General features: G+C 34.6%; 8 protein-coding genes across 11 annotated transcripts; 4 read left to right on the forward strand and 4 right to left on the reverse strand.

Moving 5' to 3' along the window:
* Positions 1 to 11,093: 11,093 nt before the first annotated feature.
* Positions 11,094 to 15,112, reverse strand: LOC139887593 (probable 6-phosphogluconolactonase 2). Its single transcript, XM_071870669.1, has 5 exons — positions 14,962 to 15,112; positions 14,737 to 14,864; positions 12,605 to 12,786; positions 12,380 to 12,515; positions 11,094 to 11,592 (listed from the first exon to the last, which is right to left on the reverse strand). Exons 1-5 carry the CDS (start codon positions 15,110 to 15,112, stop codon positions 11,122 to 11,124), a joined length of 1,068 nt encoding a protein of 355 aa, XP_071726770.1. The 3' UTR covers positions 11,094 to 11,121.
* A 7,458-nt stretch (positions 15,113 to 22,570) lies between these two features.
* LOC139887594 (probable 6-phosphogluconolactonase 4, chloroplastic) lies at positions 22,571 to 23,053 on the reverse strand. Its single transcript, XM_071870670.1, has 3 exons — positions 22,902 to 23,053; positions 22,677 to 22,812; positions 22,571 to 22,597 (listed from the first exon to the last, which is right to left on the reverse strand). The coding sequence occupies exons 1-3, from the start codon at positions 23,051 to 23,053 to the stop codon at positions 22,571 to 22,573; spliced, it is 315 nt and encodes a 104-aa protein (XP_071726771.1).
* Positions 23,054 to 25,675: 2,622 nt separating this feature from the next.
* On the reverse strand, positions 25,676 to 26,928 carry LOC139887595 (probable 6-phosphogluconolactonase 4, chloroplastic). The gene is made up of 3 exons (XM_071870671.1): positions 26,777 to 26,928; positions 26,552 to 26,687; positions 25,676 to 25,732 (listed from the first exon to the last, which is right to left on the reverse strand). The coding sequence occupies exons 1-3, from the start codon at positions 26,926 to 26,928 to the stop codon at positions 25,676 to 25,678; spliced, it is 345 nt and encodes a 114-aa protein (XP_071726772.1).
* A 1,184-nt stretch (positions 26,929 to 28,112) lies between these two features.
* Positions 28,113 to 162,803, reverse strand: LOC139887596 (G-type lectin S-receptor-like serine/threonine-protein kinase At4g27290). Its single transcript, XM_071870672.1, has 11 exons — positions 161,652 to 162,803; positions 116,817 to 117,022; positions 116,214 to 116,340; positions 115,832 to 116,120; positions 109,088 to 109,165; positions 29,803 to 29,929; positions 29,634 to 29,730; positions 29,181 to 29,419; positions 28,604 to 28,730; positions 28,271 to 28,510; positions 28,113 to 28,166 (listed from the first exon to the last, which is right to left on the reverse strand). Exons 1-11 carry the CDS (start codon positions 162,801 to 162,803, stop codon positions 28,113 to 28,115), a joined length of 2,736 nt encoding a protein of 911 aa, XP_071726773.1.
* Positions 162,804 to 164,755: 1,952 nt separating this feature from the next.
* On the forward strand, positions 164,756 to 169,085 carry LOC139890554 (uncharacterized). Its single transcript, XM_071873428.1, has 9 exons — positions 164,756 to 165,057; positions 165,909 to 166,010; positions 167,072 to 167,290; positions 167,721 to 167,779; positions 167,860 to 167,948; positions 168,039 to 168,151; positions 168,246 to 168,308; positions 168,402 to 168,478; positions 168,739 to 169,085. The coding sequence occupies exons 1-9, from the start codon at positions 164,785 to 164,787 to the stop codon at positions 168,869 to 168,871; spliced, it is 1,128 nt and encodes a 375-aa protein (XP_071729529.1). The 5' UTR covers positions 164,756 to 164,784; the 3' UTR covers positions 168,872 to 169,085.
* A 1,880-nt stretch (positions 169,086 to 170,965) lies between these two features.
* LOC139890555 (uncharacterized) lies at positions 170,966 to 173,794 on the forward strand. Of its 3 annotated transcripts, none has more exons than XR_011773362.1 (4): positions 170,966 to 171,095; positions 172,612 to 173,284; positions 173,386 to 173,470; positions 173,538 to 173,793. XR_011773362.1 is itself a non-coding variant. In XM_071873429.1 (3 exons), exons 1-3 carry the CDS (start codon positions 171,030 to 171,032, stop codon positions 173,403 to 173,405), a joined length of 759 nt encoding a protein of 252 aa, XP_071729530.1. In that variant the 5' UTR covers positions 170,966 to 171,029; the 3' UTR covers positions 173,406 to 173,794. The 3 variants fall into 3 exon arrangements, 1 of the variants encoding a protein (XP_071729530.1); XR_011773361.1 differs by having other exon boundaries at positions 173,579 to 173,793; XM_071873429.1 differs by having other exon boundaries at positions 173,386 to 173,794.
* An 18,962-nt stretch (positions 173,795 to 192,756) lies between these two features.
* LOC139887597 (receptor-like protein kinase HERK 1) lies at positions 192,757 to 193,924 on the forward strand. The gene is made up of 2 exons (XM_071870673.1): positions 192,757 to 193,648; positions 193,755 to 193,924. The coding sequence occupies exons 1-2, from the start codon at positions 192,757 to 192,759 to the stop codon at positions 193,922 to 193,924; spliced, it is 1,062 nt and encodes a 353-aa protein (XP_071726774.1).
* Positions 193,925 to 194,027: 103 nt separating this feature from the next.
* LOC139890556 (methyl-CpG-binding domain-containing protein 10-like) lies at positions 194,028 to 195,356 on the forward strand. 2 transcript variants are annotated; one of them, XM_071873430.1, is made up of 2 exons: positions 194,028 to 194,163; positions 194,467 to 195,356. In XM_071873430.1, the coding sequence occupies exons 1-2, from the start codon at positions 194,089 to 194,091 to the stop codon at positions 194,785 to 194,787; spliced, it is 396 nt and encodes a 131-aa protein (XP_071729531.1). In that variant the 5' UTR covers positions 194,028 to 194,088; the 3' UTR covers positions 194,788 to 195,356. Both variants share the same exon structure in this region, with proteins under 2 accessions (XP_071729531.1, XP_071729532.1).
* Positions 195,357 to 288,358: the final 93,002 nt, after the last annotated feature.

Consider the following 288,358-nt stretch of genomic DNA (forward strand, 5'->3'; position numbering starts at 1 on the left):
CCGATAATTTTTCTAAAAATCGCTGAAGTGGCCGTTTAGTCATGTTTGACCGAAAAATCATTTTTTGTATAAGTTATTGTATTTTTGCATGCGACCTCGTTTTTACTTTAACCTTTGACTTTTTACTTTAACCTTTGACTTTTGACCTGAACTTTGACTTTTCCCGTTAACTTTTCAGTTAATTTTTTTGTGTTGACTTTCTCTAAATACTAAAATACTATTTTATGATTATGAAACCATTTGTGTTACGTTGTTTCACACGTCACCTTTTACTAGAATTTTAACTGAGCATGGGTAATATAACATGTTACTATACTGTTGAGTCAGACTCGAGCATTAGGATTGTGGTACACTATGACTTGGCCTAAATTGTTAGACAAATTTTGACCGACATATAAATATATATAATTAATATAGATTCGTGAATCCGAGGCCAACCTTACACTTGTTCAATGATGTTATATGTATTTTTACTACAAAATACAGTATGGTGAGTTTCATTTACCTTTTTACCCTTTATATTTTTGGGCTGAGAATACATGCGCAATTTTTATAAATGTTTTTACGAAATAGACACAAGTAATCAAAACTACATTATATGGTTGAATTATCGAAATCGAATATGCCCCTTTTTTATTAAAGTCTGGTAATCTAAGAATTAGGGAACAGACACCCTAATTGACGCGAATCCTAAAGATAGATCTATTGGGCCTAACAAACCCCATCCAAAGTACCGGATGCTTTAGTACTTCGAAATTTATATCATGTCCGAAGGAGGATCCCGGAATGATAGGGGATATTCTTATATGTATCTAGTTAATGTCGGTTACCAGGTGTTCACCATATGAATGATTATTTTTGTCTCTATGCATGGGACGTATATTTATGAGAACTGGAAATGAAATTCTTGTGGTCTATTAAAATGATGGAAATAAATGATTATGATAAACTAATGAACTCACCAACCTTTTGGTTGACACTTTAAAGCATGTTTATTCTCAGGTTTAAAAGAAATCTTCCACTGTGCATGAGCTCATTTTAAGGACATTACTTGGAGTCATTCATGACATATTTCAAAAGACGTTGCATTCGAGTCATTGAAGCTCATTAGAGATTATTATTAAGTAAATGGCATATTAGGTCATTTAAAGTTTGGATATTATGAAATGGTATGCATGCCTGTTAACTTTCGATGTAAAGGAGAGTTTGTCTTTTAAAACGAATGCAATGTTTGTAAAAATGTATCATTTAGAGGTCAAGTACCTCGCGATGTAATCATATGTTATTGTATTCGTCCCTATGGATTGGGTCGGGTCATCTCATGTGGTATCAGAGCGGTGGTCTTAGCGAACCAGGTCTGCATTAGTGTGTCTAACTGATAAGATGTTAGGATGCATTAGTGAGTCTGGACTTCGACCGTGTCTGCATGTCAAAAGTTTTGCTTATCATTTTGTGTCGGAAATCATCTACTTATCATCCTTAGGAAATTATCTGCTTATCATCTTAAGTCTAGACTCGTTTTCCTGCATTTATTGCATAACAGTGTATAGACGAAATTCACATCTTAGCATATCTGCTAATTAATATCTTAGCGTATTTATTACTGTGAACTTTGACTAACATCTTTCAAAGATTCTCCGAAATCTATGGGATTTTGGTATTATATATACATATGTAAATTATGTATTGAGGAATACCAAATCTAAATTCTACAATCTATTTTATACCAAAATTCTTTCTCTGATCATACGAGATGGATTCCGCATCTAGTTCGAACTCCTCAGATTTCGACAGCTATGTCGATATGGATTTCCATTCGAGCTCCGAAAATAGTGTGACCGGAATGGATCAACCAATCAGTCATCATCTATTCTGGATGAAATGGGGATGGGTTCGTAGCCTCCTCAATTATTGGAGACAAGAAGAAGGTGATCCTTTCCATCCACCAAATTTCCCTATTGGCGATGAACCTGAAGCACTTACCGGTGAACCTGTTCGTGAAACCATTTTCTCTCTCATTTCCAGAGTATCTCGTCACGATTATATCCTACATCAAATCCTATATTTTATTTATCCGCTCGTCCCAACCGACAATCATCCCGGTGTACTAGCAGAAGTTAACGAACTTCGCGCACGCGTGACGGCTTTGGAGCTTATGGTGCAAGGATTACAAACACCATCAGCAGCACCAGCAGCATAATCAGTACCGCCAGTAACATCAACATCGCAAACCTCAATACTCTAGACATCAGCAGCATCACCGGCATCAACGATATCATCATCATTAACACCAACAGTACCATTACCATCATCAACAATCACATTCGCATCACACGCCTCAACATCATAATCTATACCTCGGATATCAACATCACACGCACCAAAGATACCAAGGAGTACCAACAACAACAAACGATGAAGTATTGATTCATAACTTCATCGGAGGAATATTCTACGGCGATTATGTAATCTCTAAAGTCTTAGAGATTATCTATTTCCACCCTAACCCTAAATCAGATGAGTGAACCAAAATGAGTCAAGGAAGAATCGAAACCCTAACAAGGATGGTGCGCGATTTACTTGTTATACAAGCATCACTAGCAATTACCGGAAGTATCATCAGCAGCAATAGTACCGTTAGCATCACCAGCATAGTCAGTAACGTCAGCATCGTCAGAATCAGCAACACCTATGACATCACAAATCCCATCAGTTCAAGAATCACTGTGGAAATCGTTACCAATCAACAACGAATATGTTGTATCAACGAGTTATATAGTATTAACTCATTCCTTCTGAAGAATTGTTATATATTTTATATATATGAATTCTGGAATTATAATAAATCTTTTTGTACTAAGCTATTAAGTATGAATTGAAAAAGAGTAGATACTACTCGTTTAAATTCATATTACTAATATCTTATGATGTACATCCTTCATTAACAACTTAATCATCGTTAACCACAATCTCTGTTTCAATCTAATGAACTCCGGTTCATAATAAATCAAGTGTATCATTCAATAACATGTTTGATTATACACTTTCATCTACGATATACCCGAAATTTACGGGAAAACAATATTCGTATCTTGCGAAGTTAGCAAGAGTTCTATGAGCATCAGCATGATTCACTAAGAAAATACATATAAACATTGAAGCATTGATTACATTAGTGAAATACTTCGCAAAGATTATGTAATCTCTAATGTTTTAGAGAAAATTCATTTCTAATTCAATCCGAAAATCAAATGAGCTTAGTATTATATTAACTCATTGAATCTGTACTACATCTGAAGAAAATATACCCACATATATTTTCATAAAGATTGTAATGAGAATTCTTGTTCAAAATATTATTTGTGAAATTTTTTAACGGGTAGGTAATACCCGAGAGATATATAAAATCACAATTAATATGTTACATTTTTCAATTCTGATTCAATAATCATCAACTAAACCAATTTACATTCTTCTATAGAAATCAAAACAACCATACTCATTCGAATCTAATTACATATTCTGATTTTGGGAATTTCAGAATTCAACTCGAGATACAACCAAAATCATCACTCTTAGATCTTTACATTTTTCAAAGCTATACTTTGACTTCAAAACTGTGATAGAACATCACTTTTAATCGTAACACACAAGATGGATATGAAAAATCATTCGGGATTTAGGACGGTTTCATCATTTGGATATTGACTATGACAATCTGCAATTAAATCCCTTCGAAATTCTAGAAGACACATCAAATAATAAACAATTGAGATGATGATCCAACCACACGTTACCCGAAGTTTTGTACCTGAAAAACTCTCGAAACCAAAGTCATAATCTAACATGTACCTGCGTCGAATTCTTCTAGCAAAAACAACATTTCGATTCCTTTTCAAAGTAGCCAATTTTGTCACAGCTCCAGCAAGTCAACTTCGATTTTGCAGTGGGGCCAGTCTTATTATAACCCTGTTAGATACGTTGCCTTTTCGTCATTATTACTGGGGAACCTTTCATATTCCACCATATTACCACCAGCGTTTAATCATCTAAAACACGATTCTTCTGAACCCATCTCGAATTGATAACCAGTGATTCAGATATTATAGCATTAAATGCAGAGGAAACATAAAAAAATAAAAATAAAATGGTAGATGATCTGAACGGCCAAATGTTTGATGAAAGAAGACAGTGAGTTGGTAAAGCTCAGAAAAAGAAAGGATTTGGTACTGAAAAACTGATTGAGCAAAGTATGAAGGAAGCTGTGGATAAATCACAAGGACTGAATCTACCTTCAAAGGATCCAAATGATTCAGTGTCTGCTGAAATAGTTAGCAAACACATTACCCCTTAGTCTAAACCTTCACAGACAGATATTCTTCATCATCATCTTACCTTAAATATCATAAGGTATCTTCGTATCTTCCATTATACATATTCTCCATATTTCTGGAAATATTATCACAACTATTCTTTTATGAGATCATTTATCTCCCTGTAATATCTGCAACATAAAAGAAACTGTGTTAGCTGCTAAATTCTGAAAAATTCAAATATGAATGTTTTTGAAGTAGTGTTGGGAACTGATGCATGGGTTAGTATAATATAATGACACTTGATCAACGTCATTATATTACGGTAAATCATGCTAAGTTTCTAATGGACGTGATGATTCACATAATATACCGTCATCATGTACCATTTACACGACTCTTACATTCTACTTAATCTCTAAACATATCAAGGAACTATTTCTTGATGATTCGGTCTTTTTCAGGGTATTCTGGTAATTTAAAAAAATCAGGATTTACCATTGCCCTTTCCTTCTTAGAACAATTACTATATTCCTTCTGAAAGCCATACATACAAATTCCGGACCATTACAAGAGCTACTTAATCGCAAGAAGAAGAAACGAAAGGACAAAGCTCCGAAAACAAAAATTGGGGTATAAACCGCAGCAAATAGGAGAGAACATTAACTATGGATGACAATGATTATAGAAGATAGAAGCAGGGACATCGAAGTATAAAGGAAGATATAAAACCCAACAACCACCCAGAAACTACAAACCGTGTATATCAATACGTATAGCGATATAAAGACACCGGAGAATGAAAAACACTATAACCCCAAGGTAATGATAGAAGTAAGTAACTTCCTCCGGTGGTAGATGAAAGAGAAGGATGACAGATATGAAAATTAGGAGTATATCAAGAATCAGTACTGGATGGAGCATGTTGACGAATGTTTTAAAATATGAATCAAGGGAGCAAGAATAGAAGGTGTGAGCTGTGGAAATAAGGAAATGAAGGGAGTGAATTTATAGTGAAATATCCGACAGACCAATCGAAACAGATTATTGCATTTAATCAAAGAAGATCCTGATTTCCTAAATCGCCGAAACCCCAAATCTTATTACGAAGATTTTCTTTAAATCCCATGAATTCCGGAAAATCAATCATAACCACGTCATTGGTTAAAACGAATATACATTTACTCATTTCACACTCTTGCGATAGCTTCACTTATACTCTTCGCATAATCAAAGTGTTCTATCTATATTACTCAATGATGATAAAACTCTATTTATTAACTCATACTCGTCATGAAAACATTTTTATAGTTAGCCATGACGACTTCGATCAAATTTCGGGACGAAATTTCTTTTAACGGGTAGGTACTGTGATGACCCAGAAATTTCAGAACAAATTTAAACTTTAATCTTTATATATATCCGACACGATAAGCAAAAATCTGTATTGTTGAGTCTCGAAAGCTTTGAAACTATATTCATGTAATCAATTACCCTTTGACCATGCCTAACGATTCACGAACAATTATGTGTAAATAAATATATATACATATACATGTGTGATTATTAAATTGTGATATATTAATAAAACATTGAACGAATTAGTTAATATGAATATAAGTTATGAGATATATTTTATGAACTTGGAAATGCTATCAAGGTATTGAATAAATAATACTTTACATGAACGTATTTGTTCGATGTAAGTTTATCGACGAGATTAAAAGATAATATCAAATGATTGAATTATCGGATACATTGAACTATGATTATGAGTCTCTGTTATGAGGTCCACTTTGAATTAGGAAACCCTTACTTTTTTAACGGTATTCGGAATAAATGGTAAAGTGATTTACAAGTAAGAACAAAGTATCACTTATTGGGAGTTAGACAAAAGTTAGTGGAGAATTGAATTTCATAATACTCAATTTATCATATAGAAGGAATAATTGGGATACGATTCGTTGACTAGATAAACCCATTTGATATGTTATAATAAGTTATATTATTTAGAAAGTTAAGGAAATTAAACTAAACATTTACGCATAAAAGAATGAAATCAAATTAAGTTTTAAAGCATAAACGTTATAGGATTTTCGATTATGTAAATGAACTTAAATTATATAATTAGTTTTGAAAGGATAACTAGTATGTTATTAGATAAATATTTCAAAAATATGTATAAGATTATAAATTTTAATTTAAATTAGTCATAAAACGTTTTGATTTTAAACTAATATTAATAAATAGGCTTTGATAAATAACAAGATTATGAATTATAAAAGGAAATGATCAAAACACTCAAAAGATTAAGTTACACTTTGAGTGGGTTAGTTTTTAATTAATTTAAGTCTAGTTATTAATAAAGGTACGTGTCACAAAATGTTTAATTTAAAATAAAATATATTGACAAACAACGAGACTTTAATTTATAGAAGGAAATGACCACAACGCTCAATTTTATAAGTTATATTTTTATAAAGGTAATTTATTGTTGAGTAAGTCTAATTTTTGTAAAAGGTACACGTCACGTAACGTAAAAGGCTAGTTTTCTAAACGTACGAAAGTGCGCCCGAAAAACCGAAAGTGGTACATGAGTCGTGAGACCACGACCGTGTCATTTTTGTAAAAATTATATTTTTACCATGAGCGTAAATATAATATAATATTTAATTAATTCTAAAGATTAAATATATTATATATTAAATAATATATATATATATATATATATATATATACTTTACATAAAGTTGTAAAGTTACGTAAGATTTGAAATGGGAATCATAAAGTTGTCGCAAGTTGTGGTGGTAGGTGGCAAACTTTCTCTTTAAAAACCGAACTCGTTCAATCTGCCATTCATTTTCATTTTCATATTACGGAGTATTACTTAATTTATTATTATTATTATTAATATTAATCTTATTATTATTAGTATTATTGGGAGCGATATTATTAGTGTTATACATAAAATACTACGACGAGGTCATGAGCGGGTCATTTCAAGACAAGTTTTATGAGTAGGATAGGGCTAAGGAAATTATGGGTTATAGCTATGGAGGTGATAGGTATGGTCCATGGGTATGCTCATGAGGTCAATTTAGTGTTTGTAATCTCCGTTGCGTCTACGTACCTTTCCTACAATATTGGATCTCAATATTGATACGTGAGTACTCATAATTTAAATTTTATATACCAATAGTGTATCCCTGACTAGTGCTCGAGAAAATAGGATTATGCATATTTGTATATTTGATATTGCCCTTAGATAAGTTATGTTGAATCTTAAAGGTTGTTATACTAGGGATAAAATAAGGTATAAAATATGCATGTCTTTGGAAAGCTAGCGATAAATTAAGAACTTTTCATTTAGATATCAAATGAATTCGTTGAACGGTTGTCAAGTTATGGATAAAAGAATTTTTGTAAATTTTGATGAAACGTCGATACGGAAACTAAAATTCTTGCTGACCTGCGTTGTTTCAGATTAAAACAAAAATACCACTGAATTCTTTACTGTAAGGTCTAACAAACGACTCTGGCCGTTTGTCAATTCGAGTCTCGACGATTTTTCTAAAAATCGTCAAAGTTGACTGTTTGGTCACATTTTAAAATTCTAAAAAGAGCTGAAACTTTTTTATTAAAAATGTCAGTTTTGTATCAGTTGTCATGGTCGGCCTGATGTGTGTTTACTTTTGCCAAAAATCATGTTATATCTTTGTGGTAACGAGAATTTGAAGGCTTTGACCGTTTGTCAATCCGAGTTTCGAGGAATTTTCTAAAAATCTCCAAAGTAGGCTACTCGGTCACTTTTGTAAATTTATTAAAGCTGAAAAATTAACTTTGAAACGCCGAAACCGCGTTGGCAACTACGAGTTGTCTAGGTTTAGTTTACTTCTGTAAAATTTATGCTTAATCTTTTTGGTAATGTGTAACTTTTATCTTTGGCCGTTTAACAATCGGAGTTCCGATAATTTTTCTAAAAATCGCTGAAGTGGCCGTTTAGTCATGTTTGACCGAAAAATCATTTTTTGTATAAGTTATTGTATTTTTGCATGCGACCTCGTTTTTACTTTAACCTTTGACTTTTTACTTTAACCTTTGACTTTTGACCTGAACTTTGACTTTTCCCGTTAACTTTTCAGTTAATTTTTTTGTGTTGACTTTCTCTAAATACTAAAATACTATTTTATGATTATGAAACCATTTGTGTTACGTTGTTTCACACGTCACCTTTTACTAGAATTTTAACTGAGCATGGGTAATATAACATGTTACTATACTGTTGAGTCAGACTCGAGCATTAGGATTGTGGTACACTATGACTTGGCCTAAATTGTTAGACAAATTTTGACCGACATATAAATATATATAATTAATATAGATTCGTGAATCCGAGGCCAACCTTACACTTGTTCAATGATGTTATATGTATTTTTACTACAAAATACAGTATGGTGAGTTTCATTTACCTTTTTACCCTTTATATTTTTGGGCTGAGAATACATGCGCAATTTTTATAAATGTTTTTACGAAATAGACACAAGTAATCAAAACTACATTATATGGTTGAATTATCGAAATCGAATATGCCCCTTTTTTATTAAAGTCTGGTAATCTAAGAATTAGGGAACAGACACCCTAATTGATGCGAATCCTAAAGATAGATCTATTGGGCCTAACAAACCCCATCCAAAGTACCGGATGCTTTAGTACTTCGAAATTTATATCATGTCCGAAGGAGGATCCCGGAATGATAGGGGATATTCTTATATGTATCTAGTTAATGTCGGTTACCAGGTGTTCACCATATGAATGATTATTTTTGTCTCTATGCATGGGACGTATATTTATGAGAACTGGAAATGAAATTCTTGTGGTCTATTAAAATGATGGAAATAAATGATTATGATAAACTAATGAACTCACCAACCTTTTGGTTGACACTTTAAAGCATGTTTATTCTCATGTTTAAAAGAAATCTTCCACTGTGCATGAGCTCATTTTAAGGACATTACTTGGAGTCATTCATGACATATTTCAAAAGACGTTGCATTCGAGTCATTGAAGCTCATTAGAGATTATTATTAAGTAAATGGCATATTAGGTCATTTAAAGTTTGGATATTATGAAATGGTATGCATGCCTGTTAACTTTCGATGTAAAGGAGAGTTTGTCTTTTAAAACGAATGCAATGTTTGTAAAAATGTATCATTTAGAGGTCAAGTACCTCGCGATGTAATCATATGTTATTGTATTCGTCCCTATGGATTGGGTCGGGTCATCTCATGTGTACCCTAAGAACACACGAAGGATCTGTTTAAGGGAATTGTGTCAAACACAAGCTCAATTCAATCTTCAATTCGGCTGGATCGTTTTAATTTTTCGTTCTTATTTCGATTATTTATTATATATGTTTATGATCTGATTATATTATTTGACTAATTTGAATGTTAAATCTCAGAATTTTTTAAGACAAACTGTTCAGAATTAATTAGCTCTATATTTGAACAACTTCTAAACCACTCATAACAGATTACTTGCAGATCCAAACATCACTAATCAGCCACTGTTTTAATTTTGTAAAAATTAGCATAAGACCATAAAATTATCTTACTGAGAAATCCTTTATAAACAAGCTTGTAATTGGAATCAACATGATCCAATGGCACAACTCGTTCATCAAGAAAGAAAATCAACCATTTTGACCAGTCAATTGAGCTTACGTACGGAGGCTCCACTAACTTTCTTTCTGTCATAAGTCATAAACATATCATACACCATCAATATCAATCACATATGACCTAAGTTTTTACATCACGGTCTATATTCTTCAATTTAAAAAAACTAAAAAAAAAAATTTTTTTGCTAGTGTTGAAACACTACATACCAAGCAAACAAGGAGAACAAAGATTCTGATATTGCACATTTGCACCAAAAACTCCTAAAAGCTAAATTAATAGGTCCCTTGAGACATGAGCAGGGCATATATATATATATATATATATATATATATATATATATATATATATATATATATATATATATATATATATATATATATATATATATATATATATATATAGTGAAAGGATCCCTAGAGAACTAGAGTATGTAGAGAACCCATAGAACTCATAGATTGAACTTCAATCTATGTGGAGATTGAGCTTCAATCTATGTGGAGATTGAGCTTCAATCTATGGAAAAAAAATACAATCTGCAAAAAAAAAAAACAGTGAATCTGCACAAAAAAAAATGAATCTGCACACCAAAAAAAAAAAACTGCAAAAAAACGTCAATCTGCACAAAAAAAAAAGTCAAATCTGCACAGAAAAAAGTCGATCTGCAAAAAAAACGCAGATTGACTCAATCTGCATAAAAAAACAAAAAAAAATCGATCTGTAAAAAAAAAAAAGCTGGAAAAAATCGTCAATCTGCACGCAGATTGACTGAATCTGCAAAAAAAAATCTGAACAGAAAAAAAAATCTGCAAAAAAAAATAAAAAAAATAAAATATGTGAATCTGCACGCAGATTTAGTGAATCTGCACGAGTTCCATGAGTTCTCTACTACCTTTGGTTCTCCATGGATCCTCACCCTATATATATATATATATATATATATATATATATATATATATATATATATATATATATATATATATATATATATATATATAGAGAGAGAGAGAGAGAGAGAGAGAGAGAGAGGGGAGGTATATGCCTTATTTGAGTTATAGTTATATAATTATATTAATATGATGATATGATAATTTTGTATATAAAAGTAGCCTCATGTACATTATATTATTTTAATTGAGCTCTGAAGTAGCTTCTCTGTCCAAAAACCATGTGAGCCCATTTTCAGGTGCAACCTTTTGCACAGGCAAAGGGTAATAATCATTAGCATGTTTTCCTAATGCCACTTTTATAGCATCGGCTGCATCTTCTCCGGTCACCACCATTGCGATCTCCGATGCCGAATTGATCAACGGGAAGGTGAATGTGATCCTATTAGGGGGTGGTTTGGGTGAATCCGTAATAAAAGTCACCCACTTTTTCTTCTCGAAGCGTTGAAAATGCCAGCAAAAGAGGGACGCAACGTGCCCTTCTGGACCCATTCCAACCAACATTAGATCAAATTTTGCAAATCCTGTTTTATGTGATGTTCTTAGTGTTTTGTTTGCTACCAAATCTTTAATCCGTTGCTCGTATTCGTCTGCAGCTTCCTCCGGTGTTAATCCTTCCTTGATGGGATAGATGTTTGACTTGGGTATTGGTACCTAACACCAATTTTGAATAGTGAGCAACAAGTTCATATCTCAACTCTCAACTATAAGTAATATGAAAGGTTAATTTTAGAACGCTTTATATTAATATTTTAGAACACTTTATATAATAAATACGACAACCTTATTTGGTTTTATGCAAGTTTATGTCATTGACCGTATAGTAGAATGCAAATTAACTTGTAAATCATGTTTAGTCAGATGTGTGACCGTTTTTTTAACTTTTAATCCTGACTACTATAAGATATGCTACTAATGAGGTTTTGTACCTACAGTATTAATTTGTGTTGAGTATAAATGTCCTAAATAAAAGGGGTATCAAAGACAAAAATTTAACGACCTGTTTCAAGTCCAATTTGTACAAACCTTCATATATAAGTTCAATGAGGTTCTACTCAACCCAACTGGTTATAATTTCTATAATGATAGATTGGGTAATCTATAAGCTTATATACTACATACCACATACTTTTTATAATATAAAAAAAAAAACTGTATCAAGAAAATTATCTTTTCAACCGTTTTTTAATCGATTCTATTTTGATCTAAGATAATAAATATTGTTAAAGCTTACAAAAGAGTCATTGTCTCTAGCGGTATTCTAATGAGTCCCTCTAACTATACTTGTGTGTATAAGCTGTCATTCTCAAAAATAACTGAAGAACTTAACATCTTTTAAGCATCTGAAACTATACATCTGATCTGAATCATAATTAAATTAAAATTAAGATAATCTAAACCTCTTAACTGAAAGCATATGAAACTATAAGCATATATATACCTTACTAAGAAATCCATCATAAGCAAGCTTGTAATTTGAATCGGGATTATCAAGAGGAACAACTCGTTCATCAAGAAAGAAAATCAACCATTTTGACCAATCTATGCCATTAACGTACGGCGGTTCCACTAATTTCCTGTCAAATTACCATTTTATTAAGTAGTAGTATATAAAACGAATCAAATCAATGATCAATATAGGTTGTAGTCAAATCAATTACAGTACCTCATAGTATCGATTAAAGAACCGCCAGAGAGCACAACGGAGAACGAACCATAATCGGCGATGAATTTTGCAGATAGATCGGAGATGTACTTCGCAAGAGCTCCGGCGACGTATCCCTCTGAGTCGTATATGCGAATATTTGGGGTTGCCATTTTTAACAAATGAAAGTTAGAAGACGGTGTACAACATTATTTATGTATATATTGATATTTGATTAATTGATAAATAGTAGTACTAGCTTCGATGGTGATGTAATTAAATATCACATGTGTTTTTTAGTTGGGTTCTCATTTTGGACGGTAGCGGTGGCACCTGATTAGGTAGGTATACATTGAACGTTTTATTATAAATTTTATTTAGGTGTGTAATGAAGTTTGTGGGTTGGCACATGATCGATTAGGTACGAATTGAAAACGTTTATGGATAGGGTGGTTTTGCGTTATAGCGCATTTAATTTAATGGCACCGTAATATTTCTAAATATAGTATAATCTGTTATTTATATCTTATATATACGAATAATAAAAACAAATAAATAATGAAACTCTCATTTGTGTCATAGGGGTACTGATTAACCAACATTCATATCAATATTAAGTCATTAACTAGTAAGGAAGTCCGCGCGGTGCGGCGGAGTCGTGTAAATATTATAGCAAAGCGATACTCGCACTTCGTTGCGAGATGTCTAGCATGCTTTTTTTTTACAGATACATAAGAACTATCTTTGAATATATATTTTTATTAATAATTTAATTATTAATATTATGCAACAACATCATTATAAAACAATTTGTGTTATAATAGATAGCAAATTAGTCTAAATATTTTGATTTTAATAGTCCATTAAATGAGCTTATATATGAGTTTGTTCGCGTCTGTTAAACGACCCAACTTCTTACCAATTTAACGTTTAAAAAAACATGTTAACGTTTGAAGAAATGGGAAGTGAAAAAATACGATTACTTTTACATCTTTAATATTCTTTTAGAAATGTATCATGATCGTTATTTTAGTAAAAATATAAAGTTATTAAAAGTAAAAAGTAGGAAAAATATCCGCCTCTAGCAATTTCATGCCACTTTATTATTATTAGTAGTATTATATTATATTAACCAACGAAGCAGTGCTTCAGTGGTACCCGTCGCTTATGATCCCTGGGCCCGCAGGAGGGCCTTATTGAATACTAAAAGGTGCAGGTTCGAATCTCGACTTGCAACTTCCTGTTGGGTATTAGGGGGAGGTGTCTTACACGGCTTACTTAGCCCTTGCGGGGTGGGCGGTATGGGTGACATAGTCACACGGAGTCAGGGTTTCTCCGCCAGAATAAACCTTTTTTTTTTTAATATTATATTATATTATACTATGTAGTACTCATATATGGGTGGAGTTAATAAACCAAGATGCAAGATTAAAAATTCATGTTTATTGTCAAAGGCCAAATCCTGTCATCCTAATTTCCTATTAAAGAGTATTTAATTTAATTCTTTATCATTTTTGTTACAGTATATAATTTATTATTTATTTATAATTAATTAAATATTATTACAATAAAATAAAAACCTGGATGCCACATGTCCCAAGTACAGGGTAAACCTAATTGAAAGATATTTCAATAAAAGGCAGTCCATTTTCTCCATATCTCCATACCTTCCACCTCTCATTATCACCATCACTGTTCTCTGTCTAACACTCTTTCCGTCACCACCTCTATCACTTTAACAGCTACAATCACTCTGCCTTTTCCCAACCCACAACCCACAACCCACCCAACAAAGTATGGCACATCTCCGGCAATCAAAAAACATCTATGGCGATCATAACTTTTCAGATCTACTCCGTTTTACCCGAAACCACGTAACACCACCTACACCATAAGGGTATTGTAGGTTTTTCGAACACGCATTGAAATTTTCATTAAATTCCGACCGCCGGTTATCCTTTACGCGCCGCTACGCGTTTTGCCGGAATTGATGTACTTGTGTGTATAAGCTGTCATTCTCAAAAATAACTGAAGAACTTAACATCTTTTAAGCATCTGAAACTATACATCTGATCTGAATCATAATTAAATTAAAATTAAGATAATCTAAACCTCTTAACTGAAAGCATATGAAACTATAAGCATATATATACCTTACTAAGAAATCCATCATAAGCAAGCTTGTAATTTGAATCGGGATTATCAAGAGGAACAACTCGTTCATCAAGAAAGAAAATCAACCATTTTGACCAATCTATGCAATTAACGTACGGCGGTTCCACTAATTTCCTGTCAAATTAGCATTTTATTAAGTAGTAGTATATAAAACGAATCAAATCAATGATCAATATAGGTTGTAGTCAAATCAATTACAGTACTCATAGTATCGATTAAAGAACCGCCAGAGAGCACAACGGAGAACGAACCATAATCGGCGATGAATTTTGCAGATAGATCGGAGATGTACTTCTCAAGAGCTTCGGCGACGTACCCCTCTGAGTCGTATATGCGAATATTTGGGGTTGCCATTTTTAACAAATGAAAGTTAGAAGACGGTGTACAACATTATTTATGTATATTGATATTTGATTAATTGATAAATAGTAGTACTAGCTTCGATGGTGATGTAATTAAATATCACATGTGTTTTTTAGTTGGGTTCTCATTTTGGACGGTAGCGGTGGCACCTGATTAGGTAGGTATACATTAAACGTTTTATTATAAATTTTATTTAGGTGTGTAATGAAGTTTGTGGGTTGGCACATGATCGATTAGGTACGAATTGAAAACGTTTATGGATAGGGCGGTTTTGCGTTATAGCGCATTTAATTTAATGGCACCGTAATATTTCTAAATATAGTATAATCTGTTATTTATATCTTATATATACGAATAATAAAAACAAATAAATAATGAAACTTTCATTTGTGTCATAGGGGTACTGATTAACCAACATTCATATCAATATTAAGTCATTAACTAGTAAGGAAGTCCGCGCGGTGCGGCGGAGTCGTGTAAATATTATAACAAAGCGATACTCGCACTTCGTTGCGAGATGTCTAGCATGCTTTTTTTTTACAGATACATAAGAAATATCTTTGAATATATATTTTTATTAATAATTTAATTATTAATATTATGCAACAACATCTTTATAAAACAATTTGTGTTATAATAGATAGCAAATTAGTCTAAATATTTTGATTTTAATAGTCCATTAAATGAGCTTGTATATGAGTTTGTTCGCGTCTGTTAAACGACCCAACTTCTTACCAATTTGACGTTTACAAAAACCTGTTAACGTTTGAAGAAATGGGAAGTGAAAAAATACGATTACTTTTACATCTTTGATATTCTTTTAGAAATGTATCAATAACGTTAGTTTACACATGATCGTTATTTTAGTAAAAATATAAAGTTATTAAAAGTAAAAAGTAGGAAAAATATCCGCCTCTAGCAATTTCATGCCACTTTATTATTATTATTAGTAGTATTATATTATACTACAGTACTCATATATGGGTGGAGTTAATAAACCAAGATGCAAGATTAAAAAGTCATGTTTATTGTCAAAGGCCAAATCCTGTCATCCCAGTTTCCTATTACGGAGTATTTAATTTAATTCTTTATCATTTTTGTTACAGTATATAATTTATTATTTATTTATAATTAAATATTATTACAATAAAATATAAATCCTGGATGCCACATGTCCCAAGTACAGGGTAAACCTAATTGAAAGATATTTCAATAAAAGGCAGTCCATTTTCTCCATATCTATACCTTCCACCTCTCATTATCACCATCACTGTTCTCTGTCTAACACTCTTTCCGTCACCACCTCTATCACTTTAACAGCTACAATCACTCTGCCTTTTCCCAACCCACAACCCACAACCCACCCAACAAAGTATGGCACATCTCCGGCAATCAAAAAACATCTATGGCGATCATAACTTTTCATATCTACTCCGTTTTACCCGAAACCACGTAACACCACCTACACCATAAGGGTATTGTAGGTTTTTCGAACACGCATTGAAATTTTCATTAAATTCCGACCTCCGGTTATCCTTTACGCGCCGCTACGCGTTTTGCCGGAATTGAATTGTCTTGCCGGATTCTTCTGTTTTCCGACCCGTTTAATGTCTCCTCTATTCTTACCTTTTTTGTAATTTATGTCTGTTATCGGTGTTTTTTGTTGCCGGCGCTGGTTTCCAGTCTTGTTTGTTGCCATCGATGGTTTCCGGTGTTGTTTGTTGCCGGTTGTTTTGTTCTGATATAGGTGACGGTGGTGGTTGCCGACGGTTGTTGTTGACCATAGTTCTTGCCGGAAGCAGTGGTCGTAGATGATTGTCATTGGTGGTGACAGTGGTGGTTGTCTCCGGACTCCGGTACTGTATTAATGTGGTGGTGGCAGGTGGTATTGTAGTGGTGGTGGGTGTATCTGTGTTTTAGGGTTAGGGTTCTAAGTTGTTGGCTATAATGGTTGTAACATGTGCTATGTTAGTTGAAACTTATTTTTAAAGTGTAAAATTCCAATGTTACCCCTGTGAGAAGTGAATACGATGGTATTTTCTTTTTATAGAGTGGTGTTAAAAAAATAAAAAAAAATTGCTACGGTAGCTACAGGATTGCTACAGTAGCTACGTTGATCTAAGGGCAGGTGGTGAGATGTTGGTTGTTGTCCATATTTAGTGTATAGTATAATAAAGTTTAACGTGTTTGTTAAAAAATAAAAAAAATTGCTACAGTAGCTACAGGATTGTTACAGTAGCTACGTTGATCTAAGGGTAGTTGGTGAGATGTTATTGGTTGTTGTTGTCCATATTTAGTGTATAGTATAATAAAGTTTAACGAGTTTGATAATCTATCTTCAAGAAAGGGCAAGTCTATTTGTTTCGCAATAGTGGATGCGAATCATATCAAAATAGGTGTTAAAAGTAAGAAGACTAGTTTGACTACGGAGAGGTTGAACTTATTTATGAGTGGTTGTGGTTCGATGATGTGACAACTCAGAAATTTCTGATCAAATTTAAACTTAATCTTTGTATGATTAACATTTCCGACACGATAAGCAAAGTCTGTAAAAGCGAATATCAAAATTTTTAAACTATTCAAGTACCCTTCGGTTGTTCTCAACGATTCGCTAACCATTATATGTAAATAGATACATATATATACTATAACTTGAAAATGTAACAAAGTTTTAATGGTTTGATACCGTACATTAAACTTATTGGTTTAAATATTTATTTGAATATATATGATAAGTTGGAATATTAATTATATGAATAACTTGCGACGTGTATTTAAAACGTGTTTATGAATGTTGAAAATATATATTAACTTGGTCATAAAACGATTTGTTATTATATATATATTAACAAATATATTAACAAATAGCGAGACAATGATTTATAGAAGTAAATGACCAAAACACTCGAAAGTTTAAGATACACTTTGAATGATATAGTTTATTGATAATTTAAGACTATATTTGGACAAAGTTACGAGTCACAAAACGTAAATTGCGAGTTTTCTAAGCGTACGAAAATGCGTTCGAGAAACCGGAACCGGGACATAAGTCGAGTGACAACGTACGAGTCATCGGAACGAAAATTACAAGTCAACTATGCACATGAATTTAATATAATATATAATTAATTATTTAAATTATATATATTATATATATTATATAATAATATGTCGACAAACAAGAAAACAAAAATATTTTGAGCTGGATCAGGCGGCCATGCGATCGCATGGAAAATACACTAAAAACCCATGCGATCGCATGGGCATCAGATTCCAAAAAGTTACCTATAAAAGTCTAGTTTCTGCTCAAGTTTTGTTTACTCATATTACACTCGTATATATTTATATTATTATTATTATTATTATTATTATTATTATTATTATTATTATTATTATTATTATTATTATTAAGATTAATATTATTATTATTAATCTTATTATTATTAGTAGTATTAGTACATAAAATACTACGACGAGGTCATGAGCGGGTCATTTTTGAAATGGGTTTTCGAGCAGAATAGAGCTAAGGAAATTATGGGTAATATTCGTGGGTATTATTCGCAAGTCAAACCTAGTTTTTATCATCTCCGTTGCGTCTACGTACTTTCCTACAATATTGAATCTCAATATTGATACGTAAGCACGCATATTTTATCTTTTATATATTAATTGTGTATCCATGTCTAGTGCTCGAGTATATATATTTATGCATGCTTGTATGCTAAATTTCATCATTAAACAGTTTATGATGAATCACGAATTAAATACATATATTACTGGTAAAAGGTATATGATATGCATGTTTTTGGAAAGCTGGCGAAAAATCAATTACTTTTCATTTAGATATCGAATAGTTTCGATGAACGGATTAAGAGATATGATCAACTGAATTATGATTGATGTTAATTGAAATTGCTTTTGAATCTGCAATTAAGATTTAAACAACTTGTTTACGAGATTGATAAAATGGATTTTTGAATATTACCAACCGAGTAAATGACTCCTTATATAAGGTATGTCTCGTTTTGTTGAACTATTGTCAAAATTGACTTTTTAAAACGACTTTGGATAACTTTTGTATGTCGATCTCGAGCATTAGGATTGTGATACACTATGACCAGACCTAGCTTGATAGACATTTATTGACCAACATATGTTCTCTAGGTTGAGATCTACAGTTATTTGGTAATCCGAGTTTCGATCACATTTTGGTGAACGACTTTATATGCTGCTAAGGTGAGTTTCATTTGCTCCCTTTTTAAATACTTTTGCAATCTATATTTTTGGGCTGAGAATACATGCACTTTATTTTAAACGCAATGGATACAAGTACATACTAAATTCTACACCGAGTTTGAACCGAAAATCCCTTAGCTTTGGTAACTAGTAACTACCGGTTATAAGAACTGGTGGGCGCGAGTAGTTATATATGGATCCATAGGGCTTGATATCCTCGTTCGAGCTAGAGCACTAGCCTTTTAACGGACGTATGCTATTTGAGAAGCGTACACGTTGGTTTGCGTGTATTATTAAGATGATTATACAAAGGGTACAAATTGTATATACGTTAAGTTTAGTTACCAGGGTGCTCAATCTTGTAGAATATTTTGATAAACGTTTCTGGATGAAACAACTCAAATCTTGTGATCCACCTTTATGTACAGATTATACAAAACATTAAAACTATGAACTCACCAACCTTTGTGTTGACACTTGTTAGCATGTTTATTCTCAGGTTCCTAGAAGTCTTCCGCTGTTTGCTTATATGTTAGACAAGCTATGTGCATGGAGTCTTACATGGCATGTTTATCAAGGAAACGTTGCATTCACCAAATCATCACCATGTATCTTATTTTGACTGCATTGTCAATGGAAGTACTATTGTAAACTATTATTTACGGTGATTGTCTATATGTAGAAATCATCAAATGTCGAAAACCTTTGATTTAAACATTCATTTATGATGTGCCTTTTCAAAAGAATGCAATATTTACAAAACGTATCATATAGAGGTCAAATACCTCGCAATGAAATCGATGAATGACGTGTTCGTCTATATGGATTTGGAGCGATCGTCATAGATGACTTTGTTGCGCCTTGCCGCCTTGGGTCAGTAAAAATTTGGTTTTGTCTATTTGTGCCACGAAGTTTTGTTGCTGCTTTCTTTGGGATTGTTCTCATGTTTCAACGTTATGGTTTTGGTTCGCTAGATTATTTTTTTATTTTTATTTTTATTTTTATTTTTACTTATTTATTTTTTGACAAATAACAAGAATAATATAAATGGGACAATTCACAAAGAACTGAATGTCAAAAGAGTACAGAGGACAACCTTGTTTGGTTTTATACAAGTTTCTACTATTGACCTTATAGTAGAGTACAAATTAATTTGTAAACAAATAAACGAATAAGGTATTTTATGTTCCGGCTCTCCGTGAAGGGGTGTAATTTTTACTTAAATGTACGCAGCCTAACAAGCTATCTCGTGACCGTTTCTGATCTTTTCCCCTAGCCACCCTAAAACATGCTACAAGTAAGGTTTTAAACATATTAATTTGTGTAGAGTATATAAATCATGTCTTAATTAAAAGCGAGTATTTAAAACAAAAATAAAACTATACGACCTTTTTCGAGTTTAATTTATACAAATCTTTATATATAAGCTCAATGAGGTTCTACTCAAACCAAGTGGTTCTAATAAAAAAATACTGTATCAAGAAACTTGTCTTTTGTACCTTTTTTTAATCGATTCTATTTTGAACTAACCTTTTTTAATCGATTCTATTTTGAACTAAGTCAATATTGTTATTGTTAGAGCTAACAAAATAGTCATTGTCTAGCGGTATGGATTGTCTAGCGGTATCGAGGCGTCCTCTAACTATATTTGTGTGTATAAGCTGTCATTCTAAAAAATAACTGAAGAACTTAACAATTATTACCATACATGAATCATAATTAAAATTCAGATAATTTAAACATCTTTTAAGCATCTGAAACTATAAGCATATATATACCTTACTAAGAAATTCATCATAAGCAAGCTTGTAATTTGAATCGGGATTATCAAGATGAACGAGTAGAACTCGTTTATCAAGAAAAAAAATCAACCATTTGGACCAATCTATGCAACTAACGTACGGTGGTTCCACTAATTTCCTGTCGAATTATCATTTTATTAAGTAGTTGCATATAAAACGAATCAAATCAATGATCAATATAGGTTGTAGTCGATCAATTATCTCATAGTATCGATTAAAGAACCGCCAGAGAGCACAACCGAGAACGAACCATGATCGGCAATGAACTTGGCAGACAGATCGGCGATGTACTTTGCAAGAGCTCCGGCGACGTGTCCCTCTGAGTCGAGTATGTGAATATTTGGGGTTGCCATTTTTAAGAAATGGGAGCTATAGCGATGTATAACATTGTTTATTATCTATGTATATTGATATTTGATAAATAGTAGTAGTTTCACGAACTTGCACGAACTTGCACAAAGTTACGCACAGTTACGTCAAGTTATGTCAAGTTGCGTGAAGTTGCGTAAAGTTGCATAAAGTTACGTCAAGTTACAACAAAGTTACGTCAAGTTACGCGAAGTTGCGCGAACTTGCGCAAACCAAACTTGTGCAAAGTTGTGTCAAGTTGCGTCAAGTTGCACGAAGTTGCACGAAGTTTTTCGTAAAGTTACGTCAAGTTACATCAAGTTGCGTCAAGTTGCGACAAGTTGCGTCAAGTTGCGCGAAGTTGCGCGAACCAAAACTTGCACAAAGTTACGTCAAGTTACGCCAAGTTGCGTCAAGTTGCGGCAGGTTGCGCCAAGTTGCGCAAAGTTACGGCAAGTTGCGCGAAGTTGCCCTAAGTTGCGTCAAGTTCCGGAAAGTTGCGCGAAGTAGCGGCAAGTTGCGGCAAGCGCGAAGTTGCGCGAAGTTGTGTCAAGTTACGTCAAGTTACGCAAAGTTACGTCAAGTTGCGCAAACTTGCGTGAAGTTACGTCAAGTTACGCCAAGTTGCGCCAAGTTACGTCAAGTTGCGCGAAGTTGCGTCAAGTATAAATGTCCTAAATAAAAGGGGTATCAAAGACAAATATTTAACGACCTGTTTCGAGTCCAATTTGTACAAACCTTCATATAAGTTCAATGAGGTTCTACTCAAACCAAGTGGTTCTAACTTCTAATGATAGATTGGGTAACCTATAAGCTTAAATACTACATACCACATACTTTTTATAATATATAAAAAATAAAAAATAAAAATAAAAAAATCTGTATAAAAAAAATTATCTTTTCAACCGTTTTTTAATTGATTCTATTTTGATCTAAGACAATAAATATTGTTAAAGCTTACAAAAGCGTCATTGTCTCTAGCGGTATTCTAATGAGGTCCCTCTAACTATACTTGTGTGTATAAGCTGTCATTCTCAAAAATAACTGAAGAACTTAACATCTTTTAAGCATCTGAAACTATACATCTGATCTGAATCATAATTAAATTAAAATTAAGATAATCTAAACCTCTTAACTGAAAGCATCTGAAACTATAAGCATATATATACCTTACTAAGAAATCCATCATAAGCAAGCTTGTAATTTGAATCGGGATTATCAAGAGGAACAACTCGTTCATCAAGAAAGAAAATCAACCATTTTGACCAATCTATGCAATTAACGTACGGCGGTTCCACTAATTTCCTGTCAAATTACCATTTTATTAAGTAGTAGTATATAAAACGAATCAAATCAATGATCAATATAGGTCGTAGTCAAATCAATTACAGTACCTCATAGTATCGATTAAAGAACCGCCAGAGAGCACAACGGAGAACGAACCATAATCGGCGATGAATTTTGCAGATAGATCGGAGATGTACTTCGCAAGAGCTCCGGCGACGTATCCCTCTGAGTCGTATATGCGAATATTTGGGGTTGCCATTTTTAACAAATGAAAGTTAGAATACGGTGTACAACATTATTTATGTATATTGATATTTGATTAATTGATAAATAGTAGTACTAGCTTCGATGGTGATGTAATTAAATATCACATGTGTTTTTTAGTTGGGTTCTCATTTTGAACGGTAGCGGTGGCACCTGATTAGGTAGGTATACATTGAACGTTTTATTATAAATTTTATTTAGGTGTGTAATGAAGTTTGTGGGTTGGCACATGATCGATTAGGTACGAATTGAAAACGTTTATGGATAGGGCGGTTTTGCGTTATAGCGCATTTAATTTAATGGCACCGTAATATTTCTAAATATAGTATAATCTGTTATTCATATCTTATATATACGAATAATAAAAACAAATAAATAATGAAACTTTCATTTGTGTCATAGGGGTACTGATTAACCAACATTCATATCAATATTAAGTCATTAACTAGTAAGGAAGTCCGCGCGGTGCGGCGGAGTCGTGTAAATATTATAGCAAAGCGATACTCGCACTTCGTTGCGAGATGTCTAGCATGCTTTTTTTTACAGATACATAAGAACTATCTTTGAATATATATTAATAATTTAATTATTAATATTATGCAACAACATCATTATAAAACAATTTGTGTTATAATAGATAGCAAATTAGTCTAAATATTTTGATTTTAATAGTCCATTAAATGAGCTTATATATGAGTTTGTTCGCGTCTGTTAAACGACCCAACTTCTTACCAATTTAACGTTTAAAAAAACCTGTTAACGTTTGAAGAAATGGGAAGTGAAAAAATACGATTACTTTTACATCTTTAATATTCTTTTAGAAATGTATCACTAACGTTAGTTTACACATGATGGTTATTTTAGTAAAAATATAAAGTTATTAAAAGTAAAAAGTAGGAAAATTATCCGCCTCTAGCAATTTCATGCCACTTTATTATTATTAGTAGTATTATATTATAATATGTAGTACTCATATATGGGTGGAGTTAATAAACCAAGATGCAAGATTAAAAAGTCATGTTTATTGTCAAAGGCCAAATTCTGTCATCCCAGTTTCCTATTACGGAGTATTTAATTTAATTCTTTATCATTTTTGTTACAGTATATAATTTATTATTTATTTATAATTATAATTAAATATTATTACAATAAAATATAAATCCTGGATGCCACATGTCCCAAGTACAGGGTAAACCTAATTGAAAGATATTTCAATAAAAGGCAGTCCATTTTCTCCATATCTCCATACATTCCACCTCTCATTATCACCATCACTGTTCTCTGTCTAACACTCTTTCCGTCACCACCTCTATCACTTAAACAGATACAATCACTCTGCCTTTTCCCAACCCACAACCCACAACCCACCCAACAAAGTATGGCACATCTCCGGCAATCAAAAAACATCTATGGCGATCATAACTTTTCAGATCTACTCCGTTTTACCCGAAACCACGTAACACCACCTACACCATAAGGGTATTGTAGGTTTTTCGAACACGCATTGAAATTTTCATTAAATTCCGATCGCCGGTTATCCTTTACGCGCCGCTACGCGTTTTGCCGGAATTGAATTGTCTTGCCGGATTCTTCTGTTTTCCGACCCGTTTAATGTCTCCTCTATTCTTACCTTTTTTGTAATTTATGTCTGTTATCGGTGTTTTTTGTTGCCGGCGCTGGTTTCCAGTCTTGTTTGTTGCCATCGATGGTTTCCGGTGTTGTTTGTTGCCGGTTGTTTTGTTCAGATTTAGGTGACGGTGGTGGTTGCCGACGGTTGTTGTTGACCATAGTTCTTGCCGGAAGCAGTGGTCGTAGATGATTGTCATTGGTGGTGACAGTGGTTGTTGTCTCCGGACTCCGGTACTGTATTAATGTGGTGGTGGCAGGTGGTATTGTAGTGGTGGTGGGTGTATCTGTGTTTTAGGGTTAGGGTTCTAAGTTGTGGGCTATAATGGTTGTAACATATGCTATGTTAGTTGAAACTTATTTTTAAAGTGTAAAATTCCAATGTTACCCCTGTGAGAAGTGAATACGATGGTATTTTCTTTTTATAGAGTGGTGTTAAAAAAATAAAAAAAAATAAAAAAAATTGCTTCAGTAGCTACACGATTGCTACAGTAGCTACGTTGATACAAGGGCAGGTGGATGCGAATCATATCAAAATAGGTGTTAAAAGTAAGAAGACTAGTTTGACTACGGAGAGGTTGAACTTATTTATGAGTGGTTGTGGTTCGATGACTTTGTTGCGCCTTGCCGCCTTGGGTAAGTAAAAATTTGGTTTTGTCTATTTGTGCCACGAAGTTTTGTTGCTGCTTTCTTTGGGATTGTTCACATGTTTCAACGTTATGGTTTTGGTTCGCTAGATTATTTTTTTATTTTTATTTTTATTTTTACTTATTTATTTTTTGACAAATAACAAGAATAATATAAATGGGACAATTCACAAAGAACTGAATGTCAAAAGAGTACAGAGGACAACCTTGTTTGGTTTTATACAAGTTTCTACTATTGACCTTATAGTAGAGTACAAATTAATTTGTAAACAAATAAACGAATAAGGTATTTTATGTTCCGGCTCTCCGTGAAGGGGTGTAATTTTTACTTAGATGTACGCAGCCTAACCAGCTATCTCGTGACCGTTTCTGATCTTTTCCCCTAGCCACCCTAAAACATGCTACAAGTAAGGTTTTAAACATATTAATTTGTGTAGAGTATATAAATCATGTCTTAATTAAAAGCGAGTATTTAAAACAAAAATAAAACTGTACGACCTTTTTCGAGTTTAATTTATACAAATCTTTATATATAAGCTCAATGAGGTTCTACTCAAACCAAGTGGTTCTAATAAAAAAATACTGTATCAAGAAACTTGTCTTTTGTACCTTTTTTAATCGATTCTATTTTGAACTAACCTTTTTTAATCGATTCTATTTTGAACTAAGTCAATATTGTTATTGTTAGAGCTAACAAAATAGTCATTGTCTAGCGGTATGGATTGTCTAGCGGTATCGAGGCGTCCTCCAACTATATTTGTGTGTATAAGCTGTCATTCTAAAAAATAACTGAAGAACTTAACAATTATTACCATACATGAATCATAATTAAAATTCAGATAATTTAAACATCTTTTAAGCATCTGAAACTATAAGCATATATATACCTTACTAAGAAATCCATCATAAGCAAGCTTGTAATTTGAATCGGGATTATCAAGATGAATGAGTAGAACAACTTAACATCTTGTGTGTATAAGCATCTGAAACTATAAGCATATATATACTTTGCAAAAGAGTCATTGTCTCTAGCGGTATTCTAATGAGGTCCCTCTAACTATACTTGTGTGTATAAGCTGTCATTCTCAAAAATAACTGAAGAACTTAACATCTTTTAAGCATCTGAAACTATACATCTGATCTGAATCATAATTAAATTAAAATTAAGATAATCTAAACCTCTTAACTGAAATCATCTGAAACTATAAGCATATATATACCTTACTAAGAAATCCATCATAAGCAAGCTTGTAATTTGAATCGGGATTATCAAGAGGAACAACTCGTTCATCAAGAAAGAAAATCAACCATTTTGACCAATCTATGCAATTAACGTACGACGGATCCACTAATTTCCTGTCAAATTACCATTTTATTAAGTAGTAGTATATAAAACGAATCAAACCAATGATCAATATAGGTTGTAGTAAAATCAATTACAGTACCTCATAGTATCGATTAAAGAACCGCCAGAGAGCACAACGGAGAACGAACCATAATCGGCGATGAATTTTGCAGATAGATCGGAGATGTACTTCGCAAGAGCTCCGGCGACGTATCCCTCTGAGTCGTATATGTGAATATTTGGGGTTGCCATTTTTAACAAATGAAAGTTAGAAGACGGTGTACAACATTATTTATGTATATTGATATTTGATTAATTGATAAATAGTAGTACTAGCTTCGATGGTGATGTAATTAAATATCACATGTGTTTTTTAGTTGGGTTCTCATTTTGGACGGTAGCGGTGTCACCTGATTAGGTAGGTATACATTGAACGTTTTAGGCCACTCCCTATCGTAACTAAACTATTCATCCTCTTAACCTTCCACATCAGCGCCATATCAACACAAATATCCTATAACTAACTCATAACTAAACAGTCCATATCATGGCTAAAACAATATTCCTCTTAATATACAACGTACAAGCAATAAAGCATCAAGTCTAACAATAAAAAGCTACCGGGACCCACAATTCCTATAACTAACTAAACACATCCGTTAAATCAATGGTGAGTGCGGGTAACTAATGTGGGTAACTAAGCCGTGCCTATGGTTCATTACGAGTAACTACGGGTAATGAGCGATAACTAACCCATAGGGAGTGGTCTTATAAATTTTATTTAAGTGTGTAATGAAGTTTGTGGCCCATTTCTTAGTTGTTGATTGAAGGTGGTTCATAGGTTGAACGAAACGCATAAAGTCAACTTTATCTACCCATGTCAACTTATATTCACCGTTTAACTATATAAATGTTTAAATCTCAACTCTTATATATAATTTTTAAAAATTAGCAAGTGGTTAACAAGTCTCATTAGTTGACCTTGAATTAGACGCGCTAGACCACACACTTACTAAAATGCCTATTTGACCAAATAGTGAGCCAAACCTATTTGACCCACCCATATTATCCCTCTGAACAAAAAGTAACAAGTCTTTACAAACTTTTTCTAGACCATCATGTTAGGAATCACTAACGAGGGCCAGAAGTCACCCACTGAATCATATCCGGACCACATGTGAGGAGGAAACCCCAGATTAACTGCCCAGAAGGCACAATCTAGAGAAAACCCCCTATGAGAAACCTGAGATTAACTACTAAGGCACAATTTTAACATGACACCCGCTGAGTTCGAACTCACGACGTTCTTATCTCGTGAACCAGGATATCTCGGAGTATTAGTGCTCTGTTAACGCAAGTGGTACAAACCTTTACAAAACTAATGATCATTCAAGTGTATTATAGTACATCAAAAATCTGAAAATGGGGATCAGGATTCATCCCTCATTGCTCTTGTTTGAAATGGCAAAAATTTCAATAAAGTGAACAATCTATATGTCAAAAACTACCACCATAAAGTGAACATACCAAAAAATATTTATCGACCTGTCGGAAAAGTGATGGTAATGTTGTTGTATGAGTCTTGTGTGTGTACGTCAGTTGAGCTCCCACTTCTAGCTTCTATGTAAAAACCAGGATGGTTTGGTTCTGGTAATTGACCATCACTAGTTAGCATCATAACCACGGTAGACATGTTTGGTCTGTCTTCAGGGTTGTTTTGAACACATAATAAGCCTACATGGATCGATCGCAACACTTGTAGTGTATCATTTAATTCGATTACAGATGTGTCAGCCAATTCATAGTGTTTTCCTTCTTTGTAGAGGTTCCAAGCCTGAATAAGAATCGGTAGTCATATGTCATATGTCATATGCTATTACATTTGAACTAACTTTACACACTAAATTGTAGTATTGAGTCATCTTACATCTGCGAGAAAATTGTGTTTGTTTTGGGCCCCAGACACCATCTCTAACATCAAAACACCGAAGCTGAATACACCTGATTTCACTGAGAATATTCCTCGTCCTGCATACTCTGGGGACATGTATCCACTGTATAAAAGAGTAGGTCATGTTAAAAAAATTACACTTTTACTTCAAAATTGTTATAATTGAGTGTGTTTGGAAGCAATTAGTTGGTAGCTTGAGTTGGGGCTTATATTGTAGACTCAAAGTTGGACCTACTGTTTAAGTAAAATGACATATAAACAAAAAAAAAATTAATTAAGTGAAACATAATAATATAAAGGGTAATGATGTAAATTCATACGTCATAAGCTCCTAGGTTATTTTCGGAAGCTACTTCAATTAGCTTATTTTTTGCAGCTTATTTTTTTCATAAGCTCTTGAAAGCTCCTACCAAGCTACTAACCCGAGCTTATGAAAACATAAGCATCCATAAGCTACTAAAAGCTTGTGCGTCAAACACATCCAGAACCTAATTTTTTGAATTCGAACGAACAAGAACTTAAAATCATAAATATGTGAAGATTATGATCTTACTAGGTCCCAACCACTCTTCTAGTCTTTGCTACAGTGTCATTTCCGCCAAAGCTTCTTTCAAGGCCAAAATCTGATATCTTTGGGTTCATATCGTGATCAAGCAAAATGTTTGCTGCTTTGAGATCTCTATGAATGATCCTTAACCGAGAATCTTGATGAAGATAAAAGTAGCCCTCGAGCAATACCGTTGATGATATTGCTTCGTTTTGACCAGTCAAGTGTTTTTCTTTTTTGTTCATCTACCAAAAAGAGGAGTCGTTTCATTAGTAAGTTTCGTTAAATGATATATAGGATGAATGTGTCTTTATACATAATATATAACTTACCAAAAAGATAAAAGTCGAGCCCTTTATTAGGCATGTACTCATAAACCAACATATTTTCATGACTTTCGAAATAATATCCAAGGATTTTGACGAGGTTTCGATGTTGAAGCCTAGAAATGAAAATAACCTCAATCTCGAACTCTTCAACTCCTTGGGAGGAACTCAAAGAAAGCCGCTTAACTGCAATTTCTTGTCCATCTGCAAGGGAACCCTTAACACGTATTCTTATTTCAGATATATATTATCGAAACAATATAAACTAAAGTCAAACGTTGTCGTTTCTATATATAGAGTACCTTGTACACAGGTCAAATCCACCCTCACCAAGTCTGTTACTAATTGAGAAGTTGTCTGCAACTAATTTTGACAAACTAAACACGGGTAGGTCCGTAACATCCTTTTGAGCAATTAAGCAATTGCTTTCTGTCAAAACAATAACTTAAGTTGATTACAGTTGAAACAAAATAACTGAATTGTTGAAAAATCGTGTGTACTTTTACCAATTCAGATTAACGCAGCGAATAGTTAAAATAATAATCTTTTAATATTTCATAAAATATTTACAAGATTAAATATTCATATATTTAATGAAACATGCACACGATTAATTTATTCCAATGAGATCTAGTTACACCACTAATAATTGTCAAAATATGTAATTCACAAAGTGAGTAAACGATATACCTTTCTTGAAGAAACTGATTGAAGGTGAGAAACCTACGATCAAAAATATGACCGTCACTTAGGATAGTCCACACTACACTTCAAATGACTTTCAATGGATGCTAGTCCAAACCCAAGTAACAAATTAATCAACCCTTGATTAATTGTGTGAAACAATTAAAAAGTAATACTCCTCATACGATTTCACTTTGCATTTTCTTTTACTTTTTGTTATGCTCTCAAAGCTAGTTTTGAGATGGATATAAGATGTACGTACTTATGAAACTCCTCATACGACCCTGGATTTTCTGACTTATATTTATTAATATTTATTATTAATACTTGCGTGTTAATAAATGTATTCTTATACATTTTACTTGTTACCGTATTTGACTTTCCATGTCCCAACTTGTCTTTGTGACACACGCTTTTCACGAATAATATTTCGAATATTATTTACGTTCATGATTAATTATTATTAATCATTTTTATTAACTAATGTATGTAGTTAATTACTTGGGTTTTTATTAATTTGTTGCTTACTTATACTTGGGCTTATATTATTGGACTTGGAAGCCCACTCTACACCACTTAATGGACTACTAGTAAGCCCACTATTATGCTAATGATACATTAAGCTTAAGCAAGGTTAATTAAGTTAAATGAGGAGACAAATGTTTCAAGCATGCATGACCTCTTTCCCATGTATTTGACTTATACGCCTTCTTAGCCAACAACACTCTCCCACACTTGAAAGTTGAGTTTTGACTTCCCTCTTTGATCCCTTAAACCGTCGGCCTTGTTGGTGGGGAGGGAGAGTTCAATTTTTATTTTTTTTTGTTACTTATAAGCTAGTATTACCTCATTCCACACACACACACACACACCTTTCTTACACTACTTCTTTCTCTTATCTTTTCTCTCAAAATTGTAAGTAATATGTTTTATTTTTCTTCTTCTTTTTCCTTTGAAACCGAAATCTATCATCATCATCATCCTTACTTGATTGTTGTTTGTTGTTAAAGATCAAGCTTCCTAGTTTGTATCTTCATGTAATCTTGCTTCTTCCATCCTTTGTTTGATGAGAAGTCAAGAACAAGAATCTAAGCTTGTTAGCTTATGGTTCTACACTTGATGTATTATAAAGATCTAAAGTTCATAAGCTTTAAGATCTTACTTGTGTTCATGTTTTGTAAACTTAAGGTTTATTTTCTTAAGATCTAAGCTTTGGCTTGAATCTTCTTAAGTATGAAACAAACATGAACTTATTAATTGTAACTTTAGTTTATTTCTTTCTTTTGTAAGTATTTCTGTGACGATCGCTCCAAATCCATATGGACGAACACGTCATTCATCGATTTCATTGCGAGGTATTTGACCTCTATATGATACGTTATGTAAACATTGCATTCTTTTGAAAAGGCACACCATAAATGAATATTTAAATCAAAGGTTTTCGACATCTGATGATTTCTACATATAGAAAATCACCGTAAATAATAGTTTACAATAGTACTTCCATTGACAATGCAGTCAAAATAAGATACATGGTGATGATTTGGTGAATGCAACGTTTCCTTGATAAATATGCCATGTAAGACTCCATGCACATAGCTTGTCTAACATATAAGCAAATAGCGGAAGACTTCTAGGAACCTGAGAATAAACATGCTAACAAGTGTCAACACAAAGGTTGGTGAGTTCATAGTTTTAGTGTTTTGCATAATCTGTATATAAAAGTGGATCACAAGATTTCAGTTGTTTCATCCAGAAATGTTTATCAAATATTCTACAAGATTGAGCACCCTGGTAACTAAGCTTTAACGTTATAATAAGTACCCCTGTTTTAACATACATGCAACCAACATGTACAATACACGCAATCCAACGTGTACTAACCTCAAATAGTATACGTCTGTTTTATAGTTCAGTCTAGGGTTTCTATACCTGGAACAGACGGGGATGTCAAGCCCTATAGATCCATATACAACTACTCGCGCTCACCAGTTCTTATAACCGGCAGTTACTAGTTACCAAAGCTAAGGGATTTTCGGTTCAAACTCAGTATAGAATTTAGTATGTACTTGTGTCCATTGTTTAAAATAAGGTGCATGTATTCTCAGCCCAAAAATATATATTGCAAAATGTAACAACCCAAACCAACCCGCATTAAACCGCGTTAAATTTACAAAATAAAAAAAAATTGCTGAACTGCCACCTGGCGCGGCGCGCCATATAGGCCGCGCGGCGCGCCAAACCTGACTGTCCGGAAAGTCTTTAAATGCGAAAATGTTTGACTAGTTCCCGACATATTTAGGCGTAACGCTTTTAACCCCATGTTCCATATATAAAAACTAGCACGTTCTATTAATAAAATTATGTTTACGAAGCGGGGCCCACATTGACCCAAATTACCCCTTAAGTACCAAAATACAATTTTCGACCATAAGACTTTTAATACAAAACAAAGCCGAGCATGGCGATTGGGGATACGCTACCCAATCCTAATAAATCCAAAAGCAAGCCTTCTACGCAAACTATGCAAGTCCTCTAATCCTCGCGCTTACCCGAGCCACCATCCGCATGCAATCTATAAAAAGAGTCAACAACGAGAGGGTAAGCTAACGCTTAGTGAATGATAATATACTACATACATATATATGTATAAAATGGACACGCCACAAAATAACAAATACTGCTTACCGAGGCATCCATATATAAGGTACTACACTAAGCATACCGTACGATCTCTAAGCAACGAGCTAAAGATACAACAACAATATAAGTTCACCAACGACGATGTGAACAACGCCAAATAGCTACACCCGGAGGGTTAGCTACAACACAACAATACATTAATATATAACAATATAAATGAACAAGGTTAACACCTTAACCCAATACCGAGAACCAAATACCACAATGAAGATTGGCCGAACTACACGAGCCTTAGTAATCCGAAACCACACGAGATTACTATCTTCACAACATCGAGGTTGGCCGAACTACACGAGCCTTAGTAATCCGAAACCACACGAGATTACTACCTCAATAAGATGACCGAACTACACGAGTCACCATGAATCCGAACTACACGAGATTCATTTGATAAGATGACCGAAACCACACGCGTCATCGTGAATCCGAAACCACACGCGATTCACATCTCCAACTCAAACCCACGGTCACGGGATTATAAAATCCACCACATCGGGGCTACAACATCCAAATCACAATCACGTGTGATAATGTACACACGAACGTGTACTTCGCCAAAGATGGTCAACCAAACGCACAACCGTGCCAATTGGACTTATAAAAAAGTCCATCAAGTCCACCTACATGTGAAGTGAGCTCTATAGCCGAGAATCACTCCACCCGACCCGCACCCATCCTACACATACGTATGTACATAGGATAATATCACTCACCTTGAAGTCTTGAAGAGTGCTTCCAAGTAATCCGTAAGTTGCCAATGGGAAATACCTAATCCATTATCACAATTACAACATTACACTTAGAGTGGATTCACAATTCAACCCAATTCAACCATTAGTGCAATTTCGACCCAAATGCACTTCCAAGCACAAACCGTGCCCAAACTAACCCATAATCACTAACACAAGTGAGAATGGTCCCAATATGTCAATTAAACTCAAACTCAAGTGTTAAACACGTGTCATACCCATTTTGACACTTAAACCCTAATTTTGACCCATAAAGGTCAAAATCTCATCCTTTACAAGTTTTGACACCTAAACACATTTAACTCAGTTCTATACTTCAACTTAATCCATTTTAAGTTTATAAACATCATTAAATCGCCAATTGGGTCATAATTACCACCGAACCCTAATTTGACCCAAAGTCACAATTAGTCAACCATAATACCCTAAATGGGTTCCAATACTTCAATAATCACTATACCTAGTGATTAAACTCCAAACCAAAGCCTAATCAAGGCCAAATCGTCATCCAACCCAAAACCCGCCAAGTGACAAGAATAACTAGTCACCATAAACCCATTTCATCACCTAAAAGGGTTACACAACAATTTAACTCAAAACCCTAACTTGAATATCAAATCAAATAAATGAAATTCGGAGTTTGAGCTTACCAATACCACCACAACGTAGCTAGGAACGAAAGGAACAACTTTAAAACCCGAGACTTTGAACAATTCGAGCTTCTTCTTCACCAAAACCTCAAATCTCTCTCTAGACCTCTCTCTCTCTCTCTAAGAATGGATGAAGATGATGAATGGATGTGAAATGATCCAAAGTTAGATCTAAACCAACTGATATGGCTCACAAATCCGGCCCCAAGTGAATTTACCAAATTACCCTTCATTTAAAATAATTAAAAACAAAGGATTCTGTCAGCGCGATTCGGCGCGGCGCGCACCAGACCCGCGCGGCGCGCAAGTAGTCAGTTTCAGGTTCTTTTGCTTTTTAACTAAATATAAATATTAAACGAAGCCCGTTCTCGTATGTCTTTTATAAACAAGTATACAAAATAAATATTCGGGTCTTACAACTCTCCCCCACTTAAACTCGATCACGTCCTCGTGATCGTCGTCACTTAACCAAACGGACCCCACTTACGGTCCTAAACATAAGTTCCAACCCGACTTTCCTAGGCAACTATTCTCATTGAAGCACCTTTAACACTAAAATCGTCATCCGCGATTTTCTCAAATCCACAATCCGAGCACTAAAACCATGCTCCTTCCCTAACATCGGGAAAACTCAACCAATCTCGTACCGAGATATAAATCCCTTAGCGTACTATTACCGAGTACAACGCTAAAAGCACCCAAGTCCCAACCTAAGGTCAACAACCCGAACCGATGAAGACCGATCCAAACGAATCCTTACGGATAACACCACTCAATAGACATCCCTTGTAGTGCGCAATACGACCAATACGCAACTACCGTAACATCATAATCCAACGGTTAAAAACCGATAGCGCCCAAACGACTATGGAAACGCAAATCCCAAGGTGTACGAAATCAACCATCGTCACACCCGTAACCAACATGTGAGCGAAACACGGCTATCGCATCACTAATCTCACAACATGGTCCTCACGACCCCACTATCGGTGTATAAAACAATCGACAGATCACACAACACGAAGGCTGGCCGAAAACACACGCGCCTTAGTGAATCCGAACTACACGCGACTCACTACCTTCACCACAACACAATCGGGAATGGCCGAACTACACGCGCCATAGTGAATCCGAACTACACGAGAGTCACTATCCCGGAGGAATGACCGAACTACACGAGTCATTTGTGAATCCGAACTACACGAGACTCACTCCTCAATACAATGACCGAAACCACACGAGTCATTTGTGAATCCGAACTACACGAGATTCACTTCCACAACATCGAGGTTGGCCGAACTACACGAGCCTTAGTAATCCGAAACCACACGAGATTACTACCTCAATAAGATGACCGAACTACACGAGTCACCATGAATCCGAACTACACGAGATTCATTTAGTTAAGATGACCGAAACCACACGTGTCATCGTGAATCCGAAACCACACGCGATTCACAATCTCAACATAGGAATGGTACTCGCATTTCCCACCGGTACTCGCATTTCCCGATAGTGTTACACCATACCGACATAACACTACTCCCTTGATGAAGTCAGCGGACCCCGAAGGTCATGCTTGTAATGACCCGCACTTTTTCGATCAATTTATACTTATAAGATTAATATTTACATAAATTAAACCTTACCAACATGATAAGCAATCCAAATTGTTGAGACTTATGTTTTTGAAATGAGTTTTACACAACGTTTGACCGTCTAGTTTGACCAATGATATCACGAACTATACAATATATGATAATTATACGTTTGTGTATATATATGTATATATACATATTTAACATGATCTAAGGATGTTTTAATATCTCATTTTGTATTAATAACAATAAGTTATAAGTATATTTTGAAACTACTAACTTAAGTTTCAAAACGATAACCATACGTAACGTTAATTGACATAAATACTTATAATCTATAATGTTTATACATATATCGTATAAGTAATGTATTTAACCACTTTTTAAGGACTTAAACACATAAAACAATATAAGTGTATTCACAAAAGATAGCTATATTTGAATTCTCATTCCATTTTTCACAAAATTTCTATACGTATATCTAGAGTACATGTACTCGTATCATACCTAGCTTCTATACGTATTTACTATTGGTATATACACATCAAATCACCACCAACCAGCCCTTGTTCAATGCCTTATGTATAAGGTAACTACTTTTGTTATCTAGTATGACAATTTCACATAATTAAAAGATTTTTTCACAAAATTACAAACTTATACACCTTTTACACCACCATTTACACTCCATTCCATTTTCATTTTACTACACATTTACTTTAACTAAAACACACACACTTTTAAGAGCCTTAACCTCCATAACCATTCAGCTAATATCCATGAAGATCTAGCCATAAAAACATCACTTAATCACCATAAGAAAACTCTTACAAAAACACTTCAAGAATCCTTCCAAGAACACAAGTTTACTTCCAATCTTTCATCCAATTCCATCACCCTTTTGGTTCTAGGTTCTTACTCCTCTTTTACAGCAATCTTGTCCAAGTAACTTGAGGTAGTAACTTTATTCATAACCTTATTCGATTCATATATATATAGCTATCTTATTTTGTGGTATAAAATTTTAACAACAAGAACATAGTTTGAATGTTTTCAAACTTGTTTGCAAACTAAATAGATCCTTCTAACTTAACTTTTAAAATACTTCAAGACCTGTAATATATCATAAATATATGCTAACTTAACAAGGTAAAACTTGGTTTTTCAAAGAACACCTTAAAAACTGTTTTTACGACGTCGGAGTGCAACCGGGGGCTGTTTTGGGTTGGATAATTAAAAACCATCTTAAACTTTGAATTGGAGGTTTATTTTCTGAAAAAATGATTTTTACTATGAATATGTTAACGCATAAAAATTTTATGATTTAACTCAAAGTATAAGTATTTTTAGAAAAATAATCATTTAAGGTTGTTTACATGATGGAAAATGATTAACTTCATAAGTTTCACCAAAGTTTGACCTATGACCTGTGATTTCGAATACAAACTAAGGTATTTACAGTTCATATTCTTAAAGAGGCACTCGATCCAAGGAAGTGGCAAGTTGAACCAACGAAAACGGAGTTGTAACGAAGAAACTATGATCAAAACGAAATCGGATATCCAAGACTAATTTAGCTACGTGATTAATTGGAAAAAAATTAAATAAATCACATCTTTCTAAAATAACATGATATTTTATATATATGTACTCATAATTTAATTTTATATGGTTCAGTATCACCCGTAAACAATACGAGAAGATTAATCATAAGATCCCATGATTGTACGCAACACGTCATTTGACAACACCGGTACTTTATGTACGCAACACGTCATTTGACAACACCGGTACCGTGGGTCAAGATTAATCTCGACCAATACATATACGATGGGGGTTTTTATTTATTTCATTGGGGGTTTATTAAACACCTAAAAATGAACCATTAAAATTGAATTACTAACATCGGACTGCTAACTACGGACTAAGGAATTATTAAAAGTATTAAAAGTATTATAAGTATATATATGTGACGTTTGTTTAAAAAGAAAAGGTATTGATATATTATATATGGATAGGTTCGTGATATCAATCGGAGACCAAGTCAAAATTACATATCTTCAAGACGAAAGTGAGTATATAGTCCCACTTTTAAACTCTAAGTATTTCGGAATGAGAATACATGTATTTTATGTTTTACGTTATGGACACAAGTAACTGAAAAATATACTCTACGTTGAGTTGTACCACTGGCATACTTCCCTGTAGCTTGGTAACTGTTATTTACAGCGGTATTGTAAACGCGAATCCTGTTGATAGATCTATCGGGCCTGACAACCCCAACCGGACTGGACGACCAGTATTCAACGGTTGCACAGTACTTCGTTTTGTGACTACACTTGGTACGGTGTAGTAAGATTTCATAATAAAGGGAATATGCGACGTGATTAAATGTTAAGTATGGTTACCAAGTGCTCAACCACTTAGAATATTTTTATTAAAATGTTTATATATGAAATCTTGTGGTCTATATTTATATCGCTGCCGGCATTAAACCTATATCTCACCAACTTTATGTTGACGTTTTAAGCATGTCTATTCTCAGGTGATAATTAGAAGCTTCCGCTGCAACATGTTGAATTTAAACAAGATCTTGAGTATGCATATTTGTATCAAAAATAAAACTGCATATCGGAGGATTTGTAATGTAAAATATGCTAGAAATCGTATTGTTATCATCACATGTAAAGTTTGTAAGTCTAAGATTATCGCTAAACGATAATCATCTTTTTATTGTCTAAAGCTTGTATTAAAATAAGAGTTATGGTTTGTAATGTAAAATAAATGCAGTTGTTCTTTTAAAAATGTCGCATATAGAGGTCAATACCTCGCAATGAAATCATACGTTATCTAACTCGTTCTTATGGTTAAGGACGGGTTATGACATGTGGTATCAGAGCGGTGGTCTTAGCGAACCAGGTTTGCATTAGTGTGTCTAACTGATAAGTCGTTAGGATACATTAGTAAGTCTGGACTTTGACCGGGTCTGATTTAAAAACCATTGCTTATCATTGTTGGTTAAAATTTATATGTAAATATTATGTAGTACTAATGGGTTAGTTGTTGTGTGATAGATGTCGGGCTCAAAACTTGTTATCACATTCAGCGACTCCGAATCAGAATCTTCAGATGGCGTTTCAGTCATTAACCTATCCGATGACGAAAATAATATCTTTGGGGAAGACTCACAAATTCCGGATGAACCGACTATAGAGAACCCGGAAAGTGAACCCGAGGAGGAAAGTGAACCCGAGGAAGAAATACAGGAAATTACGAAAGACAAGTTCGAACTAGGAAAGAAACGAAAGGCTAATGAATTAGAAAATTCAAATCCCGAGTTTAGTAAGGATGATGTGGCACCAACTCCACTAGACACTACCACCCCTATTCCCGCTATTCCTATTCGTTCTATCCCGGCATCCAGTTCTTCAGTCCCACAGCCAAAATATAGGCAGACAGCTAGGATAAGCGTTAGGCGATTCATTGAACCTAAACGTCTTAGAAAATAGACCAAACGATGCGCTGCCGTATTAAACCATGGGATCATATAATGTTTTGTATAATATTATTAGTGTGGTTTGCTTAATGTTCGATGTAAGATAAGCATATGTAAAATAGTGAAGTGTGAAATGCAATAATTTTCCATGGTTAAGTATTATTTAGATGGTAGTAATTGATTCTGTACTAAGCTATTAAGTATGGACATTAACGGGTAGGTACTACCCTAGATATAATTATAAAACGCTAATAAGAAGAAAAGGCTTTTATAATAATACCTGGTTCATATTATTAATAAGCTATAATGTACTGTAAATATACACTACATCTATAATATTCCATGTGAATAATTATTTTCTTTTCATTCTTATAGAAGAATATGGCGCGATTGAACCGAATGACGGAACAAGAAATCCAGGAACTCATCAATCAGCGAGTGAACGACAGAATGTTATGGGTCGAGGCTGCAAGAGGTGCTGCAGTTAACCCAAATCCTCGTGTGGGGTGCACTTACAAAACTTTTCAAGCTTGCAAGCCCTCATCATTCAGTGGAACAGAAGGACCGATCGGTTTAACCCGGTGGATAGAAAAGATGGAGACTGTGTTTAAAATCAGTGGTTGTGTTGAAAAGGACATGACCAAGTATGCATCGTGCACTTTACAAGATAGTGCACTCACGTGGTGGAAAAATTATGTGAAGGCTGTAGGAGGAGATGTAGCTTATGATACTCCATGGGAAGAATTCAAAACAATGTTAATTAACGAATATTGTCCAAGGAACGAGGTTAGGAAGTTAGAAGATGAATTACGAAGCCTGAAGGTTGTTGGTACTGAAATCACCAACTACAATCAGCGATTCATGGAATTAGTTTTGCTATGTCCTGAATTGGTTCCAACCGAAGAACGGAAGATTGAAATGTACAAAGATGGTTTGCCCAAAAAGGTCAAGGCAAATGTTACAGCATCGAAACCTAAGACAATTCATGAAGCTATAACCATGGCAAACGAGCTAATGGATCAGGTCATCATGGATAAGAAAGCATCCAATACTGATGTGAAGGTATCAGGTAACAAAAGAAAGTGGAATGGAAATTATGATCGAGGTAACCAACAACAATCTTTTAAGAAACAAGAAAACACGCAAGGTGCGGGTAGTGGTTTAAGCTTTGGTTATAAAGGACAAAATCCTTTATGCAACCGATGCCACAAACATCACTCTGGTTACTGTAATGTGGTATGCAACAAATGTAATCGAAAGGGTCATCTTGCTGAAGATTGTAGGGCTCTCGTTACAAATACAAATGGTACCAAGACTCCTGCCACCAATGCAAATAGAACTGCTTTGGCTACCATTACTTGTTTTGGGTGTGGAAAACAAGGTCACTATAAGAGCCAGTGCCCGAATCCAGAGAAGAATATCGGACCTGCACGTGGGAGAGCATTTGTTATTAATGCTAGAGAGGCATGTGAAGACCCGGAGCTTGTTACGGGTACGTTTACCATTAATAACTTATCCGCATCTATTATATTTGATACTGGTGCTGATAGAAGTTACGTGTGTAGAGACTTTCACGCTAAATTGAATTGTTCTTCATTACCTCTAGATGCTAAGTACATGATTGAGTTAGCTAATGGTAAACTAATTAAAGCCGATAAAATTTGCCGTGATTGTAAAATAAATTTAGCCGGAGAAACATTTAAGATTGATTTGATACCCGTAGAATTAGGAAGTTTTGATGTAATAATCGGCATGGACTGGATGTCCAAAATAGGAGCTGAAGTTGTGTGCGGCAAGAAGGCAATTCGCATTCCTCGTAAGGATAAAACGCCAGTAATGATTTATGGAGAGAAGGGTAACTCAAAGCTAAAACTCATTAGTTATTTGAAAGCTCATAAGTGCTTGAAGAAAGGGTGCTATGCTATCTTAGCACATGTTAATAAAGTCGAAAAGAAAGAAAAAGAGAAGTGCATCAATGACGAGCCTGTGGCAAGAGATTTTCCTGAAGTATTTCCGGAAGAGTTGCCGGGATTACCTCCATTTAGATCTGTAGAATTTCAAATAGATCTTGTACCAGGAGCTGCACCGGTTGCCCGTGCTCCATATAGACTTGCACCGTCCAAGTTAAAAGAACTTCAGAGTCAGTTAAAAGAATTACTGGACCGTGGATTCATACGACCAAGCACTTCACCGTGGGGAGCTCCAATTTTGTTTGTTAAGAAGAAAGATGGATCTTTTAGGATGTGTATAGATTATCGTGAACTAAATAAGTTAACTATCAAAAATCGGTATCCACTACCGAGAATTGACGACTTATTTGATCAACTCCAAGGATCATGTGTGTACTCGAAAATTGACCTAAGATCGGGCTATCATCAATTACGCGTCAAAGAAGAAGATATACCGAAAACTGCTTTTCGGACACGTTACGGTCATTACGAATTTTTGGTCATGCCGTTTGGATTGACGAATGCGCCAGCTGTATTCATGGACCTCATGAATCGAGTTTGTAGTCCATATCTAGATAAGTTTGTTATCGTTTTCATTGATGATATTCTTATCTATTCCAAGAGTGAGCAAGAGCATGAGCAGCATTTAAGGTTGATATTAGAGTTGTTAAGAAAAGAACAGCTATATGCTAAATTTTCTAAATGTGCTTTTTGGTTGAAAGAAGTGCAATTTCTTGGCCACGTTGTTAGTAGCAAAGGAATTCAGGTTGATCCAGCAAAAATTGAAGCCATTGAAAAATGGGAGACTCCTAAGACACCAATGCAGATACGCCAATTTTTGGGTTTAGCAGGTTATTATAGAAGGTTTATTCAAGATTTTTCCCGAATAGCTAAGCCGTTGACAGCGTTAACGCAAAAAGGGAAGAAATATGAATGGACTTCTGAGCAGGAGAGTGCATTTCAATTACTGAAAAAGAAGTTGACTACGGCGCCTATTTTATCGTTACCAGAAGGGAACGATGATTTTGAAATATATTGTGACGCTTCGCGACAAGGTTTTGGTTGCGTTCTTATGCAACGGAAGAAAGTTATTGCATACGCATCCCGACAATTAAAGATTCACGAGCGAAATTATACGACGCATGATCTAGAATTGGGAGCAGTCGTGTTTGCATTGAAGATATGGAGACACTACTTGTATGGGGTTAAATGCACTGTGTTTACTGATCATAAAAGCCTTCAACATATTTTTGATCAGAAACAGCTGAACATGAGGCAACGTAGGTGGGTCGAGTTAATAAATGACTATGATTGTGAAATTCGTTATCATCCCGGGAAAGCGAATGTGGTGGCTGACGCACTAAGCAGAAAGGAACGAGAACCAATTCGAGTACGAGCGATGAACATAAAAATTCGCATGAATCTCAACTCACAAATCAAAGAAGTTCAACGAGAAGCACTTACTAAAGAAAATATAGGAAATGAAATAATGAAGAAGTATGAGAAGCAACTCGTTATGCGGGAAGATGGAATTCGATATTTTGCAAATCGTATTTGGGTACCGAAGTTGGGTGGATTAAGGAAGTTGATATTGAACGAGGCACATAAGACAAGATATTCGATACATCCTGGAGTTGGAAAGATGTACCAAGATCTTAAGACACATTATTGGTTTCCTAATTTAAAGACAGATGTTGCAACATATGTTGGGGAGTGTTTAACTTGTTCTAAGATCAAAGCAGAACACCAGAAGCCGTCAGGGTTACTTCAACAACCAGAAATCCCAGAATGGAAATGGGATGGTATTACCATGGATTTCATCACGAAGTTACCAAAGACTGCCTGGGGATACGACACCATTTGGGTGATTGTTGATCGTCTTACCAAATCTGCACATTTCTTGCCTATAAAGGAAACAGATAGAATGGAGAAATTATTACGATTATATATAAAGGAAGTTGTTTCAAGGCATGGAATACCTATTTCCATTATATCTGATCGTGATAGTAGATTTACCTCAAAGTTCTGGCAATCACTACAGGAGGCACTAGGAACTCGTTTGGATATGAGCACCGCATATCATCCGCAAACCGACGGGCAGAGTGAAAGAACAATTCAGACTCTTGAAGACATGCTCAGGGCATGTGTGATCGATTTTGGAAACGGATGGGATAAATATCTACCATTAGCAGAATTCTCGTATAATAATAGTTATCATGCGAGCATTAAAGCTGCGCCATTCGAAGCATTGTACGGAAGGAAGTGTAGATCTCCTATTTGTTGGAATGAAGTAGGAGATCGACAATTAACTGGTCCCGAGATCATACACGAAACGACTGAGAAGATAGTACAAATCAAGGAGAGATTGAAAACAGCCCGTAGTCGCCAAAAGAGCTACGCCGATGTTCGAAGGAAACCATTAGAGTTTCAGATCGGTGACATGGTTATGTTAAAGGTGTCACCTTGGAAAGGTGTAATACGTTTTGGAAAAAGGGGTAAACTAAACCCAAGGTATGTAGGCCCGTTCAAGATCATCGAACGCATTGGACCGGTAGCTTATCGACTCGAGTTACCGCAACAACTCGCCGGAGTACATAATACTTTTCACGTCTCAAACCTTAAGAAGTGTCTTGCAAAGGAAGACCTCACCATTCCTCTTGAAGAAATCCATGTCGACGAGAAACTACAATTCGTCGAAGAACCAATCGAAATCATGGACCGTGAAGTTAAACAGCTCAAGCAGAGCAACATACCGATCGTTAAGGTTCGTTGGAGTGCTCGAAGAGGTCCCGAGTTTACGTGGGAATGAGAGGATCAGATGAAAAAAAAGTATCCACACTTGTTTCTCGATGACGCAAAATAGGTACAATTTTAAAATTTCGGGACGAAATTTATTTAACGGGTAGGTACTGTAATGACCCGCACTTTTTCGATCAATTTATACTTATAAGATTAATATTTACATAAATTAAACCTTGCCAACATGATAAGCAATCCAAATTGTTGAGACTTATGTTTTTGAAATGAGTTTTACACAACGTTTGACCGTCTAGTTTGACCAATGATATCACGAACTATACAATATATGATAATTATACGTTTGTGTATATATATGTATATATACATATTTAACATGATCTAAGGATGTTTTAATATCTCATTTTGTATTAATAACAATAAATTATAAGTATATTTTGAAACTACTAACTTAAGTTTCAAAACGATAACCATACGTAACGTTAATTGACATAAATACTTATAATCTATAATGTTTATACATATATCGTATAAGTAATGTATTTAACCACTTTTTAAGGACTTAAACACATAAAACAATATAAGTGTATTCACAAAAGATAGCTATATTTGAATTCTCATTCCATTTTTCACAAAATTTCTATACGTATATCTAGAGTACATGTACTCGTATCATACCTAGCTTCTATACGTATTTACTATTGGTATATACACATCAAATCACCACCAACCAGCCCTTGTTCAATGCCTTATGTATAAGGTAACTACTTTTGTTATCTAGTATGACAATTTCACATGATTAAAAGATTTTTTCACAAAATTACAAACTTATACACCTTTTACACCACCATTTATACTCCATTCCATTTTCATTTTACTACACATTTCCTTTAACTAAAACACACACACTTTTAAGAGCCTTAACCTCCATAACCATTCAGCTAATATCCATGAAGATCTAGCCATAAAAACATCACTTAATCACCATAAGAAAACTCTTACAAAAACACTTCAAGAATCCTTCCAAGAACACAAGTTTACTTCCAATCTTTCATCCAATTCTATCACCCTTTTGGTTCTAGGTTCTTACTCCTCTTTTACAGCAATCTTGTCCAAGTAACTTGAGGTAGTAACTTTGTTCATAACCTTATTCGATTCATATATATATAGCTATCTTATTTTGTGGTATAAAATTTTAACAACAAGAACATAGTTTGAATGTTTTCAAACTTGTTTGCAAACTAAATAGATCCTTCTAACTTAACTTTTAAAATACTTCAAGACCTGTAATATATCATAAATATATGCTAACTTAACAAGGTAAAACTTGGTTTTTCAAAGAACACCTTAAAAACTGTTTTTACGACGTCGGAGTGCAACCGGGGGCTGTTTTGGGTTGGATAATTAAAAACCATCTTAAACTTTGAATTGGAGGTTTATTTTCTGGAAAAATGATTTTTACTATGAATATGTTAACGCATAAAAATTTTATGATTTAACTCAAAGTATAAGTATTTTTAGAAAAATAATCATTTAAGGTTGTTTACATGATGGAAAATGATTAACTTCATAAGTTTCACCAAAGTTTGACCTATGACCTGTGATTTCGAATACAAACTAAGGTATTTACAGATCATATTCTTAAAGAGGGACTCGATCCAAGGAAGTGGCAAGTTGAACCAACGAAAACGGAGTTGTAACGAAGAAACTATGATCAAAACGAAATCGGATATCCAAGACTAATTTAGCTACGTGATTAATTGGAAAAAAATTAAATAAATCACATCTTTCTAAAATAACATGATATTTTATATATATGTACTCATAATTTAATTTTATATGGTTCAGGATCACCCGTAAACAATACGAGAAGATTAATCATAAGATCCCATGATTGTACGCAACACGTCATTTGACAACACCGGTACTTTATGTACGCAACACGTCATTTAACAACACCGGTACCGTGGGTCAAGATTAATCTCGACCAATACATATACGATGGGGGTTTTTATTTATTTCATTGGGGGTTTATTAAACACCTAAAAATGAACCATTAAAATTGAATTACTAACATCGGACTGCTAACTACGGACTAAGGAATTATTAAAAGTATTAAAAGTATTATAAGTATATATATGTGACGTTTGTTTAAAAAGAAAAGGTATTGATATATTATATATGGATAGGTTCGTGATATCAATCGGAGACCAAGTCAAAATTACATATCTTCAAGACGAAAGTGAGTATATAGTCCCACTTTTAAACTCTAAGTATTTCGGGATGAGAATACATGTATTTTATGTTTTACGTTATGGACACAAGTAACTGAAAAATATATTCTACGTTGAGTTGTACCACTGGCATACTTCCCTGTAGCTTGGTAACTGTTATTTACAGCGGTATTGTAAACGCGAATCCTGTTGATAGATCTATCGGGCCTGACAACCCCAACCGGACTGGACGACCAGTATTCAACGGTTGCACAGTACTTCGTTTTGTGACTACACTTGGTACGGTGTAGTAAGATTTCATAATAAAGGGAATATGCGACGTGATTAAATGTTAAGTATGGTTACCAAGTGCTCAACCACTTAGAATATTTTTATTAAAATGTTTATATATGAAATCTTGTGGTCTATATTTATATCGCTGCCGGCATTAAACCTATATCTCACCAACTTTATGTTGACGTTTTAAGCATGTCTATTCTCAGGTGATAATTAGAAGCTTCCGCTGCAACATGTTGAATTTAAACAAGATCTTGAGTATGCATATTTGTATCAAAAATAAAACTGCATATCGGAGGATTTGTAATGTAAAATATGCTAGAAATCGTATTGTTATCATCACATGTAAAGTTTGTAAGTCTAAGATTATCGCTAAACGATAATCATCTTTTTATTGTCTAAAGCTTGTATTAAAATAAGAGTTATGGTTTGTAATGTAAAATAAATGCAGTTGTTCTTTTAAAAATGTCGCATATAGAGGTCAATACCTCGCAATGAAATCATACGTTATCTAACTCGTTCTTATGGTTAAGGACGGGTTATGACAATGCTCCACCAATCACAACACCGGATGAAGTCAGCGGACCCGAAGATCATGCTTCACCGATATAACACCACGCTCATGATGAAGTCAGCGGACCCCGAAGGTCATGCTCCACCAATCACGTATTCCCATGATGAAGTCAGCGGACCCTAAAGATCATGCTTCATCAAACAACCATACCATAATCGAGCAAGAACCACCTATACCAAACATAGGTACCAAACAATAATTCTCCACAAGAGAACCCGACACACACCTCCCTTAACCGGAGGATTTCACCTTGCTTGCCAAACACGTCCATTATCTCTCAACGAGATTTACCACGTTACCACCTCGGTGATGATTCAAATCCAAACCATAAGTACAATTTATCCGAAATTGTACTCTACCACAAATCGACCAAACCAGGTCTCGACAACATTTTCCGAATCTACCAAAAGCATCATCCGAAATCTCACACTAAAACTTCCTCGTGCGGGAGTGTAGCTCCCCCACTTAGAACTACGTTCCAATATCACAACTTGCACATCCGTACAATGCTACCAAGGTAGAGTTTACCAACAATTGGGTGCACGCGACCCATCACCACATCTTACTCCAACCTTGAGCACACGAAGGATTTTAACCAACCCTTAAACACTTTGTACGAAAAGTGTACCGCAACACAATCGGAGTCGAACACCACGCTAGTAGGTATAAAAGAGGCACCTAATGTCGCGTCATAAAGACTCCATTACCAACACACATTGAGATTTAAAACACTCGATCTCAAGGGTTCCAACCAACTGACGAACCTCATGATTCGTCACTTCAACATAAAAGCGAACACGCGCTTAACAACCAAACACCAAAACCATTTCCGTGGCTTGGTAGAAACGTTTCCCAAATACTAAGGAATGCTTGGTTGCACCAAGTCTTATGCCCTTCGCCCGTTAATCAATCATCAACATAGGGTACTTCCATTAGGAACGTCACCCATAGCATAACATGCACAACAAAGGCACGCAACTCAAACTCAAACGGCATTTAATAAATAATCAAAAGACATATTTATCAAAATTAAACGTACCTTAACGTCTCCTGGCCGCACCCGTCCCCGCTAACTTGGGACATTCCGACTTACGATGTCCTTCTTTTTGGCAATTGAAGCACACCATACCATCACCCTTTGGTACCGAACATTCCCAAGACTTGTGACCCCTCACGCCACAATTGTAACATCTAGCCGCACTAGAATCCGACATACCCGTTCGCGTATCACCCGTGCTCACACTCGGACCCTTAGCCCTCTTACTCGGAGCACCATAAGAAACGACCCTTCGCTCACTTGAAGGTTCACCCTTTTTCGATCGTGAATACGACTCGAAACCTCTAGCCAAGTCGAATAATTCTGAAAACGATTTCGCTTGACCCCGGCTAATTTTACTTTTCAAGTCATCATTCAAGGTCCGATAGAAATCTCCCATCAACAAACGATCATTCCCCAAATACTCCGGACAAAAACGAGCCTTCGCCATAAAGGTCGTCTTGAGAGTACTCAAATCCATAGATCCTTGTCGCAAATTTCGCAACTCATTACGCAATTCCCACAAATCGGCCGAAGTCCGGAACTCCTCGAAGAATTCCTCCTTAAAGTCGTCCCACGATAAAGCCATAAACGTCTCGCCACCGACAAGATCAATCTTACCATCCAACCAATCCCTTGCCCTACCCCGCAACAAACTCGTAGCGAGTCTCGTCTTTCTCTCGGAAGGGCAATCAATAGTACGGAAACACCCTTCGACGTCCGAAATCCAAGTTGTGCTTACCAAAGGATCCGGCTTTCCGTCATACATCGGGGGTTTAGTCCTCATGAAGCTCTTAAGATAACGCTCCATTTCACCACTACTTTGAAGTTCGGAATACCTCCTTTCCATTCTTTCTTCTAACGCCCCCATTTGCTCCGCAACGGCGGCCACAACTCTAGTATTAAACTCCTCGTCATTCGTCTCGATCTCGTTTCGCGTCGCCATTCTAAAGAATGCAAAACGATTAGTCCACGAACGTGTAAAACCGTACGCACGACACAGCCTCATCTTGCTAAACACTCATCGTACATCACTTGTTAGACACGATTTGCACCCGTAATAAGGTTTGCAAGTTCTTATTACGCACACATGCCGCATCGACTCGTTAGTACAACGACCGTCTCGTTCGATGATATACACAAACACAACCAAAATTCTACGCAGTACAAACACAAGCGAGAATTATTATCACAACACAACAACATATTAATAATATCCGCATTACTAATATAAACGTTAGTCAACCTATAGCCAAGGCACTAACCAAACCCATTCCGACCCGTAATCCTACAAGTCCCGCAACAATTTAAGCACACACAAGTCTAAGTCTAGGCACCTATCTCAAGTCACCTAAATCCCTTAGACCATGCTCTGATACCACTTGTAACAACCCAAACCAACCCGCATTAAACCGCGTTAAATTTACAAAATAAAAAAAAAATTGCTGAACTGCCACCTGGCGCGGCGCGCCATATAGGCCGCGCGGCGCGCCAAACCTGACTGTCCGGAAAGTCTTTAAATGCAAAAATGTTTGACTAGTTCCCGACATATTTAGGCGTAACGCTTTTAACCCCATGTTCCATATATAAAAACTAGCACGTTCTATTAATAAAATTATGTTTACGAAGCGGGGCCCACATTGACCCAAATTACCCCTTAAGTACCAAAATACAATTTTCGACCATAAGACTTTTAATACAAAACAAAGCCGAGCATGGCGATTGGGGATACGCTACCCAATCCTAATAAATCCAAAAGCAAGCCTTCTACGCAAACTATGCAAGTCCTCTAATCCTCGCGCTTACCCGAGCCACCATCCGCATGCAATCTATAAAAAGAGTCAACAACGAGAGGGTAAGCTAACGCTTAGTGAATGATAATATACTACATACATATATATGTATAAAATGGACACGCCACAAAATAACAAATACCGCATACCGAGGCATCCATATATAAGGTACTACACTAAGCATACCGTACGATCTCTAAGCAACGAGCTAAAGATACAACAACAATATAAGTTCACCAACGACGATGTGAACAACGCCAAATAGCTACACCCGGAGGGTTAGCTACAACACAACAATACATTAATATATAACAATATAAATGAACAAGGTTAACACCTTAACCCAATACCGAGAACCAAATACCACAATGAAGATTGGCCGAACTACACGAGCCTTAGTAATCCGAAACCACACGAGATTACTATCTTCACAACATCGAGGTTGGCCGAACTACACGAGCCTTAGTAATCCGAAACCACACGAGATTACTACCTCAATAAGATGACCGAACTACACGAGTCACCATGAATCCGAACTACACGAGATTCATTTGATAAGATGACCGAAACCACACGCGTCATCGTGAATCCGAAACCACACGCGATTCACATCTCCAACTCAAACCCACGGTCACGGGATTATAAAATCCACCACATCGGGGCTACAACATCCAAATCACAATCACGTGTGATAATGTACACACGAACGTGTACTTCGCCAAAGATGGTCAACCAAACGCACAACCGTGCCAATTGGACTTATACAAAAGTCCATCAAGTCCACCTACATGTGAAGTGAGCTCTATAGCTGAGAATCACTCCACCCGACCCGCACCCATCCTACACATACGTATGTACATAGGATAATATCACTCACCTTGAAGTCTTGAAGAGTGCTTCCAAGTAATCCATAAGTCGCCAATGGGAAATACCTAATCCATTATCACAATTACAACATTACACTTAGAGTGGATTCACAATTCAACCCAATTCAACCATTAGTGCAATTTCGACCCAAATGCACTTCCAAGCACAAACCGTGCCCAAACTAACCCATAATCACTAACACAAGTGAGAATGGTCCCAATATGTCAATTAAACTCAAACTCAAGTGTTAAACACGTGTCATACCCATTTTGACACTTAAACCCTAATTTTGACCCATAAAGGTCAAAATCTCATCCTTTACAAGTTTTGACACCTAAACACATTTAACTCGGTTCTATACTTCAACTTAATCCATTTTTAAGTTTATAAACATCATTAAATCGCCAATTGGGTCATAATTACCACCGAACCCTAATTTGACCCAAAGTCACAATTAGTCAACCATAATACCCTAAATGGGTTCCAATACTTCAATAATCACTATACCTAGTGATTAAACTCCAAACCAAAGCCTAATCAAGGCCAAATCGTCATCCAACCCAAAACCCGCCAAGTGACAAGAATAACTAGTCACCATAAACCCATTTCATCACCTAAAAGGGTTACACAACAATTTAACTCAAAACCCTAACTTGAATATCAAATCAAATAAATGAAATTCGGAGTTTGAGCTTACCAATACCACCACAACGTAGCTAGGAACGAAAGGAACAACTTTAAAACCTGAGACTTTGAACGATTCGAGCTTCTTCTTCACCAAAACCTCAAATCTCTCTCTAGACCTCTCGCTCTCTCTCTAAGAATGGATGAAGATGATGAATGGATGTGAAATGATCCAAAGTTAGATCTAAACCAACTGATATGGCTCACAAATCCGGCCCCAAGTGAATTTACCAAATTACCCTTCATTTAAAATAATTAAAAACAAAGGATTCTGTCAGCGCGATTCGGCGCGGCGCGCACCAGACCCGCGCGGCGCGCAAGTAGTCAGTTTCAGGTTCTTTTGCTTTTTAACTAAATATAAATATTAAACGAAGCCCGTTCTCGTATGTCTTTTATAAACAAGTATACAAAATAAATATTCGGGTCTTACACAAAAGCATTTAAAAAGGGAGCAAATGAAACTCACCTTAGCAGCATATAAAGTCGTTCACCAAAATGTGATCGAAACTCAGATTACCAAATAACCGTAGATCTCAACCTAGAGAACATATGTTGGTCAATAAATGTCTATCGAGCTAGGTCAGGTCATAGTATATCACAATCCTAATGCTCGATATCAACATACAAAAGTTATCCAAAGTCATTTCAAAAAGTCAATTTTGACAGTTGTTTAACAAAACGAGACGTACCTTATATAAGGATTCATTTACTCGGTTGGTAATATTCAAAAAATCCAATTTATCAATCTCGTAAACAAGTTGTTTAAATCTTAATTGTAGATTCAAAAGCAATTTCAATTAACGTCAATCATAATTCAGTTGATCATATCTTTTAATCCGTTCATTGAAATTATTCGATATCTAAATGAAAAGTTATTGATTTTTCGCCAGCTTTCCAAAAACATGTATATCATATACCATTTACCAGTAATATATGTATTTAATTCGTGATTCATTATAAACTATTTAACGATGAAATTTAGCATACATGCATGCATAAATATATCTACTCGAGCACTAGACATGGATACACAATTAATATATAAAAGATAAGATATGAATGCTCACGTATCAATATTGTGATTCAATATTGCAGGAAAGTACGTAGACGTAACGGAGATGATAAACACTAGGTTTGACTTGCGAATATTACCCATGAACATTACCCATAACCTCCATGGCAATAGCCCATAATTTCCTTAGCTCTATCCCGCTCGAAAACCCATTTTTGAAAGTGACACGCTCATAACCTCGTCGTAGTATTTTATGTATAATACTAATTATTAATAATACTAATAATAATAAGATTAATAATAATAATAATAATAATAATAATAATAATAATAATAATAATAATAATAATAATAATAATAATAATAATAATAATATAACAGAGGGAGTAATTGTGCAACAAATGAACAAAAATCGTCGAAATTTATAGATGTTTGCTGGGATCTGTCACCATGCGATCGCATGGCTCCCATGACCAATTCTCATGCGATCGCATGGATTGGTTTTACAGCTCACAATGTTTTATCGTGTACCTCGTCGACATATTTATTAATTATATTTATAATATATTTAATTTATATAATTAATTATGTATTATATTAAATTCACGTGCATAGTTGACTTGTAATTTTCATTCCGATAAGTTGTACGTCGTCACTCGACTCATGTCCCGGTTCCGGTTTTTCGAACGTCCTTTCGTACACTGAGAAAACTAGTACTTTTCGTTACGCGACGTGTACCTTTATCAAAAATTAAACTTAATCATTGATAAACTATGTCACTCGAAGTGTAGCTTTAATCAATTAAGTGTTTTGGTTATTTGCTTCTATAAATCATCGTCTCGTAGTATATACATATACATATATACATTTTCATTTTGAAATAGTGTTTTACTGTAGCAAAGTTTTTTACTGTAGCAAATAGTGATTTTCGAAAACACTGTAGCTTTTCGGGTACTGTAGTAATTCAAAAATACTGTAGCAATTTAGTGTTTTACTGGTTCATCTTAAACGTCCTAGTTTACTTATCTAATTATATCAATCAGATAATCAAACCAATAAGTTTAATGCACAGTATCATATACACAACACTTTGTTACGTTTTCAAGTTATAGTATATATATATGTATCTATTTACATATAATTGTTCGCGAATCGTTGAGAACAATCGAAGGGTAATTGAGTAGTTCAAGAATTTTGAGATTCAACTTTACAGAATTTGCTTATCGTGTCGAAAACATTAAATCATTTAAAGATAAAGTTTAAATTTGGTCAGAAATTTCTGGGTCATCAAAATTTCAATTAGTGATTTATTTAATTTTGGTCAAGTATTACTAGTTAAACATGATCTCATTTTTCTTGAAACTAAAGTATAAACTTTGTAATTTCAAGAACATGGAAGTTTAACTTTCTAGTTATAACTTCATACACTTATATTGGATCTAAGTTTCTATAGCTTATGGTCTTCCAATTTTGTTGTAAACAAAAGCTTATAAGCTTAAATACATTCTACAAGATAAAAATCTAAGTTTCATAACTTATGGTTTTATTAAAGTAAAGATCCAAGTTCCATAACTTAGGGTTTAACTTAAGAACACTAGATCTAGACTTTTTAGTCTAGAATCTTTAAGATCTAACTAAGATCTAAGTTCTACAACTTAAGATCTTGTTTATTTAGTTTACATTCAAGTTTATAGCTTAATATTACTATTAGAACTCATGTATGTATCGGATCTAAGATCTTGATGTAACTTTGGTTCATCAACCTACTTACAACCCTTAAATGAGTTGTGCTACATATCTTAGATATACACTAGTGTTATGATGGTCAAAACTTGGTTAAGGTGATGCAAACACATCAATGAGTTGTACACTTGAAGCTATAAGCATCAAGGATGAGAACCGTGATGAGCATCAAGCACCAAGAACCCACCGGAACACATTGCTTACTGTTTTTGGGATCTAATCCGTAACCTGGGCTACTTGAAAAGTTAATTTACAGAATTTTCAGTTCGATTATATGAATTTTCGTTTAGGACTCGTCTTAATCCGATTTACGGTTTAGGATTTATAGCCTTCTGAAAGTCACTACACCTTTATAACGTTGTGCTGAAATTTCTGACCTACTCGCACTTAAACCGTCACCACAGTCAAACAAAGATGAGTTTGATTCTGAAAATTGGTCAGTGATTGGAGGACTCACATACGGAGCTATAGCCACTGACTACGTGTCTTTTCGATTTGTATAGAGGTCGTAGCAGCTGAACGAAGTCAGCCTTTGTTTCGATCTCTATTCTTGATTGAAAACTTACTTTACTTTTTACTTATGTTGTTGATGATGATGACACTTAAAACCTAATTTACATACTTTTAAACCTTTGGGAACGATTTACTAACTTAGTAACTTTTGACTTAGGTTGAGGACCTTTTGGACCAACTACTTGCTTACTTATCTCGTACCGACTTTACTACTTTTCACTGTGAGTTATAGCATCCCTTTTTACTTTAACTATTTTGGGAACTGAGAATACATGCGCTTTTTAAGTTTTACATACTAGGCACGAGTACTTAAACTTTATATATGTGTGGGTTATATAACGGCATAAACTTTCCCCTTAGCTCGGTAACGTTTAGTCATTGGTTTTTGAACCGGTGAACGCGAATCTTAGATATGGATCCATAGGGTTTGACATCCCCACTCAGGCTAGTAGCGCTAGCATTTAACGGGTGTTTAATACTTCGTAAACTTACGCACTCACCAAGTGTACTTTTAGGGGGTGATATTACGTTAAGTTAGTTACCAAGTGCCCACGGTTGAACATATACTTTTCATACTGTTTTGAAATACTGAAATCTCGTAGCCTACCTTACATTACTGTTATACTTAAACTATAGCTCACCAATATTCGTGTTGACATTTTTAAGCATGTCTTCTCTGGTGCTTAGAGGTTTGATTGCTTCCGCTGTTGTAGTATTGCTGTGTAGACACCCGCTGCTTCTGTTAGAGATGTCTCCGCATGAAACATTTATTTTGCATTCAAACTATGTTACTTTTGAAACAATGAATTTGTAGTGACCCGAACTTTTCCATGTTTATATATATTAAATGAAATTATTATTTACATGATTAAGTATTTTTAACATGTTAAGCAATCAAACTTGTTAAGACTTGATTAATTGAAATAGGTTTCATATAGACAATTGACCACCCAAGTTGACCGGTGATTCACGAACGTTAAAACTTGTAAAAACTATATGATGACATATATATGATTATATATATATAGTTAACATGATATTATGATAAGTAAGTATCTCATTAGGTATTTTAACAATGAGTTATATACATAAAATTGAGTTTATTGAAATAAGAAACTCGAAACGGTATATATAACGATTATCGTTATAACAACGTCTTACTAAATACATATGAATCATATTAAGATATTGATACACTATGTTTAATCATGATAAATGATAAGTAAACATGTAATTAAGTGTATTAACAATGAACTACATATGTAAAAACAAGACTACTAACTTTATAATATAAGGTAATACTCATATTCAAACTTTGATTCAATTTCTATAACTATAACAATCTTATTTCGAGTGGAAATCTTACTTGAACTTGTTTTCGTGTCATGATTCTGCTTCAAGAACTTTCAAGCCATCCAAGGATCCTTTGAAGCTAGATTTATTTTTTTCATTTCCAGTAGGTTTATCCACAAAACCTGAGGTAGTAATGATGTTCATAACATCATTCGATTCATATATATAAAACTACCTTATTCGAAGCTTTAAACTTGAAATCACTATAACATAGTTTAGTTAATTCTAAACTTGTTCGCAAACAAAAGTTAATCCTTCTAACTTGACTTTTAAAATCAACTAGATACATGTTCTATATCTATATTATATGCTAACTTAATGATTTAAAACCTGGAAACACGAAAAACACCGTAAAAACGGGACATACGCCGTCGTAGTAACACCGCGGGCTGTTTTGGGTTTGATAATTAAAAACTATGATAAACTTTGATTTAAAAGTTGTTCTTCTGGGAAAATGATTTTTCTTATGAACATGAAACTATATCCAAAAATCATGGTTAAACTCAAAGTGGAAGTATGTTTTTCAAAATGGTCATCAAGACGTCGTTCTTTCGACTGAAATGACTACCTCTTACAAAAACGACTTGTAACTTATATTTCCGACTATAAACCTATACTTTTTCTGTTTAGATTCATAAAATAGAGTTCAATATGAAACCATATCAATTTGATTCACCCAAAACGGATTTAAAACGAAGAAGTTATGGGTAAAACAAGATTGGATATTTTTGATTGTTGTAGCTACGGGAAAAATATTATAACAATTCTATACAAATCATATCCTAGCTAACTTATATTGTATTATACATGTATTCTAATATATTATGTAATCTTGAGATACCATAGACCCGTATGCAAATGTTTTGACATATCATATCGACCCATCTATATATATTATTTGGAACAACCATAGACACTCTATATGCAGTAATGTTGGAGTTAGCTATACAGGGTTGAGGTTGATTCCAAAAATATATATACTTTGAGTTGTGATCTAGCCTGAGACGTGTATACACTGGGTCGTGGATTGATTCAAGATAATATATATCAATTTATTTCTGTACATTTAACTATGGACAACTAGTTGTAGGTTACTAACGAGGACAGCTGACTTAATAAACTTAAAACATCAAAATGTATTAAAAGTATTGTAAATATATTTTGAACATACTTTGATATATATGTACATATTTGTTATAGGTTCGTGAATCGACCAGTGGCCAAGTCTTACTTCTCGACGAAGTAAAAATCTGTGAAAGTGAGTTATAGTCCCACTTTTAAAATCTAAAATTCGGGATGAGAATACATGTAGTTTTATAAATGTTTTACGAAATAGATACAAGTAAATGAAACTACATTATATGGGTGAATGATCGAAGCCGAATATGCCCCTTTTGCTTGGTAACCTAAGAATTAGTAAACCGATCTACTAATTGACGCGAATCCTAAAGATAGATCTATTGGGCCTAACGAACCCCATCCAAAGTACCGGATGCTTTAGTACTTCGATGTTGTTTTTATCATGTCCGAAGGATTTCCCGGAATGATAGGGGATATTCTTATATGCATCTTGTTAATATCGGTTACCAGGTGTTCACCATATGAATGATTTTTATCTCTATGTATGGGATGTATATTAAAATATGAAATCTTGTGGTCTATTATTATGATTTGATAATATATAGGTTAATCCTATAACTCACCAACATTTGTGTTGACGTTTTAAGCATGTTTATTCTCAGGTGATTATTAAGAGCTTCCGCTGTTACATACTAAAATAAGGACAAGGTTTGGAGTCCATGCTTGTATGATATTATGTAAAAACTGCATTCAAGAAACTTATTTTTGATGTAATATGTTCTTATTGTAAACCATTATGTAATGGTTGTGTGTAAACGGTATATTTTAGATTATCATTATTTGATAATCTACGTAATGCTTTTTAAACCTTTATAGATAAAATAAAGGTTATGGTTGTTTTAAAAATGAATGCAGTCTTTGAAAAACGTCTCATATAGAGGTCAAAACCTCGCGACGAAATCAATTAATATGGAACGTTTATAATCAATATGAACGGGACATTTCAGTTGGTATCCGAGCATTGGTCTTAGAGAACCACAAATTTGCATTAGTGTGTCTTATCGAGTTTGTTAGGATACATTAGTGAGTCTGGACTTCGACCGTGTTTTCTTTAAAAACGATTGCTTAACACTTTTGTTGGAAACTATATGTTATTAACATGTAAATATTATGTGATATATTAACCTCTTAATGTGTTTGATATTGTGTGATAGATGTCTACCACTAGTACAAATTCCATCTACTCACCTAATAATAATGAAGAGTCGAATATACTTTGAGAAGATTCACAAATTCCCGAAGAGGAACTGGAAGAAGAGGAACAGGAAGAAGAGGAACCAGAAGAATAGGACCCGGAAGAAGAGGAACTGGAAGAAGAAGAGGTTCCGGAGGAAGAAATATTGATACCTATAGTAAATCGATTAAATAAAAGAAAATCTTCAACCAACGGACCAAAGTTAATAATGGTCAATGGTGTTTCCGCCGAGGAAGCAAAATATTGGGAAGATTACCAATTTTTCGATGAATCGGATCCCGATGAGGATTCTGATGATGTTATAGAAATTACCTCGACCCAATTTAATAAAGCGAAAGAAAATAATAAGGGAAAAGGTATAAAAATAGAGAAACCCAATTCCAACCCCGATTAACTTTATATGTATCGGCAACATCCGTATTTCCTAAAATGTAACAATGACCCGGGAACCTCTAAACCACCAGGTTTTTCTAAACCATTGTGGAAAACGACGGCTCGTATTAGAGGAACACCATATATTCTTAGAAAATTAGGAAATCGAACCAAGTCCGAAGAAGAAGAAACCAGTGATTCAGATTAGAGGGTTGTAATCATGTTGTATATTATATGTATTGTAGTGTGCTTGTACTTTTATGTTCTATGTAAAAATTGCTTGTATTATTTGTTAATTATCTTTTATGAATCTAATCCTTATCTATTTTACAGTATAAAAACAAAATGGACGTTAAGGGTAGACAACCGAATATTTTAGAAGATCTACCAGAGGATATGATTGAGGAAATCTTGTCTAGAGTCTGTCAGAATTCATCAGCACAATTAATTATGGCAAAATTAACTTGTCAAACATTTGAAAGACTTTCCAGAAATGCCTTAATTTATAAAAAGGCTTTCTTTTGATATGAAATGTCCCGTTCTTATTGATTAAAAACGTTCCATATTAATTGATTTCGTTGCGAGGTTTTGACCTCTATATGAGACGTTTTTCAAAGACTGCATTCATTTTAAAACAAACCATAACCTTTATTTCATCAATAAAGGTTTAAAAAGCTTTACGTAGATTATCAAATAATGATAATCTAAAATATCCTGTTTACACACGACCATTACATAATGGTTTACAATACAAATATGTTACAACAAAATAAGTTTCTTGAATGCAGTTTTTACACAATATCATACAAGCATGGACTCCAAATCTCGTCCTTATTTAAGTATGCGACAGCGGAGGCTCTTAATAATTACCTGAGAATAAACATGCTTAAAACGTCAACAAAAATGTTGGTGAGTTATAGGTTTAACCTATATATATCAAATCATAATAATAGACCACAATATTTCATATTTCAATACACATCCCATACATAGAGATAAAAATCATTCATATGGTGAACACCTGGTAACCGACATTAACAAGATGCATATATAAGAATATCCCCATCATTCCGGGACACCCTTCGGATATGATATAAATTTCGAAGTACTAAAGCATCCGGTACTTTGGATGGGGTTTGTTAAGCCCAATAGATCTATCTTTAGGATTCGCGTCAATTAGGGTGTCTGTTCCCTAATTCTTAGATTACCAGACTTAATAAAAAGGGGCATATTCGATTTCGATAATTCAACCATAGAATGTAGTTTCACGTACTTGTGTCTATTTTGTAAATCATTTATAAAACCTGCATGTATGCTCATCCCAAAAATATTAGATTTTAAAAGTGGGACTATAACTCACTTTCACAGATTTTTACTTCGTCGGAAAGTAAGACTTAGCCACTGGTTGATTCACGAACCTATAACAATATATACATATATATCAAAGTATGTTCAAAATATATTTACAACACTTTTAATATATTTTGATGTTTTAAGTTTATTAAGTCAGCTGTCCTCGTTAGTAACCTACAACTAGTTGTCCACAGTTAGATGTACAGAAATAAATCGATAAATATTATCTTGAATCAATCCACGACCCAGTGTATACGTATCTCAGTATTGATCACAACTCAAACTATATATATTTTGGAATCAACCTCAACCCTGTATAGCTAACTCCAACATTCACATATAGAGTGTCTATGGTTGTTCCGAAATATATATAGATGTGTCGACATGATAGGTCGAAACATTGTATACGTGTCTATGGTATCTCAAGATTACATAATTGTCATAACCCGTCCTTAACCATAAGAACGAGTTAGATAACGTATGATTTCATTGCGAGGTATTGACCTCTATATGCGACATTTTTAAAAGAACAACTGCATTTATTTTACATTACAAACCATAACTCTTATATTAATACAAGCTTTAGACAATATAAAGATGATTATCGTTTAGCGATAATCTTAGACTTACAAACTTTACATGTGATGATAACAATACGATTTCTAGCATATTTTACATTACAATTCCTCGGATATGCAGTTTTATTTTTGACACAAATATGCATACTCAAGATCTTGCTTAAATTCAACATGTTGCAGCGGAAGCTTCTAATTATCACCTGAGAATAGACATGCTTAAAACGTCAATATAAAGTTGGTGAGATATAGGTTTAATGCCGGCAGCGATATAAATATAGACCACAAGTTTTCATATATAAACATTTTAATAAAAATATTCTAAGTGGTTGAGCACTTGGTAACCATACTTAACATTTAATCACGTCGCATATTCCCTTTATTATGAAATCTTACTACACCGTACCAAGTGTAGTCACAAAACGAAGTACTGTGCAACCGTTGAATACTGGTCGTCCAGTCCGGTTGGGGTTGTCAGGCCCGATAGATCTATCAACAGGATTCGCGTTTACAATACCGCTGTAAATAACAGTTACCAAGCTACAGGGAAGTATGCCAGTGGTACAACTCAACGTAGAATATATTTTTCAGTTACTTGTGTCCATAACGTAAAACATAAAATACATGTATTCTCATCCCGAAATACTTAGAGTTTTAAAAGTGGGACTATATACTCACTTTCGTCTTGAAGATATGTAATTTTGACTTGGTCTCCGATTGATATCACGAACCTATCCATATATAGTTTATCAATATATTTCTATTTTAAACAATCGTCACATATATATACTTTTTATACTTTTAATAGTTTTAATAATTTCTTAGTCCGTAGTTAGCAGTCCGATGTTAGTAATTCAATTTTAATGGTTCATTTTTAGGTGTTTAATAAACCCCCAATGAAATAAATAAAAACCCCCATCGTATATGTATGGGTCGAGATTAATCTTGACCCACGGTACCGGTGTTGTCAAATGACGTGTTGCGTACATAAAGTACCGGTGTTGTCAAATGACGTGTTGCGTACAATCATGGGATCTTATGATTAATCTTCTCGTATTGTTTACGGGTGATCCTGAACCATATAAAATTAAATTATGAGTACATATATATAAAATATCATGTTATTTTAAAAAGATGTGATTTATTTAATTTTCTCCAATTATTTTCGTAGCTAAACTAGTCTTAGATATCCGATCTCGTTTTGGTCATAGTTTCTTCGTTACAACTCCGTTTTCGTTGATTCAACTTGCCACTTCCTTGGATCGAGTCCCTCTTTAAGACTATGAACTGTAAATACCTTAGTTTGTATTCAAAATCACAGGTCATAGGTCAAACTTTAGTGAAACTTATGAAGTTGATCATTTTCCATCATGTAACCAACCTTAAATGATTATTTTTCTAAAAATACTTATACTTTGAGTAAAATCATGAAATTTTTATGTGTTAACATATTCATAGTAAATATCAATTTTCCAGAAAATAAGTCTCCAATTCAAAGTTCAAAATAGTTTTTAATTATCCAACCCAAAACAGCCCCCGGTTGCACTCCGACGTCGTAAATTCAGTTTTTAAGGTGTTCTTTGAAAAACCAGGTTATACCTTGTTAAATTAGCATATATTTAAGTTATATTACAGGTCTTGAAGTATTTTAAAAGTTAAGTTAGAAGGATCTATTTAGTTTGCAAACAAGTTTGAAAACATTCAAACTATGTTCTTGTTGTTAAAATTTTATACCATAAAATAAGATAGCTATATATATATGAATCGAATAAGGTTATGAACATAGTTACTACCTCAAGTTACTTGGACAAGATTGCTGTAAAAGAGGAGTAAGAACCTAGAACCAAAAGGTTGATGGAATTGGATGAAAGATTGGAAGCAACTTAGGACATAAACTTGAAATGAAAGTAGTATTTTGTAGTGTTTTTGTTTGATCTTGATATGGTGGTTATTAAGGTGATTCTTGAGAGGATTTTTGCTGGATTTCTTAGGGATGCATGAGGCTTGTAAGTGTGTGTTCCTAGCTAGAGAAATGATGTAGTAAAGATTGAAAAATGGATGGGGTATATAAGGTGAAAATTTCGTGAATGGGGGGGACAAAACAAGATTTTTATGTTGTAATCTTGTGAAATTTTCCATGCTAGCATCCAATCAAGGTTACCTCTCTTGGAGGGCAGTAATATGGCTGATTTAGATGTTGATTTGATGTGTATATACCAATAGTAAATACGTATAGAAGCTGGGTATGATACGAGTACATGTACTCTAGATATACGTATAGAAATTTTGTGAAAAATGGAATGAGAATTCAAATATAGCTATCTTTTGTGAATACACTTATATTGTTTTATGTGTTTAAGTCCTTAAAAAGTGGTTAAATACATTACTTATACGATATATGTATAAACATTATAGATTATAAGTATTTATGTCAATTAACGTTACGTATGGTTATCGTTTTGAAACTTAAGTTAGTAGTTTCAAAATATACTTATAACTTATTGTTATTAATACAAAATGAGATATTAAAACATCCTTAGATCATGTTAAATATGTATATATACATATATATACACAAACGTATAATTATCATATATTGTATAGTTCGTGATATCATTGGTCAAACTAGACGGTCAAACGTTGTGTAAAACTCATTTCAAAAACATAAGTCTCAACAATTTGGATTGCTTATCATGTTGGTAAGGTTTAATTTATGTAAATATTAATCTTATAAGTATAAATTGATCGAAAAAGTGCGGGTCATTACAGTACCTACCCGTTAAATAAATTTCGTCCCGAAATTTTAAAATTGTACCTATTTTGCGTCATCGAGAAACAAGTGTGGATACTTTTTTTTCATCTGATCCTCTCATTCCCACGTAAACTCGGGACCTCTTCGAGCACTCCAACGAACCTTAATGATCGGTATGTTGCTCTGCTTGAGCTGTTTAACTTCACGGTCCATGATTTCGATTGGTTCTTCGACGAATTGTAGTTTCTCGTCGACATGGATTTCTTCAAGAGGAATGGTGAGGTCTTCCTTTGCAAGACACTTCTTAAGGTTTGAGACGTGAAAAGTATTATGTACTCCGGCGAGTTGTTGCGGTAACTCGAGTCGATAAGCTACCGGTCCAATGCGTTCGATGATCTTGAACGGGCCTACATACCTTGGGTTTAGTTTACCCCTTTTTCCAAAACGTATTACACCTTTCCAAGGTGACACCTTTAACATAACCATGTCACCGATCTGAAACTCTAATGGTTTCCTTCGAACATCGGCGTAGCTCTTTTGGCGACTACGGGCTGTTTTCAATCTCTCCTTGATTTGTACTATCTTCTCAGTCGTTTCGTGTATGATCTCGGGACCAGTTAATTGTCGATCTCCTACTTCATTCCAACAAATAGGAGATCTACACTTCCTTCCGTACAATGCTTCGAATGGCGCAGCTTTAATGCTCGCATGATAACTATTATTATACGAGAATTCTGCTAATGGTAGATATTTATCCCATCCGTTTCCAAAATCGATCACACATGCCCTGAGCATGTCTTCAAGATTCTGAATTGTTCTTTCACTCTGCCCGTCAGTTTGCGGATGATATGCGGTACTCATATCCAAACGAGTTCCTAGGGTCTCCTGTAGTGATTGCCAGAACTTTGATGTAAATCTACTATCACGATCGGATATAATGGAAATAGGTATTCCATGCCTTGAAACTATTTCCTTTATATATAATCGTAATAATTTCTCCATTCTATCCGTTTCCTTTATAGGCAAGAAATGTGCAGATTTGGTAAGACGATCAACAATTACCCAAATGGTGTCGTATCCCCAGGCAGTCTTTGGTAACTTCGTGATGAAATCCATGGTAATACCATCCCATTTCCATTCTGGGATTTCTGGTTGTTGAAGTAACCCTGACGGCTTTTGGTGTTCTGCTTTGACCTTAGAACAAGTTAAACACTCCCCAACATATGTTGCAACGTCTGTCTTTAAATTAGGCCACCAATAACGTGTCTTAAGATCTTGGTACATCTTTCCAACTCCAGGATGTATCGAGTATCTTGTCTTATGTACCTCGTTCAATATCAACTTCCTTAATCCACCCAACTTCGGTACCCAAATACGATTTGCAAAATATCGAATTCCATCTTCCCGTATAACGAGTTGCTTCTCATACTTCTTCATTATTTCATTTCTTATGTTTTCTTTAGTAAGTGCTTCTCGTTGAACTTCTTTGATTTGTGAGTTGAGATTCATGCGAATTTTTATGTTCATCGCTCGTACTCGAATTGGTTCTCGTTCCTTTCTGCTTAGAGCGTCGGCCACCACGTTCGCTTTCCCGGGATGATAACGAATTTCACAATCATAGTCATTTATTAACTCAACCCACCTACGTTGCCTCATGTTCAGCTGTTTTTGATCGAAAATATGTTGAAGGCTTTTATGATCAGTAAACACAGTGCATTTAACCCCATACAAGTAGTGTCTCCATATCTTCAATGCAAACACGACTGCTCCCAGTTCTAGATCATGCGTCGTATAATTCCGCTCGTGAATCTTTAATTGTCGGGATGCGTATGCAATAACTTTCTTCCGTTGCATAAGAACGCAACCAAAACCTTGTCGCGAAGCGTCACAATATATTTCAAAATCATCGTTCCCTTCTGGTAACGATAAAATAGGCGCCGTAGTCAACTTCTTTTTCAGTAATTGAAATGCACTCTCCTGCTCAGAAGTCCATTCATATTTCTTCCCTTTTTGCGTTAACGCTGTCAACGGCTTAGCTATTCGGGAAAAATCTTGAATAAACCTTCTATAATAACCTGCTAAACCCAAAAATTGGCGTATCTGCATTGGTGTCTTAGGAGTCTCCCATTTTTCAATGGCTTCAATTTTTGCTGGATCAACCTGAATTCCTTTGCTACTAACAACGTGGCCAAGAAATTGCACTTCTTTCAACCAAAAAGCACATTTAGAAAATTTAGCATATAGCTGTTCTTTTCTTAACAACTCTAATATCAACCTTAAATGCTGCTCATGCTCTTGCTCACTCTTGGAATAGATAAGAATATCATCAATGAAAACGATAACAAACTTATCTAGATATGGACTACAAACTCGATTCATGAGGTCCATGAATACAGCTGGCGCATTCGTCAATCCAAACGGCATGACCAAAAATTCGTAATGACCGTAACGTGTCCGAAAAGCAGTTTTCGGTATATCTTCTTCTTTGACGCGTAATTGATGATAGCCCGATCTTAGGTCAATTTTCGAGTACACACATGATCCTTGGAGTTGATCAAATAAGTCGTCAATTCTCGGTAGTGGATACCGATTTTTGATAGTTAACTTATTTAGTTCACGATAATCTATACACATCCTAAAAGATCCATCTTTCTTCTTAACAAACAAAATTGGAGCTCCCCACGGTGAAGTGCTTGGTCGTATGAATCCACGGTCCAGTAATTCTTTTAACTGACTCTGAAGTTCTTTTAACTTGGACGGTGCAAGTCTATATGGAGCACGGGCAACCGGTGCAGCTCCTGGTACAAGATCTATTTGAAATTCTACAGATCTAAATGGAGGTAATCCCGGCAACTCTTCCGGAAATACTTCAGGAAAATCTCTTGCCACAGGCTCGTCATTGATGCACTTCTCTTTTTCTTTCTTTTCGACTTTATTAACATGTGCTAAGATAGCATAGCACCCTTTCTTCAAGCACTTATGAGCTTTCAAATAACTAATGAGTTTTAGCTTTGAGTTACCCTTCTCTCCATAAATCATTACTGGCGTTTTATCCTTACGAGGAATGCGAATTGCCTTCTTGCCGCACACAACTTCAGCTCCTATTTTGGACATCCAGTCCATGCCGATTATTACATCAAAACTTCCTAATTCTACGGGTATCAAATCAATCTTAAATGTTTCTCCGGCTAAATTTATTTTACAATCACGGCAAATTTTATCGGCTTTAATTAGTTTACCATTAGCTAACTCAATCATGTACTTAGCATCTAGAGGTAATGAAGAACAATTCAATTTAGCGTGAAAGTCTCTACACACGTAACTTCTATCAGCACCAGTATCAAATATAATAGATGCGGATAAGTTATTAATGGTAAACGTACCCGTAACAAGCTTCGGGTCTTCACATGCCTCTCTAGCATTAATAACAAATGCTCTCCCACGTGCAGGTCCGATATTCTTCTCTGGATTCGGGCACTGGCTCTTATAGTGACCTTGTTTTCCACACCCAAAACAAGTAATGGTAGCCAAAGCAGTTCTATTTGCATTGGTGGCAGGAGTCTTGGTACCATTTGTATTTGTAACGAGAGCCCTACAATCTTCAGCAAGATGACCCTTTCGATTACATTTGTTGCATACCACATTACAGTAACCAGAGTGATGTTTGTGGCATCGGTTGCATAAAGATTTTGTCCTTTATAACCAAAGCTTAAACCACTACCCGCACCTTGCGTGTTTTCTTGTTTCTTAAAAGATTGTTGTTGGTTACCTCAATCATAATTTCCATTCCACTTTCTTTTGTTACCTGATACCTTCACATCAGTATTGGATGCTTTCTTATCCATGATGACCTGATCCATTAGCTCGTTTGCCATGGTTATAGCTTCATGAATTGTCTTAGGTTTCGATGCTGTAATATTTGCCTTGACCTTTTTGGGCAAACCATCTTTGTACATTTCAATCTTCCGTTCTTCGGTTGGAACCAATTCAGGACATAGCAAAACTAATTCCATGAATCGCTGATTGTAGTTGGTGATTTCAGTACCAATAACCTTCAGACTTCGTAACTCATCTTCCAACTTCCTAACCTCGTTCCTTGGACAATATTCGTTGATTAACATTGTTTTGAATTCTTCCCACGGAGTATCATAAGCTACATCTCCTCCTACAGCCTTCACATAATTTTTCCACCACGTGAGTGCACTATCTTGTAAAGTGCACGATGCATACTTGGTCATGTCCTTTTCAACACAACCACTGATTTTAAACACAGTCTCCATCTTTTCTATCCACCGGGTTAAACTGATCGGTCCTTCCGTTCCACTGAATGATGAGGGCTTGCAAGCTTGAAAAGTCTTGTAGGTACATCCTACACGAGGATTTGGGTTAACTGCAGCAGCTCTTGCAGCTTCGACCCATAACATTCTGTCGTTCACTCGCTGGTTGATGAATTCCTCGACTTCTTGTTCCGTCATTCGATTCAATCGCGCCATTTCCTAATGAAAGAAAATAATTATTCACATGGAATATTATAGACGTAGTGTGTATTTATAGTACATTATAGCTTGTTAATAATATGAACCAGGTATTATTATAAAAGCCTTTTCTTCTTATTAGCATTTTATAATTATATCTAGGGTAGTACCTACCCGTTAATGTTCATACTTAATAGCTTAGTACCGAACCAATTACTACAATCTAAATAATACTTAACCATGGAAAATTATTGCATTTCATACTTCACTATTTTACATATGCTTATCTTACATCGAACATTAAGCAAACCACACTAATAATATTATACAAAACATTATATGATCCCATGGTTTAATACGGCAGCGCATCGTTTGGTCTATTTTCTAAGACGTTTAGGTTCAATGAATCGCCTAACGCTTATCCTAGCTGTCTGCCTATATTTTGGCTGTGGGACTGAAGAACTGGATGCCGGGATAGAACGAATAGGAATAGCGGGAATAGGGGTGGTAGTGTCTAGTGGAGTTGGTGCCACATCATCCTTACTAAACTCGGGATTTGAATTTTCTAATTCATTAGCCTTTCGTTTCTTTCCTAGTTCGAACTAGTCTTTCGTAATTTCCTGTATTTCTTCCTCGGGTTCACTTTCCTCCTCGGGTTCACTTTCCTCCTCGGGTTCACTTTCCGGGTTCCCTATAGTTGGTTCATCCGGAATTTGTGAGTCTTCCCCAAAGATATTATTTTCGTCATCGGATAGGTTAATGACTGAAACGCCATCTGAAGATTCTGATTCGGAGTCGCTGAATGTGATAATAAGTTTCGAGCCCGACATCTATCACATAACAACTAACCCATTAGTACTACATAATATTTACATATAAATTTTAACCAACAATGATAAGCAATGGTTGTTAAATCAGACCCGGTCAAAGTCCAGACTTACTAATGTATCCTAACGACTTATCAGTTAGATACACTAATGCAAACCTGGTTCGCTAAGACCACCGCTCTGATACCACATGTCATAACCCGTCCTTAACCATAAGAACGAGTTAGATAACGTATGATTTCATTGCGAGGTATTGACCTCTATATGCGACATTTTTAAAAGAACAACTGCATTTATTTTACATTACAAACCATAACTCTTATATTAATACAAGCTTTAGACAATATAAAGATGATTATCGTTTAGCGATAATCTTAGACTTACAAACTTTACATGTGATGATAACAATACGATTTCTAGCATATTTTACATTACAATTCCTCGGATATGCAGTTTTATTTTTGACACAAATATGCATACTCAAGATCTTGCTTAAATTCAACATGTTGCAGCGGAAGCTTCTAATTATCACCTGAGAATAGACATGCTTAAAACGTCAACATAAAGTTGGTGAGATATAGGTTTAATGCCGGCAGCGATATAAATATAGACCACAAGATTTCATATATAAACATTTTAATAAAAATATTCTAAGTGGTTGAGCACTTGGTAACCATACTTAACATTTAATCACGTCGCATATTCCCTTTATTATGAAATCTTACTACACCGTACCAAGTGTAGTCACAAAACGAAGTACTGTGCAACCGTTGAATACTGGTCGTCCAGTCCGGTTGGGGTTGTCAGGCCCGATAGATCTATCAACAGGATTCGCGTTTACAATACCGCTGTAAATAACAGTTACCAAGCTACAGGGAAGTATGCCAGTGGTACAACTCAACGTAGAATATATTTTTCAGTTACTTGTGTCCATAACGTAAAACATAAAATACATGTATTCTCATCCCGAAATACTTAGAGTTTTAAAAGTGGGACTATATACTCACTTTCGTCTTGAAGATATGTAATTTTGACTTGGTCTCCGATTGATATCACGAACCTATCCATATATAGTTTATCAATATATTTCTATTTTAAACAATCGTCACATATATATACTTTTTATACTTTTAATAGTTTTAATAATTTCTTAGTCCGTAGTTAGCAGTCCGATGTTAGTAATTCAATTTTAATGGTTCATTTTTAGGTGTTTAATAAACCCCCAATGAAATAAATAAAAACCCCCATCGTATATGTATGGGTCGAGATTAATCTTGACCCACGGTACCGGTGTTGTCAAATGACGTGTTGCGTACATAAAGTACCGGTGTTGTCAAATGACGTGTTGCGTACAATCATGGGATCTTATGATTAATCTTCTCGTATTGTTTACGGGTGATCCTGAACCATATAAAATTAAATTATGAGTACATATATATAAAATATCATGTTATTTTAAAAAGATGTGATTTATTTAATTTTCTCCAATTATTTTCGTAGCTAAACTAGTCTTAGATATCCGATCTCGTTTTGGTCATAGTTTCTTCGTTACAACTCCGTTTTCGTTGATTCAACTTGCCACTTCCTTGGATCGAGTCCCTCTTTAAGACTATGAACTGTAAATACCTTAGTTTGTATTCGAAATCACAGGTCATAGGTCAAACTTTAGTGAAACTTATGAAGTTGATCATTTTCCATCATGTAACCAACCTTAAATGATTATTTTTCTAAAAATACTTATACTTTGAGTTAAATCATGAAATTTTTATGTGTTACATATTCATAGTAAATATCAATTTTCCAGAAAATAAGTCTCCAATTCAAAGTTCAAAATAGTTTTTAATTATCCAACCCAAAACAGCCCCCGGTTGCACTCCGACGTCGTAAATTCAGTTTTTAAGGTGTTCTTTGAAAAACCAGGTTATACCTTGTTAAATTAGCATATATTTAAGTTATATTACAGGTCTTGAAGTATTTTAAAAGTTAAGTTAGAAGGATCTATTTAGTTTGCAAACAAGTTTGAAAACATTCAAACTATGTTCTTGTTGTTAAAATTTTATACCATAAAATAAGATAGCTATATATATATGAATCGAATAAGGTTATGAACATAGTTACTACCTCAAGTTACTTGGACAAGATTGCTGTAAAAGAGGAGTAAGAACCTAGAACCAAAAGGGTGATGGAATTGGATGAAAGATTGGAAGCAACTTAGGACATAAACTTGAAATGAAAGTAGTATTTTGTAGTGTTTTTGTTTGATCTTGATATGGTGGTTATTAAGGTGATTCTTGAGAGGATTTTTGCTGGATTTCTTAGGGATGCATGAGGCTTGTAAGTGTGTGTTCCTAGCTAGAGAAATGATGTAGTAAAAATTGAAAAATGGATGGGGTATATAAGGTGAAAATTTCGTGAATGGGGGGGACAAAACAAGATTTTTATGTTGTAATCTTGTGAAATTTTCCATGCTAGCATCCAATCAAGGTTACCTCTCTTGGAGGGCAGTAATATGGCTGATTTAGATGTTAATTTGATGTGTATATACCAATAGTAAATACGTATAGAAGCTGGGTATGATACGAGTACATGTACTCTAGATATACGTATAGAAATTTTGTGAAAAATGGAATGAGAATTCAAATATAGCTATCTTTTGTGAATACACTTATATTGTTTTATGTGTTTAAGTCCTTAAAAAGTGGTTAAATACATTACTTATACGATATATGTATAAACATTATAGATTATAAGTATTTATGTCAATTAACGTTACGTATGGTTATCGTTTTGAAACTTAAGTTAGTAGTTTCAAAATATACTTATAACTTATTGTTATTAATACAAAATGAGATATTAAAACATCCTTAGATCATGTTAAATATGTATATATACATATATATATACACAAACGTATAATTATCATATATTGTATAGTTCGTGATATCATTGGTCAAACTAGACGGTCAAACGTTGTGTAAAACTCATTTCAAAAACATAAGTCTCAACAATTTGGATTGCTTATCATGTTGGTAAGGTCTAATTTATGTAAATATTAATCTTATAAGTATAAATTGATCGAAAAAGTGCGGGTCATTACAATAATATACAATACAAGTTGATTAAGTTATGGTTGGAATAGATTTGTTACCAATTTTCACGTAGCTAAAATGAGAAAAATTATCCAATCTTGTTTTACCCATAACTTCTTCATTTTAAATCCGTTTTGAGTGAATCAAATTGCTATGGTTTCATATTGAACCCTATTTTATGAATCTAAACAGAAAAAGTATAGGTTTATAGTCAGAAAAATAATTTACAAGTCGTTTTTGTAAAGGTAGTCATTTCAGTCGAAAGAACGACGTCTAGATGACCATTTTAGAAAACATACTTCCACTTTGAGTTTAACCATAATTTTTGGATATAGTTTCATGTTCATAATAAAAATCATTTTCTCAGAATAACAACTTTTAAATCAAAGTTTATCATAGTTTTTAATTAACTAACCCAAAACAGCCCGCGGTGTTACTACGACGGCGTAAATCTGGTTTTACGGTGTTTTTCGTGTTTCCAGGTTTTAAATCATTAAGTTAGCATATCATATAGATATAGAACATGTGTTTAGTTTATTTTAAAAGTCAAGTTAGAAGGATTAACTTTTGTTTGCGAACAAGTTTAGAATTAACTAAACTATGTTCTAGTGATTACAAGTTTAAACCTTCGAATAAGATAGCTTTATATGTATGAATCGAATGATGTTATGAACATAATTACTACCTTAAGTTCCTTGGATAAACCTACTGGAAAATAGAAAAATGGATCTAGCTTCAATGGATCCTTGGATGGCTCGAAGTTCTTGAAGCAGAATCATGACACGAAAACAAGTTCAAGTAAGATCATCACTTAAAATAAGATTGTTATAGTTATAGAAATTGAACCAAAGTTTGAATATGATTATTACCTTGTATTAGAATGATAACCTACTATAAGAAACAAAGATTTCTTGAGGTTGGATGATCACCCTACAAGATTGGAAGTGAGCTAGCAAACTTGAAAGTATTCTTGATTTTATGAAACTAGAACTTTTGGAATTTATGAAGAACACTTAGAACTTGAAGATAGAACTTGAGAGAGATCAATTAGATGAAGAAAATTGAATAATGAAAGTGTTTGTAGGTGTTTTTGGTCGTTGGTGTATGGATTAGATATAAAGGATATGTTATTTTGTTTTCATGTAAATAAGTCATGAATGATTACTCATATTTTTTTAATTTTATGAGATATTTCATGCTAGTTGCCAAATGATGGTTCCCACATGTGTTAGGTGACTCACATGGGCTGCTAAGAGCTGATCATTAGAGTGTATATACCAATAGTACATACATCTAAAAGCTGTGTATTGTACGAGTACGGATACGGGTGCATACGAGTAGAATTGTTGATGAAACTGAACGAGGATGTAATTGTAAGCATTTTTGTTAAGTAGAAGTATTTTGATAAGTGTCTTGAAGTCTTTCAAAAGTGTATGAATACATATTAAAACACTACATGTATATACATTTTAACTGAGTCGTTAAGTCATCGTTAGTAATTACATGTAAATGTTGTTTTGAAACCTTTAGGTTAACGATCTTGTTAAATGTTGTTAACCCAATGTTTATAATATCAAAAGAGATTTTAAATTATTATATTATCATGATATTATGATGTATGAATATCTCTTAATATGATATATATACATTAAATGTCGTTACAACGATAATCGTTACATATATGTCTCGTTTCAAAATCATTAAGTTAGTAGTCTTGTTTTTACATATGTAGTTCATTGTTAATATAATTAATGATATGTTTACTTATCATAATATCATGTTAACTATATATATAACCATATATATGTCATCATATAGTTTTTACAAGTTTTAACGTTCGTGAATCACCGGTCAACTTGGGTGGTCAATTGTCTATATGAAACCTATTTCAATTAATCAAGTCTTAACAAGTTTGATTGCTTAACATGTTGGAAACATTTAATCATGTAAATATCAATCTCAATTAATATATATAAACATGGAAAAGTTCGGGTCACTACATGATAGGTGGGGGATATCACATTAGGGAGACCGTAAGTTACGCCGTATTTTCTTTAAAGCATTAAATGCGGGGAACCCAAATGCAATTTTACGCTACGGGTTAAGAACCTATTTTGACTCAACATATCTAAACATAGGATTTCATGAATTAGAAAGAGCTTCTAACATGCAACATAAAGAAGCATGTTATGCTTACGGGTTAGTGATGTTCGCTTCTTACCAAAGTGAGAAAAAGAACACCGGATTGCAACTTTTAAATAAAACCTTTTACAAGTGACGGATTCAGTAGTTGGGGTGAGAAACAAGTTTTTAGATTATTACGGGGCTGTTGGACATTACGAAACCCTCGTCCTTTTGACGACATTACAACATGCTGCCTAGCTAATGGTCATAACGGTTATTTTTCACAAGACCAAGGATGGGAAGTCGTCTTAGTAAAACCAGAATGCATGACTTGTTTATGGACTTATGAACTACGTGTCTTTATTTTCTTTGCTGAACAACTTGTGTATTAATTAGGTTTATCTTCAAAAACTGTCCTGTATCAAAGTGTACTATATTTCATGTTATATGTAATATAGCAAAGTTGTAAGTTTGAAGAATATTTGTATGTGATATATTATTATAATCAGTTTTTCATATGGAATTGTAGTAGTTGAATTGTATATTAGCTACTAAGTATGAACTTAACGGGTAGGTAGTACCCGAATTTAAACTTATAAAACGCTAATATGAAGAAAAAGCTTTTATAAATGAGTTCATATTATGCTATGAAATACTATTGATTACTCTTAATATTCTGTATGATTAACTCGATTCAGTTGGCTATTTTGAAGGAAATGGCACCGACTACTCGACACACCATGAATATGAGCGAAGAGGAATTTCGTACCTTTCTTGCTGCAAACATAGCCGCAGTACAGGCTGCGCTACATACCAACAATAACTCTGAATCTAGCAATGCAACTAACGGCACAAGAAATCGTGTAGGATGCTCCTACAAAGAATTCACTGCCTGCAACCTTTGGAATTTGATGGAACCGAAGGACCAATTGGATTGAAACGGTGGACCGAGAAAGTCGAATCGGTGTTTGTCATAAGTAAGTGTACTGAAGAGGACAAAGTTAAGTATGCTACGCATACCTTCATAGGTACTGCGTTAACGTGGTGGAACACCTATCTTGAACATGTAGGACAAAATGCTGCTTACGCACTACCGTGGTCGGCATTCAAGCAATTGATGAACGAGCAGTACCGTCCTAGAAATGAAGTCAATAAACTCAAGGCAGAACTTAGAGAGTTACGAACACAAGGGTTCAACGTTACCACATATGAACGACGATTCACAGAGTTGTGCCTATTGTGTCCGGGAGAATTTGAAGATGAAGAAGAGAAGATTGACGCATTTGTAAAAGGGTTACCAGTAAGGATTCAAGAAGATGTGAGTTCACACGATCCCGCTTCTATACAGAAGGCAAGTCGAATGGCTCATAAACTCATAAATCAGATTGAGGGAAGAATTAAATAGCAGGCGGCCGAAGAAGCCAACACGAAACAACTCAAGAGGAAGTGGGAGGAAAACGGTGACAAGAGTCACCAGTACAACAACAACAATTACAACCACAATCGCAACAACTATCCCAACAACCGCAATAACAATCGCAACAATAACCGCAATCCTAACAATAACTACAACAAACATCCCAACAACAACAACAACAACTACAACAACCGTTTCAACAATAATAACAACCCCAACAATAACCTCAATAACAACAACGGCAACAAAAACCAAAAACAGCCATGTCATAGGTGTGAAGAAAATCATCAGGGGTTTTGCACTACATTTTGCAACAGGTGTAAAAGAAATGGTCATAGCGCGACAAAGTGTGAGGTCTACGGACCAAATTTTAACAGAACTAAAGGAACAAATAATGTCGGAACAAGTAATGCCGAAACGAATAGTGTCGGAGCAAAGAATACCAACGTTGTTTGTTATAAATGTGGAAAACCGGGCCACATTATTATAAATTGCCCGAATCAGGGGAATACTAATGGGCAGGGTCGTGGAAGAGTTTTCAATATTAATGCGGCAGAAGCACAGGAAGACCCGGAGCTTGTTACGGGTACGTTTCTTATTGACGACAAATTTGCTTATGTTTTATTTGATTCGGGTGCAGATAGAAGCTATATGAGTAGAGAATTTTGTGCTAAATTAAGTTGCCCATTGATGCCTTTGGATAATAAATTTTTACTCGAATTATCAAATGGTAAATTAATTTCAGCAGATAATATATGTCGGGATAGAGAAATTAAACTGGGTGATGAAACGTTTAAGATTGATTTAATACCAGTCGAGTTAGGGAGTTTTGATGTAATAATTGGCATGGACTGGTTGAAGAAGGTAAGAGAAGAGGTCATTTGTTACAAAAATGCGATTCGCATTATGCGTGAAAAAGGAAAACCTTTAATGGTGTACGGAGAAAAGAATAACGCGAAATTAAATCTTATTAGTAGTTTGAAGGCGCAAAAACTAATAAGAAAAGGTTGTTACTTCATTCTAGCACACATCGAAGAAGTTAAACCTGAAGAAAAGAACATCAGTGATGTTCCCGTCGCAAACGAATTTCCCGATGTATTTTCGAAAGAATTACCGGTATTACCCCCACATCGATCCGTTGAATTTCAAATAGACCTTGTACCAGGAGCTGCACCAATAGCTCGTGCTCCATACAGACTCACACCCATCGAAAATAAAAAATTATAAAGTCAGTTACAGGAACTTTTGGAGCGTGGTTTCATTCGACCAAGCACATCACCATGGGGAGCTCCTGTTTTGTTTGTCAAGAAGAAAGATGGTACATTCAGGTTGTGTATCGACTATCGAGAGTTGAACAAACTTACCATCAAGAACCGCTACCCACTACCGAGAATCGACGACTTATTTGATCAACTACAAGGCTCGTCTGTTTATTCGAAGATCGATTTACGTTCCGGATATCATCAAATGCGGGTGAAGGAGGATGATATTCCAAAGACTGCTTTTAGGACGCGTTACGGTCATTACGAGTTTATGGTTATGCCGTTTGGATTGACTAACGCACCAGCTGTGTTCATGGACCTCATGAACCAAGTGTGTGGGCCATATCTTGACAATTTTGTCATTGTTTTCATCGATGACATACTTATTTACTCGAAGAATGATTAAGAGCACGAAAAACATTTGAGAAAAGTGCTAGAGTTGCTGAGAAAATAAAAACTGTACGCTAAGTTTTCAAAGTGTGCATTTTGGTTGGAAGAAGTTCAATTCCTCGGTCATATAGTGAACAAAGAAGGTATTCAGGTGGATCCAGCAAAGATTGAAATCGTTGAAAAGTGGGAAACCCCAAAAACTCCGAAATACATACGCCAATTTTTAGGGCTAGCTAGTTATTACAGGAGATTCATCCAAGATTTTTCTAAAATAGCAAAACCCTTGACTGCATTAACGCATAAAGGGAGGAAATTTGAATGGAAGGATGAACAAGAAAAAGCGTTTCAATTGTTGAAGAAAAAGTTAACTACGGCACCTATATTGTCATTACCTGAAGGGAATGATGATTTTGTGATATATTGTGACACCTCGAAGTAAGGTCTCAGTTGTGTATTAATGCAACAAACGAAAGTAATTGCTTATGTGTCTAAACAATTGAAGATTCACGAGCAGAGTTATACGACGCATGATTTGGAATTAGGCGCGGTTGTTTTTGCATTAAAGACTTGGAGGCACTACTTATATGGGGTCAAAAGTATTATATATACCGACCACAAAAGTCTTCAACACATATTTAATCAGAAACAACTGAACATGTGTAACGACCTGACCAAATCGTCATTGACGGCGCCGCTACTTAGGTCCCGTTGCGTGGTCATAGTCTCTATATGAGACGCGTTTGACCAAAATTATGTCGCATTCATTTGAAACGTGCATGACTTGCAAAGTTTAGTTCACCAAACGGATCGACAACAAGTTTAAGTTTACAAAAGTAGTAAAGTACAAATGAAATATCTTGCGACATAATTAGTTTAAAATCACAGTTGCTATAAATAGCGTAAGTATGTAAACAATATGTTTGAATCCAAAGATGCTATCACTAGCGTATGCATGTATGTATGCTTGACTCCAAGCAAGTATGAATGTACGCGGAAGCATGTATCAAATAGCCATGTATGAACCTGAGAAACATATAGAAAACTGTCAACGAAAAACGTTGGTGAAATCATAGGTGTATTAGTAAATGTTATATTTTGAACCACAAGATTTAGTATTTCCATAAATTGATCATCCAAAAGTTGCATTCCAAAAGTTGGTTCGCGAGCACCCAATTATCAAGACTTAACGTTTCCTCCCATTGTATACCCCATCACTTAGTGCTAGAACAAACACTGATTCTCGAAAATATATTTCATCCGTAGACGGTAGCGAACCGTCCGAATGAGGGTTTGTCAAACCCGTATGGCCACACAATATAAGTTCTCGCTTACACCCTGCAAGTGTAACTAATGATAATCGAATTGAGGATTTTTGTTCTAACTCGCTGTGGAATGTTTGTTTCCTTGTACTTGTGTTCAAAGTATAAAAGTATGTATTATAAAACTGTATATGTTTCTCATCCCATAATTTAAAAGTATAAAAGTTGTTGAAAGATGGGACTATGATCTCACCTCGAGTGCACGAGTATAAAGGTACTTCAACAAGTAAACGTGTGCATGAAAGTTGCTTAGCCTTGACCTAAACAAGTAAGTTGTATCAATTAACCGGTTACGACACAAGGTCGGGTGAAATGTGTTCAATTAGTCCTATGGCTCGTTAAGACTCGAAAAGTATAGCATGTGAATCACGTTGTCAAGTTTCATGCGAGAATGAAGTATAAAAACATGTTAGAACGATTGCATAAACGTTTGGTTAAGTTTGGCTAAAAGTCAAACTTGGTCAGAGTCAAAGTCAACGATGTCGGGTCGGGTATCCGACAATTTTTCTAAGTTATATAATCATATATGAGCATGTTGGCCAAGTTTCATGTTAATCGGAGGTCCGTAGCATATCAAACATTTTACGTCAAATGACCAAGCAAAACAGCCAGTTTTAGTACAATGGGACGGCGTCCCAAATGGCTAGACGGCGTCCCACATTGAAGGGTGGGACGGCGTCCTGATAACCTAGACGGCGTCTAGGTTCAAAAGGTGGGACGGCGTCCTGATAACCTAGACGGCGTCTAGGTTCAAAAGGTGGGACGGCGTCTAGGAGGTTGGGACGGCGTCCCAAGAGGCTTACAGGTCCTGTTTGCAGAAAACACAAAGCACGAGCCAAACTTCAATCAATCTTAGTTTATGATCCGCAAACAATCAAGACATGTATTTTATATCACCGGAAAGCTCTTTCGACAAGGAACACAACTAGATACATTTCCTAAATCAAATTTATCATTTTAGACAACAAAAATCTCGTCGAAAGTTCGTTAAACGTTCCAAAACAAGGTTTCAAGTTCATCAATTGCAATTCAAGTTTCGGGAATCCGATTTATACATATGATATGCCGTTTTGAAGGTAATGAAACATGTAATACAACTAAACACTTATCAATAACATTAATAAGCATTCAACGCATCAAAAGTTCGTTTTAAGAGTTGTCAAACCCTAACCAAACCTCAAAATCACTAATCATGTTAATGTAAGGTTTTCATGTCAATCAACACACCAAAACGAAGCTATTGAAGTAACTAACACTTTGAACACACAAACATTAACATCTAAACACATTTCATCATCCAAAATCAAAGATTAAGCATACACTTTTCATTTTCAAGCTAGTTACACCAAAACATCAAGATCGAGCATACAAATCATATAATCATGCTAGACACGAGCCATAGACACTAACTAACAACATTTCAAGTCAAAAACACGAATTTAAAGAAATTTAGTGTTTTAGAAATGTTACCCAAAATGGATGAAATTGGTACCAAATCGAAGAGGATGATGAGAGGATCACGAATATGTAATTTGTTTTGAAGTTTGCTTCCCGATCCGAATTTAGATGATGAATTATGTTTGTGTTCTTGAGAGAAAAAGAAAGAAAGAGAGAGATGGAGGGATTGAATGGTGGTGATTGGGGTGGACTAGTTGACCTAGTCAACTAGTTTGCCCCGTGTCAATTTTAGTCCCTCGAGTTTAGAAGCGGGTGCGGGATTTAACCAAACGAATATTTAAAAAAAAAAAACGCTCGAGTAGACGAGTGATGTTATAATTAAATAACGGGAATATTATAAACGTTAGTCAACGGAAATTGGGAATTTAAATAGCGAAAGATATTATTTAAAAAAAAAGACGGTGTTAAAAATAAATTTAACGGAAAAACGCGGGATGTTACATTATCCACACCTCAAAAGAAATTTCGTCCCGAAATTTAGTTGGAAGTAGTAGTTGTTGAATCTTACTCGAGATCTTGCGTTGTAAATTCTACGAATAAGTGAAGGTACGTCCTTGAGTATTTCCACGAATTTTGACGGTCGGGATCATATGTTGTTTTAAGGTTTGGCTTCCATGATTCATGGTTTCAATCGGTCCTCCTAGGAAGTGAGGTTTATCGTCGATAGTGAGTTCATCAAAGGAGATAACAAGTTCTCGTTTCGCAAAACACGTCTTTGAGTTGATACATCGAATGTAGGATAAACGAAGACTCAAAATGGGTCGGAAAATCTAAACGGTTAGCAACGGGTCCAAAACTCCCCAAGATTTCAAAAGGATTAAAATATCACGAATTTAGCTTCCTACGTTTTCCGAAACGGATTTCACCTTCCCAAGGTGCGACTCTTAACGTAACGCGGTTTCCCACGTGGAATTTGAAACGTTTACGTCTAACATCGGCGTAGCTCTTGGTGATTACGAGTCGCGTAGGGTTTTGCCTGAATATGAATAAATTTTCTCAGTTGTTCATGAATAACCTCGGCCCCGGTGAATTGATCATCGTTTACTTGGTTCGACAAAGGAGAATGACGTTTCCGGTCACATGTGGTTTCAAAAGGAGTGACGTTAAAACTCGAATGAAAATCATTGTAGTACGAGGATTCGGTTAAAGGAAAATACTTTTTTTTTTTTTTTTTTTTTTCAAGTAAATTTGAAGTTGGTAATACAAACTTGTATTATGGTTTCCAAGGTTTAAATCGCATGTTTGTTTGGTCCGTCGGGTTGTGGATGGTACGCGGTACTCATGTCTAAACGCGGTCCCGAGGCTTTTTGTAAGGTACTCCAAAATCTAGAAGTGAAACGAGGATCTCGATCCGAAACGGGGTACATTTCCCTAAGGCATAGTGAACAAGTTTGCTAGGAATTGAAAACGTTAGCTAGGACAAGTTTCTCAAGAAATTCGCGTCGCGGAAGATTTATCGGTTTCCAAAAACGTTCGTCGGGGCAAGTTCTTATCGGGTTTTGAAAACGATTGTTAGGACTATCCACCCTCGCGGCGAATATTTGTACGACGTGAAGAGTCGCTCTCCATTGCGAATTTAGAATAAGGACCTCCTGAACCGGAAGTACGAGGGTGATGCAAGAGAAGTTTCCGCCCCGATGTGAGCATAACGAGTAAATTGTAGTTAGTCAATAAGACTGCGCGAGAACGAGCTAGTATACCCGTGTGACATACGGTTGAAGTCGAATGGAATCGGTAATTCATTCGGAAGCATAAATATAATTTGACAATAATTGAAGGTGTGTCCCCGGTATGGTTGTTATAAATATTCTCGGAGTTTTCGGATGTCCAACCATGAAAAGATGAAGTCATGTACATGGCACATGGTGGTGTTTAGGTTGATCGAGTCTAACCACCATCACGTGTCACTAGAACTTTGGTATGTCTTACCGTAATATAACCACGTTGATCGAGTGTCGTTATATTACGCTAACTCATACCTCCATTCCCACATCACTCTATAGATTCAAGTTCGTGTCATCGCGAAAATCTAAAATGAGCAAAATGTAACGACGTCTCAAACGTGACTTGTATTAAATCGAAATAGTTTCTACAACTCTAAAGAAGCGTTTCCCCGCGGGAAGGGTATAAACGATTCAAACAATAATGTATTTAGGTATGAAAAGAGTAACAAGTCATGATAACAAGTACTACGCAACCGTAGCGATAAATGGTGATGACGATACTCATCTAGAGTAGTGACAGTGACTTTACAATATTCATGGATAGTAAGATGAGACGGGGGAAATAACAACCAAGGAGTCAGAGTTCCCGAACTAAAGTGGCAGGATACGAGTTCGTATAATGAAGGTTGGGTACCATTAAAAAGTTTGCCTAAGAATGATTCAAGTATAATGCACAAGTAGTCAAGTAAGTGCTATCTGTAGCAAATGTATGTCAGAATGCAATGGCTAACTATCCGGTTGTAGTCTAGACTCACTAATGCGTCCTAACGACTCTGTTAGACACACTAATGCATCCTAGTTCTCTACAACCAACGCTCTGATACCATCTGTAACGACCCGACCAAATCGTCATTGACGGCGCCGCTACTTAGGTCCCGTTGCGTGGTCATAGTCTCTATATGAGACGCGTTTGACCAAAATTATGTCGCATTCATTTGAAACGTGCATGACTTGCAAAGTTTAGTTCACCAAACGGATCGACAACAAGTTTAAGTTTACAAAAGTAGTAAAGTACAAATGAAATATCTTGCGACATAATTAGTTTAAAATCACAGTTGCTATAAATAGCGTAAGTATGTAAACAATATGTTTGAATCCAAAGATGCTATCACTAGCGTATGCATGTATGTATGCTTGACTCCAAGCAAGTATGAATGTACGCGGAAGCATGTATCAAATAGCCATGTATGAACCTGAGAAACATATAGAAAACTGTCAACGAAAAACGTTGGTGAAATCATAGGTGTATTAGTAAATGTTATATTTTGAACCACAAGATTTAGTATTTCCATAAATTGATCATCCAAAAGTTGCATTCCAAAAGTTGGTTCGCGAGCACCCAATTATCAAGACTTAACGTTTCCTCCCATTGTATACCCCATCACTTAGTGCTAGAACAAACACTGATTCTCGAAAATATATTTCATCCGTAGACGGTAGCGAACCGTCCGAATGAGGGTTTGTCAAACCCGTATGGCCACACAATATAAGTTCTCGCTTACACCCTGCAAGTGTAACTAATGATAATCGAATTGAGGATTTTTGTTCTAACTCGCTGTGGAATGTTTGTTTCCTTGTACTTGTGTTCAAAGTATAAAAGTATGTATTATAAAACTGTATATGTTTCTCATCCCATAATTTAAAAGTATAAAAGTTGTTGAAAGATGGGACTATGATCTCACCTCGAGTGCACGAGTATAAAGGTACTTCAACAAGTAAACGTGTGCATGAAAGTTGCTTAGCCTTGACCTAAACAAGTAAGTTGTATCAATTAACCGGTTACGACACAAGGTCGGGTGAAATGTGTTCAATTAGTCCTATGGCTCGTTAAGACTCGAAAAGTATAGCATGTGAATCACGTTGTCAAGTTTCATGCGAGAATGAAGTATAAAAACATGTTAGAACGATTGCATAAACGTTTGGTTAAGTTTGGCTAAAAGTCAAACTTGGTCAGAGTCAAAGTCAACGATGTCGGGTCGGGTATCCGACAATTTTTCTAAGTTATATAATCATATATGAGCATGTTGGCCAAGTTTCATGTTAATCGGAGGTCCGTAGCATATCAAACATTTTACGTCAAATGACCAAGCAAAACAGCCAGTTTTAGTACAATGGGACGGCGTCCCAAATGGCTAGACGGCGTCCCACATTGAAGGGTGGGACGGCGTCCTGATAACCTAGACGGCGTCTAGGTTCAAAAGGTGGGACGGCGTCCTGATAACCTAGACGGCGTCTAGGTTCAAAAGGTGGGACGGCGTCTAGGAGGTTGGGACGGCGTCCCAAGAGGCTTACAGGTCCTGTTTGCAGAAAACACAAAGCACGAGCCAAACTTCAATCAATCTTAGTTTATGATCCGCAAACAATCAAGACATGTATTTTATATCACCGGAAAGCTCTTTCGACAAGGAACACAACTAGATACATTTCCTAAATCAAATTTATCATTTTAGACAACAAAAATCTCGTCGAAAGTTCGTTAAACGTTCCAAAACAAGGTTTCAAGTTCATCAATTGCAATTCAAGTTTCGGGAATCCGATTTATACATATGATATGCCGTTTTGAAGGTAATGAAACATGTAATACAACTAAACACTTATCAATAACATTAATAAGCATTCAACGCATCAAAAGTTCGTTTTAAGAGTTGTCAAACCCTAACCAAACCTCAAAATCACTAATCATGTTAATGTAAGATTTTCATGTCAATCAACACACCAAAACGAAGCTATTGAAGTAACTAACACTTTGAACACACAAACATTAACATCTAAACACATTTCATCATCCAAAATCAAAGATTAAGCATACACTTTTCATTTTCAAGCTAGTTACACCAAAACATCAAGATCGAGCATACAAATCATATAATCATGCTAGACACGAGCCATAGACACTAACTAACAACATTTCAAGTCAAAAACATGAATTTAAAGAAATTTAGTGTTTTAGAAATGTTACCCAAAATGGATGAAATTGGTACCAAATCGAAGAGGATGATGAGAGGATCACGAATATGTAATTTGTTTTGAAGTTTGCTTCCCGATCCGAATTTAGATGATGAATTATGTTTGTGTTCTTGAGAGAAAAAGAAAGAAAGAGAGAGATGGAGGGATTGAATGGTGGTGATTGGGGTGGACTAGTTGACCTAGTCAACTAGTTTGCCCCGTGTCAATTTTAGTCCCTCGAGTTTAGAAGCGGGTGCGGGATTTAACCAAACGAATATTTTAAAAAAAAAACGCTCGAGTAGACGAGTGATGTTATAATTAAATAACGGGAATATTATAAACGTTAGTCAACGGAAATTGGGAATTTAAATAGCGAAAGATATTATTTAAAAAAAAGACGGTGTTAAAAATAAATTTAACGGAAAAACGCGGGATGTTACAACATGAGGCAGCGCAGATGGAGTGAATTGTTGAATGATTATGACTTTGAGATTCGTTACCACCCAGGGAAGGCAAATGTGGTAGCTAACGCCTTGAGCAGAAAGGACAGAGAACCCATTCGTGTAAAATATATGAATATAATGATTTACACTAACCTTACTAATTAAATAAAGGAGGCGCAACAAGGAGTTTTAAAAGAGGGAAACTTAAAGGATGAAATACCCAAAGGATCGGAGAAGCATCTTAATATTCGGGAAGACGGAACCCGGTATAGGGCTGAAAGAATTTGGGTACCAAAATTTGGAGATATGAGAGAAATGGTACTTAGAGAAGCTCATAAAACCAGATACTCAATACATCCTGGAAAGGGGAAGATGTACAAGGATCTCAAGAAACATTTTTAGTGGCCAGGTATGAAAGCCAATGTTGCTAAATACGTAGGGGAATGTTTGACGTGTTCTAAGGTCAAAGCGGAGCATCAGAAACCATCAGGTCTACTTCAATAACCCGAAATCCCGGAATGGAAATGGGAAAACTTTACCATGGATTTCATCACTAAATTGCCAAGGACTGCAAGTGGTTTTGATACTATTTGGGTAATAGTTGATCGTCTCACCAAATCAGCACACTTCCTCCCAATAAGAGAAGATGACAAGATGGAGAAGCTAGCACGACTGTATTTGAAGGAAGTCGTCTCCAGACATGGAATACTGTGACGATCGCTCCAAATCCATATGGACGAACACGTCATTCATTGATTTCATTGCGAGGTATTTGACCTCTATGTGATACGTTTTGTAACATTGCATTCGTTTGAAAAGGTATTTCATAAATGAATATATAAATTCCAGGTTTTTAACATCTGATGATTTCTACGTATAGACAATCACCATTTAAATGGTTTTCAATAATACATCTGTTGACAATACAGTCAAAATAAGATACATGGTAATGGTTTGGTGAATGCAAGTTTCTTGTATATAGCATGTATGACTCCAAGCACATATCTTGTATCACGTATAAGCAAACAGCGGAAGACTTCTAGAATCCTGAGAATAAACATGCTTCAAGTGTCAACACAAAGGTTGGTGAGTTCATAGTTTTAATATTACACATAATCCGTATATCAATGTGGATTACAAAAGTTCAGTTGTTTTATTCAAAACGTTTATCAATAGGTTTTACATAAAAGGTGGATCACAAGATTTCAGTTGTTTCATCCGAAACGTTTATCAATAGGTTTTACATAAAAGGTGGATCACAAGATTTCAGTTGTTTCATCCGAAACGTTTATCAATCGGTTCTACAAAATTGAGCACCCTGGTAACTAAACTTTAATGCTTATATTATTTGTACCCTTTGTATAATCATCTTAATAATACACGCAAACCAACGTGTACGCTTCTCAAATAGCATACGTCCGTTAAAAGGCTAGCGCTCTAGCTCGGACGGGGATATCAAGCCCTATGGATCCATATACTACTACTCGCGCCCACCAGTTCTTATAACCGGCAGTTACTAGTTACCAAAGCTAAGGGATTTTCGGTTCAAACTCGGTGTAGAATTTAGTATGTACTTGTATCCATTGCGTTTAAAATAAAGTGCATATATTCTCAGCCCAACAATATAGATTGCAAAAGCAATTAAAAAGGGAGCAAATGAAACTCACACATATAAATATTGTATATCGGTTAATAAAACATTTGCATGTATTCTCAGCCCAAAAACGTAGAGAGTAAAAGGGATCTCATGAAACTCACTCAAATCAGTTTTAGTTTTTGTATTCATTTTATAAAACAGCGCATGTATTCTCAGCCCAAAAATATATATAAAAAGGGATCAATGAACTCACAGTTTAATATTGATATACAATATTGCAGGAAAGCACGTAGACGCATCGGAGATGATAAACACGAGGTTTGATTCACAAAAATACCCCCGAACATTACCCATAATTTTTTTGGCAATAACTCATATTTTCCTTAGCTCTAGCTCGCTCGGAAACTCGTTTTGAAAATTACTTGGACAGTACTCCGTCGTAATATTTTATGTACATTATTATTTTTGTATCGCAAAAATAATAATACTAATAATAAGATTAATAAGATTAATAATAATCTTAATAATAATAATAATAATAATAATAATAATAATAATAATAATAATAATAATAATAATAATAATAAATATTATACGGAGTAATATATATTTGTGTATGTGTGTTTGATTTTTCATTCGAGCAAAACACCTGAATTTATAGTACCTGGCCTGGAATCTGGAGTCATGCGACTCGCATGGAAATGGCCTTCTGGCCATGCGACTCGCATGAGGACCAGGGACAGCTCACATTGTTTTGGCTCCTAGCTTGTCGACATAATATAAAATAAATATAAATATATAAATAATTAATATAATTATTTATATATTATATTTTATTCTTGTGCATAGTAGACTAGATATTTTTGGTCCGTTGCGTCGGGCGTTTCTTCTTGACTCGGGTCCCGGTTCCGGATTTTCAGACGTCCTTGCGTACTATTTTATATCGTGTACTTTGCGTTCCGCAACTTGTACTCTTGTCATTTTTAGACGTTCTTCATCAATAATTTGAACCTTTTTAATTGTATCTTGTACATTTGAGCATTTTGGACCTTTCCGTCTTCAATTCTTCGTTTTCGCCTTTTGTCTTCGCACTTATTAAATATAAACGAATATTACTTGAATATGGAACAATTACAACTAAAATCCTGTCTTTCTTGGGGGATAATGCTATGAAATATATGTTCCTTTTTAGCCTTATCAATAGCCTTAAATTATCCCTTAATTATATCACTCAAAGTGTATCTTAAACTTTCGAGTGTTTTGGTCATTTACTTCTATAAATCATCGTCTCGCTATTTGTTAAAATACATTTTTATAATAGCGTTTTACTGTAGGAAAGTCAATTTCACTGTAGCAAATAGTGATTTTCGAAAACACTGTAGCATTTTGAGTAATGTGGCAATTTGAAAACACTGTAATAAATTAGTGTTTAACTGGTTCATCTTAAACGCTTTAGTTAACTTATCTAAATATCAATTGAATCAATAAACGAATGTTACTATCGTTTATTATATATATGTATATATCTTTTTAATATACATAAATCAGTTTTTAAATACACATTGGAAGTTATTTATAAATAAATTTTAATAATAAATATTTCAACTTATCATATACATTCAAATAGATATTTAAACCAATAAGTTTAATGTACGGTATCAAACAATTAATACATTGTTACCTTTTCATGTTATAGTATATATGTATCTATTTACATATAATTGTTCGCGAATCGTCGAAAACAACCGAAGGGTATTTAAATATATAAAAGTAATTCAAAAATTTTGAGATTCAGTTTTACAGACTTTGCTTATCGTGTCGGAAATGTTAATCATACAAAGATTAAGTTTAAATTTAGTCAAAATTTCTGGGTCATCACAAATACCAATCTCTATTATCTCTGATAGGGATGGCAGATTTATTTCAAGATTCTGGCAGACATTACAGCAAGCATTAGGAACTCGTCTAGACATGAGTACTGCCTATCATCCACAAACTTATGAGCAGAGTGAAAGGATGATACAAATGCTTGAAGACATGCTATGAGCATGTGTTATTGATTTCGGAAACAGTTGGGATCGACATCTACCGTTAGCAGAATTTTCCTACAACAACAGCTACCATTCAAGCATTGAGATGGCGCCATTTGAAGCACTTTATGGTAGAAAGTGCAGGTCTCCGGTTTTTTGGAGTGAATTGGGGGATAGATAGATTACGGGTCCAGAGATAATACAAGAAACTACCGAGAAGATTATCCAAATTCAACAACGGTTGAAAACTGCCCAAAGTCGACAAAAGAGCTACGTCGACATTAAAAGAAAAGATATAGAATTTGAAATTGGAGAGATGTTCATGCTTAAGGTTGCACCTTGGAAAGGCGTTGTTCGATTTGGTAAACGAGGGAAATTAAATCCAAGGTATATTGGACCATTCAAGATTATTGATCGTGTCGGACCAGTAGCTTACCGACTTGAATTACCACAACAACTCGCGGCTGTACATAACACTTTCCACGTCTCAAATTTGAAGAAATTTTTTGGTATAGAAGATCTCACTATTCCGTTAGATGAAATCCAAATCAAAGAAAAACTTTAATTCGTCGAAGAACCCGTCGAAATAATGAATCGTGAGGTTAAAAGACTTAAGCAAAACAAGATACCAATTGTTAAAGTTTGATGGAATGCTCATAGAGGACCCGAGTTCACCTGGGAATGAGAAGATCAGATGAAGAAGAAATACCCGCACTTATTTCCAGAAGATACGTCAACACCTCCAACTGCTTAAAATTTCGGGACGAAATTTATTTAACGGGTAGGTAATGTAGTGACCCGAACTTTTCCATGTTTATATATATTAAATGAAATTGTTATTTACATGATTAAGTGTTTCCAACATGTTAAGCAATCAAACTTGTTAAGACTTGATTAATTGAAATAGGTTTCATATAGACAATTGACCACCCAAGTTGACCGGTGATTTACGAACGTTAAAACTTGTAAAAACTATATGATGACGTATATATGATTATATATATAGTTAACATGATATTATGATAAGTAAGTATCTCATTAGGTATTTTAACGATGAGTTATATACATAAAATTGAGTTTATTGAATTAAGAAACTCGAAACGGTATATATAACGATTATCGTTATAACAACGCCTTATTAAATACATATGAATCATATTAAGATATTGATAACTATTTTTAATCATGATAAATGATAAGTAAACATGTCATTAAGTGTATTAACAATGAACTACATATGTTAAAACAAGACTACTAACTTATTGATTTCGAAACGAGACATATATGTAACGATTATCGTTGTAACAACATTTAACTGTATATATATCATACTAAGATATATTAATATATCATAATATCATGATAATGTAATAATTTAACATCTCATTAGATATAATAAACATTGGGTTAACAACATTTAACATGATCGTTAACTTAAAGGTTTCAAATCAACATTTACATGTAACGACTAACGATGACTTAACGACTCAGTTAAAATGTATATACATGTAGTGTTTTAATATGTATTCATACACTTTTGAAAGACTTCAAGACACTTATCAAAATACTTTTACTTAACAAAAATGCTTACAATTACATCCTCGTTCAGTTTCATCAACAATTCTACTCGTATGCACCCGTATTCGTACTCGTACAATACACAGCTTTTAGATGTATGTACTATTGGTATATACACTCCAATGATCAGATCTTAGCAGCCCATGTGAGTCACCTAACACATGTGGGAACCATCATTTGGCAACTAGCATGAAATATCTCATAAAATTACAAAAATATTAGTAATCATTCATGACTTATTTACATGTAAACAAAATTACACATCCTTTATATCTAATCCATATACCAACGACCAAAAACACCTACAAACACTTTCATTCTTTAATTTTCTTCATCTAATTAATCTCTCTCAAGTTCTATCTTCAAGTTCTAAGTGTTCTTCATAAATTCTATAAGTTCTAGTTTCATAAAATCAAGAATACTTCCAAGTTTGCTAGCTTACTTCCAATCTTGTAAAGTGAAAGGACCCGTTCATATACATTATGAACGATTCACAATAGTTGATTACATCGCGAGGTATTTGACCTCTATATGATACATTTTATAAACATTGCATTCGTTTTTAAAAGACAAACTTTCTTTACAATGAAAGTTGACGGCATGCACACCATTTCATAATACATCCAACTATAATTGACATAATAATAATCTTGATGAACTCAATGACTCGAATGCAACGTCTTTCAAAATATGCCATGAATGACTCCAAGTAATATCCTTAAAATGAGCTAATGCACAGCGGAAGATTTCTTTAATACCTGAGAATAAACATGCTTTAAAGTGTCAACCAAAAGGTTGGTGAGTTCATAGGTTTATCATAACAATCATTTCAATATATTAATAGACCACAAGATTTCCGTTTATAAATATATGTACACTCACAAGTGTATAAAAGTATTCTATAAGTTGTAGGCACCCGGTAACAAGCCTTAACGTTCATGTTTTACCCTCTGAAGTACACCAGATCGGGTGTGTTTAAAATAACCTCGAAGTACTAAAGCATCCCATAGTCAGGATGGGGTTTGTCAGGCCCAATAGATCTATCTTTAGGATTCGCGCCTACCGTACATAGACAAGTAGTCTAATGTTACCAAGCTAAGGGTATATTTCTGGTTTAAACCCACGTAAAATTAGTTTTAGTACTTGTGCCTATTTCGTAAAACATTTATAAAAACAGCGCATGTATTCTCAGTCCCAAAAATATATATAAAAGGGAGCAAATGAAACTCACAATACTGTATTTTGTAGTAAAAATACATATGACGTCATTGAACAAGTGCAATGTTGGCCTTGGATTCACGAACGTATCAATATTGATATTCAATATTGCAGAAAAAGTACGTAGACGCAACAGAGATGATAAACACTAGTTTGACTCACGAGCAATACTCCCGAACCATACCCATAACCTCCATAGCTTTAACCCATAATTTCCTTAGCTCTATCCCGCTCGAAAAACAATTTCGAAATCACTCGGACAGCACTCCGTCGTAATATTTTATGTATACTGATAATTTCTTGAAATAATACGGAGTAAATATATATATGTAAATCGATTGAGAGAGTTTAGAGAAAATATTTTCAAGTTTCTATCAAATAATGAAACCTATTGAATTCTATTTATAATAGATTTTTGAATTATTAAAGTGAATTATTAAAGTATGAATTATTAAAATGAATTATTAAAATGAATTATTAAAGTATGAATTATTAAAGTGAATTATTAAAGTATGAATTATTAAAGTGAATTATTAAAGTATGAATTATTAAAGTGAATTATTAAAGTATGAATTATTAAAGTGAATTATTAAAGTATGAATTATTAAAGTGAATTATTAAAGTATGAATTATTAAAGTTAAGGTAAAGTAAAAATAAAGTAAAGGTAAAGTTAAAGTATAGTAAAAGTATAAAAACTATGTATGTATAATACGCGTATAAATATATATAATATTAATTTAAATCGTTATATATATTTAATGAAATAAAATATAAATATCGTTATATTTATTATACTGGTTAAGTAATGAGTTGTCAAAAGTGATTCTAGATATTTATAAAAGTTATATACGTTTTAATAATAAAGTTCTTTTTAAACTGAAAACATTTTTGTACGTTTGAAAATAGATTAATAGAATATTATGGAAACCAATTCTCCACTAGCTTTTGTCTAACTTTCGTAAATGACACTTTTTATTTTTATTTATAAATAGCTTTACAAATTATTCCGAATATCGTTAAGATGAATAGATTTTCTCAAATCATAGTGGACCTCTCAACAGAGACTTGTAATCATAATTCAATGTTTCTGATAATTCAATCATTTAATATATTTTTTTTAATTTCGTCGATAATCATATTGAAACAAATACGTTCATATAAAGCATTATACGTTTAAATACTTTGTTGACATTTTCAATTTATAACATATACACATATACATACATATTCATATATGTTCATTTAATGGTTCGTGAATCATTGAAATTTGGTCGAGGTTTAAATGAATGTATAAACATAGTTTAAAATCCTTGAGATTTAACTTAACAAACATTGCTTATCGTGTCAGAATAATATAAAGATAAAGTTTAAATTTAGTCGGAAATTTCCGGGTCGTCACAGTACCTACCCGTTAAAGAAATTTCATCCCCGAAATTTGATAGAGGTCGTTATGGCTAACAATGAGAATGTTATTATGACGATTATGAAGTTTTATCATGTCTAAGAAGTATGGATAAAATAATTCGATTACTCAAAGCGTATGAGGGAAGTTATCTTAAATGAAGGAAATAAGATTATAGTAATTCGTCATATCTTTTGACGTCATCACAATTGATCTCCGAATTTAAAGAAAATCTTTGTAATCTATGTTGGATTTGATGCTTCGGTGATTAAGGAGATTATGATTCTCTTCGAATTAATACGATAATCCATCTTAATTTCTCTGTCGGGTATTTCACTATAAATCCACCTCCTTTGTTTCCTTACAACTCACACCTTCTATTCTTTCTCCCTCAACTCATATTTTAAAGTATTTGTCAATATGCTTCATCCAGTACTGATTCTCGATATACTCCTCACTTTCATATCTGTCGTTCTTCTTTTTCATCTGCCTCCGGAAAAATCTATTTACTTCTACTATACTCTCAGTTTTATAGTGTTTTTAGTTCTTCCGTGTCTTTATATTGCTATATGCATCGATATATACGGTTTATAATTTTTGGGTGGTTGTTGGGTTTTATATCTTCCCTTATATTTCAAAGCCCCTGCTTTTGTCTTCTATAATCATTGACATCCACAGTTAATGCTCCCTTTTATTTGCTGCGATTTATACTCCAATTTCTATTTTGGAGTTTTGTCCTTTCGTTTCTTCTTCTTGCGATTAAACAACGTTTGTAATGGTCCAGTATTCGCAGATATGAATTTAAGAATGAACATAGTTAATGTTCTAAGAAGGAAATGGTAATGGCACGATCTTGATTTGTTAATTTACCAGAATACCCTGAAAAGACCGAATCATCAAGAAAATATATTCTTGATATTTTTAGAGATTAAATAGAATACAAGATTCGTGTAACATGGAACATGATGACGGCATGGTCTGTGAATCGTCATGTCCCATTAGAAACTCAGCATGACTTACTGTAATATAATCACGTTGATCAAGTGTCATTATATTATACTAACTCATGCTTCAGTTCCCAACACTACTTCAAAACATTCATAATTTAAACTCGAAAGTTTATAGAATATAGAAACTAATAGTTTCTTATATGCTGTAACACTGATAGCGCAAAGAGATAAATGACTTCAGATAAGATTAGTTGTGAAAATATCTTCAGAAATATCGCGGATATTTATAATGAAAGATATGATAATATCTTAGAATTTCTAATATTGATGGATGATGATGAAGATTTGTCTGTAAAGGTTTAGAATAAAGAGTAAGGTATTCGTTAATGACTTTAGCAGGTACTGAATCATTTGGATTCTTTGAAGGCAGATTTAGTCTTTGTGATTTATCCACAGCCTCCTTCATAGTCTGTTCAATCCGTTTTCCAGTTCCAAACCTTCTCTTTTTCTCAGCTTTACCACCTTACTATTCTTTGTCATCAAACTTTTTACTGTTAAGATCGTTTACAGTTTTTGATGCTTCGTCAGCATTTCAAGAACTAGTTTGCAGTTCAAAATATTTTTCAGAACTTCACATTCAAAGTATGTAAGTCCAGGAGATAGACGTTTTACGTACACATATAACTATTGGCGTAGACATGCTGCGAGATTTCAAAATACTGGTTACTGTTTTTCGATGATTCGTATGACAATTCTCGTTACAAGATGCGAATGAGTAAATGATGTGATTTCAATAAATATAATGATTTTTAGAAAAGTGAAAGATAATTGAAGTTGTTGGTAAGTTTATTGCTAAGGTGGCGAGATATGAAAGGTCCCCAGTAACGATGACAAAAGGGCAACGTATCTATGGAGGTTATAATAAGACTAGTCCGACTGAAAAGTCGAAGTTGACTTGCTGGAGCTGTGACAAAACTGTCTACTTTGAAAAGGAATTGAAAAGTCATTTTAGCTAATAAATACCAAAGGGTCTGACACGGATACGTGTCGAACTATGACTTTGGCTTCGAGAGCTTTTTAGGTACATAAATGTGGGTAATATGTGGTTGGATCATCATCTCGATTGTTCATTGTTTGAAGTGTCTTCAAAAACTTCGGAGAGTTTGAACACAGTTTGTAATCGTTAATATACATATGATGTTCTAACACAGTTTTGAAGTCAAAGTATAGCTTTGAAAGATGTAGGAATCTAAGAGTGATGTCTTCTGTTAAATCATGACTTAGATTTTGATTTGTCAAAATCAGAATGCGTAATCAAATTTGGGTGAGAATGGTTGTTTTGATTTCTATACAAGAATGTATATTGTTGTGAGATTATGGGAGTATAGTTGATGATTTGCTTAATCAGATTCAAAAAATGTAACATATTAATTGTGAATTTATATATCTCTCGGGTATTACCTACCCGTTAAAAAAAATTTCACAATTAATATTTTGTGCAACAGAATTTTATTACAGTCTTTATGAAAATATATATGTGCATATTTTCTTCAGATGTAACATAGATTTAATGAATTAATATTAAATTAAACTCATTTGATTTACGGTTGAAATTAGAACTGAATAATCCCTAAAGACTTTGGAAATTACATAACTTTTACGGAGTATTTATTCAATAAAATTGAAATTATGAATTAATACTTCGTTATTTGTTGGTGTTTGTGGAATTCTTGTGAATTTCGCAAGGTACGAATGATGTTATTTGAAAAGTTTCGAGTACGTCGACGATGAAAGTGAAAAATCAAACTTATATTTGAATAATTCATTTGATTTATTATGAATTGGGATTTATTGAATTGGGCAGAGATTGTAGTTAATGATGGTTAAGTTGTGGACGAAGGACGTACATTATTGCATATTAGTAACATGAATTAACCGAGTAGTTAAGATTCACACATAATAGCTTAGTACGGAAATATTTATTATGGTCTAAAAATTTATATATATATAAGATATACATATAAATCCTTCAGTGGAAATGAGTTAATACTTCATAACTCATTGATATGACATACTTGTTGATTTATAATGATGTCCACGGTGATTCTTGAACTGACGGAGTTTGTGATGTTATAGGTGCTACTGATTCTGACAACGCTGATGGCACTGACTGTACTGGTGATGTTCATGGTACTGTTGGTGTTGCTGATGGTGGTACTGGTTATGCTGCTGGTGCTGTTGTTGGTGTTTGTAACCCTTGCACCATATTCTCTAAAGCCACTACTCGAGCGCGAAGCTCGTTGACTTCTTCTATTACACCGGGGTGATTGTCGGTTCGGACGAGCGGATAAATAAAATCTAGAATTTGATGTAGTATATAATCGTGACGAGATACTCTGGAAATGAGAGAGAAAATGGTGTTTCGGACCGGTTCGCCGGTAAGTGCTTCAGGTTCATCTCCAAGAGGGCAATGTGGTGGATGGAAGGGATCACCTTCTTCTTGTCTCCAGTTATTGAGGAGTCTACGAACCTATCCCCAATTCATCCAGAATAGATGATGGCTAATTGGTTGATCCATTCCGGTCACACTGCTTTCGGAGCTTGAGTGGGATTCCATATCGGAATTCGAGGGACTTGAACTAGTGACGAATTCCATTTCGTTCGATTGAATAAAGGATTTTTCGATATGAAATGATTTTTCAGCTATCGAGTGGTATTCTAATTACATAGAATATCTATATATATAGCGCAAAAGATTTTGTAGATTACGGAGGAATTTACGGGATATGTCAGGCAAAGTTTACAGTAACAGATACGCTAAGATATGGATTAGCAGATACGCTAAGATATGAATTTTGTCTATACACAAATCATGCAATCAATGCAGTAAGACGTGTCTAGACTAAGAATGATAAGCAGGCAATTTCAGACAAAAATGATAAGCAAAACTTTTGACATGCAGACACGGTCGAAGTCCAGGCTCACTAATGCATCCTAACGACTATCAGTTAGACACACTAATGCAGACCTGGTTCGCTAAGACCACCGCTCTGATACCAATTTAAAGGACCCGTTCATATACATTATGAACCATTCACAATAGTTGATTACATCGCGAGGTATTTGACCTCTATATGATACATTTTATAAACATTGCATTCGTTTTTAAAAGACAAACTTTCTTTACAATGAAAGTTGACGGCATGCACACCATTTCATAATACATCCAACTATAATTGACATAATAATAATCTTGATGAACTCAATGACTCGAATGCAACGTCTTTCAAAATATGCCATGAATGACTTCAAGTAATATCCTTAAAATGAGCTAATGCACAGCGGAAGATTTCTTTAATACCTGAGAATAAACATGCTTTAAAGTGTCAACCAAAAGGTTGGTGAGTTCATAGGTTTATCATAACAATCATTTCAATATATTAATAGACCACAAGATTTCCGTTTATAAATATATGTACACTCGCAAGTGTATAAAAGTATTCTATAAGTTGTAGGCACCCGGTAACAAGCCTTAACGTTCATGTTTTACCCTCTGAAGTACACCAGATCAGGTGTGTTTAAAATAACCTCGAAGTACTAAAGCATCCCATAGTCAGGATGGGGTTTGTCAGGCCCAATAGATCTATCTTTAGGATTCGCGCCTACCGTACATAGACAAGTAGTCTAATGTTACCAAGCTAAGGGTATATTTCTGGTTTAAACCCACGTAGAATTAGTTTTAGTACTTGTGCCTATTTCGTAAAACATTTATAAAAACAGCGCATGTATTCTCAGTCCCAAAAATATATATAAAAGGGAGCAAATGAAACTCACAATACTGTATTTTGTAGTAAAAATACATATGACGTCATTGAACAAGTGCAATGTTGGCCTTGGATTCACGAACGTATCAATATTGAGATTCAATATTGCAGAAAAAGTACGTAGACGCAACAGAGATGATAAACACTAGTTTGACTCACGAGCAATACTCCCGAACCATACTGATGTGGTAGCGGAGGGGTACGTGATAGTACTATATTTTACTACGAAATACGTTATAAATTACACAAGTTTTAATTATTTATTTACAAATGGGATATACCTAAACCTTGCTACAACACTATAGGCAGTGTACCTAATCGTAGAGTAGTATAGTTTTTAGTAAGTCCAGTTCGTTCCACAGGGAGCGGGCTTATTGCACACTATATTTTTAAACGACTATATTTGTACAAAATATATATAATAATATATAAAAGGGGGTTTACCGTTTAATGACCGGTTTGTCGATTTATATTTTAAGTGAAGCGTATAGTAAATGACGATATTTAAATAACAATATAAAATAAATAACAATAATTAAAATGACAATAAATAAAAGTACGAGAAAAAATGAAATAAAATATATTATGCTTATTTAAACTTCCGTAATCATGATGGTTGACGTGTTGATTTTAGTTTTATGCCCATGGGTTAATTGTCCTTTGTCCTGGATTATTTAATATGTCCGTCTGGTTTTTGTCCATAACAGTCCATCGGTCATAAATATAAAATGCGAGTGCCCTCGTCAAATTATTATTATACCCGAAGTTAAATATTCCAACTAATTGGGGATTCGAATTGTAACAAGGTTTTAATACTTTGTTTAATGAATACACCAGGTTATCAACTGCGTGTAAACCAAGGTTTTACTACTTTGTTAGCAATTACACCAATTACCCTTGAATGTAATTTCACCCCTGTTTTAATTATTCTAGTGGCTATTAATCCATTCCCGTGTCCGGTTAAATGAACGATTATTCGTACATATAAATACCCCGCCCATCGTGTCCGATCGAGTGTATATGGTAATTTATAGGGACGCCCAATTGTAAATCTTTATATTAACATTAACAAACTATCATTTAGTTAAACAAATATAAAGCCCATTAATAGCCCATAGTCTAATTTCCACAAGTGTCGTTCTTTTGTCCAAACCCCAATTATGGTACAAAGCCCAATTACCCAATTTTAGTAATTAGCCCAACATCATGATTACTTCGGATTAAATAAGCATAATAATAACTTAGCTACGAGACATTAATTTAAAAAGGAGAACATAGCTTACATTGATTATTTATCGCGTAGTGTTACACGGACAGAGCTCCGACTTTAAAAACCCGTAAAAATAACTTTTACATAACCCAAACTAATCTAATATAACACTAATCTATACTATATATACATATATATATTTATTTATATTATACTAGGGAGTATTATTATTATTATTATTATTTTTTTATATATTTTACATGCAGAACTCGAGAGCTTTTATAGCCAGAACTGAAATTCACTGCTCCGCGAGTCGCGGCCATTTTGGCCTTCCAGCTCCGCAAGTCGCGGAGGTTCCAAAACCAGCCCACAAGTTTAAGATCCAAGGCTGCCGACGGTTTTTATTTAAATATATATAATATATAAATAATTTTTATAATTATTTATATATTATATTATATTTATATACATAGTAGACTCGTAATTTTTTTTCCGTTGCGTCGAGCGTTGAGAGTTGGTTCATGTACCGGTTTCGAATTTTCGAACGTCCTTGCGTACGCTGAGATATTTTGTACTTTGCGTTTCGTAACTTGTACTCTTGTCATTTTTAGACGTTCCTTATCAATAAATTGAACCTTTTTAATTGTATCTTGTACTTTTGAGCTTTTTGGACCTTTGCGTCTTCAATTCGTTGTTTTCGCCTTTTGTCTTCGCACTTATTTAATATAAATGAATATTACATGAAAATGGAACAATTGCAACTGAAATCTTTACATATCGGAGGGATATTGATACTAAATATATGTTCATTTGGAGCACTATCAAATATCCCCACACTTGAACGTTGCTTGTCCTCAAGCAATACAGAACTTGAAATAAAAACATACATGAATCACTTTTTTATTCATCACATTTTGTACATCAGTGATTTTGATATAGCGGTATAAACAATGACAGTAATGATGGTTAAAGGTGGGTGTGTCATCCACAGTTGCCTTGGGTTTAGGTCAACGACACTTGCAATCAAATAGCCGATTTACTTTCGGTTTCCAAAGTAAAGTGCACATTTGAAAGGCGGTTTACAGTCCCACATGACTATGAAAATTTAGATCCGTAAGGAAATTGGATCTTTATGAAAACATTTGATCTTTTGAAAATTCAATCTAGTTTTTACCCTAGATAAGTTTTCCGGAATAACCCTTCACCGGTGTTTGCAAAATATTTTTGTGGGTTGTGTGGGTTTCAGATTTGAAAATTTTAGCTCAACACTTGTGGTTTTGTGTCACCCACTTGCTAACCTTGTATTAGGAAAGCAACACGTCCAGTATACTTGCTCTGTATATTACCTTTCGATAAACTACCGTCCGGTTGTAAAGGAAAGCGATGAACAAGAAACTGTTAAGGCAATGTTCCATGACTTGCTTTTGATTATGGTCTATAAACGTGTCGGATGCTATTACTATCCTTTGTAGGAGCAATAGTAAAGATCATCCTATGATTTTTCAGTCTGGCACAAGGTCCTGTCTCCGACCATGCTATGCAACCACCGTTCTTACGGTTGACACCCGATTTGGTTCAGGTGACCTAATGAATTCCAGGTGAATTCCTAGGATTTTACGTTCAAAGGTAATGAATGCATTGAAAATGGGTTTTCAGAAAACAAATCGGTTTTATTTTTGATCAAAATATTTTCTCGTTCAAGCTCGAGTTTAGATATCATTGAATTCCATGAGTTTGTAATTCTCAATCTTTAAGGTCAATCTCAAGGATTGAGTAATATCAGGCTTAAAAGCTGATTTTTGATCTTTAAGGAGATTATCCTTTCTGGGGATCTGATTCATTAGTCTTATCAAGCTAATTTGCACGGTGCCCCCCCATTGTACGAGATAAATCCTTCTCATGGTTAGGATAAATCTGACCACTTGGCGACCATGTTTGATGCTGAGGTCCGTGGATTTCCTGCTGATTTTAGAGATGACTTTTCTAGATTTTTCGTCAACCTACAGCTGGTCTGGACGACAACTTCATGACCTAAATCAAGAAGCGCGTGTCTTTTTCGGAAGACTTTACTTCCTTTTAATGATGGAATTGATTCATCGTGTAGATCCATCTTTTCTTTCAAATATATTACAGTAAATCGGGTAAAACAGTTAATTTAGTCCAAAACAAAAGCACCTGCAATAACTTTACAGAAACATGTGATATATAGTTTTTAATTGAATAACTTGGTACATTCTCCCCACACTTAGTTTCTTTCTTTGCCTTTTTATTCTCCTTTATTCCATTTTAAATGAATTCAATCGTTTTAGGGTGTTTCTCAATTTATGTCCTTTTCGAGGTAACGATAATTTCAGTATTAACACCTAGTTTTCATCGTTCATAAATATGTATAAACATGATTTTAAATTTATTTAGTTGAAAATTTTTCAAATTTTCACAAAATTTGGCAAATAAACCAAGTATAAACCCGAGAGAAGGCAAATAAACCAAGTATAAACCCGAGAGAATTTATAACCCTTTCCCACACTTGAGATCATGCAATGCCCTCATTTGCATGAAATTAGACTATAATTATAAATTCATGAGGGTGATTGTAGAAAAGTGATTGAAAATACCCAGTTTGTAATTACAAAGCTCGTCGAATGATAGATGGCACGCCTCATCGTTCATTCCTTCTTTTGTTATTTCACACATGTTTTTCTTCAAAAACGGTTGCTTTTCTGAACTGTTTGCTAATATTTGAAAATGTGTCTTTTACCCTAATTGTGCATTTTTATTAACGAGTTATGCACTAACCCGAACCCCTAATTTAACGTTAAGTGGGGTTAAACTTCCCCACACTTAGCTGACGACATGTGAAGTCGGTAGAATAAGTTCCACGAATTAAAATAGTGAGCCAGTTATTTACATCTCGGGTGGTATAAAATATATTAATGGGTTTAAAGTTTAGACCCACCCGATCATCACTACTTAATTCTTTTTTAAGTGTAGCTTTTAGTAAATGGATATGTCTCTTTTCTGGTTCTTGGTCAAATGGATCGATATACATCGACATACATATTTCTTTAGGGTGGATAATTCCTAACATTTCCTTCCGTTCATTCTCGGGATCAAAGGTTTCACCTCTATTACCTAATTGGGTGAAATTCGAGGTGTCATTATCTATTACAGCTCGTAGTTCATTTCCGGTGGATGACTCGTCTATTGAGAATATTGGGTTGGAAGGTTGTGGAATGGTGAAGTTTGTCACCCTTACTTCTTCTTTATCCATTGATGGATCGATGATTTCTTCGGTAGAGGCTAATGTGTCGATATGTTGTGAAATGAGTAAGGCTGAATAAAAAGTATCATCGGGGTAGTTGGTGATTTCGGAGCTCTCGAATTCATCAAAATTCGATGATATGGGATTTTTTTGAACATGTCTCCTCAGATCAACAGGTGTGTAATTTGATAGAGTTTCAGCTTGCCGGTTTACAAACTCTCTCATTTGTTCATTTTGAGCATCGAGTTCTTCGAGTTTGATTTTTATAATGTTTAAAGAATTTTCGGACACGTAATTTTCCTCGTCTTCTGGTTGTTGACTTTGGATATATTCTTGAGAATAATCCCAATTTGAATTGTGTTCTTCGTAATCGTTCCATTCAGGTTCCGTGGGTGCGTAATTTTCCATAGGAACGTAATAGTAACATTCCCATGTTGAGTGATAATCTCCACAGATTTCACAACCAGTTATTGTTTCGTCGTTCGCGATCCAAGATTGACCGAATGAATTGTTATCAACACTCGTTTGAGGGTATTGATTTAATTGATTTTGGAGTTCAAAAAGAGTTTCCAAGGCCCTGTTTTCAAAATTTTCCATTTTATTGCGACGGACAAATTTTTAGCTACAATGTGGTGCGTTCACTAATTATCCTATTAGTTATAAAAATAGAAAAACTTATATAAGTTGTCCAATTAATAGACTTTTCTGCTTTTGCCCACGTTTCGAATAGCCAAAAGATGTAGCAGGGAGCCAGGCACCTTTAAATCGGAAAAGCCACAACTCAGCCACTAACAAATCCAACTATTACTACGAAGCAGAAAAATGTCAACGTCCATTAATTTAACCGCTTAAATAATTTTTCTTTTCGTTTGAGATATTAGATAAGAAATAGAGAAAATTTTTAAGTCCTAAAAACTAAAGCGTCGAGAAATAAGAAAGAAAAAGAATGCGCGTCGAAAAACGTTGAAAAATAAAAATAAGAAAATAGCGCGTCGTAACTAAAAAAAAAGAATTAAAAACTAAGAATTAAAAGTTGCGTCTAAAAATATTAAAGCTTAAAAGAAAAACTATATCACAAATGGTAATAACTTAAAAAGGTACTAAAATATAAAAACGGCGTCGCAAAATTCTAAAGCACCTAAATCTTAGTCTAAAGAAAAAGCACTTAAGGGATTTTACGGCAAAGCCTAAAAATCTAGAAATAAAAATAACTACGGCAAAAACTATATCTTAAAACTAAATTCGAGCGAAAAATACAAAAATTACGCTAAAACAAATAAAAAGGTACAAAATATAAAATTAATCTTAAAGTTGTAAAAAGTACAATTTTTATAAAAATACTATTTTTATATTATTTATTTTATAAAACTATTAAGTTTATAAATTAATTAAACTAAATTAACTAAAAATATAAAATAATAAATAAACTAAACTAAATTATATAAAAATATAACCCTAATTAGGGTTTAATTTAAATAATAATAATAAAAACCCGTAATTAATGCGAATTCTGTGTGACCTGTCTGGGCGGCTCCGCGAGTCGCGAGGTTCCCAGTTCAAAACCTCCGCGAGTCGCGGGGGTTCAAAATTCAAACGTGACAGGTCAGTTTTACAGGTTCAACGTATTTATTTTATTTTTATTTTATTTATTTTTCTGTTTTGTATTTTTACAAAATATTTTTATATAGTAAATAAACACTTATATTTAAAAAAAAACCAAAATAGAAATGAAAATATTTTATAAAAACAGATTTATATATATATATATATATATATATATATATATATATATATATATATATATTTTTTTTTTCGGTGTTTAAATTTTTTTTTTTTTTAAAAATTATATTGTTTTTCTAAAAATAAAATATAAATATACAAAAATAAATTAAAAATATAAAGTTTCGCCGACTCCCCGGCAGCGGCGCCAAAAACTTGATGTGGTAGCGGAGGGGTACGTGATAGTACTATATTTTACTACGAAATACGTTATAAATTACACAAGTTTTAATTATTTATTTACAAATGGGATATACCTAAACCTTGCTACAACACTATAGGCAGTGTACCTAATCGTAGAGTAGTATAGTTTTTAGTAAGTCCAGTTCGTTCCACAGGGAGCGGGCTTATTGCACACTATATTTTTAAACGACTATATTTGTACAAAATATATATAATAATATATAAAAGGGGGTTTACCGTTTAATGACCGGTTTGTCGATTTATATTTTAAGTGAAGCGTATAGTAAATGACGATATTTAAATAACAATATAAAATAAATAACAATAATTAAAATGACAATAAATAAAAGTACGAGAAAAAATGAAATAAAATATATTATGCTTATTTAAACTTCCGTAATCATGATGGTTGACGTGTTGATTTTAGTTTTATGCCCATGGGTTAATTGTCCTTTGTCCTGGATTATTTAATATGTCCGTCTGGTTTTTGTCCATAACAGTCCATCGGTCATAAATATAAAATGCGAGTGCCCTCGTCAAATTATTATTATACCCGAAGTTAAATATTCCAACTAATTGGGGATTCGAATTGTAACAAGGTTTTAATACTTTGTTTAATGAATACACCAGGTTATCAACTGCGTGTAAACCAAGGTTTTACTACTTTGTTAGCAATTACACCAATTACCCTTGAATGTAATTTCACCCCTGTTTTAATTATTCTAGTGGCTATTAATCCATTCCCGTGTCCGGTTAAATGAACGATTATTCGTACATATAAATACCCCGCCCATCGTGTCCGATCGAGTGTATATGGTAATTTATAGGGACGCCCAATTGTAAATCTTTATATTAACATTAACAAACTATCATTTAGTTAAACAAATATAAAGCCCATTAATAGCCCATAGTCTAATTTCCACAAGTGTCGTTCTTTTGTCCAAACCCCAATTATGGTACAAAGCCCAATTACCCAATTTTAGTAATTAGCCCAACATCATGATTACTTCGGATTAAATAAGCATAATAATAACTTAGCTACGAGACATTAATTTAAAAAGGAGAACATAGCTTACATTGATTATTTATCGCGTAGTGTTACACGGACAGAGCTCCGACTTTAAAAACCCGTAAAAATAACTTTTACATAACCCAAACTAATCTAATATAATACTAATCTATACTATATATACATATATATATTTATTTATATTATACTAGGGAGTATTATTATTATTATTATTATTTTTTTATATATTTTACATGCAGAACTCGAGAGCTTTTATAGCCAGAACTGAAATTCACTGCTCCGCGAGTCGCGGCCATTTTGGCCTTCCAGCTCCGCAAGTCGCGGAGGTTCCAAAACCAGCCCACAAGTTTAAGATCCAAGGCTGCCGACGGTTTTTATTTAAATATATATAATATATAAATAATTTTTATAATTATTTATATATTATATTATATTTATATACATAGTAGACTCGTAATTTTTTTTCCGTTGCGTCGAGCGTTGAGAGTTGGTTCATGTACCGGTTTCGAATTTTCGAACGTCCTTGCGTACGCTGAGATATTTTGTACTTTGCGTTTCGTAACTTGTACTCTTGTCATTTTTAGACGTTCCTTATCAATAAATTGAACCTTTTTAATTGTATCTTGTACTTTTGAGCTTTTTGGACCTTTGCGTCTTCAATTCGTTGTTTTCGCCTTTTGTCTTCGCACTTATTTAATATAAATGAATATTACATGAAAATGGAACAATTGCAACTGAAATCTTTACATATCGGAGGGATATTGATACTAAATATATGTTCATTTGGAGCACTATCACATACCCATAACCTCCATAGCTTTAACCCATAATTTCCTTAGCTCTATCCCGCTCGAAAAACAATTTCGAAATCACTCGGACAGCACTCCGTCGTAATATTTTGTGTATACTGATAATTTCTTGAAATAATACGGAGTAAATATATATATGTAAATCGATTGAGAGAGTTTAGAGAAAATATTTTCAAGTTTCTATCAAATAATGAAACCTATTGAATTCTATTTATAATAGATTTTTGAATTATTAAAGTGAATTATTAAAGTATGAATTATTAAAGTGAATTATTAAAATATGAATTATTAAAGTGAATTATTAAAGTATGAATTATTAAAGTGAATTATTAAAGTGAATTATTAAAGTGTGAATTATTAAAGTGAATTATTAAAGTATGAATTATTAAAGTGAATTATTAAAGAATGAATTATTAAAGTGAATTATTAAAGTATGAATTATTAAAGTTAAGGTAAAGTAAAAATAAAGTAAAGGTAAAGTTAAAGTATAGTAAAAGTATAAAAACTATGTATGTATAATACGCGTATAAATATATATAATATTAATTTAAATCGTTATATATATTTAATGAAATAAAATATAAATATCGTTATATTTATTATACTGGTTAAGTAATGAGTTGTCAAAAGTGATTCTAGATATTTATAAAAGTTATATACGTTTTAATAATAAAGTTCTTTTTAAACTGAAAACATTTTTGTACGTTTGAAAATAGATTAATAGAATATTATGGAAACCAATTCTCCACTAGCTTTTGTCTAACTTTCGTAAATGACACTTTTTATTTTTATTTATAAATAGCTTTACAAATTATTCCGAATATCGTTAAGATGAATAGATTTTCTCAAATCATAGTGGACCTCTCAACAGAGACTTGTAATCATAATTCAATGTTTCTGATAATTCAATCATTTAATATATTTTTTTTAATTTCGTCGATAATCATATTGAAACAAATACGTTCATATAAAGCATTATACGTTTAAATACTTTGTTGACATTTTCAATTTATAACATATACACATATACATACATATTCATATATGTTCATTTAATGGTTCGTGAATCATTGGAATTTGGTCGAGGTTTAAATGAATGTATAAACATAGTTTAAAATCCTTGAGATTTAACTTAACAAACATTGCTTATCGTGTCAGAATAATATAAAGATAAAGTTTAAATTTAGTCGGAAATTTCCGGGTCGTCACATAAAGTGAACATCCAACCTCAAGAATACATGTAGTTTTATAAATGTTTTACGAAATAGACACAAGTAAATGAAACTACAATATATGGGTGAATGATCGAAGCCGAATACGCCCCTTTTGCTTGGTAACCTAAGAATTAGTAAACCGATCTACTAATTGACGCGAATCCTAAAGATAGATCTATTGGGCCTAACGAACCCCATCCAAAGTGCCGGATGCTTTAGTACTTCGATGTTGTTTTTATCTTGTCCGAAGGATTTCCCGGAATGATAGGGGATATTCTTATATGCATCTTGTTAATGTCGGTTACCAGGTGTTCATCATATGAATGATTTTTATCTCTATGTATGGGATGTATATTGAAATATGAAATCTTGTGGTCTATTATTATGATTTGATAATATATAGGTTAAACCTATAACTCACCAACATTTTTGTTGACTTTTTAAGCATGTTTATTCTCAGATGATTATTAAGAGCTTCCGCTGTTGCATACTAAAATAAGGACAAGATTTGGAGTCCATGCTTGTATGATATTATGTAAAAACTGCATTCAAGAAACTTATTTTTGAAGTAATATATTCTTATTGTAAACCATTATGTAATGGTCGTGTGTAAATGGTATATTTTAGATTATCATTATTTGATAATCTACGTAATGCTTTTTAAACCTTTATAGATAAAATAAAGGTTATGGTTGTTTTAAAAATGAATGCAGTCTTTGAAAAACGTCTCATATAGAGGTTAAAACCTCGCGATAAAATCAATTAATATGGAACGTTTATAATCAATATGAACGGGACATTTCAGTAGACGCACACTATCGTATGTTAAACATTTGACGTTGGTTATGACGTCACCTTTTCTTATGAAAACAAACCTATTTTAAAACAGCATATAGTGTTTGACCTTGTAATCATCCTATTGTTGATGATCCGTACACGTTAATTTTGTACGGGGCATCACATTTGGTATCAGAGCATTGGTTGTAGGGAATTAGGTTGCATTAGTGAGTCTAGACCGAACCGAGTAGGATTCACTAATAGGACTAATCTACAATTTGCTAGTTTACTTGTTTCTGCAGAACTTGCTGCATGCTGCTGCTTACTTTTACTGCTATATGTCGTATACTACTACTTCTTTTCACTACTTCATGCTACTATCTGCTTTCAATTGCATGATACTTCTGTAGGATTTGCTATTATTGCCATGCTACTTACTGCTATAGATGATCTAGACTGTCGTAATTACATTGCCTAATACGTGCTTGCTACATGACTTACTGACATGGAAAAAGTTAATTTTCCTTGTTCAGATGTCGGATATCTCGCCCATCATCATTGACTTGGACAGTGACTCAGATTCATCTGCCGCCTCGCCTGCTATTACCGCCGACTCACATATCCCGTCATCACTACCCTCCAGTGACTCTGGCGATTCATCCTCTGGGGACAGTAGCCACGCACCTGACCTGATGATCATCTCCGATGGAGACGAGGAGCCAGAGGAGATTCCAGCTCCACCTAACCCAGGACTCCCGGAGCCACAGCACCATTCCGGTGGTGCTGTGATTCCTGGGGAAAATGGGGACGGTCCTTTCCGCAATGAGCATGGACATTGGGCTAGACGCCTTCCTGATGGACGTGTCGTGCCAATCCCGCCTGGCAGATACCGACTTATGACTACCGGTCAGGAACATCCACCTTCAGATGATTCAGACGACTCATCATCCGATGACTTCAGCGAGGATGATTCCGACGAGGATTTCGACGAGGACCCTGAGGAGACGCCCGTGCAGCCACCCTCTACCCAGCCAAAGAAGCGGTATCGTTTCGATGGTACTGTTATTCCAGGGGTTAACGGAGGTAGACCATTCGTGGACGCACGCGGACAGTTGGTTAGGGTTACCGCCCGTAAGCGGATTGTGCCTTACCCTGCCGATCCATTCGTGCGTAAGGCTTCCCGTTACGCACCGTCTACTTCTTGTGCTGGACGGTCTGCACCACCAGCTCCACCAGCATCATCTACACCACCAGCTCCACTTGTACCGTCTGCACCACCAGCTCCACCAGCATCACCTGCACCACCAGCTCCACCTGTACCATCTGCACCGCCTGCCCCACCAGCATCTCCCGTCGTCGAGGAACTGACGAGGGAAGTGCATATCCTCCGTGCTCAGGTAACTGAGCTCGAGGACCAGGTGTCCCACATGATGGACATCCTTTACCCACCGTCACCATAGGGCTATTGTATTAGATTTCATTATGTAATCCCGTATGTAGTTTCATGTTTTACTCATGTACTGTACGAACCGTATGCGGATGTATGCAACTTTCTTATTTATTGAATGGAACTTGGTGTTGTTTAATTTTTGTACGGTGTTCTATTTACGTTACTATATGATGATTTTGTGGCACCTGTATATAGTTGCAATACTTGATTAACATGCAATGTGTTGATTCCATGTTGGTTAACATATACCGTCTTACTATTTATTGAATGCTAGATTTTGACTTAAGTCGAAATTTCTGTTTCGAAGATCAATGGAAAACCAAAGATCAACGCCCACAGCAGCACAGATTGAGGAGATGATAACTGAACGAATAGCCGTTGCAATTGTGAATGTCAACCCCCAAGCTCCACCTGTTAACCAGTGCAATCATAACGGGTGTACCTATAAGGAATTTCAAAGCTGCAAGCCCCACAATTTCAGTGGTACTGAGGGGCCGGTTGGACTGACGAGGTGGTTTAAGAAATTGGAAGCTATGTTCCGTGTGAGTAACTGCTCAGAAATGAACAAAACTAAGTATGCCTCCTGTACACTGTCGGACAGCGCTTTAACCTGGTGGAACACACTTGCTCAGGCTAAGGGTATTGACGAGGCTTACGCTACACCGTTGGAGGAATTTAAGGGGGCTATGATCGTGGAGTACTGCCCCAGAACGGAGATTCAGAAAATGGAAGCTGAGTTTTGGGAGTTGAAGGTTGTGGGAACCGATCTTGACGGTTATAACCGAAGGTACTTGGAACTAGCTTTGATGTGTTCCACGATGGTTACCCCGGAATTTAAGCGAATGGAACGGTATTTGTGGGGACTTCCCAAGTCCATTCAGGGAAATGTCACCTCTTCAAAACCAGCTGATGTCCCGGAAGCTATGCGCATGGCGCACACCCTGATGAACCAAAATACCAGCAAAGAACCAGAAATGGGGAAATCCGAATTGGGAGCTGGTAATGAGAAACATAAGTGGGACAGCAATAAGGGAAGAGTCTTTGATCAAAACCCAGCTAAGAGGCATGAAAGTTTCAATGGAAAACAATGACGGGAGGAACCTGAACCCTAACCCTAGCTCAAACCCTAACTACAACGGTAGTCTCCCGCAGTGCAAGAGATGCTACAAGCATCATACCGGGTACTGCAACGTGGTCTATGAAAAGTGTAAAAGGACTGGACATATTGGCAAAGACTGCAAGATCACTACCCCAACTGTGAAGATAAACCCTACTGGGCCAAGGAAGTGCTATGAGTGTGGACAACAGGGCCACTTCAGGAATGAATGTCCCAACAAGAGAAAGGACGGCGGGCCAGCGTGTGGAAGAGCTTTCAACGTAAACGCAAGGGATGCCCGTGAGAACCCCGACTTGGTTACAGGTTTATTCACTATCAACAATCTATTAGCTTCTGTCCTATTTGATACTGGTGCCGATAGGAGTTATGTATGTAGACACTTTTGCTCTAAGATAAATTGGTCGTTAGTTCTTTTAAAGGAGAGTATGCTTGTTGAGGTAGCCAATGAAAAACTTGAGAAAGTTGACCAAATTAGCCGAGGAGGTATTATCAACATAGCTGGTGTGGATTTCGAGATTGACTTGATACCCATCAAATTGGGAAGTTTTAATGTGATTGTCGGTATGGACTGGTTGACCAAGGTAAGGGCCGACAATATCTGTGGAGATAAAGCTATTCGTATACCACACGGAGATGGTGAGCCACTGATTATTTACGGAGAGAGATGTAACTCGAAGCTGAACCTCATTAGTTGCATGAAAGCACAAAAGATCATGAAGAAAGGACATCTTGTTGTTTTAGCACATGTGAAAACATTAGAAACCGAGGTAAAAAGCGTGGATGATGTACGAATTGTGAACGAATTTCCCGATGTCTTTTTGGAAAATTGCCTGGATTACCGCCAACGAGAGCAGTAGAGTTTCAGATTGATTTAGTGCCAGGAGCTGCACCTGTAGCTCGCGCACCTTATCGACTCGCACCTTCCGAAATGCATGAGTTGCAGAGTCAACTACAAGAACTGCTAGATCGTGGATTTATCCAACCAAGTTCATCGCCTTGGGGCGCACCTGTTTTATTTGTGAAGAAGAAGGACGGATCTTTCCACATGTGTATCGATTATCGTGAGCTGAACAAGTTGACGATCGAGAATCGGTATCCCCTTCCCAGAATTGACGATCTTTTCGATCAGCTGCAAGGATCAAGCGTTTACTCTAAGATCGATTTGCGATCTGATTATCACCAGTTGAGGGTGAAGGAGAGTGATGTAATGAAAACTTCATTCAGAACCCGTTATGGTCATTATGAGTTTCTCGTGATGCCATTTGGTTTAACCAACGCACCTACCGTGTTTATGGATCTCATGAATCGTGTATGCAAGCCGTACTTGGATAAGTTCGTTATCGTCTTCATAGATTATATCCTCATCTACTCCGAAAGCGAAGAAGAACATGAGCAACATCTTTGACTAGTGCTTGAACTCTTGAGACAAGAGCAACTTTATGCCAAATTCTCCAAGTGTGAGTTTTGGTTGAAGGAAGTCCAATTCCTGGGTCATATTGTGAGCAATCAAGGTATCAAGGTAGATCCCACAAAGATCGAAGCAATCAGCAAGTGGGAAACCCCCACTACTCCGACTCATATCCGCCAATTTTTAGGTCTCGCTGGTTACTACCGAAGATTTATTGAAGGTTTCTCTCTGATTGCGCGTCCTTTGACCGCGCTGACTCACAAAGGGAAAAAGTTCGTTTGGGAAACCGAACAAGAATCAGCATTTCAAACCTTGAAGCAGAAATTGACCACCGCGCCTATCTTATCACTTCCTGAAGGCAGTGACGATTTCGTCGTATATTGTGATGCCTCGAAAAATGGTTTTGGTTGCGTATTGATGCAAAGAACGAAGGTCATTGCTTATGCTTCTCGTCAACTGAAGATTCACGAGCGAAACTACACTACTCACGATCTCGAACTTGGAGCCGTTGTTTTTGCGCTCAAATTGTGGAGACACTATCTTTATGGAACTAAAAGTACTATCTTCACCGACCACAAAAGCCTCCAACACATATTCGATCAGAAACAACTGAACATGAGACAGCGATGATAGATCGAGACGCTGAACGAATATGATTGTGAACTTCATTACCATCCTGGCAAGGCCAATGTTGTAGCCGACGCTTTGAGCCGAAAGGAGAGGATGGCACCTCTTCGTGTTCGGGCCTTGAACATCACCATACACTCAAATCTCAATAACCAAATCCGAGTAGCCCAAGATGAGGCTCTTAAGGAGGAGAATATTTCTCATGAACACTTGAACATTCTCGTCTCTCGATTCGAGGTTAAGGAGACTGGACTCCGATACTTCACCGTAAGAATTTGGGTGCCTAATTATGGGGATTTGCAAAGCCTCATTCTAGACGACGCCCACAAGTCAAGATATTCGATTCATCCAGGAGCCGATAAAATGTACCACGATCTCAAGGAACGGTATTGGTGGCCAAATCTTAAGAAGGATGTTGAAACTTATGTTGGAAAGTGTTTGACTTGCTCGAAAGTTAAGGCCGAACATCAAAGGCCATTTGGGTTACTTCAGCAACCAGAAATCCCGCAATGGAAGTGGGAAAGGATAACGATGGACTTCATCACGAAACTACCAAAGACGGTGGGCGGATACGATACCATATGGGTTATCGTTGACCGTCTTACCAAATCTGCACACTTCTTAGCCATGAAAGAAACGGATACGATGGAAAAACTCGCTCAACTATACATAAAGGAAATTGTATCTCGTCATGGTGTACCCTTATCGATTATTTCAGACTGAGATGCCCTTTTGCTTCCAGATTTTGGCATTCTTTACAAGAAGCCTTGGGGACTCATCTCGACATGAGTACTGCGTATCACCCACAGACCGATGGACAAAGCGAACGCACAATTCAGACTTTGGAGGACATGTTGCGTCCTTGTGTTATTGATTTTGGAAAGGCTTAGGAAAGACATTTACCGCTAGCCAAATTTTCTTACAACAACAGCAATCATTCGAGTATTAATGCTGCACCTTTCGAAGCGTTGTATTGCTGTAAATGCTGTTCTCCTATTTTTTGGGCCGAAGTAGGCGAAAAGTAAATCACCGGACCCGAGTTAGTCCATGAAACAACTGAGAAGATTGTCCAAATTCAAGCGAGACTCAAGACGGCCCGTGATCGCCAAAAGAGTTATGCCAACCTTAAACGTAAAGACCTCGAATTCAACGTGGGTGACCATGTAATGTTGAAGGTCGCACCTTGGAAAGGTGTGATCCGTTTTGGAAAGCGTGGGAAGCTCAACCCGCGATACATTGGTCCTTTCGAAATCTTGGAGCGTGTTGGACCCGTTGCTTACCGTTTGGATATTCCGACTCAATTGAGCTCAGTTCATCCTACCTTCCACGTATCGAATTTGAAGAAGTGTCTTGCTGAACTGGAACTTGTCATACCACTGGAAGAACTTACGATTGATGATAAACTCCACTTCGTGGAAGAACCTGTCGAAATTATGGACCGTGAGGTCAAAACTTTGAAATGCAACAAGATTCCGATCGTCCGAGTCCGATGGAATGCCAAACGAGGACCCGAGTTTACCTGGGAACGAGAGGATCAAATAATGCAGAAGTATCCTCACCTTTTCCCAACTCCTCCATTTACCTCAGCTTAAAATTTCGAGACGAAATTTTCTTTAACAGGTGGGTAATGTAACGACCCTGGATTTTCTGACTTATATTTATTAATATTTATTATTAATACTTGCGTGTTAATAAATGTATTCTTATACATTTTAGTTGTTACCGTATTTGACTTTCCATGTCCTGACTTGTCTTTGTGACACACGCTTTTCACGAATAATATTTCGAATATTATTTACGTTCATGATTAATTATTATTAATCATTTTTATTAACTAATGTATGTAGTTAATTACTTGGGCTTTTATTAATTTGTTTCTTACTTATACTTGGGCTTATATTATTGGACTTGGAAGCCCACCCTACACCACTTAATGGACTACTAGTAAGCCCACTATTATGCTAATGATACATTAAGCTTAAGCAAGGTTAATTAAGTTAAATGAGGAGACAAATGTTTCAAGCATGCATGACCTCTTTCCCATGTATTTGACTTATACACCTTCTTAGCCAACAACACTCTCCCACACTTGAAAGTTGAGTTTTGACTTCCCTCTTTGATCCCTTAAACCATCGGCCTTGTTGGTAGGGAGGGAGAGTTCAATTTTTTTTTTGTTACTTATAAGCTAGTATTACCTCATTCCACACACATACCTTTCATACACTACTTCTTTCTCTTATCTTTTCTCTTAAAATTATAAGTAATATGTTTTATTTTTCTTCTTCTTTTTCCTTTGAAACCGAAATCTATCATCATCATCCTTACTTGATTGTTGTTTGTTGTTAAAGATCAAGCTTCCTAGTTTGTATCTTCATGTAATCTTGCTTATTCCATCCTTTGTTTGATGAGAAGTCAAGAACAAGAATCTAAGCTTGTTAGCTTATGGTTCTACACTTGATGTATTATAATGATCTAAAGTTCATAAGCTTTAAGATCTTACTTGTGTTCATATTTTGTAAACTTAAGGTTTATTTTCTTAAGATCCAAGCTTTGGCTTGAATCTTCTTAAGTATGAAACAAACATGAACTTATTAATTGTAATTTTAGTTTATTTCTTTCTTTTGTAAGTATTTCAATTAGTGATTTATTTAATTTTGGTCAAGTATTACTAGTTAAACTTGATCTCATTTTTCTTGAAACTAAAGTATAAACTTTGTAAGTTCAAGAACATGAAAGTTTAACTTTCTAGTTATAACTTCATACACTTATGTTGGATCTAAGTTTCTATAGCTTACGGTCTTCCAATTTTGTTGTAAACAAAAGCTTATAAGCTTAAATACATTCTACAAGATAAAAATCTAAGTTTCATAACTTATGGTTTTATTAAAGTGAAGATCCAAGTTCCATAACTTAGGGTTTAACTTAAGAACACTAGATCTAGACTTCTTAGTCTAGGATCTTTAAGATCTAACTAAGATCTAAGTTCTACAACTTAAGATGTTGTTTATTTAGTTTACATTCAAGTTTAAGATCTTTAAGATTTAACTAAGGCACAATTTTAAGATGACACCCGCTGAGTTCGAACTCACGACGTTCTTATCTCGTGAACCAGGATACCTCGGAGTATTAGTGCTCTGTTAACGCAAGTGGTACAAACCTTTACAAACTAATGATCATTCAAGTGTATTATAGTACATCAAAAATCTGAAAATGGGGATCAGGATTCATCCCTCATTGCTCTTGTTTGAAATGGCAAAAATTTCAATAAAGTGAACAATCTATATGTCAAAAACTACCACCATAAAGTGAACATACCAAAAAATATTTATCGACCTGTCGGAAAAGTGATGGTAATGTTGTTGTATGAGTCTTGTGTGTGTACGTCAGTTGAGCTCCCACTTCTAGCTTCTATGTAAAAACCAGGATGGTTTGGTTCTGGTAATTGACCATCACTAGTTAGCATCATAACCACGGTAGACATGTTTGGTCTGTCTTCAGGGTTGTTTTGAACACATAATAAGCCCACATGGATCGATTGCAACACTTGTAGTGTATCATTTAATTCGATTAAAGATGTGTCAGCCAATTCAGAGTGTTTTCCTTCTTTGTAGAGGTTCCAAGCCTGAATAAGAACTAGTAGACATATGTCATATGTCATATGCTATTACATTTGAACTAACTTTACACACAAAATTGTAGTATTGAGTCATCTTACATCTGCGAGAAAATTGTGTTTGTTTTGGGCCCCCGACACAATCTCTAACATCAAAACACCGAAGCTGAATACACCTGATTTCACTGAGAATATTCCTGGTCCTGCATACTCTGGGGACATGTATCCACTGTATAAAAGAGTAGGTCATGTTAAAAAAATTACACTTTTACTTCAAAATTGTTATAATTGAGTGTGTTTGGAAGCAATTAGTTGGTAGCTTGAGTTGGGGCTTATATTGTAGACTCAAAGTTGGACTTACTGTTTACGTAAAATGACATATAAAAAAAATTAATTAAGTGAAACATAATAATATAAAGGGTAATGATGTAAATTCATACGTCATAAGCTCCTAGGTTATTTTCGGAAACTACTTCAATTAGCTTATTTTTTGCAGTTTATTTTTTTCATAAGCTCTTGAAAGCTCCTACCAAGCTATTAACCCGAGCTTATGAAAACATAAGCATCCATAAGCTACTAAAATTTTGTGAGTCAAACACACCCAGAACCAAATTTTTTGAATTCGAACGAACTAGAACTTAAAATAAAAAATATGTGAAGATTATGATCTTACTAGGTCCCAACCACTCTTCTAGTCTTTGCTACAGTGTCATTTCCGCCAAAGCTTCTTTCAAGGCCAAAATCTGATATTTTGGGTTCATATAGTGATCAAGCAAAATGTTTGCTGCTTTGAGATCTCTATGAATGATCCTTAATCGAGAATCTTGATGAAGATAAAAGTAGCCCTCGAGCAATACCGTTGATGATATTGCTTCGTTTTGACCAGTCAAGTGTTTTTCTTTTTTGTTCATCTACCAAAAGGAGGAGTCATTTCATTAGTAGGTTTCGTTAAATGATATATAGGATGAATGTGTCTTTATACATATTATGATATATAACTTACCAAAAAGATAAAAGTCGAGGCCTTTGTTAGGCATGTACTCATAAACCAACATCTTTTCATGACTTTCGAAACAATATCCAAGGATTTTGACGAGGTTTCGATGTTGAAGCGTAGAAATGAAAATAACCTCAATCTCGAACTCTTCAACTCCTTGGGAGGAACTTAAAGAAAGCCGCTTAACTACAATTTCTTGTCCATCTGCAAGGGAACCTGTGATGATCGCTCCTAATCCATATGGACGAACACGTCATTCATCGATTTCATTGCGAGGTATTTGACCTCTATATGATACGTTTTGTAAACATTGCATTCTTTTGAAAAGGCACACCATAAATGAATATTTAAATCAAAGGTTTTTGACATCTTATGATTTCTACATATAGACAATCACCGTAAATAATAGTTTACAATAGTACTTTCGTAGACAATGCAGTCAAAATAAGATACATGGTGATGATTTGGTGAATACAACGTTTCCTTGTAAAAATATGCCATGTAAGACTCCATGCACATAGCTTGTCTAACATATAAGCAAACAGCGGAAGACTTCTAGGGAACCTGAGAATAATAATGCTAACAAGTGTCAACACAAAGGTTGGTGAGTTCATAGTTTTAATGTTTCGTATAATCTGTATATAAAGGTGGATCACAAGATTTCAGTTGTTTCATCCAGAAACGTTTATCAAAATATTCTACAAGATTGAGCACCCTGGTAACTAAAATTTAATGTTATAATAAGTACCTATGTTTTAACATACATGCAACCAACATGTACAATACACGCAAACCAACGTGTACTAAACTCAAATAGCATACGTCTGTTTTATAGTTCAGGCTAGGGTTTCTATACCTGGAACAGACGGGGATGTCAAGTCCTATGGATCCATATATAACTACTCGCGCCCACCAGTTCTTATAACCGGCAGTTACTAGTTACCAAAGCTAAGGGATTTTCGGTTCAAACTCAGTGTAGAATTTAGTATGTACTTGTATCCATTGCGTTTAAAATAAAGTGCATGTATTCTCAGCTCAAAAATATATATTGCAAAAGCAATTAAAAAGGGATCAATGAAACTCACCATAGCAGCATATAAAGTCGTTCACCAAAATGTGACTGAAACTCGGATTACCAAATAACCGTAGATCTCAACCTAGAGAACATATGTTGGTCAATAAATGTCTATCAAGCTAGGTCAGGTCATAGTGTATCATAATCCAAATGCTCGAGATCGACATATAAAAGTTATCCAAAGTTGTTTCAAAAAGTCAATTTTGACAATAGTTCAACAAAACGAGACGTGCCTTATATAATGATTCATTTACTCGGCTGGTAATATTCAAAAATCCAATTTATCAATCTCATAGACAAGTTGTTTAAATATTAATTTCAGATTCAAAAGCAATTCCAATCAACGTTGATCATAATTCAGTTGCCCATATCTTTTAATTCGTTCATCGAAACTATTCGATATCTAAATGAAAAGTTATTGATTTTTCGCCAGCTTTCCAAAAACATGCATATCATATACCTTTTATCAGTAATATATGTATTTACTTCGTGATTTATCATAACTGTTTAACGACGAAATTTAGCATACAAGCATGTATAAATATATATACTCGAGCACTAGACATGGATACACAATTAATATATAAAAGATAAAATATGAGCGCTTACGTATCAATATTGAGATTCAATATTGTAGGAAAGTATGTAGACGTAACGGAGATGATTGAAATGTCCCGTTCTTATTGATTAAAAACGTTCCATATTAATTGATTTCGTTGCGAGGTTTTGACCTCTATATGAGACGTTTTTCAAAGACTGCATTCATTTTAAAACAAACTATAACCTTTATTTCATCAATAAAGGTTTAAAAAGCTTTACGTAGATTATCAAATAATCATAATCTAAAATATCCTGTTTACACACGACCATTACATAATGGTTTACAATACAAATATGTTACAACAAAATAAGTTTCTTGAATGCAGTTTTTACACAATATCATACAAGCATGGACTTCAAATCTCGTCCTTATTTAAGTATGCGACAGCGGAAGCTCTTAATAATCACCTGAGAATAAACATGCTTAAAACGTCAACAAAAATGTTGGTGAGTTATAGGTTTAACCTATATATATCAAATCATAATAATAGACCACAAGATTTCATATTTCAATACACATCCCATACATAGAGATAAAAATCATTCATATGGCGAACACCTGGTAATCGACATTAACAAGATGCATATATAAGAATATCCCCATCATTCCGGGACACCCTTCGGATATGATATAAATTTCGAAGTACTAAAGCATCCGGTACTTTGGATGGGGTTTGTTAGGCCTAATAGATCTATCTTTAGGATTCGCGTCAATTAGGGTGCCTGTTCCCTAATTCTTAGATTACCAGACTTAATAAAAAGGGGCATATTCGATTTCGATAATTCAACCATAGAATGTAGTTTCACGTACTTGTGTCTATTTTGTAAATCATTTATAAAACCTGCATGCATTCTCATCCCAAAAATATTAGATTTTAAAAGTGGGACTATAACTCACTTTCACAGATTTTTACTTCGTCGGGAAGTAAGACTTGGCCACTGGTTGATTCACGAACCTATAACAATATGTACATATATATCAAAGTATGTTCAAAATATATTTACAACACTTTTAATATATTTTGATGTTTTAAGTTTATTAAGTCAGCTGTCCTCGTTAGTAACCTACAACTAGTTGTCCACAGTTAGATGTACAAAAATAAATCGATAAATATTATCTTGAATCAATCCACGATCCAGTGTATACGTATCTCAGTATTGATCACAACTCAAACTATATATATTTTGGAATCAACCTCAACCCTGTATAGCTAACTCCAACATTCACATATAGAGTGTCTATGGTTGTTCCGAAATATATATAGATGTGTCGACATGATAGGTCGAAACATTGTATACGTGTCTATGGTATCTCAAGATTACATAATATACAATACAAGTTGATTAATTTATGGTTGGAATAGATTTGTTACCAATTTTCACGTAGCTAAAATGAGAAAAATTATCCAATCTTGTTTTACCCATAACTTCTTCATTTTAAATCCGTTTTGAGTGAATCAAATTGCTATGGTTTCATATTGAACTCTAATTTATGAATCTAAACAGAAAAAGTATAGGTTTATAGTCGGAAAAATAAGTTACAAGTCGTTTTTATAAAGGTAGTCATTTCAGTCGAAAGAACGACGTCTAGATGACCATTTTAGAAAACATACTTCCACTTTGAGTTTAACCATAAATTTTGGATATAGTTTCATGTTCATAATAAAAATCATTTTCTCAGAATAACAACTTTTAAATCAAAGTTTATCATAGTTTTTAATTAACTAACCCAAAACAGCCCGCGGTGTTACTACGACGGCGTAAATCCGGTTTTACGGTGTTTTTCGTGTTTCCAGGTTTTAAATCATTAAGTTAGCATATCATATAGATATAGAACATGTGTTTAGTTGATTTTAAAAGTCAAGTTATAAGGATTAACTTTTTTTTGCGAACAAGTTTAGAATTAACTAAACTATGTTCTAGAGATTACAAGTTTAAACCTTCGAATAAGATAGCTTTATATGTATGAATCGAATGATGTTATGAACATCATTACTACCTTAAGTTCCTTGGATAAACCTACTGGAAAAGCGAAAAATGGATCTAGCTTCAACGGATCCTTGGATGGCTCGAAGTTCTTGAAGCAGAATCATGACACGAAAACAAGTTCAAGTAAGATCATCACTTGAAATAAGATTGTTATGGTTATAGAAATTGAACCAAAGTTTGAATATGATTATTACCTTGTATTAGAATGATAACCTACTGTAAGAAACAAAGATTTCTTGAGGTTGGATGATCACCTTACAAGATTGGAAGTGAGCTAGCAAACTTGAAAGTATTCTTGATTTTATGTAACTAGAACTTGTAGAATATATGAAGAACACTTAGAACTTGAAGATAGAACTTGAGAGAGATTAATTAGATGAAGAAAATTGAAGAATGAAAGTGTTTGTAGGTGTTTTTGGTCGTTGGTGTATGGATTAGATATAAAGGATATGTAATTTTGTTTTCATGTAAATAAGTCATGAATGATTACTCATATTTTTGTAATTTTATGAGATATTTCATGCTAATTGCCAAATGATGGTTCTCACATGTGTTAGGTGACTCACATGGGCTACTAAGAGCTGATCATTGGAATGTATATACCAATAGTACATACATCTAAAAGCTGTGTATTGTACGAGTACGAATACGGGTGCATACGAGTAGAATTGTTGATGAAACTGAACGAGGATGTAATTGTAAGCATTTTTGTTAAGTAGAAGTATTTTGATAAGTGTATTGAAGTCTTTCAAAAGTGTATAAATACATATTAAAACACTACATGTATATACATTTTAACTGAGTCGTTAAGTCATCGTTAGTCGTTACATGTAAGTGTTGTTTTGAAACCTTTAGGTTAATGATCTTGTTAAATGTTGTTAACCCAATGTTTATAATATCAAATGAGATTTTAAATTATTATATTATCATGGTATTATCATGTATGAATATCTCTTAATATGATATATATATACATTAAATGTCTTTACAACGATAATCGTTACATATATGTCTCGTTTAAAAATCATTAAGTTAGTAGTCTTGTTTTTACATATGTAGTTCATTGTTAATATACTTAATGATATGTTTACTTATCATAGTATCATGTTAACTATATATATATATCCATATATATGTCATCATATAGTTTTTACAAGTTTTAACGTTCGTGAATCACCGGTCAACTTGGGTGGTCAATTGTCTATATGAAACATATTTCAATTAATCAAGTCTTAACAAGTTTGATTGCTTAACATGTTGGAAACATTTAATCATGTAAATATCAATCTCAATTAATATATATAAACATGGAAAAGTTCGGGTCACTACAATGATAAACACTAGGTTTGACTTGCGAATATTACCCATAACCTCCATAATTATAACCCATAATTTCCTTAGCTCTATCCCGCTCGAAACCCATTTTGAAAGTGACATGCTCATGACCTCGTCGTAGTATTTTATGTACTAATACTACTAATAATAATAGGATTAATAATAATATTAATAATAATAATAATAATAATAATAATAATAATATAATAATAATAATAATAATAATAATAATAATAATAATAATAATAATAATAATAATAATAATAATAATAATATAAATAACTTAAATAATATGGAGTAAAATAAATAATGAAATAAACTAGAACCAGATCGAGCTTATTTATACTACTTGGCCTGAAACAGTACCCCATGCGATGGCATGGGATTTACACTATATAGCCATGCGATCGCATGGCATGAATTTCCAGCTCACATATTTTTGTCCTAACTTTTGTCGACATATTTATTTATAATATATATAATATATTTAATTTAAATAATTAATTATATATTATATTAAATTCACGTGCATAGTTGACTTGTAATTTTTGTTCCGATAAGTCGTACGTCATCACGCGACTTATGTCCCGGTTCCAGATTTTCGAATGTCCATTCACACGCTAAGAAAACTGGCTCTTTACGTTTCGTGACTCGTACCATTGTTAAAATATAGTCTTAAATTATCAATAAACTATATCACTCAAAGTGTATCTTAAACTTTTGAGTGTTTTGGTCATTTACTTCTATAAATCATCGTCTCGTAGTATATACATATACATTTTTATTTTGAAATAGTGTTTTACTGTAGCAAAGTTAATGTAGCAAAGTTTTTTACTGTAGCAAATAGTGATTTTCGAAAACACTGTAGCTTTTCGGGTACTGTAGCAATTCGAAAATACTGTAGCAAATTAGTGTTTTACTGGTTCATCTTCAACGTTTTAGTTAACTTATCTAAATATCATCTTCAACGTTTCGTGAATCTTCGAGAACAGTCAAAGAATAATTGATTACATGAATATAGTTCCAAAACTTTGAGACTCAACATTACATAATTTGCTTATCGTGTCGAAAACATTAAATCATTTAAAGATAAAGTTTAAATTTGGTCAGAAATTTCTGGGTCATCACAGAACCCTTAACACGTATTCTTATTTTAGATATATCTTATCGAAACAATATAAACTAAAGTCAAATGTTGCCGTTTCTATATATAGAGTACCTTGTACACAGGTCCAAATCCACCATCACCAAGTTTGTTACTAATTGAGAAGTTGTCTGTTGCTGCAACTAATTTTGACAAACTAAACACGGGTAGGTCCGTAACATCCTTTTGAGCAATTAAGCAATTGCTTTCTGTCAAAACAAGAACTTAAGTTGATTTCAGTTGAAACAAAATAACTGAATTGTTGGAAAATCATGTGTACTTTTACCAATTCAGATTAACGCAGCGGATAGTTAAAATAATAATCTTTTAATATTTCATAAAATATTTACAAGATTAAATATTCATATATTTAATGAAATATGCACACGATTAATTTATCCCAATGAGATCTAGTTACACCACTAATAATTGTCAAAATATGTAATTCACAAAGTGAGTAAACGATATACCTTTCTTGAAGAAACTGATTGAAGGTGAGAAACCTACGATCAAAAATATGACCGTCACTTAGGATAGTCCACACTACACTTCAAACGACCGTCAATGGATGCTAGTCCAAACCCAAGTAACAAATTAATCAACCCTTGATTAATTGTGTGAAACAATTAAAAAGTAATACTCCTCATATGATTTCACTTTGCATTTTCTTTTACTTTTTGTTATGCTCTCAAAGCTAGTTTTGAGATGGATATAAGATGTACGTACTTATGAAACTCTCTCCAACTCTTTGTTGTATGTATGTGTTTTTATCATTGTGATCATCAAATCAATATATAGAAAAAGGTTTGTAATAATAGAGTTGAGTTGTAGTGGTTGAGTTTCACGTGTCACGGGAGTTCAAAACAAAATAGCTTTTCATTAGTCAATAAAATCATATTTCGTTTGATTTGATTTTAAAAAGTTGTATTTCTCAAATACTTTAGGTGTATGTTATGTAACTTATAATTAATAATTTCTATCATGTCGCTTCCATGTGAATAGTAAATTAATTAATTTCGTTTCATTTACTATTCATATAAATAGTAAATGAATTTATTTCAATTTACTATTTTGTTACTTGAGTAATATATATACATCATATATATATATATATATATATATATATATATATATATATATATATATATATATATATATATTATTTGACGTCTCGGTATATATGTGTGTGACCCCAAATGCTCAAATGAAGTTGGCCATATAGTTATATGTTGTACCTTGCACATTAATCCTACAGACTCCCACTTGTGCATGGCACAACACTAAGTAACTATATAAACAATGGTAAGCGTCTAGCAACACGTCATTGTCCCCAAATTCATGTGAGGGTAGTTTCTCGAAACTGTTTATGGTAAGTTTTAAATGTCATTCGTCCTTTTGTTTCAGATACTTTAGTTAAACTTGAGATATGGATCATCGGTCATTCTCATTTGTTTAACAATTTTGTTTCTCGATCTTAGAACTGAATTAGATCACCAAATTAATTAAGTATCATCTTAATTACATCTGGGTGCGGCCACACAAATATTGTAACGACCCAGGATTTTTTGACTTATATTTATTAATATTTATTATTAATACTTGCGTGTTAATAAATGTATTCTTATACATTTTACTTGTTACCGTATTTGACTTTCCATGTCCCGACTTGTCTTTGTGACACACGCTTTTCATGAATAATATTTCAAATATTATTTACGTTCATGATTAATTATTATTAATCATTTTTATTAACTAATGTATGTAGTTAATTACTTGTGCTTTTATTAATTTGTTGCTTACTTATACTTGGGCTTATATTATTGGACTTGGAAGCCTATCCTACACCACTTAATGGACTACTAGTAGGCCCACTATTATGCTAATGATACATTAAGCTTAAGCAAGGTTAATTAAGTTAAATGAGGAGACAAATTGTCATAACCCGTCCTTAACCATAAGAACGCGTTAGATAACGTATGATTTCATTGCGAGGTATTGACCTCTATATGAGACATTTTTTGAAAGAAAACTGCATATATTATACATTACAAACCATAACCATTATTTTTGTTACAAGCTTAAGACAATAAAAAGAAGATTAACGTTTAGCGATAATCTTCGACTTACAAACTTTACAAATGATGACAACAACACGGTTTCTAGCATATTTTACAATACAACATCTCGGATATGCAGTTTTATTTTTGACACAAACATGCGTACGCAAGATCCTGGTTAGATCCAACATGATGCAGCGGAAACTTTAGAAATCACCTGAGAATAGACATGTTTTAAAAGGTCAACATAAAGTTGGTGAGATATAGGTTTAATGCCGGCAGCAATATATATATAGACCACAAGATTTCGTATATAAACAGTTTAATAAAAGTATTCTAAGTGGTTGAGCACTCGGTAACCATACTTAACATTTTCACGTCGCATATTCCCTTTAATATGAAATCTTACTACACCGTACCAAGTGTAGTCACAAAACGAAGTACTGTGCAACCGTTGAATACTGGTCGTCCAGTCCGGTTGGGGTTGTCAGGCCCGATAGATCTATCAACAGGATTCGCGTTTACAATACCGCTGTAAATATTAGTTACCAAGCTACAGGGAAGTATGCCAGTGGTACAACTCAACGTAGAACATATTTTTCAGTTACTTGTGTCCATATCGTAAAACATAAAATACATGTATTCTCATCCCGAAATATTTAGAGTTTAAAAGTGGGACTATATACTCACGGTTGTCTTTGAAGATATAGATAATTGACTTGGTCTCCCGGTTGATATCACGAACCTATCCATATATAATATATCAATATGTTTTCATTTTTAAACAAACGTTATAAATATATACTTGTTATACTTTTAATACTTTGAATAATTCCTTAGTCCGTAGTTAGCTGTCCGAGGTTAGCAATTCAATTTTAATGGTTCATTTTTTTTTAGATGTTTAATATACCCGCAATAAATAAAACCCCCAACGAAATAAATAAAACCCCATCGTATATGTATTGGTCGAGATTAATCTTGACCCATGGTACCGGTGTTGTCAAATGACGTGTTGCGTACATAGAGTACCGGTGTTGTCAAATGACGTGTTGCGTACAATCATGGGATCTTATGATTAATCTTCTCGTGTTGTTTACGGGTGATCCTGAACCATATAAAATTGAATTGTAAGTACATATATATAAAATATCATGTTATCTTAGAAGTATGTGATTTTATGTAAATTTTTCCAATGAATCCCGAAGTCATTTAAGTCTTGGATAACCAATTTTGTTTCGGTCATAGTTTCTTCGTTACAAGTCCGTTTTCGTTGATTCAACTTGCCATCTCCTTGGATCGAGTCCCTCTTTAAGACTATGAACTGTAAATACCTTAGTTTGTATTCAAAATCATACGGCATAAGTGAAACATTAGTGAAACATATGAAGTTAAACATTTTTGTTACAACAAAATCATTTAATGACCATTTTTCTAAAAATACTTATACTTTGAAAAACCAAGTTTTACCTTGTTAAATTAGCATATACATAAGTTATATTACAGGTCTTGAAGTATTTTAAAAGTTAAGTTAGAAGGATCTATTTAGTTTGCAAACAAGTTTGAAAACATTCAAACTATGTTCTTGTTGTTAAACTTGTATACCACAAAATATGATAGCTATATATATATGAATCGAATAAGGTTATGAACATAGATTCTACCTCAAGTTCCTTGGATGAAGTTGCTGTAAGAGAGAAGTAAGAAGCTAGAATCAAAAGGGTGTTGGAAGTGGATGAAAGATTGGAAGTAAGTTGGTGTTCTTGGAGGGTTTTCTTGAAATGTTTTTGTATGGTTTTCTTATGGTGTTTTAGTATGGTTTTTGAAGCTAGATCTTTATGGAATTTTGCTGGGTTGTTATGGAGTTTAGAGAGTAAGAAAGAGTGTGTGTTTTAGCTAGGAAATTGAAGTAGTAAATGAAGCAAAATGATCATGTATATATATACACCAAAAACGTGTTCCATGGTGTATATGGACAAAAATTCCAAGTTATAATTTTATGTATCTAGTCCTAATTGCTTCCAAATTCAATTACCTAGCCCTCATGGCATGAATAATGGCTGGTTAGGTGGTGATTTTGATGTGTATTTACTATTAGTAAATACGTATAGGAGCTTGGTATGATACGAGTACAAATACTCTAGGTATACGTATAGAAATTTTGTGAAAAATGGAATGAGGATTCAAATATAGCTATCTTTTGTGAATACACTTATATGGTTTTATGTATTTAAATCTTTAAAAGTGATTAAATACATTACTTATACAATATATGTATAAACATTATATGTCTTAAGTATTTATGTCAAATAACGTTACGTATAGTTATCGTTTTGAAAACTTAAGTTAGTAGTTTCAAAATACACATATAACTTGTTGTTATTAATACAAAATGAGATATTAAAACATTTATTAATCATGTTAAATATGTATATATACATTTATATACACAAACGTATAATTATCATATATTGTATAGTTCGTGATATCATCGGTCAAACTAGACGGTCAAACGTTGTGTAAAACTCTTTTCGGAAATACAAGTCTCGACAATTTGGATTGCTTATCATGTTGGCAAGGTTTAATTTATGTAAATATTAATCTTATAAGTATAGTATGATCGAAAAAGTGCGGGTCGTTACATTACCTCCCCGTTAAATAAATTTCGTCCCGAAATTTTAAAATTGTACCTATTTTGCGTCATCGAGAAACAAGTGTGGATACTTTTGCTTCATCTGATCCTCTCGTTCCCAAGTAAACTCGGGACCTCTTCTAGCATTCCAACGAACCTTAACAATCGGTATATTACTCTGTTTGAGCTGTTTAACTTCACGGTCCATGATTTCGATTGGTTCTTCGACGAATTGTAGTTTCTCGTCGACATGAATTTCTTCAAGAGGAATGGTGAGGTCTTCCTTTGCAAGACACTTCTTAAGGTTTGAGACGTGAAAGGTATTATGTACTCCGGCGAGTTGTTGCGGTAACTCGAGTCGATAAGCTACCGGTCCAATGCGTTCGATGATCTTGAACGGGCCTACGTACCTTGGGTTTAGTTTACCCCTTTTGCCGAAACGTATCACACCTTTCCAAGGTGACACCTTTAGCATAACCATGTCCCCGACCTGAAACTCTAATGGTTTCCTTCGGACATCGGCGTAGCTCTTTTGGCGACTACGGGCTGTTTTCAATCTCTCCTTGATTTGAACTATCTTCTCGGTCGTTTCGTGTATGATCTCGGGACCAGTTAAATGTCGATCTCCTACTTCATTCCAACAGATAGGAGATCTACACTTCCTTCCGTACAATGCTTCGAATGGCGCAGCTCCAATGCTGCATTATAACTATTATTATACGAGAATTCTGCTAACGGTAGATATTTATCCCATCCGTTTCCAAAATCGATCACACATGCCCTGAGCATGTCTTCGAGAGTCTGAATCGTTCTTTCACTCTGTCCATCGGTTTGTGGATGATATGCGGTACTCATATCCAACCGAGTTCCTAGTGCCTCCTGTAGTGATTGCCAAAACTTTGAGGTAAATCTACTATCACGATCGGATATAATGGAAATAGGTATTCCATGCCTTGATACAACTTCCTTTATATACAATCGTAATAGTTTCTCCATTCTATCCGTTTCCTTTATAGGCAAGAAATGTGCAGACTTTGTGAGACGATCAACAATCACCCAAATGGTGTCGTATCCCCAGGCAGTCTTTGGTAACTTCGTGATGAAATCCATGGTAATACCGTCCCATTTCCATTCTGGAATTTCTGGTTGTTGAAGTAACCCTGACGGCTTTTGGTGTTCTGCTTTAACCTTGGAACAAGTTAAACACTCCCCAACATATGTTGCAACGTCTGTTTTTAAATTAGGCCACCAATAACGTGTCTTAAGATCTTGATACATCTTTCCAACTCCAGGATGTATCGAATATCTTGTCTTATGTGCCTCGTTCAATATCAACTTCCTTAATCCACCCAACTTCGGTACCCAAATACGATTTGCAAAATATCGAATTCCATCTTCCCGCATAATGAGTTGCTTCTCATACTTCTTCATTATTTCATTTCTTATATTTTCTTTAGTAAGTGCTTCTCGTTGAACTTCTTTGATTTGTGAGTTGAGATTCATGCGAATTTTTATGTTCATCGCTCGTACTCGAATTGGTTCTCGTTCTTTTCTGCTTAAAGCATCAGCCACCACATTCGCCTTCCCGGGATGATAACGAATTTCACAATCATAATCGTTTATTAACTCGACCCACCTACGTTGCCTCATGTTCAATTGTTTTTGATCGAAAATATGTTGAAGGCTTTTATGATCAGTAAACACAGTGAATTTAACCCCATACAAGTAGTGTCTCCACATCTTCAATGCAAACACGACTGCTCCCAATTCTAGATCATGCGTCGTATAATTCCGCTCGTGAATCTTTAATTGTCGGGATGCAAATGCAATTACTTTCTTTCGTTGCATAAGAACACAACCAAAACCTTGTCGCGAAGCGTCACAATATATTTCAAAATCATCGTTCCCTTCTGGTAACGATAAAATAGGCGCCGTAGTTAACTTCTTCTTCAGTAATTGAAATGCGTTCTCCTGCTCCGAGGTCCATTCGTATTTCTTCCCTTTTTGCGTTAATGCTGTCAACGGCTTAGCTATTCGGGAAAAATCTTGAATAAACCTTCTATAATAACCGGCTAAACCCAAAAATTGGCGTATCTGTGTTGGTGTCTTAGGAGTCTCCCATTTTTCAATAGCTTCAGTTTTTGCTGGATCAACCTGAATTCCTTTGCTATTAACAACGTGACCAAGAAATTGCACTTCTTTCAACCAGAAAGCACACTTAGAAAATTTAGCATAAAGTTGTTCTTTTCTCAACAACTCCAGTATCAACCTTAAATGCTCTTCATGCTCTTGCTCACTTTTGGAATAGATAAGAATATCATCAATGAAAACGATAACAAACTTATCCAAATACGGACTACAAACTCGATTCATGAGGTCCATGAATACAGCTGGCGCATTTGTCAACCCAAACGGCATGACCAAAAATTCGTAATGACCATAACGTGTTCGAAAAGCAGTTTTCGGAATGTCCTCTTCTTTGACACGTAGTTGATGATAGCCCGATCTTAGGTCGATTTTCGAATAAACACATGATCCCTGGAGTTGATCAAATAAGTCGTCAATTCTCGGTAGTGGATACCGATTTTTGATAGTTAACTTATTTAATTCACGATAATCTATGCACATCCTAAAAGATCCATCTTTCTTTTTAACAAATAGAATCGGAGCTCCCCACGGTGAAGTACTTGGTCGTATGAATCCACGGTCTAGTAATTCTTTTAACTGACTTTGAAGTTCTTTTAATTCGGACGGTGCAAGTCTATATGGCGCACGAGCCACTGGTGCAGCTCCTGGTACTAAATCTATTTGAAATTCTACAGATCTAAATGGAGGTAATCCCGGCAATTCTTCCGGAAAAACTTCAGGAAAATCTCTTGCCACAGGCACGTCGTTGATGCACTTTTCTTTCTTTTCGACTTTATTAACATGTGCTAAAATAGCGTAACATCCCTTTTCTAAACACTTCTTGGCTTTCAAACAGCTAATGAGTTTTAGCTTTGAATTACCCTTCTCTCCATAAATCATCACCGGTATTTTATCCTTACCAGGAATACGAATTGCCTTCTTGGCACAAACAACTTCCGCTCCTATTTTGGACATCCAGTCCATGCCGAATATTACATCAAAACCTCCTAATTCCACGGGTATTAAGTCGATTTTAAACGTTTCTCCGGCTAGATTTATTTCACAATCACGACAAATTTTATCGGCTTTAATTAGTTTACCATTAGCTAACTCAATCAAGTACTTAGCATCTAGAGGTAATGATGAACAATTCAATTTAGTGTAAAAATTTATACACACGTAACTTCTATCGGCGCCAGTATCAAATAAAATAGATGCTGATAAGTTATTAATGGTAAACGTACCCGTAACAAGCTCCGGGTCTTCTCGTGCCTCTCTAGCATTAATAACAAACGCTCTTCCACGTGCAGGTCCGCCATTCTTTTCTGGATTCGGGCACTGACTCTTATAGTGACCTTGTTTTCCACACCCAAAACAAGTAATGTTAGCCAAAGCAGTTCTATTTGCGTTGGTGGCAGGAGTCTTGTTACCATTTGTAACGAGAGCCTTACAATCTTCAGCAAGATGTCCCTGTCTATTGCATTTAGTGCACAACACACTACAGTAACCAAAATGATGTTTGTGACAACGGTTGCATAAAGGACTTTGTCCTTTGTAACCAAAGCCTGAACCACTACCCGCACCTTTCGTGGTTTCTTGTTTCTTATAAGGTTGTTGTTGGTTACCTCGATCATAACCTCCATTCCACTTTTTCTTGTTCCCCAATACCTTCACCTCAGTATTGAATGCTTTCTTGTCCAAAATGACCTGATCCATTAGCTCGTTCGCCATGGTTATAGCTTCATGAATTGTTTTAGGTTTCGATGCCGTAACGTTTGCCTTGACCTTTTTGGGCAAACCACCTTTGTACATTTCAATCTTCCGTGCTTCGGTTGGAACCAATTCAGGACATAGTAAAACCAATTCCATGAATCGCTGATTGTAGTTGGTGATTTCAGTACCAACCACCTTCAAACTTCGTAACTCATCTTCTAACTTAATAACCTCATTCCTTGGACAATACTCGGTGATTATCATTGCTTTGAATTCTTCCCATGGAGTATCATAAGCTACATCTCCTCCTACCGCCTTCACATAATTCTTCCACCATGTGAGTGCACTATCTTGTAAAGTGCACGATGCAAACTTGGTCATGTCTTTTTCATCACAACCACTGATTTTGAACACCGTCTCCATCTTTTCTATCCATCGGGTTAAACCGATCGGTCCTTCCGTTCCACTGAATGATGATGGCTTGCAAGCTTGAAACGTCTTGTAGGAGCATCCTACACGAGGATTTGGGTTAACTGCAGCAGCTCTTGCAGCTTCGACCCATAGCATTCTATCGTTCACTCGCTGGTTGATGAGTTCCTCGAGTTCTTGTTCCGTCATTCGATTCAATCGCGCCATTTCCTAATGAAAGAAAATAATTATTCACATGGAATATTATAGATGTAGTGTGTATTTATAGTACATTTATAGCTTGTTAATAATATGAACCAGGTATTATTATAAAAGCCTTTTCTTCTTATTAGCGTTTTATAATTATATCTTGGGTAGTACCTACCCGTTAATGTTCATACTTAATAGCTTAGTACAGAATCAATTACTACAATCTAAATAATACTTAACCATGGAAAATTATTGCATTTCATACTTCGCTATTTTACATATGCTTATCTTACATCAAACTTTAAGCAAACCACACTAATAATATTATACAAAACATTATATGATTCCATGGCTTAATACGGCAGTGCATCGTTCGGTCTATTTTCTAGGGCGTTTAGTTCCAATGAATGGCCTAACGCTTATCCTAGCTGTCTGCCTACGTTTTGGCTGAGGAGCCGAAGAACTAGATGCGGGGATAGCACTAATAGGAATAGCGGGAATAGGGGTGGTAGTGTTGAGTGGAATTGGTGCTACGTCATTCTCACTAAGTTCGGGATTTGAATTTTCTAATTCATTCGCTTTTCGTTTCTTTCCTTGATCGAATTTTTCTTTCGTAATTTCTAGTATTTCTTCCTCGGGTTCACTTTCTTCTTCGGGTTCACTTTCCTCTTCGGGTTCACTTTCCTCCTCGGGTTCACTTTCCGATATTTCTATAGTTGGTTCATCCGGAAATTGTGAGTCTTCCCCAAAAATACCACTTTCGTCATCGGATATGTTAATGACTGAAACACAATCTGAAGGTTCTGATTCAGAGTCGCTGAATGTGATAATAAGTTTCGAGCCCGACATCTATCACACAACAACTAACCCATTAGTACTACATAATATTTACATATAAATTTTAACCAACAGTGATAAGCAATGGTTTTTTTTTTTTTTTAAATCAGACCCGGTCAAAGTCCAGACTTTACTAATGTATCCTAACGACTTCTCGGTTAGACACACTAATGCAAACCTGGTTCGCTAAGACCAACGCTCTGATACCACATGTCATAACCCGTCCTTAACCATAAGAACGCGTTAGATAACGTATGATTTCATTGCGAGGTATTGACCTCTATATGAGACATTTTTTGAAAGAAAACTGCATATATTATACATTACAAACCATAACCATTATTTTTGTTACAAGCTTAAGACAATAAAAAGAAGATTAACGTTTAGCGATAATCTTCGACTTACAAACTTTACAAATGATGACAACAACACGGTTTCTAGCATATTTTACAATACAACATCTCGGATATGCAGTTTTATTTTTGACACAAACATGCGTACGCAAGATCCTGGTTAGATCCAACATGATGCAGCGGAAACTTTAGAAATCACCTGAGAATAGACATGTTTTAAAAGGTCAACATAAAGTTGGTGAGATATAGGTTTAATGCCGGCAGCAATATATATATAGACCACAAGATTTCGTATATAAACAGTTTAATAAAAGTATTCTAAGTGGTTGAGCACTCGGTAACCATACTTAACATTTTCACGTCGCATATTCCCTTTAATATGAAATCTTACTACACCGTACCAAGTGTAGTCACAAAACGAAGTACTGTGCAACCGTTGAATACTGGTCGTCCAGTCCGGTTGGGGTTGTCAGGCCCGATAGATCTATCAACAGGATTCGCGTTTACAATACCGCTGTAAATATTAGTTACCAAGCTACAGGGAAGTATGCCAGTGGTACAACTCAACGTAGAACATATTTTTCAGTTACTTGTGTCCATATCGTAAAACATAAAATACATGTATTCTCATCCCGAAATATTTAGAGTTTAAAAGTGGGACTATATACTCACGGTTGTCTTTGAAGATATAGATAATTGACTTGGTCTCCCGGTTGATATCACGAACCTATCCATATATAATATATCAATATGTTTTCATTTTTAAACAAACGTTATAAATATATACTTGTTATACTTTTAATACTTTGAATAATTCCTTAGTCCGTAGTTAGCTGTCCGAGGTTAGCAATTCAATTTTAATGGTTCATTTTTTTTAGATGTTTAATATACCCGCAATAAATAAAACCCCCAACGAAATAAATAAAACCCCATCGTATATGTATTGGTCGAGATTAATCTTGACCCATGGTACCGGTGTTGTCAAATGACGTGTTGCGTACATAGAGTACCGGTGTTGTCAAATGACGTGTTGCGTACAATCATGGGATCTTATGATTAATCTTCTCGTGTTGTTTACGGGTGATCCTGAACCATATAAAATTGAATTGTAAGTACATATATATAAAATATCATGTTATCTTAGAAGTATGTGATTTTATGTAAATTTTTCCAATGAATCCCGAAGTCATTTAAGTCTTGGATAACCAATTTTGTTTCGGTCATAGTTTCTTCGTTACAAGTCCGTTTTCGTTGATTCAACTTGCCATCTCCTTGGATCGAGTCCCTCTTTAAGACTATGAACTGTAAATACCTTAGTTTGTATTCAAAATCATACGGCATAAGTGAAACATTAGTGAAACATATGAAGTTAAACATTTTTGTTACAACAAAATCATTTAATGACCATTTTTCTAAAAATACTTATACTTTGAAAAACCAAGTTTTACCTTGTTAAATTAGCATATACATAAGTTATATTACAGGTCTTGAAGTATTTTAAAAGTTAAGTTAGAAGGATCTATTTAGTTTGCAAACAAGTTTGAAAACATTCAAACTATGTTCTTGTTGTTAAACTTGTATACCACAAAATATGATAGCTATATATATATGAATCGAATAAGGTTATGAACATAGATTCTACCTCAAGTTCCTTGGATGAAGTTGCTGTAAGAGAGAAGTAAGAAGCTAGAATCAAAAGGGTGTTGGAAGTGGATGAAAGATTGGAAGTAAGTTGGTGTTCTTGGAGGGTTTTCTTGAAATGTTTTTGTATGGTTTTCTTATGGTGTTTTAGTATGGTTTTTGAAGCTAGATCTTTATGGAATTTTGCTGGGTTGTTATGGAGTTTAGAGAGTAAGAAAGAGTGTGTGTTTTAGCTAGGAAATTGAAGTAGTAAATGAAGCAAAATGATCATGTATATATATACACCAAAAACGTGTTCCATGGTGTATATGGACAAAAATTCCAAGTTATAATTTTATGTATCTAGTCCTAATTGCTTCCAAATTCAATTACCTAGCCCTCATGGCATGAATAATGGCTGGTTAGGTGGTGATTTTGATGTGTATTTACTATTAGTAAATACGTATAGGAGCTTGGTATGATACGAGTACAAATACTCTAGGTATACGTATAGAAATTTTGTGAAAAATGGAATGAGGATTCAAATATAGCTATCTTTTGTGAATACACTTATATGGTTTTATGTATTTAAATCTTTAAAAGTGATTAAATACATTACTTATACAATATATGTATAAACATTATATGTCTTAAGTATTTATGTCAAATAACGTTACGTATAGTTATCGTTTTGAAAACTTAAGTTAGTAGTTTCAAAATACACATATAACTTGTTGTTATTAATACAAAATGAGATATTAAAACATTTATTAATCATGTTAAATATGTATATATACATTTATATACACAAACGTATAATTATCATATATTGTATAGTTCGTGATATCATCGGTCAAACTAGACGGTCAAACGTTGTGTAAAACTCTTTTCGGAAATACAAGTCTCGACAATTTGGATTGCTTATCATGTTGGCAAGGTTTAATTTATGTAAATATTAATCTTATAAGTATAGTATGATCGAAAAAGTGCGGGTCGTTACACAAATATTTCAAGCATGCATGACCTCTTTCCCATGTATTTGACTTATACACCTTCTTAGCCAAAAACACTCTCCCACATTTGAAAGTTGAGTTTTGACTTCCCTCTATGATCCCTTAAACCGTCGGCCTTGTTGGTGGGGAGGGAGAGTTCAAATTTTTTTTTTGTTACTTATAAGCTAGTATTACCTCATTGCACACACACACCTTTCTTACACTACTTCTTTCTCTCATCTTTTCTCTCAAAATTGTAAGTAATATGTTTTATTTTTCTTCTTCTTTTTCCTTTGAAACTAAAATCTATCATCATCATCCTTACTTGATTGTTGTTTGTTGTTAAAGATCAAGCTTCCTAGTTTGTATCTTCATGTAATCTTGCTTCTTCCATCCTTTGTTTGATGAGAAGTCAAGAACAAGAATCTAAGCTTGTTAGCTTATGGTTCTACACTTGATGTATTATAAAGATCTAAAGTTCATAAGCTTTAAGATCTTACTTGTGTTCATGTTTTGTAAACTTAAGGTTTATTTTCTTAAGAACCAAGCTTTTGCTTGAATCTTCTTAAGTATGAAACAAACATGAACTTATTAATTGTAACTTTAGTTTATTTCTTTCTTTTGTAAGTATTTCAATTAGTGATTTATTTAATTTTGGTCAAGTATTACTAGTTAAACTTGATCTCATTTTTCTTGAAATAAAAGTATAAACTTTGTAAGTTCAAGAACATGAAAGTTTAACTTTCTAGTTATAACTTCATACACTTATGTTGAATCTAAGTTTCTTTAGCTTATGGCCTTCCAATTTTGTTGTAAACAAAAGCTTATAAGCTTAAATACATTCTACAAGATAAAAATCTAAGTTTCATAACTTATGGTTTTATTAAAGTGAAGATCCAAGTTCCATAACTTAGGGTTTAACTTAAGAACACTAGATCTAGACTTTTTAGTCTAGGATCTTTAAAATCTAACTAAGATCTAAATTCTACAACTTAATATCTTGTTTATTTAGTTTACATTCAAGTTTATAGCTTAATATTACTATTAGAACTCATGTATGTGTCGGATCTAAGATCTTGATGTAACTTTGGTTCATCAACCTACTTACAACCCTTAAATGAGTTGTACTACATATCTTAGACATACACTAGTTTTATGATGGTTAAAACTTGGTTAAAGTGATGCAAACACATCAACGAGTTGTACACTTGAAGCTATAAGCATCAAGGATGAGAATCGTGATGAGCATCAAGCACCAAGAACCCACCGGAACAGTAACCTGGGCTACTGGAAAAGTTAATTTCCATAATTTTCGGTTCGATTAGATGACTTTTTGTTTAGGACTCGTCTTAATCCGATTTACGGTTTAGGATTTATAGCCTCCCGAAAGTCACTACACCTTTATAACGTTGTACTGAAATTTCTGACCTACTCGCACTTAAACCGTCTCCACGGTCAAATGAAGACGAGTTTGGTTCTGAAAATTGGTCAGTGGTTGTAGGACTCACATACGGAGCCATAGCCACTCACTACGCGTCTTTTCGATTTGTATAGAGGTCGTAGCAGTTGAACGAAGTCAGCCTTTGTTTTGATCTCTATTCTTGATTGAAAACTTACTTTACTTTTTACTTATGTTGTTGATGATGATGACACTTAAGACCTGATTTACATACTTTTAAACCTTTGGGAACGATTTATTGACTTAGTAACTTTTGACTTAGGTTGAGGACCTTTTGGACCAACTACTTGCTTACTTATCTCGTACCGACTTTACTACTTTTCACTGTGAGTTATAGCATCCCTTTTTACTTTAACTATTTTGGGAACTGAGAATACATGCGCTTTTTACATTTTACATACTAGGCACGAGTACTTAAACTTTATATATGTGTGGGTTATATAACGGCATAAACTTTCCCCTTAGCTCGGTAACGTTTAGTCATTGGTTTTTGAACCAGTGAACGCGAATCTTAGATATGGATCCATAGGATTTGACATCCCCACTCGGGCTAGTAGCGCTAGCATTTAACGGGTGTTTAATACTTCGAAAACTTACGCACTCGCCAAGTGTACTTTTAGGGGGTGATATTACGTTAAGTTAGTTACCAAGTGCCCACGGTTGAACATATACTTTTCATACTGTTTTGAAATACTGAAATCTCGTGGCCTACCTTACATTACTGTTATACTTAAACTATAGCTCACCAACATTCGTATTGACATTTTTAAGAATGTATTCTCAGGTGCTTAGAGGTTTGATTGCTTCCGCTGTTGTAGTATTGCTGTGTAGACACCCGCTGCTTCTGTTAGAGATGTCTCCGCATGAAACATTTATTTTGCATTCAAACTATGTTACTTTTGAAACAATGAATTTGTAATGACCATTGGGTCACGTACTATTATTATTGCCTTCTATTCGTAGAAGCACACTATCGTATGTTAAACATTTGACGTTGGTTATGACGTCACCTTTTCTTATGAATGCAAACCTATTTTAAAACAGCATATAGTGTTTGACCTTGTAATGATCATGTTGTTGATGATCCGTACACATTAATTTTGTACGGGGCATCACAAATATCCTATTCATTCATTGAGGAGCTCAAATAGTATCTAACTCGAAACATTTTAGAGGAACAAATCCTATATTGCATACACGTGTCTATCACGAGCTTTACATTATACCTAATAATGGCCTTTATAACAGCCTTTTTCTAGACAACGTTTAACCATATCAAAGTACAATACTACACTCATCAAGACGGGCGTGCATCTCAAGTCTAAGGACACAAAGACATAATCACTAAAAGATTCACTACTGACTACGATCCATGTAATGACATCTCATGGTTGGGTCATTCCAATATTCATCATCAATGAATACATATAAATTTTGGTCTCAACAAGCTAAATATTCATCATCAATGAATATAACCAAAATTTCACATTAATCTTAATTCATGTTATTCCCATAACATGACCGATTATGGAGATTTTGAATAATCAGCAATTATTCATGGATTAAACATGCTAATATAGAACACAGTGATATAAATGAAAACGGTCATACCAACTATATATCAATTCATTAATATAAAACTGCTTAATGTTCTAAAAATATCCAAATACTAAATTACGAATGAAAAAAATCAGCAGCATAACGAAGTCCAGTATTACTAGAATGATCATCATGCTTGTTGTGCATCATGGGCTTTATGAACAGGTCAGCCACATTATCATTTGTATGAACCTTTAAGAATACTAATATCATTCCTCTTAATGACTTAATGAATGTAGTCAAACTTTTGAAGAATGTGCCAGATACTTTTATGCACATGTGATTCTTTCAAAAGTATATTAACACTCGAACTATCACAGTACATATTATAGAAGATTAAATGTTGTGTACTACTCTGAGTATAACAACAAACTTCCTTATCTAGACGGTTTTCTGAGCAGCTTCTCAGTCAACAATGTATTCTGCTTTTGTTGTAGATTGTTCAATAGTACTCTGCCTAGAGCTCTTCCAATTAACTGTCTTGCCCATCATGACAAAGAAACAACGTGACTGAATCGAGAATCATCTTGATCAGTTTGAAAACTAGAATCAGTATAAAATTTAATACTTAACTCTTCTTCGTAAACCAAGAACATATCATTAGTACTCTGCAAATACTAAAGAATATTCTTAACAACAATCCAATGTATTTCACCTTAATTATGTTGACAATGACTCGTCAAACTTAAAACTAATGAAACATCGAGTATAGTACATATCATGGCATACATAATGGATCATATAGCCGAAGCATATGTGATACATTTCATTTATCTCATCTCATCTGCTGTGATAGGACTTTTAAGACTTTCTCACGGTTATGCCCTTTTGCATTGGCAAAGCTCCATGCTTGGAATTTTGCAAGCTAAATCTCTGCGAGATAATGTATGTACTTTGATTCAAACCAATAAGCCAATTGGATCTATTGTATAGATCCTCATTCCAATAATATAAGTAGCTTCATCAAGATCCTTTATGGAAATACATTTTCCAAGCCAAGACTTGACATCTTGCAAATTGAAATGTTATTTCTAATAAGTAATATGTCATCAACATATAAGATCAAGAAGACTACTCTGCTCCCACTAGCTCTAATGTAAACTCAGGGCTTATCTTGGTTTTGAGAAAAATTAAAAACTTTGATTTTCTCATTAAACTTAAGATTCTAGCTCTTGGATGCTTGCTTTTATCTATAAATGGATTTTAGAAGCTTGCATACTTTATTAGGATGCTTAGGATTCATAAACCCTTCCGGCTGAACCATATATATGTCCTCGCTTAGGTCTCCATTTAGGAAAGCGGTTTTGATATCCATTAGCCATATTTTATTATCATGAAAGGTAACCACGGCAATAAGTATCCAAATTGTTTTAAGGCTCGCGACTGGTGAAAAACTTTCATCATAACCTTTTGTCACCAATCGAGCTTTAAAAGTGTTTACATTACCGTCCATATCAGTCTTCCTTTGAAGACCTATTTTTACCTCATTATCTTACAATTGGGTAGAAGATCAATCAAGTCTCATACTTGATTATCCTTCATGGACTGCATATCTGTATTCATAGAATCTAGTCATTTTTAGATTCAGGATCTGATACAGCCTCACGCAGCTAGAGGGTTCATCATAATCCCTTAGTTGAGGTTAATCTGAATTAATCGGATAATTAAACCTCATAAGCCGATGAGTTCTACTAGATCTATAAAGTGCAGGTGTAACACGTTCTGGCTCACCAACAGTGCACTCAGTTTCAACGTGTGGATTGCTAGTGCTTACTGAAGGTATGTTACTTTAAAGTACTTGAATTTCTTCAAGATCTACTTTACTCCCACTGACTTCTTGTAAGAGAAGATCTCTTTCCAGGAATTCAGCAGACCGAGCAGAAAACACGTTGTCTTCAGCTTGGTAGTAAAAGTAGTAACCCATTGTTTCCTTTATGTATCGTACAAAGTAACATTAGATAGTTCTGGGTTCTAATTTGTTTGAAGTGTCATGCTTCACGTACGCTTTACAACCCCAGACTTTCAGATAAAACAACTTGGGATTCTTCCCATGCCATAACTCATATGGTGTCTTTTCTACCTTCATTGTTGGAATCACATTGAGTATGCCTGCAGCAGACTCTCATGCATATCCCTAAAAGACGGTAGTAGAGAAATCAGACTCATCATAAATCAAACTATATCAAGTAAAGTTCGATTCCTCTTACTCAGACACCATCGTGTTGTGGTGTGTAAGGTAGAGTGAACTATGAGACAATCCCACAATTCTTTAGGTGGTCCAAAAAACTCTTGACTCATAAACTTACTTACTCCATCGGAGCGAAGTGCTTTAATGGTCTTTCCAAGCTGAATATCTACTTCATTTTGGAATACTTTTGAATGTTAAAATAGCTTTATGTTTATGTTTCAACAAGTGAACATAATCATAGCTACTGTACTCATCAGTAAATGTAATGAAGTAAAATTAACTAAATCTATACATTGTTCTTAAAGGGCTACATACAACAGTATGTATTAGTCCTAAAAGATCTTTAGCTCTTTTACCTAAATCGGAGAAAGAAGCATTTGTCATCTTTTCACATAAACATGACTCGCATACATCAAATGACTCAGAGTCAATTGATTCCAAAAGTCTATTAGATTGGAGTTTTGAAACGCATTGTTTGTTTATATGACCAATATGACAATGTCATAGATAGGTCTTATTCAAGTCTTGCTTGAAGACTTTGGCGATATAGGTATACACAAAATTCTCATTTGAAATTATACTATGCATATCAATTTCAAAAATATCATCACGTGGATAGGTATTAAGATAAATATATTATCCTTAGAAAATGAAATACCTAAGTGTGTAAATGCAAGTTCAAAACTAACATCTTTCAAACTATGTCGCTCGCAGTATTGAGAGCATAATGCTATTGTTCCAACAAAACAATAAGACCACTTAGAGAAGTAAGTTCAGAGGTACCAATAGATTTAACAAAAGCTTGATCCCCTTTGCCTACTTGCAAATCTAGTGTGTCTTTCTTCAGTCTATTACTTCTTCTCATTCCCTTCATATTGTTACAGGTGTGAAGGCCACAACCAGTTAACACAGATCTAAGAATCACTAGAAGAAGTATATAACTATATATGGAATATACCTGATTTGCTAGTCTCACCAGCGTTGCCTTTTCTCAGCTCAGATTGGAAGATAGGACACTTTCCTTCTCCAATTGCCAACCTTTCCACAATGGAAACATTCGGCGTCTTTTGTTGGGCTTTCCTTCTTGGAAGGTGGAATATTTTTTCTAGCAAATGATTTGTCATTTTCCTTCCACAAAGTATTCGGCTTATTCTTTTTCACCCTTCAATCCTATTTCTTCCTGATCATCGAACAACATTCGATAATCTTTTTGCTGAGCAGCAGCAACTGCCACAACAGGAAGAAAGGATATGGGTTCTAAACTTTATTCAACTTTCAATTATGCTTGAGAACAATTCTCAGGTTGCAGTGCCAGTCTAGGAAGTTTGAACATTGAGTTTATCCTTCTCCAACAAAGAAGGAAGTGTGTTTTGGTTTACGTTTTGATTATTTGACATCTACAACAGATATAAGATTCAATTTAGTATTTTCGATATTGAGCTTTAATAAATTAACTACCCAAGTTTTTTTATAATATTTTTCAAAAATAATTAATTTACGAAAGCCTAAGATCCACATTGAGGTTCTATAGCCACATCTGCTGATCAGCTAGCAGTTATAGAGTCTATTGGTAGGTAGCGGGTACCAATTGCATTACAAGTACAACTCTTAGATCTTTATGGGACCTAGAGATATATGTAGTCCAACAAACCACTATTATCTAATGGTATGTTTGTCCCATCATTGCCTCGAACTCAGGTCTCACCGTGAATACGATTAAGTCGTCCAATTTGGAAACAGTGAAAATTCACGCTAGTCTCATTAGATCGAAAAATCCACCTCGTGATTATAATTCAGCCTAGTCTCACTAGATCATAAAAATAACGAGGAGTGTTTGCAAGCTTATTGGATGGCATGACTTAAATTTGACGGGTATTTTGGAAAAAGTTTGTATCAACGAATAATGCATGCACACAAGATTCGCTACACTATTAGTTAATTTTTTTTTCCAATTGTATATGTCGATTATGTTTGTGATCTAATTTGTTATTTAATTTATAGGATATAAAAATAACAAATACACAAACGTGTATCGTTTTAAAACAGTTTTAAAAGATGTCGTCCATATATATTATTTGACCTTCAAAATCATTTAACATTAAACTCGTTAGAGTTTAACTTATTTTAAAATCATCAATTTTAATCTTTGAAACTCGTTTAGAGTTTTATTTAATGTTTCCATAAAAAACATATGTAATTTAAGTCTCAAAATTATTTAACTTTAAACTCGCTAGAGTTTAACTTTTTTTAAAATCATCAATTTTAATATTTGAAACTCGTTACCGGTTTTATTTAATGTTTTCATCAAAAACATTTAGCATATATTATAATCAACATTTAAATATAAATGCGTAAAATAAAACACAATCATGCATCACACACACATAGCCTAGCCCAAAAATCCTATGCTTGATCCAATGAGCCGACATGAGATCAAGAGGTCAAACTAAGGGTAATATCGTAGCACCCACTTAATTCAAGAATCAAGTGAAACCTGACAAACGCCATCATTGTCAACTTGACCTGTTCGCCATCTTCTAAGTCAAAATCCACGTTGCATTTTTATCTTTAATCTTTATCTTATTACATTTATTTAAAATTGAAAAGTACAACTAATCTAATACTTTTACAGTTTAGAATAAACTTAAATACAATACTATAAAAATATAAAATAAATATAATACAACTTTGACTTCAAAATGGCCTTTCTAATAAAATAAATAATCAACATGACATAATATTGCCGTAATCAACAATCACAACAATCACATATAATGAAACACATAGGTCGGGGCATTACGGGCTATGTATGCAATCACAATTTTAATAACTACATTATTAAAACCTATATATGGCTTGTCCATGGTTATAATGCATGTGTATAACCATGGAATATAACAACCAACAATTATAATAAATATTCAAGCCATAATAATTAAATCTACAATTTAAAATAATGATATTCTTTCAATCATATTTGTGCGTCATAAGGTTAAGTCTAAATAAACCGTGTTGACTTTAAAAACCAAAAAGGTTTCGACTTTTACCAATTAACCACAAAGCTAAATCTAAAGAAAATCACGCGATAATTAAGATGGTGTAAAAACGGCTCTGATATCACTGTTGGAAAATCGTGTGTACTTTTACCAATTCAGATTAACGCAGCGGGTAGTTAAAATAATAATCTTTTAATATTTTATAAAATATTTACAAGATTAAATATTCATATATTTAATGAAACATGCACACGATTAATTTATCCCAATGAGATCTAGTTACACCACTAATAATTGTCAAAATATGTAATTCACAAAGTGAGTAAACGATATACCTTTCTTGAAGAAACTGATTGAAGGTGAGAAACCTACGATCAAAAATATGACCGTCTCTTAGGATAGTCCACACTAAACTTCAAACGACCGTCAATGGATGCTAGTCCAAACCCAAGTAACAAATTAATCAACCCTTGATTAATTGTGTGAAACAATTAAAAAGTAATACTCCTCATACGATTTTACTTTGCATTTTCTTTTACTTTTTGTTATGCTCTCAAAGCTAGTTTTGAGATGGATATAAGATATACGTACTTATGAAACTCTCTCCAACTCTTTGTTGTATGTATGTGTTTTTATCATTGTGATCATCAAATCAATATATAGAAAAAGGTTTGTAATAATAGAGTTGAGTTATAGTGGTTGAGTTTCACATGTCACGGGAGTTCAAAACAAAATAGCTTTTCATTAGTCAATAAAATCATATTTCGTTTGATTTGATTTTAAAAAGTCATATTTCTCAAATACTTTAGGGGTATGCTATGTAACTTATAATTAATAATTTCTATCATGTCGCTTTCATGTGAATAGTAAATTAATTAATTTCGTTTCATTTACTATTTATATGAATAGTAAATGAATTAATTTCAATTTACAATTTTGTTACTTGAGTAATATATATACATCATATATATATTTTTTATTTAACGTCTCGGTGTATATGTGTGTGACCCCGAAGGCTCAAATGAAGTTGACCATATAGTTATATGTTGTACCTTGCACATTAATCCTACATGAATGTGTAAAGCAAATATATAATACCAAAGTATTAAGCATTATAAAAGTTGTAAGGTTAGAAGAAGGTTTATATAGCAATTCAAAAGTGTATGATTACCTTGTAGCTTCAGCCTTCTGTTCCTCATGATTAAAGTGCACATTCCAAGTAGAATGACTAAACCTATAATTAGAGGGATGATAACTATAATCAGTCTTTTCTTGTTTCTTGAGGCCCTCTTATCTTTCTCTGTAATAAATAAGAAAAAGACACTGTTAAACTTATAACTAATTTTTGTGTCTTTTAAATAACGATTGAACTGTACGTACCTAATTCTGAAACAGCCAATTTGATATATATATATATATATATATATATATATATATATATATATATATATATATATATATATATATATATATATATATATATATATATATATATATATATATATATATATATATATATATTGTTGGGTTCTTTATATGTTTCCAAATATGAGGAAACTTATCTCTAGCCCAAGCCCAACAAATTTAGGCCCAAGATGCTTGTTGACTTGGTCAAGTGTCTTAGGCATTATTTAGATTAGGTGTGTGCAGCTGTATTCAATCATCGAGAGAGAAGAGAGCAAAAAAGTCTTCAAAGAAAAAGTGTGTTTTCTCAATTTCCGTCTACAAAGACAGCTGGTCAGTAAATTAACGATCTCCGGAGATCTAACCGTTGGATCTTCATCAAATTTGGGCTGTGTCTTCCTGACATCAGTGCCAAGGTTTTCAACCGTTGAATTCATCAAAAGGGGCATGTAGCTCGTGTTCTCACTGCTGGAACAGAGGGCAGTTTATTGGGTGAATCATTCCTCTTTTGTCTTTAATTATTTCATATACTTGTTGATTGTTGTAGTTCAAGAGTATGATGATGTTATATACCTCTAGTTGATCTAGAGAAGGATTGTTGTATTGCTCTCTTGTTGATGATAGGGAAATTTAAGTGGCTTACGAGTCCCGTGGTTTTTACTCTCGATTTTGAGGGGTTTTTCATGTAAAAAGTCTCGTGTGTATTGTGTGTGCTTGATTATTGCTTAGCTACTGATTTGGTATTGTTTAGCTACTGATTTGGGTTGGATTTGGTATAGCTTGTTTGTTAGCAACCTCACGGGTTCATACGGGTCGGGAAAGTATTGGTCAACCGGGTTTGTTTCCGCTTTGTAGATTGTCCGTTGTGATTATTTTCCCATCAAATTGGTATCAAGAGCTAGTTATTTGATTTGACTTGTGTGAAAGATGGAAGCTAATACAAGTAAAATGATTAGTTTAAATGATTCAAATTATCATGTTTGGAAAGGCAAGATAGAGGATCTTCTTTATGTGAAAGATTATTATTTGCCTGTTTTTACTGAGGATAAACCTGAGGAAAAATCTGATGCTCAATGGAAAATTTTGCATAGACAAGTATGTGGGTATATTCGGCAGTGGGTTGATGATAATGTTGTGAATCATATTACTGGGGAGACTGATGCTAAAGCCTTATGGAAAAAGCTTGAGCAGTTATATGAGCGAAAGACTGGGAATAACAAGTTTTTCTTAATTAAGCAGATGATGGCTTTGAAGTATCATGATGGCACTCCCATTACAGATCACCTAAATGCATATCAGGGTATTATAAATCAGCTTGCAGGTATGGGTATCAAGTTTGAGGATGAGATTCAGGGTCTCTGGTTACTTGGTACATTACCGGACTCTTGGGAGACTTTTAGGACATCTTTGTCCAACTCTGCACCGAATGGTACTATCACCATGGAATTGACTAAGGGTAGTATTTTGAATGAAGAGATGAGAAGAAAGTCACAAGGTTCCTCTTCACAGTCAGATATCTTGGTCACAGAAACGCGGGGGAGAAGTCATAGTAGAGGTCAGGGTAAAAGAGGCAATCATCGTAGCAGCTCACGCAAAGGTAAATTTGCTAATGTTGAGTGTTATAATTGTCATAAAAAGGGGCACACAAAGTGGTATTGTCCAAAGTTGAAGAATGAGAAGAAAAAGGCATATGACAAGAATAAACAAAAGAAAAGTGATGGTGGTGATGATGATAAGGTTGAAGTTAACGCTATCACAGATGAGTTCTTTGTTTGTATTGATTATGATATGATCAATCTTACTCATGATGACACGAGTTGGATTGTTGATAGTGGTGCTACATGTCATGTTGCAATTTATAGAGATCACTTCTCATCTTACACTCCAGGTGACTATAGATTTGCTAGGATGGGTAATGCCGGGTTATCAAAGATCGTTGGTATAAGAGAAGTTTGTTTGAAATTTGACACGGGAATGGAGTTAGTTTTGCATAATGTAAAACATGTTCCGGATATGAGACTTAATGTTATTTCAACAGGCATTCTTGATGATGATGGTTATTATAACGGTTTTGGTAATGGTATTTGGAAACTAACTCTTGGTTCTATGATAGTGGGGAGAGGCAAGAAAGACTCAAGATTATACATCACGCGTCCGAAGATCATCCAGAACATTGTTAACGCAGTGGACAATGTTGATTCTACTGAGTTGTGGCATAAAAGACTTGGCCACATGAGTGAAAAGGGGATGTCTATCTTGTTTAAGAAGAATGTGTTGTCGGGTGTTAGTGATATTAATTTGAGTAAGTGTTCTCACTGTTTGGCAGGTAAACAGACCAGAGTTGCGTTTAAGAGTCATTCTCCTTTTCGAATGGAGAACATACTTGATCTAGTGCATTCGGATGTTTGTGGGCCTATGAAGACTAGGACACTTGGTGGATGTTTCTACTTTGTTACATTCATCGATGATCATTCCAGGAAGGTGTGGGTTTATACCTTAAAGTCAAAGGATCAAGTATATGAGAAGTTTAAGGAATTTCATGCACTAGTTGAAAGGCAAACGGGGAAGAAACTCAAGTGTATTCGGACTGATAATAGCGGTGAATACATTGGCAAATTTGATGCTTATTGTAAGGAGAATGGTATTCGGCATCAAAAGACTCCACCAAAGACACCTCAGTTGAATGGCTTAGCAGAGAGGATGAACAGAACTGAAAAGACCCGTCCTTATCCATCCGGACGATATCTTCAACATTTGGTCCCATTGCGATGGTCGACTCCAAGTAATGTCCTTAAATTGAGCAAATGCACAGCGGAAGACTTAATTCGTACCTGAGAATAACATGTTTTAAAATGTCAACATAAAGTTGGTGAGATATATAGGTTTGTTGCTAGCAGCGTTATAACTATGGACCACAAGATTTCATATGTAAACATTTTAATAAAAATATTCTAAGTGGTTGAGCACTTGGTAACCATACTTAACATTTAATCACGTCGCATATTCCCTTTATTATGAAATCTTACTACACCGTACCAAGTGTAGTCACAAAACGAAGTACTGTGCAACCGTTGAATACTGGTCGTCCAGTCCGGTTGGGGTTGTCAGGCCCGATAGATCTATCAACAGGATTCGCGTTTACAATACCGCTGTAAATAATAGTTACCAAGCTACAGGGAAGTATGCCAGTGGTACAACTCAACGTAGAATATATTTTTCAGTTACTTGTGTCCATAACGTAAAACATAAAATACATGTATTCTCATCCCGAAATACTTAGAGTTTAAAAGTGGGACTATATACTCACCTAATGTATTTTGTAGTAAAAATACATATAACATCATTTAACATGTGCAAGGTTGGCCTCGGATTCACGAACCTATATCATTGGTATATTTATTAATACACATTATTGTAGTCAAATAAGCTTATATATAGTTAATTTATTAATTATATCATTTTTATTTTATTAGTATATATATATATATATATATATATATATATATATATATATATATCAGTTAATTGTTAAAAATATTAATTATAATAATACTAAAGTCATATTAATATTAGTGAAAATAATAATAATTATAGTAATTAATATTACGGAAAGAAAATAATAATAATGTTAATAATAACTATGTCAATGATAATAATAGTGATATTAATAATAATACTTGTAAAATATTAATTTTACTGTTAATGATAATTATGATAATGATTTTAATATCTATATAATACTAATACTTTAGAATAATAAAAATAATAATAATATTAGTAATGACAATGTTAATAATAATAATAATAATAATAATAATAATAATAATAATAAAGTTGAGTAAACTACCTTCAAGTCTTTTAATAAAAAGAATGCTTTAGACCAGAATCGAACCATAGACCTCTTGTTTAATGAACTCCCATCCAAACCATTCAACTATCCTTGTTTTTGTGACTTAAACCTAGTTTAATTTATTATAACCCGTTTTCAGTATCCAATAAATCAAGATCCAGCCCAACTACAAAAACAAGTTATAACTCGGCCTAACACAACAGTCCGTTAACAACTCGTCTGGCCCAACATACATTAAATGGCCTAACAGCAACTCGGCCCATCGTAAAACTAAATCATAAATGGTCCAACAGATTTCGGTTCTTTTCCCAAAAATAATGCCACAGTGGAGATTCGAACTCATATCCCCTCGTTACATACAATCACACCAAACCGTCTACTCTGATTTGCTTTTTCTGATTCAAGACCTACTTAAATATATATATTCGATATTACACAGTATCTATTGTTTCTTCCAAAAATACACGTTGTAATTTAACTTGAATAAAAGATTAGTGGGGTGTGGGGTTATTCTGTAACGCATCATCATCATTAATAATCATCATCATTGACTCGTTTCTTCTTCATCATCTTATGGTTTCCGTTCATCATTTCTCTCGTAGGGGTGGGTATTGGATTACGGAAAAAAAAACATAGTAACAGTAGAAACGAGATGAAAAATATAAATAGAAGGTGGTGGCGGTTGTTGGGGTGGTCGATGATGGACGTATACAGAAGCAACGAATGGGGTTTTTAACATCAACATATTAAAGGTTTTGTGGTGGTTTATGGTTAATCGGTGGTTTATGGTGTTCGAAAATAAAAGTGGTGGATTTCAAGGTGGTTGTACATGTTAAGGGTGGTTGTTTATGATGGTGGTGAAAAGTGTTGGAGGTTCGGTGATGTATAAAGGTGGTGATGCTCGATGGTTGTAAAGTGGTGTAGTGGTGATATGTTTTGTTCGAACAGTAGGAAACCCAAGTCGGTTTCGTTGGAATGTTAAAAAGAAGAATAAACAGGGATACGCGAGTTATATGGTTCCCTTTTCTGTTTAAATTTAATTACATAAAAACTGTTAGATGAAAGTGTGAATTGTGAAGTTGATTGATCACTGGTAACAGCTGGAATACATCGAGCTTTATAACAAAATGAATCAATAGCTTTATTCCATTAGTAAAAAAAAAACAATAAGAAAAAGATAAAGAAATCGATATCAATTTGTATTTGGAATCTATGGATGTCGATACATTTATCAGATAGGGGACAAATTTAACAGTTTGAAAGGGATTTGGAAAAATAAAAAAAAAACGTATTTCATATTATACATTAATTACATTTATATTTGTATTTTAAATATTTAGAAAGAAACATAATAATATTTATTATACAAATATTAGTATGTATTATTAATGAAACAAATAATAATAATAATAAAAGAAATAACAATGATAACAATATCAGTAATATTAATAATAGTAATAATAATAATAATAATAATAATAATCTTTTTGTCAATAACAATAATTCTATCTCATAATTTTACAAATAACATAATATTATAGCAAAAATGATTTATTATAACCATAATACTACTAATATCAATATAATGACTAATCTAATATCATTTAGTATTAATTATATATTATATATTAACATATACATATTTATATACATTAACATTACATAATTAATTTAATTGTTGTTTTTCATCAAAATATTATATATTCTTATATTTATAGTTATATTTATTTACAAATAATTGTTCGTGAATCGTCGGGATTAATCAAGAGGGTAACTAATCATCCATATATAGATTTCAGACTTTCTAGACTCAACATTAGGGTTTTTGCTTATCGTGTCGGAATTATATAAAGCTTAAGGTTTAAATTTGGTTGGAAATTTCCGGGTCGTTACAGTACCCACCCGTTAAAGAAATTTCGTCCCCGAAATTTGATAGAGGTTGTCATAAATAACAATAGGAATGTTTTCATGACGAATATGAGGTAATAATAGAGTTTTATCATTATTGGAAAATATAGATAAAACGATTCGATCATATGAAGCGCACGAGTTAAGCTATCACAAAAAAATGAAATGAGTAATATGGTATCGTTTTAACTGATGACGTGTTTATGATTGATTTCCGGAATTCACGAGATTTAAAAAAAAAAAATCTTTCGTGATAAGATTTGGTTCTTCGGCGATTTAGAAAACAGGATCTCCTTTGATTTAATGCGGCAAATCTGTTGTGATTTCTTTGTCGGATATTTCACTTATAAATCCACTCCTTCATCTTCCTTATTTTCCACAACTCACATTTTCTACCCTCTCTCCTTAATTCCTACTTTAAAACATTCATCAATATGCTTCATCCAATTCTAATTCTTGATATACTCCTAATTTTCACATCTTTCATCCTTCTCTTTCATCTTCCACCGGAGGATTTTATTTACTTCTACTATACTCTTGTGTTTATAGTGTTTCTATTTCTCCCGTGTCTCTATATTGCTGTCTATATCGATATACACGGTTTGAAATTTTGGGATTATTATTGAGCTTTATATTCTTCATTATTTTTCGGAGCTTCATGCTTTTATTTCCTTCTTCCGACTTCGAGTCAAGCGAGTAATGGTTCGGAATTCGTAGATATGAAGTTTGGAATGAACATAGCTAATGCTCTTAGAAAGATATGATAGTGGCACGATTTTGATTTGTCAAATTACTAGAATATCCTAAAAAACCGAATCATGTAGAGAATATTTTCTTGATATGTTTAGAGATTAGATAGAATGTAAGAGTCGTGTAACATGGCACATGACGATGGTACTATGAATCATCACATTCCATTAAAAACTCAACATGACTTACTGTAATATAATGACGTTGATCAAGTGTCATTATATTATATTAATTCATGCATCAGTTCCCAACACTACTTCAAAACATTCATATTATAAACTTGAAGGTTTCAGAATCTAGAAACTAACACGGTTTCTTTTATGTTGTAACGCAGATGTTACAGAAGGATAAATGATCTCAGATAAGAATGCTTATGAAAATATCTTCAGAAATATTGAAGATATTTATAATGAAAGGCACAATGGTATCTTAGATTTTCTATCATTGATGGATGATGAGGAAGATTTGTCTGTGAAGGTTTAGAATGAGAATTAAGGTGTTTGCCGACGATCTTAGCGGACACTGAATCATTTGGATCCTTTGAAGTCAGGTTTAGTTTTCATAATTTGTCCACAGTCTCCTTCATACTTTGCTCAATCCATTTTCCAGTTCCAACCCTTCTCTTTTTCTGAACTTTACCGAACACACTGTACTTTATCATCAAACTTTTGACTGTTAAAGTAGTTTACAGTTTTTGCTGCTTCATCAGCATTCCAAGAACAAGTTCGTAATTCTGGGTGTTTTTCAGAAACTTCACATTCGGAATATAAAATTCTTAGGGGTAAACGTTATAGGTATGACGGGAGAAGTTTTGCTAGATTTTCAAAATACTGATTGCGGACTCCACCAAAAGGGATAACGAACTGCTGGTACATTTGCTGATGATGTCGTGGAATATAAAAGGTTCCCCGGTAATGATGGCGAAAGGACAACGCATATATGTCGAGGTTATATTAAGACTAGTCTTGTTGAGAAATCGAGGTTAACTTGCTGGAGCTGTGACAAAATTAACTACTTTGAAGAAGAATCGTAAGGTTGTTTTTGCTAATAAATGATAAAGGATTCAACACGGGTACGTATGAAACTATGAATTTTGGTTCGAGAGTTTTTCAGGTGCATAAATCTTTTCTTCCGTAGATGAAGTGCGGTTGGTTCAATTTCTCGATTTAGGTATTTTCAAGAATCCTGATAGGTTTGTACTCGGATTGTAAACGTTGAGATACAAATGAGGTTTAAGATAGAATCAAGTGGCAAACTTGAAGATTAGTTTAGTTTCATATGTTATAATCAATATTTTAATTCATTTTACTTGTCTATAGTTAGCAGTCTATCAGTCCGATTGTCCAATGGTCCAATAGTTCAACAGTTCAATATATTCATATATAATTTAATATATATAATTAATACGTATCGTGACCCGTGTACCGGTCTCAGTGTCGATCACAACTCAAAGTATATATATATTTTGGAATCAACCTCAACCCTGTATAGCCAACTCCAACATTCACATATAGAGTGTCTATGGTTGTTCCGAAATATATATATAGATGGGTCGATATGATAGGTCGAAACCTTGTGTACGTGTCCCGTTATTTAAAGTGCGTAAAATAAATAACAGAACTTAAATGACAATAAATTAAATTGCGATAAAATGTAATACGGAATTAATAGTTAGCTGGGAACAGTTAACTAGGAACAGTTAGCGTGGATTCCTAACAGAATTTCTCATAATTAATTTGTTTGTTTCTAGCACTTTTTATTTTGTCCAATGTTTTCTTCATTATGCCACTTGTTGGATTCTGATAGATAAAAATCCAAATATGAAATTTGAATAAAAATGGTTATTCGGTGGTGAACAGATACGAATATCGGTAGTTGTAAGCAAGATAGCAAATGATCGTTGAATCAGATTCGAAAAATGTACAATGTAACTTATTAATGTAAATTCTAAATGTTCCTCGGGTACTACCCACCCGTTAAAATATTTTCATCATTAACAGTTTGTACGAAAGAATTTTTAATTACAATCTTTATGAAAATATACTTGCATATATATTTTCTTCGGATGTAATCATAGATTTAATGGGTCAATAAGATATTATACTCATTTGATTTATTGTTGGCACTTGATTATATGACCTCTAGAACATTAGAGACTACATAATTGCCATGTCGAACGAAAATAAATGAGATAGAACGATAAGTAAAGCGAAGATAATCGATATAAAATGATATGTAAAACGAAGATCATACTCGAAGTACAGATAGTGATATTGAGGTGAGTGATGTTGATATCCGAGGTACAAATTATGATGTTGAGGTTTACGACGCGGTTGTGGTTGAGGGTAATATGGGTACTGTCGGTGTTGATGATGGTGGTATAGATTATGCTGCTGGTGCTGCTGCTGGTGTTTGTAACCTTCGCACCGTATTTTCTAAAGCCACTACCCGAGCGCGAAGCTCGTTGACTTCTTCTATTATACCGGGATGATTGACGGTTGGAACGAGCGAATGAACAAGATTCGAAATATGGGATAGTATGTAATCATGACGAGATACTCTAGAAATGAGCGAGAAAATGGTGTTTCGAATAGGTTCACCGGTAAGTGCTTCAGGTTCATCGTTAAGAGGACAATTTGGTGGATGGAATGGATCACCTTCTTCTTGCCTCCAGAGATTTAGTATATTACGAACCCATCCCCAATTCATCCAAAATAGATGATGGGAAATTGGTTGATCCATTCCGGTGACGCTGTTCTCGGAGCTCGAATGGAAATCCATATCGGCGTAGCTATCGAAGTCGGAGGAATTCGAACTGGATGAAGAATCCATCTTGTATAGTCGGAGAAGTGAATTTTTGGTTTGGAATAGATTATAGGAGTTGGGTTTGGTACTCTTCAATACATAATTTACATATGTATATATAATATCAAAATCCCATGAATTACGGAGAATCTTTGAAATACGTCAGGCAATGTCTATAGTAACAGATACGCTAAGATATGAATTTTGTCTATACACTATCGATGCACTAAATGCAGTAAGACGTGTCTAGACTTAAGAATGATAAGCAGGCAGTTCCCTAAGGATGATAAGCAGATGATTTCCGACTAGGATTGATAAGCAAAACTTTTGACAGGCAGACACGGTCAAAGTCCAGACTCACTTAATGTATCCTAACAACTACTAGTTAGACACACTAATGCAAGGCCTGGTTCGCTAAGACCAACGCTCTGATACCAACTGAAAAGACCCGTCCTTATCCATCCGGACGATATCTTCAACATTTGGTCCCATTGCGATGGTCGACTCCAAGTAATGTCCTTAAATTGAGCAAATGCACAGCGGAAGACTTAATTCGTACCTGAGAATAACATGTTTTAAAATGTCAACATAAAGTTGGTGAGATATATAGGTTTGTTGCTAGCAGCGTTATAACTATGGACCACAAGATTTCATATGTAAACATTTTAATAAAAATATTCTAAGTGGTTGAGCACTTGGTAACCATACTTAACATTTAATCACGTCGCATATTCCCTTTATTATGAAATCTTACTACACCGTACCAAGTGTAGTCACAAAACGAAGTACTGTGCAACCGTTGAATACTGGTCGTCCAGTCCGGTTGGGGTTGTCAGGCCCGATAGATCTATCAACAGGATTCGCGTTTACAATACCGCTGTAAATAATAGTTACCAAGCTACAGGGAAGTATGCCAGTGGTACAACTCAACGTAGAATATATTTTTCAGTTACTTGTGTCCATAACGTAAAACATAAAATACATGTATTCTCATCCCGAAATACTTAGAGTTTAAAAGTGGGACTATATACTCACCTAATGTATTTTGTAGTAAAAATACATATAACATCATTTAACATGTGCAAGGTTGGCCTCGGATTCACGAACCTATATCATTGGTATATTTATTAATACACATTATTGTAGTCAAATAAGCTTATATATAGTTAATTTATTAATTATATCATTTTTATTTTATTAGTATATATATATATATATATATATATATATATATATCAGTTAATTGTTAAAAATATTAATTATAATAATACTAAAGTCATATTAATATTAGTGAAAATAATAATAATTATAGTAATTAATATTACGGAAAGAAAATAATAATAATGTTAATAATAACTATGTCAATGATAATAATAGTGATATTAATAATAATACTTGTAAAATATTAATTTTACTGTTAATGATAATTATGATAATGATTTTAATATCTATATAATACTAATACTTTAGAATAATAAAAATAATAATAATATTAGTAATGACAATGTTAATAATAATAATAATAATAATAATAATAATAATAATAATAAAGTTGAGTAAACTACCTTCAAGTCTTTTAATAAAAAGAATGCTTTAGACCAGAATCGAACCATAGACCTCTTGTTTAATGAACTCCCATCCAAACCATTCAACTATCCTTGTTTTTGTGACTTAAACCTAGTTTAATTTATTATAACCCGTTTTCAGTATCCAATAAATCAAGATCCAGCCCAACTACAAAAACAAGTTATAACTCGGCCTAACACAACAGTCCGTTAACAACTCGTCTGGCCCAACATACATTAAATGGCCTAACAGCAACTCGGCCCATCGTAAAACTAAATCATAAATGGTCCAACAGATTTCGGTTCTTTTCCCAAAAATAATGCCACAGTGGAGATTCGAACTCATATCCCCTCGTTACATACAATCACACCAAACCGTCTACTCTGATTTGCTTTTTCTGATTCAAGACCTACTTAAATATATATATTCGATATTACACAGTATCTATTGTTTCTTCCAAAAATACACGTTGTAATTTAACTTGAATAAAAGATTAGTGGGGTGTGGGGTTATTCTGTAACGCATCATCATCATTAATAATCATCATCATTGACTCGTTTCTTCTTCATCATCTTATGGTTTCCGTTCATCATTTCTCTCGTAGGGGTGGGTATTGGATTACGAAAAAAAAAACATAGTAACAGTAGAAACGAGATGAAAAATATAAATAGAAGGTGGTGGCGGTTGTTGGGGTGGTCGATGATGGACGTATACAGAAGCAACGAATGGGGTTTTTAACATCAACATATTAAAGGTTTTGTGGTGGTTTATGGTTAATCGGTGGTTTATGGTGTTCAAAAATAAAAGTGGTGGATTTCAAGGTGGTTGTACATGTTAAGGGTGGTTGTTTATGATGGTGGTGAAAAGTGTTGGAGGTTCGGTGATGTATAAAGGTGGTGATGCTCGATGGTTGTAAAGTGGTGTAGTGGTGATATGTTTTGTTCGAACAGTAGGAAACCCAAGTCGGTTTCGTTGGAATGTTAAAAAGAAGAATAAACAGGGATACGCGAGTTATATGGTTCCCTTTTCTGTTTAAATTTAATTACATAAAAACTGTTAGATGAAAGTGTGAATTGTGAAGTTGATTGATCACTGGTAACAGCTGGAATACATCGAGCTTTATAACAAAATGAATCAATAGCTTTATTCCATTAGTAAAAAAAAAACAATAAGAAAAAGATAAAGAAATCGATATCAATTTGTATTTGGAATCTATGGATGTCGATACATTTATCAGATAGGGGACAAATTTAACAGTTTGAAAGGGATTTGGAAAAATAAAAAAAAAACGTATTTCATATTATACATTAATTACATTTATATTTGTATTTTAAATATTTAGAAAGAAACATAATAATATTTATTATACAAATATTAGTATGTATTATTAATGAAACAAATAATAATAATAATAAAAGAAATAACAATGATAACAATATCAGTAATATTAATAATAGTAATAATAATAATAATAATAATAATAATCTTTTTGTCAATAACAATAATTCTATCTCATAATTTTACAAATAACATAATATTATAGCAAAAATGATTTATTATAACCATAATACTACTAATATCAATATAATGACTAATCTAATATCATTTAGTATTAATTATATATTATATATTAACATATACATATTTATATACATTAACATTACATAATTAATTTAATTGTTGTTTTTCATCAAAATATTATATATTCTTATATTTATAGTTATATTTATTTACAAATAATTGTTCGTGAATCGTCGGGATTAATCAAGAGGGTAACTAATCATCCATATATAGATTTCAGACTTTCTAGACTCAACATTAGGGTTTTTGCTTATCGTGTCGGAATTATATAAAGCTTAAGGTTTAAATTTGGTTGGAAATTTCCGGGTCGTTACAAGAACTTTGGTTGAGAGAGTTAGATGTTTGCTTTCACATGCAGGGTTGTCCGATTCCTTTTGGGGTGAGGCTTTAAATATGGCAGTTCATATTATTAATCTAACCCCTTGTGTTCCTTTGCGTTTTGATGTTCCTAACAGGGTTTGGAGCGACAAAGATGTTTCTTACCGTCATTTACGAGTTTTTGGATGTAAAGCTTTTGTTCATGTTCCCAAAGATGAGAGGTCAAAGCTTGATATGAAGACTAAGCCATGTGTATTCCTCGGCTATGGTGAAGATGATTTTGGGTACAGTTTATATTATCCAGTTCAGAAGAAACTTGTACGAAGCCGAGATGTTGTTTTTACAGAAGATCAGATGTTAAAAGATGTTGAGAAGACAGATTCAGTTCCTCAACCTAGTACTGATCTTGTTGATTTGGATCCAGTTACTCCACAAGATGTTGGAGATGATGTTCAGAATGATGAACATGGTACTGATGTTGGTGATGCTCCGGAGCAGGTAGAGATTCCAGTACCAGATATTCCTTCATTTGTCCCACTTAGGCGGTCTACTCGAGACCGTCATCCTTCTGTTAGATATTCTGCTGATGAGTATGTATTATTCACTGATGGGGGAGAGCCAGAGTGTTATTCAGAAGCAATGAAAGATGAGCATAAGAAAGAGTGGGGTGAAGCTATGCAAGATGAGATGAATTCTTTGTATGAGAACAATACTTATGACCTGGTGAAGTTACCTAAAGGCAAAAGAGCTTTGGGAAACAAATGGGTATTCAAAGTGAAGACAAATGAGCTTACTTCACAATCAAGGTACAAAGCTAGGTTAGTCGTTAAAGGATTAAGCCAGAAAAAGGGTATTGATTTTGATGAGATTTTCTCTCCGGTCGTGAAGATGGGATCTATTCAAGTGGTTCTTGGGTTAGCTGCTAGTCTTGATCTTGAGGTTGAACAGATGGATGTCAAGACTGCTTTTCTTCACGGTGATTTGGATAAGAAAATCTACATGATGCAACCTGAAGGTTTTCGGGTTAAGGGTAAAGAAAATTATGTTTGTAGACTTCAGAAAAGTCTATATGGGTTGAAGCAAGCACCGAGACAGTGGTATAAGAAGTTTGAGTCGGTTATAAGAAAGCAAGGCTATCGAAAGACAACTTCAGATCATTGTGTTTTCTTTCAGAGGTTTGGTGATGATGATTTCATCATATTGTTGTTATACGTTGATGATATGTTGATTGTTGGTAAAAATATTAAAAGAATTGCGCAGTTGAAGCGATAATTGAGCAAGTTTTTTGCTATGAAAGACTTGGGACCAGCAAAACAGATTCTTGGCATTCGGATTTCTAGAGATAGAGGTGCTAAGATGTTACATATATCACAAGAGAAATACATTGAAAAGGTGCTTAGTAGATTCAACATGGAGAATGTTAAAGTGGTTAGTTCCCCTCTTACTAACAACTTTAAGCTAACAGATAGAGATTGCCCTACTTCAAAGGAGGATGTTGAGGAGATGGATAAAGTTCCATATGCTTCAGCGGTTGGTAGCTTGATGTATGCTATGGTGTGTACTAGGCCTGATATAGCTCATGCAGTAGGTGTTGTTAGTCGGTTTATGTTAATTCCGGGTAAGAAGCATTGGAAAGCAGTTAAATGGATTATGAGATACTTACGAGGTACTTCAAAGTTGGGTATCACATTTGGAAATGGAGAGCCGATGCTTGTTGGTTATACAGACTCAGATATGGCAGGAAACAAAGATAACATGAAATCCACTTCTGGATATTTGATGACCTTCGCTGGGGGAGCAGTTTCATGGCAATCAAGGTTACAAAAGTGTGTTGCATTGCCTACAACCGAGGCTGAGTATATGGCAGCAACATAAGCGTGCAAAGAACTATTATGGATGAAAAGGTTTCTACAAGACCTTGGGTTTAAGCAATCACGATATGTGGTTCTTTGTGATAATGAGAGTGCGATTCATTTGGCTAGAAATTCTATGTATCATAAGCGGACAAAACATATAGATGTGCGGTATCATTGGATTAGAGAACGTCTTGAAGATGGTTCGTTTGAACTTGATAAAGTTCACACCGATGATAATGGTTCCGACATGTTCACAAAGGCTTTAGCAAGTGAGAAGCTCAAGGTATGTTGCTCGATCTCCGGGATGGCGATTCCTTCCTCATAATTGAAAAGGGGGAGATTTGTTGGGTTCTTTATATGTTTCCAAATATGAGGAAACTTATCTTTAGCCCAAGCCCAAAAAATTTAGGCCCAAGATGCTTGTTGACTTGGTCAAGTGTCTTAGGCATTATTTAGATTAGGTGTGTGCAGCTGTATTCAATCATCAAGAGAGAAGAGAGCAAAAAAGTCTTCAAAGAAAAAGTGTGTTTTCTCAATTTCCGTCTACAAAGACAGCTGGTCAGTAAATTAACGATCTCCGGAGATCTAACCGTTGGATCTTCATCAAATTTGGGCTGCGTCTTCCTGACATCAGTGCCAAGGTTTTCAACCGTTGAATTCGTCTAAAGAGGCCTGTACCTCGTGTTCTCGCTGCTGGAACAGAGGGCAGTTTATTGGGTGAATCATTCCTCTTTTGTCTTTAATTGTTTCATATACTTGTTGATTGTTGTAGTTCAAGAGTATGATTATGTTGTATACCTCTAGTTGATATAGAGAAGGATTGTTGTATTGCTCTCTTGTTGATGATAGGGAAATTTAAGTGGCTTACGAGTTTCGTGGTTTTTACTCTCGATTTTGAGGGGTTTTCCACGTAAAAAGTCTCGTGTGTATTGTGTGTGCTTGATTATTGCTTAGCTACTGATTTGCTACTGATTTGGTATTGTTTAGCTACTGATTTGGGTTGGATTTGGTATAGCTTGTTTGTTAGCATCCTCACGGGTTCATACGGGTCGGGAAAGTATTGGTCAAACGGATTTGTTTCCGCTTTGTAGATTGTCCGTTGTGATTATTTTCCCATCATATATATATATATATATATATATATATATATATCTTGTCCGTTGTTGGGAATTACTCTCATATCGATTAACTGATCAAACCACATTAAACAACCAGTACCATACTTGATGTCCAAAGTCGCATAAGCTGTGCAATTACACTCACTTTTACATTTTACCTCACATTGCTCAAGTGTCATATTCTTGTCGAACCATGATTTCCTGGTATCTGGTAATTTCATGAACGAATACTTTCGAAATCCTACCTCAACACTACAATTCAATGGCAAATTTCTTCGACAACCGCTCGTCCAATCTGATAATTCCCATTGATCCCGATTTGTTGGTTCAAACCCCTTTAGACATCCACAAATCGTTGTTTGTGTAATATCACAACTTCCATAAACACTACATAATCCATATCCACCACAAAGATCGGTCCTTGTTTGATAATACAAAAACCATCCTTGCGTTGGATTAATCCAATTATATCGTCCCATAACGCCATCAGGAGTTAACTTCATTATACTAAGAACCGAGCTACTTACCAGATTAAATACCTGGTAAGTCTCGTTTCCATTCGAGACGTACGTGTTTGTATAAACGGGATTCGGTTCATTATTCATAGCCCCTGTAAACCTAATACCATTCCATGATCCGAGTCTGCCTTGGATCACATCTCCATTATTTCGATATATTTGTGGGAGTCCATTAAAATCCATATAAACCATAAACGAACCTCGAGATGGATCATCAACACTCTTCCATGACGTATAGTTTGCGATGACACCCCGTTCCAAATTTCTTCCCAATTTTACCCCTGGTAGTTGCGTATCACCGGGATAATCAAAGCTTTGCCAAATGTAATTTTTCGGACCTTTTTCACCGTCAAAAACCATAAAATTACCACTATCTAACAGTTGGGCCACTGAGGTGGTACTGTTTCTTGATGAACTTGATGACCAGATGATTATATTAGTTGCGGAATCACGAATAACTAGAACTCCGTTTGGATGAAGAGTTAACTCGCCTGATTTGTTTGTAACAGGAGTATCTCTATTAGCAACCCAAGCTATCGTGCCTGTTGCTTGACGTTTGTACCATATGCCTACGTATCGGTTAGAGGTGTTTCCAGGGCTAAAGAACCCGAGTTCGAATGATTCTTGAGATGAAATAATAGTTTGACCTTCTCTAATGGTTTGATTTACTAGTATAGTGTCTGTTGCCATGATACAACTGAAAAGTGTAAAAGAATAAATAATACTACAAATCATGAGTATGAAAAACACCTTCATTGATGTTCATGTAAAAAGGCTAATGATGATTAGGTGATTGTTGCATAAAGATTTAAGTATTGGGGGTGGTTTAAAGATTAATGTAGTTGACCCTTGCATATAGTTACTATTATTGAAACCTGGCTGCTGCTAACGCACAGAAAGTATTAATATTTAAATTATAGTTGTTGAGGCTTAAAATATTCAAATATGCAAAATTAGGAAAATTTGTGTCAAGCCATATTGACCCAACTCTTGACCACGCCTGTTTGACCCAACCTGTTTAGGATGCTTTCAACTTGTACTGGATGTTTATTATGTGAGTTCGGCTTACATTTGCTATCATTCAAAGGTCATATTATTCAAGCCATATATATAAACACGTTACAGTTACACTCATTTTTACGCTTAACCTTGAGTTGTTCAAGGTTCATATATATATATATATATATATATATATATATATATATATATATATATATATATATATATATATATATATATATATATATATATATATATATATATATATATTTTGGGTAAACTAGGAAATCCTCCGATGAACGAGCACAATGACTCCCTCATAGAAGGTAAAACCTCGGGTAATCAAGCCCCCCGAGCGCGAGACTTGGTACCGGGTGAATTGCGCATTATGCGCACCCTCTAGCCACACTCCATTTTTCAACAATTTGGCATAGCCAGGAATCGAACCCGGGTAGTGTGCTTCATTGGGCAACTCGGTGACCACTCAAACAAGCCTGAATGTTTCATATTTTTGTGAAATAAATGTTTAAAGATGTAATCCTACAAAAATATTGAATTCTGTCATATTGAGACATCAAATAAAAAAATTTAATTGGACAAATTAGGCTGGAGTCCCTTGAATTACCTTGTATTACTAATCCATTCAAAACTTTTCTTTGTCTTGATAGGCGATGTGGTTTAACAAAGTTAAGTGGGAAGCCCATATCACTAACGAACGTTATAAGATTTCCTTAAAACCTCTCACATGCTATACACGCAAGGGTATTTTTATCAATTTCCTTTCCCTGCCATTTTAGTTTCTATCCCTAAAAATCATGAACCCTAGCTTCTTCATTCATGTTGAATTATAAGGTTTAATGTTTTCAATCTAATCCTTGTTAAGTTTCTTATTTTTTAACATGAAATGTTTTTGTTTCAGTTTGTGGCTAAAGTTGAATAAAAGGAACTTATTATTAAATGATGAAAGTTGTTGTGGCTAAAGTTAGAAGCTGATGACTTCAAGGGTACTTTCTGGAAATTATTGTTAACCTAGATATATAACCTAGTTTTTTTTTTTTTTTTTTTTTTTTTTTTTTTTTTTTTTTACCAGCCTCTTTCTTTCATTCATTCAATTCATCATGGTTTTTATTATTATTCAATGATCCAGTTTAAGGTTTCCGATTGTTGAGTGATTTCATATTATTGTTCATGTGTTTATGAACATTTGAGTGATCATTCTTGTCAGATTGACTATAGTTTATTCTGGATTTCATATTGTATTTGTGATTTGTTTATTGGATTCATTGATTATTGCGTTGTGAATGAAGTTAATCTAATATTCTGTTGATTATTCATGTATTTTAAGAATGATAATGATAATATGCATTTTAGGTGTTTGATGAATTGTTCAGCTGACGAGTTTCTTAATCGGACTATGTGGTTCCACGGGTTATTAAACTAAATGACTTTAGCATTTACATTTACATATACATAATACCTAAAATATATAATTAAACTGTTTCGCTTAAATAAATCCGTAGTTCTACTGGTCATTTCACATACTATTAAGATTTCTCAAAAAAAAAAAAAAGAAAGTAAGTATTTTAAGTGAAATAAAATATAAAATAATAAAAGTAATTACGAAAATTGTTATCGAATTGAACCCGTCAATCACCCCTAAATTGAGTAACAGATGACAAACCAACAGCGCAAAACCACCGGCGATCCACCGTCAGCGGTGGACGCTCCGCCATCAACAAAGCGCCGTCGTGAAGATGGTCAATCATCAATCACTGCGGCGGAAGTGCAGCCAATTAAGCGTCGAGCAGTTTTAGGGCAAGATATTTTGTTTAGAATATTGTTACCGTCAAAACAGATAGGGAAAGTGATCGGTAAAGGTGGACATCGCATTCAGAAGGTTCGAGAAGATACTAAAGCTAATATAAAGATCGCTGATGCCATTGCGGTTCGTTCCTTTATTGACACTACATATATATATTTTTATATAGCTTGTTTATATTATATGTTTGTATCAGTCTATAACTATGGTAAGAGCTAATAAAATATCACTTCACTGTATCCAATTATATAAGACTATAAATCACAAACATTTTAATTATGTATCTCTATTGAAGGTGTATTGATGGTGTTTTGAAACATTTTGTATCAGATGCATTCATGTAGTCTAATGCTCATCTGTAGAATTTATGAATTTGTCGTTGTGATGCTGCAATGTTAGCCAAACACTTAGTTGAGATTTAAGAGTGTCAAGTTCTTAAATTTTCTTAATTTATATGATTCGAGTTGTGAATTTTGAGTTTTCTTTCAATATATAGGTTATATGTATATATAGTTTGGATTGAATACAATATCAGCTATCAGTAAGAACGTCAAGAACTAATCTGATTATTTTTAGAGCATATGGAATTAGATGTAATGCATCTGAATTAGATTCTTATGCATTGAAATTATGCCCATTTGAAATGATTGTTTTAGATAATTTCTCACCAATATTCAAGATCTTATTGGAACCCTTGTGATGTAGAATAACATATATAACTAATAAATTTAGTTCTGAACATCAAATGTGTTGATTAGTGATCATATCTGGATTATTTTGCAGTAATTAAAAGTAAAACCCAATTGTATGGAGAAACACATAGATTAACTAGATTATATGTGGTTAACAAAACATCTGTATAAGTTGAAGCGAACAAAGTTTGATGGTATTTTAGTTAGATATTTATTTGTTAATGATTACCTTTTAATGTTTGGTTTATAAGTTTCCTACATATGTTCTTATCTTTTGTGTTGCAGAGGCATGAAGAGCGTGTAATCATCATAAGCTCTAAAAATAGTGAGGACACTTTTACTGAGGCAGAGTATGCGCTCCACCAAATTGGTCGTTTGGTACTCACGGTAATGTAATATATATAATCTATAGTTCTTGAAACCTATTCTTCATTCTTGTCCTTTAAAAAGTAATCTCATCGTGACAGTGCGTAATTTGCTCTTTAAAAGCTATATTCTATGCCATCTATTTAGTAGGTGCTGCACAAGTTCCACCAATCAATGAATCAATGAATTTATATAGAAACAAATCATTACTACATTTAACGTGTCCTTTTTAGAGACAAAGGCTTGTTTTGTTAACAATACATTTTGTTGGTTTACTAGCTATTAAAGTTCTATCCTTTTTTAATGTTGACCATTTTGATAGGTCATAGAACAGATGTAGATCAGCGAGAACTTGGTGAAATTATCCGATTAGGCTTGTAGCTAATAAAGGTGATGTCACATTCGGAGGCCAAAGGTAAATATAGACGATTCTTTCTCCATCCATCTTCTTTCCGGAAGGTTCCCTTTTTCTTACTCCATTCCCCACCCCATCCCTTCCTTATCTTTACACCACTTAATTTGTCTATACACCACCAAACATGCATTATGATGTTGTACAGTACAACCCCTTAAAGCATATTTTTACTGGTGTATGGATAAAACTTGCTGGTGTAAGGATCATCACTCTTTTCCCACCCTCCCCCTTCACCCTGTCCCATCTTTCTTCCCCTGCTCCCATACACCCTTCCTTCATATTTTATGGCAGATCATACATTACTCTACTCAGGACATCGTATACCATTATAAAAAGGGATTTTTGATTTTTCAATGTCATCACATATTCTTTCTTTCTACTAGTGCATTTTACATTCTATTGCCAGACCCATCACTTCAATGGGTTCAAGTCTTTGTTGAAACATAGATGTATATTATCAGTGTATGGGTCTGTTAGTAATGTTTTGTATGGTGTAATGGTTTGTCAAGTTACATAAAAGTTCAAAATTTGTAACGGGTCTGAGTCAGGTTTTTCTTATCGTATCTCCAATGGGTTAAGTTTAAAGATTAAACTCACTTAGAAGAAAAAGTTGCATAATTTATTATTATATATAAAATATATATAGTACTTAAATGCAATCTTGTAGGATGATGAAAAAGTTGAAAGACAGAGAGTTGGAACAGGGCATGTGGCAGCAAATACAATAAGACTATTAATATCTGGTTGCCAAGCTGGCGCGTTGATTGGGGTGTCGGGTCAGATGATAGGACAACTTAGGAATTCGTCTGGTGCTACCGTAACTGTACTTGAGAAAAATCAGTTGCCTTTATGTGCATCTGCTTATGAATCTGATCGAGTTGTCCAGGTACTTACTTTATGCTTTGTGTATGCAGTTATAACATGTAGAAACTGTCATTAGTGTCTCCACTAGATTATTAGTTTAATAATATAGTTACTGTAATAATCATAAAATTTAACATACTAATTAATAAATAATGTTGGGCAATTTATTTCTGGGTAATCGAATCGGCTAGATCCTAGGTTGCAAGACTCGCTACTCGAGGATTACTCGGTCGGGACTTTTTATTGAGTACTCGGCAACTCGAGTACTTAGATGTTGACCAAATTTGACTTTGAACAAATTTTGGCATTTTGGCCAAGTTTTGTTTGAATTTTGATTGATTTTCTGAGTAATCCCATTTTTAGCCGAGAATTAACTGATTTTTTTGTGTAAACCCGAGTTTTGGCTGAGTTTGACCGAGTTTGACCGAGTTTTTGGATGTTGAAAAATGTAGATATCAGGAGATGTTCCTGCTGTGCTGAAGGCACTGGTAGAGATTGGATGTTTACTAAGGTTTTATTTCAAAATATATATGTTTTATCACATGTTTGTGTCCAATTATAGTTATACATCTTATTTGTATTTGTATGTAGGGATAATCCACCTAAACAGATAATCTCCATCAGCCCTACTTATAATTTTGGTTTAATGCGGCCACCTCAACCACAAATGGACCCTTCAGGTTATTAACACATCTTACTTTAAGCTCTTTGTATTTTTTATATTTCTACATTTGCAGTTGTGTTGAGTTGTAAAATTGTACCTTCTTCAGATGAATATGTAACTATGGAGATGATGGTATCTGAGACATTTATTGGTGGATTAATTGGAAGATGTGGATCGAACATATCAAGGATTAGAACAGAATCAGGTGCAACAATCAAGGTATTTAATTATATATTTTATGTTTTTGGATTTATATTATTTACATAAATGGATGGATCATTTTGAGACGAGTTGTGTTTGATGTCTTATACAGGTTCATGGTGGGAAAGGTGAAAACAAACATAGGCAACTTCATTTGGGTGGTAGTGCTCAACAGGTCGGTTATACAAGTCGATGTTAAATTTGAAAAATCATTTTAAATATGTAAATAATTGACTTTATTAATGTGTATTTATTCGATGCCAAATAGGTTGCACTGGCAAAACAGAGAGTTGATGAGTACGTACACGATCAGATGATGCAGCAAACTGGTGGTCAGCCATCAATGTAAGTTTCACGATTACTTTTTGAGCGTCGGGCAACTGATTCATATACCGTATATATATAGATGAAATTTGATTCACATTTAAATTGAACATTATTTAAACTTAAAGTAATAGTAGTTTAGTTCTCACGAATACTAATCTATCATGTTAGTACTTTGCATGTTTACATCGACTTGTATGCAGTTCGTAATAGTATTTGTTCAAAAGTATGTGTTAAAATGATAAAATTAATTTTAAGTTTTCTACACTTTTTGGTTACAGGGTTAATGAACCAAATTCATTGATGAGAGCCCAAGCTGCTCCTCCAATGTTCTACCCACAAATCCCGCCCCGAGCTCCTCCTCCACCCCTGGCCTATTACGGTGCACCAAACCCATATGCACCACATCACTAGCTAGGTCCAGGTTCTGTCTGTAACACAAATGTGTAGTGTGATATTATCAAATTTGGAGTCTTTCTAGTTTAACTTATGCATACAATGGAGTGATAGACATGATGATGAAATTGATACGAGTGATAGATATGATGAAGTTGCTATATGTACATGTACTTAAATCCTTTTGTATGTGAAAATATGATATTTATGTTCTATAATATCAAGTACTTTAATAGACATGATGAATTTCGTTAACGATACCATGAGAGACGTAGCTCACAGTTACAAAATATTCAGCTATCAACTCATATTTTATTTATTACATTAACCTTTTTTATTCTTATGATTCAAAATAAATCTAAAAATTGAATTTGACAATTCATCAAATCTCAAACACTTGTATATCTCTTAACTTGTAATATAAGCCTTATAAACTGTTATTAAGGTGAACCACAAGTTCATATATTAACAAACAAGTTGCATTACTTGATTCACCAGAATGCTAGCTAGATGCAATGCTTACTTATAGATAACCACTCCTCATCCATTATCAACTTCAGTAAAATATAAATGACATAAATTTAAGTTTACCAAGGTAGCTTATAATAAAATGGCTGCAACTGGTTTAATCAAATTGAACCTAGTCATGGTGTTCATGGCTATTATGTTTACAATCATGCAGTTCTACTGTACAGGGGCACAACGACCACCACCACCCCCTGTTGTAACTACCCCGACACCACCCACACCAACCAACACCTACAACCCTTCATATGCACGACCACCACCACCACCACCATTCACCAACGCCGCTTCATACGTACGACCACCACCACCACCACCATTTACCGACGCCCCTTCATACGCAAGACCACCACCACCACCACCACCACCACCACCACCACCACTATTCACCCCTGTCCCTCCATACACAGATGCACCACCACCAATCATCACCGACAACCCTCCATCCGCTGATGTACCTTCACCCACACCCACACCCACACCCACATATGCCCCTCCTTCTGTTGATGCACCATCACCACCACCACTTCCAATCATCACCACCATCTGTAATGGTGCTTCGTCCTTCACCTCAATGGCACCAGCAACTGTCATGGCAATGCTTATATATATAACTTTCTATGATTGTAAATAATGTAGTAAGAGATGCACCGTAAGTTATTGATTGATTTGCTTTAGTTGCTTAATGTTTCATGTAGCTCGATTGGTCAGTTTCCCTTCTTTTCCTTTCTTAAATTTTGTACCCTGATCGATAATCTATGCGATGATGAGATGTATTTGCCTAGGGTACGTGTTTCATTACTTGCTATTATACTCTGTAGGTTATTTATCTTTAACTTCAAAACCATTTGTATCAACTAATCAAAACCATGTGATTTAATTAGTGTAGTAATTACTCTATCGTGTTTATAACTATGTAAACAATTAACTCGAAATTTTTTTTCTTAACAGAAACAAGAATAAAAAATGTAGTAGGAATTTTAGTGGTGAGTAAACACCAATGTCAGAAACTTATAGGTGAAAGTACTTATTAATCAAAAATTATAACAAACTTAGAGGTTTTATTTTGGTGTAAAATAACAAAATATTATGATGCTAAACAATGTATTTCGATCGGAAACGAGCTTCAACTATTCTCTTTTCGAGCCTTTTCGTCGTTTGTTTGTTTTCCTGTTTCTGTATCGGTTTAGGATTTTCATCTATTGATGAAGTTTCCTTTATTTTAATAGTAATCGTTATTTTAGCCCAAAAAAAAAAAAAAAAAAGTGAACTTTTATACATTTGATTTGACATTTGAAGTTCGAAATGGTCTAAGACAAGGACTAAAATGTCATTATAACATAATACAAGGTCCAAAAGATAACATCTGCCAGCTAACCGCCCTCAAGTACTGTAAAAAAGTGTTCTCTTTTCATTCATGCGACCAAAAATTTCGAACAATAAAAAACCAGTTTTTGAAAAGAAAAATATAAAAGGTGAAATAAATTCTCGTCACTTCATCCGTCTTCTATAAACATTTGTGACAGGTTAACTCTTTGTTATATCATATTTAGTTAGATTATGTATGTACTTGCAATTTGCAAATTGCAATACCCATTTTATATTAGTTAAAAAGTTGTTTTTTTTAGGTTTTATTTGCTATTAAATAAAAATGGCAAGCTCAAATGATGAAGTTGTTGCTTTGGAGCTACCTGCACCTACTGGCTGGAAAAAAAAGGTTCTTGCTTTACCCTATCCTTTACATTTTAATTTATACTGTGTGTCATATGATTTATAGTTGATGTGTATCATTATTACTATTTTTTATACTATTTCTTTTGGTAAATTGGGTTCTGCTGTTATTGATGTAGTCCAATATTGCACAAGTTTTGAATTTTTGGTGATAATTTTGATTTGATTTTGGGGTTTTGAAATTTAGGGTTTTGTAGTGACATGGCTGGAAATAAATGGGTTTTAATGTTTCGAAAATAACTTATTTAGGGCTCAAGCAAGGTTACAAAAGTCGCTAAGACGGAGACGATTCAGTCGGACTTTGAAACTACTAGTTGTTCGAGTCGGTCGAGTTGGGTGTTGACTAACCTTGACTTTTAGAAATATATATTTAACATACATATATTACACATGACTATACAAACATAATTCATATGTACTCCGTAATTATTTAAACATATGTATAGAGCACAAGTTTGACCTAACTTTGAACAACATTGACTTTGACCGAGATTTTAGTATGTCAGACAGACTCAGACCGGTTCCATCATATTATGACACGTTATCATTGTTAGGCTATCAAAGTATGTACTGTTCACTTCTTACATACTTTTACTGTCTTACACACATTTGAGGCTAGTACTTTGACATTCTCTTTGTACTTTCTCTCTCATTCACTTTCTCACTCTACAAACTCAGTAGAATCAACTCACTCGAGTTTCCTACCGATTCGAGCGTCATAGATTGATTGTTAAGCCACCCTGGCCGGATTACTGGATCACGAATCGAGTCTGCGCGAATAGCTGAGAGTAAACACTCAATCCCCAAACATACCCATTTTTTGCACTCAAGCTATAACATGCTTGATCACATCCAAAGGTGAAAAATATCGCATAGAACTAGAAGATATATTCATTTAGGTTATATGTAAAGCCCTTACTAAAGACCAAATCTCCCTGTTTAATATAAACTGTTTGTAAGTTGTTATGAGTTTCCGTGGATAGTTAGCTTTAAGCACAGATCAAAGCTTTATGAGGATGTAAACTGTAAAGAGTAACTAAGCATGATGTGTTTTATGCTCTTAGACCTATAAACTATATAGCGGTTATCTTTGTGAGTTTCATTTGTGTAACGGTATAAGTTCTTTCGTGGAGGTGGCAATTTTGACCCATTCTTAAGTAAAATGGTCGATTTAGGCAACATTTTATCTCAAATGATAAGTCTGGTCAAATATCATTTTTTGCTGAATTGGGAAACGAGCGCAAGTAGTGGTGCCTTCAAATTTGGATTTGATCAACTTGTTTTTTTTTTTTTTCATTAGTTTATTAGTGAGTTTCTTATGAATATCAGTTTTAGAAGGTATACTCGTGAGGCAAAATCTACGTACAAATGGGTTGTAAGTCGCCCAAAGTGCATATAAAAATGAATGATACCATTATAATTTGTTTTATTTAGAAAATTTTGTTTTATTATCGTAATAATGTAGTTTTGTCATCATTTATAACACTAAATATCGTGTGTAGTTTCTGGAAAAGGAAGATGATACTCCAAAGAAGAGCAAAATTGTGTTTGTTGCCCCTACAGGAGATGACATCATGAACCGTAAGCAACTGGAGCAATACCTTAATGCACACCCTGGTGGGCCCAAACTATCGGACTTTGACTGGGGAAGCGGTGAAAGTCCGAGGCGGTCAACAAGAATTAGTGAGAAGGGCAAGTCAAATTCACCCGCATTCGAGATTGAATCACCTAAGAAACGGGTCAGAAAGTCTTCAAGTTTAAAGAAGGATAAAACGGAGGACGAAGAGCTCCCTGAACCAATCACCGACATTGAGGTTGAAATGAAGGAAGATGAAGAGGCTGAGAAAGAAGTTGAGGAAAAAGACGGAAATGCCCCTGATGACACAGAAGGTAAAGAAAAAGGGGATACCGAGAAGGATTCCGTGGATGATAAAAAAGATGGAATCAAAACCGATGAAGTGTGTAAAATTCCACATGTACCCCTGTCAGATGATGGTAAAGAAGTCCATGAAAATAACCAAGGAGAATTAATCCACGAAGCAGAGCAAATGTCGAAAACTGAGGCTGAGAAAGATGGCGCAGTTGAGGGGCATAAGGGTAATTTTAAATGTTTTAGCGAGAAAAATGTGGAAGCCAAAGGAGAAGGTGCGGTGGAGAATGGTTGTCATGTTGAAGGTCAGTGAGGTCAAACCGCTAGCATATCCTGTTTTCTGCTAATCTTGTAACCGTGTAATCTGATTAATTGCATGATTTTCTGTATCTATAACCTGTCATAGGATTAGGAGTCGTTTGTTAGCAGGCGTCAGCGCTGTATTTTGAGGGAGCCATCTAAAGAGATTGTTGATATTCAGTGTTTCGCAGGTTTGTTGTTGTATTGTATTGACATGATTTTAAGCTCTTCTATTTCACACGTCTTTGTTTTTTTTAGGGTAAATCACCATATTAACCATAATCCATAAACTTCTGAAGTGGTCCATAAAAAGCCGTTGTGGGGCTTCAAATTGCACGATTGCTGAGCTTCACGGGCTCGTCTTCTTTGGTTTTGCGCTGTAGAAAGAAGAAGTGCAATGAAGTTGTGGAGTTGCTGGTAAGAACATAAAAAAGATATACGGAGTAGAATTTTAAAAATTATTTGAATTGATATTGATTTCGATCTAGATTTCTACTTCATTACCATAAGGTAAATAAATGACCCTCATGTTCTGCACATGCAATTTGTTTGAAACATCATCCGAGGTCAACTAAAGAGACTTGATAACCAATAATTGTTTTTTTTAAAACAAACCATATATTGAGAAGGTTGACTTTAAGTGAACAGGCATTAACTTAGCAAATATACCTAATTAAACATTTACATACAGTTACCTATGAGTTAATAGCTTTCATGGGACTACAAAGTTATTCTCCCTTATGGTCACGGAGGTTCACCTGCGATGACTCCGAATTGTTCGCAGAACGAATAGTCGTCCTGAAATTAGTCAGTAAAAAAAAAAAGTTGAATTCCCATTTTAATTAAAAAAAAAAAAGGTTAATAGCTAGGTGTACCGCATTGCCTTAGAAGCTAGGGATCGTTATGTGGAAGTCTTTGTCTAGTTGGGCGCAGATTTGAGTCCCGCTATTTTAAATGATTTACAACACTTGAGAAAGTATAGTTGTTGAATTTGGAAAACAAATAAGCCCATTCTATTATTGCTCGTTGAAAATTTATCAACGTTCGACGTCTACTAAAGATGTTGCCCAGAATGCCCCCGATACGTTTCCAAGTAGTTGTGTCCAGATAGGAGATTACGGCTATTGCAGACAGTGGCGAAACTTGAACATTTTTGTTGAGAGGATCAAGCATATCAACGAAATTCTAAATGTCTTTCTCGAACGATAGTAAATCCTACCAAACACAAATATATTGTTACCAGCCATCAGCTAAAAGCTACCAATTACCAGCTAAAAGCTAAAATATGAGTTTGTATGAAAGATATATGATCAAGATGGTGACAGCTCGCAACATCTGCGAGTCTTCATCATTTTGGTCATATCTCCTTCATACGGATTCCGATTTGGTTGAATAAAAAAATCAAATGTTCGTAACTCAAAAGACTACACAACCCAGTACTTATCCAAATTTTTAGGGCGGTCACAGCCAGTGGCGAGTCTACTTCATTGAGGGTGGGGTTACTTTTGAGATTTTTTTTACAATAGGACATTATTGAATTTAATTATAAGATCTCATATAATATTTTTAGGATGTATATGATTTTTTGAAAGTAAACAACCACTAAGTTACCTTTAAGTTAGATATAATTAGCTTTGAAATCTTTTTCGGACCCATTAAATTTTTATCCTGAATTCGTCACTGATCACAGCCCTCGTTTGTCCCTTTTATCGTTTCGCCCTTGATTGTAGGAGCACACTATATATGATCAGAGTTATTCCTTTTCTACTTTTATTTTGAAAATCACGTGGCCAGACCGTGCTTTCGGGTGACAGAAACTTACAGATTGACTAATTCAATTTCATTTCAATTCATTTCATTTCTAATATGGACTAATATAATTTCATTTAAATTAATTAAGGTTGATTAGTGATCTTGATTATTGCTAATTATATTAGATTCATTTCATCCTATTCCTTATCATGAATAACCACCCATGACACTTTTCTTACATTGCGTTGGGGGTAAAAGGAAGAGCGGTGTTACCATCCATACCCCGTATGAGATTGGTGTGTGTTTCCTTCTGAGCACGCAGTTGGGAAGCGGGTATAACAACTGCGGGAGATGATCGCGTAGATCTCCCCAACTAACTGTTGTCCAAAAAATTATAATAAATTCAACTAAAGAGACAAATAATCACACATACTTTTTTTATATACCCATTAACACCTGGATTAAACAATTATTGTATGAGCTCCTTCGACGAGAGATAAGATTAAAGTGGTGATTCGTTATCTATACTCCTTTTCATTCAACTAATCAACCATAAACACACAACTTTCAGTCGGAGATTAGTGACTCTTCCTTAGAATCTACATCTTTAATCAACTGCAACAACGGATTTAAATATCTAGTTAATGGCGTCCTTCATGAAGGAATTTGAACATATTAAAATCAAATTCGAAGAGATAAAATCAGCCACTCGTAACTTTGATCGAACTAAAGTCATCGGATCTGGTGGTTTCGGAAAGGTGTACGAAGCTGAAGTGTCTCATTCTAAGGGAAAAAGTCTCGTTGCAGTTAAGCGTCTAGATCGTAGATTCGGGCAAGGAGATCCGGAGTTCTGGAAAGAGATCATGATGCTTTCTCGTTACTCGCATGAAAATCTCATCTCCCTCCTTGGATATTGTGATGAGGCCGGTGAGAAGATATTAGTTTACGAGTATTGATGTCAAAGCAGAGGGGTATAAAATACTATTAATTTTTACAAGGAAACACTATTAAATACGATACAATTTTACACAAGATATTTATTTATTTATAGAATGGATATACTTAAACCTTGCTACAACACTTATAGGCAGTGTACCTAATCGTAAAGTAGTGTAGTTTTTAGTAAGTCCGGTTCGTTCCACAGGGAAATCTTTAAACAAAGCTCAACGCTATATTAGTTTACTTTTATAAAAATACAAATATATATATAAGTAATATTATTATTATAAAGGGGGGTTTTTACCGTTTAATGACCGGTTTGTCGATTTTAAGACTTTAGTCGCAGTTAAAACCTAATGTAAAATATAAAATAAATACAAGACTTTAAATTAAAGCGTAAAGTAAATAACGATAATGAAATTGCGAATAATAAAAATGCGATAAAATAAACTTACGATAATTAAAAAGTACGATAATTAAAATTGCGATTAAATAACAATAAATAAAAGTGCGATAATTAGAAGTGCAATTAAATATAAAATAAAGGAAATTAAATATGAAATAAAAGAATTATGCTTATTTAAACTTCCGTAATCATGGTGTTTGACGTGTTGATTTTAGTTTTATGCCCGTGGGTTAATTGTCCTTTGTCCTGGATTATTTAATATGTCCGTCTGGTTTTTGTCCATAACAGTCCATCAGTCATAAATATAAATTGCAAGTGTCCTTGTCAAATTATTATTATACCCGAAGATAAATATTCCAACTAATTGGGGATTCGAATTGTAACAAGGTTTTAATACTTTGTTTAATGAATACACCAGGTTATCGACTGCGTGTAAACCAAGGTTTTACTACTTTGTTAACAATTACACCAATTACCCTTGAATGTAATTTCACCCCTGTTTTAATTATTCTAGTGGCTATTAATCCATTCCCGTTTCCGGTTAAATGAACGATTATTCGTACATATAAATACCCCGCCCATCGTGTCCGATCGAGTGTATATGGTAATTTATAGGGACGCCCAATTGTAAATCTTTATATTAACATTAACAAACTTTCATTTAGTTAAACAAATATAAAGCCCATTAATAGCCCATAGTCTAATTTCCACAAGTGTCGTTCTTTTGTCCAAACCCCAATTATGGTACAAAGCCCAATTACCCAATTTTAGTAATTAGCCCAACATCATGATTACTTCGTTTTAAATAAGCATAATAATAACTTAGCTACGAGACATTAATATAAAAAGGTTGAACATAACTTACAATGATTAAAAATAGCGTAGCGTTACACGGACAGAATTTCGACTTACACCCTTACAACATTCGCTAACATACCCTTATTATTAGAATTATAATTAAAATTAAAATTAAAATATAAATTATATATATATATATTTTACGTATATATGAGAGAAGAGAGAAATAGAATATGAAATTTGATCAGAATTCGGTTTGCTTTATAGCCAGAAGTGAAATTTGGGGCTCCGCGACTCGCGGCAAAATCCCCTTCAAACTCCGCGAGTCGCGGAGATAGTATTTACAGCTCAGTCCTTGGAGTTTTCTCTGCCGACGGTTTTATATATATAAATATAATATATATATAATTAATATAATTAATTATATATTATATTATATTTATATACATAGTTAACTTGTAATTTTTAGTCCGTTGCGTCGAGCGTTAAGAGTTGACTCTGGTCCCGGTTCCGGATTTTCGAACGTCCTTGCGTACAATTTTATATTTTGTACTTTGCGTTTTGAATCTTGTACTCTTGTAATTTCGAGACGTTTCTTATCAATAATTGGAACCTTTTTGATTGTCTTTTGTACTTTTGAGCTTTTTGGTCGTTTGCGTCTTCAATTCGTCGAATCTGTCTTTTGTCTTCACCTTTTATTATTTAAACGAATATCACTTGTAAATAGAACAATTGCAACTAAAAGCTTGTCTTTGTTGAGGAATAATGCTATGAAATATATGTTCGTTTTTAGCATTATCAAATATTCCCACACTTGAGCGTTGCTTGTCCTCAAGCAATATTGTCTTGAAATACTAGAATCACTTCTTTATTCTTCACACTTTGTACATCAGTGATTTCTATACGGCGGTATAAACAATGGTAGTAACGATATGGTTTACAGTCCCACATGACTATAAAAATTTAGATCCATTAAGGAAATTGGATCTTTATGAAAACATTTGATCTTTTGAAATCTAGTTTTTACCCTAGATAAGTTTTCCGGAATAACCCTTTACCGGTGTTTGCAAAATATTTTTGTGGGTTTGGTGGGTTTCAGATTTGAAAATTTTAGCTCAAACTTGCGGGTTTGTGTCACCCACTTGCTAACCTTGTATTTGGAAAGCAACACGTCCAGTTTACTTGTCCCGTATATTACCTTTCGGTAAACTACCGTCCGGTTGTAAAGGAAAGCGTTGAACAAGCAACTGTTAAGGCAATGTCCCGTGACATGCTTTTGATTATGGTCTATAACGTGTCGGACGCAATTACTATCCTTGGTAGGAGCAATAGTAAAGCTTACCCTTATAATTTTTCGGTCTGGCACAAGGTCCTGTCTTTGACCACTATGCAACCACCGTTCTTACGGTTGACACCCGATTTAGTTCAGGTGACCTAATGAATTCCAGGTGAATTCCTAGGATTTTACGTTCAATGGTAATGAACGCATTGAAAATAGGGTTTTCAGAAAACAAATCGGTTTGTAATTTTGATCAAAATATTTTCTCGTTTAAGCTCGAGTTTAGATATCATCGAATTCCATGAGTTTGTAATTCTCAATCTTTAAGGTCAATCTCTAGGATTGAGTAATATCAGTCTTAAAAGCTGATTTTTAATCTTTAAGGAGATTATCCTTTCTGGGGATCTGATTCATTAGTCTTATCCAGCTAATTTGCATGGTGCCCCCCCATTGTACGAGATAAATCCTTCTCATGGTTAGGATAAATCTGACCACTTGGCGACCCTGTTTAATGCTGAGGTCCGTGGATTTCCTGCTGATTTTAGTGATGACTTTTCTAGATTTTTCGTCAACCTACAGCTGGTCTGGACGACAACTTCATGACCTAAATCAAGAAGCGCGTGTCTTTTTCGGAAGACTTTACTTCCTTTTAATGATGGAATTGATTCATCGTGTAGATCCATCTCTTCTTTTCTTTTATCGGGTAAAACAGTTTAGTTTAGTCCAAAGCAAAAGTATTTTCAGTTATTTGTTACAGATATATGTGACATATGTTTAAAATAACTTGGTAAATTTTCCCACACTTGGCTTTTATTTTCCTTTTTATCGTCCTCTATTCCATTTTAAATGAATTTTAACATTTTAGTTTGTTTCTCAATTTATGTCCTTTCCGAGGTAACAATAATTTCGGTGTTAAAACCTAGTTTTATCGTTCATAAATATGTATAAACATGATTTGAATTCATTTAATTGAAAAAGTTTACTAGAATTGGGTAGTCAGTATATAAGACTAGGGCTGTTCTTTTTTTATCAGAGAGCACTAGATTCTAATACAACTACTGCGTTACTAGCATTTTTAATGGTAACCAAGTGTATAAAGTAAAAAATTTAAAATCCGAAAGAATTTAACCCCTTCCCACACTTAAGATCTTGCAATGCCCTCATTTGCAAGAAATCAGTAACAATTTAAATTATTGAGGATGATTAGTGTGAAAATGATTAAATTTTACCAAAGTTTCCAAATATATTGGCGTTTGTTTGCTGAATGATAAATGGTGCACATCATTTGTTCATTCCGTCTTGTTGTTATTTCACATATATTTTGCATCTTGTCGTCAAAATTAGTTGCTTTTGCTGAACTTAATGCCAGTCTTTGAAAATGCGTTGTTTTACCCTGTTGTGTACATAAGATAAACTGCAAACATATATACATATTTTTGAAGTTTGGTATATTACCCCACATTCAAAAATTATTAAAATCTAAGAATAAAAGTTAGATAATTATAAAAATGATTACAATATTAACAAAAATATTAAATGTATCAATAATTACAAATTACAAAATAAAAATAAAAATAAGTAAACTAAGGATGATATTGGTACCAATAGGGGTTCCAGGCATAACCATAAGTGCTATAGAATGCTTCGGCAGGGTCATACGTAGGATATGGTGGCTGCATCTCTATCGACCAAGGAGGGAAGACGGGTTTCGGTGTAGGAATATAGTTTCTACCTATATGTTGGCAATGAGCTATGATCTGGTTCTGATGAACTTGCCAATCTTCAAATGCTCTCTGTCTAGCATTTTCGTATTCCTGAGAAGCTATAAACCTATGCATTTCTTGCATCTCATTCCCCCCTCCTACATTACCTTGTTGCTGGTTTCTCTCCACCTGTGGATGTCTACCATGGTATCGTACTGCGGCGTTATTTCGCCTCTTCAAAACTTTCGCACCATGGTATACATTTAAACCTATAGTATCGCGGGGTTCCGGCTCTTCTACTAATAATCCCCCCCGACTTATATCCACACCGAGATATTCACCAATCAAAGTAATAAAAATACCACCTCCTATTATGCTATGTGGTCGCATCCCCCGAACCATAGCTGATAAATAATAACCCACACAATATGGTATACTTACAGCGCTCTGTGGGTCTCGAATACACATATGGTAAAACAAATCTTGTTCATTTACTTTTTCTTTGTTCTTACCCCTTTGTGTAATCGAATTAGCTAAAAACCTATGTATCACTCTTAATTCGGCTCTATCTATATCCAAATAAGAGTAGTTTCCCCCTTTGAAACGGTGATGGCTTGTCATTTGACTCCACACACCGTGTGTATCAAAATTCTCATCTATCTTTCTACCGTTTAGTATCAATCCTCTACAATCGGCAGACGCTAACTCCTCAGGCGTATATATACGTAAAGCCTGAGCCATGTCCAGTAAAGACATGTGGCGCATCGAACCGCCTAACAAAAATCTAATAAAAGAACGATCGGTTAAACTAGCTACCCGATCATTCAACTCTATACTACATAACAACTCTTCACACCATACTTTATATACAGGTCTGCGTATGGTGAATAAACATATCCAGTCATTAAAAGAAGAATTACCATACCTCTGTACAAGTAATTCCCTAATTGGCCCGGCCAATTCTACAGCTTCTAAGGGTCCCCATTCTATGACCCTCGGTACCTCAACAACCTTGGAATGAAGAGTATGCAAACCCCGTTGATATTTTGGATAATCTATCCAAAGTCTGTCAAATCTCAGGTTCGGGTGCAACTCTTCCAAATGCATATCGGAAAAGGTCATGACTGGATGAGGTACATCCTGCTTGTAGTAGTTATCTACCTCCTGTTGTTCCAAATTCTCAGCAGGAGCATTGCGGGCTTGGGATGAAGATTCACCCCTTTCATTCTGCAAAACACATCAAACACAAATTTTGTGCATCCAAATATGCATTAGTGTCAGCAAAATCATCAATCAAAATAATTACAATGACATTATCAATTTATATCAAACTTAAGCTTATTTTCACATTTTTATCAAATCTACACTTTTTCAAATAAGCATATACGAAAATGCTCGCCAAGTTCATAAGCATTCAACTCAAATAACATGTCAAAATAATCATTACTAGCAATCAAACAAGTCTCAAATGGCATTATCTTTCAAAAATCAAGTTCATGAATTTTAGACTTGAAAAAGTCCACTTTAATTCTCAAAATCATGTTTAGGCTCAAAGTTTGGATCATTTAACTACCTAGACATGTTACACTACTCAATTTAGCAACAATTCATGACAAAAATCGGCCATAACCTGTTTATATCAATAAGCCCCAAATTTGCTCAAGAACACAAACCCTAGATTATTCAAAATTTGTGGTTTAAGGCTTCTAATCATGTTAAACTGCATCAATCTAGGTTATACAAGCATAATACATAAACAATTTAAGTCTAATTACACTAAAAAGCATCAAAATCAAATTGGGGAAAAATAGCTCAAGAACATCAAATTTCGAATTAAATGGTGTTTAGGTGTAGAAATTTACCGTTTTTCTTGAGTAATTCTTAGATAGCATCCTTCTCAACATGATTTTAGCAAAAAATTTGGTGATTAACGGTTAAAAATTGGGATTTTTTTGGGGAGTTTTTCGGGTTTTTTCGCAGTTATTTTTGAGCTGTATTTTTCTGTTTTGTGTGTGGGGGAGTGACTGATCGTGCAGCTCTTTATATTTTTTTTCTGATTTTCGGTCCCTCCGCGAGTCGCGGAGGTTTTGTACTTCAAACTCCGCGAGTCGCGGAGTTTGCTCTTTTTTTTTTTTTTTTTTTTTTATAATCTTTAACTTATAAAACAATTAAGTATTTAATTTTAAAATTTTGTTTCCCTTGTTATTTAGGACGAGGTCGTTTCGGATCGATGTCCTAGTCCGTCTCTCGACAAAATTTTAAAATTTGTCTTTTTGTAGCGATTGTTTTAAAAGCTAAGATTTTTGGTTTTTTTTTTTTTAATGTTTTTGGCATACTTTAAATTAATAAGATTAAAAATAATGATAATAAAAGTTCTCGTCCCTCCCTTGGGTAAAGCAATTTCGGTTCAAAGACCTAGTCTTCAACTTACGACGAATTTTAAAAATCATATTCTTAACTTAATGAGATAAAGTAAATTTTTGTTTTTAAATTCACACAACTTAAATATGAAATTCAAAATTAATATTAAAAATTCACACCAAACTTAATTTAAAAATTCATATTATAAATTCACACCAAACTTATATTAATTTTTCAAATATTTACAATTTTAAATATATTGTTTTTACAAAGTTTACAATATTAATTTAAGATTTAAATATTAATTTTAAAAACATGGTAAAGATAAATTTAAAAATCTTTTTGTCTTTTTATCCCACTTTAATCAATCAAATATTATCAAAAATATGCGCCCCTCTTTTCGGTAAAGTAATTTCGGTTCCAAGACCTAATTTAACTCATGACGAATTTTTGAAATATTTTGGGTTGATTGATTAAAGATATTTATACCTTAAGAATAAACGTTAAATTTCGCAGTGATGTAATAAATTTTTGAATGATATCAATAATTTCGGTCGCCAAACCTAATTTTATTTAATACCAATTTAATACTTTTTAGCGAACAAATTAGCGTTTATTATCAAAAGGTTAAAAATAAAAAATAAAAATAAAAACTGTACAGACATACCTGTGAAATAGATCTTAGTTATATGATCTATTCCATTCATAAGATAGTCGGTTTAATTGGTTTTCCATGGCTCCAAAGGCGTAACCTCGAGCATTCAGTGTCTTTTCTTCTAAACATATGAACGGTCCGTCTCTGCATAAAGTAACAAATTCGGTATTTGAATAGGTTTGATTATTTGAACATTTACCTCCATGTGACCATTTTCCGCATTTGTGACATCGTTCTAGGTGTCGTGCTCTTCTTTTCGCTGCGGATTTTGATTTTCCTTTACCAAATTGTAACTTATTATCTTCGCATCTGGATTCTTTTCTAACTCCGTCCATTCTTTCTCTGATTACTGATACTAATTCACTCGGTAGTATGTCATTATTACGTTTAGTGATCAAAGCGTGTAGCATTAGACCATGGTTTAGTTCACAGGCAGTCTTCATTTCGTAAAAACCTAAAAAAAATAAAAATTCAGAATGGGGGGAGAAGACTAGTTCTTTAGGGTCTGCTAGGGAAAGACCATACGTGTTCCATTTTCGAGAACTACACGAAAACAGACAATCTAACTCTAACAGAAATATATATTATCCTTTAAAGACTTGATTCTTCCCACACTTAGTTAGCTGTGGTGTCGAAATTGTGATTAACTTCGTTGTCGACTTCCATCGGACCATGTATGTAATGTTTAACTCTGTGACCATTGACTTTAAATTCAATCCCATTTGAATTTATTAATTCTATCGTTCCGTATGGGAAAACTCTTTTGACTATGAATGGTCCAGACCATCTTGATTTCAATTTTCCCGGAAATAGCTTGAATCGTGAATTGAAAAGAAGAACTCTGTCTCCTTCTTTAAATTCTTTTGAACTTCTGATTCTTTTATCATGCCATTTCTTCGTTCTTTCTTTATAGATTAACGAATTTTCGTATGCTTCATGTCTTAATTCTTCTAATTCGTTTAGTTGACTTAATCGTAGACGTCCGGCTTCATGTAAATCAAGATTACATGTCTTCAAAGCCCAAAATGCTTTGTGTTCAATTTCTACTGGAAGATGACATGCTTTTCCATAAACAAGTCTAAAAGGTGTGGTTCCAATTGGAGTTTTGTAGGCTGTTCTAAAAGCCCAGAGTGCATCCTCCAATTTAATGGACCATTCCTTCGGATTTGATCCTACGGTTTTCTCTAGAATACGTTTTAAAGCTCGGTTGGTATTTTCAACTTGTCCACTTGTTTGTGGATGATATGCGGTGGAGATTTTATGAGTTACTCCATATCTTTTAAGAACTTTCTCAAGTTGATTATTACAGAAATGAGTACCCCGATCACTTATTAAAGCTTTCGGTGTTCCAAACCTTGCAAAAAGACGTTTTAAAAAGTTGACTACAACTCGTGCATCGTTAGTTGGGAGAGCTTGTGCTTCCGTCCATTTAGATACATAATCAATGGCTACGAGTATATATAGATTATTATGAGATTTTGGAAATGGACCCATAAAGTCAATACCCCAAATGTCAAATACTTCACATACTTGGATGACATTTTGTGGCATTTCATCACGTTGACTTATTTTTCCGGCCCTTTGACATGCATCACAGGATTTGCAAAGAAGGTGTGCGTCTTTGTAAATTGTAGGCCAATAGAATCCAGCTTCATAAACTTTTCTTGCTGTTAGTTGAGGCCCATAATGCCCTCCTGTTGGTCCTGTGTGACAATGGTTTAAAATTTTACTAGCTTCATCTCCAAATACACATCGGCGTATTATTCCATCGGGACAACTTTTAAACAGATGTGGATCTTCCCAGAAATAGTGTTTTATATCACTGAAGAATTTTTTTCGTCTTTGGTACGATAATCCTTTTTCAAGGAATCCACAAACTAAGTAGTTTGCATAGTCTGCAAACCATGGGATTTCTTTATAATCTATCTTCAATAGATATTCATCAGGAAAGTTGTCTTGTATGGCTGATTCATTTAGAACTTCTAATTCGGGATTTCCAAGACGAGAAAGATGATCAGCGGCGAGATTTTCTGCTCCTCTTTTATCTCGGATTTCAATATCAAACTCTTGTAAGAGTAAGATCCAACGGATTAATCTTGGTTTAGCATCTTGTTTTGAAAATAGGTATCTAAGAGCAGAATGGTCGGTATAGACCACCGTTTTTGCTAGAACGAGATATGATCGAAATTTGTCAAAAGCAAAGAAAATAGCAAGGAGTTCTTTTTCAGTAGTTGTATAGTTTGTTTGTGCTCCTTGTAACGTCTTACTAGCATAATATATAGGTTGAAATCGTTTTTCAATCCTTTGTCCTAAAACGGCTCCCATTACAAAATCACTTGCATCGCACATTAGTTCAAATGGTAGATTCCAATTTGGTGTTATCATGATTGGTGCATTAGTGAGTTTTTCTTTAAGAATATTAAAAGATTTGATACACTCATCTGAAAAGATGAATGGCGCATCCTTTTCTAGGAGTTTATTCATAGGAGTGGCAATTTTAGAAAAATCTTTTATAAAACGTCGGTAAAAACCGGCATGCCCTAGAAAACTCCTAACTCCTCTAACATTTGTGGGATGTGGAAGTTTAGCAATTACATCTACTTTAGCTCTATCCACTTCAATTCCTTCTTTTGAAATTTTATGTCCAAGAATGATGCCTTCTTTAACCATGAAATGGCATTTCTCCCAATTAAGTACTAGATTTGATTTTTCGCATCTAATTAGCATTCGTTCCAGATTAACTAGACATGATTTAAATGTATCACCGAAGACTGAAAAGTCATCCATGAATACTTCCATGCATTCTTCTATCATGTCGTGAAAAATCGCCATCATACACCTTTGAAAGGTTGCAGGGGCGTTACAAAGTCCAAATGGCATGCGTTTGTAAGCAAAAGTACCATAAGGGCACGTGAATGTTGTTTTCTCTTGATCCTCGGGTGCTATTGGAATTTGAAAATATCCGGAAAATCCATCTAGAAAACAATAGTAACTATTTCCGGCTAATCTTTCCAACATTTGATCTATGAAAGGTAAGGGAAAGTGATCTTTTCTGGTGGCGTCATTTAATTTTCTATAATCAATACATACACGCCATCCTGTTACAGTCCTAGTAGGAATAAGCTCATTTTTCTCATTTGTAATGACAGTCATGCCACCCTTCTTAGGTACGCATTGAACTGGGCTTACCCATGGACTATCAGAGATTGGATATATTAAACCTGCATCTAGCAGTTTAATAATCTCTTTCTTAACTACATCTTGCATATTAGGATTTAGTCTTCGTTGGCGTTGCACATACGTTTTATGACCTTCTTCCATAAGGATTTTATGTGTGCAATATGAAGGACTTATTCCTTTAATATCATGAATCTTCCATGCAATGGCTGGTTTATGAGCTTTCAACACAGAAATGAGTTGTGATTTCTCATTTTCAGTAAGAGAAGACGATATTATTACAGGTAATTCAGATTCACCATGTAAATAAGCGTATTCCAAATGGGTTGGAAGTGGCTTTAACTCTAATTTCGGAGGTTCTTCTATCGATGATTTATATCGATATCTGTCTTCTTCTTTTAGCATTTGAATTTCTTCTGTTGTTGGTTCATATCCATTAGCTATAAGTGTAGCTAACATTTCAGCTTCATCAATTGGTTCATTACCTTCTCCTAAAGAACATTCTCCTGTTCCTTTTAATTCTGGAAATTCTTCTAATAATTCTGCATGTGCATCTATAGTTTGAATATAATAACATGTATCATCTGCAGATTGTGGTTGTTGCATTGCTCTATCAACTGAAAAGGTAACACTCTCATCCTCTATACTTAGGGTCAGTTTCTTACCGAACACGTCTATCATTGCTTTAGCCGTGTTTAAGAATGGTCTTCCTAATATGAGAGGAACTTGAGAATCTTCTTCCATGTCCAAAACAACAAAATCTACTGGAAATACTAAAGTACCAACTTTAACTAGCATGTTCTCCATTATCCCTCTAGGATATTTTATTGATCTATCGGCTAGCTGTATGCTTATTCTGGTTGGTTTCAATTCTCCAAGGTCTAGTTTAGTGTATAGTGAATACGGCATTAGATTTATACTAGCACCTAAATCTGCTAATGCTTCTATTGAACTAAGACTGCCCAGAAAACATGGAATTGTGAAACTTCCTGGATCAGATAGTTTTTCTGGTATCTTATTCAACAGCACTGCTGAACAATTAGCATTCATAGTAACAGCCGAGAGTTCTTCCATTTTCTTTCTATTTGAGATTAGATCTTTCAAGAATTTAGCATATCTAGGCATTCCTGAAATCACATCAATGAAAGGAAGATTTACATTTATCTGTTTAAACATATCCAAGAATTTGGATTGCTCGGCTTCAAGTTTTTCTTTCTTCATTTTACTCGGATAAGGAAGTGGTGGTTGGTATGGTTTAACATAAGGTTTATCCTTAACTGTGTTATCTTCATTAACCTTTTCAACTACCGATTCTTTTTCCTTATCTTGATCAGGTTGTGGTTCTTGTGGAGTAGGAATAGTTTCATCAGAAGTTACAGGTATTTCAGGTGGTTTAAGTGTTGTACCACTTCTTGTGGTAATGGCTTTAGCTGTTTCATTCCGGGGGTTAGCATTTGTATCACTAGGTAGACTTCCCGGTTTTCTTTCACCTATTAACCTTGCTAGGTTACTTACTTCTTGTTCCAGATTTTGAATAGAAGCTTGTTGATTTCTAAATGCTTGAGCATTTTGTTCATTGGTTTGTTTCTGAGATGTGAAAAACTGCGTTTGAGTTTCAACTAGCTTCGTCATCATATCTTCTAAATTCGGCTTTTTATCATCGGTTTGTTGTGGTGGTTTGTTTTGAAAATTTGGTCTTTGCTGATTATAAGTATTATTGGATACTTGTTGATTGCTAGGACCTTGTTGGTTGTTGTATGGAATATTTCGGTTATAATTCTGGTTTTGATTGTAAATCGGTCTTGGCGGTTGATAATTATTCTGATAATTATTTCCAGGCCTTTGGTTTATGTATGAAATATTCTCTCTTTGTTCCATTGTTAATTCAATACTGAGACAATCTTTTGTCAAATGTGGTCCTCCACACTGCTCACAACTAATTCGTATTGAGTGAATATCCTTAGTCATCTTTTCCATTCGTCTCTCCACAGCATCTATCTTTGCGGAAATGGAATCTAAGTCATGGCTAGAATCGGCTCTAGCTGCTTTAGATGATCTAATGATATCTTTTTCTTGGTGCCACTCATGTGAGTGGGAAGCAGTATTATCAATAATTTTGTAAGCATCAGTTTCGGTTTTCTTCATAATAGAACCACCAGCTGCTATATCTATGTCTTTTCTTGTAGTGATGTCGCATCCTCGGTAGAATATTTGTACTATTTGACAGGTGTCTAAACCATGTTGCGGACATCCTCTTAACAACTTTCCATATCTAGTCCACGCCTCATATAGAGTTTCATTTGGCTTCTGTGTGAACGTAACAATTTCTGCTTGAAGTCTTACGGCTTTAGATGCAGGAAAGAATTGTTTAAGAAATTTGTCAATTAAAACATCCCATGTATCAATCGCCCCTTCAGGTAACGATTCCAACCAATCTTTGGCTTCTCCCTTTAAAGTCCAGGGAAATAACATGAGATATATCTGTTCATCCTCCACTTCTCGGATTTTAAATAGTGTGCAGATCCTATTAAAGGTACGTAGATGTTCATTTGGATCTTCCTTCGGCGCACCACTAAATTGGCATTGATTAGTCACCATGTGTAGAATTTGTCCTTTGATTTCATAATCTGGCGCATTAATGTCTGGATGAGTAATTGCGTGACCTTGGCCAGTGCGTTTAGCTCTCATTCGGTCTTCCATACTTAAAGGTTCCAGATTCTCCATAATTGAATTTGTTGAATCGGTATCACTAGATGATTCTGATTTAATAGTTCGTTCCTCAACAATCTCTGTTTGAATGATTGGTGGTTCCGGAGGAAAGTTTAATGGTTCAGGATCTATGAACCGTTCCTGAATATTCTCTGGATTCTCAATTGTGAGGTTGGGTTCAAAAAATGGATTATCGGAAATTTGAACTGAAGTACTTGGTTGACTGGATGACGATTCTAAAGAAAAATCAGCGGCGGTTATATTTGTTAAACGATGTCTTGATCGAGTTACAGGTGGTGAACGTACAAAAGGTGGTGAACGTCTTGCTCGGTGCATTCACTGAATATCTTATTAGTTTTAAAAAGGAAAGAAAAATTATAATAAGTTATCCAATCAATAGACTTTTCTGATTTTGCCCACGTTTCGAATAGCCAAAAGATGCAGCAGAGGGGCAGGATTCGTTTGGTCTCAATATAATTGAGGACTGTTTGGCTCCAATAACCCGGTCCACGTACAAATCCAACTATTACTACGAACCAGAAAATTTTGATGTCTATCAATTTAACCACTTAAAATAAATTTTCGTAATTTTAAGAAATTTAGATAAGAAGTAGAAAAAATTCTAAGTCCTAAAAACTAGAATAGCGAGAAATAAGAGAGAAAAAGAGTTCGTCGCAAAAGGTAGAAAAGGAAAAAAAAATGGTTGAAAAATAAAAGGTGACGGAAAAATAAAAGAAACTTAAAAATACTTAACTAACCTAACCTTATTATTACAACTAACTTAAAATTATAATCGCAAATTGAAATTACTAATTGGAATGATAATTGGTACATAGTAAAAGGTGTCTAAAAATATTAAAGCTTACAGGAAAAACTAAATCCCAAATGAAAATAACTTAAAAAGAAACTAAAACTTAAAAAGGCGTCGTAAAATTCTTAAGCACCTAAATCTTTGTCTAAAGAAAAAGCACTTAAGGAATTCTACGGCAAAGCCTAAAAATCTAGGAGTAAAAATAACTATAGCAAAAACTAAGTTTTAAAATTAAATATGAGCTAAAAATACAAAAGTTATGCTACAACGATTAAAAAGGGACAAAATATATAAAAAGTTGTAAAAAGTACAATTTTTTTTAAAAAAATATTATTTTTATATTAATTTTTTAATAAAACTACTAATTTTACAAATTAATAAAACTAATTAATACTAAATAAAACAAATTAAATAAAAAGTAAAAATAAAAATAAAACTAATAATAATAATAATACATAATTATTAGGTTAAATAATAATAATAATTAATTAAATCCCGTAATTAATGCAGGATTAGGGTTTCTGTCCGCGTGTCAGAGTGGCTCCGCGAGTTGCGGCAATTAAAGAAGAAAACCCCGCGAGTCGCGGGGTTCAGAAATTCAGCTGACAGGTTGTAATTTTTACGCGTTTTTCTATTTTTTTTTTTTTATTTTCTGTTTATTTTATTTATATCTGTTTTCTGTTTTTTAATTAAATAAAAGATATTAAAACTTATATTTTTATAAACTAAAATAAAAATAAAGAAACTTATAAAACTTAAATATTTAACAAAATCTTAAAAATACTTATATTTTTGTTTTTCTTTTTATATTTTCGAATTTTTTAAAACGTATTTTTACAAAAACGACTTTTAATAAAAGTAACTAAAAATCTTTTTTTTTTATATTAGCGTTGCGCTTCCGGCGTTTAAGAGTTTCCCCGGCAGCGGCGCCAAAAATACTTGATGTCAAAGAAGAGGGGTATAAAATACTATTAATTTTTACAAGGAAACACTATTAAATACGATACAATTTTACACAAGATATTTATTTATTTATAGAATGGATATACTTAAACCTTGCTACAACACTTATAGGCAGTGTACCTAATCGTAAAGTAGTGTAGTTTTTAGTAAGTCCGGTTCGTTCCACAGGGAAATCTTTAAACAAAGCTCAACGCTATATTAGTTTACTTTTATAAAAATACAAATATATATATATAAGTAATATTATTATTACAAAGGGGGGTTTTTACCGTTTAATGACCGGTTTGTCGATTTTAAGACTTTAGTCGCAGTTAAAACCTAATGTAAAATATAAAATAAATACAAGACTTTAAATTAAAGCGTAAAGTAAATAACGATAATGAAATTGCGAATAATAAAAATGCGATAAAATAAACTTACGATAATTAAAAAGTACGATAATTAAAATTGCGATTAAATAACAATAAATAAAAGTGCGATAATTAGAAGTGCAATTAAATATAAAATAAAGGAAATTAAATATGAAATAAAAGAATTATGCTTATTTAAACTTCCGTAATCATGGTGTTTGACGTGTTGATTTTAGTTTTATGCCCGTGGGTTAATTGTCCTTTGTCCTGGATTATTTAATATGTCCGTCTGGTTTTTGTCCATAACAGTCCATCAGTCATAAATATAAATTGCAAGTGTCCTTGTCAAATTATTATTATACCCGAAGATAAATATTCCAACTAATTGGGGATTCGAATTGTAACAAGGTTTTAATACTTTGTTTAATGAATACACCAGGTTATCGACTGCGTGTAAACCAAGGTTTTACTACTTTGTTAACAATTACACCAATTACCCTTGAATGTAATTTCACCCCTGTTTTAATTATTCTAGTGGCTATTAATCCATTCCCGTTTCCGGTTAAATGAACGATTATTCGTACATATAAATACCCCGCCCATCGTGTCCGATCGAGTGTATATGGTAATTTATAGGGACGCCCAATTGTAAATCTTTATATTAACATTAACAAACTTTCATTTAGTTAAACAAATATAAAGCCCATTAATAGCCCATAGTCTAATTTCCACAAGTGTCGTTCTTTTGTCCAGTACAAAGCCCAATTACCCAATTTTAGTAATTAGCCCAACATCATGATTACTTCGTTTTAAATAAGCATAATAATAACTTAGCTACGAGACATTAATATAAAAAGGTTGAACATAACTTACAATGATTAAAAATAGCGTAGCGTTACACGGACAGAATTTCGACTTACACCCTTACAACATTCGCTAACATACCCTTATTATTAGAATTATAATTAAAATTAAAATTAAAATATAAATTATATATATATATTTTACGTATATATGAGAGAAGAGAGAAATAGAATATGAAATTTGATCAGAATTCGGTTTGCTTTATAGCCAGAAGTGAAATTTGGGGCTCCGCGACTCGCGGCAAAATCCCCTTCAAACTCCGCGAGTCGCGGAGATAGTATTTACAGCTCAGTCCTTGGAGTTTTCTCTGCCGACGGTTTTATATATATAAATATAATATATATATAATTAATATAATTAATTATATATTATATTATATTTATATACATAGTTAACTTGTAATTTTTAGTCCGTTGCGTCGAGCGTTAAGAGTTGACTCTGGTCCCGGTTCCGGATTTTCGAACGTCCTTGCGTACAATTTTATATTTTGTACTTTGCGTTTTGAATCTTGTACTCTTGTAATTTCGAGACGTTTCTTATCAATAATTGGAACCTTTTTGATTGTCTTTTGTACTTTTGAGCTTTTTGGTCGTTTGCGTCTTCAATTCGTCGAATCTGTCTTTTGTCTTCACCTTTTATTATTTAAACGAATATCACTTGTAAATAGAACAATTGCAACTAAAAGCTTGTCTTTGTTGAGGAATAATGCTATGAAATATATGTTCGTTTTTAGCATTATCAAGTATGCATGTAATGGAAGTCTCGATCGACATTTAAGTAGCAACGCTCTAACTTGGTCTCAGCGTATCAAAATATGTCTTGATGCTGCAAGGGGACTATGCTACCTTCATAATGACAATGGCACGCATCAAAGAGTTCTTCATCGTGATATAAAAAGTGCAAATATTTTACTAGATGAAAAGTGGAACGCTAAAATATCGGACCTAGGACTGTCCAAACTAGGACCCGTGAATCAGCAGCACACGGCTCTTGTCACCGGGATTGTGGGTACCATTGGTTACCTAGATCCGATGTACTTGGAAATGGGTGTACTGACAAAAGAGTCTGACGTATACTCTTTCGGCGTTGTCTTAATGGAAGTATTGTGTGGAAAACTATGTTTTCAGAGAAATGTCAACAATGCGTTATCAACTTTGGTGCAGACGTGGAAAAAGAGTTGTAAAACTGGGAAAGTGGAGCAGATTGTATTTCAAGATGATGTAATGCAACCTTTGCATCCAGATTGTTTGCGTACATTTTCTAAAATTGCATTGCAATGTTTGAATAAGTACCGTGAAGGCCGACCTTTGATGTCTGTTGTTGTAAATGAACTCGAGATCGCACTTAAACTTCAGGAGCCTCACAATCTCAAACTCTCACTACCGATCACAAAAACCGATCTTAGCTTTGCTGCGATCGAGTCACTGGAGTCGAAATCTAATGTTCAAGATCTTCAGAAAACTTCAAGATCACACTTTTCAGTAAATAAAAAAAGTTCCATTAAAGGGTCACAATCGTGTAAGTCTACCTCTGTGGGTAAATTCAAGGAGTTTAGTGATAATGACCAAGCAGATTGTGATACAGAAATTCATTCAGTAACAGGTCTATTAAATTGTACGTTTGTTAGTATTATTGTTTAATCATTTTTCCAGCTTATTAAATTGTGCAACCGTTCACACTTCTATATATTAATTGTTATATATTCTAGGTAATGGTAATATCGAAGTGAATGATGTTGAACCTTTGTGCAACTCATCTGTGTTCCCTAATGAGGGTGAGAGGCAACAGGAGGCTTGGGTATGCTGTGATGATTGTAATAAATGGAGACGTATATCAGCTATATTGGCACATTCGATTAATTTGACAGCAAGTAGATGATATGAGTCATTTTTTTTTTTTTTTTTTTTTTTTTTGTGACATAAGTTCTTTTTTGAGACTTTATATTTATTTACTCCATTTATTGGCTGCTACAAATTGAAGGATTTGTAAGGACAACACGGATATAGCCTTTGCTAACTGCTCAATCCCACAAGAGAAGTCAAATGATGATATCAACGAGGCTGTTTGACCCATTCTTAAGTAAAAGGGTCGATTTAGGTTACATTTTATCTCAAATGGTAAGTCTGGTCAAACAATTATTTTTTGCTGAATTGGGAAACGGGCGCACTTACTGTTGCCTTCAAATTTGAATTTGACCAACATGTTTTTTTTTCATTAGTTTATTAGTGAGTTTCTTATGAATATCAGTTTTAGAAGGTATACTCGTGAGGCAAAATCTACGGACAAATGGGTTGTAAGTCGCCCAAAGTGCATATAAAAATGCATGATGCCGTTATAATTTGTTTTATTTAGAAAATTTTGTATTATTATCGTAATAATGTAGTTTTGTCATCATTTATAACACTAAATATCCTGTGTAGTTTCTGGAAAAGGAAGATGATACTCCAAAGAAGAACAAAATTGTGTTCGTTGCCCCTACAGGAGATGACATCATGAACCGTAAGCAACTGGAGCAATACCTTAATGCACACCCTGGTGGGCCCAAACTATCGGAGTTTGACTGGGGAAGCGGTGAAAGTCCGAGGCGGTCAACAAGAATTAGTGAGAAGGTCAAGTCAACTCCACCCGCAGCAGAGAATGAATCCCCTAAGAAACGGGTCAGAAAGTCTTCAAGTTTAAAGAAGGATAAAACAGAGAACAAAGAGCTCCTGAACCAATCACCGACATTGAGGTTGAAATGAAGGAAGATGAAGAGGCTGAGAAAGAAGTTGAGGAAAAAGACGGAAATGCCCCTGATGAAACAGAAGGAAAAGAAACAGAGGATATCGAGAAGGATTCGGCGGATGATAAAAAAGATGGAACGTGTAAAATCCCACATGTACCCCTGTCAGATGATGTTAACGAAGTCTTTGAAAATAACCATGGAGAATTAATCCTTGTAGCAGAGCAAATGTCGAAAACTGAGGCTGAGAAAGATGGCGCAGTTGAGGGGCATAATGGTAATTTAAAAGGTGTTAAAAAGAAAAAAGTGGAAGCCGAAGAAGAAGGCGCGGTGGAGAATGATTGTCATGTGGAGGGTCAGTAAGGTCAAACTGCTAGCATATCCTGCTTTTTTGTTAATCTTGTACGGAGTAACTCTTTAAACTGATTAGTAACATAATTTTCAGTATGTATAACCTGTCATAGGATTAGGAGTCAGTTTTAGCAGGTGTCAGCGCTAGGCCACTAGCGCTGTATTTTAGAGAAGCCAAGTAAAGAGATCAATGATATTCAGTGTTTCGCAAGTTTGTTGTTACAGTTAGTGAATTATAGGTTGGCATAAATGATATATGAATTGTTGGAGTGTGGAGACGTTTAAACAACAAGAAAACAGGTTCAGGTGATCGATGCGACGCATTTTGACATGGATGCGGCGCATTCATGCAGCGTTTTATGCCGAAGGTTTTGGATGCGGGGCTTTTAACTAATATGGCGCATCAAATACGAGTGATGCGGCGCATCACCATCTCGATGCGGCACATCCAGTGCTGGTACTTGAATCTGAAACGTGGAAAACTATAGGGATGCGGCGCATCTCTTTCAGATGCGGCGCATCGCCTCTTTGTCAGCAATTTGGCAAGTTGCAACCTTTACATCCGAGCATGCTTTGGCCTCCTTTCACTTTAGGTGCAAAGTTAATCACTTTACACCTAAAATTAGGGCTGTGATCATGCCAATACAAGGTGGAAAGCATGGCTAGTTGGTTTATCTCTCATGATTGCTAGCACACTTGAAGATCAAGTTGATGTTTCATGGTGTTCTTGTTTACTCTATATATAGAACTCATTGTATGCAATTGTAACACACCACTCTCAAATATTCAGTAAATAAACGATCTCTAGTTGGTCCGTGGACTAAAGCAATCACAACGATTGCATATAACCACGTTATATCTTGTGTCGTTTTAAATTTCTTGCATTTTAATCTTTCGTTCATTAAGTGGGTTAAGTGATCTTGATAGTATCACTACTCGGCAAGTAATCTCGTAGAATTACTTGCGTTGTTTGGGTCCTAATATCTTAACAACCGGTATCTAGAGCGCAAGGTTTCGTTAAGGGAACGATGGCGGAAGATGGGAAGTTTAGAATAGACCGATTCGATGGGAGAGACTTTGGCTTTTGGAAGATGCAAATTGAAGATTACTTGTATCAAAAGAAGCTACACAAACCCTTGTTAGAGACCAAGCCCGAAAGCATGGACGATGCCAATTGGACGCTTTTGGATCGTCAAGCTTTGGGTGCTATTCGTCTTTCACTTGCTAAGAACTTTGCATACAACGTTGTGAATGAGAAGACGACATTTGCTTGCTTGAAAGCACTCTCTAACATGTATGAGAAACCTACAGCTGCAAATAAGGTATTTCTCATGCGTCAATTGTTCAATACTAAGATGAAGGAAGGTACGAGTGCAACGGATCATATCAATGAATTTAATAATATCGTTTCAAGGCTTGAATCGGTAGAGATTAAGTTTGATGATGAACTAAAAGCACTTATCTTGCTTTCATCATTATCGAAAAGTTGGTCGGGTACGGTTACCGCGGTTAGTAGCTCTACGGGAACTACTAAGCTAGCGTTTGAAGTAATAAGGGATTTGATTCTTGGTGAAGATACTCGTAGGAGAAACTCGGGAGAATCAACGTCCGGTTCTTTGTTAAGTACCGACAACCGGGGTAGGAAATTTGAACGCGGTGATAAGAAGGGTAGGAAGAAGTCTAAGAAGAGGAATTCATCGAAAGATAGAAGTGAAGTTACTTGTTGGGGTTGCAATCAAAAAGGGCACTTTCAAAGGAATTGCAAAAATGGTTCCGCGAAAGGTGTAAACTTGGCCGAAGGGGAAAGTGATGATGCACTTTTGTGTAGTGTTGAAAATTCTATGGAGTCTTGGATTTTGGATTCGGGAGCTTCGTTTCATGCTACTCATGTCAAAAGCATGATGAAGATTTTTCGTTCATATCAAGGCAAGGTGAGATTGGCGAACAACAAGCAACTCAACATAGAGGGCATTGGAGATGTTGTTTTGAAGACTACTCTTGGTTCTAATTGGATCTTGAAAAACGTAAGGTACATTCCTAAATTGAAAAGGAAACTTATTTCGGTTGGTCAATTAGATGATGAAGGTAACTCGGTTACTTTTGAAAACCGCCAATGGAAGGTGGTTAAGGGTAGTTGTGTAGTGGATCGTGGACATAAAGGGGAACTCTTTATATGGTTGAAGTGTTTGATGAATACACGGTGGTTGCTACGGTTAATGTTGAGTCCGAATCAACTCTATGGCACCGAAGACTCGGGCATATGAGTGAGAAGGGTATGAAGATGCTTGTTTCGAGTGGGAGAATTCCGAATTTGAAAAAGGTAGAACTTGGGTTTTGCGAACCATGTGTATATGGGAAGCAAAAGAAGGTGACTTTTGGGAAATCCGGGAATGCACCTAAGTTGGAGAAATTGGAGCTCGTTCATACGGATGTGTTTGGTCCAACCAATGTAGAATCACATGGAGGTTCTTGCTATTATGTCACCTTCATTGACGACTCCACTCGAAAGGTATGGGTTTATTTTCTTAAAGCTAAATCCGATGTATTTAATACTTTTGTGAAGTGGAAAGCTATGGTAGAAAATGAGACTAACTTGAAAGTCAAGTGCTTGAAGTCGGATAATGGAGGGGAATATGGTAGTCTTATGTTTAAAGACCATTGTGCAAAGCTCGGTATTAGAATGTTGAAAACAGTACCGGAGACACCACAACACAATGGGGTTGCCGAACGTATGAATCGTACGTTAAATGAAAGGGCTAAGAGTATGAGACTGCATGCAGGTTTGCCTAAGATGTTTTGGACGGATGCGGTTAATACAGCGGCTTATTTGATAAATAAGGGACCCTCAACACCTTTGGGTTTCCGAATTCCCGAGGAAGAATGGCAAGGTAAGAAGGTGAGCTATGGTCATCTTAGGATCTTTGGGTGTAATGCATATGTGAAGACCAAAGACGCGGATAGAGACAAGATTGAAGCTAAGTCAAAGAAGTGTATTTTCATAGGCTATGGTTAGGATGAATTGGGTTATCGTTGTTGGGATAACGAGGCTAGAAAAGTAATTCTTTCTCGCGATGTTACCTTTGATGAAGATTCGGTCTATGGCAAACCGGAAACGGGGAGTCCTAAACCAGGTCGTGTTACTTTTGACGATGTTTCTATTGATGATCTTGCAGGTTCTAGTGGGAGTACGGAAAACAATGAATTGCCAACAAACGGTGAGGTGTCGGAAAAAGCTAATGATGGGGATGATTCGGAAAGCGGTGATGATTCCGAACATAGTGCAAAGTCTAGTGATGAGGAGGACACAAATGAAACCGGTCCAACCATTCCAGTTACTCCTACACCAAGACGCTCGACTAGAGTGCCCAAACCTAATCTTAGGTATTCTCCATCAGCAAACTACTTGCTCTATACCGAGAATGGTGAACCCGAAAGTTACTTTGAGGCAAGAAAAACAAAAGAATCCATACAATGGGAGCTTGCCATGAAAGAAGAGATGGGATCACTTGAGAAGAACAAGACTTGGTACTAGTGAAGTTACCTCATGATAAAAGGGCATTGCAAAGCAAATGGGTGTATAGAATCAAGAATGAGTTAGATGGCAAGAGAATGTACAAGGCTCGTTTGGTAGTCAAAGGCTTTCAACAAAAGGAAGGGGTTGACTACAAAGAGATATTTTCACCGGTAGTTAAAATGACTACTATCTGTTTGGTACTTTCTATGGTTGCATCCGAAGACTTACATCTTGAGCAACTAGATGTAAAAACTGCATTTTTACATGGTGATCTTGTTGAAGAGATCTACATGAGGCAACCCGAGGGCTTTGAGGTAAAGGGTAAAGAGAAGTGGGTTTGTAAGCTAAAGAAAAGTGTGTATGGATTGAAGCAAGCACCTCGACAATGGTACTTGAAGTTTGACGAGTTTATGAAGAAGATTGGTTTCTTAAGATGTGAAGCGGATCACTGTTGCTACTTGAAGAAATTCAAGTCTTCTTACATAATCTTATTGTTGTATGTTGATGACATGTTGCTTGCAGGTTCTAACATGTCCGAAATTAACAAGTTGAAGGGATTACTTTCCAGAGAATTCGAGATGAAGGATCTCGGTGGTGCTAAGCAAATACTTGACATGAGTATTGTGCGTGATCGTGTGAAGGGTACTCTATACTTGTCTCAATCCAAATATATTGAGAAAGTAGTAGAGAGGTTCAACATGGAAGACTCAAAGGCTCGTTCTATGCCTTTGGGAAGCACCTTAAAATTATCGAAAAGTCAATCATCAAAGATGGTAAAAGACAAAATGGAAATGGAAAAGGTTCCATATGCATCGGCCGTGTGTAGTATTATGTATGCCATGGTTTGTACAAGACCCGACATTGCTCAAGCAGTGGGAGTTGTAAGTCGTTATATGTCTAATCCGGGGAAAGAGCATTGGGAAGCGGTCAAATGGTTGCTTCGTTATTTGAAAGGTACTTCTAATATGGGATTGTGTTTCTCTAAGAACAATCTCATACTTAGAGGTTATGCGGATGCTGATTTGGGTGGATGTGATGATTCGGGGAAAAGCACTACGGGTTATGTTTTCACAATGGAGAAGACGGCGATTAGATGGTTATCTCGATTGCAAAAGAGTGTTGCTTTGTCAACCAACGAAGCCGAATACATGGCTATTGCGGAAGCTTCTAAAGAGCTAGTGTGGTTGAAGAACTTCTTAGGCGAGTTAGGTAAAAGACAAGACTATTGCGTCTTGTATTGTGATAATCAAAGTGCGGTTCATCTTGGGAAGAATCCGGTGTTTTATAGTCGAACGAAACACCTCAAGATAAGGTATCATTTTATTCGACAACATATAAATGATGGCACTTTATTCTTGGAGAAAATCCTTGGTACGAAGAATCTTGCCGATATGTTTCTAAGGTGGTTACGACGGAGAAATTGAGGTTTTGCTTTACCTCAATTGGTCTTCTCATGAAGTGATGAGAGAAGACCCCAGCTAGAGATGTGAATGGTGTTACAAGTTTAACAAGTAGTATTGAAGACCTTTTATCGAAAGTCTACTCATCCGAAGAATGTGTTGAGCGTGCGTGTCCCAAATGATATGTGGCAGTAATCGAAGGTGGTTTAATGTTCTTGGTTAAAATCATTGATATGAATGGAGTTTTGTTCGAAGTCTCCAAGTGGGAGATTTGTTGGAGTGTGGAGACGTTTAAACAACAAGAAAACAGGTTCAGGTGATCGATGCGGCGCATCTTGACATGGATGCGGCGCATTCATGCAGCGTTTTATGCCGAAGGTTTTGGATGCGGGGATTTTACTAATATGGCGCATCAAACACGAGTGATGCGGCGCATCACCATCTCGATGCGGCACATCCAGTGCTGGTACTTGAATCTGAAACGTGGAAAACTATAGGGATGCGGCGCATCTCTTTCAGATGTGGCGCATCGCCTCTCTGTCAGCAATTTGGAAAGTTGCAACCTTTACATCCGAGCATGCTTTGGCCTCCTTTCACTTTAGGTGCAAAGTTAATCACTTTACACCTAAAATTAGGGCTGTGATCATGCCAATACAAGGTGGAAAGCATGGCTAGTTGGTTTATCTTTCATGATTGCTAGCACACTTGAAGATCAAGTTGATGTTTCATGGTGTTCTTGTTTACTCTATATATAGAACTCATTGTATGCAATTGTAACACACCACTCTCAAATATTCAGTAAATAAATGATCTCTAGTTGGTCCGTGGACTAAAGCAATCACAACGATTGCATATAACCACGTTATATCTTGTGTCGTTCTTACATTTCTTGCATTTTAATCTTTCGTTCATTAAGTGGGTTAAGTGATCTTGATAGTATCACTACTCGACAAGTAATCTCGTAGAATTACTTGTGTTGTTTGGGTCCTAATATCCTAACATGAATCATGTAATATGTGTATTGTATTGACTTGATCTTAAGCCCTTCTATTTCACATGCCTTTGTTTTTAGGGTAAATAACCATATTAACCATATCCATAAAATTCTGAAGCGGTCCCTCATAAGCCGTTGTGGGGTTTCAAATTATGAAGTGATGATTGCTGAGCTTCTGTTGAGAAGTTATCCCACATCGGTCATGGACAAAAACAAATGTATGCATATAAGTCAAAGGGGAAGTCCCTTTATCACCAATTGGTTTTAGAAAAGGATGGACTCTTGGACTTATGTGTTGTGCATGTTGTTAGTCTATACGATTTATCAATTCTGTCACGGTATCAGAGCTTAGGTAAATGGTTTTACAAAGCGAGTCCGAGTCAGGCCCCCATGTGTGTGCCGCCGTCTCTACAAAGAGATTGAGTCAGGCCTTCTTCTTGCTGCCATATCTACAACCGTTCCACGCCTCGATGTGGGGGGGGCGTGTTGGGAAGTTATCCCACATCGGTCATGGACAAAAACAAATGTATGCATATAAGTCAAAGGGGAAGTCCCTCTATCACCAATTGGTTTTAGAAAAGGATGGACTCTTGGACTTATGTGTTGTGCATGTTGTTAGTCTATACGATTTATCAATTCTGTCAGCTTCACATGCTCATTTTCTGTAGTTTTGCGCTGTCGAAAGAAGTGTTGCAATGAAGTTGTGGAGTTGCTGGTAAGAGCCGGAAAAGATATAAAATTATAAAAAAATATTGATTTCCATCTAGATTTTGATTTTATTACCAAAAAGGTAAATAACTCATGTTCTGTGTTAGTTTAATTGGTTTATTATTATATGCTAAGTTTAGATTAATTAGTATTTATTTATTAGTTACGTTAAATTGTTAGCTAAAGTTTAAAATAAATAGTTGTTATGCTCTTAGAAGTGGTCTGTTTATAAGACCGACTATTTTGGTTAGGTAGTGGCCAAGAAAAGAATTAGTCTCACTGATTTTATGGTGCACGTGGAAGAGTTGATGTAGTCCATGTACCAATTTTTAGTAGTGGGTAGTCACTTGTGCTATTTCTATGCTTATGTAAAGGCTAAATATAAGCCATCTATTTACATGAATAAACACAGAAGAAGTTACAATGTAGCCGATATACAAACATTTGTTCTTTATTTGTACCACTTTTCTTTCTTATGTAAGTTGATTTTATTTTTATATTTAAGTAATAGGGGCCTGTAGTCTAACAATTGGTATCAGAGCTATGGAGCGTCTTCAACTAGGGTCATATTGTTCGTGGGATGAAACTGAAGCGGGGACAAGAAATCGTTATAACCGGGTGGGTTTGTTTTCTTGGGTGGTGTTAGAGTTTCAAGAGAAGAAATTAAACCGGGGACAAGAAATCGTTAGAGCCCGTGGCCAGGGTTTATTTTCTTGGGTGGTGGAAGAATTTCTTGGAGGAGATTGATCCGGAAAAGTTGAAGTTGCCAAAAGTAAATTTGTTCGTGAAAAGAGACTAACCGGTGGAGGTACTGAAAACGTTATTGCGTGTTTGGCTTGTTTTCTTGGGCGGTGTAAAAGGCTCTTGGAACAAACTTGATTCGAACGTGGTTGAAGTGAACATTGTAGCTATGGAGGTTCAAATCGTGGTGACTTTGGACGTGGCCGGGGGAGAGGCCGTGGGTCCGGGAAGAGTCGAGATGGTTTTGAACGTATCCGGGAAAGCCGCGCTATATGTCACAAGTTTGGTGGATGAGTAGCGGGGACAAACCAATTAAGGGGGTGATTGTTAGTTTAATTGGTTTATTATTATATGATAAGTTAAGATTAATTAGTATTTATTTATTAGTTACGTTAAATTGTTAGCTAAAGTTTCAATAAATAGTTGTTATGCTCTTAGAAGTGGTCTGTTTATATGACCGACTATTTTGGTTAGGTAGTGGCCAAGCAAAGAATTCTCACTGATTTTATGATGCACGTGGAAGAGTTGATGTAGTCCATGTACCAATTTTTAGTAGTGGGTAGTCACTTGTGCCATTTCTATGCTTATGTAAAGGCTATATATAAGCCATCTATTTACATGAATAAACAAAGAAGAAGTTACAATGTAGCGGATATACAAACTTTTGTTCTTTATTTGTACCACTTTTCTTTTTTCTGTAAGTTAATTTTATTTTTATATGTAAGTAATAGGACCTGTGGTCTAACATTCTGCACATGTAATTTGTTTGAAACATCATTGGAGGTCAACTAAAGAGACTTGGTAACCAACAATGGCTTTTTTAAACAAACCATGTAAGGTAGAAAATGGTAATCAAGAGATGACGTAGGATGACATATGCAGTGACATATGTAGAGAAGGTTGACTTTAAGTGAATAGCTGTAATAAGCTTTAATTTAACTAATATACCTTATTACAAATTTGCATACAATTTTGTGAATTAGGCATCTGCATCTCTTTTCTAGTTTTACAATTGCGATTTATTATAGTTATAAAGTAATAACAGTTGGGTTCAAATAACAGCAAACAACATATATCTTAATAATATAGTTACATAACACCACTGTTAATATTCATAATCATTTGTATTAGTTGAACAAGTTAGACAAATATAATAAGGTGGTTTAAACACTTATTTTATGAACTAGTGACGGGAGCATCTAGTTTAACACATATCGTGTTGACTTTGGGAACCTTGGTTAGTGGAACAATCAAGTTAAGTGGTTATCTTCATTGAGCATCCTCTTTGAACTTGTACATTAAACTCTCATCCAATTAATGGAGTCCTTCATGAAGGAGTTTGAACATCTGAAAATCCAGCTCACAGAGATAAAATCAGCCACTCACAACTTTGATCAAACGAAAGTTATTGGATCCGGTGGTTTCGGAAAGGTTTATAAAGGAGAATTGTCTCATTCTAAAGGGCAAGGCCTTGTTGCATACAAGTGTCTTGACCGTCAATATGGACAAGGAACCCCCGAATTCCGGAAAGAGATTATGACGCTTTCCCGTTACTCGCATGAAAATCTCATTTCTTTACTCGGATTCTGTGACGAGGATAATGAGAAGATCTTGGTTTACGAGTACGCGTCTAATGGTAGCCTCGATCGCCATTTAAGTAACACTGAGCTCATGTGGTCTCAACGTATCAAAATATGTCTTGATGCTGCAAGGGGACTATGCTACCTCCATGAGGACAACGGCGCACATCAAAGAGTTCTTCATCGGGATATAAAAAGCGCAAACATCTTATTGGATGATGAATGGAATGCTAAAGTTGCTGACATGGGTCTCTCCAAACTAGGGCCCGCAAATCAGAAGTACACGGCTCTTGTTACCGGCATTGTAGGTACCATCGGGTACCTAGATCCAATGTATCTTCAAATGGGTCTCCTAACGAAAGAGTCGGATGTATACTCTTTCGGAGTTGTCTTAATGGAAGTTTTGTGTGGAAAACTATGCTTTCAGATCGACAATGGTACGTTTTCAACTTTAGTTCATATGTGGAAACAGAGTTACAAAAAGGGAAAGTTGGACGAGATTATCTTTCAAGGCGTGATGCAACCAATGGATGTAAATTCTTTGCAAATATTTTCAAAAGTTGCGTTCCAATGTTTGAACAAGCATCCTGAAGGTCGGCCATCAATGTCTTTTGTTGTTAAAGAACTCGAGACCGCACTTGAACTTCAGGAGCCACACGATCTCAAACTGCCAAAGGAGTATGAGGTGATACTTAAGGCTGCAGTATCCCAGATTCAGTACAAATCCATAAAAGGGTTCGAAAAGCATCTGTTTGATGGGGTCTTCCTTAACGGTGGTAAAACGGTAATTAGCTAATTCTTATTCTATTTTATATTTGAAAAGAAAAAATGGGAGGAGTTAGATTTGATGATTCAAGGTATATAAGTAACAGATCATTTAACTTCTATTTTTTTAACGGCAGGACATTCAAGTGTTTTTTTATATATCCCTTAGGGTTAATTAGCTACTTCATTTACTGTTTTCTTTAGTATATACTAGTAATAGTAATAAATTCTAATTTATATCTTTATTATGACATCTTATCTTATGTCAAGATAAACATGAAGGGAACTTAATCCACTTATACTAGTAATTGATTCTCATTTATATTATATATGTACAGTGGTTTCGTTTGAATGACAAAAAAGAACACCACGTATTGATGTCAATAACAGAATGTTTGATCCCTTACAAGGGAAAGGATGTCAGTACTCAATTCTCATCTCGTTATAATTCAAGGTGACGTGTCTGCCTCTACTCGATGCTCTCTTTTGTTTTAGAATTTTAAGACTAGTAGTTCACAGTTCATTGAGCACATGAATACGTAAATAGGTGTATTTCATGCAGATTTAAAGAGTGTTTGTATATGTATACAACAAATGTCAAAGATTTCATAACACGAGTCAGAAGTCAATTCTTGTCGGAAGGAACCACATACTCAGTCAACCTTGTCTTCAAATATGTTAAGGATAAAAACGGTCAAAAGTTATGTGAAGAAAACTTTAAGTACAAGTTAGACGGTGAGGAAGAAGCTTTTAACTCCTGCCTTGCTTATAAAAGAGAAGACGACTGGTGGGCAATTGAGTTATATCAGTATTATACTAGTGATGACACCGCTGTTGATCTTGAAATTGTGTTTATATACGTGCCGGCTAGAATTATAGCAGATGGCATCGAGTTTCGACCCATTGAAAACGTAAGCTATGTACCTAAATTACTATTTTAATTTTCTTTATGATGATGGATAACTCACTTTGGAGGTAAATCATTCCATCAGCTGATTACAGAGTCCATTTTGGCTATATGTTTTATTCAGGTTGAGGAACCTGACATGTCACCTATATCAGATATAGACGACATGTATTGGGAACAAAAGTTGCCAAAAGATTACCATGACTTAATCAAATGGTCAAAGGATATTAATGTGGAGCTGTCAACGAAGAAGGAGCTGTACTCGGTTCTTCGTATCGGGTTTCCAATTGGTAATGGTCAAGAGGTAAATTTGTATGTATATAATTTTCTTATTTTATTTCCAACTTTTTAAAGCGGAATTATTCGCTCGATCATGTCTTGTGGACCATGTGAAGGTGGTTCCATTATATTTTAATGCAACGGAATTGAAGTACTAATTACATATCTATATTGATGGATTGATAGTGGTTTTATGTTGATAAAAATGGGAATAAATGTCTAATGCAATCAGCAAGATCGGCCTGCAAATTGGACCCCATCGATGATTTCAGTTGGCAGTCATTACCGGAATCCGAATCCAAGTATATATATACAGTATCCAGCCAGCTATATTTTATGAATCAATGTTTATAAGAAACTTTTTTTATGTTTTTTTCAGATTTAGGGAAGCATTGGTGGCGCGTTATTATTTTTGGAATTCTAACATTCTTAATATAAACAAATCGAGAGTATTATCACCTCGAACAAAGTACGGAAGTTTCATTGTGTACAAACTACTAGAAGAAGGAAAAACCCTTTTTGGTCCTATGAAAGTGAGGGATAGTGATTTGGGTTCAGATTATTGGTATGATAGTAAATTTTGGTACGTCTATTTTGTTAGTCCTCAAACACCAGTTATAAGACCGAAAGCTGATCAAAACACCCACAATCCACATAATCTATTGAAAATAGAAGGTCTTCCACAGCATAGGGATGATGGTTGGATGGAGGTACAAGTATATGAATTTGAAACTGATTCTGACACTACAATGGAAGAGATTTTGTGCCTTGAATTAAAAAGTACCCATATGTATCTTAAGGGCCTTATTATGCAAGGAATTGATTTGAGACCCATATAGATAATAATGCTTTTATAATCCAGCTAAACTGTGTACAAATCCTTATAGTGAGATATATGGTTTGGTTAAGTATCATCTTAATATTTTTTCCTTCAAAAAACAGAATTTAAATTATAATAGATTAAGTGGAAGGATTTTCATTTTCTCCTTAATGTGGTTTTCCCTCAACACACTTCAAAGAATAAATTAAATTAAAATAGATACAAGTGTTACAAAATTGAATATGAAATTTAATCTGTTGAAACTCAATATAAATAATTACATTACACAAATAATTACAATACACAAATACAGAACCAATTGAAACAAACTTGTCTAAGTATAAATCGAACCTCTCTTAACAAACTAGCCCTATCTAAAATGGAGCCGAAACGTCTTCGAAGGCCAAAAACTGTAGTGACCCGAACTTTTCCATGTTTATATATATATATATATATTAAATAAAATTGTTATTTACATGATTAAGTGTTTCCAACATATTAAGCAATCAAACTTGTTAAGACTTGATTAATTGAAATAGGTTTCATATAGACAATTGACCACCCAAGTTGACCGGTGATTCACGAACGTTAAAACTTGTAAAAACTATATGATGACATATATATGGATACATATATAGTTAACATGATATTATGATAAGTAAACATATCATTAAGTATATTAACAATGAACTACATATGTAAAAACAAGACTACTAACTTAATGATTTTGAAACGAGACATATATGTAACGATTATCGTTGTAACGACATTTAATGTATATATATCATATTAAGAGATATTCATACATCATAATATCATGATAATATAATAATTTAAAATCTCATTTGATATTATAAACATTGGGTTAACAACATTTAACAAGATCGTTAACCTAAAGGTTTCAAAACAACACTTACATGTAACGACTAACGATGACTTAACGACTCAGTTAAAATGTATTTACATGTAGTGTTTTAATATGTATTCATACACTTTTGAAAGACTTCAAGACACTTATCAAAATACTTCTACTTAACAAAAATGCTTACAATTACATCCTCATTCAGTTTCATCAACAATTCTACTCGTATGCACCCGTATTCGTACTCGTACAATACACAGCTTTTAGATGTATGTACTATTGGTATATACACTCCAATGATCAGCTCTTAGCAGCCCATTTGAGTCACCTAACACATGTGGGAACCATCATTTGGCAACTAGCATGAAATATCTCATAAAATTACAAAAATATGAGTAATCATTCATGACTTATTTACATGAAAACAAAATTACATATCCTTTATATCTAATCCATACACCAACGACCAAAAACACCTACAAACACTTTCATTCTTCAATTTTCTTCATCTAATTGATCTCTCTCAAGTTCTATCTTCAAGTTCTAAGTGTTCTTCATAAATTCTACAAGTTCTAGTTTCATAAAATCAAGAATACTTCCAAGTTTGCTAGCTTACTTCCAATCTTGTAGAGTGATCATCCAATCTCAAGAAATCTTTATTATTTACAGTAATATATCTTTCTAATACAAGGTAATACTCATATTCAAACTTTGATTCAATTTCTATAACTATAACAATCTTATTTCGAGTGAAAATCTTACTTGAACTGTTTTCGTGTCATGATTCTGCTTCAAGAACTTTCAAGCCATCCAAGGATCCTTTGAAGCTAGATCCATTTTTCTCATTTCCAGTAGCTTTATCCAGAAAACTTGAGGTAGTAATGATGTTCATAACATCATTCGATTCATACATATAAAGCTATCTTATTCGAAGGTTTAAACTTGTAATCACTAGAACATAGTTTAGTTAATTCTAAACTTGTTCGCAAATAAACGTTAATCCTTCTAACTTGACTTTTAAAATCAACTAAACACATGTTCTATATCTATATGATATGATAACTTAATGATAAAAACCTGGAAACACGAAAAATACCGTAAAACTGGATTTACGCCGTCGTAGTAACACCGCGGGCTGTTTTGGGTTAGTTAATTAAAAACTATGAAAAACTTTGATTTAAAAGCTATACTTCTAGGAAAATGATTTTTCTTATGAACATGAAACCATATCCAAAAATCATGGTTAAACTCAAAGTGAAAGTATGTTTTCTAAAATGGTCATCTAGACGTCGTTTTTTCGACTGAAATGACTACCTTTACAAAAACGACTTGTAACTTATTTTTCCGACTATAAACCTATACTTTTTCTGTTTATATTCATAAAATAGAGTTCAATATGAAACCATAGCAATTTGATTCACTCAAAACGGATTTAAAATGAGGAAGTTATGGGTAAAACAAGATTGGATAATTTTTTCTCATTTTAGCTACGTGAAAATTGGTAACAAATCTATTCCAACCATAACTTAATCAACTTGTATTGTATATTATGTAATCTTGAGATACCATAGACACGTATACAATGTTTTGACCTATCATGTCGACACATCTATATATATTTCGGAACAACCATAGACACTCTATATGTGAATGTTGGAGTTAGCTATACAGGGTTGAGGTTGATTCCAAAATATATATAGTTTGAGTTGTGATCAATACTGAGATATGTATACACTGGGTCGTGGATTGATTCAAGATAATATATATCGATTTATTTCTGTACATCTAACTGTGGACAACTAGTTGTAGGTTACTAACGAGGACAGCTGACTTAATGAACTTAAAACATCAAAATGTATTAAAAGTGTTGTAAATATATCTTGAACATACTTTGATATATATGTACATATTTGTTATAGGTTCGTGAATCGACCAGTGGCCAAGTCTTACTTCCCGACGAAGTAAAAAATCTGTGAAAGTGAGTTATAGTCCCACTTTTAAAATCTAATATTTTTGGGATGAGAATACATGCAGGTTTTATAAATGATTTACAAAATAGACACAAGTACGTGAAACTACATTCTATGGTTGAATTATCGAAATCGAATATGCCCCTTTTTATTAAGTCTGGTAATCTAAGAATTAGGGAACAGACACCTTAATTGACGCGAATCCTAAAGATAGATCTATTGGGCCTAACAAACCCCATCCAAAGTACCAGATGCTTTAGTACTTCGAAATTTATATCATATCCGAAGGGTGTCCCGGAATGATGGGGATATTCTTAAATATGCATCTTATTAATGTCGGTTACCAGGTGTTCACCATATGAATGATTTTATCTCTATGTATGGGATGTGTATTGAAATATGAAATCTCGTGGTCTATTATTATGATTTGATAATATATAGGTTAAACCTATAACTCACCAACATTTTTGTTGACGTTTTAAGCATGTTTATTCTCAGGTGATTATTAAGAGCTTCCGCTGTCGCATACTTAAATAAGGACGAGATTTGGAGTCCATGCTTGTATGATATTGTGTAAAAACTGCATTCAAGAAACTTATTTTGTTGTAACATATTTGTATTGTAAACCATTATGTAATAGTCGTGTGTAAACAGGATATTTTAGATTATCATTATTTGATAATCTACGTAAAGCTTTTTAAACCTTTATTGATGAAATAAAGGTTATGGTTTGTTTTAAAATGAATGCAGTCTTTAAAAACGTCTCATATAGAGGTCAAAACCTCGCAAAGAAATCAATTAATATGGAACGTTTTTAATCAATAAGAACGGAACATTTCAGTTGGTATCCGAGCGTTGGTCTTAGAGAACCAGAAAATTTGCATTAGTGTGTCTTATCGAGTTTGTTAGGATGCATTAGTGAGTCTGGACTTCGACCGTGTTTTCTTTAAAAATGATTGCTTAACATTTTTGTTGGAAACTATATATTATTAACATGTATATATTATGTGATATATTAATCTCTTAACATGTTTGATATTGTGTGATAGATGTCTACCTCTAGCACAAATCCCATTGACTCACCTAATAATAACGAAGAGTCGAATATATATTGGACTGATTCACAAGTTCCCGAAGAAGAACCGGAAGAAGAATCAGAACCGGAAGAGGAGGAACCGGAGGAGGAAATAGAACCGGTGGGGGAAATAATAAAACGGTTAAGTAAAAGAAAATCCTCAACCAACCGACCAAGGTTAATTATTGAAAGGACCCGTTCATATACATTATAAACGATTCACAATAGTTGATTACATCGCGAGGTATTTGACCTCTATATGATACGTTTTACAAACATTGCATTCGTTTTTAAAAGACAAACTTTCTTTACATCTAAAATTTACGGCATGCATACCATTTTATATTACATCCAACTATAATTGACTTAATATTAATCTTGATGAACTCAACGACTCGAATGCAACGTCTTTCAAAGTATGTCATGAATGATTCCAAATAATATCCTTAAAATGAGCTAATGCACAACGGAAGATTTCTTTAATACCTGAGAATAAACATGCTTTAAAGTGTCAACCAAAAGGTTGGTGAGTTCATTAGTTTATCATAATCAATCATTTCCGTAATAGTAATAGACCACAAGATTTCTGTTTATAAATATATGTACACTCGCAAGTGTATAAAAGTATTCTATAAGTTGTAGGCACCCGGTAACAAGCCTTAACGCTCATGTTTTACCCTCTGAAGTACACCAGATCAGGTGTGTTTAATATAACCTCGAAGTACTAAAGCATCCCATAGTCAGGATGGGGTTTGTCAGGCCCAATAGATCTATCTTTAGGATTCGCGCCTACCGTACATAGACAAGTAGCTTAATGTTACCAAGCTAAGGGTATATTTCTGGTTTAAACCCACGTAAAATTAGTTTTAGTACTTGTGTCTATTTCGTAAAACATTTATAAAACAGCGCATGTATTCTCAGCCCAAAAATATATATTGCAAAAGCAATTAAAAAGGGAGCAAATGAAACTCACAATACTGTATTTCGTAGCAATTATGTATATGACGGCACTGAACAAGTGCAGGGTTTATCTCGGATTCACGAACCTATATTAAGTATATATATTTATATGTTGGTCAATATCTGTCTAACAATTTAGGTCAAGTCGTAGTGTATCACAATCCTAATGCTCGAGACCGACATGCAAAAGTCAACAAAAGTCAACTTGACCCAAAATGACTTCCAAAATCAATACATGTTTATTATATAACTTATATATAGTCGTTTTATATATTTAAATATATTTATCAGATCTTATTATACTAAATAATACAAGTCATTTATTAATAAATAAAAATTTATATTTAAATTCGTATATGATAAAAATATACTTTTATATATCTCAAGTAATAAAATTTATAAAATTCACTTAATATCATAAAAATATAGTGGTATGTATTATTAATGTAATTATATTACGTATGGTAAAAATATCTTTATACGCATATTTATTTGATTAAATAATATTGATAATAATAATAATGATAAAAATAATAAAATGATAGTTTCAATAAAAATATTAATTTTTAGTAATAAATATTAAAATTAATAATAATTCATTTGACCATATCTTTTAATCCGTTCATTGAACCCACACGATTTCTAAATGAAAAGTTATTAATTTTTCTTTAGCTTTTCAACGACATGCATATCATATACCTTATCTCAGTAGCATATGTATCAAATTTGTGATTTATCATAAACTATTTAACGACGAAACTAAGCATACAAACATGCATAATCATATATACTCGAGCACTAGTCAGGGATACACTATTAATATATAAAAGATAAGATATGAATGCTCACGTATCAATATTGTGATTCAATATTGCAGGAAAGTACGTAGACGCAACGAAAATGATAAACGTTAGGTTGACCTCACGAGCAATACCCTTGAACAATACCCATAACCTCCATAGCAATAACCCATAATTTCCTTAGCTCTATCCCGTTTGAAAACTTATTTTGAAATCGTCTGAATATAACTCTGTCGTAGTATTTTATGTATACTAATAATATCTTGAAATAATACTAAGTAAATATATATATGTAATTCGATTGAGAGAGTTTAGAGAAATATATTTTCAAGTTTCTATGAAATAATGAAACCTATTGAATTCTATTTATAATAGATTTTTGAATTATTAAAGTGAATTATTAAAGTATGAATTATTAAAGTGAATTATTAAAGTATGAATTATTAAAGTGAATTATTAAAGTATGAATTATTAAAGTGAATTATTAAAGTATGAATTATTAAAGTGAATTATTAAAGTATGAATTATTAAAGTTAAAGTAAAGTAAAAGTAAAGTAAAAGTAAAGTAAAAGTATAAAACTATGTACGTATAATACGCGTATAAATATATTTAATATTAATTTAAATCGTTATATCATAAAACATTTTAGAAAAGTAGAATTATATATATTCATAATAGGTTTCAAGTTTTTAAATTACAGTCTGTTGGTGAAGCATGGGATAAAGTCCAAAGGTTTAATAAACGTATGAAATCATCTTAATGAAAAATGTCGAGTTACTTAACTTGTCGATATCCAACACCTAAGTTATTTACACTCCACGTTCTTACTTATAGATCACTTTACCATTTTCCGAATATTGTCAAAAAGAATAGATTTCTTAAATCACAGTGGACCTCATAACATTGGCCCATAATCATATCATAATGTATCTGATAATTCAATCATTTGATATTATCTCTTAATTCTGTTGATAAATATATCGAAACAAATACGTTCATGTAAAGTATCATATATATCAAATACTTTGTTAATGTTTTCAGTTATTATATATTATATATACATATCTATATACACATAATTGTTCGTGAATCGTCGAACACGTTCAAAGGGTAATTGATTACATGAATGTAGTTCCAAACTTTTTGAGATTCAACATTACAAATTCTGCTTATCGTGTCGGAAACATATAAAAGTTAGGTTTAAATTTGGTCGGAAATTTCCGGGTCGTCACAATTATGGTCAATGGTGTTTCCGCCAAGGAAGCAAAATATTGGGAGGATTACCAATTCTCCGATGAATCGGATTCCGACGAGAATTCCGATGATGTTATAGAAATTACCCCAACTGAATTTAAAAAGGCAAAAGAAAATAATAAGGGAAAGGGCATAAAAATAGAGAAATCTAATTCCAACCCCGATGAACTTTATATGTATCGTCAACCCCCGAAGCCCTTAAGTTGTAACAATGACCCGGGAACCTCTAAACCACCAGGTTTTTCTAAACCGTTGTGGAAAACGACAGCTCGTATTAGGGGAACATCATATATCCCTAGAAACTTGGCAAAATGAACCAAAACCGAAGAAGAAGAAACGAGCGAGTCGGAATAAGATAGTTGTATTCGTGTGGTGTAATATATGTAATATAGTGTGCTTATGCTTTATGATATATGTAAAAATTGCTTGTATTAATAAGTATTTTTTTATATGAATCTAACTCTTGTCTATTTTACAGTATAAAAACACAAAATGTATAGACAACCCAATATTTTAAGAGACCTACCCGGAGACATGATTGATGAAATCTTGTCTAGAGTCGGTCAGAATTCTTCGGCACAACTATTTAAGGCGAAATCAGATTGTAAGACATTCGAAGAACGTTCCAAGAATGCCTTGGTTTATAAGAGACTTTTGTTTGAAAGATGGGGGATATCACATTGGGAAACCCATAAGTTACGATGTGTTTACTTTGACGCATATATTGCGGGGAACCCAAGTGCTATTTTACGCAACGGGTTAAGAAATTATTTTGACTCAATATATCCGAATATAGGACTTCGTGATTTAGAAAAAGCGGCTAACATGCAACATAAAGAAGCATGTTATGCTTACGGGTTAGTAATGTTCGCTTCTCACCAAAGTGAGAACAAGAACATCGGGCTACAACTATTAAACAAAACGTTCCCACAAGTGACAGAGTCGATAATTGGGGTAAGAAATGAGGTTTTTAGGTTATTACGAGACTGTTGGTCATTACGTAACCCTCGTCCCTTTGACGACGTTACAACACGCTGTCTTATCAACGGCCATAACGGTTATGTTCCACAAGACCAAGGATGGGAAGTAGTCCTAGTAAAACCAGAATGTATGACTTGTTTCTGGACGTATGAATTACGTGTCTTTATTGTCTTTGCTGAACGACTTGTGTACTAGCTAGAATATCACAACTATCTTGTATCAAAGTTATTGTGTGCTATATTTCATGCTTTATGTAAAATAAGCGGTATTGTAAGTTGTAAAATATTGTATAAAAGTTTGAACGCGAAATATTATTATAATCAGTTTTTCATATAGAATTGTAGTAGTTGAATTGTATATTAGCTACTAAGTATGAACTTAACGGGTAGGTACTACCCGAATTTAAACTTATAAAACGCTAATATGAAGAAAAAGCTTTTATAAATGAGTTCATATTATGCTACGAAATACTATTAACTACTCTTAATATTCTGTATGATTAACTTGTTCCATTTGACTATTTTGAAGGAAATGGCACCGACTACTCGACACACCGTGAATATGAATGAAGAGGAATTTCGTACTTTTCTAGCTTCAAACATAGCCGCAGTACAGGCTGCGCTACATACCAACAATAACCTTGGATCTAGCAGTACAGGAAACCGTGTAGGATGCACCTACAAAGAATTCACTGCCTGCAAACCTTTAGAATTTGATGTAACCGAAGGACCGATCGGATTGAAACGGTGGACCGAGAAGGTCGAATCAGTGTTTGCCATAAGTAAGTGTACTGAAGAGGACAAAGTGAAGTACGCTACGCATACCTTCACAGGTTCTGCGTTAACATGGTGGAATACCTATCTAGAGCAAGTGGGACAAGATGATGCGTACGCACTACCGTGGTCAGCATTCAAGCACTTGATGAACGAGAAGTACAGTCCCAGAACCGAGGTTAATAAGCTCAAGACAGAACTTAGAGGGTTACGAACCCAAGGATTTGATATTACCACGTACGAAAGACGATTCACAGAATTGTGCCTATTGTGTCCGGGAGCGTTCGAAGATGAGGAAGAGAAGATCGACGCGTTTGTGAAAGGATTACCAGAAAGAATCCAAGAAGATATAAGTTCACACGAGCCCGCCTCCATACAACAGGCATGTAGAATGGCTCACAAACTAGTGAACCAGATTGAGGAAAGAATTAAAGAACAGACGGCAGAAGAGGCCAATGTGAAGCAAGTCAAAAGAAAGTGGGAGGAAAACAGTGATAAGAATCACCAATACAACAACAACAGCAATTACAACAATAATCGCAACAATTATCCCAACAATCGCAACATCAATCGCAACTACAACAAACGGGCCAACAACAACAACAACAACAACAACAACAACAACAACAGCAACTACAACAATCATCCCAACAACAATAACAACCGCAACAACAACAACAATCAGAAGCAGCTATGCCAAAGGTGTGAAAAGTATCACTCGGGGTTCTGCACCAAATTTTACAACAAGTGTAAAAGAAATGGTCATAGCGCGGAGAAGTGTGAGGTCTACGGACCAGGGGTTAACAGAATGAAAGGAACAAATGGTGTCGGAACGAGTAATGGCGGAGCAAGTAGTGTCGGAGCAAGTTATGCCAATGTAGTTTGTTATAAATGTGGAAAACAGGGGCCACATTATTAGAAATTGCCCGAACCAGGAGAACACGAATGGACAAGGCCGCAGAAGAGTTTTCAATATTAATGCGGCAGAGGCACAGGAAGACCCGGAGCTTGTTACGGGTACGTTTCTTATTGACCATAAATCTGCTTACGTTTTATTTGATTCGGGTGCGGATAGAAGCTATATGAGTAGAGATTTTTGTGCTAAATTAGGTTGTCCATTGACGTCGTTGGATAGTAAATTTTTACTCGAATTAGCAAACGGTAAATCAATTTCAGCAGATAATATATGCCGGAATCGAGAAATTAAACTGGGTAGCGAAATATTTAAGATTGATTTGATACCAGTAGTGTTAGGGAGTTTTGATGTAATAGTTGGCATGGACTGGCTGAAGAAGATGAAAGCAGAGATTGTATGTTACGAAAATGCAATTCGCATTGTACGAGAAGAAGGAGAACCCTTAATGGTGTACAGAGAAAAGGGCAACACGAAGCTACATCTTATTAGTAATTTGAAGGCACAAAAACTAATAAGAAAAGTTTGCTATACTGTTCTAGCACATGTCGAGAAAGTACAAACTGAAGAAAAGAGCATCAATGATGTTTTTGTCGCAAAAGAATATCCCGATGTATTTCCGAAAGAATTACCGGGACTACCTCCACATCGATCTGTTGAATTTCAAATAGATCTTATACCAGGAGCTGCACCAATAGCTCGTGCTCCTTATAGACTCGCACCCAGCGAGATGAAAGAACTGCAGAGCCAACTGCAAGAACTATTAGAACGTGGTTTTATTCGATCAAGCACGTCACCATGGGGAGCTCCTGTTTTGTTTGTCAAGAAGAAGGATGGTACATTTAGGTTGTGTATTGACTACAGAGAGTTGAACAAACTTACCATCAAAAACCGTTATCCACTGCCGAGAATTGACGACTTATTTGATCAACTACAAGGCTCATCTGTTTATTCGAAGATCGATTTACGTTCTGGATATCATCAAATGCGAGTAAAGGAGGATGATATTCCAAAAACTGCTTTTAGGACGCGTAATGGACATTACAAGTTTATGGTTATGCCGTTTGGATTGACTAACGCACCAGCTGTGTTCATGGACCTTATGAACCGAGTGTGTGGGCCATATCTTGACAAGTTTGTTATTGTTTTCATCGATGACATACTTATTTACTCAAAGAATGATCAAGAGCACGAAGAACATTTGAGAAAAGTGCTAGAAGTATTGAGGAAAGAAAAACTGTACGCTAAGTTTTCAAAGTGTGCATTTTGGTTGGAAGAAGTTCAATTCCTCGGTCACATAGTGAACAAAGAAGGTATTCATGTGGATCCAGCAAAGATTGAAACCGTTGAAAAGTGGGAAACCCCGAAAACTCCGAAACACATACGCCAGTTTTTAGGACTAGCTGGTTACTACAGAAGGTTCATCCAAGACTTTTCCAGAATAGCAAAACCCTTGACTGCATTAACGCATAAAAGGAAGAAATTTGAATGGAAGGATGAACAAGAGAAAGTGTTTCAGTTATTGAAGAAAAAGTTAACTACGGCACCTATATTGTCATTACCTGAAGGGAATGATGATTTTGTGATATATTGTGACGCCTCAAAGCAAGGTCTCGGTTGCGTATTAATGCAACGAACAAAAGTAATTGCTTATGCGTCTAGACAATTGAAGATTCACGAACAAAATTATACGACGCATGATTTGGAATTAGGCGCGGTTGTTTTTGCATTAAAGACTTGGAGGCACTACTTATATGGGGTCAAAAGTATTATATATACCGACCACAAAAGTCTTCAACACATATTTAATCAAAAACAACTGAATATGAGGCAGCGTAGGTAGATTGAATTGTTGAATGATTACGACTTTGAAATTCGTTACCACCCGGGGAAGGCAAATGTGGTAGCCGACGCCTTGAGTAGAAAGGACAGAGAACCCATTCGAGTAAAATCTATGAATATAATGATTCACAATAACCTTACTACTCAAATAAAGGAGGCGCAACAAGGAGTTTTAAAAGAGGAAAATTTAAAGAATGAAATACCCAAAGGATCGGAGAAGCATCTTAATATTCGGGAAGATGGAACCCGGTATAGGGCTGAAAGGATTTGAGTACCAAAATTTGGAGATATGAGAGAAATGGTACTTAGAGAAGCTCATAAAACCAGATACTCAATACATCCTGGAACGGGGAAGATGTACAAGGATCTCAAGAAACATTTTTGGTGGCCAGGTATGAAAGCCGATGTTGCTAAATACGTAGGGGAATATTTGACGTGTTCTAAGGTCAAAGCAGAGCATCAGAAACCATCAGGTCTACTTCAACAACCTGAAATCCCGGAATGGAAATGGGAAAATATTACTATGGATTTCATCACTAAATTACCAAGGACTGCAAGTGGTTTTGATACTATTTGGGTAATAGTTGATTGTCTCACCAAATCAGCACACTTCCTGCCAATAAGAGAAGATGACAAGATAGAGAAGTTAGCACGACTGTATTTGAAGGAAGTCATCTCTAGACATGGAATACCAATCTCCATTATCTCTGATAGGGATGGCAGATTTATTTCAAGATTCTGGCAGACATTACAACAAGCATTAGGAACTCGTCTAGACATGAGTACTGCCTATCATCCACAAACTGATGGGCAGAGTGAAAGGACGATACAAACGCTTGAAGACATGCTACGAGCATGTGTTATTGATTTCGGAAACAGTTGGGATCGACATCTACCGTTTGCAGAATGTTCCTACAGCAATAGCTATCATTCAAGCATTGAGATGGCTCCGTTTGAAGCACTTTATGGTAGAAAGTGCAGGTCTCCGATTTGTTGGAGTGAAGTGGGGGATAGACAGATTACGAGTCCGGAGATAATACAAGAAACTACCGAGAAGATCATCCAAATTCAACAACGGTTGAAAACCGCCCAAAGTCGACAAAAGAGCTACGCCGACATTAAAAGAAAAGATATAGAATTTGAAATTGGAGAGATGGTCATGCTTAAATTTGCACCTTGGAAAGGCGTTGTTCGATTTGGCAAACGAGGGAAATTAAATCCAAGGTATATTGGACCATTCAAGATTATTGATCGTGTCGGACCAGTAGCTTACCGACTTGAGTTACCTCAACAACTCGCGGCTGTACATAACACTTTCCACGTCTCGAATTTGAAGAAATATTTTGCTAAAGAAGATCTCACTTTTACGTTAGATGAAATCCAAATCAACGAAAAACTTCAATTCATCGAAGAACCCGTCGAAATAATGGATCGTGAGGTTAAAAGACTTAAGCAAAACAAGATATCAATTGTTAAGGTTCAATGGAATGCTCGTAGAGGACCCGAGTTCACCTGAGAATGAGAAGATCAGACGAAGAAGAAATACCCGCATTTATTTCCAAAAGATACGTTAACACCTCCAACTGCTTAAAATTTCGGGACGAAATTTATTTAACGGGTAGGTACTGTAGTGACCCGAACTTTTCCATGTTTATATATATATTAAATGAAATTGTTATTTACATGATTAAGTGTTTCCAACATGTTAAGCAATCAAACTTGTTAAGACTTGATTAATTGAAATAGGTTTCATATAGACAATTGACCACCCAAGTTGACCGGTGATTCACGAACGTTAAAACTTGTAAAAACTATATGATGACATATATATGGATACATATATAGTTAACATGATATTATGATAAGTAAACATATCATTAAGTATATTAACAATGAACTACATATGTAAAAACAAGACTACTAACTTAATGATTTTGAAACGAGACATATATGTAACGATTATCGTTGTAACGACATTTAATGTATATATATCATATTAAGAGATATTCATACATCATAATATCATGATAATATAATAATTTAAAATCTCATTTGATATTATAAACATTGGGTTAACAACATTTAACAAGATCGTTAACCTAAAGGTTTCAAAACAACACTTACATGTAACGACTAACGATGACTTAACGACTCAGTTAAAATGTATTTACATGTAGTGTTTTAATATGTATTCATACACTTTTGAAAGACTTCAAGACACTTATCAAAATACTTCTACTTAACAAAAATGCTTACAATTACATCCTCGTTCAGTTTCATCAACAATTCTACTCATATGCACCCGTATTCGTACTCGTACAATACACAGCTTTTAGATGTATGTACTATTGGTATATACACTCCAATGATCAGCTCTTAGCAGCCCATGTGAGTCACCTAACACGTGTGGGAACCATCATGTGGCAACTAGCATGAAATATCTCATAAAATTACAAAAATATGAGTAATCATTCATGACTTATTTACATGAAAACAAAATTACATATCCTTTATATCTAATCCATACACCAATGACCAAAAACACCTACAAATACTTTCATTCTTCAATTTTCTTCATCTAATTGATCTCTCTCAAGTTCTATCTTCAAGTTCTAAGTGTTCTTCATAAATTCTACAAGTTCTAGTTTCAAAAAATCAAGAATACTTCCAAGTTTGCTAGCTTACTTCCAATCTTGTAGAGTGATCATCCAATCTCAAGAAATCTTTCTTATTTATAGTAAGATATCTTTCTAATACAAGGTAATACTCATATTCAAACTTTGATTCAATTTCTATAACTATAACAATCTTATTTCGAGTGAAAATCTTACTTGAACTGTTTTCGTGTCATGATTCTGCTTCAAGAACTTTCAAGCCATCCAAGGATCCTTTGAAGCTAGATCTATTTTTCTCATTTCCAGTAGCTTTATCCAGAAAACTTGAGGTAGTAATGATGTTCATAACATCATTCGATTCATACATATAAAGCTATCTAATTCGAAGGTTTAAACTTGTAATCACTAGAACATAGTTTAGTTAATTCTAAACTTGTTCGCAAATAAAAGTTAATCCTTCTAACTTGACTTTTAAAATAAACTAAACACATGTTCTATATCTATATGATATGCTAACTTAATGATTTAAAACCTGGAAACACAAAAAACACCGTAAAACTGGATTTACGCCGTCGTAGTAACACCGCGGGCTGTTTTGGGTTAGTTAATTAAAAACTAAGAAAAACTTTGATTTAAAAGCTATACTTCTAGGAAAATGATTTTTCTTATGAACATGAAACCATATCCAAAAATCATGGTTAAACTCAAAGTGAAATTATGTTTTCTAAAATGGTCATCTAGACGTCGTTTTTTCGACGTCATTTTAGCTACGTGAATATTGGTAACAAATCTATTCCAACCATAACTTAATCAACTTGTATTGTATATTATGTAATCTTGAGATACCATAGACACGTATACAATGTTTCGACCTATCATGTCGACACATCTATATATATTTCGGAACAACCATAGACACTCTATATGTGAATGTTGGAGTTAGCTATACAGGGTTGAGGTTGATTCCAAAATATATATAGTTTGAGTTGTGATCAATGCTGAGATATGTATACACAGGGTCGTGGATTGATTCAAGATAATATATATCGATTTATTTCTGTACATCTAACTGTGGACAACTAGTTGTAGGTTACTAACGAGGACAGCTGACTTAATGAACTTAAAACATCAAAATGTATTAAAAGTGTTGTAAATATATTTTGAACATACTTTGATATATATGTACATATTTGTTATAGGTTCGTGAATCGACCAGTGGCCAAGTCTTACTTCCCGACGAAGTAAAAAATCTGTGAAAGTGAGTTATAGTCCCACTTTTAAAATCTAATATTTTTGGGATGAGAATACATGCAGGTTTTATAAATGATTTACAAAATAGACACAAGTACGTGAAACTACATTCTATGGTTGAATTATCGAAATCGAATATGCCCCTTTTTATTAAGTCTGGTAATCTAAGAATTAGGGAACATACACCCTAATTGACGCGAATCCTAAAGATAGATCTATTGGGCCTAACAAACCCCATCCAAAGTACCAGATGCTTTAGTACTTCAAAATTTATATCATATCCGAAGGGTGTCCCGGAATGATGGGGATATTCTTAAATATGCATCTTGTTAATGTCGGTTACCAGGTGTTCACCATATGAATGATTTTATCTCTATGTATGGGATGTGTATTGAAATATGAAATCTTGTGGTCTATTATTATGATTTGATAATATATAGGTTAAACCTATAACTCACCAACATTTTTGTTGACGTTTTAAGCATGTTTATTCTCAGGTGATTATTAAGAGCTTCTGCTGTCGCATACTTAAATAAGGACGAGATTTGGAGTCCATGCTTGTATGATATTGTGTAAAAACTGCATTCAAGAAACTTATTTTGTTGTAACATATTTGTATTGTAAACCATTATGTAATGGTCGTGTGTAAACAGGATATTTTAGATTATCATTATTTGATAATCTACGTAAAGCTTTTTAAACCTTTATTGATGAAATAAAGGTTATGGTTTATTTTAAAATGAATGCAGTCTTTGAAAAACGTCTCATATAGAGGTCAAAACCTCGCAACGAAATCAATTAATATGGAACATTTTTAATCAATAAGAACGGGACATTTCAAAAACAACCAAGATCCTATTGCAACCAACGACGCCAGTCATCGCAACCAGACCCAAACTAGGAGTCACCCTAACTACATCTAACAATTCAAAAGTCGCAATCATAGACATGTATAAAACCATTAGAATCCAAAACTCACTGAGTAAACCCGCCCAATCATGAATGTCGATGCCGGGGATTGAAATTGACAAATGGATACCCGAAAGCTTCGTTAAAACCACAAACCACAACCAAAAGAAGAAAATTCCACGAAAGCAAACCCCATAAAAGGTGTAGCATCTAAGGGGAAAAGCAGCGGCCCACGATGAGTGAAGCGAGATCCAGTCTGGAAGTACTAACGTGAAAACTGTAACAACCCAAACTAACCCTCGACCAAACCAAGCGAAAATACAAAAAAAAATTTCCTGTGCAGCATACCCGCGCGGCGCACCAGGTAGGGGCGCGGCGCGCCAAAGTGGTCTGTCCGGAAAGTTTTAAAATGCGAAAAAGATCGGCTAGTTCCCTACATTTTTAGACGACACGCTTTTAACCACACATTCAAATATGTAAAACTATCACGATTCAAACATAAAAATGATGTTTTACAAGTGGGGCCCACATTGGCCGTTTTACGAGTTTAATACCATCTACGAGTTTCGACAACCAAAAAGTTTAAGTTCCAAACTACACAATGAGCATGGCGTTTAGGATTAAACTACCCAACTATCGGTCAAACTCCAAGAGCTACTAAAGCCAAAAGCGTCCCCTAGCATCAAGCGGGATCTCTAGTCCAAAACGATGCCCTTACCCTTGTCCAAAACCGCACCTATAAAATGGTAAACAACGAGAGGGTAAGCAAAGCTTAGTGAATGCAATAATTATACGAATACATATATAATTATACCTACTTGCATACACTTACACACCAAACCGCAAACACGCTAGCATACACACTTAGCTTACCATCACAATAACGAGCTATAAATCACCAATACTACAAGCTAGCATAATAACCGCATATGAATATAACTCGAATAATATAATATGCTTACAACACAAATAACCATGGTCGACCAATAGTACAAGGGAACGGCGCTCGCGAAAATGCCATCGGTGTTCATAACATCCGTTAGGACACTTAACACCTCGCACCACTAACCCCTAGGGTGGCACCTTAACACCTCGGCACATCACCCCGAGTGGCATCTTAACACCTCGATGCAACACTCATTATTTTACGGAGTGGTGTCTTAACACCTCGACACTACACTCCTAGGTGGCATCTTAACACCTCGATGCTACACCCGAGTGGCATCTTAACACCTCGATGCTACACTCTTCACGTGAAACGTGGTGTCTTAACACCTCGACACTACACCTTTCACGCTACAACAAATAGATACATTATATACATACGCATATAATTATTTCACTCACCTCAAAGTCTTGTGAAAAGATACCCGAGCTTGCAAGACCTCAAAGTAACGTACCTATCATATTATACACATCATCAAACGCAAACTCAAGTCGGTCAACCAAACCCTTTCACCATTCTAAGCCATTTTGACCCAATGGTGCAATTTCAACCCATTTGCACCCTTAACCCTAAATTGGGTCAACACACACCAAAACCCTAATCATTCGTCAAGATGGGTTTAAAACACATTTAGGTCACAAGGCTAACTCGTTTTCATAATTGCTAGGCCACTTAGGTCATTAAAGACTCATTTGACCCATTTCAAGGTCAACACACCCATTTGGGTCATCCATACCCAATAACACCCATTTACATATTATTAAAGTGTTCTAGCACTAACTAACTAAATTTAAGACTTAAAAGTCCAATTAACACATTCAAACCCTAGGTTAGTCATCAATGAGCCTTCATAACCCATATTCACCCAAAATCCCCAAAATACTAACAAAATGGGTCTTTGGTTCATCACTAGCCCAAACCCTAACCCTTAAAGCAATTAAAGTAAGAAATTGGGTTTTATAACTTACCAACACAATTACCACGTAGCTATCGACTAGATAAACGACTTTATAACTTGCACCGAGACCCGATTCAACCTCTTTTACCCTTTAATGGAGCTTTCTCTCTCAAGGATTGCACTCTCTCTCTAGAGTTTAATTGGAAAAGATGAGGTTGTTGTGGGAGTAGTAAATGAGCTCCCCAAAACTGATCTAGGGTATTAAATTCAGCCCCAAGTGAAATTACACAATCGCCCTCAAAATATCTATTTTAAAAAGAAGAAAGGAATCTGTCGCAGACAGATGGCGCGGCGCGCCACCTAGCCGCGCGGCGCGCGACCTCCCAGTTCAGCATCTTTTGTCTTTTTAATTATGTGCAACAAAAACCCCAAACTTGAGTAACTCATATACACATATGTACACTACGAATATTCGGGTCTTACAACTCTCCCCCACTTATTCGGATTGCGTCCTCGCAATCCAAGCCACATGACACGAGGGAAGATAAACTAACACGAACTCTTCGGGCTCCCAAGTGAATCGGAACCTTTACTTCGTCGCCATTGAACCTTAAAGGTCCTCACCTCTTTATTCCTCAACATTTTCACCTTCTCGTCAAGGATAGCAATCGGTTCTTTGACATATTCTAACTTGTTGTTTAGCTCGATCTCGTCTAAAGGCATCCATGAGGAATCATCCGCAAGACACTTACGGAGGTGGGAAACATGAAATGTATTATGGATCCCCGCAAGCTCTTCGGGTAATTCTAATCGATATGCAACTTCACCAACACGAGCTAAAACCTTGAACGGTCCAATAAACCGAGGAGCTAACTTTCCCCGTTTTCGAAATCGAATAATACCTTTCCATGGCGAAACCTTAAGCATCACCATATCTGTGACGACCCGGAAATTTCCGACCAAATTTAAACTTAATCTTTATATGATATCGAAACGATAAGCAAAGTCTGTAATGATGAGTCTCAGAAATTTTGAACTGTTTCATGTATTCATTTAACCCTTGACTATTCCCGGCTATTCCCGACGATTCACGAACAATTATTTGTAAATAGATAAATATTATTATAAGAAAGATTGAAAGTATAAATTAGATATGATTTAAATAAATTATTAGTTATTAGTATTTTCAAATTTATCATTATTAAATATCGTTATTATTGATATCATTCTCATTATTAGTATTATTTTTTTTTTGATATTATTATTATTATTAACACTATTTTAATAACTATCATTAGTCCTTATTATTAATATTAATGTTATTATTATTATTATTATTATTATTTTATATTAAATGTATTATTATTATACTTGTAGTTATTAATTATTAATATCAAATAAATATAAATTATATATAAAATCGAATGAATCTAAATTCAATTTAACATCCATGTATGTGTTTGGATTATTTTCTTCTGATTAAATTTATTGAATAGTAAAAACCAAAAATTTGTTACAGATCAACATCACTTTTATTTATTTTATTTTTATTTTTGTCTGCCATTCTATTTGGTTGTGATTTTTGGTCGACACATTTACATCTATCTATATTATATGATTAACCATAGAGACAAAGTAACACTATCATCATCAAATTATTACTACTACTTTTCTTGTTTCCATTACTTAAAAACCATCACTCTTGAACAACATCATCTGGATAGCCGCCTTACGATTGAAATCCACCACCACCAAGAACCATAGACATATTCATTAATATGTTGCTGCAACCCATTCTATCTTAACAATTAACCATGTTACTAGATTTATGTTGCAAACGAAATCCGTCACCACCCATTTAACCAACTCGACACAATCAACAAAACCATTCCATTTTAACACCCATTAGATGCTACTACTACCATAGTTATGGTTTCTTCTTGTTTCAACCGAAACCAAAACATCAAACTAATCGGACCATGTAATATATTCTACTTGAATGTGTCTGTCTAATATTCTAACTGGAATCCATCATCACCACCTTTTAAACTTAGGAATATTACAACCAACCACCTCATTCGTTGACAAACCATCACCATACCATCCTCCTACAAGTACTCGATTTATGTCTTTTTCTGTTCAAACAACTCGACCCAAACCATTGAAACCGCCACTTTATTAAACCACATGGCCAAACTATTTACTAATTCAATCGAAGTGTAACCCATTTGTATCTTGTTTGGTTGTAAACCAAACCAAAACCACTTGTTTATACAGCTACTATTCGGAGTGTTACTGCAATTTGCTGCTACTGTTGGGTTGCCGAGACATAGACCATCATAAACCCACTCGAAAACCACCATCTCCGTTGCCTTCTACGATCATTAAAAACCATCAACTGTGCTCGTTCCTTTCATGATTCTTTAATTCGAAACCCTTCATATTGGTAACTACTGTTTCTATATGATCTATAACTGAATCAAAACATTGAATTTCTGTTGTTGTTGCTGTGCACTGTTTCTGTTAAGGTACAAACACCCAGCCAAATCGTCACCATCTCGCCACCTTATTATTCTATTTACAATAACCGAAATCGTTACCTATTTAACAACCACCACAAACACCACCACTAAACACTACAGCTGGTATATATTTTTTTTCCTTCTTCCGTTTCATACTCGCTGCTATTACTCGAAATTATCTTGTTTCTGTTTCGATGTGGACAGCAGCTTTGCTGCAACTGCTTCTCGCCACTTTTGTTGATTCAATATATTTTTTTAAAACCCATTTGTGAGACATTAATAATTGAAACCGATATGTGAACTTTTTTTTTCTTATTTCCTTTTTGGCCGACAAAGAAGTCACAAAAGAATTCCCACTTGCAAACTAATGAATATGGTGGACCAGAAATTTCTACTTCACGTGCCAACTTGAGGCTCCTTTATACACATGGCTAGAAAAAAATTAATTACTAGATTTAATCCTTTGTATATGGGCCACCGGGATTTAATCTATACAATGGATCGCTATTACTAATACTTATAGGTTGGTGGGCCGTAACTGATAAACCATCATGCATATTTTATTCGATTATGTAGAATGGTGATGATGAACCCGAATTGTTATTGACTGAGAAACGAAAAATATTAAAATGATAATCATGATGATGATTGATAGACGATAGGATTGATGATGATGTATGGTTATGATCGAATGATAATGATAATCGATGATCTAAATGATGACGAGATGATCATTGGTGTGTACGATGATATGAAGAAGAATTTGAAACAGAATAGCGAGTTATATATATTTTGGGGTTGTAATAATAACAGAAGTACACGTATAGCAGTGCAATGGTTAAGGGATGTTTTGGGTTAGCAGGAGGTTGTGGGTTCGAGCCCTTTCAAAGGCAGTTATTTTCCTTTTTGGAGCTTTTTCATGTGAGGTAGTACTATTATTATTATTATTATTATTATTATTATTATTATTTTTTATCATTATTATTATGATTATCATTAAACATGATTTTAGTATTATAATTAATATTATTATTTTTATTATTGTTATCATTATTTTTAGTATCATTATTATAGGTATCATTATTTTTAATATATTATTTTTATCATTATTGTTTTTACAATAAAAATTAATCATATAAAAACATACTTAATAAAACTATATTATAATTATTTATTTAATGTATACAAAATAAATGTAATTAATTAGGTTATTAATGAAATACATAATTAAAATAACAATTATAGCACTAACAATATATAAATTTGTTCGATTACGATTATATGATTTAATAGATATATAAATGATATAGGTTCGTGAATCCGAGGCCAACCCTGCATTGTTCAGTTTGTCTAATGTTGTCATATGTATTTTTACTACAAAATACATTCGGTGAGTTTCATTTGCCCCTTTTACTTTTTACATTTTTGGGCTGAGAATACATGCAAATGCTTTATTAACTGTTTTACAATATTTATATGTGTGAGTTTTCATTAATCCCTTTTTAAATGCTTTTGCAATATATATTTTTGGGACTGAGAATACATGCAAATACTTTATTAACTGTTTTACAATATTTATATGCGTGAGTTTCATTATTCCCTTTTTACTCATTTCATTTTTGGGTTGAGAATACATGCAATGCTTTAATAACTGTTTTACAATATTTATATGCGTGAGTTTCATATGATCCCTTTTACTCTTTACATTTTTGGGCTGAGAATACATGCGCTGCTTTATAACTGTTTTATGAAATGGATACAAATACTAAAACTGATTTATATGCGTAAGTTTCATTAATCCATTTTAAATGCTTTTGCAATATATATTTTTGAGACTGAGAATACATGCGCTGTTTTTATAACTGTTTTACGAAATAGACACAAGTAATTGAAACTACATTATATGGTTGAATGATCGAAATCGAATATGCCCCTTTTTATTAAGTCTGGTAATCTAAGAATTAGGGAACAGACACCCTAATTGACGCGAATCCTAAAGATAGATCTATCGGGCTCAACAAGCCCCATCCAAAGTACCGGATGCTTTAGTACTTCGAAATTTATATCATGTCCGAAGGAGGATCTCGGAATGATGGGGATATTCTTATATGCATATTGTGAATGTCGGTTACCAGGTGTTCAATCCATATGAATGATATTTTTGTCTCTATGCATGGGACGTATGATTATGAGAAATGGAAGTATGAAATCTTGTGGTCTATTAAAATTATGAAATGATTCTTTATGATAAACTAATGAACTCACCAACCTTTTGGTTGACACTTTAAAGCATGTTTATTCTCAGGTACGAAAGAAATCTTCCGCTGTGCATTTGCTCATATTAGAGATATTACTTGGATTCATTCATGACATATTTCAAAAGATGTTGCATTCGAGTCGTTGAGTTCATCAAGATTATTATTAAGTCAATTATATTTGGAGATATTATGAAATGCTTTACATGCCTGTCAACTGTCGATGTAACGAAAGTTTGTCTTTTAAAAACGAATGCAATGTTTGTAAAATTTATCATATAGAGGTCAATTACCTCGCGATGTAATCAACTGTTGTGAATCGTTTGTAATCGATATGGACTTCGTCCGGATGGATTAGGACGGGTCTTCACAATATCGCCTTCTTGGAACTCAATCAATCGCCTACGTCTATCGGCATACGACTTTTGCCTATCTTGAGCCTTCTTCAAATGTTCCCGAATCAAATCGATCTTGCTATTAGTCTCTAAAACCAAATCGGTACTCCCGATCTCTCTTTGACCCACTTCTCCCCAACAAACGGGAGTTCGACACCTACGCCCATAAAGCATTTCGTAAGGTGGCATCCCGATACTAGTATGATAACTATTATTGTACGAGAATTCCACCAAAGGCAAATGCTCATCCCAACTACCACCGAAGTCAATGATGCACGCTCGTAGCATATCTTCCAAAGTTTGATTCGTACGTTCGGTTTGACCATCCGTTTGAGGATGATACGCCGTGCTCAACTTCAATTGCGTACCCATATCTTCATGAAACTTTTCCCAAAACCGAGATGTAAAACGGGTATCTCGATCCGAAATAATAGATATAGGAACCCCATGTCGCGAGACCACTTCCTTGATAAACAACTTAGCCAAGGTCTCCAACGATATCGCTTCTTTAATGGGAAGAAACAAAGCGCTTTTTGTCAATCGGTCAACTATAACCCAAATCGAATCGAATTGGGTTCTCGCCATTTTAGGTAACTTTGTAATGAAATCCATGGTAATGTGCTCCCATTTCCATTTCGGGATTTCTAACGGTTGCAACTTACCATACGGCTTTTGGTGTTCGGCTTTTACTTGTAAACACGTGACACATTGCTCAACATACTTCACAACATCACGTTTCATGCCCAGCCACCAATAATCTTTCTTCAAGTCATGATACATTTTTGTCGCGCCCGGATGAATGGAATATTTTGACTTATGTGCTTCATCAAGTAGCACCCGTCGGTAATCACCCATCTTAGGCACCCACACCCTTCCTTGAAAGGACAACAAACCACGCGGGCCCATAGTAATGAACTCCGATTGGCCCACGATTCGTTCCACATGCTTATTGTGAACATAAGCCTCTATTTGAATCTCGCCAAGCTTCTCAAGAAAATCGTTGGAAATAATCAAACGTAACGACCCCACTTTTATCGCCGGATGTTGGCTCTTTCGACTCAACGCATCCGCGACAACATTCGCCTTACCCGGATGATAAAGTATTTCACAATCGTAGTCTTTCACCACATCCATCCACCTACGTTGGCGATAATTCAAATCTCGTTGATTAAAGAGATGTTTCAAACTCTTATGATCCTAATAAATCGTACACTTGACACCATACAAGTAATGGCACCAAATTTTCAACACATGCACTACCGTCGCCAACTCAAGATCATGAGTCGGATATCTTGTTTCGTGTTCCTTTAATTGTCGAGAGGCATAAGCGATGACTTTACCTCTTTGCATTAGAACACACCCGAGCCCATTTAGCGAAGCATCACAATAAACCGTCATATCTTCCACACCTTCCGGTAATACTAACACCGGAGCTTGACACAACTTCACTTTTAACAATCGAAAAGCAATTTCTTGTTCGTTCTCCCAAATAAACTTAGCATTCTTCCTCGTCAACTTCGTTAATGGAGAAGCAATCTTAGAAAAGTCTTGGATAAACCGACGATAATAACCGGCCAATCCGAGAAAACTTCGGATTTCCGTAGGTGTAGTCGGTCGTCCCCAACTCTTCACCGTCTCTATCTTCCCGGATCTACTTGAATACCGTCTTTGTTCACAATATGACCAAGGAATTGGACTTCCCTTAGCCAAAATTCACATTTGGAGAACTTAGCATACAACTTCTCCTTTCGTAGCGTCTTCAATACTTCACGCAAATGACGTTCATGCTCGTTCATACTTTTCGAGTAGACTAGTATGTCGTCAATGAACACTATTACCGACTTGTCCAACATAGGTTGACACACTCCGTTCATAAGATCCATGAATGCCGCCGGTGCATTCGTAAGGCCAAAAGGCATCACCACAAACTCAAAATGCCCATACCGCGTTCTAAAAGCCGTTTTCTCAATATCTTCCTCACGGACCCGCATTTGGTGATAGCCGGACCGTAGGTCGATCTTAGAGAAATACGTTGCACCTTGAAGTTGATCAAATAAATCGTCAATCCTAGGTAATGGATAACGATTCTTGATCGTCACTTTATTCAACTCACGGTAATCAATGCACATACGCATACTACCATCTTTCTTCTTCACAAATAACACCGGAGCGCCCCACGGTGAAGCACTCAGTCGAATAAAACCCTTCTCGAGCAATTCTTGAATTTGATTTAACAACTCTTGCATCTCCGTTGGCGCTAAACGATAAGGAGTTTTAGCAATGGGGGTAGCCCCCGGAACCAACTCGATGCGAAATTCAACTTGTCTTTCCGCCGGAACACCCGGTAATTCGTCCGGAAAAACGTCTTCAAAATCACTAACAACCGGAATTCCACGAATGGGTGGCGGCTCATCACGAGTATCAACAACATGAGCAAGGAAAGCCATGCCGCCGGTAACAACATGATGATGTGCCCGTGCAAAAGTGCATATCGGCACCGGTCTCCTCCGCCTATCACCATGAATAATCAACTCTCCCCCACTTGGGGTCTTCACACGAATAAACTTATCATGGCATGCAATATCGGCTCTATAACGATCAAGCCAATACATACCAATGACAATATCAAAGTCGCCCAAGGTCATTGGAATAAGATTAATTTTAAAGGTTTCGGCACCAAAAACAACATCACAATTTTCACACACATCAACCACTAGCACCGTCTTGCCGTTCGCTATTTCGACTTCTACCGAACGACTCAACTTAGCTAATGGTCTATCAAGTTTAGGCACAAATTTAGGAGACACAAACGACAAATTTGCACCGCTATCAAAAAGAATCCTCGCCGGATTAGAATTAACCATGAAAGTACCTGAGACAACTTCGTTCGATTGTTTGGCTTCATCATTAGTCATCAAGTAGTTGCGACCCCTAGCCGTACCCACCGCCTTCTCTAACCGCTTCACATTATCATTTCGCAAATCGGGACACTCCGGCTTCTTATGCCCCTCTTTGCCGCAATTAAAACAAGTGATTTTGTTTCCGAAACGTGGTTTCGGACACTCACGAGCCATATGACCAGGTTGCCCACAGTTGTAGCACGTATAAGAAAACCCGCCGGTAGTGCCCTTCTTCGCACTATTGACACTTTCGGCCCCCCTCTTGCTCTTGCTCTTCTTGCTTGAGGCGTTAGAGTAACTAGAACCTTCAAACTTTCTTTTGGAAAACATGAAATCACTCTTTCTTGGAACCTCCGGCTCAAAACCCCGAGCCAACTCGAACAATTCATCAAAAGACTTAGCCATACCCCGACTAATCTTCCCCTTGTACTCATCATTCAAAGTACGTTAGAAATCCTTCATGAGCTTATGATCATCACCCACATATTCCGGGCAAAAACGAGTCTTTGCCAAGAATGTAGACTTGAGGGTAACCAAATCCATGGAACCTTGTTGCAAATGGTGCAACTCGTCCCGGATTCTATCGAGATCGGATGAAGTTCGGTATTCTCTGAAAAATTCTTTCTTGAACTCCTCCCATGTCAAGCCCATACATTGTTCTTCACCATACAAGTTGATTTTATCGTCCCACCATAACTTAGCTTCTTCGCGTAACATGCTAGAACCATACCTCGTCTTCCTTTCGGGAGGACATTCCGCGGTACGGAAAACTCCCTCAATATCAGAGATCCAACATGTACTTTTTAAAGGATCCCGCACCCCATTAAACATCGGGGGTTGAGCATCCTTGAAGTTCTTGTAGTGGAAGTCCCGCCTTCCTTCACCTCCTTCACCGCGAGGGTAGATATTCCTAGCGTCAAGGGCTTCTTCGATAGTGGCCTTCATTCGTTCATTAATTAGATCGGTTATTTGCTCATCAACCGAATCTTGGAAGACCTTTCAAACGTCCGCAAGAAAATCCGATTTTAACTTCTTAAAGATGGCCTCAACCTTGGTTGAGAACTCGGCGTCCCCGCTTGTACTTCCATTATCATGTTCGGGACCGTTTCTCGTCTTCATTCTATAAAACGAATTAGGTTAAACCACAAAACGGAAGGACATATTACATATATACATACATATACGCCACACTACTCCATCTCGCTCAACAATCGTCGTACATTACTTGTTTGACACGATTTGCACTCGTAGTGATGGTAGCTAGTCATTACTACGCGAGCACGTCGCGTTAACTCGCTAGTACAACGTCCATCTCGCTTGATGATTGCTAAACACAACACAACAAATAGCGCATGATTAGTTCACATAAACCTATGCACTAACCATCCCGATCCGACCCAAAGTCCTACAAGTCCCGCATAAACGCGCACACAAAAAGTCTAAGTCTAGGCGCCTATCTCAAGTCACCTAAATCCCTTAGACCATGCTCTGATACCACTTGTAACAACCCAAACCAACCCTCGACCAAACCACGCGAAAATACAAAAAAAAAAATTTCCTGTGCAGCATACCCGCGCGGCGCGCCAAAGTGGTCTGTCCAGAAAGTTTTAAAATGCGAAAAAGATCGACTAGTTCCCGACATTTTTAGACGACACGCTTTTAACCACACATTCAAATATGTAAAACTATCACGATTCAAACATAAAAATGATGTTTTACAAGTGGGGCCCACATCGGCCGTTTTACGAGTTTAATACCATCTATGAGTTTCGACCACCAAAAAGTTTAAGTTCCAAACTACACAATGAGCATGTCGTTTGGGATTAAACTACCCAACTATCGGTCAAACTCCAAGAGCTACTAAAGCCAAAAGCGTCCCCTAGCATCAAGCGGGATCTCTAGTCCAAAACGATGTCCTTACCCTTGTCCAAAACCGAACCTATAAAATGGTAAACAACGAGAGGGTAAGCAAAGCTTAGTAAATGCAATAATTATACGAATACATATATAATTATACCTACTTGCATACACTTACACACCAAACCGCAAACACGCTAGCATACACACTTAGCTTACCGTCACAATAACGAGCTATAAATCACCAATACTACAAGCTAGCATAATAACCGCATATGAATATAACTCGAATAATATAATATGCTTACAACACAAATAACCATGGTCGACCAATAGTATAAGGGAACGGCGCTCGCGAAAACGCCATCGGTGTTCATAACATCCGTTAGGGCACTTAACACCTCGCACCACTAACCCCTAGGGTGGCACCTTAACACCTCGGCACATCACCCTGAGTGGCATCTTAACACCTCGATGCAACACTCATTATTTTACGGAGTGGTGTCTTAACACCTCGACACTACACTCCTAGGTGGCATCTTAACACCTCGATGCTACACCCGAGTGGCATCTTAACACCTCGATGCTACACTCTTCACGTGAAACGTGGTGTCTTAACACCTCGACACTACACCTTTCACGCTACAACAAATAGATACATTATATACATACGCATATAATTATTCCACTCACCTCAAAGTCTTGTGAAAAGATACCCGAGCTTGCAAGACCTCAAAGTAACGTACCTATCATATTATACACATCATCAAACGCAAACTCAAGTCGGTCAACCAAACCCTTTCACCATTCTAAGCCATTTTGACCCAATGGTGCAATTTCAACCCATTTGCACCCTTAACCCTAAATTGGGTCAACACACACCAAAACCCTAATCATTCGTCAAGATGGGTTTAAAACACATTTAGGTCACAAGGCTAATTCGTTTTCATAATTGCTAGGCTACTTAGGTCATTAAAGACTCATTTGACCCATTTCAAGGTCAACACACCCATTTGGGTCATCCATACCCAATAACACCCATTTACATATTATTAAAGTGTTCTAGCACTAACTAACTAAATTTAAGACTCAAAAGTCCAATTAACACATTCAAACCCTAGGTTAGTCATCAATGAGCCTTCATAACCCATATTCACCCAAAATCCCCAAAATACTAACAAAATGGGTCTTTGGTTCATCACTAGCCCAAACCCTAACCCTTAAAGCAATTAAAGTAAGAAATTGGGTTTTATAACTTACCAACACAATCACCACGTAGCTATCGACTAGATGAACGACTTTATAACTTGCACCAAGACCCGATTCAACATCTTTTACCCTTTAATGGAGCTTTCTCTCTCAAGGATTGCACTCTTTCTCTAGAGTTTAATTGGAGAAGATGAGGTTGTTGTGGGAGTAGTAAATGAGCTCCCCAAAACTGATCTAGGGTATTAAATTCGGCCCCAAGTGAAATTACACAATCGCCCTCAAAATATCTATTTTAAAAAGAAGAAAGGAATCTGTCGCAGACAGATGGCGCGGCGCGCCACCTAGCCGCGCGGCGCGCAACCTCCCAGTTCAGCATCTTTTGTCTTTTTAATTATGTGCAACAAAAACCCCAAACTTGAGTAACTCATATACACATATGTACACTACGAATATTCGGGTCTTACAAAAACCAACCAGCAAACTTTAAACCAAAACAACCAAACAAACATCCTTTGAACCAAAGAAACCCACAAACTTTGAGCAAATACACCCAAATTGACATCCTTTGTACCTAACCAACCAACAAACTTTGAACAAACATTCTTTCAACTAAAGAAACCCACAAACTTTGAAAAAATACACCCAAATTGACATCCTTTCCATCTAACTAACCAACAAACTATTGCAACTACAAAATTAGTGATGAGATTCAAAGCGGGAAACATTATGAAACCAAACCACCCAACGACCTTTGAAACGAAATCGAAACTCTTGTGTCTCACCACACCGGGAAAGACAAAACCGGAGCTCCGACAATGAGGCAAAAGAAAACCTCTTAAATAACAAACTCATCATGAACCTTGCAGGCAAATTGTTGACGGGGAATAAGCACGTGGAACGGGAAAACGAAGAGATCACAGACGAAGATAAATTTACCAGAAAAACATATTACAAGAAGAATGACCTAACTCCAACGAGATCCATAACTTTACAACCACCTAGATACACTAGCTGTAACGACCCGACCTTTTCGACTTGCTTTTATGCCTTGTATTTTAGCGAAACTGCGTATTTGTGCGTACTGTGCTACTTTATACTCTGGAATCTTTAAATACATGGTTTACTTTCATTTATATGTTAAAACGTGCCTTAGAGTACGTAGGATTCGAATAAACCGCGAACTGCGCACACGTTTAACTTTTGTCGTAATCGGAATATTATGACTACGAAATATTAATTATTATTTTATAAAAATAATTACTTGGGTTTTTGGATGCTTAATTATGCGTAGTAATTTAATTATGCTTACTCGTTAGTCTTGTTGGACTTTCTACCTTGTTGGACTTAAGCCCACCCTACTCTAGCTAGTAGCCCATTTATTTAGCCCACTTATTAATTACTAGTGACCCAATAATAAGTAAGAAAAATGCCCATTTATTAGAGGGAACATGCTAGCATTTGTGTCAAGTATTATCCTTAATGTTGCATGGGATCCTAACATAAGCACCAACTTTAGACAACCATTAACCCAAAAGCAAACTTTTATCCCCCTTGTCCCCCTCCTAATTCACAGCCACCACCACCACCCTCACCCCTCATTCACCTATAAATACTAGCGTTATTCCATCCATTTTACACTTACTTTCATTTGTAATTCACACACACTCACTCTCTAATTCTCTCTCTAGTCTTTCTCTCTCTAAAAGTGTAAGTATATTGAATTTCTCTTCTTCTTCTCCTTCTAATCATCATGAATTCATCATCATCATCATCATGGGTCTAGCTTTTTAGCTTTTGATCTTGATTACATCTTGTAGATTCAAACATGGATTTGAATCCTTCAAGAACATGGAAGATTCAAGATTTCAGGCTTTGAATCTTCACCCACTTTGTAGATCTATATCTTTTAACTTTAAACTTGTTATTTTGTTATAAAGATTAAAACTTGTGTTTGTAATCTTCATGTAACTTAAAGATCCAAGCTTTATGCTTCAAGACCTTCAAGAACAATCAAGATGCAAGCTTTCTAGCTTGAATCTTCATATCTTTTGTTGGATCTAAGTTTTCTAACTTATGATCTCATTATTTTGTTATAAAGATCAAAACTTGTGTTTATGGTCTTCATGTAACTTAAAGATCCAAGCTTTATGCTTCAAGATCTTCAAGAACACTAAAGGTTCAAGCTTTCTAGCTTTGTGACCTTATAACTTGTGTGAAAGGGATCCAAGCTCTCTAGCTTAGGGTTCCATCACTTCATTTGACTTAGATTATGTTCATACTTGTTTGATTAAAGTAAATTTTGTAGCATTAGTTGTAAATATAACTTGTAATTGTGTTAAGACTAAGGATATGATGTAACCTTGGTTCATCATCCATCTAAGACTCTTAAATGAGTTGTGTTCTTACTTGGTCTTAACATATTGTGTGTTGATGGTAGAATCTTAGTCAAGGTGATGCTAACCCATCAACGAGTTGTACACTTGAAGCTACAAGCATCAAGGATGAGAACCGTGATGAGCATCAAGCACTAAGAACCCCACCGGAGCACTTTGCTTACTAATTTCGGGATCTGATCAGACCACCTGGGCTACTGGAAAGTTAATTTTCAGTTAGTTCGGTTCAAGTATATGATTTTCCATTTAGACCTCGTCTTAATCCGAGTTACGGTTTAGGATTTATGGCCTTCCAAAATTCATTACAACCTATTAACGTTGTGCTGAAATTTCTGACCTACTCGCACTTAAACCGTCACCACGGTCAAACGAAGACGAGTTTGGTTCTGGAAATTGGTCAAAAACTAGGGGACTCATATACGGAGCCATAACCACTGATTACGTGTCTTTTCGATTTACGTAGAGGTCGTAGCAGCTGACCGAAGTCAGCCTATTATTTTGATCTCTATTCTTGTCAAACTTACTTAGCTTTTATGATGATGAACGATGATGATGATGACACTTAAACTTATTTTATGCACTAATAGAACTTATAAATGTAGTGACCCGAACTTTTCCATGTTTATATATATATATATATATATATATATTAAATGAAATTGTTATTTACATGATTAAGTGTTTCCAACATGTTAAGCAATCAAACTTGTTAAGACTTGATTAATTGAAATAGGTTTCATATAGACAATTGACCACCCAAGTTGACCGGTGATTCACGAACGTTAAAACTTGCAAAAACTATACGATGACATATATATGGTTATATATATAGTTAACATGATTTTATTATAAGTATGTATCTCATTAGGTATTTTAACAACGAGTTATATACATAAAAATGAGACTATTAAATTAAGAAACTCGAAAACGATATATATAACGATTATCGTTATAACAACGTCTTACTAGGTACATATGAATCATATTAAGATATTGATACACTTGGTTAATTATGTTAAATGATAAGTAAATATATTATTAAGTGTATTAACAATGAAATACATATGTAAAAATAAGACTACTAACTTAATGATTTCGAAACGAGACATATATGTAACGATTATCGTTGTAACGACATTTAACTATATATATATATATATATCATACTAAGATATATTATATATCATAATATCATAATAATATAACAATTTAACATCTCATTTGTTATAATAAATAATGGGTTAACAACATTTAACAAGATCGTTAACCTAAAGGTTTCAAAACAACATTTACATGTAACGACTAACGATGACTTAACGACTCAGTTAAAATGTATATACATGTAGTGTTTTAATATGTATTCATACACTTTTGAAAGACTTCAAGACACTTATCAAAATACTTCTACTTAACAAAAATGCTTACAATTACATCCTCGTTCAGTTTCATCAACAATTCTACTCGTATGCACCCGCATTCGTACTCGTACAATACACAGCTTTTAGATGTATGTACTATTGGTATATACACTCCAATGATCAGCTCTTAGCAGCCCATGTGAGTCACCTAACACATGTGGAAACCATCATTTGGCAACTAGCAGGAAATATCTCATAAAATTACAAAAATATGAGTAATCATTCATGACTTATTTACATAAAAACAAAATTACATATCCTTTATATCTAATCCATACACCAATGACCAAAAACACCTACAAACACTTTCATTCTTCAATTTTCTTCATCTAATTGATCTCTCTCAAGTTCTATCTACAAGTTCTAAGTGTTCTTCATAAATTCCAAAAGTTCTAGTTTCATAAAATCAAGAATACTTCCAAGATTGCAAGTTTACTTCCAAGTTTTCTAAATCCATTCCAAGTAATCATCCAAGATCAAGAAACCTTTGTTACTTACAGTAGGTTATCTTTCTAATACAAGGTAATAATCATATTCAAACTTTAATTCAATTTCTATAACTATAACAATCTTATTTCGAGTGGAAATTTTACTTGAAATTGTTTTCGTGTCATGATTCTGCTTCAAGAACTTTCAAGCCATCCAAGGATCCTTTGAAGCTAGATCCATTTTTCTCATTTCCAGTAGGTTTATCTAAGGTACTTGAGGTAGTAATGATGTTCATAACATCATTCGATTCATACATATAAAGCTATCTTATTCGAAGGTTTAAACTTGTAATCACTAGAACATAGTTTAGCTAATTCTAAACTTGTTCGCAAATAAAAGTTAATCCTTCTAACTTGACTTTTAAAATCAACTAAACACATGTTCTATATCTATATGATATGCCAACTTAATGATTTAAAACCTGGAAACACGAAAAACACCGTAAAACCGGATTTACGCCGTCGTAGTAACACCGCGGGCTGTTTTGGGTTAGTTAATTAAAAACTATGATAAACTTTGATTTAAAAGTTGTTATTCTGGGAAAATGATTTTTATTATGAACATGAAACTATATCCAAAAATTATGGTTAAACTCAAAGTGAAAGTATGTTTTCTAAAATGGTCATCTAGACGTCGTTCTTTCGACTGAAATGACTACCTTTACAAAAACGACTTGTAACTTATTTTTCCGACTATAAATCTATACTTTTTCTGTTTAGATTCATAAAATAGAGTTCAATATGAAACCATAGCAATTTGATTCACTCAAAACGGATTTAAAATGAAGAAGTTATGGGTAAAACAAGATTGAATAATTTTTCTCATTTTAGCTACGTGAAAATTGGTAACAAATCTATTCCAACCATAACTTAATCAACTTGTATTGTATATTATGTAATCTTGAGATACCATAGACACATATACAATGTTTCAACCTATCATGTCGACACATCTATATATATTTCGGAATAACCATAGACACTCTATATGTGAATGTTGGAGTTAGCTATACAGGGTTGAGGTTGATTCCAAAATATATATAGTTTGAGTTGTGATCAATACTGAGATACGTATACACTGGGTCGTGGATTGATTCAAGATAATATTTATCGATTTATTTCTGTACATCTAACTGTGGACAACTAGTTGTGTAGAGACCCGTCCTAATCCATCCGGACAAAGTCCATATCGATTATAAATGATTTACAACAGTTGATTACATCGCGAGGTACTTGACCTCTATATGATACATTTTACAAACATTGCATTCGTTTTTGAAAAGACAAACTTTCATTTCATCGAAAGTTGACGGCATGCATACCATTTCATAATAAATCTAACTATAATTGACTTAATAATAATCTTAATGAACTCAACGACTCGAATGCAACATCTTTTGAAATATGTCATGAATGACTCCAAGTAATATCTTTAAAATGAGCAAATGCACAGCGGAAGATTTCTTTCGTACCTGAGAATAAACATGCTCTAAATTGTCAACCAAAAGGTTGGTGAGTTCATTAGTTTAACATAAATAATCATTTCATAATTTTAATAGACCACAAGATTTCATATTTCCATTTCTCATAAACATACGTCCCATGCATAGAGACAAAATATCATTCATATGGATTGAACACCTGGTAATCGACATTAACAATATACATATAAGAATATCCCCATCATTCTGGGATCCTCCTTCGGACATGATATTAATTTCGAAGTACTAAAGCATCCGGTACTTTGGATGGGGCTTGTTGGGCCCGATAGATCTATCTTTAGGATTCGCGTCAATTAGGGTGTCTGCTCCCTAATTCTTAGATTACCAGACTTAATAAAAAGGGCATATTTGATTTCAATAATTCAACCATAGAATGTAGTTTCACGTACTTGTGTCTATTTCGTAAAACATTTATAAAAGCAGCGCATGTATTCTCAGTCCCAAAAATATATATTGCAAAGGTATTTAAAAAGGGAATAATGAAACTCACGCATATAAATATTGTAAAACAGTTAATAAAGCATTTGCATGTATTCTCAGCCCAAAAACGTAAAGAGTAAAAAAAGGCAAATGAAACTCACCTAATGTATTTTGTAGTAAAAATACATATGACTATATTGAACAACGGAACAATGCAGGGTTGGTCTCGGATTCACGAACCTATATCATTTGTATATTTATTAAGACATATAATCGTAATATAGTAACATTATATATTTTTAGTTATGTATTAAGTTCAATATTTATATATACTTTTATTAATACTTATAATATATTATTATGCTTATTTGATATATAATTTAGTTAGCGTTATATCAATATCAATAATATCATATCATAATATTAAGTGATATTAGTATAATTATGTAACAAATATATTTTATATAAATTTCTTTTGTTTGCAAAGTAATAGTTATTGTAATAATAGTACTAATAATACTAATGATAATTATAATACTTTTAGATATAATCCCAATGATAATAATTATATTCTTTATAATAACAATAATACTAAAAGATCAATAATCTTGTATTAGTAGTAATAACAATAATAATAAGAATATTATAATACTAATAATAATAACAATGACAATAATAATAATAATCATATTTGTAATTTTAATTATGATAAATAATAAATGGTAACTAATAATAATAATAATAATAACTATACTACTTGTATTAATAACAATCACTAATAATAACAATAATTATAACGATAATAATAATGACAATAATAATAATGATAATAATAATAGAAATGTTAGATGACTACCTCATAATAATGGAGTTTAAAAAGAAATGCCACCAGTGGGTCTCGAACCCGAGACCTCCTACTCACACCCAATACACCTTAACCGCTCAGCTAGGCTTGTTTTCCTGAATTTGATCCCTTTCAATTAGTTATAACCCATATTATCTTTACTCCCTAATTCATCTTCTTCTTCCTCAATCCAAACCATCCCAACAATACAAATAACTAATATAACGAAATACTATATTTGTCTAATACTTGTAATCAACCATAGAAGTAAAAAAAAAATATGATCTTGATAGTAAAAAAAAAAAAAAAAGTATCCAACACAGTAGCTGTCGTCGCTGGGTTTAAAAAAAAATGATTTTCGATATCCATCACTTAATACTCTATAATCATAAGATAAAATAGTTTGATAATCATATCTAGAAACTATTTAAATCATCAATCGAACTTGAAACGTAACAAATAGCTTGAATTCGTTCGAAGAACAAAAGTTGACGTTTTAGAAAAATTACCTTTGACTTCGAAATTGAAACTTGATACTTGGAATTGGAACTTGAAATTTTGCAGGTAGAATCACGACATGAATTAGATCCCTTCTGCATTTTTAGTTTTTGCAATATGATTTGAATTCGAATTATGAATAAAAAGTGAAACGTGCAGAGCAGTCCTTTTTTTTTTTTTTAATAAGGGTGGACAAACAAATGAATTCATTTCTAATATATGGCTGATCAAATAGTGATATGAATTGGAACTCGACAGAATATTCTTGCCAAGAAGATGAGACAAAAAAATTAATAAAGCAGATGGGGAAAGCTAACAAATTTGTACCAAATATCTGTCCTTAATTTCTTTTGAGTTTTTGTTTTGTTCAATAAAGGATTGACAACATGAGATGGCTAATCGATTTATAGAGAAAAAAATATATTCGACACTGGTTCACGAGTACACAGAAAATAGATTAATAAATATAACTGATTGTGATATGTATGTTTTATATAAACGTGTGTATGGTATATATATATATATATATATATATATATATATATATATATATATATATATATATATATCTTATACTTAACATAAGTAATTATTAAATATCTTAATAATAATAATACTTTTACTTATTAATAATAATAACAATAACTTTTATATTACCCTAACAATATTAATAACAACAGTGAAATTTCTTTTAAGTATAATGTTTTTAATAATATTAATAATAATAATAATTTTTATAGTAATGAGAGTAACAATATTGATATAAAATTTTATTTTAACTAGTCATTAAAAATATTACATATTATTGTTTATGAAATTTTTATAATTATGTAACAACTCATATTAAGTAGTAACTTTTTATATGTATATATATATCTAGGTACTTCAACTGCTATATATTTAATTACGTTTTTAAATACCAAGTAAATGAATGTATTAATTAAATATATTGAAACAATTAATCTCAGAGTATAACATTCAATACTTTATTAGTATTGACAAATTATGCACATTCAATCTACTCTCTATATTTAAATGAGCAATTTTAAATAACAAGTTTAAGTTTTATTTCGTAACAAACTAAATCGTATGATAGTTTATTAGTATATTTAATTTATAATATATAATTTATTTACATGCATAGTTGTCTCTTTTTATTATTTATTGATTCGTGAATCGTTGGAATTGGTTGCGGGTTGAATGAATCCATATAAACAGTTCAAAATTTATGAGACTCAACATTTCAGACTTTGCTTATCGTGTCGAAATTAATAAAGATTAAGTTTAAAATTTGGTCAGAAATTCCCGGGTCATCACTAGTTGTAGGTTACTAACGAGGACAGCTGACTTAATAAACTTAAAACATCAAAATGTATTAAAAGTGTTGTAAATATATTTTGAACATACTTTGATATATATGTATATATTGTTATAGGTTCGTGAATCAACTAGTGGCCAAGTCTTACTTCCCGACGAAGTAAAAATATGTGAAAGTGAGTTATAGTCCCACTTTTAAATTCTAATATTTTTGGGATGAGAATACATGCAGGTTTTATAAATGATTTACAAAATAGACACAAGTACGTGAAACTACATTCTATGGTTGAATTATCGAAATCGAATATGCCCCTTTTTATTAAGTCTGGTAATCTAAGAATTAGGGAACACACACCCTAATTGACGCGAATCCTAAAGATAGATCTATTGGGCCTAACAAACCCCATCCAAAGTACCGGATGCTTTAGTACTTCGAAATTTATATCATATCCGAAGGGTGTCCCGGAATGATGGGGATATTCTTATATATGCATCTTGTTAATGTCGGTTACCAGGTGTTCACCATATGAATGATTTTTATCTCTATGTATGGGATGTGTATTGAAATATGAAATCTTGTGGTCTATTATTATGATTTGATAATATATAGGTTAAACCTATAACTCACCAACATTTTTGTTGACGTTTTAAGCATGTTTATTCTCAGGTGATTATTAAGAGCTTCCGCTGTCGCATACTTGAATAAGGACGAGATTTGGAGTCCATGCTTGTATGATATTGTGTAAAAACTGCATTCAAGAAACTTATTTCGTTGTAACATATTTGTATTGTAAACCATTATGTAATGGTCGTGTGTAAACAGGATATTTTAGATTATCATTATTTGATAATCTACGTAAAGCTTTTTAAACCTTTATTTATGAAATAAAGGTTATGGTTTGTTTTAAAAATGAATGCAGTCTTTGAAAAACGTCTCATATAGAGGTCAAAACCTCGCAACGAAATCAATTAATATGGAACGTTTATAATCAATATGAACGGGACATTTCAATAAAGACAACCTACTGACCTAGTAACCTTTGATTTAGGTTGACGACCTTTCGGACCGACTTACTACTTGCACACTTTTGTATCGACTTGTATTGCTTATTCACTGTGAGTTATAGCATCCCTTTTTACTACTTTTTACTATTTTTGGGACTGAGATTACATGCGCCTTTTTATGTTTTACCTATTTGACACGAGTACTTAAACTTTACATATGTATGGGTTATATAACGGCATAAACTTTCCCCTTAGCACGGTAACGTTTAACTATTGGTTTTTGAACCGGTAGACGCGAATCTTAGATATGGATCCATAGGGTTTGACATCCCCACTCGGGCTAGTCACGCTAGCATTTAACGGGTGTTTAATACTTCGAGGACATACGCACTCGCCAGGTGTACTTTTAGGGGGTGATATTTATATTTACGTTAAGTCTAGTTACCATGTGCCCACGGTTATACATATACTTTTCATACTGTTTTGAAACATTGAAACCTAGTGGTCAATCTTATATTACTGTTACAATTTAAACTATAGCTCACCAACATTATTGTTGACGTTTTAAGCATGTTTTCTTAGGTGCTTAGAGGTATCTTGCTTCCGCTGTTAGACTTGCTGTCATGCTGTTTAGACTTGCTGTTAAGGACCTGCTGTGTTAGATATCCGCTGCATAACTTAGAGATGTCTCAATTATGGAACTTTTCTTTTGCATTCGTAATTTATGTTATTTTCAAACAATGGCTTTGTAACGACCTTAGGGTCAAATAATTTATGTTTATGCTTCTATTCATAGGAAGCATATTATCTTTTGTAAAACGTTATCTTTTCATGAATGCAAATTGGTTTTCAAACAGCATATAGTGTTTGACCATGTAATGATCCTGTTGTTGATGATCCGTAAACGATGGTTTTGTAGGCGTCACATTTGGTATTAGAGCATTGGTTGTAGGGAATTAGGTTGCATTAGTGAGTCTAGACCGACCCGAGTAGGATTCACTAATAGGACTAATCTACAACTTGCTAGTTTACTTGTTTCTGCGAAACTTACTGCATGCTATTGCTTATCTTTACTGCAATGCGAACTTGCTGTATGCTTATTTCCGCTATTGCATGATTACTAACTGCTTTCACATGTTATTTCTGTTTACCGTTGTTATTATTGCCATGCTGTATACTGTTTTAGACAACCTAGGTTGCTGTAGTGCCTAATACGTGCTTGCTTTATGACTTACTGACACGGAAAAAGTTATTTTTCCTTGTTCAGATGTCGGATATCCCGCCCATTGTAATTTTGGAGAGCGACTCAGACACATCCGCCACCTCGCCTGCCATTGTTGCCAATTCTCAGATCCCGTCATCGACACCCTCCAGTGACCCTGGCGCTTCGTCCTCCGGAGCTAGCAGCCATGTACCCGACCCAGTGGTTATCTCAGAAGGACATGAGGATCCACCAGGGATTCCAGCTCCACTCATCCCAGTACCTCCGGAGCCACAGCCCCATCCCGGTGGTGCTGTGATTCCCGGGGAATACGGAGACGTTCTTTTCCGTAATGAGCATAACCATTGGTGCCGACGCCTTCTTGATGGACGTATCATACCGATCCCACCTTTCAGATATCGGATTATGACTACCAGCCGAGCAGAGCCACCTCCAACTGTTTTCAACGACTCATCATCCGACGACTCATCCTCTGATGACTCCAGTGACGAGGATTTCGATGAGGACCCTGAGGAGGCGCTCGTGCAGCCACCCTCTACCCCGCTGAAGAAGCGGTATCGTTTCGATGGTATCGTTGTTCCAGGGGTTAACGGAGGTAGGTCGTTCGTTAGCGCACATGGACTGAGGACTAGGGTCACCGCCCACAAGCGGGTTGTGCCGTATCCTGCCGATCCATTTGTGCGTAAGGCTTACCGTTACGTGAAATGTCCCGTTCTTATTGATTAAAAACGTTCCATATTAATTGATTTCGTTGCGAGGTTTTGACCTCTGTATGAGACATTTTTCAAAGACTGCATTCATTTTAAAACAAACCATAACCTTTATTTCATCAATAAAGGTTTAAAAAGCTTTACGTATATTATCAAATAATGATAATCTAAAATATCCTGTTTACACACAACCATTACATAATGATTTACAATACAAATATGTTACAACGAAATAAGTTTCTTGAATGCAGTTTTTACACAATATCATACAAGCATGGACTCCAAATCTCGTCCTTATTTAAGTATGCGACAGCGGAAGCTCTTAATAATCACCTGAGAATAAATATGCTTAAAACGTCAACAAAAATGTTGGTGAGTTATAGGTTTAACCTATATGAAATGTCCCGTTCTTATTGATTAAAAACGTTCCATATTAATTGATTTCGTTGCGAGGTTTTGACCTCTATATGAGACATTTTTCAAAGACTGCATTCATTTTTAAAACAAACCATAACCTTTATTTCATAAATAAAGGTTTAAAAAGCTTTACGTAGATTATCAAATAATGATAATCTAAAATATCCTGTTTACACACGACCATTACATAATGGTTTACAATACAAATATGTTACATCGAAATCAGTTTCTTGAATGCAGTTTTTACACAATATCATACAAACATGGACTCCAAATCTTGTCCTTATTTTAGTATGCAACAGCGGAAGCTCTTAGTATTCACCTGAGAATAAACATGCTTTAAACGTCAACAAAAATGTTGGTGAGTTATAGGTTTAACCTATATATATCAAATCGTAACAATAGACCACAAGATTTCATATTTCAATACACATCCCATACATAGAGATAAAAATCATTCATATGGTGAACACCTGGTAACCGACATTAACAAGATACATATATAAGAATATCCCCATCATTCCGGGACACCCTTCAGATATGATATAAATTTCGAAGTACTAAAGCATCCGGTACTTTGGATGGGGTTTGTTAGGCCCAATAGATCTATCTTTAGGATTCGCATCAATTAGGGTGTCTGTTCCCTAATTCTTAGATTACCAGACTTAATAAAAAGGGGCATATTCGATTTCGATAATTCAACCATAGAATGTAGTTTCACGTACTTGTGTCTATTTTGTAAATCATTTATAAAACCTGCATGTATTCTCATCCCAAAAATATTAGATTTTAAAAGTGGGACTATAACTCACTTTTACAGATTTTTACTTCGTCGGGAAGTAAGACTTGGCCACTGGTTGATTCACGAACCTATAACAATATATACATATATATCAAAGTATGTTCAAAATATATTTACAACACTTTTAATATATTTTGATGTTTTAAGTTTATTAAGTCAGCTGTCCTCGTTAGTAACCTACAACTAGTTGTCCACAGTTAGATGTACAGAAATAAATCGATAAATATTATCTTGAATCAATCCACGACCCAGTGTATACGTATCTCAGTATTGATCACAACTCAAACTATATATATTTTGAAATCAACCTCAACCCTGTATAGCTAACTCCAACATTCACATATAGAGTGTCTATGGTTGTTCCGAAATATATATAGATGTGTTGACATGATAGGTTGAAACATTGTATACGTGTCTATGGTATCTCAAGATTACATAATATACAATACAAGTTGATTAAGTTATGGTTGGAATAGATTTGTTACCAATTTTCACGTAGCGAAAATGAGAAAAATTATCCAATCTTGTTTTACCCATAAGTTCTTCATTTTAAATCCGTTTTGAGTGAATCAAATTGCTATGGTTTCATATTGAACTCTATTTTATGAATCTAAAAAGAAAAAGTATAGGTTTATAGTCAGAAAAATAAGTTACAAGTCGTTTTTGTAAAGGTAGTCATTTCAGTCGAAAGAACGACGTCTAGATGACCATTTTAGAAAACATACTTCCACTTTGAGTTTAACCATAATTTTTGGATATAGTTTCATGTTCATACTAAAAATCATTTTCCCAGAATAACAACTTTTAAATCAAAGTTTATCATAGTTTTTAATTAACTAACCCAAAACAGCCCGCGGTGTTACTACGACGGCGTAAATCCGGTTTTACGGTGTTTTTCGTGTTTCCAGGTTTTAAATCATTAAGTTAGCATATCATATAGATATAGAACATGTGTTTAGTTGATTTTAAAAGTCATGTTAGAAGGATTAACTTTTATTTGCGAACAAGTTTAGAATTAACTAAACTATGTTCTAGTGATTACAAGTTTAAACCTTCGAATAAGATAGCTTTATATGTATGAATCGAATGATGTTATGAACATCATTACTACCTCAAGTTCCTTGGATAAACCTACTGGAAATGAGAAAAATAGATCTAGCTTCAAAGGATCCTTGGATGGCTTGAAAGTTCTTGAAGCAGAATCATGACACGAAAACAATTTCAAGTAAGATTTCCACTCGAAATAAGATTGTTATAGTTATAGAAATTGAATTAAAGTTTGAATATGATTATTACATTGTATTAGAAAGATAACCTACTGTAAGTAACAAAGGTTTCTTGATCTTGGATGATTACTTGGAATGGATTTAGAAAACTTGGAAGTAAACTTGCAATCTTGGAAGTATTCTTGATTTTATGAAACTAGAACTTTTGGAATTTATGAAGAACACTTAGAACTTGAAGATAGAACTTGAGAGATATCAATTAGATGAAGAAAATTGAAGGATGAAAGTGTTTATAGGTGTTTTTGGTCGTTGGTGTATGGATTAGATATAAAGGATATGTAATTTTGTTTTCATGTAAATAAGTCATGAATGATTACTCATATTTTTGTAATTTTATGAGATATTTCATGCTAGTTACCAAATGATGGTTCCCACATGTGTTAGGTGACTCACATGAGCTGCTAAGAGCTGATCATTGGAGTGTATATACCAATAGTACATACATCTAAAAACTGTGTATTGTACGAGTACGAATACGGGTGCATACGAGTAGAATTGTTGATGAAACTGAACGAGGATGTAATTGTAAGCATTTTTGTTAAGTAGAAGTATTTTGATAAGTGTCTTGAAGTCTTTCAAAAGTTTATGAATACATATTAAAACACTACATGTATATACATTTTAACTGAGTCGTTAAGTCATCGTTAGTCGTTACATGTAAATGTTGTTTTGAAACCTTTAGGTTAACGATCTTGTTGAATGTTGTTAACCCATTGTTTATTATAACAAATGAGATGTTAAATTGTTATATTATCATGATATTATGATATATAATATATCTTAGTATGATATATATACAGTTAAATGCCGTTACAACGATAATCGTTACATATATGTCTCGTTTCGAAATCATTAAGTTAGTAGTCTTATTTTTACATATGTATTTCATTGTTAATACACTTAATAATATATTTACTTATCATTTAACATAATTAACCAAGTGTATCAATATCTTAATATGATTCATATGTACCTAGTAAGACGTTGTTATAACGATAATCGTTATATATATCGTTTTCGAGTTTCTTAAATTAATAGTCTCATTTTAATGTATATAACTCATTGTTAAAATACCTAATGAGATACATACTTATAATAAAATCATGTTAACTATATATATAACCATATATATGTCATCGTATAGTTTTTACAAGTTTTAACGTTCGTAAATCACCGGTCAACTTGGGTGGTCAATTGTCTATATGAAACCTATTTCAATTAATCAAGTCTTAACAAGTTTGATTGCTTAACATGTTGGAAACACTTAATCATGTAAATAACAATTTCATTTAATATATATATAAACATAGAAAAGTTCGGGTCACTACACTATATATATCAAATCGTAACAATAGACCACAAGATTTCGTATTTCAATACACATCCCATACATAGAGATAAAAATCATTCATATGATGAACACCTGGTAACCGACATTAACAAGATGCATATTTAATAATATCCCCATCATTCCGGGACACCCTTCGGATATGATATAAATTTCGAAGTACTAAAGCATCCGGTACTTTGGATGGGGTTTGTTAGGCCCAATAGATCTATCTTTAGGATTCGCGTCAATTAGGGTGTCTGTTCCCTAATTCTTAGATTACCAGACTTAATAAAAAGGGGCATATTCGATATCGATAATTCAACCATAGAATGTAGTTTCACGTACTTGTGTCTATTTTGTAAATCATTTATAAAACCTACATGTATTCTCATCCCAAAAATATTAGATTTTAAAAGTGGGACTATAACTCACTTTCACAGATTTTTACTTTGTCGGGAAGTAAGACTTGGCCACTGGTCGATTCACAAACCTATAACAAATATGTACATATATATCAAAGTATGATCAAAATATAATTACAACCATTTTTTATGTTTTAAAGATTTGAGTGTATTAAGACACCTGTCCTCGTTATTAACCTACAACTAGTTGTCCACAGTTAGATGTACAGAAATAAATCGATATATATATTATCTTAAATCAATCCACGACCCAGTGTATACATATCTCAGTATTGATCACAACTCAAACTATATATATTTTGGAATCAACCTCAACCCTGTATAGCTAACTCCAACATTCACATATAGAGTGTCTATGGTTGTTCCGAAATATATATAGATGTGTCGACATGATAGGTCGAAACATTGTATACGTGTCTATGGTATCTCAAGATTACATAATATACAATACAAGTTGATTAAGTTATAGTTGGAATAGATTTGTTACCAATTTTCACGTAGCGACAACAAGAAAAATTATCCAATCTTGTTTTACCCATAACTTCTTCATTTTAAATCCGTTTTAAGTGAATAAAATTGCTATGGTTTCATATTGAACTCTATTTTATGAATCTAAACAGAAAAAGTATAGGTTTATAGTCATAAATATAAGTTACAAGTCATTTTTGTAAAGGTAGTCATTTCAGTCGAAAGAACGACGTCTAGATGACCGTTTTAGAAAACATACTTCCACTTTGAGTTTAACCATGATTTTTGGATATAGTTTCATGTTCATAAGAAAAATCATTTTGCCAGAAGAACAACTTTCAAATCAAAGTTTATCATAGTTTTTAATTAACTAACCCAAAACAGCCGCAGTGTTACTACGACGGCGTATGTCCGGTTTTACAGTGTTCTTCGTGTTTCCAGGTTTTAAATCATTAAGTTAGCATATCATATAGATATAGAACATGTGTTTAGTTGATTTTAAAAGTCAAGTTAGAAGGATTAACTTTTGTTTGCGAACAAGTTTAGAATTAACAAAACTATGTTCTAGTGATTACAAGTTTAAACCTTCGAATAAGATAGCTTTATATGTATGAATTGAATGATGTTATGAACATCATTACTACCTCAAGTTCCTTGGATAAACCTACTGGAAATGAGAAAAATGGATCTAGCTTCAAAGGATCCTTGGATGGCTTGAAAGTTCTTGAAGCAGAATCATGACACGAAAATAATTTCAAGTAATATTTCCACTCGAAATAAGATTGTTATAGTTATAGAAATTGAATTAAAGTTTGAATATGATTATTACCTTGTATTAGAAAGATAACCTACTGTAAATAACAAAGGTTTCTTGATCTTGGATGATTACTTGGAATGGATTTAGAAAACTTGAAAGTAAACTTGCAATCTTGGAAGTATTCTTGATTTTATGAAACTAGAACTTTTGGAATTTATGAAGAACACTTAGAACTTGAAGATAGAACTTGAGAGAGATAAATTAGATGAAGAAAATTGAAGAATGAAAGTATTTGTAGGTGTTTTAGGTCGTTGGTGTAAATAAGTCATGAATGATTACTCATATTTTTGTAATTTTATGAGATATTTCATGCTAGTTGCCAAATGATGGTTCCCACATGTGTTAGGTGACTCACATGGGCTACTAAGAGCTGATCATTGGAGTGTATATACCAATAGTACATACATCTAAAAGCTGTGTATTGTACGAGTACGAATACGGGTGCATACGAGTAGAATTGTTGATGAAACTGAACGAGGATGTAATTGTAAGCATTTTTATTAAGTAGAAGTATTTTGATAAGTGTCTTGAAGTCTTTAAAAAGTGTATGAATACATATTAAAACACTACATGTATATACATTTTAACTGAGTCGTTAAGTCATCGTTAGTCGTTACATGTAAATGTTGATTTGAAACCTTTAAGTTAACGATCTTGTTAAATGTTGTTAACCCAATGTTTATTATATCTAATGAGATGTTAAATTATTATATTATCATGATATTATTATATATTAATATATCTTAATATGATATATATACAGTTAAATGTTGTTACAACGATAATCGTTACATATATGTCTCGTTTCGAAATCATTAAGTTAGTAGTCTTGTTTTTACATATGTAGTTCATTGTTAATACACTTAATGACATGTTTAATTATCATTTATAATGATTAAACATAGTGTATCAATATCTTAATATGATACATATGTATTTAGTAGACGTTATCATAACGATAATCGTTATATATATCATTTCGAGTTTCTTAACTTAGTAATCTCATTTCTTATGTATATCACACATTGTTAATATACTTAGTGAGATACTTACTCATCATAATCTTATGTCAACTATATATATATGTCTATATATACCACAACATGTACTTTTTACAATTTTGTAACGTTCGTGAATCGCCGGTCAACTTGGGTGATCAATTGTCTATATGAAACTTATTTCATTTAATCAAGTCTTAACAAGTTTGATTGCTTAACACGTTGGAAACATTTAGTCATGTTAATATCAATCTCAATTAATATATATAAACATGGAAAAGTTCGGGTCACTACAGTACCTACCCGTTAAATAAATTTCGTCCCGAAATTTTTAAGCTGTTGAAGGTGTTGACGAATCTTCTGGAAATAGATGCGGGTATTTCTTTTTCATCTGATCTTCACGCTCCCAGGTGAACTCGGGTCCTCTACGAGCATTCCATCGAACCTTAACAATCGGTATCTTGTTTTGCTTAAGTCTCTTAACCTCACGATCCATTATTTCGACGGGTTCTTCAATGAATTGAAGTTTTTCATTGATTTGGATTTCGTCCAACGGAATAGTGAGATCTTCTTTAGCAAAACATTTCTTCAAATTCGAGACGTGGAAAGTGTTATGTACAGCCGCGAGTTGTTGAGGTAGCTCCAGTTGGTAAGCTACTGGTCCGACACGATCTATAATCTTGAATGGTCCAATGTACCTTGGATTTAGTTTCCCCCGTTTACCAAATTGAACAACGCCTTTCCAAGGTGAAACCTTAAGCATGACCATTTCTCCAATTTCAAACTCTATATCTTTTCTTTTACTGTCCGCGTAGCTCTTTTGTCGACTCTGGGCGGTTTTCAATCTTTGTTGAATTTGGATGATTTTCTCGGTAGTTTCTTGTATTATCTCCGGACCCGTAATCTATCTATCCGGCACTTCACTCCAACAAATTGGAGACCTACATTTTCTACCATAAAGTACTTCAAATGGCGCCATCTCAATGCTTGAATGGTAGCTGTTGTTGTAGGAAAATTCTGCTAACGGTAGATGTCGATCCCAACTGTTTCTGAAATCAATAACACAAGCTCGTAGCATGTCTTCAAGCGTTTGTATCATCCTTTCGCTCTGCCCATCAGTTTGTGGATGATAGGCAGTACTCATGTCTAGACGAGTTCCTAATGCTTGCTGTAATGTCTGCCAGAATCTTGAAATAAATCTGTCATCCCTATCAGAGATAATAGAGATTGGTATTCCATGTCTGGAGATGACTTCCTTCAAATACAGTCGTGCTAACTTCTCCATCTTGTCATCTTCTCTTATTGGCAGGAAGTGTGCTGATTTGGTGAGACGATCAACTATTACCCAAATAGTATCAAAACCACTTGCAGTCCTTGGTAATTTAGTGATGAAATCCATGGTAATGTTTTCCCATTTCCATTCCGGGATTTCGGGTTGTTGAAGTAGACCTTATGGTTTCTGATGCTCTGCTTTGACCTTAGAACACGTCAAACATTCCCCTACGTATTTAGCAACATCGGCTTTCATACCTGGCCACCAAAAATGTTTCTTGAGATCTTTGTACATCTTCCCCGTTCTAGGATGTATTGAGTATCTGGTTTTATGAGCTTCTCTAAGTACCATTTCTCTCATATCTCCAAATTTTGGTACCCAAATTCTTTCAGCCCTATACCGGGTTCCATCTTCCCGAATATTAAGATGCTTCTCCGATCCTTTAGGTATTTCATCCTTTAAATTTCACTCTTTTAAAACTCCTTGTTGCGCCTCCTTTATTTGAGTAGTAAGGTTAGTGTGAATCATTATATTCATAGATTTTACTCGAATGGGTTCTCTGTCCTTTCTGCTCAAGGCGTCGGCTACCACATTTGCCTTCCCCGGGTGGTAACGAATCTCAAAGTCATAATCATTCAACAATTCAATCCACCTATGCTGCCTCATATTCAGTTGTTTCTGATTAAATATGTGTTGAAGACTTTTGTGGTCAGTATATATAATACTTTTGACCCCATATAAGTAGTGCCTCCAAGTCTTTAATGCAAAAACAACCGCGCCTAATTCCAAATCATGCGTCATATAATTTTGCTCGTGAATCTTCAATTGTCTAGACGCATAAGCAATCACCTTCGTCCGTTGCATTAATACACAACCGAGACCTTGCTTTGATGCGTCACAATAAATCACAAAATCATCATTCCCTTCAGGCAATGACAATATAGGTACCGTAGTTAGCTTTTTCTTTAATAATTGAAACGCCTTCTCTTGTTCATCATTCCATTCAAATTTCTTCCCTTTATGCGTTAATGCAGTCAAGGGTTTTGCTATTTTGGAGAAATCTTGGATGAATCTTCTGTAGTAACCAGCCAATCCTAAAAATTGGCGTATACGCTTCGGAGTTTTTGGGGTTTCCCACTTTTCAACGGTTTCAATCTTTGCCGGGTCCACCTGGATACCTTCTTTGTTCACTATGTGACCGAGGAATTGAACTTCTTCCAACCAAAATGCACACTTTGAAAACTTAGCGTACAATTTTTCTTTCCTCAATACTTCTAGCACTTTTCTCAAATGTTCTTCGTGCTCTTGATCATTCTTTGAGTAAATAAGTATGTCATTGATGAAAACAATGACAAACTTGTCAAGATATGGCCCACACACACGGTTCATGAGGTCCATGAACACAGCTGGTGCGTTAGTCAACCCATATGGCATAACCATAAACTCGTAATGACCATAACGCGTCCTAAAAGTAGTTTTCGGGATATCATCCTCCTTTACTCGCATTTGATGATATCCAGAACGTAAATCAATCTTTGAATAAATTGACGAGCCTTGTAGTTGATCAAACAAGTCGTCAATTCTCGGCAGTGGATAACGGTTTTTGATGGTGAGTTTGTTCAACTCTCTGTAGTCAATACACAACCTAAATGTACCATCCTTCTTCTTGACAAAAAAAACAGGAGCTCCCCATAGTGATGTGCTTGGTCGAATGAAACCACGTTCTAATAGTTCTTGCAGTTGGCTTTGCAGTTCTTTCATCTCGCTGGGTGCGAGTCTATAAGGAGTACGAGCTATTGGTGCAGCTCCTGGTACAAGATCTATTTGAAATTCAACAGATCGATGTGGAGGTAGTCCCGGTAATTCTTTTGGAAATACATCGGGAAATTCTTTTGCGACGGGAACATCATTGATGCTCTTTTCTTCAGTTTGTACTTTCTCGACGTGTGCTAGAACAGCATAGCAACCTTTTCTTATTAGTTTTTGTGCCTTCAAATTACTAATAAGATGTAGCTTCATGTTGCCCTTTTCTCCGTACACCATTAAGGGTTCTCCTTCTTATCGTACAATGCGAATTGCATTTTTATAACATACGATCTTTGCTTTCACCTTCTACAGCCAGTCCATGCCAACTATTACATCAAAACTCCCTAACTCTACTGGTATCAAATCAATCTTAAATATTTCGCTACCCAGTTTAATTTCTCGATTCCGACATATATTATCTGCTGAAATTAATTTACCATTTGCTAATTCGAGTAACAATTTACTATCCAACTGCGTCAATGGACAACTTAATTTAGCACAAAAATCTCTACTCATATAGCTTCTATCCGCACCCGAATCAAATAAAACGTAAGCAGATTTATTGTCAATAAGAAACGTACCCGTAACAAGCTCCGGGTCTTCCTGTGTCTCTGCCGCATTAATATTGAAAACTCTTCCACGGCCTTGTCCATTCGTGTTCTCCTGGTTCGGGCAATTTCTAATAATGTGGCCCGGTTTTCCACATTTATAACAAACTACATTGGCATAACTTGCTCCGACACTACTTGCTCCACCATTACTCATTCCGACACTATTTGTTCCTTTCGTTCTGTTAACCCCTGGTCCGTAGACCTCACACTTCGCCGCGTTATGACCATTTCTTTTACACTTGTTGCAAAATTTGGTGCAGAACCCCGAGTGATACTTTTCACACCTTTGGCATAGCTGCTTCTGATTGTTGTTGTTGTTACGGTTGTTATTGTTGTTGGGATGATTGTTTTAGTTGCTGTTGTTGTTGTTGTTGTTGTTGGGCCGTTTGTTGTAGTTGCGATTGTTGGGATAATTGTTGCGATTATTGTTGTAATTGTTGTTGTTGTTGTATTGGTGATTCTTATCACCGTTTTCCTCCCACTTTCTTTTGACTTGCGTCACATTGGCCTCTTCAGCCGTCTGTTCTTTAATTCTTTCCTCAATCTGGTTCACTAGTTTGTGAGCCATTCTACATGCCTGTTGTATGGAGGCGGGCTCGTGTGAACTTATATCTTCTTGGATTCTTTTCGATAATCCTTTCACAAACGCGTCGATCTTCGCTTCCTCATCTTCGAATGCTCCCGGACACAATAGGCACAATTCTGTGAATCGTCTTTCGTACGTGGTAATATCAAATCCTTGGATTCGTAACCCTCTAAGTTCTGTCTTGAGCTTATTGACCTCGGTTCTGGGACGGTACTTCTCGTTCATCAAGTGCTTGAATGCTGACCACGGTAGTGTGTAAGCATCATCTTGTCCCACTTGCTCTAGATAGGTATTCCACCATGTTAACGCAGTACCTGTGAAGGTATGCGTAGCGTACTTCACTTTGTCCTCTTCAGTACACTTACTTATGGCAAACACCGATTCGACCTTCTCGGTCCACCGTTTCAATCTGATCGGTCATTCGGTTCCATCAAATTCCAAAGGTTTGCAGGCAGTGAATTCTTTGTAGGTGCATCCTACACGATTTCATGTACTGCTAGATCGAAGGTTATTGTTGGTATGTTGCGCAGCCTGTACTGCGGCTATGTTTGAAGCTAGAAAAGTACGGAATTCCTCTTCATTCATATTCACGGTGTGTTGAGTAGTCGGTGCCATTTCCTTCAAAATAGTCAAATGGAACAAGTTAATCATACAGAATATTAAGAGTAGTCGATAGTATCTCGTAGCATAGTATGAACTCATTTATAAAAGCTTTTTCTTCATATTAGCGTTTTATAAGTTTAAATTCGGGTAGTACCTACCCATTAAGCTCATACTTAGTAGCTAATATACAATTCAACTACTACAATTCTATATGAAAAACTGATTATAATAATATTTCGCGTTCAAACTTTTATACAATATTTTACAAACTTACAATACCGCTTATTTTACATATAGCATGAAATTATAGCACACAATAACTTTGATACAAGATAGTTGTGAAGATAATTCTAGCTAGTACACAAGTCGTTCAGCAAAGGCAATAAAGACACGTAATTCATACGTCCAGAAACAAGTCATGCATTCTGGTTTTACTAGGACTACTTCCCATCCTTGGTCTTGTGGAACATAACCGTTATGGCCGTTGATAAGACGGCGTGTTGTAACGTCATCAAAAGGATGAAGGTTACGTAATGACCAACAGTCTCGTAACAACCTAAAAACCTCATTTCTTACCCCAATTACCGACTCCGTCACTTATGGGAACGTTTTGTTTAATAGTTGTAGCCCGATGTTCTTTTTCTCACTTTGGCGAGAAGCGAACATTACTAACCCGTAAGCATAACATGCTTCTTTATGTTGCATGTTATGTAATGACCCGGAATTTTCCGACCAAATTATATTTATGAGATTAATATTTACATAAATTAAACCATACCAACATGATAAGCAATCCAAATTGTTGAGACTTGTGTTTTTGAAAAGAGTTTTACACAACGTTTGACCGTCCAATATGACCGATGATATCACGAACTATATAACATACGATAATTATACGTTTGTGTATATATATGTATTTATATATATTTAACATGATCTAAGGATGGTTTAACATCTCATTGTGTACTAATGACAATGAGTTATAAGTATATTTTGAAACTACTAACTTAAGTTTTCAAAACGATAACTATACGTAACATTCTTTGATATATATACTTATAATTTATAATGCTTATACATGTATCGTATATATAATGTATTTAATCACTTTTAAAGTACTTAAATACATAAAACAATATAAGTATATTCAGAAAAGATAGCTATATTTGAATTCTCGTTCCGTTTCCTCAAGATTTCTATACGTATATCTAGGGTATATGTACCCGTATCATACCCAGCTTCTATACGTATTTACTATTGGTATATACACATCAAATCAACATCCTAATCAACATTATTACTGCCCTAGATATGAGGTAACTAAAATTTGTCAATTAGTATGAATTATTAGTAAGAAAACAAAATTAGGAATCCTTTTCTTTCTTTATAAACTAAAAACGTTTTTATAAATGAACACCATTTCTTCACTCTATTTTCTCATACCTACACCCTCACTTCTCTCTCAAAATACTCCTAACTTCATACTTGATCATCTCCAAGCATTTTCCCCATCATTTAGCTTCAATTACAAGCCTTAAACACCATAAGAAAACTCTTTCAAGAACATATCAAAATAACCACCCATTTGAAGAAGTTTACTTCCAACCTTTTGATCTAACTCCACCACTCTTTGATTCTAATATTATTTCTTATCTTTTGTAGTAACTTTGTCCAAGTCACTTGAGGTAGTAACCTTGTTCATAATCTTATTCAATTCATATTCATATAGATATCTTATTTTGTGGTATAAAATTTTAACAACAAGAACATAGTTTGAATGATTTCAAACTTGTTCGCAAACTAAATAGATCCCTCTAACTTGAATTTTAAAACACTTCAAGACCTGTAATATATCATAATAATATGCTAACCTAACAAGATATAACTTGGTTTTACAAAGAACATCTTAAAAACTGAATCTACGTCGTCGGAGTGCAACCGGGGGCTGTTTTGGGTTGGATAATTAAAAACCATCTTGAACTTTGAATTGGAAGTTCATGTTCTGGAAAAATAATATTTCTTATGAATATGTTAACACATAAAAATTTCATGGTTTAACTCAAAGTGTAAATATTTTTAGAAAATGATCATTAAATGTTGTTTTTATGATGGAAAATAATCACTTTCATAAGTTTCACCAAAGTTTAACCTATAACCTATGATTTCTAATACAAACTAAGGTATTTTCATTTCATATTCTTAAAATTTGACTCGATCCAAGGAAGTGGCAAGTTGAACCAACAAAAACGGAGTTGTAATGAAGAAACTACGAATAAAACAATATTGGGTATCCGAAGCTAGTTTAGCTACGAAAATATTTGGAGAAAAAGTAAATTAATCATATCTTTTCTAATTAATATGATATTTTATATATAATTACTTATGATTTGATTTTATATATTTCAGGACCACCCGTAAACAACACGAGAAGATTAATCATAAGACCTCATGATTGTACGCAACACGTCATTTGACAACACGGTACTTTATGTACGCAACACGTAATTTGACAACATGGTACCATGGATCGAGATTAATTATGATCAATACGAATACGATAGGGTCTTTATTTATTTTATTTAAGCAACTAATTGTGGACCACTAACATCGGACTGCTAACTACGGTGTAACGACCCGGATTTTTCCGATCATTTTATACTTATGAGATTAATATTTACATAAAATAAACCTTACCAACATGATAAGCAATCCAAACTGTTGAGACTTATGTTTTTGAAAAGAGTTTCACACAACGTTTGACCGTCCAATTTGACCGATGATATCACGAACTATATAACACACGATAATTATACGATTATGTATATGTACATATCTATACATATTTAACATGATTTAAGGATGGTTTAACATTTCATTGTGAACTAACAACAATGAGTTATAAGTATACTTTGAGACCACTAACTTAAGTTATCAAAACGATAACTATATGTAACATTCTTTGACATATATACTTACAATATATAATGTGTTGGTGATCTATGTCACCAATATGATTTAAGTGTAATGGGATTAATTTGTAACCAAAATAATCTTGATAAATATCGAACAAGTTTGGGGAAGTGTGGAGTGCACACTTGTTTGAACTTATCTTGATTATGGCGGGGTCCAAGGGGCAGAGCCCCTGGCTGGGGTCGAGCTGCCAGGTCAGCTTGGAAATTTTTTTTTGGGCTAACATTGCTTTATTAAAAATGTCTTAAAATTTTATTTTGGCCCGGTTTGACCCAAAAATAAAAGCCCAGTTTTGAGCCTCTTTTACAGTTATAAACCCGTCCATATTTGAATTCTCGTTCCGATTCCTCAAAATTTCTACAAGTATATCTAGGGTATATGTAACCGTATCATACCCGGCTTCTATACGTATTTACTATTGGTATATACCAATAATAAACTTCAATGATCAGCCACTAGACATGATGTTACATGTGGGAACCAGCCATTTAACCTCATGTGTGACTTTTGTGGAAGAAAACAAACTAAATCTCCTATATATCCATCCCATAATCATGCTATTTTGCACACACACATATACAATTTCATTTCCAATTTTCTTTCAAGTTAATTCATTCCCTAATCTCTCTTCATTTACCTACTCAAGAACGTATCAATATAGTCATCCGATTTCAAGGAGATTACTTTCAAATCTTTCAATCTCACTCCACCACTCTTTTGATTCCAAGATTTTTCTTACCTTTTCCAGCAGCTTTGTCCAAGTAACTTGAGGTAGTAACCTTATTCATAACCTTATTCGATTCATATTTATATAGCTATCTTATTTTGTGTTATAAAATTTTAACAACAAGAACATAGTTTGAGTGATTTCAAACTTGTTCGCAAACTAAATAGATCCTTCTAATTTGATTTTTTAAAAACACTTCAAGACCTGTAATATATCATATTATGACAAAATCGGATTAATCATATCTTGGCTAATTAACATAATATTTAATATATATTTACTTATGATTTTATTTTATATATTTCAGGACCACCCGTAAACGACACAAGAAGATTAATCATAAGACCTCATGATTGTACGCAACACGTCATTTGACAACACGGTACTTTATGTACGCAACACGTCATTTGACAACATGGTACCATGGGTCAAGATTAATTCTGATCAACACGAATACGATGGGGTCTTTATTTATTTTATTTAAGCAACTAATTGTGGACCACTAACATCGGACTGCTAACTACGGACTAAGAAAATATTAAAAGTACTAAAAGTATATATATATATATATATATATATATATATATATATATATATATATATATATATATATATATATATATATATATATATATATGTAACGATTACTTGAAAAGAAAATATGTTGATATATTATATATATGGTTAGGTTCGTGATATCTATCGGAGACCAAGTCGAGTTAAATACCTTCAAGACAAAAGTGAGTATATAGTCCCACTTTTAAACTCTAAATATTTCGGGATGAGAATACATGCATTTTATGATTTACGTTATGGACACAAGTGATTAAAAATATATATTCTACGTTGAGTTGTACCACTGGCATACTTCCCTGTAACTTGGTAACTACTATTTACATGAGGTATTGTAAACGCGAATCCTGTTGATAGATCTATCGGGCCTGACAACCCCAACCGGACTGGACGACCAGTATTCAACGGTTGCACAGTACTTCGTTTCGGTGACTACACTTGGTACGGTGTAGTAAGATTTCATAATAAAGGGAATATGCGACGTTGATTAATTGTTAAGTATGGTTATCAAGTGCTCAACAACTTAGAATATTTTTATTAAAACGTTTATATATGAAATCTTGTGGTGTATATTCATAACGCTGCCGGCATTAAACCTATATCTCACCAACTTTATGTTGACGTTTTAAGCATGTTTATTCTCAGGTGATAACTAAAAGCTTCCGCTGCAACATGTTGAATTTAAGCAAGATCTTGAGTATGCATATTTGTGTCAAAAATAAAACTGCATATCGGAGGATTTGTAATGTAAAATATGTTGGAGGTCGTATTGTTATTATCACATGTAAAGTTTGTAAGTCTAAGATTATCGCTAAACGATAATCATTATTAAGTTGTTTAAACCTTGTATTTGTAATAAAAGCTATGGTTTGTATTGTAAAAACGAATGCAGTTTTTGAAAAATGTCGCATATAGAGGTCAATACCTCGCGATGAAATCATATGTTATTGTATTCGTCCTTATGGTTAAGGTCGGGTTATGACATGTGCTTTCAGAGCGTTGGTCTTAGAGAACCAGAGAATTTGCATTAGTGTGTCTTATCGAGTTTGTTAGGATGCATTAGTAAGTCTGGACTTTGACCGTGTTTGATTTCGAAAACTATTGCTTATCCTTGTTGGTTAAAAATTAATATGTAAATATTATGTGGTATTAACGTACTAGTTGTTATGTGATAGATGTCTGGCTTAGAACTTATTATCACATTCAGCGACTCCGAACCAGACTCTTCAGATGGTGTTCCAGTCATTAATCTATCTGATGATGAAAATGATACCTTTGGGGAAGACTCACAAGTTCCGGATGAATCAATTGAAGAGGAACCGGAAAGTGATCCTGAGGAGGAAGAAATACATGAAATTACGAAAGACAAGTTCGAACGAGGAAAGAAACGAAAGGCTACTGAAATGGAAAATCTAAATCCCGAGTCTAGAGAGGATGTTGTGGCACCAACTCCACCAGATACTTCCACACCTATTCCCGCTATTCCTATTAGTTCTATCCCGACATCCAGTTCTTCGGTTCCTCAGCCAAAACGCAGGGAGACAACCAGGATAACCTTTAAGAGATTTCTTTGAACACAAACGCTTTGGGTTAAATGATGTGCTGTTGTTTTAAACCATGGGATCATATAATGTTTTGTATAATATTACTAGTGTGGTTTGCTTAATGTTTGATGTAAGATAAGCATATGTAAAATAGTGAAGTGTGAAATGCAATAATTTTCCATGGTTAAGTATTATTTGGGTGGTAGTAATTGATTTTCGTACTAAGCTATTAAGTATGAACTGTAACGGGTAGGTACTACCCTAGATATAATTATAAAACGCTAATAAGAAGAAAAGGCTTTTATAATAATAACTGGTTCATATTATTAATAAGCTACGATGTACTGTAAATACATACTACATCTATAATATTCCATGTGAATAATTATTTTTTTCATTCTTGTTGAAGATTATGGCGCGATTGAACCGAATGACGGAACAAGAAATCCAGGAACTCATCAATCAGCGAGTGAACGACAGAATGTTATGGGTCGAGGCTGCAAGAGGTGCTGCAGTTAACCCAAATCCTCGTGTGGGGTGCACTTACAAAACTTTTCAAGGTTGCAAGCCCTCATCATTCAGTGGAACAGAAGGACCGGTTGGTTTAACCCGGTGGATCGAAAAGATTGAGTCTGTGTTTAAAATCAGTGGTTGTATTGAGAAGGACATGACCAAGTATGCATCGTGCACCCTACAAGATAGTGCACTCACGTGGTGGAAAAACTATGTGAAGGCCGTAAGAGGAGATGTAGCTTATGATACTCCTTGGGAAGAATTCAAAACAATGCTAATCAACAAATATTGTCCAAGGAACGAGTTAGGAAGTTGGAAGCTGAATTACGAAGCCTGAAAGCTGTTGGTACTGAACTCACCACCTACAATCAGCGATTCATGGAATTAGCTTTGCTATGTCCCGAATTGGTACCAACCGAAGAACGGAAGATTGAACTGTACAAAGACGGTTTGCCTAAAAAGGTCAAGGCAAATGTTACAGCATCCAAACCCAAGACTATTCATGAAGCTATCACCATGGCGAACGAGTTGATGGACCAGATTATTCTGGATAAGAACACCGATGTCAAGACATCGGGAAACAAAAGAAAGTGGGAAGGTAATCATCAACAATCCAACAAGAAACAAGAAACCACGCAAGGTGCGGGTAGCGGTTCAAACTCGGGTTACAAGGGACGAAATCCTTTATGTAACAGATGCCACAAACATCACTCTGGTTATTGTAATGTGGTGTGCAACAATTGTAATCGAAAAGGTCATCTTGCTGAAGATTGTAGGGTTCCCGCTACAAATACAAATGGTACCAAGACTCCTGCCACCAATGCAAATAGAACTGCCTTGGCCACTGTTACCTGTTATGGGTGTGGGAAACAGGGTCATTATAAGAGTCAGTGCCCGAATCCAGAGAAGAATAACGGATCTGCACGTGGAAGAGCATTTGTTATTAATGCTAGAGAGGCGTATGAAGACCCGGAGCTTGTTACGGGTACGTTTACCATTAATAACTTATTCGCATCTATTATATTTGATACTGGTGCCGATAGAAGTTACGTGTGTAGAGACTTTCACGTTAAATTGAATTGTTCATCATTACCTCTAGATGCTAAGTACATGATTGAGTTAGCTAATGGTAAACTAATTAAAGCCGATAAAATTTGCCGTGATTGTAAAATAAATTTAGCCGGAGAAACATTTAAGATTGATTTGATACCCGTAGAATTAGAAAGTTTTGATGTAATAGTCGGCATGGACTGGATGTCCAAAATAGGAGCTGAAGTTGTGTGCGCCAAGAAGGCAATTCGCATTCCTCGTAAGGATAGAACGCCATTAATGATTTATGGAGAGAAGGGTAACTCAAAGCTAAAACTCATTAGTTGTTTGAAAGCTCAAAAGTGCTTGAAGAAAGGGTGCTATGCTATCCTAGCACATGTTAATAAAGTCGAAACGAAGGAAAAAGTGAAGAGCATCAACGACGTGCCTGTGGCAAGAGATTTTCCTGAAGTATTTCCGGAAGAGTTGCCGGGATTACCTCCATTTAGATCTGTAGAATTTCAAATAGATCTAGTACCAGGAGCTGCACCAGTGGCTCGTGCTCCATATAGACTTGCACCATCTGAGATGAAAGAGTTACAAAGCCAGTTACAAGAATTACTGGACCGCGGTTTCATTCGACCGAGCACTTCACCGTGGGGAGCTCCGATTTTATTCGTCAAGAAGAAAGATGGATCTTTCCGAATGTGTATAGATTACCGTGAATTAAATAAGTTAACTATCAAGAATCGGTATCCACTACCGAGAATTGATGACTTATTTGATCAATTACAAGGATCATGTGTGTACTCGAAAATCGACTTAAGATCGGGCTATCATCAATTACGTATCAAAGAAGAAGATATTCCGAAAACTGCTTTTCGGACACGCTACGGTCATTATGAATTTTTGGTCATGCCGTTTGGGTTGACTAATGCGCCAGCTGTATTCATGGACCTCATGAATCGAGTTTGTAGTCCGTATTTAGATAAGTTTGTTATCATTTTCATTGACGATATTCTTATCTATTCCAAGAGTGAGCAAGAGCATGAGCAGCATTTAAGCTTGGTATTAGAATTGTTAAAAAAAGAACAGTTATACGCCAAATTTTCTAAGTGTGCATTTTGGTTGAAAGAAGTGCAATTTCTTGGCCACGTTGTTAGTAGCAAAGGAATTCAGGTTGATCCAGCTAAAATTGAGGCCATTGAAAAATGGGAGACTCCTAAGACACCAACGCAGATACGCCAATTTTTGGGTTTAGCCGGTTATTATAGAAGGTTTATTCAAGATTTTTCCCGAATAGCTAAACCATTGACAGCGTTAACACAAAAAGGGAAGAAGTACGAATGGACCGTTGAGCAGGAGAGTGCATTTCAATTACTCAAGAAGAAGTTGACCACGGCACCTATTTTATCGTTACCTGAAGGGAACGATGATTTTGAGATATATTGTGACGCTTCGCGACAAGGTTTTGGTTGCGTCCTTATGCAACGAAAGAAAGTTATTGCATACGCATCTCGACAATTGAAGATTCACGAGCGAAATTATACGACGCATGATCTAGAATTGGGGGCAGTAGTGTTTGCATTGAAGATATGGAGACACTATTTATATGGAGTTAAATGCACTGTGTTTACTGATCATAAAAGCCTTCAACATATTTTCGATCAGAAACAGCTGAACATGAGGCAACGTAGGTGGGTCGAGCTGATAAACGACTATGATTGTGAGATTCGCTATCATCCCGGGAAAGCGAATGTAGTAGCCGACGCTCTAAGCAGAAAGGAACGGGAACTAACTCGAGTACGAGCAATGAACATAAAAATTCGCATGAATCTCAACTCACAAATCAAAGAGGCTCAACGAGAAGCTCTTACTAAAGAAAACATAGGAAATGAAATAATGAAGAAGTATGGGAAACAACTCGTTATACGGGAAGACAGAATTCGATATTTTGCAAACCGTATTTGGGTACCAAAGTTGGGTGGATTAAGGAAGTTGATATTGAACGAGGCACATAAGACAAGATACTCGATACATCCTGGAGTTGGAAAGATGTATCAAGATCTTAAGACGCATTATTGGTGGCCTAATTTAAAGACAGATGTTGCAACATATGTTGGGGAATGTTTAACTTGTTCCAAAGTCAAAGCAGAACACCAGAAGCCATCAGGGTTACTTCAACAACCAGAAATCCCAGAATGGAAATGGGATGGTATTACAATGGATTTCATCACAAAGTTACCTAAGACTGCTTGGGGTTATGACACCATTTGGGTAATAGTTGATCGTCTCACCAAATCTGCACATTTCTTGCCTATAAAGGAAACGGATAGAATGGAGAAACTATTACGATTATACATAAAGGAAATTGTTTCAATGCATGGAATACCTATTTCCATTATATCCGATCGTGATAGTAGATTTACATCAAAGTTTTGGCAATCACTACAGGAGGCCCTGGGAACCCGTTTGGATATGAGCACCGCATACCATCCGCAAACTGACGGGCAGAGTGAAAGAACAATTCGGACTCTTGAAGACATGCTCAGGGCATGTGTGATCGATTTTGGAAATGGATGGGATAAATATCTACCATTAGCAGAATTCTCGTATAATAATAGTTATCATGCGAGCATTAAAGCTGCACCATTCGAAGCACTGTATGGAAGGAAGTGTAGATCCCCTATCTGTTGGAATGAAGTAGGAGATCGACAATTAACTGGTCCCGAGATCATCCATGAAACTACTGAGAAGATAGTGCAAATCAAGGAGAGATTGAAAACAGCCCGTTGTCGCCAAAAGAGCTACGCCGATGTCCGAAGGAAACCATTAGAGTTTCAGATCGGTGACATGGTTATGCTAAAGGTGTCACCTTGGAAAGGTGTAATACGTTTTGGAAAAAGGGGTAAACTGAACCCAAGGTATGTAGGCCCGTTCAAAATCATCGAACGCATCGGACCGGTAGCTTATCGACTCGAGTTACCACAACAACTCACCGGGGTACATAATTCATTTCACGTCTCAAACCTCAAGAAATGTCTTGCAAAGGAAAATCTCACCATTCCTCTTGAAGAAATCCAAGTCGATGAGAAACTACAATTCATAGAAGAACCAGTCGAAATCATGGACCGTGAAGTTAAACGGCTCAAGCAGAGCAACATACCAATCGTTAAGGTTCGTTGGAATGCTCGAAGGGGTCCCGAGTTTACTTGGGAACGAGAGGATCAGATGAAACAAAATTATCCACATTTGTTTCCGGACAATGCAAAATAGGTACAACTTTAAAATTTCGGGACGAAATTTATTTAACGGGTAGGTACTGTAACGACCCGGATTTTTCCGATCATTTTATACTTATGAGATTAATATTTACATAAAATAAACCTTACCAACATGATAAGCAATCCAAACTGTTGAGACTTATGTTTTTGAAAAGAGTTTCACACAACGTTTGACCGTCCAATTTGACCGATGATATCACGAACTATATAACACACGATAATTATACGATTATGTATATGTACATATCTATACATATTTAACATGATTTAAGGATGGTTTAACATTTCATTATGAACTAACAACAATGAGTTATAAGTATACTTTGAGACCACTAACTTAAGTTATCAAAACGATAACTATATGTAACATTCTTTGACATATATACTTACAATATATAATGTGTTGGTGATCTATGTCACCAATATGATTTAAGTGTAATGGGATTAATTTGTAACCAAAATAATCTTGATAAATATCGAACAAGTTTGGGGAAGTGTGGAGTGCACACTTGTTTGAACTTATCTTGATTATGGCGGGGTCCAAGGGGCAGAGCCCCTGGCTGGGGTCGAGCTGCCAGGTCAGCTTGGAAATTTTTTTTTTGGGCTAACATTGCTTTATTAAAAATGTCTTAAAATTTTATTTTGGCCCGGTTTGACCCAAAAATAAAAGCCCAGTTTTGAGCCTCTTTTACAGTTATAAACCCGTCCATATTTGAATTCTCGTTCCGATTCCTCAAAATTTCTACAAGTATATCTAGGGTATATGTAACCGTATCATACCCAGCTTCTATACGTATTTACTATTGGTATATACCAACAATAAACTTCAATGATCAGCCACTAGACATGATGTTACATGTGGGAACCAGCCATTTAACCTCATGTGTGACTTTTGTGGAAGAAAACAAACTAAATCTCCTATATATCCATCCCATAATCATGCTATTTTGCACACACACATATACAATTTCATTTCCAATTTTCTTTCAAGTTAATTCATTCCCTAATCTCTCTTCATTTACCTACTCAAGAACGTATCAATATAGTCATCCGATTTCAAGGAGATTACTTTCAAATCTTTCAATCTCACTCCACCACTCTTTTGATTCCAAGATTTTTCTTACCTTTTCCAGCAGCTTTGTCCAAGTAACTTGAGGTAGTAACCTTATTCATAACCTTATTCGATTCATATTTATATAGCTATCTTATTTTGTGTTATAAAATTTTAACAACAAGAACATAGTTTGAGTGATTTCAAACTTGTTCGCAAACTAAATAGATCCTTCTAATTTGATTTTTGAAAAACACTTCAAGACCTGTAATATATCATATTATGACAAAATCGGATTAATCATATCTTGGCTAATTAACATAATATTTAATATATATTTACTTATGATTTTATTTTATATATTTCAGGACCACCCGTAAACAACACGAGAAGATTAATCATAAGACCTCATGATTGTACGCAACACGTCATTTGACAACACGGTACTTTATGTACGCAACACGTCATTTGACAACATGGTACCATGGGTCAAGATTAATTCTGATCAACATGAATACGATGGGGTCTTTATTTATTTTATTTAAGCAACTAATTGTGGACCACTAACATCGGACTGCTAACTACGGACTAAGAAAATATTAAAAGTATTAAAAGTATATATATATATATATATATATATATATATATATATATATATATATATATATATATATATATATGTAACGATTACTTGAAAAGAAAATATGTTGATATATTATATATATGGTTAGGTTCGTGATATCTATCGGAGACCAAGTCGAGTTAAATACCTTCAAGACAAAAGTGAGTATATAGTCCCACTTTTAAACTCTAAATATTTCGGGATGAGAATACATGCATTTTATGATTTACGTTATGGACACAAGTGATTAAAAATATATATTCTACGTTGAGTTGTACCACTGGCATACTTCCCTGTAACTTGGTAACTACTATATACATGAGGTATTGTAAACGCGAATCCTGTTGATAGATCTATCGGGCCTGACAACCCCAACCGGACTGGACGACCAGTATTCAACGGTTGCACAGTACTTCGTTTCGGTGACTACACTTGGTACGGTGTAGTAAGATTTCATAATAAAGGGAATATGCGACGTTGATTAATTGTTAAGTATGGTTATCAAGTGCTCAACAACTTAGAATATTTTTATTAAAACGTTTATATATGAAATATTGTGGTCTATTTTCATTACGCTGCCGGCATTAAACCTATATCTCACCAACTTTATGTTGACGTTTTAAGCATGTTTATTCTCAGGTGATAACTAAAAGCTTCCGCTGCAACATGTTGAATTTAAGCAAGATCTTGAGTATGCATATTTGTGTCAAAAATAAAACTGCATATCGGAGGATTTGTAATATAAAATATGTTGGAGGTCGTATTGTTATTATCACATGTAAAGTTTGTAAGTCTAAGATTATCGCTAAAAGATAATCATTATTAAGTTGTTTAAACCTTGTATTTGTAATAAAAGCTATGGTTTGTATTGTAAAAATGAATGCAGTTTTTGAAAAATGTCGCATATAGAGGTCAATACCTCGCGATGAAATCATATGTTATTGTATTCGTCCTTATGGTTAAGGTCGGGTTATGACATACGGACTAAGAAAAATATTAAAAGTATTAAAAGTATATATATATGTAACGATTACTTAAAAAGAAAATATGTTGATATATTATATATATGGTTAGGTTCGTGATATCTATCGGAGACCAAGTCGAATTAAATACCTTCAAGGTAAAAGTGAGTTTCATTTGCTCCCTTTTTAATTGCTTTTGAAATATATATTTTTGGACTGAGAATACATGCGCTGCTTTTATAAATGTTTACAAAATAGACACAAGTACTTAAAAATATATTCTACGTTGAGTTGTACCACTGGCATATTTCCCTGTAGCTTGGTAACTACTATTTACATGGGTATTGTAAACGCGAATCCTGTTGATAGATCTATCGGGCCTGACAACCCCAACCGGACTGGACGACCAGTATTCAACGGTTGCACAGTACTTCGTTTTGGTGACTACACTTGGTACGGTGTAGTGAGATTTCATAATAAAGGGAATATGCGACGTTGATTAAATGTTAAGTATGGTTACCAAGTGCTCAACCACTTAGAATGCTTTACATACACTTGCGAATGTATTATGTTTATGATTATGAAATCTTGTGGTCTATTAACATATTGAAATGATTGTTATGATAAACCTATGAACTCACCAACCTTTTGGTTGACACTTTAAAGCATGTTTATTCTCAGGTACGAATTAAGTCTTCCGCTGTGCATTTGCTCAATATAAGGACATTACTTGGAGCCAATCATTGCAATGGGACCAAATGTTGATGACTTCGTTCAGGTGGATTAGGACGGGTCCTTTCATGTTAGCCGTTTTTTCTAAATCATGAAGTCCTATATTCGAATACATTGAGTCAAAATAATTTCTTAACCCGTTGCGTAAAATAGCATTTGGGTTCCCCGCAATATATGCGTCAAAGTAAACACATCGTAACTTATGGATTTCCCAATGTGATATCCCCCATCTTTCAAACGAAAGCCTTTTATAAACCAACGCATTCTTGAAACGTTCTTCGAATGTCTTACAAACTGATCTCGCCTTAAATAGTTGCGCTGAGGAATTCTGACCGACTCTAGACAGGATTTCATCAATAATGTCTCCGGGTAGGTCTCTTAAAATATTGGGTTGTCTATCCATTTTGTGTTTTTATACTGTAAAATAGACAAGAGTTAGATTCATAAAAAAAATACTTATTAATACAAGCAATTTTTACATATATCATAAAGCATAAGCACACTATATTACATATATTACACCACACGAATACAACTATATTATTCTGACTCGCTCATTTCTTCTTCTTCGGTTTTGGTTCGTTTTAACAAGTTTCTAGGGATATATGATGTTCCCCTAATACGAGCCGTTGTTTTCCACATTGGTTTAGAAAAACCTGGTGGTTTAGAGGTTCCCGGGTCATTGTTACAACTTAAGGACTTCGGGGGTTGACGATACATATAAAGTTCATCGGGGTTGGAATTAGATTTCTCTATTTTTGTGCCCTTTCCCTTATTATTTTCTTTTGCCTTTTTAAATTTAGTTGGGGTAATTTCTATAACATCATCGGAATTCTCGTCGGAATCTGATTCATCGGAGAATTGGTAATCCTCCCAATATTTTGCTTCTTTAGCGGAAACACCATTGGCCATAATTAACCTTGGTCGGTTGGTTGAGGATTTTGTTTTACTTAACCGTTTTATTATTTCCCCCACTGGTTCTATTTCTTCTTCCGGTTCCTCCTCCTCCGGTTCCTCCTCTTCTGGTTCTGATTCTTCTTTCGGTTCTGATTCTTCTTCCGGTTCCTCTTCGGGAACTTGTGAATCAGTCCAATATATATTCGACTCTTCATTATTATTAGGTGAGTCAATGGGACTTGTTCTAGAGATAGACATCTATCACATAATATCAAACACGTTAAGAGATTAATATATCACATAATATTCACATGTTAAAAATATATAGTTTCCAACAAAAATGTTAAGCAATCATTTTTAAAGAAAACACGGTCGAAGTCCAGACTCACTAATGCATCCTAACAAACTCGATAAGACACACTAATGCAAATTTTCTGGTTCTCTAAGACCAACGCTCGGATACCAACTGAAATGTCCCGTTCTTATTGATTAAAAACGTTCCATATTAATTGATTTCGTTGCGAGGTTTTGACCTCTATATGAGACGTTTTTCAAAGACTGCATTTATTTTAAAACAAACCATAACCTTTATTTCATCAATAAAGGTTTAAAAAGCTTTACGTAGATTATCAAATAATGATAATCAAAAATATCCTGTTTACACACGACCATTACATAATGGTTTACAATACAAATATGTTACAACGAAATAAGTTTCTTGAATGCAGTTTTTACACAATATCATACAAGCATGGACTCCAAATCTCGTCCTTATTTAAGTATGCGATAGCGGAAGCTCTTAATAATCACCTGAGAATAAACATGCTTAAAACGTCAAAAAAAATGTTGGTAAGTTATAGGTTTAACCTATATATATATATATATATATATCAAATCGTAACAATAGACCATAAGATTTCATATTTCAATACACATCCCATAGATAGAGATAAAAATCATTCATATGTTGAACACCTGGTAACCGACATTAACAAGATGTATATTTAAGAATATCCCCATCATTCCGGGACACCCTTCGGATATGATATAAATTTCGAAGTACTAAAGCATCCGGTACTTTGGATGGGGTTTGTTAGGCCCAATAAATCTATCTTTAGGATTCGCGTCAATTAAGGTGTCTGTTCCCTAATTCTTAGATTACCAGACTTAATAAAAAGGGGCATATTCGATATTGATAATTCAACCATAGAATGTAGTTTCACGTACTTGTGTGTATTTTGTAAATCATTTATAAAACCTGCATGTATTCTCATCCCAAAAATATTAGATTTAAACGTGGGACTATAACTCACTTTCACAGATTTTTACTTCGTCGGGAAGTAAGACTTGGCCACTGGTCGATTCACGAACCTATAACAAATATGTACATATATATCAAAGTATGATCAAAATATAATTACAACCATTTTTTATGTTTTAAAGATTTGAGTGTATTAAGTCAGCTGTCCTCGTTATTAACCTACAACTAGTTGTCCACAGTTAGATGTACAGAAATAAATCGATATATATTATCTTGAATCAATCCACGACCCAGTGTATACTTATCTCAGTATTGATCACAACTCAAACTATATATATTTTGGAATCAACCTCAACCCTGTATAGCTAACTCCAATATTCACATATAGAGTGTCTATGGTTGTTCCGAAATATATATAGATGTGTCGACATGATCAGTCGAAACATTGTATACGTGTCTATGGTATCTCAAGATTACATAATATACAATACAAGTTGATTAAGTTATAGTTGGAATAGATTTGTTACCAATTTTCACGTAGCTAAAACAAGAAAAATTATCCAATCTTGTTTTACCAATAACTTCTTCATTTTAAATCCGTTTTGAGTGAATAAAATTGCTATGGTTTTATATTGAACTCTATTTTATGAATCTAAACAGAAAAAGTATAGGTTTATAGTCAGAAATATAAGTTACAAGTCGTTTTTGTAAAGGTAGTCATTTCAGTCGAAAGAACGACGTCTAGATGACCGTTTTAGAAAACATACTTACACTTTGAGTTTAACCTTGATTTTTGGATATAGTTTCATGTTCATAAGAAAAATCATTTTCCCAGAAGAACAACTTTCAAATCAAAGTTTATCATAGTTTTTAATTAACTAACCCAAAACAACCGCGGTGTTACTACGACGGTGTATGTCCGGTTTTACAGTGTTCTTCGTGTTTCCAGGTTTTAAATCATTAAGTTAGCATATCATATAGATATAGAACATGTGTTTAGTTGATTTTAAAAGTCAAGTTAGAAGGATTAACTTTTGTTTGCGAACAAGTTTAGAATTAACTAAACTATGTTCTAGTGATTACAAGTTTAAACCTTCGAATAAGATAGCTTTATATGTATGAATCGAATGATGTTATGAACATCATTACTACCTTAAGTTCCTTGGATAAACCTCCTGGAAATGAGAAAAATGGATCTAGCTTCAAAGGATCCTTGGATGGCTTGAAAGTTCTTGAAGCAGAATCATGACACGAAAACAATTTCAAGTAAGATTTCCACTCGAAATAAGATTGTTATAGTTATAGAAATTGAATTAAAGTTTGAATTTGATTATTACCTAGTATTAGAAAGATAACCTACTGTAAATAACAAAGGTTTCTTGATCTTGGATGATTACTTGGAATGGATTTAGAAAACTTGGAAGTAAACTTGTAATCTTGGAAGTATTCTTGATTTTATGAAACTAGAACTTTTGGAATTTATGAAGAATACTTTGAACTTGAAGATAGAACTTGAGAGAGATCAATTAGATGAAGAAAATTGAAGAATGAAAGTGTTTGTAGGTGTTTTTGGTCGTTGGTGTATGGATTAGATATAAAGGATATGTAATTTTGTTTTCATGTAAATAAGTCATGAATGATTACTCATATTTTTGTAATTTTATGAGATATTTCATGCTAGTTGCCAAATGATGGTTCCTACATGTGTTAGGTGACTCACATGGGCTGCTAAGAGCTGATCATTTGAGTGTATATACCAATAGTACATACATCTAAAAGCTGTGTATTGTACGAGTACGAATACGGGTGCATACGAGTAGAATTGTTGATGAAACTGAACGAGGATGTAATTGTAAGCATTTTTATTAAGTAGAAGTATTTTGATAAGTGTCTTGAAGTCTTTCAAAAGTGTATGAATACATATTAAAACACTACATGTATATACATTTTAACTGAGTCGTTAAGTCATCGTTAGTCGTTACATGTAAATGTTGATTTGAAACCTTTAAGTTAACGATCTTGTTAAATGTTGTTAACCCAATGTTTATTATATCTAATGAGATGTTAAATTATTATATTATCATGATATTATGATATATTAATATATCTTAATATGATATATATACAGTTAAATGTTGTTACAACGATAATCGTTACATATATGTTTCGTTTCGAAATCATTAAGTTAGTAGTCTTGTTTTTACATATGTAGTTCATTGTTAATACACTTAATGACATGTTTAATTATAATTTATCATGATTAAACATAGTGTATCAATATCTTAATATGATACATATGTATTTAGTAGACGTTATCATAACGATAATCGTTATATATATCATTTCGAGTTTCTTAACTTAGTAATCTCATTTCTTATGTATATCACACATTGTTAATATACTTAGTGAGATACTTACTCATCATAATCTTATGTCAACTATATATATATATATATATATATATATATATATATATATATATATATATATATATATATATATATATGTCTATTTATACCACAACATGTACTTTTTACAATTTTGTAACGTTCGTGAATCGCCGGTCAACTTGGGTGATCAATTGTCTATATGAAACTTATTTCATTTAATCAAGTCTTAACAAGTTTGATTGCTTAACACGTTGGAAACATTTAGTCATGTAAATATCAATCTCAATTAATATATATAAACATGGAAAAGTTCGGGTCACTACATTGCGCACCTTCTACTTCTGGCGCTGGACCATCTGCACCACCTGTACCGACTGCACCGCCTGCCCCACCATCTCCCTCCGTCGAGGAACTGACGAGGGAAGTGGAGATCCTCCGTGCTCAGGTAACTGAGCTCGAGGACCAGATGTCCCACGTAGTGGACATCCTTTACCCACCGTCACCATAGGGCATTGTAGTAGATTTCATTATGTAATCTCATTTGTAGTTTCATGTTTTACTCATGTATTGTGCGAACCTATGCGGATGTATGCAACTTATTATTAATGAATGGAACTTAGTGTTGTTTACTTTTTGTACGGTGTTCTAATTACGTTACTGTATGGTGTTTCTATGGTATCTGTATCTAGTTGCATTACTTAGTTAACATGTGTTGCGTTGATTCCATGTTGGTTGCCATATACTATATTATTATTTATTGAATGCCTGATTTTGACTTAAGTCAAAACTTTTGTTTAAAAGAGCAATGGCAAATGGAAGAGCAGCGCCCACAGCAACACAAATTGAGGAAATGATTGCGGAAAGAGTAGCCGCAGCTATTGCGGAAATCAACCCCCAAGCTCCACCGGTTAACCCGCCAATCCATAACGGGTGTACATATAAGGAGTTTCAAAGCTGCAAGCCCCACAAATTTAGTGGTACTCAGGGGCCAGTTGGATTGACTATATGGTTTGAGAAACAAGAAGCTGTGTTCCGTGTAAGCAACTGCTCAGAGAAAAACAAAACCAAGCATGCCTCCTGTACGCTGTCGGACGGCGCCCTAACCTGGTGGAACACACTTGCTCAGGCTAAGGGTATTGACGAGGCTTATGCCACTCCTTGGGAAGAATTTAAGGGAGCCATGATCGAAGAGTACTGCCCCAGAACAGAGATACAGAAAATGGAGGATGAGTTCTGGGAGTTGAAGGTTGTGAGAAATGATCTTGATGGTTACAACCGTAGGTATCTGGAATTAGCGCTGATGTGTCCCTCGATGGTTACCCCGGAGTTTTAGAGAATGGAACGATACTTGTGGGGACTTCCCAAGTCCATTCAGGGAAATGTCACCTCTTCTAAGCCACCCAACGTCCCGGCAGCTATGCGCATGGCGCAAACCCTTATGAACCAAATTATCAGCAAGGAATCGGAAAAGGCAAAATCCGAATCGGGAGCCAGTGGTGAGAAGCGTAAGTGGGACAATAACAAGGGGAGAGTCTATGATCAAACCCCCGCTAAGAGGCATAACGACAGAAGGAACCCCAACCCGAACACCAGCTCGAACCCCAACTACAAGGGTAGTTTACCGTAGTGCAAGAGGTGCTACAAGCACCATACCGAGTACTGTAATGTGGTCTGTGAAAAGTGCAAAAGGACCGAACATATTGGCAAGGACTGCAAGATTCCCATCCCAGCTATGAGGACCAACCCCAATGGACCAAAAAAGTGTTATGAGTGTGGACAGGTCCACTTCAAGAATGAGTGTCCCAACAAGCGAAAGGACAGTGGACCCCCGCATGGAAGAGCTTTTAATGTAAACGCAAGGGATGCCCGTGAGAACCCTGACTTGGTTACAGGTATATTCACTATCAACAATCTATTAGTTTATGTCCTATTTGATACTGGTGCCGATAGGAGCTATGTTTGTAGACACTTTTGCTCTAAGATAGATTGGTCGTTAGTGCATTTAGAGGAGAGTATGCTAGTTGAGGTAGCCAATGGGAAACTTGAGAAGGTCGACCAAATTGGCCGAGGAGCTATTATCAACATAGCTGGTGTGGATTTCGGAATTGACTTGATACCCATCAAATTGGGAAGCTTTGACGTGATTGTCAGCATGGACTGGTTGACCAAAGTGAGGTCCCACATTATCTGTGGAGATAAAGCTCTTCGTATACCACAAGGAGATGGTGAGCCACTAGTTATATACGGAGAGAGATGTAACTCGGAGCTGAACCTCATTAGTTGTATGAAAGCGTAGAAGATCATGAAGAAAGGACGTCTTGCTGTTTTAGCACACGTGAAGGCTTTAGAAACAGAAGAGAATAGCGTGAATGATATGCGAATCGTGAATGAATTCCCCGACGTCTTTCCGAAAGAACTGCCTGGATTACCGCCACCAAGAGCCGTGGAGTTCCAGATCGATCTAGTGCCGAGAGCTGCACCCGTAGCTCGTACACCTTATCGACTAGCACCTTCCGAACTGCAAGAGTTGCAGAGTCAACTGCAAGAATTGCTCGACCGAGGGTTTATCCAACCGAGCTCGTCTCCTTGGGGCGCACCTGTTTTATTCGTGAAGAAGAAGGACGGATCCTTCCGCATGTGTATTGACTACCGCGAACTTAACAAATTGACGATCAAGAACCGATATCCTCTTCCCCGAATTGACGATCTTTTTGATCAGCTGCAAGGATCAAGCGTTTACTCTAAGATCGATTTGCGATCCGGTTATCACCAGTTGAGGGTGAAGGAGAGTGATGTGATGAAGACTGCGTTCAGAACCCGCTATGGTCATTATGAGTTTCTCGTGATGTCGTTCGGTTTAACCAACGCACCCGCTTATTCATGGACCTCAAGAATCGTGTATGCAAGCCATACCTGGATAAGTTCGTTATCGTCTTCATAGATGATATCCTCATCTACTCCAAGAGCGAAGAAGAACATGAGCAACATCTCCGACTAGTGCTTGAACTCTTGAGACAAGAGCAACTTTATGCCAAATTCTCAAGTGTGAATTTTGGTTGAAGGAAGTCCAATTTCTGGGTCATATTGTGAGTGATCAAGGTATCAAAGTTGATCCCGCAAAGATCGAGGCTATCAGAAGTGGGAGACACCCACTACTCCAACTCACATTCGCCAATTTCTAGGCCTTGCCGGTTATTACCGGAGATTTATTGAAGGTTTTTCGTTGATTGCGCGTCCTTTGACCGCACTGACTCACAAAGGGAATAAGTTCGTTTGGGAGAACGAACAAGAATCAGCATTTCAAACCCTGAAGCAGAAGTTAACCACTGCACCTATCTTGTCACTTCCTGAAGGCAGTGACGACTTCGTTGTGTACTGCGATGCTTCAAAAAATGGTTTTTGTTGCGTATTGATGCAAAGAACGAAGGTCATTGCTTATGCTTCTGGTCAACTGAAGATACACGAGCAAAACTACACTACCCATGATCTCGAACTTGGAGCCGTTGTCTTCGCTTTGAAGTTGTGGAGACACTATCTTTATGGGACAAAGAGTACCATCTTCACCGACCACAAAAGACTCCAGCACATATTCGATCAGAAACAACTGAACATGAGGCAACGACGATGGATCGAGACACTGAACGACTATGATTGTGAACTTCGTTACCATCCTGGAAAGGCAAATGTTGTAGACGATGCCCTGAGCTGAAAGGAGAGGATGGTACCTCTTCGTGTCCGCGCCTTGAACATCACCATTCATTCGAACCTCAACAGCCAGATCCGAGTAGCCCAAGAAGAGGCTCTCAAAGAGGAGAACATATCCTGTGAATACTTGAACATTCTCGTCTCTAAATTCGAGGTTAAGGAGTCTGGATTCCGATGTTATGCCGGAAGAATTTGGGTACCTCGTTATGGAGATTTACGAAGCCTTATACTAGATGAAGCCCATAAGTCGAGATATTCGATTCATCCAGGAGCCGGCAAAATGTACCACGATCTTAAGGAACAGTATTGGTGGCCAAATCTTAAGAAGGATGTTGCAACTTATGTTGGGAGGTGTTTGACTTGTTCGAAGGTTAAGGCTGAACATCAGAGGCCATCTGGATTACTTCAACAACCGAAAATCCCACAATGGAAATGGGAAGCAATTACGATGGACTTCATCACGAAGCTACCAAAGACGGTGGGCGGATACGATACAATCTGGGTTATCGTTGACCGTCTTACCAAATCTGCTCATTTCCTAACGATGAAGGAAACAGATACAATGGAGAGACTTGCTCAACTGTACATCAAAGAAGTTATGTCTCGTCATGGTGTACCCCTATCAATTATCTCAGATCACAATCCCCGTTTTGCTTCCAGATTCTGGCGTTCTTTGCAAGAAGCCTTGGGAACTCGTCTCGACTGTAGCGACCCGACAAAATCGTCATTAACGGCGCCGTCTACTTAGGTCCCGTTACGTGGTCATAATTCTTTAAAACAACGTTTGACCCAAAGTATGTCACATTCATTTCAAAAGTAAAGATGTTTCAAGGTTTACAAAGTAGTTCGACAACTAGTTACATAATAAAGTTTAAAGTACAATTGAAACATATGCGACACAATTTAAAAGTAGCCAAAAGACGCTCCACATATGCATGTATACTCGACATCCAATGAAATGTCCGGTTCATATTGATTATAAACGTTCCATATTAATTGATTTCGTTGCGAGGTTTTGACCTCTATATGAGACGTTTTTCAAAGACTGCATTCATTTTTAAAACAACCATAACCTTTATTTTATCAATAAAGGTTTTAAAAACATTACGTAGATTATCAAATAATGATAATCTAAAATATACTGTTTACACACGACCATTACATAACGGTTTACAATAGAAATATATTACATCGACATATGTTTCTTGAATGCAGTTTTTACACAATATCATACAAACATGGACTCCAAATCTTGTCCTTATTTTAGTATGCAACAGTGGAAGCTCTTAATATTCACCTGAGAATAAACATGCTTTAAACGTCAACAAAAATGTTGGTGAGTTACAGATTTAACCTATATATATATATATCAAATCGTAACAACAGACCACAAGATTTCATATTTCAATACACATCCCATACATACAGATAAAAATTATTCATATGGTGAATACTTGGTAACCGACATTAACAAGATGCATATATAAGAATATCCCCATCATTCCGGGACACCCTTCGGATATGATATAAATTTCGAAGTACTAAAGCATCCGGTACTTTTGATGGGGTTTGTTAGGCCCAATAGATCTATCTTTAGGATTCGCGTCAATTAGGGTGTCTGTTCCCTAATTCTTAGATTACCAAACTTAATAAAAAGGGGCATATTCGATTTCGATAATTCAACCATAGAATGTAGTTTCATGTACTTGTGTCTATTTTGTAAATCATTTATAAAACCTGCATGTATTCTCATCCCAAAAATATTAGATTTTAAAAGTGGGACTATAACTCACTTTCACAGATATTTCCTTCCTTGGAAATAAGACTTGGCCACGGATCGATTCACAAACCTATACAAATATGTACATATATATCAAAGTATGATCAAAATATAATTACAGCCATTTTTATTATGTTTTAAAGATTTGAGTGTATTAAGTCAGCTGTCCTCGTTAGTTACCTACAACTAGTTGTCCACAGTTAGATGTACATAAATAAATCGATATATATTATCTTGAATCAATCCACGACCCAGTGTATACACGTTTCAGGCTAAATCACAACTCAAAGTATATATATTTTTGGAATCAACCTCAACCCTGTATAGCTAACTCCAACATTACTGCATATAGAGTGTCTATGGTTGTTCCAAATAATATATATGCATGGGTCTATATGATATGTCAAAACATTTGCATACGTGTCTATGGTATCCCAAGATTACATAATATATTAGAATACATGTACAATACAATATAAGTTAGCTAGGATATGATTTGTATATATTTGTTTAACATTTCCCGTAATTAAAAAGATCAAAAATATCCAATCTTGTTTTACCCATAACTTCTTCATTTTAAATCCGTTTTGAGTGAATCAAATTGCTATGGTTTCATATTGAACTCTAATTTATGAATCCAAACATAAAAAGTATAGATTTATAGTCGGAAATTTAAGTTACATGTCAATTACTAAAGAGATAGTCATTTCTGTCGAAAGAACGACATCTTGATGACCATTTTGAAAAACATACTTTCACTTTGAGTTTAACTGAGATTTTTGGATATAGTTTCATGTTCATATGAAAAATCATTTTCCCAGAACAACAACTTTTAAATCAAAGTTTATCATAGTTTTTAATTATCCAAACCAAAACAGCCCCCGGTTTCACTACGACGGCGTATATCCGATTTTATGGTGTTCATCGTGTTTCCAGGTTTTAAATCATTAAGTTAGCATATCATATAGATATAGAAAATGTGTTTAGTTGATTTTAAAAGTCAAATTATAAGGATTAACTTTTGTTTGCGAACAAGTATAGAATTAACTAAACTATGTTCTAGTGATTACAAGTTTAAACCTTCGAATAAGATAGCTTTATATGTATGAATCGAATGATGTTATGAACATCAATACTACCTCAAGTTTTCTGGATAAAACTACTGGAAATGAGAAAAATGGATCTAGCTTCAAAGGATCCTTGGATGGCTTGAAAGTTCTTGAAGCAGAATCATGACACGAAAACTGTTCAAGTAAGATTTTCACTCGAAATAAGATTGTTATAGTTGTAGAAATTGAATCAAAGTTTGAATATGAATATTACCTTGAATTAGAAAGATAACCTACTATAAATAACAAAGGTTCCTTAATCTTAGATGATTACTTGGAATGGATTAGAAAGCTTGGAAGTATACTTGCAAACTTGGAAGTATTCTTGATTTTTATGAAACTATACTTATGGAATTTATGAAGAACACTTAGAACTTGAAGATGGAACTTGAGAGAGATCAATTAGATGAAGAAAATTGAAGAATGAAAGTGTTTGTATGAAATGTCCCGTTCTTATTGATTAAAAACGTTCCATATTAATTGATTTCGTTGCGAGGTTTTGACCTCTATATGAGACGTTTTTCAAAGACTGCATTCATTTTTAAAACACCATAACCTTTATAAAGGTTTAAAAAGCTTTACGTAGATTATCAAATAATGATAATCTAAAATATCCTGTTTACACACGACCATTACATAATGGTTTACAATACAAATATGTTACATCGAAATCAGTTTCTTGAATGCAGTTTTTACACAATATCATACAAACATGGACTCCAAATCTTGTCCTTATTTTAGTATGCAACAGCGGAAGCTCTTAATATTCACCTGAGAATAAACATGCTTTAAACGTCAACAAAAATGTTGGTGAGTTATAGGTTTAACCTATATATATCAAATCGTAATAATAGACCACAAGATTTCATATTTCAATACACATCCCATACATAGAGATAAAAATCATTCATATGGTGAACACCTGGTAACCGACAATAACAAGATGCATTTTTAAGAATATCCCCATCATTCCGGGACACCCTTCGGATATGATATAAATTTCGAAGTACTAAAGCATCCGGTACTTTGGATGGGGTTTGTTAGGCCCAATAGATCTATCTTTAGGATTCGCGTCAATTAGGGTGTCTGTTCCCTAATTCTTAGATTACCAGACTTAATAAAAAGGGCATATTCGATTTCGATAATTCAACCATAGAATGTAGTTTCACGTACTTGTGTCTATTTTGTAAATCATTTATAAAATCTGCATGTATTCTCATCCCAAAAATATTAGATTTTAAAAGTGGGACTATAACTCACTTTCACAGATTTTTACTTCGTCGAGAAGTAAGACTTGGCCACTGTTGATTCACGAACCTATAACAATATATACATATATATTAAAGTATGTTCAAAATATATTTACAACACTTTTAATATATTTTGATGTTTTAAGTTTATTAAGTCAGCTGTCCTCGTTAGTAACCTACAACTAGTTGTCCACAGTTAGATGTATAGAAATAAATCAATAAATATTATCTTGAATCAATCCACGACCCAGTGTATACGTATCTCAGTATTGATCACAACTCAAACTATATATATTTTGGAATCAACCTCAACCCTGTATAGCTAACTCCAACATTCACATATAGAGTGTCTATGGTTGTTCTGAAATATATATAGATGTGTCGAAATGATAGGTCGAAACATTGTATACGTGTCTATGGTATCTCAAGATTACATAATATACAATACAAGTTGATTAAGTTATGGTTGGAATAGATTTGTTACCAATTTTCACGTAGCTAAAATGAGAAAAATTATCCAATCTTGTTTTACCCATAACTTCTTCATTTTAAATCCGTTTTGAATGAATCAAATTGCTATGGTTTCATATTGAACTGTATTTTATGAATCTAAACAGAAAAAGTATAGGTTTATAGTCGGAAAAATAAGTTACAAGTCGTTTTTGTAAAGGTAGTCATTTCAGTCGAAAGAACGACGTCTAGATGACCATTTTAGAAAACATACTTCCACTTTGAGTTTAACCATAATTTTTGGATATAGTTTCATGTTCATAATAAAAATCATTTTCTCAGAATAACAACTTTTAAATCAAAGTTTATCATAGTTTTTAATTAACTAACCCAAAACAGCCCGCGGTGTTACTACGACGGCGTAAATCCGGTTTTACGGTGTTTTTCGTGTTTCCAGGTTTTAAATCATTAAGTTAGCATATCATATAGATATATAACATGTGTTTAGTTAATTTTAAAAGTCAAGTTAGAAGGATTAACTTTTGTTTGCGAACAAGTTTAGAATTAACTAAACTATGTTCTAGTGATTACGAGTTTAAACCTTCGAATAAGAAAGTTTTATATATATGAATCGAATGATGTTATGAACATCATTACTACCTCAAGTTTAGTAGGTAAACCTACTGGAAGTGACAAGAAATGATCTAGCTTCAAAGGATCTTGGATGGCTTGAAAGTTCTTGAAGTAGGATCATGACACAAAAACAAGTTCAAGTAAGATTTTTGCTCGAATTAAGATAGTTTATAGTTATAGAAATTGAATCAAAGTTTGAATATGAATATTACCTTGAATAAGAAAGATAACCTACTGTATATAACAAAGGTTTCTTGATCTTAGATGATTACTGGAATGGATTAGAAAGCTTGGAAGTAAATTAGTAAACTTGAAGGGATTTTTGAAGTATTCTTGAAGTGTTCTTCCTATGATGATTATAGCTTGATTCTTGAAGTGATTTTTGATGAAGATGATGATTAACTACTGGAAAAATACGTTCATAATAGTGTGGGTGTGTTGAGAGAGAATTAGAAAGAGATTTGGAAGTGAAATGGAGTGAATGATGAGTGTTAATTGGTGAGTGGTGAGTGGGGTTAAAAGGAGTTCTAGTTAGTTGACTAGCTCATGGTAGAAGTTAAAATTGATTAGTCATACATGACATAATCAAGAGTGGAATCCCATGCTAGTTCCTATTGGTATATACCCATAGTAAGTACGTTTTGAAGCTGTGTATAATACGGGTAAGAATACGACTAGAATTCTTGATGAAAGAAAAGAATGGGAAAGTAACTGTAACCATTTTCGTTAAGTATGAGTGTTTTGATATATGTCTTGAAGTCTTCCAAAAGTATTTTAATACAACTAAATACACTACATGTATATACATTTTAACGGAGTCGTTAAGTCATCGTTAGTCGTTACATGTAAGTGTTGTTTTGAAACCTTTAAGTTAACGATCTCAATTAATGTTGTTAACCCATTGTTTATTATATCTAATGAGATGTTAAATTATTATATTATCATGATATTATGATATATTAATATATCTTAATATGATATATATACATTTAAATGTCGTTACAACGATAATCGTTACATATATGTCTCGTTTCGAAATCCTTAAGTTAGTAGTCTTGTTTATATGTATATAACTCATTGTTAATATACTTATGGAGATACTTACTTATCATAATCTCATGTTAACCATATGTATATCCATATATATATCGTCAAGTCGTTTTTACAAGTTTTAACGTTCGTGAATCGCCGGTCAACTTGGGTGGTCAATTGTCTATATGAAACATATTTCAATTAATCAAGTCTTAACAAGTTTGATTGCTTAACATGTTGGAAACATTTAATCATGTAAATATCAATCTCAATTAATATATATAAACATGGAAAAGTTCGGGTCACTACAGTACCTACCCGTTAAATAAATTTCGTCCCGAAATTTTAAGCCGTTGAAGGTGTTGACGAATCTTCTGGAAATAGATGTGGGTATTTCTTCTTCATCTGATCTTCACGCTCCCAGGTGAACTCAGGTCCTCTACGAGCATTCCATCGAACCTTAACAATTGGTATCTTGTTTTGCTTAAGTCTTTTAACCTCACGATCCATTATTTCGACGGGTTCTTCGATGAATTGGAGTTTTTCATTGATTTGGATTTCATCTAACGGAATAGTGAGATCTTCTTTAGCAA

This window comes from Rutidosis leptorrhynchoides, chromosome 2 (assembly GCF_046630445.1).
Source record: "Rutidosis leptorrhynchoides isolate AG116_Rl617_1_P2 chromosome 2, CSIRO_AGI_Rlap_v1, whole genome shotgun sequence".
Taxonomy (NCBI): Eukaryota; Viridiplantae; Streptophyta; class Magnoliopsida; order Asterales; family Asteraceae; genus Rutidosis; species Rutidosis leptorrhynchoides.

Excerpts from the sequence above, each read along its gene's own strand:
- LOC139887593 (XM_071870669.1), bottom strand. The coding sequence starts at position 15,112 with ATGGCAACCCCAAATATTCGCATATACGACTCAGAGGGGTACGTCGCC. Across the intron at positions 12,787-14,736 it reads ATGATGGATTTCTTAGTAAG|ACACCGTCTTCTAACTTTCA; the intron begins GTATATATATGC and ends AAATAATGTTGT. Across the intron at positions 12,516-12,604 it reads TCTTTAATCGATACTATGAG|GAAATTAGTGGAACCGCCGT; the intron begins GTACTGTAATTG and ends GTAATTTGACAG.
- LOC139887594 (XM_071870670.1), bottom strand. The coding sequence starts at position 23,053 with ATGGCAACCCCAAATATTCGCATATACGACTCAGAGGGATACGTCGCC. Across the intron at positions 22,813-22,901 it reads TCTTTAATCGATACTATGAG|GAAATTAGTGGAACCGCCGT; the intron begins GTACTGTAATTG and ends GTAATTTGACAG. Across the intron at positions 22,598-22,676 it reads ATGATGGATTTCTTAGTAAG|ATCAGATGTATAGTTTCAGA; the intron begins GTATATATATGC and ends ATTATGATTCAG.
- LOC139887595 (XM_071870671.1), bottom strand. The coding sequence starts at position 26,928 with ATGGCAACCCCAAATATTCACATATACGACTCAGAGGGATACGTCGCC. Across the intron at positions 26,688-26,776 it reads TCTTTAATCGATACTATGAG|GAAATTAGTGGATCCGTCGT; the intron begins GTACTGTAATTG and ends GTAATTTGACAG. Across the intron at positions 25,733-26,551 it reads ATGATGGATTTCTTAGTAAG|CATGTTTTAGGGTGGCTAGG; the intron begins GTATATATATGC and ends CCTTACTTGTAG.
- LOC139887596 (XM_071870672.1), bottom strand. The coding sequence starts at position 162,803 with ATGGCAACAGACACTATACTAGTAAATCAAACCATTAGAGAAGGTCAA. Across the intron at positions 29,930-109,087 it reads TCCAGCACAAGAAGTAGACG|AAAGCAATTGCTTAATTGCT; the intron begins GTGCGTAACGGG and ends TTGTTTTGACAG. Across the intron at positions 29,420-29,633 it reads TTGAAGAGTTCGAGATTGAG|ATGAACAAAAAAGAAAAACA; the intron begins GTTATTTTCATT and ends TCTTTTTGGTAG.
- LOC139890554 (XM_071873428.1), top strand. The coding sequence starts at position 164,785 with ATGACAAACCAACAGCGCAAAACCACCGGCGATCCACCGTCAGCGGTG. Across the intron at positions 165,058-165,908 it reads AGATCGCTGATGCCATTGCG|AGGCATGAAGAGCGTGTAAT; the intron begins GTTCGTTCCTTT and ends TTTGTGTTGCAG. Across the intron at positions 166,011-167,071 it reads TTGGTCGTTTGGTACTCACG|GATGATGAAAAAGTTGAAAG; the intron begins GTAATGTAATAT and ends GCAATCTTGTAG.
- LOC139890555 (XM_071873429.1), top strand. The coding sequence starts at position 171,030 with ATGGCAAGCTCAAATGATGAAGTTGTTGCTTTGGAGCTACCTGCACCT. Across the intron at positions 171,096-172,611 it reads CTACTGGCTGGAAAAAAAAG|TTTCTGGAAAAGGAAGATGA; the intron begins GTTCTTGCTTTA and ends TATCGTGTGTAG. Across the intron at positions 173,285-173,385 it reads GAATGGTTGTCATGTTGAAG|GATTAGGAGTCGTTTGTTAG; the intron begins GTCAGTGAGGTC and ends AACCTGTCATAG.
- LOC139887597 (XM_071870673.1), top strand. The coding sequence starts at position 192,757 with ATGAAATATATGTTCGTTTTTAGCATTATCAAGTATGCATGTAATGGA. Across the intron at positions 193,649-193,754 it reads AGAAATTCATTCAGTAACAG|GTAATGGTAATATCGAAGTG; the intron begins GTCTATTAAATT and ends TATATATTCTAG.
- LOC139890556 (XM_071873430.1), top strand. The coding sequence starts at position 194,089 with ATGATGATATCAACGAGGCTGTTTGACCCATTCTTAAGTAAAAGGGTC. Across the intron at positions 194,164-194,466 it reads GTTACATTTTATCTCAAATG|TTTCTGGAAAAGGAAGATGA; the intron begins GTAAGTCTGGTC and ends TATCCTGTGTAG.